The 288358-nt window shown below is 38.6% G+C and overlaps 2 protein-coding genes and 2 pseudogenes across 2 annotated transcripts; 2 read left to right on the top strand and 2 right to left on the bottom strand.

The window, feature by feature from the left end:
• Window positions 1-164495: 164495 nt before the first annotated feature.
• Window positions 164496-165269, top strand: LOC132486446 (tetratricopeptide repeat protein 19, mitochondrial-like; annotated as a pseudogene).
• A 7593-nt stretch (window positions 165270-172862) lies between these two features.
• On the bottom strand, window positions 172863-285095 carry CPE (carboxypeptidase E). The gene is made up of 9 exons (XM_060093622.1): window positions 284595-285095; window positions 202033-202229; window positions 199942-200109; window positions 190938-191055; window positions 189549-189731; window positions 182925-183064; window positions 178239-178338; window positions 175476-175594; window positions 172863-173648 (listed from the first exon to the last, which is right to left on the bottom strand). The coding sequence occupies exons 1-9, from the start codon at window positions 284896-284898 to the stop codon at window positions 173550-173552; spliced, it is 1428 nt and encodes a 475-aa protein (XP_059949605.1). The 5' UTR covers window positions 284899-285095; the 3' UTR covers window positions 172863-173549.
• LOC132486436 (ubiquitin-conjugating enzyme E2 K-like) lies at window positions 203668-204347 on the bottom strand (annotated as a pseudogene).
• On the top strand, window positions 224461-226224 carry LOC132486432 (protein FAM98A-like). The gene has a single exon (XM_060093596.1). The coding sequence runs from the start codon at window positions 224505-224507 to the stop codon at window positions 226059-226061; it is 1557 nt and encodes a 518-aa protein (XP_059949579.1). The 5' UTR covers window positions 224461-224504; the 3' UTR covers window positions 226062-226224.
• Window positions 285096-288358: the final 3263 nt, after the last annotated feature.

Genomic DNA, 288358 nt, shown 5'->3' with positions numbered 1-288358 from the left:
TACATTGGTCTCCCTGACAATATCCTCATTCGAAAACACGAAAGCAAAGCAAGAACAAAATTTTTAATCATGCGTGCTAAAAGCATGACAACTCCCCACCTTCATTTCGGCCTGACCCCTCTCATTTATCATCCCTGGCCTCATTCCCAAGTTCTAGTCATCCCCTAGGCTACTAGAAAAATATATTGGATGAGAACTTGGCAAAATATGGCCCTTATTTAGCTAAATATACACGTGTGATACACACATGTATTCAGAAAAGAAGTAGGCGGAACGAATTTCACATACACCACAGTGTTCTCTCTACCACATCTGTTCTCCATGAACGTCAGTTAAGGAGGAGAATTAGCTTGGAGTTGGTCCAGGAACTAAAAACTTTTGTGTTCAATTCCTGGCACTTTCTTTTGACTCACAACGTGATGTGTCACAAATATCTTACCCTTTTGTCACTCATTTTTCCTCTTCTGTTAAACGACAATGAAGCCTCCTGGACTCCATTCTCCCACTGCTTGTACTTCCTGATTTCTGCGTATAATTTTCACTGGTTTCAATTTGTCCACTTAGAGGGAGAAAGGAGATATATATATGGGTGAAGGAGAAAAGACGGAGCTCTTTCTGGTTTGTAAAACTACTTGATTAGAGTCAGAATGCAAGGTACCATTATTGTCATTGTAAGTCATTTTTGTTTGGGGGAGTGGTTTTTTGTTTTTGTTTTTATTTTTGGCTGCATTGGGTCTTTGTTGCTGTGCGTGGGCTTTCTCTAGGTGTGAGGAGCAGGGGCTGCTCTTCGTTGCCATGCAGGGACTTCTCATTGCGATGGTTTCTCTTGTTGCAGAGCATGGGCTCTAGGAGTGAGGGCTTCAGTAGTTGCAGCACACGGGCTCTAAAGCGTGCAGGCTTCAGTAGTTGTGGCATGCAGCCTCAGCAGTTGTGGTTTATGGACTCTAGAGCACAGGCTCAGTAGTTGTGGAGCAAGGGCTTAATTGCTCCGTGGTATGTGGGATATTCCTGGACCAGGGATCGAACTCGTGTCCCCTGCATTGACAGGCGGATTCTTAATCACTGTGCTACAAGGGAAGTCCCTGTAAGTCTATTTTGAATGCCAGGTTTTGATGCTGAAATATGCCCAAATTTTTACCTATCACTTGTGGCATTTATTTTTTACTCCAAAAGGTAAAATACCATGTTATAATTCTAGAAGTTTTGCTAGGAAATATCAACATCCTTCAATTTAGTTTTCTAACACATTTTCTTTGCTGAGGCTCCAAAGACACAAAAATATAAATCAGTTCTTTTTTCTTTTTAGTTGCAACAGTAAATAAAATTTGATTCTAATTACCTTTATGTGCTGCCTGCCTGATGTTTAAAAATTAAAAGTAAAAATTTTGATAAAAATGAAAAGGAAAATCCATGGCAATGCTCTTCTTCAGAAGAGCTCAAAGAAATCTATAAATACTCCTTCAACCATTTCTGATTTTCTAATTTAAAATGAGGCATCATTCAAGAGTTACAAACAATTGTTTCTCATAAAATTACTTCCCTTACGAAGTTTAGTATCAGCTCTTATAAGTCATTTCCTATGATATCTGAATCATTTGGAGAGGAGTTATGCATCTGTACGTAACTAAATGACCTAAATTACTTTAACTTCTGATTCATCACACCCCCATTCCACTTTTATATTTAGCTCCATTTTTTCCCAAAATTTCAATGTCAATATGGAGCAAGTTCGTACATAAATAGTCTCCAAACCTATAGCTTTATTGTTTGCTTCCCCAAACAGATTTTTGCATCTTTTCTCCTCCTAGCTGTTGCTTATTTAAGTTCTAAGCCATATGGTTATGCCAAGCAAATATACAGAATCTTAAAGCTGGAAAGATATCTCAAAGTTGACTCATTTCAACCTCATAACTAATGCAAAAATAATCTTAAACTCCCTGGCAGGTAATGTGGACTCTGAACAGTTCCAGGACAGAAAGCCCACTAAATCACAAGGAAGCCAATTTCTTATATTCCTAATTTAAGACATTTTACTTGTTCTTGCAATGCCTGATGGGAACAGCCTCCTTCCAGACCTCACATAACTTGCTTCCTAAATACATTTAAGCCTCTGCTTTAATGTCAGCTTCTCAGCAAGGCTTGCAGTCACTCTTATTCTCTTATCCATCTTTATTTTTCTCCACAATACTTATTGCTACCTGACATTACACTATAGGTGTATTTGTTTGTTTGTTGATTATCTGATGCAACACAGAATACAAGCTCCAAGAAAGGAAGGACTGTATTTTATTACTACTGTATCTCCAACCCCTAGAGTAATGCCTGGTATATAATAGGTACCAGAAATATTTGTTGATTAATTGAATATTGAACTTAAATGGGCATCCCTATAACTATTACCCACTTATCGAAGTTCTGCTTTTGGGAAATCAAATAAGAGCAAACATTCTCCATGTAAATTGGTACAGCCACTATGGAGAACAGTATGGAGGATCCATAAAAAACTAAAAATAGAGTTGCCATATGATCCAGCAATCCCACTCCTGGACATATATCCAAGAAAAACATACTTCAAAAAGATACATGCACCCCAATGTTCATTGTAGTACTATATACAGTGGCCAAGACATGGAGCAACTTAAATGACCATCAACAGATGAATGGATAAAGAAGAATAGTACATATATACAGTGGAATACTACTCAGCCACAAAAAAGAAATAATGCCATCTGCAGCAACATGGATGGACCTAGAGATTATCACACTAAGTGAAGTAAATCAGACAGAGAACAACAAATATCATATGATATTACTTATATGTGGAATCTATGAACTTATTTACAGAACAGAAACAGACTCACAGACTTGGAAAACAAACTTATGGTTACCAAATAGGAAAGGTGGGGGGAAGGGATAAATTAGGAGGTTGTGATTAACATATACACTCTACTATATGTAAAATAGGTAATCAACAAGGACCTATTGTATAGCACAGGGACCTCTACTCAATACTCTGTAATAACCTATATGGGAAAAGAAACTGAAAAATAATAAATATATGTATAACTAAATTACACCTGTAACTAACAAACACAACATTATAAATAAATTATACTCCAATATAAAATAAACATTTTAAATATTAGTAATTTAAAAAGTTTTTTAAAGAGCAAACACTCTCTTACATTATGGCCAACATTCAGACTTTTGAAAACAACTTTCAAATCCTTTCCTTTCAGAACTATGGTATATCAGGCGGTGGAAAGCATTTTCACAAGCATGATATTAAAATGCAATTTTATCATCCCAAAGCAAATAATCAGAGAAGTGAATCTTGGAAATAAGACTTGGGGTTTATAGACATTACAGATAATACTGTGATTTGGAATTAGGAAGTGGAACTCGGGAACAGGGGGAAACCCAGACTATTGCTGTTTCGCCTATTTAAGGAGTATTAGAGAAAATGGATTACTAGATCAGTACTACAGCTCTGTGATGGTTGTACTATCAATTCCAACATGTTGTAGGAAAGGCCATAATTTCTCAATAAAATTTTTCATTTTACCTGGGGAATTAACCTCTAACTCTCAGTTTCCTTATCTGAATAAGATTATCTTATCTAAATAAGATTATCTTCAAAATTTCTAACAGTTGAAATTATCCTTATAACCAACTTTCATCTAGCTAATAAGTAACCCCTGAAAGGAGTATAATTCTTCTGCTGAGATTAGACATGAGGTGATGGAGCTGATGGCCTGGGGGATGTAAACAGTTTTTGGATTGCCTTTCTCAGAACTGAGCTAGGGAACTTTAAAGGTAATAAAAGGAGAATATTGAGCACCCATGAAGAACCCATTTAAAGGTATGGAATTAGAGTCAGTGGATGTCTCACAGATTAGAGACTTTCTCTACTCATGTTATATGGACCAGAAGAGGGGGAGGGGAAGATACTCTGTGAGTGATCCAGGTCTGAGGCTGGGCAAGGTGGAGGCCTGACATTTTAATATAACTATGAGGGTGATGTTCTAGTCATGGGGTACATCTTGGAAGGGAAATAGTAAGAGAAGTGGGACAGAAAGAGTAAACATATAAGTTTGTCCAACACAGAAATATTTTAAGAAGTTGGAATATGTCCAGTAACTGTTTACATTGATGGATTATACTCCAATATAAAATAAACATTTTAAATATTAGTAATTTAAAAAGTTTTTTAAAGAGCAAAGATGCATGTCGTGTATATTCTTTACTCTTTTCCTCTACGCTTTATTACCAGTCTTGGCTTTCAAAGTACCTTAAATATACTTGCTCTAGGCTAAAATTATTTCTAAAATCTCACTCTTCTTTGGGGTGTCCTAACTTTTTTGTTCTACTTCTTAATGACTTCGTATGTGGAAAATTCTCTTTTATTTCCTATTCAAGTATAAATAAAACATTACCAGAATGACTAAAACTGGGTATTATCTTACATATCTGGCATACCCCAGTTTGTTTACAGCTTTTCCATGTATCTTTCTTACTAAAGGAGTACAACTAATTCTGAATAACTGATGATAAAGGAGGATGATACTAGTATGTATAAATTCTATCCACAAACCTCATTTTAGACAAGGATTTTAACTACCTTATCAACAAATCTTTTATAAGGGTTCCTAATGCTAGCAGAATTACTTGGTTTTCAGTCTCTTCGGCTTACCAAAAGGGCAGAAAGCCAGGAGTAGATGAAGGCCAAGTGTGGAGAGTCAGCCACATAGCTTGTCCCTCTAAAGGGGCTCACTTCAGTCCTTCTTTCTACTTTCTGTGAAAGCTCCACCCACTTTCTTTGTCCTTTAGAAAGTCAGCCAGCAATATTAATTAAGCAATCTTTAACACACTGACCAAATTCTTTTCCATTACCTTTTAAATTTTCTCCTCAGATTATCTTTATCTTCATTTTGGAAAACAGGTCCAGCATTGGGGTCTCAAAATTGTCTTATCACACCTTTTCCATGTGTCTACTCCTCTTTGCAGATCTCTATTTATCATTATAACTTTCTTTTTTCCAAAACAATGAACATTTCTCTAATGATCAAGCTGTGGCCCAGGCTTCTGCACCTCTCCTTCCTTACAAATATCCGTATAAGGACATGGTCACCAAAATATTTCTTGATTGTAGCAATTCCTTCCTCAAGTTCCCAGTGAGACTTCTTCCCTTCTTCCAACACAACCTTCCACCAGACCAAAACATTGTTACCTGAAGGAGACTGCTTTCCTATCTGCAATTTGCTGAGTCACATCTTGCCATTACTCTGCTCTGATCACCCAATTCTTTCTGCCTATTTGCACCATATCCTACAAACAATACATCTCCTCATTCAGCTATGATTTCCACAGCTAAAATACAAAGATCAACTTTCACATGATGGGTGCTTCTTTCAACTTCCCACTGGCCATCTATCAGGTCAACCTACTCACCAATTCACTTCTTCACTACTTTCTCTGGTTTTCTGTGAAAGCAACATAAGTGTGACCATCCCACACTTCACAGTTAAGAAAAATGAGGCCCTGACAAGACAGTTAAATTACTAGACAAGCATTAATATACTGTAGGTAGCAGTGACTCTCTGTAGTCATCAAAGTAACATTGATGTTTAAAACAGAAACTGTCAGATAACATCTTGTGAATGTATTTTACCAAGAATTTAGCTGAGCACTTGCCTGATTCTCCACTGGTCCCTTCCCCATCCCCAAGATCCCAGGCCAGAGCATGATAAGGGCACACTCGCTGGCTCCATCAGGTCTCCTCTCCCAGAACTCAAGCATCCAGCCATCTACAGGTCCTGGTGATTGAGAATAATCATCTTCCTTAGAGTTGCTTGACAGATACGTCTTCTGCATTATTTCATCCTCAATGTGAGGACTTCCTTTACTTAATCTCCATGTCTCCCTTTTCCATTAAATACAACTTACAGTAAAGTCAGAAATAAATCCTGGTATTTCACTTAGAGATTTCTCAAATAGATGGAGACTGTCAGTGTCCTGCTTTGCAAAATGTTGAACCATGCTTATATTGCTCTGCTTTAAGTATTCAACTTTGTATTTCCTTAGATAAAATGATAAAAGACATCCAACATTTTCCAGAAATGAATTAATCTTAGATATTCTATCTCACAGTGTCCTATAATGTTTGTGTATAACCTGGGCAATTTTTAGGATCCATGATAGAATTTGGATTCCTAGGTAGGAATACTTTGATTAGTTTTCCATTGTTGTATAACAAATTATCACAAACTTATCAGCTTAAAACAAGACAAATTTATTAACTCACGGTTTCCAAGGGTCAGGAATCCAGCACATTTTTTCTGGGTCCTCTGCTTACAGTCTCACAAAGCTGCACAGTGCCAGCGATGGCCATGATTTCATCTGAGGCTTAGGCTTAGAAGTCTTCTTCTAGGCTTCTTGGCTGTTGGCAGAATTCAACTTCTTGTGGTTATAGGACTGAGATACCATCTTTCTTCCTGGCTCCCACTTGAGGTCCATTCTCAGCTCCTTGAGGCTACCCATGGTTTTCTGTCATGTGCCCTTTTTTCTACAATGCGGCAGTTGCTCCTTCAAGGCCAGTAGGGCAACACCTCTCTTGCTTTTAATCACTCTTTCTAGTTTGCTAAGACAAAGTCTTATATAACAATATAATCATCATAGTGACTAGTCCATCATATTCACAGGTCCCACCAACAATCAAGCAGAGTTGATCGTAGAAGGAATGTTGTACACCAGTGGGTGTAGGGGTGGAGGGTGTCTTAGAATTCTGCCTACCAAAATGGTTCAGACAGGAGTTATCTCCAGAAGATACATTAGTTATCCATTTTTTCTAAAATTATCACAGAGGACAATTAATGGGTTAGGCAAATCACAAACTCAGCAATTGCTGTTGTCAGTGGGCATTTTCCCAACACTGAGGCCTTAGCACAATGCTCAGTTGGCTGTGAGAGACCTATAGATACTGTTGTTCACAAATCTAACACCATTTTGGAAGCCAATAAGAGAAAGAAAATTCAATAACTTAGGAATGAATGGGCACTAAGTATTTTCATTTTAAATCTTTTGAGCATGGGAGAATTCTTTGCCTTGGTAATTCTAGCTAAGCTTTGGGGAGAAAATTCAGAAGATAAACCTCCAGTCTAGTACTATAAAGGCTGTTTGGGGCATGAATTATCAATCACCCACCATAAAACCTTCCCCACTAAAACTTTTGGTTTAGCCTGAATTATGATGCTTGAAAGAAAGCAAAATATAAATTCTCTTTCATTAGTATTCTAAAAGTGCAGGTTAGTAAAGATCACAACTACTCCGTCTATGAATACATGCACTGACAAAGATTAATAAAAATGTGCCAGGAAAAGGTGTCCAACTTTCAATGCTAAATGCTAACATCACATTAAGTTGAATGTAGCTTTTTTCCTGTTTTTTTCAATTATTGGATAAAACTTTCCACAAATCCAACTTGATTAAAAAACATTTTTTCCACAGTTTGTGTGTTTCAAACTTTAAATATGTGTGATTTGCATAACTAATATCATCTCCCTGGGTTGTGTGGTTGTACACTGTCATTTGGTGATTAACATTTCCCAGGATTCTGACACTAATTCTCTTTATGCCAACTGCCAATCCATGCCTACCACTACATGCACAGGAACATGGTAGGAAGGGGCTGATTTAGCAGAAATCCACCAAGTACCACCAAAAAATAACTCAATACATCTATTCAATAGATACTAGAGCAGTAGATTCATCTTTGAAAATGAAGGCATCGCATTCATATTTGAACCTTAAATCAAATGCTGCAGGTTACTTTTCATTAGCAATTTCTAGTTTGTGCAAGTTGTGTCAATTCAGTTAAAACCAAAAATTCTGGCAGTTTTTCTCCCCCTTTACTTAGGCTTTGGAGCCTCTTTCTGCGCCATGGGATCTATCACTGTCAACATTTCATTTTGCTGTCAACGTCTGTGGGAACTCATGGGCCAGAGATGATGTTGATACAAAAAGACGCTGGTTTGCTGGCATTGTCCTTCACTTTTCAGTAACTTCTCTACAGTCTCCAGCCTTCTCTAGCAGCATCCAAGTATATCCAGGCCTTCTGAAGATGTATGCAGCTGGTCTCACTGCTCTTGCTCTATTCTTTAATGTCCATGGATTTTTGGGTGGTGGCAGATCCAAAAAATGCCTTTAGATTGCTCTTATTAAGTACTTGGTTCTATGCTAATTCTGAGTATATGTCTTTTATTTCATACCTAAACAAATCACAGATGCTCAATCTTTGTCTTTAAGGATGCTTGATCCACATCCAATTTCTTGGTTTTTTAGTGTGTGTGTGAGTTAGGGGTGAGGGGCAGAATTAGAGTGAGCAGCTTGCAGTATATGTTTTGATTTTTGGCCATGAGGCATGGGGGATTTTAGCTCCCCGACCAGGGATCAAACACACACTCCCTTCATGAACTCCATAGGGATAATATAAGCATTATTTTATGTACATGAGAATATTCTGGGGAATTCCATGGTGGTCCAGTGGTTAGGACTCGGTGCTTTCACTTCTGTGGGCCTGGGTTCAATCCCTGTTAGGGGAACTAAGATCTCACAAGCTGAATGGCATGGCCAGAAAAAAAAAAAAAGAATATTCTAGAAGGACATAAAACAGTTGTTGCTTTTGGAGAAGAGTAGAGAATTTAAGAGCTTATTTATTACACACACTCTCACTCTATTTGAATGTGTTCTGTTCATTCATTTTAAAAACATTTGCACAGAAGATGGCAGAGTAGAAGGACGTGTGATTACTCCCTCTTGCGAGAGCACCGTGATCACAACTAACTGCTGAACAATCATTGACAGGAAGACTCTGGAACTCACCAAAACAGATACCCAAAATCCAAAGACAAAGGAGAAGCCACAGCTAGATTATAGGAGGGCCATAATCACAATAAAATAAAATCCCATAACAACTGGGTGGGTGACTCACAAATTGGAGAACACTTATACCACAGAAGTCCACCCACTGGAGTGAAGGTTCTGAGCCCCACGTAAGGTTTTCCAACCTGTGGGTCCGGCAACTGGAGGAGGAATTCCTAGAGAATAAGACTTTGAAGCCTAGTGGAATTGATTACAGGACTGTGACAGGACTGGGGGAAACACAGACTCCACTCTTGGAAGGCACACACAAAGTAGTGTGCACATTGGGACCCAGGGGAAGGAGCAGTGACCCCATAGGAGACTGAACCAGACCTACCTGCTAGTGTTGGAGGGTCTCCTGCAGAGGTGGGGAGTGGCTGTGGCTAACCATGGGGACAAGGACACTGACAGCAGAAGTTCTAGGAAGTACTCCTTGATGTAAGCCCTCTCAGAGTCCAGCATTAGCCCCACCAAAGAGCAATGTAGGCTCTAGTGTTGGGTTGCCTCAGGCCAAACAACCAGTAGGGAGAGAACCCAGCCCCACCCATCAACAAACTAGTGGATTAAAGGTTTACTAAGCTCTGCCCACAAAAGCAACACCCAGCTCTACCCACCACCAATCCCTCCCATCAGGAAACTTGCACAAGCCTCTTAAATAGCCTCATCCACCAAAGGGCAGAGAGAAGAAACAAGAAGAACTACAATCCTGCAGCCTGTGGAACAAAAATCACATTCACAGAAAGATAGACAAGATGAAAAGGAAAAGGGCTATGTACTACATGAAAGAACAAGATAAAACCCCAGAAAAACAACTAAATGAATGGAGATAGGAAATCATCCAGAAAAAAGAATTCAGAATAATGAGAGTGAAGATGATCCAGGACCTCGCAAAAAGAATGGAGGCAAAGATTGAGAAGATGCAAGAAATGTTTAACAAAGACCTAGAAGAATTAAAGAACAAACAAACAGAGATGAACAAATACAATAATCCAAATGAAAACTACACTAGAAGGAATCAATAGCAGAATAACTGAGGCAGAAGAATGGATAAGTGACCTGGAAGACAGAATGGTGGAATTCACTGTCATGGAACAGAATAAAGAAAAAAGAATGAAAAGAAATGAAGACAGCCTAAGAGACCTCTGGGACAACATTAAATGCAACAACATTTGCATTATAGGGGCCCCAGAAGGAGAAGAGAGAGAGAAAGGACCCAAGGAAATATTTGAAGAGATTATAGTTGAAAACTTCCCTAACATGGGAGAGGAAATAGCCACCCAAATCCAGGAAGTGCAGAAGTCCCATACAGGAGAAAGCCAAGGAGAAACACGCCGAGACACATAGTAATCAAACTGGCAAAAATTAAAGAAAAAGAAAAATTATTGAAATCAGCAAGGGAAAAATGAAAAATAACATACAAGGGAACTCCTATAAGGTTAACATCTGATTTCTCAGCAGAAACTCCACAAGCCAGAAGGGAGTGGCATGACATATTTAAAGTGATGACAGGAAAGAAACTACAACCAAGATTACTCTACCCAGCAAGGATCTCATTCAGATTTGATGGAGAAATTAAAAGCTCTACAGACAAGCAAAAGCTAAGAGAATTCAGCACCACCAAACCAGCTCTACAACAAATGCTAAAGGAACTTATCTAGGCAGGAAACACAAGAGAAGGAAAAGACCTACAATAACAAACTGAAAACAATTAAGAAAATGGTAATAGGAAAATACATATCAATAATTACCTTAAACATGAATGGATTAAATGTTCCAACCAAAAGACACAGGCTCACCAAATGGATACAAGAAAAAGACCCATATATATGCTGTCTATAAGAGACCCACTTCAGACCTAGGGACACATACAGACTGAAAGTGAAGGGATGGTAAAAGATATTCCATGCAAATGGAAATCAAAAGAAAGCTGTAGTTGCAATACTCATATCAGATAAAATAGACTTTAAAATACTGTTACAAGAGACAAGGAAGGACACCACATAATGATGAAGGGATCAATCCAAGAAGAGGATATAACAATTATAAATATGTATGCACCCAACATGGGAGCACCACAATACATAAGGCAACTGCTAACAGCTATAAAAGAGGAAATTGATAGTAATACAAGAATAGTGGAGGGCTTTAACACCTCACCTATACCAATGGACAGATCATCGAAACAGAAAATTAATAGGAAACACAAGCTTTAAATGACACAGTAGACCAGATAGATTTAATTGATATTTATAGGAGATTCCATCCAAAAACAGCAGATTACACTTTCTTCTCAAGTGCACATGGAGCATTCTCCAGGATAGATCATATCTTGGTTCACAAATCAAGCCTCAGTAAATTTAAGAAAACTGAAAACATATCAAGCATCTTTTCTGACCACAACGCTATGAGATTAGAAATCAATTACAGGGAAAATAACGTAAAAAACACAAACACTTGGAGGCTAAACAATACGTTACTAAATAACCAAGAGATCACTGAAGAAATCAAAGAGGAAGTCAAAAAATACCTAGAGACAAATTACAATGAAAACACGATCATCCAAAACCTACGAGACACAGCAAAAGCAGTTCTAAGAGGGAAGTTTATAGCAATACAAGCCTACTGCAAGAAACAAGAAAAACCTCAAATAAACAATCTAACCTTAAACCTAAAGGAACTAGAGAAAGAAGAACAAACAAAACCCAAAGTTAGCAGAAGGAAAGAAATTTTAAAGATCAGAGCAGAAAAAAAATGAAATAGAAACAAAGAAAACAATAGCAAAGATCAATAAAACTAAAAGCTGGTTCTTTGAGAAGATAAACAAAATTGATAAACAATTAGCCAGACACATCAAGAAAAAGAGGGAGAGGACTCAAATCAATAAAATTAGAAATGAAAAGGGAGAAGTTACAACAGACACTGCAGAAACACAAAGCATCCTAAGAGACTACTACAAGCAACTCTATGCCAATAAAATGAACAACCTGGAAGAAATGGACAAATTCGTAGAAAGGTATAATTTTCCAAGACTGAATGAGGAAGAAATGGAAAATATAAACAGACCAATCACAAGTAATGAAATTGAAACTGTGATTAAAAATCTTCCAACAAATAAAAGTCCAGGATTAGATAGCTTCACAGGTGAATTCTATCAAACATTTAGAGAAGAGCTAACACCCATCCTTCTCAAACTCTTCCAAAAACTTGCAGAAGAAGGAACACTCCGAAACTCATTCTCAGGCTACCATCACCCTGATACCAAACCAGACAAACATACTACAAAAAAAGAAAACTACAGAGCAATATTACTGATGAATATAGATGCAAAAACCCTCAACAAAATACTAGCAAACAGAATCGAACAACACATTAAAAGGATCATACACCATAATCAAGTGGAATTTATCCCAGGGATGCAAGGATGCTTCAACATCCACAAATCAATCAATGTGATACATCATATTAACAAATTGAAGAATAAATCCATATGATCAACTCAATAGATGCAGAAAAAGCTTTTGAGAAAATTCAACACCGATGAATGGTAAAAACTCTCCAGAAAGCAGGCATAGAGGGAACCTACCTCAACATAATAAAGGCCATATGTGACAAACTCACGGCCAACATCATTCTCAATGGTGAAAAACTAAAAACATTTCCTCTAAGATCAGGAAGAAGACAAATATGTCCTCTCTCGCTACTATTATTCAACATAGTTTTGGAAGTCCTAGCCACAACAATCAGAGAAGAAAAATAAATAAAAGGTATACAAATTGGAAAAGAAGTAAAACTGTCACTCTTTGCAGATGACATGGTACTATACATAGAGAATCCTAAAGATGCTACCAGAAAACTACTATACCCAATCAGTAAATTTGGTAAGGTTGAAGGATAGAAAATTAATGCACAGAAATCTCTTGCATTCCTACACACTCATGATGAAAAATCTGAAAGAGAAATTATGGAAACACTCCCATTTACCATTGCAATAAAAAGAATAAAATACCTAGGAATAAACCTACCTAGAGAGACAAAAGACCTGTATGCAGAAAATTATAAGACACTGATGAAGGAAATTAAAGATGATACCAACAGATGGAGAGATATACTATCTTCTTGGATTGGAAGAATCAAAACTGTGAAAATGACTATACTACCGAAAGCAATCCACAGATTCAATGCAATCCCTATCAAATTACCAGTGGCATTTTTTTACAGAACTAAAACGAAAAATCTTAAAATTTGTATGGAGACACAAAAGACCCCAAATAGCCAAAGCAGTCTTGAGGGAATAAAACAGAGCTGGAGGAATCAGACTCCCTGACTTCAGACTATACTACAAAGCTCCAGTAATCAAGACAGTGTAGTACTGGCACAAAAACAGAAATATAGATCCATGGAAAAGGATAGAAAGCCCAGAGATAAACCCAGGCACCTATGGTTAGCTAATCTATGACAAAGGAGGCAAGGATATACAATGGAGAAAAGACAGCCTCTTCAATAAATGGTGCTGGGAAAACTGGACAACTACATGTAAAAGAATGAAATTAGAACACTCCCTAACACCATACACAAAAATAGACTCAAAATGGATTTTTTACCTAAATGTAAGACTGGACACTATAAAACTCTTAGAAGAAAACATAGGAAGAACACTCTCTGACATAAATCACAGCAAGATCTTTTTTGATCCACCTCCTAGAGTAATGGAGATAAAAACAAATATAATTAAATGGGACCTAATGAAACTTAAAAGCTTTTGCAAAGCAAAGGAAACTACAAACAAGATGAAAAGACAACCCTCAGAACTGGAGAAAATATTTGCAAATGAAGCAACAGACAAAGGATTAATCTCCAAAATATATAAACCGCCTGTTCAGCTCAATATTAAAAAACAAAAGACCAATCAAAAAGTAGGCATAAGACCTAGAGAGACAGTTCTCCAAATAAGACATACAGATGGCCAAGAAGCACATGAAAAGCTTCTCAACATCACTAATTATTAGAGAAATGCAAATCAAAACTACAATGAGGTATCATCTCATGCCAGTTAGAATGGGAGCATCAGAAAATCTACAAACAACAAATGCTGGAGAGATTGTGGAGAAAAGGGAACCCTCTGGCACTGTTGGTGGGAATGTAAATTGATACAGCCACTATGGAGATCAGTATGGAGGTTCCTTAAAAAACTAAAATTAGAATTACCATATGACCCAGCAATCTCACTACTGGGCATATACCCAGAGAAAAGCATAATTCAAAAAGACACATGCACCCCAATGTTCATTGCAGCACTATTTACAATACCCAGGTCATGGAAACAGCCTAAATGCCCATCAACAGATGAATGGCTAAAGAGGATGTGATACATATATACAATGGAATATTACTCAGCCATAGAAAGGAACGAATCTGGGTACTTTGCAGAGACATGGAAAGACCTAGGGACTGTCATACAGAGTGAAGTAAGTCAGAAAAAGAAAAACAAATATCATATATTAATGCATATATGTGGAACATAGAAAAATGGTACAGATGAACTGGTTTTCAGGGCAGAAATAGAGACACAGATGTAGAGAACAAACATATGGACACCAAGGCAAGAAACTGGCGGGGCAGGTGGTGTGTTGAATTGGGAGATTGGGATTGACATATGTACACTAATATGTGTAAGATGGATAACCTGCTGTATAAAAAAAATTTTTTTAATAAAATTCAAAAAAAAAGGAAGCACAGACAACTGCATCTTTGGCAATGTTCAATTTTTTAAAAAAATAATAAATAAAATAAAAAATATATATTTGCACATTTAATTCTTTCAATTAAAAATTAAAATGAGCCTAAAAAATAATGAATACTCAAAAGGAGCCCTGTGCTGCTTTGATTTAGGAGGAGAATAAATAATCTTCTTCTTGTGATTCTATGTCAATTAGAAACAAAGTGACAAGCCACCTCCCCTTCTATCGAAAGGAGCATTTCTTCTTCATTCAAATAAAACGTAGCCAAGCACACTTCTGAGTGCTATAAACATTCTTACAAAATACATCACACAGGGGAGAGTTGAGGAAGATGGTGGAAGAGTAAGATGCAGAGATCACCTTCCTCCCCACAAATACATCAGAATTACATCTACATGTGGAACTGCTCCTATAGGACACCTACTGAACGCTGGCAGAAGACCTCAGACCTCCCCAAAGGCAAGGAACTCCCCACGTACCTGGGTAGAGCAAAAGAAAAAAGAAAAAACAGAGACAAAAGAATAAGGATGGGACCTGCACCAGTGGGAGGGAACTGTGAAGGAGGAAAGGTTTCCACACACTAGGAAGCCCCTTCACAGCCGGAGACTGTGGGTGGTGGAGAAGGGAAGCTTCAGAACCATGGAGGAGAGCACAGCAACAAGGGTGCAGAGGGCAAAGCGGAGAGACTCCCACACAGAGGATTGGTGCAGACCAGATATCACTAGCCCAAGAGGCTTGTCTGCTCACCCGCCGGGGTGGGCAGGGGTTGGGAGATGAGGCTAGGGCTTTGGAGGTCAGAAACCAGGAAGAGGACATGGGTTGGCTGCATAAACACAGCCTGAAGGGGGATAGTGTGCCACAGCTAGCCGGGAGGGAGTCTGGGAAAAAGTCTGGAGCTGCCGAAGAGGCAAGAGAATTTTTATTGCCTCTTTGTTTCCTGGTGTGCAAGGAGAGGGGATTAAGAGTGCTGCTTAAAGGAGCTCCAGAGACGGGCGCAAGCTTCGGCTATCAGCATGGACCCCAGAGACAGGAATGAGACGTTAAGGCTGCTGCTGCTGCCACCAAGAAGCCTGTGTGTGAGCACAGGTCACTATCCACACCTCCCCTCCTGGGAGCCTATGCAGCCCGCCACTGCAATGGTCCCGTGATTCACGGACAACTTCCCCGGGAGAACACACGGTGTGCCTCAGGTTGGTGTAACGTCATGCCGGCTTCTGCCACTGCAGGCATGCCCCACATATGTGCCCCTTTCTCCCCCCAGCCTGAGGGATCCAGAGCCCCCGAATCAGCTGTTCCTGTAACCCCGTCCTGTCTGAGCGAAGACCAGACGCCCTCAGGTGACCTACACTCAGAGGCGGGGCAGAATCCAAAGCTGAACCCCGGGAGCTGTGCGAACAAAGAAGAGAAAGGGAAATCCTTCCCAGCAGCCTCAGGACCAGCGGATTATATCTCCACAATCAACTTGATGTACCCTGAATCTGTGGAATACCTGAATAGTCAACAAATCATCCCAAATTGAGGACGAGGACTTTGGGAGCAAGGTATATTAATTTTTCCTCTTTTCCACTTTTTGTGAGTTTTTATGTGTATATTTCTTTGTGAGATCACCAGTTGTCCTAGGGTTCTGTCCATCCATTTTGGTTTTTGGTTTTTGTTTCTTTTTTTTTCTTTTTTTTTACTTTTTAAAAATTTTTTTTTTTTTCCTTTTTTGCGTTATGTGGGCCTCTCACTGTTGTGGCCTCTCCCGTTGAAGAGCACAGGCTCCGGATGCGCAGGCCCAGCGGCCATGGCTCACGGGCCCAGCCGCTCCGCGGCATATGGGATCCTCCCAGACCGGGGCACGAACCCGTATCCCCTGCATCGGCAGGCGGACTCTCAACCACTGCGCCACCAGGGAGGCCCAAAATATTTTTTCTTAATCATTACTTTTTATTTTTTATTTTAATAACCTTATTTTATTTTATCTTTATTTTTTTATTTTATTTTATCCTCTTTCTATCAAATTTTTCTCCCTTTTATTCTGAGATGTGTAGATAAGAGGCTCTTGGTGCTCCAGCCAGGAGTCAGTGCTGTGTCTCTGAGGTGGGAGAGCCAACTTCAGGACACTGCTCCACAAGAGACCTCCCAGCTCCATGTAATATGAAATGATGAAGATCTCCCACAGATCTCCACCTCAACACCAAGTACCAGCTTCACTCAACAATCAGCAAGCTACAGTGCTGGACACCCTATACTAAACAACTAGCAAGACAGGAACACAACTCCACCCATTAACAGAGAAGCTGCCTAAAACCATAATAAGGCCATAGATGCCCCAAAACACACCACCAAACGTGGACCTGCCCCCCAGAAAGAAAAGGTCCAGCCTCATCCACCAAAACATAGGCACTACTCCCCTCCACCAGGAAGCCTACACAACCCACTGAACCAACCTTAGCCACTGGAGAAACACACCAAAAACAAAGGGAACTACGAACCTGCAGCCTGCAAAAAGGAGACCCCAAACACAGTAAGTTAAGGAAAATGAGAAGACAGAAGAACACACAGCAGATGAAGAAACAAGATAAAAACCCATCACACCAAGAAAATGAAGAGGAAATAGACAGTCTACCTGAAAAAGAATTCAGAATAATGATAGTAAAGATGATCCAAAATCTTGGAAATAGAATACAGAAAATGCAAGAAACATTTAACAAGGACCTAGAAGAACTAAAGAGGAAACAAGCAATGATGAACAACAAAAAAAATGAAATTAAAAATACTCTAGAAGGGATCAATAGCAGAATAACTAAGGCAGAAGAACGTATAAGTGACCTGGAAGATAAAATAGTGGAAATAAATACTGCAGATCAGTAAAAAAGAAAAAAGAATGAAAAGAACTGAGGACAGTCTCAGAAACCTCTGGGACAACATTAAACAAACCAACATTTGAATTGTAGGGGTCGCAGAAGAAGAAGAGAAAAAGAAAGGGACTGAGAAAATATGTGAAGAGATTATAGTTGAAAACTTCCCTAATATGGGAAAGGAAATAGTTAATCCAGTCCAGGAAGCACAGAGAGTCCCATACAGGATAAATCCAAGGAGAAACTCGCCAAGACACATATTAATCAAACTATCAAAAATTAAATACAAAGAAAATGTATTAAAAGCAGCAAGGGAAGAACAACAAATAACACACAAGGGAATCCCCATAAGGTTAACAGCTGATCTTTCAGCAGAAACTCTGCAACCATAAGGGAGTGGCAGGACATATTTAAAGTGATGAAGGAGAAAAACCTACAACCAAGATTACTCTACCCACTGAGGATCTCATTCAGATTTTATGGAGAAATTAAAGCTTTACAGCCAAGCAAAAGCTGTGAGACCTCAGGACGACCAAACCAGCTTTACAACAAATGCTAAAAGAACTTCTCTAAGCAAGAAACACAAGAGAAGGAAAAGACCTACAATAACAAACCCAAAACAATTAAGAAAATGGGAATAGGAACATACATATTGATAATTCCCTTAAATGTAAATGGATTAAATGCTCCCACCAAAAGACACAGACTGGCTGAATGGATACAAAAACAAGACCCATATATATGCTGTTTACAAGAGACCCACTTCAGACCTAGGGACACACACAGACTGAAAGTGAGGGGATTTAAAAAAGATGTTCAATGCAAATGGAAATCAAAAGAAAGCTGGAATAGCAACTCTCATATCAGACAAAATAAACTTTAAAATAAAAACTATTACAAGAGACAAAGAAGGACACTACATAACGATGAAGGGATTGATCCAAGAAGAATATATAACTATTGTAAATATTTATGCACCCAACATAGGAGCACCTCAATACATAAGGCAAATATTAACAGCCATAAAAGGGGAAATTGACAGTAATACAATAATAGTAGGGTACTTTAAGACCCCACTTTCATCAATGGACAGATTATCCAAAATGAAAATAAAAAAGGAAATAAAAGCTTTAAATGATACATTGAACAAGATGAACTTAATTGGTATTTATAGGACATTCCATCCAAAAACAACCAAATACACATTTTTCTCAAGGGCTCATTGAACATTATCCAGGATAGATCATATCTTGGGTACAAATCAAGCCTTGGTAAATTTAAGAAAATTGAAGTTGTATCAAGTATCTTTTCCAACCACAATGCTATGAGACTAGATGTCAATTACAGGAAAAGATCTGTAAAAAATACAAACACATGTAGGCTAAACAATACACTACTTAATAACAAAGTGATCACTGAAGAAATCACAGAGGAAATCAAAAAAATCCTAGAAAAAAATGACAATGGAGACACATGACCCAAAACCTATGGGATGCAGCAAAAGCAGTTCTAAAAGGGAAGTTTATAACAACACAATCCTACCTTAAGAAACAGGAGATATCTCAAATAACGAACCTAACCTTGCACCTAAAGCAATTAGAGACAGAAGAATGAGAAAACCCCAAAGTTAGCAGAAGGAAAGAAATCATAAAGGTCTGATGAGAAATAAATGAAAAAGAAATGAAGGAAACGATAGCAAAGATCAATAAAACTAAAAGCTGATTCTTTGAGAAGATAAATAAAATTGATAAACCATTAGCCAGACACATCAAGAAAAAACAGGAAAGGATTCAAATCAATAGAATTAGAAATGAAAAAGGAGAAGTAACAACTGACACTGCAGAAATACAAAAGATCATGAGAGATTACTACAAGCAACTCTATGCCAATAAAATGGACAGCCTGGAAGAAATGGACAAATTCTTAGAAATGCACAACCTCCCGAGACTGAACCTGGAAGAAATAGAAAATATAAACAGAACAATCACAAGCAATGAAATTGAAACTGTGATTAAATATCTTCCAACAAACAAAACCCCAGGACCAGATGGCTTCACAGGCGAATTCTATCAAGCATTTAGAGAAGAGCTAACACCTATCCTTCTCAAACTCTTCCAAAATATAACAGAGGGAGGAGCACTCCCAAACTCATTCTATGAGGCCACCATCACCCTGATACCAAAACCAGACAAAGATGTCACAAAGAAAGAAAACTACAGGCCAGTATCACTGATGAACATACATGCAAAAATCCTCAACAAAATACTAGCAAACAGAATCCAACAGCACATTAAAAGGATCATACATCATGATCAAGTGGGGTTTATTCCAGGAATTCAAGGATTCTTCAATATATGCAAATCAATCAACGTGATACACCATACTAACAAATTGAAGGTGAAAAACCATATGGTCATCTCAATAGATGCCGAGAAAGCTTTTGACGAAATTCAACACCCATTTATGATAAAAACCATGCAGAAAGTAGGCACAGAGGGAACTTTCCTCAACATAATAAAGGCCACATATGGCAAACCCACAGTCAACATCGTCCTTAATGGTGAAAAACTGAAACCATTTCCTCTAAGATCAGGAAGAAGACAAGGTTGCCCACTCTCACCACTATTATTAAACATAGTATTGGAAGTTTTAGGCACAGCAATCAGAGAAGAAGAAGGAATCCAAATCAGAAAAGAAGAAGTAAAGCTGTCACTGTTTGCAGATGACATGATACACTACACAGAGAATTCTAAAGATGCTACCAGAAAACTACTAGAGCTAATCAATGAATTTGGTAAAGTAGCAGGATACAAAATTAATGCACAGAAATGTCTGGCATTCCTATACATTAATGATGAAAAATCTGAAAGTGAAATTAAGAAAACTCTCCCATTTACCATTGCTACAAAAAGAATAAAATATCTAGGAATAAACCTACCTAAGGAGGCAAAAGACCTGTATGCAGAAAATTATAAGACACTGATGAAAGAAGTTAAAGATGATACAAATCGATAGAGAGATATACCATGTTCTTGGGTTGGAAGAATCAACATTGTGAAAATGACTCTACCACCTAAAGCAATCTACAGATTCAATGCAATCCCTATGAAACTATCACTGACATTTTTCACAGAAGTAGAACAAAAAAATTTCACAATTTCTATGGAAACAAAAAAGACCCGAATAGCTAAAGCAATCTTGAGAATGAAAAATGGAGCTGGAGGAATCAAGCTCCCTGAATTCAGACTATACTACAAAGCTAAAGTAATCAAGACAGTATGGTTCTGGCACAAAAACAGAGATATAGATCAATGGAACAGGATAGAAAGCTCAGAGATAAACCCACACACATATGGTCACCTTATCTTTGATAAAGGAGGCAGGAATATACAGTGGAGAAAAGACAGCCTCTTCAATAATTGGTGCTGGGTAAACTGGACAGGTACATGTAAAAGTATAAAATTATAACACTCCATAACACCATACACAAAAATAAACTCAAAATGGATTAAAGACCTAAACGTAAGGCCAGACACTATCCAACTCTTAGAGGAAAACATAGGCAGAACACTCTATGACATAAATCACAGCAAATCCTTTTTAACCCACCTCCTAGAGAAATGGAAATAAAAACAAAAATAAACAAGTGGTACCTAATGAAACTTAAAATCTTTTGTACAGCAAAGGAAACCATAAACAAGACCAAAGGACCACCCTCAGAATGGGAGAAAATATTTGCAAATGAAGCAACTGACAAAGGACTAATCTCCAAGATTTACAAGCAGCTCATGCAGCTCAATAACAAAAAAATAAACAACCTAATCCAAAAATGGGCAGAAAACCTAAATAGACATTTTTCCAAAGAAGATATTCAGATTGCCAACAAATACATGAAAGAATGCTCAACATCATTAATCATTAGAGAAATGCAAATCAAAACTACAATGAGATATCATCTCACACCAGTCAGAATGGCCATCATCAAAAAATCTAGAAACAATAAACGCTGGAGATGGTGTGGAGAAAAGGGAACACTCTTGCACTGCTGGTGGGAATGTGAATTGGTAGAGCCACTATGGAGAACAGTATGGAGGTTCCTTAAAAAACTAAAAATGGGACTACCTTATGACACAGCAATCCCACTACTGGGCATATACCCTGAGAAAACCATAATTCAAAAAGAGTCATGTACCAAAATGTTCATTGCAGCTCTATTTACAATAGCCAGGACATGGAAACAACCTAAGTGTCCATCATTGGATGAATGGATAAAGAAGATGTGGCACATATATACAATGGAATATTACTCAGCCATAAAAAGAAACGAAATTGAGATATTTGTAGTGAAATGGGTGGACCTTGAGTCTGTCATACAGAGTGAAGTAAATCAGAAAGAGACGAACAAATACCATATGCTAACACATATATATGGAATCTAAGAGAAAAAAAAAAAGTTCATGAAGAACCTAGGGGTAAGATGGGAATAAAGTCACAGATCTACTAGAGAATGGACTTGAGGATATGGGGAGGGGGAACAGTAAGCTGTGACAAAGTGAGAGAGGTGCATGGACATATATACACTACCAAACGTAAAATAGATAGCTAGTGGGAAGCAGCTGCATAGCACAGGGAGATCAGCTTGGTGGTTTGTGACCACCTAGAGAGGTGGGATAGGGAGGGAGGGAGGGAGGGAGATGAAAGAGGGAAGAGATATGGGAACATATGTATATGTATAACTGATTCACTTTGTTATAAAGCAGAAACTAACACACCATTGTAAAGCAATTATATTCCAATAAAAATGTTAAAAATAAATAAATATATATATGCATATATATATATGTATATATATATATATATATATACATATATATATATACATATATATATACATATATATATATACATCACACCATTTTTGTCTCCCAGGAAGCAGAGATGTGAACCAAAGAGTAGAAAGAAGTTAAAGCAGTTAATGGTTAAATGCCAGGGCCTCATTTCTGGCACTAAGTGCACAGTAGTCAGAATCATACTGTTATGAGTCCAGTTGTGTCCCCCCTCAAAAAATGTATGTTGGCATTCTAACTCTCAGTACCTCGGAATGTGCCTTTATTTGGAGATAGGGTCTTTACAGAGTAATCAATTTAAAACAAGGTCATTAGTGTGGGCCTTAATCCCATATGACTTGCATCCTTATAAAAAGGGGAAATATGGACACTGATTTGACTGAGATGGACACAGAGAAGACCATCTGAAGACACCAGGAGAGTGCCATCTTCAAACCAAGAGATGCCTGAGGCCACCAGAAACTGGGGGAGAGACCTGGAGCAGATTTTCCCCCACAGCCCTCAGAAGGAACCAAGTCTGCCGACACTTTGATTTCAGTGTTCTAGCTACCTTCCAGGACTGTAAGACAATACATTTCTGCTGTTTTAGCTACCCAATTTGTGGTACTTTTTTACAGCAGCTCTACTAAACTAATATATATATAAGTTAATTTACTAACAGTTAAAAGGAAAGTAAACCTATCCTTCCAGCTCAATCACAAACTAACCTTGAAGATAGAAAGAATAGAAACCATGTAGGTAAAATTGAGTTGTGCTAATTGTAGCTTCCTTTCTCATCAGTAGTTCTCAATCAGAGGAGATATGACATCCAGGGGACATTTGTTGACATCTGGAAACATTTTTGATTGTCACAACAGGGCTGCTGGCATCTGGTAGGTCTGGAGGCCAAGGGTGCTGCTAAACACCCTACAGTACACAGGATAGCCCTTCACAACAATATCTATCTGGTCCAAAAGTTCAGGTTGACAAAATCTGTTTCTGATGATATGAGATCAGATTTTTCTTTATACATAATATATTGTTATTTTCATTCAACAAATAGTTGAATGCCTACTCTATTTCATGTACACATTAAAGGACATTTATTAAAACATATATTTGAACAGCAAGTGCAATGCGGCACACTGTACACAAAAAGAGATGACTCTTCTGTAAGCATCATGCCTGTCTGCTTATTGTGCTTACTGTCACTTTGTTTATTTAACTAATGTGAGGTTCATTATTCTTTTTCAGTTTTGCAATCTGGTTAAAGTAACACATCACTCCTCAATGTTATCCTGTCTAAATCTTCTCTGATAAATAAAACCTGTCTGCAGAAATCACCTGCTCAGAAGCAGTTTTAGACTCCCTGTTACTGTTAAGCTTGTGAGAGTACACCCAGGCCAGGCTGAGAGGAAAGAAATTAACAGACAAGCTGCTACTGTGTTCTGAAATGATGGAACTGAGGCCACATATTCTCTGGTTTCTCTCCTGATGGTCTGTGCAGTCTTTCCAGTATAGCATGTGTCTCTTCTTATGCCACAGAGGGATTAAAACCCTTTTTTTCCCCTTTGATATATGTCTAAATCCTTTTATTCAACTGTTGAAAAAGTAAAATACTGATTTTTTTTTCTTTAGAGAATGTGATAATAGATTTAATAGATTTTTTTCCTTTGATGAGTTTGAATTCAAATCTCAAGTTGAGATAGCTAGTGAAAAGACGTCTTGTAGTTTCATATAAATGCCTAATGGTCCTTTATCCATATTAACCATTGTATATTTGAACTTGATGGACAGTTTTTCTTAAAAGAAAAAAAATAGCAAGTTCTAAATTACCCCAAAGATCAGAATGAAATGCATTGGCAGCTTTACTCCATGCATATTAGCATTCAGTCATTTATTCATTTATTCACTATACCAGAGAACAGTTTCATATGGTGTTTGAGCAGGAGTAATCTGTCTGAATATTTCACCTTCCTGATAAAAGGGGACCATTTTTTTCTACATAAATGTTTAAAGCCATTACCTGATTCACAATAACTCTAAATTGATAGGTTTAAATATAAAACTACACAGGTGAATGGTTTATAAAGACAAAAGAAGTTGTGTGCATTTAAAAACATAATCGAGGAACAAGCATTACCTTTATTGTACACAACAAAACTGAGTGTAAACTTAAGATCTTACAACCTTATGTCACATTTTTACTTGAGTATTATGCTATTTGAAGAATGTTATTATAAGCCTTAAAGGGAGCTTAAAGAGAAGAGCTTAAAAGGAAGCTTGCAAACAACCCCCAGAGGCAGGAGGTCCACACTTTTTGCTGTATATGCTGATAATGGTTTTGCTGAAACCTTGGAGTGCTGTAAATAAAGGAAAAGAAGAAACTTAAAACACCACCTAGAAAAAAAGTTTGTATATGCTTGTCGCTTATTTACTTCTTTACTTGTCTCCCGGGAGCACGAGATACTTGGGTCTTCTGTCAAATACCAGTCTTGCTTCCAAAAAACAAGGTTTCCTTAAGGAAAAGAAGTAAATCCTTTCACCAGCAGAGTCAGGAATAAACTAAAGGATAATGGAGCTATGTGGAGTGTAAGCTTCAATATGAATGTTGTCAGCATAAATTAAGTGTAGTTAGTAATAGAGCAATAACAGTAGCACCAGAAAGAGTTATTTGCAGGCTTAGAATTGAGAAGTGGATGAGAAAATAAAAAGACAACAGTGTGTAGTGCAAAGCTTAGAGAAGAGAGTCTGTGGGGAAAGGAAATGTGCAGAGATTTTATTGTAGTGCAAGACACAGAGCATGACTGTAATAAAAGGGAGAGTTCTAAAGAAAAAACGTCAACCACAAATAAAGAGTACAGGACAAATGTGTCATGAATGTATGGGGAGTCAGAGCAAAGACAGTGAAGTCTTGTTAAAGGAACGGATGTTGAATAGAAATTGAATGAACCCCAAAAGCAGCCTGAAAGGACGCTTTGACACAGAAACAACAATAGATAAAGATGCAGAGGTCACAAAAGCAACTTTGAAATATTGGCACAGCCATGGGGTTTATTCCACTAATAATAGGACGTTAGAGACCTACTATAAATTCCCTGATGAGAAGGGATCCATGATTTAAAACTAAACTGACACTTTTATAATCTGCCTCTAATTTATTATTATATTTATAGAAAATTCTTAGTCAATTTGATTGTTGTCAAATTATCACTTTTAATTAAAGTGTCATATAAAATTTCTAATCAATGTAGCATCTGAAGTAGAAGCCCTTAAGTGGACTCTGTTGATGAAAATGATGCCAGCAGGTAACCATGCTACTACAATTAATTCTGTCTACACCCTTTCCTAATTATTAGAGATAAAAGGACAGATGATGACATAACCAGCACCCCAGAATAGATGGTTGCCTGGCAGTATTTTTTTTTCACCTGATAGCCTCCCTTCTGTGGAAGGTGATGAATTCTCAAGCACTCAGAAAGGTGGAGTTGATCTGCTTATTCCTATTTTACTCTGCCCCAGATCTCCCTCATCTAGTCTGTCTGAGACAGTCACAAATTGCTCAGGGATAACTGACGAACTGTGTATTATTTCTGGCATGACGCTCAGAACACTTTGGAAAAGTTCCATACTGGGTTCTATGTAGCCAGTGGAAGCATTGTTGAGCAAATATTTTATATTCCGGCAGGGCTGGTTTTACAGCAGCAATTTATTCATTCACTCATCTGAAATTTAGTGAGTTAAAACCTATGATCTGGCGGATACTGAGCAATTTTCCCTACCCACCTGGGATCTGGGTTAAATTCTAAATGCAGCTCCTCTATGTTCCAAAAACTAAAGATTATTATAACCTAAATCCTACTGACATTTAGAGGTAGGAGTAATCACTTCTAAATGGGAAGTCCAGGAAGGCATCATGGAAGAACCAAGTTGAAATTGGTTGGAAGTGCCTCAAAAGGCAGAGATGTGAAGTAAACTAATTCCTGCATATTACATGTAGAATGAATGTAAAAATCATAAGTGCAAGGTTTAGAAAGCAAGTGTATAAGTATGAGCCATTCAAGGTTGCCTAGAAATCTGGATACTGTGAGGAAAGCAGAAGAGATTACGCTGTCAAAGTGGGTGGGGCCTCACAAAGAGGCCATGTCTTCTCCAAAGGAGACGAATCATTAATAGAAGGCAAGGAAGAGCCAGGAAAGGCTCCTGAGCAAAGGAGCAAATTTAGTATGATAAGTTTTCAACAGTGTTTTGAATTGACTGGCAAGGACACCTGCAGATACAAAATTCAGATAGAATATTCTAACCATCTAGGTATAAATTTTATTGGAAATGAAAAGTGAACAACTAGTTTAAAAGCTGCTGATGGCAAGATCATTACTCTTTATATCCATAGTACCTAGCACATTATACTGTATAAAGACAAAAAATGTTTTACTAATAAGCAAAGATTTGGGAGGTAAATCAAGAACATACACAGAACAATGAAAACCAAAGGAAAATCAATGCCAGGTGCTATGGCATGGTTAAGAAAAACTAAGATTGGTAAATGACTGATGGATTTTACAACAGGGTAACTGGTGACAATGAAGAGAAAAATAACGGTTTGATCAGTGGGTGGCAGAAAACAAAAGGCAGAGAGTCTTAACTCCTATTTCAAGAAACTTGAAAGGGAAATTTAAAACTAGAGACTCTTTGGTAAGAGGTAAATAATGAATTTTTAAAGGACTCTGTCTTTCAAACAGGCACCTGAAGAGGATTTACTTGAGGAGACAAAACCTAGTATTCAGGGACCATGAAACCTCCAGCAAGAGAGCAATTACTAGATAAAATTAAATAGATAAAATCCAGTAATGAATATTTGTTAAGTACTATTATGAACTGAAAATTATGCTAAGCAATGGAGATATGAAGATGAAAATATACAGTTTCTGCCCCCACAGAATTTATAATCACAGGGAGAATCAGATAGGACTAACAGAAAATTATGATGCAATAATGACTTTAATTGAGGCATGAACCAATTGTAGCAAGAACAGAGGGGGAAGCAAAGAGTGCCTGGGAGTTATAGAAGGTGCTGTGCATCCATTTTCTCTTTTTTCCATTAAATGAACTCTTATAATGCTTTTGCAGAATCATCTCAGTCCACCAAGTCCACATGGTTTGAGAAGACCGACCAAGATCTCCAGCTGCAGGATAAGCATACAACCCTGATTATGCTGATTGGTGAGCCAATCAGAATAAAACATCCTTCAGTGACTAATTTGGGGGTGGGCATGTGGACCAGCCTAAGCCAACCAAAATCCTCTACAGAATATTATTTAATCATTAAGTATCAAGACAGAGCCACTTTCTCTTTTTGAAATGCCACATGTCAAAACCAAGCAAGCCTTGGCTGTAGGAGTTCTCTCTGCATCACAAGAAAAGAGCTGTCCTGATAATGAAGCCAACCAAGAGGAATAAAGATGCCAAAAAGGGAAAAGAAAGATAATAAATAAGGAAAGATTCCTAATACATTTTTAAGACCTTAAGACTTTGTCCAACATAATTAGGAGTAACCATCCAATCTCATTATACTCATTGGTTTGACAAAAGTGTTCTAATGTATTGTTATGGACTGAATGTTTGTGTCCCTCCCAATGTTTGTGTTGAAGCCCTAACCCCAATGTAATTTTGTTCATAGATGGGGACTTTGGGAAATAATTAGGGTGAGGTGAGGTCACCAGGGAGGGCTCTGGTCTGATGGGATTAGTGTTCTTATGAAAAGAACACCAGAGAGCATGTTCTTTCTCTTTCTCTACACCTACACTCACTGAGGAAAGGCCGTGTGAGGACACAGCAGGAAGGCAACCATCTGCAACCCAAGGAAAGAGCTCTCACCAGACACCAACCCTGCTGGCAGTTTGAACTTGGACTTCCAATCTTCAGAACTGTGAGAAATAAATTCCTGTTCTTTAAACTACCCAGTCTATTGTATTTTGTTATAGCAACCTTAGATGATTAAGATAAGTATCAAATACATGGTCACCCAGAACCTTATGTATTATAATTATTTGATTAGCAGTATCTAATGGTGATTTTTGTGTATCCCTATTGCTAGATCATGACATAGATTATCAGTGCTCTCTTTACTACTAGAAATACAGTCATTGGTGCCTTTACATCTAATAAGATTATAGAATCAATTCCAGAAGTCTGAGAACCAATCCAGAACACTCATCCTAAAGATTCTACATCTCTAGAACCACTCTCAGTATCGAGAGACAGAAAAAGAGAAAGAAAGATTTTAAGGAATTGTCATATACAGTTGTAGGAACTAGCAAGTTGGAGATCTGTATGGCAGAATGTCAGGCTAGAAATTCAGGCAAGAGTTGATGTTGCAGTCCTGGGTCTGAATTCCATAGAGCAAAGTGCTTTAAAATCAGGCAGGGTTTCTATGTTGCAATCTCGAGGAGAATTCCTTCTTCTAGAGACCTCAGTCTTGCTCCTGAGGCCTTCAACTGAATGGATGAGGCCCATCACATTGGGGAATGTAATCTGCTTTACTTAAAGGTGGATTTAAATATTAATCACATCTAAAAAATACTTTCACAGCAACTTCTAAACTGGTGTTTGACCAAACAACTGAACACCATAGCCTAGTTGAGGGCACACATAAAATTAACCATCACCTCTACACAAAGACTTGTACACAAACATTCATATCAGATTTATTCATAACAGTTCCAAACTGGAAACAACTCAAAATGTCAATCAGCAGGTAAACAGATAGGCAAATAATGGTATATCAGTTCAATGAAATAGTGCTCCCTAATAATAAGGACAAATTATTGATGCAAGTAACATGAATGACTCTCAAAATCATTATGCTTAATGAAAAGCCAAAAAAAAGAATACAAATTGTATGATTCCATTTAACAATATTCCAGAAAATTCTAACTAATCTATAGTGACAGAAAAAATAGAGGTGTACTTGCCAGGGAAAGGAGGTAGAAGGAGGAATGAATTACAAAGGGAGATGAGAAAAATTTGTGGGGCAAAGTGTGATGGAAATGGCATTATCTTAGTTGTAGCAATGGTTTCATGCTGTATACATGTCATAGTTCATTGTGGTAGACAGTCCCTAAGATGGCTCTAACAATCCCCACTTCCTGGGATTCATGCCCTTGTAGAATCCCCTTTGCTTAAGTGTGAGCTGCATTTAGTAACTCACTTGTTTTTGGTAATCTAGGCATAGTTGACATATAACATATTAGTTTCAGGTGTATAGTGACTCACTTTTAGTGAATAAGATGTAGAAGTCATAGGTTTTCACTCCAAGATTAGGTTACAAAAAACAACAATGGCTTCAGCCTGAGACATCTCTCTCTCTCTCTCAAACCTTGCTCTGAGAAGAGCAAGCTGCCCTGGAGACGTTCACATGGCAAGGGACTGATATCTCCAGGCAACAACCTGCATGAATGAACTTGGAAGTGGATCTCTGAAACCTGCCAGCAGTCATGGGAATGAGTTTCAAAGCAGATCCACCTTCTGGTGCACATTCAGATGACTGTAACTCTGGCCAACACTTTGATTTCAGCCAGAGTACTCAGCTCACCCACTGCCAGATTCCTGATCCACAAAAAAAAAGATGAGATAAGGAATGTGTGCTGTTTTAAGCCACTACGTTTTGGGGTAATTTGTCATGAAGTAATAGATAACTCATACACTTACCAGATTGTACATTTTAAACATATGTGCTGTCTAATGCCCATTAATTAAGCCTTAATAAAGCTGAAAAGAAAGAAAAAAGATAAAGAAAAGAAGGAAGGAAAGAGGAAGGAAAAGGGAGAAGGAAGAGGAAAATGAGTGAGAGGGAGGGAAAGAGAGATAGATGGGAGGGAGAGAGGATGGAAGAAAGAAACTGTGAGGCCAGAACAATCATTTATGGTAAGAATAAGGAATGGAAAGGAAGAATATGATATGGATGCTTAATGTTCTTAGTAAATATTTCATTGTCCCATTTATTAGAAGGGAAAGTAGAAGTTTACCTAGTTGGAATACTCAAGTCCTACAAAGGAGTAATTTAGAGCAAGAGTCAAGTGTAATGTCTTAGAAACAGCACTAGGCAACGAAGAAAATGGCCCCTCCCACTTCCTGATTCATGATACACTGGAAATAGGGACAGGAGAATGCTCTATCAAGAAGACTTCTTGGGGAAATCAAAGGTAAGCACCACTTAAGAACCTAAACAGAGTGTTATGCAAAGCACTGAAGTGTCAAGGAGTGTGGATTCCAATGGCCACAAAGGAAATGGTTTGGTGAAAGAATATCAGTAGAAAGATATATTTAGGGGAAGAATTGCACAGCAATATTTGAATTTGATTACAAAAAGGACTGTTACCTAGAGAGGCTTGAATTTGAAATAGAGACAAGAAGTGAGAGAATGAAATATCCAAAGTGAACAACAGGTAAAAGCTGTTATAATTAAGGGTGGGGTAGAGGATTTAACAGTAGGAATTAAGAGAGCCACATTTTCCTCTAAAACAGAAATAGACTGTATACAAAAAAATGGACTTATATCCAAGACATTTTTCATCATTGAGAGGGAACTGAAGACAAGTGGGAATTCAGAACCTGGAAACTGATAACTGAATCTTCTACATGAGTTTACTCATGTCTATTCCATGGTACAGCAGATATTTTGATTGTCCCCTCAACACCTGTCCTCCCCTCCTTCCTTTCAAATAGAACAGCAATTTTATTCAGATTTCCACCCCCCAGGAAATGTATTCTTACCCCCAAAGCACAGGTAAATCCTGGTTGGTCCAAACCAACTATAGTTATCCCATTATCTTGCCAATGGCAGGCCTAGGGATAGGTATGTAAACCAGTTTGGCATAATGAGACAGACATAAAAGGAATCTCGAGAGGAGATATTTTTCACTTTTCAAATAAAACACAAGAAAGTAACATTACCTCTTCTTCTGTTCAACCTTGTTTCATCAGGATGTATTGCCTGAAGGATGTCTTAAGACCTTGAGATGGGGTAGCCTAAGACCCAACTAACTGGGGGATGGCACAAGATAAAACCAGGAAAAAAAGTGGATGCTTGAAGACATGTTGAACCAGTGAATTAATAAAAACTGGAAACACTTACCTCCCAACACTTGGTTATTGAGGTTGTTTATTTGTCTTTTGATTTGCAGCTAAATACAGCTTAATTAATTTATACGGGATACTAACTGCATAGTATAGTTAAAAGTGTGACAGGAAAAAGAGTCCCATCACAGGCTACCATAACAAAATACCACATACTGGGTGGTTTAATAACAGAAATTTATTTTCTCACAGTTCTGGAGACTAGAAGTCCAAGAGTAAGATGTTGGCAGGACTGCTTTATTTTGAGGCCTCTCCTTGGCTTGGAGATGCTGTCTTCTTCCAGTGTGTCCACAGAGTCTTCCCTCTGTGTGCACACATGTCTGTGCCCAAGTTTCCTCTTCTTATCAGGACATCGGTCATATTAGATTAGAACTTACCCTTTTGATGACATTTTACCTTATTTGCCTCGTTAAAGGCCCCATTTCCAGTCACATTCTGAGATACTGGGGTTAGAACTTCACATACACATCCTCATGTGACACAATTTAGCCCATAATACTTAGTAATTGGCACTGTGATAAGCACTGGGGATGGAAGTTTAAATAAGAATTGTCCGAGAATCCTTCAAGATGGCAGAGGAGTAAGACATGGAGATCACCTTCCTCCTCACAAATACATCAGAAATACATCTACATGTGGAACAACTCATACAGAACACCTACTGAATGCTGGAAGAAGACCTCAGACTTCCTAAAGGGCAAGAAACTCCCCACGTACCTGGGTAGGGCAAAAGAAAAAAGAAAAAACAGAGACAAAAGAATAGGGGCGGGACCTGCCCCTCTGGGAGGGAGCTGTGAAGGAGGAAAAGTTTCCACACACTAGGAAGCCCCTTCACTGGCGGAGACTGGAGGTGGCAGGGGAAAGCTTCAGAGCCACAGAGCAGAGCGCAGCAATAGGGGTGCAGAGGGCAAAGCAGAGAGATTCCCACACAGAGGACTGGTGCCAGCCAGCACTCACCAGCCTGAGAGGCTTGTCTGTTCACCCGCTGGGGTGGGAGGGGGCTGGTGGCTGGGAGCTGAGGCTCTGGCTTCGGAGTTCAGATCCCAGGGAGAGGACTGGGGTTGGCTGCGTGAACACAGCCTGAAAGGGGCTAGTGCACCACAGCTAGCCATAAGGGATTCCGGGAAAAAGTCTGGAACTGCCTAAGAGGCAAGAGACCATTGTTTCAGGGTGCGCAAAGAGAGGGGATTCACAACACCACCTAAACGAGCTCCAGAGACGGACATGAGCCACGGCTATCAGCGCGGACACCAGAGATGGACATGAAACGCTAAGGCTGCTGCTTCATCCACCAAGAATCCTGTGTGCAAGCACAGGTCACTATCCACACCTCCCCTCTGGGGAGGCTGTGCAGCCTGCCACTGCCAGGGTCCCGTGATCCAGGGACAACTTCCCCAGGAGAACACACGGTGCACCTCAGGCTATTGCAACATCACGCTGGCCTCAGCCGCTGCAGGCTCACCCTGAATTCCATAACCCTCTCTCCACCAAGCCTGAGTGAGCCAGAGCCCCCAGTCAGCTGCTACTTTAACCCCGTCCTGTCTGAGCAAAGAACAGCGCCCTCAGGCAACCTGCACACAGAGGCAGGGCCAAATCCAAAGCTGAACCCCAGGAGCTGTGGAAACAAAGAAGAGAAAGGGAAATTTCTCCCAGCAGCCTCAGGAGCAGTGGCTTAAATCTCCACAATCAACTTGATGTACCCTGCATCTCTGGAATCCATGAATACACAACGAATCATCCAAAAATTGAAGCAGTGGACTTTGGGAGCAAATGTTGACTTCGGGTTTGCTTTTTGCATCTAATTTGTTTCTGGTATTATGTTTATCTTAGTTTAGTATTTACAGTTTATTATCATTCGTAGATCTGTTTATTGATTTGCTTGCTCTCTTCCATTTTTTTATATGTAGATATATATATATATATATATATATATATATATATATATATATATTCTTTTTCTCTTTCTGTGAGTGTGTATGTGTATGCTTCTTTGTGTGATTTTGTCTGTATAGCTTTGCTTTTACCATTTGTCCTAGAGTTCTGTCTGTCGGGTTTTTGTTTTGTTTTGCTTTTTTAGTATAGTTTTAGCACTTGTAATCATTGGTGGATTGTCTTTCTGGATTGGTTGCTCTCTCCTTTCTTTCTTTCTCTTTTTAAATTACTTTTTAAATTTTATTTTTAATATTTTTTTTATTTTACTAACATTTCTTTTATTTTACTTTATTTTTCTTTCTTTTTTCTTTCTTTTTTTATTCCTTTTCTTCTGAGCCATGTGGCTGACAGGGTCTTGGAGTACCGGCTGTGTGTCAGGGCTGTGCCTCTGAGGTGGGAGAGCTGAGTTGAGGAAATTGGTCCACAAGAGACCTCCCAGCTCGACATAATGTCAAATGACGAAAGCTCTCCCAGAGATCTCCATCTCAACACTAAGACCTGGCTCCATTCAACTACCAGCAAGCTAAAGTGCTGGACACTCTGTGCCAAATAACTGGCAAGAGAGGAACAAAACCCCAAGAATCAGCAGAGAGGCTGCCTAAGATCACAATAATATCACACTCACCTCAAAACACACCACCAGACATGGTCCTGCCTACCAGAAAAACAGGATCCAGCCTCATTCACCAAATCACAGGCATCAGTCCCCTCCACCAGGAAGCCTACACAACCCACTGAACAAATCTTAGCCACTACGGCACATACAAAAAACAATGGGAACTACGAACCTGCAGACTGTGAAAAAGAGACCCCAAACACAGTAAGTTAAGCAAAATGAGAAGACAGAGAAACACACAGCAGAGGAAGGAACAAGGTAAAAACTCACCAGACAAATCAAATGAAGAGTAAATAGGCATTTACCTGAAAAAGAATTCAGAGTAATGATAATAAAGATGATCCAAAATCTTGGAAATAGAATGGAGAAAATACAAGAAACGTTTAACACGGACCTAGAAGAACTAAAGGGCAAACAAAAAATGATGAACAACACAATAAATGAAATTCAAAATTATCTAGAAGAAACTAATAGCAGAATAATTGAGGCAGAAGAATGGATAAGTGACCTGGAAGATAAAATAGAGGAAATAACTACCACAGAGGAGAATAAAGAAAAAAGAATGAAAAGAATTGAGGACAGTCTCAGAGACCTCAGGGACAACATTAAACACACCAAAATTCAAATTATAAGGGTTCCAGAAGAAGAAAAGGAAAAGAAAGTGACTGAGAATATATTTGAAGAGATTATAGTTGAAAACTTCCCTAATATGGGAAAGGAAATAGTTAATCTACTCCAGGAAGCACAGAGAGTCCCATACAGGATAAATCCAAGGAGAAACATGCCAAGACATATATTAATCAACCTATCAAAAATTAAATACAAGAAAAAATATTAAAAGCAGCAAGGGAAAAATAACATACAAGGAAATCCCCTTAAGGTTAACAGCTGATCTTTCAGCAGAAACGCTGCAAGCCAGAAGGGAGTGGCAGGACATACTTAAAGTGATGAAAGGGGAAAACCTACAACCAGGATTACTCTACCCAACAAGGATCTCATTAAGATTCGACAGAGAATTTAAATCTTTACAGACAAGCAAAAACTAAGAGAATTCAGCACCACCAAACCAGCTTTACAACAAATGCTAAAGGAACTTCTCCTGGCAGGAAACACAAGAGAAGGAAAAGACCTACAATAACAAACCCAAACCAATTAAGAAAATGGTAAGAGGAACATACATATCAATAACTACCTTAAATGTTAATGAATTAAATGCTCCAACCAAAAGACATAGACTGGTTGAATGGATACAAAAACAAGACCCATATATATGCTGTCTACAGGAGACCCACTTCAGACCTAGGGACACATACAGACTGAAATTGAGGGGATGGAAAAAGATATTCCATGCAAATGGAAATCAAAAGAAATCTTGAGTAGCAATTCTCATATGAGAAATAACAGACATAAATATTTATGCACCCAACATAGGAACACCCCAATACATAGGCAAATGCTGACAACCATAAAAGGGGAAATTGATGGCAACACAATCATAGTAGGGGACTTTAACACCCCACTATCAACAATGGACAGATCATCCAAAATGGAAATAAATAAGGAAACCCAAGCTTTAAATGACACATTAAAGAAGTTGGACTTAATTGATATTTACAGGACATTCCATCCAAAAACAGCAGATTACACTTTCTTCTCAAGTGCTCATAGAATATTCTCCAGGATAGATCATATCTTGGGTGACAAATCAAGCCTTGGTAAATTTTTAAAAATTGAAATTGTATCAAGTTTCTTTTCTAACCACAACACTAGATATCAGTTACTGGAAAAAATCTGTAAAAACTACAAACACATGTAGGCTAAACAATATGCTACTAAATAACCAAGAGATCACTGAAGAAATCAAAGAGGAAATCACAAAATACTTAGAAACAAATGACAATGAAAATATGAAGACCGAATACCTATGGGATGCAGCAAAAGCAGTTTTAAGATGGAAGTTTATAGCAATACAATCCTACCTCAAAAAATAAGAAACATCTCAAATAAAAAATCTAACCTCACACCTAAAGCATTTAGAGAAAGAACAACAACAACAACAACAACAAAAAAAAAAACCCCAAAGTTATCCAAAGGAAAGAAATCATAAAGATCAGATCAGAAATAAATGAAAAAGAAATGAAGGAAACAATAGAAAAGATCAATAAAACTAGAAGCTGGTTCTCTGAGAAGATTAAAAAAATTGATTAAGCATTAGCCAAACTCATCAAGAAAAAAAGGGAGAAGACTCAAATAAATAGAATTATAAATGAAAAAGGAGAAGTATCAAGTGACACTGCAGAAATACAAAGGATCATGAGAGATTACTATAAGAAACTATATGCCAATAAAATGGACAATCTGTAAGAAATGGACAAGTTATTAGAAAAGCACAACCTTCCGAGACTGAATGATGAAGAAATAGAAAATATAAACAGATCAATCACAAGCACAGAAATTGAAACTGTCATTAAAAATCTCCCAACAAACAAAAGCCCAGGACCAGATGGCTTCAGAGGCAAATTCTGTCAAACATTTAGAGAAGAGTTAAAACCTATCCTTCTCAAACTCTTCCAATATACAGCAGAGGGAGGAACACTCCCAGACTCATTCTACAAAGTCACCATCACCCTGATACCAAAACCAGACAAAGATGCCACATAGAAAGAAAGCTACAGGCCAATATCACTGAGGAACATAGATGCAAAAATCCTCAACAAAATACTAGCAAACAGAATCCAACAGCTCATTAAAAGGATCATACACCATGATCAGGTGGAGTTTATCCCACAAATGCAAGGATTCTTCAGTATCTGCAAATCAATCCATGTGATAAACCATATTAACACACTGAAAGATAAAAACCATATGATCATCTCAATACATGCAGAAAAACCTTTTGACAAATTTCAACACCAATTTATGATAAAAACCCTGCAGAAAGTAGGCATAGAGGGAATTTACCTCAACATAATAAAGGCCATATATGACAAACTCACAGCCAACATGGTTCTCAATGGTGAAAAACTGAAACCATTTCCACTACGATCAGGAACAACACAAGGTTGTCCACTGTCACCACTATTATTCAACATAGTTTTGGAAGTTGTAGCCACAGCAATCAGAAAAGAAAAAGAAATAAAAAGAATCCAAATCGGGAAAGAAGTAAAGCTGTCACTGTTTGCAGATGACATAATACTATACATAGAGAATCCTAAAGATGCTATCAGAAAACTAGTAGAGCTAACCAAAGCATCTGGTAAAGTATCAGGACACAAGATTAATGCACAGAAATCTCTTGCATTCCTATACACTAATGATGAAATATCTGCAAGAGAAATTAGGGAAACACTCCCATTTACCATTGCAACAAAAAGAATAAAATACCTAGGAATAAAACTACCTAAGGAGCCAAAGACCTCTATGTAGAAAACTATTACACTGATGAAAGAAATTAAAGATGATACAAACAGAAGGAGAGATATACCATGTTCTTGGATTGGAAGAATCAACATTGTGAAAATGAATATACTACCCAAAGGAAACTGCAGATTCATTGCAACCCCTCTCAAACTACCAATGGCATTTTTCACTGAACTAGAACAAAAAAGTCCACAATTTGTATGGAAACACAGAAGACCCCGAATAGCCAAAGCAATATTGCAAAAGAAAAACAGAGCTGGAGGAATTGGGCTCCCTGACTTCAGACTATACTACAAAGCTACAGTAATCAAGAAAGTATGTTACTGGCACAAAAACAGAAATATAGATAATGGAACAGGATAGAAAGCCCAGAAAGAATCCCACACACATATGGTCAGCTTATCTTTGATAAAGGAGGCAAGAGTATTCAATAGAGAAAAGACAGCCTCTTCAGTAAGTGTTACTGATAAAACTGGACAGCTACATGTAAAAGAATGAAATTAGAACACTCCCTAACAACATACACAAAAATAAACTCAAAATGGATTAAAGCCCTAAATACAAGGCCAGATGCTTTAAAACTCTTAGAGAAAAACTTAGACAGAACACTCTATGACATAAATCACAGCAAGATCCTTTTTAACCCACCTCCTAGAGCAATGGAAATAAAAACAAAGATAAAAAAAATAGGACCTAATGGAACTTAAAGCTTTTGCACAGCAAAGGAAAACATAAACAAGAAGAAAAGACAATCCTCAGAATGGGAGAAAATATTTGCAAATGAAGTAACTGACAAAGGATTAATCTCCAAAATTTACAAGCAGCCCATGCAGCTCAATATCAGAAAAACAAACAACCCAATTCAAAAATGGGCAGAAAACCTAAATAGACATATCTGTATAGAAGATACACAGATTGCCAATGAACATATGAAAAGATGCTCAACATCACTAATCATAAGAGAAATGCAAATCAAAACTACAATGAGATATCATCTCACACAGGTCAGAATGGCCATCATCAAAAAATCTAGAAACAATAAATGCTGGAGAGAGTGTGGAGAAAAGGGAACCCTCTGGCATTGCTGGTGGGAATGTAAATTGATATAGCCACTATGAAGAACAGTATGGAGGGTCCTTAAAAAACTAAAAATAGAACTACCATACGACCCAGCAATCCCACTACTTTGCATGTACCCTGAGAAAAGCATAATTCAAAAACAGCCATGGGGCCTCCCTGGTGGCGCAAGTGGTTGAGAGTCCGCCTGCCGATGCAGGGGATACGGGTTCGTGCCCCGGTCTGGGAGGATCCCATATGCCGCGGAGTGGCCAGGCCCGTGAGCCATGGCCGCTGAGCCTGCGCGTCCGGAGCCTGCGCGTCCGGAGCCTGTGCTCCGCAACGGGGGAGGCCACAACAGTGAGAGGCCCGCATACCGCAAAAAAAAAAAAAAAAAAAACAGCCATGTACTGCAATGTCCATTGCAGCTCTATTTACAGTAGCCTGGACATGGAAGCAACATAAGTGTCCATCGACAGATGAATGGATAAAGAAGTTGTGGCACATATATACAATGGAATATTACTCAGCCATAAAATGAAATGAAATTGAGTTTTTTATAGGGAGGTGGATGGACCTAGAATCTGTCAGACAGAGTGAAGTAAGTCAGAAAGAGAAAAACAAATACTGTATGCTAACACATATATATGGAATCTAAAAAAAAAAAAAAAAGAATTGTTCTGAAGAACCTAGGGGCAGGACAGGAATAAAGACGCAGAAGTAGAGAATGGACTTGAGGACACGAGGAGTGGGAAGGGTAATCTTGGACGAAGTGAGAGAGTGGCATGGACATATATACACTACCAAATGTAAAATAGATAGCTAGTGGGAAGCAGCTGCATAGCACAGGGAGATCAGCTCGGTGCTTTGTGACCACCTAGAAGGGTGGGATAGAGAGGGTGGGAGGGAGACACAAGAAGGAGGAGACATGGGGATATATATATATATATATCTGATTCACTTTGTTATAAAGCAGAAACTAATACACCATTGTAAAGCAATCATACTTCAAGATGTTAAAGAAAAAAAAGAATGGTCCCTTTTCTCATAGTACTTCCATTTTAGTAGGCAAAATAGCAATTAAACATGATGATTTAATAACAGGCACAACTTGGAGAATAAAAAGTATGACAGTATAGAATGAGGGCACTTAATCTAGTGCAACAGTTCTCAACTGGAAGCAATTTTGCCTCCCAAGGGACATGAGACAATGTCTGAGACATGTTTTATTGTCGTAATTTAGGAGTACTACCAGAAGATGCTGCTAAACATCCTACAATGCATAGGGCAGCTCTCCTCCAACAAACAATTACCTTTTCCACAAAGTCCTAGTGCCACTGTTGAGAAAGCCTAACCTCGCCTTTAGAATCAGTGAAAGATCCCTTAAACTGACCTCTGAAGAGGTCTCCCTTTACTGAGGGAGACAGAGTAGAGATGGAATTCTAGGCAGAGATAACAGCATGTATGAAAGCCTTGAGTTAGCAAGGAAAGTGGCACATGTGAGAACTGAAAGAAGGTCAAACATGAAGCACAAAAGGGAAGGGAGACTAGAAATAAGAGGAGGTGCAGCAGGAGCAAGAGGCAGCTCATGCAAACCCTCGACCATGTCTGAGACCTTAGTCTTTATTTTGAACTTTATTGAAGAATGATAGTGAAATAAGGAGTACAAAGGATCAAGGAGAAGGTGAACTTACAATCCTTCAGTGATTTAGTGATTTTTTGTGGTAAATCTTCAGGAGTTGGTAAGAGAAAGGATGTTCTTTGTGATCAGTTATGTTAGTTATGGAGAGGAGAAAAAGGACACTCATGAAAATTTTGGAGTAGGAAAAATTTGCAAGGTAAGAAATACTACCTAGGTAGGAAATACTGTTTTGTGTCTGGAAAATCTAATAATTCTGTAGGTTTAAAGAAAAGCACAAAGAAGGGTGAAACAGAATCAGGAATGGCTTAAGTGTCTATAATTTATGCTGTATGACAATGATTCTCTAACTTTAATTTGGGGGAAATCAACTGAAGAGCTTTTAAAAGTATAAATTCCTAAACTTGTGCTCAGGCTCTAGTTTTCTAATCAGAGTCAGGAAGTTTTCACTTCTAAAAAAAAATCATAGGTGATTTTAATAAAGGAATGGGGCATTACTTCAGAAACTCTGCAGGAAAGTAATATGAGCTGATTTTCATTGTAGAAGGTATCTAGTGACAGTGTGAAGGTTGACCTGAAGTGAGGGAGTGTGACCCTGGAGGCAGAAGGACCAGAACGTTAATAGTGGATCTAATGACTGAGGAGAGAACCTGAATTCTACGACAGTAGGGAAGGTAGAGAAGGTTGGGGTTTCCTTGAGAGATATAGTTGACAGAGCTGGAATCACTCCGGGTTTCCAACTTGGGTTACTGGGTAATGGTGGTACCATTAATTAGAATGGAAATCCAAGGCAGGGAGCTGGTTTGGATGGTAGGTGAAAGCTGATAAGGTGAGAGTGCCATAGTTCACCCAATATTTTCCTTAGTCCAGTAGATGGTTAGAGATGGAGGTTAGTGCTCAGAACATAAGTCTAGACATTAGATATCAAGTTGGAATCAGTTGTATATGGCTGATTATACAAGCCCTGAGAGTGGTAAGATTGTTCAGGAAGAATATGTAGAGTAAAAAAAAAAAATGAGGACAGAAGAGGACATCAACAATTAGAAACCAAGCACATGTGGAGTCATAGAACAATGAAAAGGGACAGACAAGCAGAGGACAAAAGAAGAAAGACTGGAAAATGAGGAAAGGAGGAATTTTCATGACTTGCTATTTCCAATATGTTGATAATAGAAGGGGAACAGGATGCAACCTATGAAACACTCTAATTATAATTTTGTAAATTTTCATACATATATAATTATAAATAAAAGTTACACTTATATAATGCTTACTACATGCCGGGTACTGGTCAAATATACATCTATGACATAAGTAATATTAATATTCCTGTTTTATTAACTAGGAAACTAAAGCACACAGAGGTTAAGTAACTCATCCAACATCATACACTAGCACAATGCAATCTGGCTGCAAATTTCACACAATTAACCTTTATTCTGTAACTCTTTTATTCTTCTGTTAAAGAACTTACCATACTAAAAAGGTTACATGTTTTCCTCCATAACAGTACAAGCACAATACCTAATACTAAGTGCACAGCAGATAGTTATTGGGTTGAATTCATTGTGTAGCTAAAACCATGAAACAAAAGGGAGCCTCTCTTAAAAGAACAAAAGAAACGACCATTAGTGATTCCATGTGTAGATGTTTCTGATTAGAAAAAGTTCAGACAAAAATAAAGGGAAAGGAAAGGATGGAGAAAATTAAAGGAGGGAAGAGGAGGGTATGGGGGTGGGGGGAAAGGGAAGACAGGAAGGGAAGGGAAAATGATCTCTCAAAACAAATATACATTTTTCACTGTTTTTAACCATGGCTCCTTAGATTCCAAGACTTTTTCTAGATTTGGCCTTTAATTCATTTTGAAACATTACAAAATCCATCTTATCTCTTAGTACCCCTATTTCTGTTTTGCACCAAATAGGGGATCAGATGCTGATATTCCTAAAATAGTTAGAGATCCTTATGGTGAAATTATTATCTAGCCAAAAAAAGAACATTTGATTGGTGTACTTGTAGGCTATTACCAAAGGGACATTCAGAAAATTTGAAGCTGTGAATTTGACATGTGGAAAGAAACAATACACTTATATGAAAAACTTCTCAGTCAGTAAATAATTCTAGACAAGCTAAGGATTCCTCAGTTTCTGTGTGAAATAGTGTTCATTCATGAAGACGTTCTTCAATCATAAGTAAAAATTCAAAATTGCCTTACTATCCTAACATCACTACTTATAAATTATTATTTTGAAGATCTAAGACTTTGATTTTTGTTTTCACAATCCTACAAGGTTGGCCTGAATACTAAACCCACCAATATGAAAAGAAGTGTCAGTTGACTCATCAAATATTAGAATACGTTGGGAGCATTCATTGACTGTTCTATTACCAAAACTATAGAGGGAAAATATATTCTTTAGTTATTCTGGTTATGGTCTGACCTGGTTAAAGCAGGTGTTGCATAGAGGCTTGGAGGAGGCTGTGGAGGAAAAAACATAGTTTTTTCCAGCTGCCCAACATCCTGGAAAATAGTTTTGTTTTCTCTTCCTGGGGGAACTAAAGCAGGACAGGAATAAAGATGCAGACGTAGAGAATGGAACTGAGGACACGGGGAGGGGGAAACGTAAGCTAGGACGAAGTGAGAGAGTGGCGTGGACATATATACACAACCAAATGTAAAATAGATAGCTAGTGGGAAGCAGCTGCATAGCACAGGGAGATCAGCTTGGTGCTTTGTGACCACCTAGAGGGATGGGATAGGGAGGGTGGGAGGGAGACCCAAGAGGGAGGAGACATGGGGATATATGTATATGTATAGCTGATTCACCTTGTTATAAAGCAGAAATTAACACACCATTGTAAAGCAATTATACTCCAATAAAATTGTTAGAAAAATAAAAAAGAAGACAATATATGTCTTCCTTGAAAAATAAATTCATTGCTTATTAACCTTGATTTTTATTTTTTTAAAGATATTCAGTCTTCTTCTTTATGTTTGTCCCTGTGCTCACTGATGTACACACAGTATATTTTCTCTTCCTAGTCTCAGTCTCTGAGTGAGCTCACACAGACCCACCAATTTAAACACCATCCTCTTGCTCACTCTCAGACTGCAGCCCTGACCTCTCTCTTTAGCTTTAGAATTTACTATACACTATTTGATATTTCTTCTTGAGTATCTAATAAGTATCTCAAACAGAGTATCTTCAAAAGAGTGTTCTTGCTTCCCTCCTAGAGGACACGCTCCTTTTCAACCTCAGTGTCAACAGCACCAGTTGTCACCCAGTGGCTCATTTAAAATGTTTAGGAATAATATTTGATTCTCTCTTTCGGCTCATGCCCATACTCAATTCATTAGCAAGTTCTGTTAGCTTCATTCTAAAATATATTCCAAGTGTCTCCATCTCTCATCACCTCCTACTATTGCTCATATTCCCCAGCCCCAACTATAACCCACCCATTCTCCACAGAGCAGCTAGAGTGATTTAGCAGGAGGAGGAGGAGGGACAGGAGGGGGAGGAAGAGGAGGAGAAAGAATCAGATCTTACCATCCCTCTTTTTTCTAATTAATAACAAAATCCAAAATCCTTATCCTGATCTCCATAGCAAGCAGTTAAGTCACTGTCACTCTCTAATTCCTGCTAATGCCTCCTAGTTCCCATCTCTGCACATTTTTGACTCACCATGGTCTACAATCCAAAGATCCTACCATCTTTCACAGTTCTTCACCTCCATCATCTCATCATCTACTTCTTTGGAGAGTTGGAAATCTACAATCAATGAGTATAATCAGTTTTTGGCATATAAGTGCTTGTTATCCTAGCAAAGCCCAAACACTCCATTTATGCATAAAATCCAGTTTCCTCTCATCTACTTGAACACATTGCTTCATAACTCTCCCACTTCTTTCCAGTACCATCAATTTTTCCGTCTGTACAGAATCTTTTCCAAAAGTATGTAAACATTATTATTTCTCCCATCTTAAACAAAAATTTTGCTTTATTTCACATGCTCCTCTAACTGCTGCTTTATTTCTTTCCTTCCTTTTGCAATAAGAGACCTCAAAGGATCTCACTGTCTTCAACATTCCTCCTTCTTTCTTTGAGCCCACTGTAATCATCCTTTTTGACCACTAATTTGGAAAAACACACTCCTCCTCTGTGTCCCCTTTACTCTCACACTAGTACCACATTCAGAACACTTCTGGCACAAGATGTGCGGGCATTTTCCCCAGCCAGTCTGTACTCTCATACTAGCTGGGTGTCCCACAATTTAACTCACTTCTGATACTATCTACCTGGAGATGGCTTCAGATCCCACAGGGCTCAGTCCCACAAGGGTACCCACCCACCATTTCAGATGGCAATAGGTTGTCACCTGTAATTCTGCCAACCAGCTATAAATCAGCTTTACCATAGCCCCTCACCCCCCGGATTTGATCATTTTCTAGAAGAGCTCGCAGAACTCAAGGAAACACCGACCTATGTTTATCAGTTTATTAAAGGATATGATAAAGATACAGATGAACAGTCAGATAAAGAGAAACATAGGGGGAGATCTAGAAGGTTCCCAAGTGCAGAAGCTTCTGTCCCCATGGAGTTGGAGTGCACAACCTTCCCAGAATTTAGATGTTTTCACCAACCAAAAGTTCTCTGAACCCTGTACTTTTAGGATTTTTATAGAGGCTTCATCACATAGGCACGATGGATTATTAACTCCACTTCTAGCTCCTCTCCCCTTTCTACAGGAGGAAGGCGGTGGCAGTGCTGAAAGTTCCAAGCCTCTCATCATGGCTTGGTCTTTCTGGTAGCAGGCCCCATCCAGAAATTTTCAAGGAGCCCACCCAAAGTCACCTGATGAGAACAAAACTCACTCTTAACACCCAGGAAATTCCAAGGGATTTGGGGGCTCTGCGTCAGGAACAAGAATCAAAGACCAAGTATTAGAACAAAGGATGCTCTTAGTGTTCTTATCACTCAGGAAATTACAGAACTTTTGCAACTACCACTCCCACAAAACTAGTCTTACCTAGTTCACCTCCAAGTTATTTAAACACAATGTTCTATTTTTTGAAGCTGTCTTTTACGTGACTTGCAGCAGTATTTGAGACAGTTCTTTACTCCACCTCCTTTTAACATTTCATTCATTAAATGTCTAGCAACCCATACTCACCTGCTTTACCTCCTATCTCATATTCTTTCTCAGTCTCCATTGCTGGTTCCTCCTCTTCTCCCCAAACTATTAGTATCAATACACTCTGAGGTTGAGTCCTCAGACCATTTCTCTTCTCTTTCTACACTCACTCCTTTGAAGATCTCATCCAGCTTTATGGCTTTATATATCATGTATATGCTAATCATTCCCTAATTTATAACCCTAGGCAAGACATGTCCCCTGAACTGCAGATTCGCAAACCTAAGCACCTACTCGATAACTTCACTTAGCTGTCCAAAAGCCATTTAAAACTTAACATGTCCAAATCTGAGCTCTTGATCTTCCCTCTCAAACCTTCAGCTCCTAAAGTTTTCTCCATTTTACTACCTATCAACTCCATCCTTCCAGGAGCCTAGGTTGAAATCTTCCTTTCTCTTATACCACATGTCCTATCTGTTAGCATACCGTGCTGGTACCACCTGAGTACAAACTACTAGGATTCCTGTTTCTCTACAGATTACTATCATCTCTTGTGTAGATTATTGCAATAGCCTCATAACAGGTCTCCTTGCCCTTATCTTTGCCTCTTTACAGGATTTTCTCAATGCAGCAGCTAAAGTGACCCTGTTAAAACAAATGATCCCATCAAAACCCTCTAATATCATCCCATTTCAGTGACAGGGAAAAACCACAATCCTTAAAACAGCCTACGGGGCCTTAATGATGTGGCCCTTCCTACCACTCTGATATCATATCTTCCTATGTCCTCAGTCTATGTTGTTCACTTCATTCCAACACACAGGTCTCCTCATTGTTCCTGGAACAAGCCAGGCAGGACCCTTGTACTTGCAATTCCTCTTCCCCAATGATTAACATGGCTCATCTCCTTTAACTCCTTCGGGAATTTTTTAAATGACACTATTTAAAATGATAAGCTCTCTTCCCCCAAAATACTTCCTACTCCTCTTTACTGCACTATTTTTCTCTGTACCACTTATCAACATTATTCATTTCTGAATTCACTTCTCTGGAATTTCTTCAACTCCTTTAATCTATGCAGTGTGTGCGTGTGTGTGTGTGTGTGTGTGTGTGTGTGTGTGTGTGTGAGGGAGAGAGAGAGAGAGAGAGAGAGATAAGGGAACAGACCATACTGGACCCAGTCCTCTAATCTGAATGCAAACCAAAGAGAGTGAAAGATTTTCTTCTGGGTCTCTCATGATTCCCCGGTCAATGGCATAAATTAAAATCTGAATCTAAGCAATACTTTATAATAATCATTGTTACCCCTATTTTTGCAGATGACAATGTCTCACAGAGACTTTAAGTGACTGCCTAAGATCACGCAGCCAGTAAGAGCCAGAACATAAACCCAGGACTTTCTGACCCCAAAGTTCACACACAAAATCATTTTTCTAGGCCACAATGTCCTAAAGCTGTGTTAATTATGTAATATATAACTTCCATGAAAATGATACTTTCTTTTGCAATATACTAGTTGCTTAATAGTTATCTTGCCTATGAATGTTGTAGTACATGCTATAACCTCTTTGGCCTTTTTCCATAATATTTAATTCTTTGGAATTATAACCCGGAAATTCTATTCATTCTAGACAGAACACCTGCTTACACCTTCAGTACCACAAATATTTATTTACTTTATCAACTTGTTTTACTCTTTCTACTCTGCTCACTACCTTCATAATTGCCATAATTGAGGCTGAGATTCATTTTTCACAGTCAACCAAGGCCAAACAACAGACGTAGACTTGCACTTTGTGAAAATGAAATGTGATTCACACCATCATAAATTTCTCCAGGCTTTATCCTTTATTTAAGGATATCTAAAGATGTGTCCCCAAATTATTCCAACTCATTCACCTTCCTTCACTCACTCCTGGATTGATGACATTGATTTCTGCTTCTCCACAGGGCAGCAGCAATAGACATTCTTGCGACACCTCCTGGGAGATGCACTGCAGGCCCCCATGGTGAAGATCAGAGCCAGTTCTGTCTTCTGAGCAAATCTTTTCCTTCCCTGCTTCACATTCGACACCTGTTCCTGGACAGCTGGCTAACACTGAGCTACTCCTGAGTACAACTGACCAAATACCTTTCATTTTATGGAAAAGAAAACTTTGGAAATAATAGGGATTCCTGTGGCCTGGAATAGATAACAGTCATTTCGTAGATACTTCATTGCCCATCTCAGTAAATTCATATATGTTGAGATTTGAGAGAAAAAAATCAGTGCATAGATTCTTTGCTCAATCAACTCAAGAAGCCTGAAAATTTTCTAGCCCCTTCCTTTCTTTGGTTTTAGCATGGGACCTTTCCTGGAATTATTTTAAATGTAAATATTTCTGAAAGAAGTAAAATATTGTTAGTATCACTTTACTGCTGACTAGTTTATCAGACGTTTTCATAGAACAGAAGGCATAGAGGCAGCATTAGGTTTATGACTGAAAAAAATTTGGAAATGCTGGCCCACAAAAGGGAAATCGGGAGTGCAAAACATAAACCTGGCCCTTCTCCAAAGACCCCACCAGTGGTTGATTGGAGGAAAGAGGGAAGGAAGGAAGGAAGGAAGGAAGGAAGGTAAGGAGGGAGGGAGGGAGGGAAGGAAGGAAGACAGGGAGATCCAATAAACTTAGTCCAGCCTAATAATTTTAATAGACTCTTTGGTAGTGCTCTTTGTCTCTTGTCTCTCATATCTTCTTGACTAATATAAAAGTTTTAGGGAACAAAAGAAAATTATGTAATATTTTCATGGAAATACAATGAACCCAAAGATATTTTTTCTTAAGTCTTCTAAGAGTTAAGTTTCAACAAGACTCAACATTACTTTTATATCCCACATTCAACATTTCTTTTCTCTAATAATAACTTGAATCCAAAGTTTCTATTCAAAATTTTTCTCACCATTTCCTTACCAATCATGCTAACTTAAAAATTATTGCCCAATCTCCAGAACTACCCCACCCTCCCATTTCAGATACCTAGAACCTGAAAAAGTAGGTATCAGCTGTCAGTTTCCATTCTTCCCAGGACTAAGCTACTCTACAGAACTTATCAGATCCTTGTCTAAAGATTTAGGGTTAGTCTACATGCTTTGTACTTCTCCACTCTGCAAAGGGCACAGCAGTGCTTTGAATTCTAGAAAAGTATTCGGATTCCCTGACACCAAGGGAATTAAACAAGTTTGATTACTCCCTACGGAACATTAAAAAAGACTTCAACCATCTTAACCTCTATTTGCCCAGCCCCTATCAGCAGTTTACTTTACTCTCACTGAAATTATCTAAGGATTCGCAAGCAGTTGACTATAAGGAGAAAAGATCCTATATAAATGCCCACGTTGTTTTTTTCTAGTTCCTTCTTCCAAGTACACTGGAAAGGACAGGATTTCACACAGGAAACACTTAATGATAATATTTGGAGGAAACCTGCTGACTTTGTAAGACACAATGGGCTAAAATTCAGGTCAGAAATACCCAGGGAAGTAAAAGACTCCTAGAATTACGGAGACGAGGTTTCTGCAGGCAATGAAGCCTTCTGTGAAGGACAAGGGATAATATGCTTACAAATGAAAAGACAGAAACATTAACAAGGCTGCAAGCAGCCCAGAGTGTTGTCACAGGTGTGCCAAAAAGTAACTAAAGTGTGACTTTGCAAGAGTGAAAGAGAAAAGGGCCTTCAGACTTAATGAATATGAGAAATGAGAAGGAGAAGGAAAAAGAGAAAGTGAAGGGAAAGGAGAAGGAGATGAAGATGAAGGCAAGAAGAGATAATAACTATCCAGGAAAAGATTCAGAAAAATGAGATCCACGCTCTAGGATTGAATGGATAATTCTCTTGAGATGCCAATTGAGAGAATTCTAGAAGAAAATCCTTTACTAAAGAACTTTTGTGTCCTTGCTGTAGTCATTAACATTATTGATAATTATAAAATCCTGAGCCCATGGAATAAAATTTTCACTTCTTTTGTTTCCTAAGGGCATAGTACTACAGAGAATGTTCATTTATTTCCTCCTAAAGTACTATAAAGGTAAATGTGTTTTGTCCTATTAAATTCACTGGGGTACAAGTTCCAATGGCTAATATTGGAATATATGGAAGGACATGTTAGATGTTTAGACTGTTAGGCATTTAAAGCCAGAAAGTATCTTAAATGTTCTTATGGGTTAAGAAACCAAAGCTAAATGACAACCCAAGGTCATATCTAGCTGGGTAGAGATGAAAGTTTAATATCCAATTCCAGTGAATTGTGATAAGGGGCCATTACCAAGAGTGTTAAGTGGAGGAAAAGCCCATTATCTTCTCAGCCACAAATGCACATGATGCCAGGCACTGGGCTAAGGACTGGGGATGTTAAGGTGACTCCCCCCCCCCAGAGTTCATGAGCTGAGGGAGAGGACAAGCACAAGGCAAGCACTTATAAACAACTAAAAGCTATGAAGACACAAATGATTATATGAAAGTATACAGCTAGGACACCCATTCTGGGACTCTGGGGGGCAATTATAAGGGAATGGGTAGACCAAAGACAAATAGGTACATTAGGAATAGAAATGCAGTGTATAAAGATCAAACCTTTGCTCACAATGAAACAAAAATAACTTTTGCCTCCCCAGCTCCTCAGAGAAGACTGAACAGAAGAAGGGAGAGTGGCCTTTGGGTTTGGAACGTCCCTGTCTGGACCCAGCAGATCTGTGGTCCAGCATTTTAAACTGGCACAGAGCCCAGGCTTACAGCTGACAGGTGTGTGTCCAGAAGGGCAAAAAGAAAAGCCTGTCCTGTGTGATATTTTATGTGTTTCACTCCTAAAACTCTTTCCCTAAGGCAGATTTCGGCTGTAAAATCAACATTTCCACTAACTTTTTGCCAGAAGAATTATACTTGTAAGTGTTGGTCACATAGCCAGGATGTGCTCTCAGAAACTTCTGAAAGTCAAACATTCTCTAAAGCCCTCCCTGAATTGGAGAGTTTCATCTTCAATAATTTCACAAGTAAGCATTTGGGTTTTGCTAAGTGGCCTGGTCTTGGGCCTATTCTATTCAGTCCCTATAGGCACTGGAGAAGATGGGCCTAAATAATGAAAAATGTTCCTTTATTCTTCTGAAGATGTGTCAAGAGCCTTAGATACATGACATGGTTGAGACAGAGGATCCAGAACAGAAATTACCACAGGGCATGAAGTTACTGAGCTTCCTTTAATGTGTAGGACAAGGACTTCTTTTCTCCCTGGGACTGCTTAGTTCTGAGATATGTATCTATCATATCAGAAAGTACTGCTTGGTTGGGACTAGAATGGTAGTTAGAGCTGGGAGGAAGTAACGATGCAGAGATGTGATCTAGGAAGTAAGAGAGCTAATGTTTCCTATATAAGGAGTGGGAGGGAGAGAATGTTGTTTTCCACATAGTTCTTCAGGCATACACTGTGAAAGAGCATCTGATGATTTCATATGTGGCAATTCTTGTTAATAGACAGCCCTCCCCTCAGTAGGACAGTGGTGTCCATGATCTGAGGAAAACAGAGCCCAGAACCAAAGGAGAAATGTTCATATTTACACTTACAAAACAAGTTCTAAAAGCCCAATTTGGAGACAAAGCTTCACTTGGGAGAGCTAAGCTTTGTTCCAAAGAGAAAGAATTTGGAGCCAAGGTAAAGGATCGGAACATATATAAAAGTTAATCAGAGCACACGGAAGGATGTTGCGTAGTATAAAATCGCATTTTACCACACCCCAGGAGGAGAAGAAACCCTTCTTGGATCAGGGAAAGATGTTGGAGAGGAGCTAGAAAGGGTTGAGACAATAGTACAGGGTATGCTCCCTTCCTCCAACTTGGGATTGAAGTTTCCAAAAGATGATGCAGACAATAAGATATATTTGTGATTCTGATGCTGGCCAACTCCACCAAGCAGAGGGTAGGCTCAGAGAGGAGAGAATGGAGAAACTAGGAAAAAACCTTGGTTGTTCCTCAGTTTGAACAAGCTACCTACAGAGTACATGGTCATCATATCATTGTCCTCCCTGTGCCCCCTCCGCCCTGCTCCTAAGTGTTGGTTGTCGTGGGGGACACTTGTTTCCATGTGAGGGAGCTTCACCGAGAGCAACACTTCCAATTTCTCTCCAGTCTCTGCCACTCCTTCCCACAGCAGGAAGCACGACTTATTTTATTGCTCAGCTTGGGAGAGGGACAAAAAAGCTCTGTGACCTCTTGCCTTTCTATCCAGAGAGTCTGCCTCTGTGCCAACTTAGACAGCTGTGTGGGGCAAGAGGTGAGGGATCTATATGTACTTATAACTATCCTCCTGGACTTGGGAGCCGGAAGTAGGCCCATCATTAGCACGATGATATCACAATGATTTTTCTTACATTGGGTCATTTAAAACTTGACATTGTTCTTTCTTAAGGAGTCTTCATATTCAGAAACAACCTGTTTTTGTAAACATACATGTGGTTGAGCACTATTGTTTGTGCATGAGAGCTGTTGCATTTGGATTATATTGACTAACGAATAAGTGCTTAATGATACTATATGTTTAATGACAAACAAAATGGTATAAAATAGAAGCTGAGTGCTCTGTTGTGCTTACTTGGGAGCACAGAGTGGTAGAGACCACATAAAACAAGTGAGTAAGCAATTTTTCACTCTGATTTTCTTACCACAGCCATCAGCACTTTTTCTAGCATTATCTTAAAAATGTAGTTTGTATACTGCTGTTAGTTTTCTGTACAGTCAGAAGCATCTACTGTCTGTGAATTAAAATCTGGCAGGCAAGAGAAATTACAGAAATTTCAAAATTTACAGATATTTGTGTCAAAGATCTTCAGAGACACAGGATGCTGTAAATTGCAGATGGCTGCAAGACTTTTTGATTATTCTGGGAGATCAGAGCCTACTATGATATTCTTAACTTGTCTGTCAAAAAGTGAAGGAGATACATACCATCTTGAAATTTCTAAGTGAGACTAGCAAAAGATAATGCAGACAGTTGGGCCAGGTACAGCACCCTAAAGAGCAGCACACACTGCATCTCTATAAAGGGAATCAGTACCTCACTGAGTATAATTTGGAGCTGTGTTTTCAATAAGTCAAAAGATTTCAGCATGTTTGCCCTGGCACACAGTTCAATGTGAGGATATCTGGATCTTGCACTGAAGCCTGTAATTTAAGAAGTAAGGTTCTTCAAAACAGATATTTCACATAAGGAATAGGACTTCTGATTGATTTCCCAATTTTTGACGTAGAAGGATCCAAGAAATCTAGTTCACAAGATGGTGTTTTTACTAGCATCCCCAGCTGACAATGAGATTCAGAGATCTTCCAAATGTGGTTCAAAGTTCATGATTCACAGCATCCTTCTCATATCAATGTAGGCATCATGTGAAAAGTATATATTATTTGCCCCATTATAGAAGAACTAGGGTTTGGAATGTTATTTAATTCTTTAAGGCAAAGGCAGCACACAGAGCCCAATCTTTTGAAATCTAAGTCTCAACTCATACTCTCACATTGATTGTACAAAGTAAAAAGGAAATTTCAGGGTTATACAATTAATTTGATCATTGTGGGCAACCAAATTAGATTTGTTTACTTAAACATCTATTTAATACCATCCAGGGCAAATTGAGTGTTAAAGGTTATGTCTGCACAGAAGAACCCACTGTACTTAGACTTTAATAATGAAAACAACTTAAAATATAAGAAATTGATTGATTCAAGACCTTATGGTGTTTACCTTAATGCTCCAGTTAACTTGTTCTTCATGTTGAAATCTTGGGATGAACAACAGCCTTGTTTGATTTTGTTTTTTTCTTTATACTTTAAAGCTCATAGTGTCAGCAATATACAAATCACAGCATGGAGCCGAAGATCTGTAGTTAGATCCTTGCTGCACTTTATGCTATGAACCCCCTCCTGTCTCCACCTCATGCCACCATACTCTTCTATTTGTTATTCTCCTCATGCACTATCTCTGAATGTTATTCCTCAAGAGATTTCTGAACCACACTGCCTGGATTCAAATCCTGGATCTGAAACTTACATGTATCTCCATTTCCTTACCCGCACCTCATGCTTGTTGTAAGGATTAAAGTAGTCAATGACTATAGTCCATAGAGGCCAAGATAACAAAGTGGGAAGACCCTGAACTCACCTCCTCCCACAGGCACACCTAAATTATGACTATTTTTAGAACAGCTATCAATGAGAATGACCTGAAGACTAGCAGAAAAGATTTTCCACTGCTGAACATATAAAAAAGGAACCTCAACAAGAAAGGGAAAAGGGGCAGAGACACGGTATAGACAACACCCACACCCCAGGTAGGCACCCACAAATGAGAGGATAATCAAAGTTGCAGAGGTTCTCCCCAAGAAGTGGGGGGGAAATCCATAATAGATACACATACAAAAAAGAGAAAGGAATCCAAACATAACACTAAAGATAGTCATCAAATCATAAGGGAAGAGAACAAAAGAGGAAGAACAAATAGAACTACAAAACTATTTTGTAGTACTATTTTGTAGAATATTTTGTAGAATAGAACTACAAAACAATTAGAAAACAGTCATCAAAATGGTAATAAGTATACACCTCTAAATAATTACATTAAGTATAAATAGACTAAAAACCTCCAATCAAAAGACAGAGTGGCTTAATATTTATTTTCATTTTTTAAATTTATTTTTTTTATATTGCAGTAGAGTTGTCTTACAATATTGTGTTAGTATCTGCTATACAGCAAAGTGAGTCAGTTATACATATATATATATATATATATACATATCTCCACTCTTTTTTAGATTCTATTCCCATATAGGGATTTCAGAGTATAGAATAGAGTTTCCCATGCAATACAGTAGGTTACTATTAATTAACTATCTGATATATGGTAATGTGTATGTGTCACTCCCAATCACCCAATTTATCCCTCCCCAGCCTTTTCCCCTTTGGTAACCATAAGTTTGTTTTCCACATCTGTGACTCTGTTTCTATTTTGTAAATAGGTCCATTTGTACCATTTTTTTTAATTCCACATATAAGCTATATCATATGATATTTGTCTTTCTCTGACTTACTTTGCTCGGTATGAAAATCTCTAGGTCCAACCTTGTCACTGTAAATGCACTATTTATTTATTTATTTTTACTGTTGAGTACTATTCCATTGTATACGTGTGCCGTATCTTCTTTATCCATTCATCTGTTGATGGACATTTAGGTTGCTTCCATGTCTTGGCTATTGTAAATAGTGTTGCAGTGAATACTGAAGTGTGTGTATCTTTCTGAGTTATGGTTTTCTCCAGATGTACACCCAGGAAGGAAATTCCTGGGTCAAGCGGTAGTTCTATTTTTAGGTTTCTAAGGGTACTCCATACTGTTCTCCATAGTGACTGTACCAATTTACATTCCCACCAAAAGTGTAAGAGGGTTCTCTTTTCTCCACACCCTCTCCAGCATTTATCGTTTGTAGATTTTTTTATTATGGCCATTCTGACTGGTGTGAGGTGATACCTCATTGCATTTCTCTAATAATTAGTGATGTTGAGCATCTTTTCATGTGTTTGTTGACCATCTGTATGTCTTCTTTGGAGAAATGTCTATTTAGGTCTTCCACCCATTTTTTGATTGGGTTATTTGTTTTCTTTGATATTGAGCTGCATGAGCTGTTCGTATATTTTGGAGATTAATCCCTTGTTGGTTGCTTCATTTGCAAATATTTTCTCCCAATCTAAGGGCCGTCTTTCTGTTTTGTTTATGGTTTCCTTTGTTGTGCAAAAGCTTTTAAGTTTAATTAGATCCCATTTGTTTATTTTTGTTTTTATTTTCATTATTCTAGGAGGTGGATCAAGAAAGATCTTACTGCAATGTATGTCAAAGAGTGTTCTGCCTATTATTTCCTCTAAGAGTTTTATAGTGTCCAGCATTACATTTAGGTCTTTAATCCACTTAGTTTATTTTTGTGTATTGTGTTAGGGAATGTTCTAATTTCATTCTTTTACATGTAGCTGTCCAGTTTTCCCAGCACCATTTATGGAAAAGACTGTCTTTTCTCCATTGTATATTCTTGCCTCCTTTGTCATAAATTAGGTGACCATAGGTGCATGGGTATATCTCTGGACTTTCTATCCTATTCCATGATCTATATTTCTGTTTTTGTGCCAATAGCATACTGTCTTGGTTACTGTAGCTTTAAAGTATAGTCTTCTGAAATCAAGGAGCCTGATTCTTCCAGCTCCGTTTTTCTTTCTCAAGATTGCCTTGGATATTCAGGGTCTTTTGGGTTTTTGTATGAATTGTTAAAATATTTTGTTCTAGTTCTGTGAAAAATGCCATTGGTAATTTGATACAAACTGCAATTGAATCTGTAGATTGCTTTGGGTAGTATAGTTATTTTCACAATATTGATTCTTCCAATCCAAGAACATGGTATGTCACTGCATCTGTTTTTGTCATCTTCGAATTCTTTCATCAGTATCATAGTTTTCTGCATACACATCTTTCGCTTCCTTAGGGAGGTTTATTCCCAGATATTTTATTCTTTTTGTTGTGATGGTAAATGGGGTTATTTCTTTAATTTCTCTTTCTGACCTTTTGTTGTTAGTGTATAGGAATGCAAGAAATTTCTGTGTATTAATTTTGTATCCTGCAACTTGACCAAATTCATTGATTAACTCTAGTGGTTTCTAGTAACATTTAGGATTTTCTATGTATAGTATCATGTCATCTGCAAACAGTGATGGTTTTACTTCTTTTCCAATTTGGATTCCTTTTATTTCTATTTCTTCTCTGATTGACATGGCTATGACTTCCAAAACTATGTTGAATAACAGTGGCGAGAATGGACATTCTTGTCTTGTTCCTGATCTTAGAGAAAATGTTTCCAGTTTTTTACCATTGAGAATGATGTTTGCTGTGGGTTTAGCATATATGGCCTTTATTATGTTTAGGTATGTTCCCTCTATGCCCACTTTCTGGAGAGTTTTTATCATAAATAGGTGTTGAATTTTGTTAAAAGTTTTCCATGCATCTATTGAGATGATCATATGGTTTTATTCTTCAGTTTGTTAATGTGGTGTATCACATTGATTGATTTCCATGTGTTGAAGAATGCTTGCATCCCTGGGATAAATCCCACTTGATCATGGTGTATGATCCTTTTAATGTGTTGTTGGATTCTGTTTGCTAGTATTTTGTTGAGGATTTTTGCGTCTATGTTCATCAGTGATATTGACCTGTGATTTTCTTTTTTGTGTGATACCTTTCTCTGGTTTTGGTATCAGGGTGATGGTGGCCTCATAGAATGAGTTTGGGAGTGTTTCTTTCTCTGAGATTTTTTTGGAATAGTTTCAGAAGGATAGGTATTAACTTTTCCCTAAATGTTTGATAGAATTTGCCTGTGAATCTATATGTTCCTGGACTTTTGTTTGTTGGAAGTTTTTAAATCACAGTTTCTATTTCAGTACTTGTGATTAGTCTATTCATATTTCCTATTTCTTCCTGGTTCACTCTTGGAAGATCGTACCTTTCTAAGAATTTGTCCATTTCTTCCAGGTTGTCCATTTTACTAGCATATAGCTGCTTGTAGTAGTCTCATATAATCCTTTGTATTTCTGCAGTATCAGTTATAACTTCTCCTTTTTCATTTCTAATTTTATTGCTTTGAGTCCTCTCCCTCTTTTTCTTGTTGAGTCTGGCTAAAGGTTATCAATTTTGTTTATTTTCTCAAAGAACCAGCTTTTAGTTTCATTGATCTTTGTTATTTTTCTCTTTGTTTCTATTTCATTTATTTCTGCTCTGATCTTTATGGTTTTTTTCCTTCTACTAACTTTGGGTTTTGTTTGTTCTTCTTTCTCTAGTTGCATTAGGTGTAAAGTTAGGTGGTTTATTTGAGATTTTTCTTGTTTCTTGAGGTAAGGTTGTATGGCTAAAAATTCCCTCTTAGAACTGCTTTTGCTGCATCCCATAGGTTTTGGGTTGTTGTGTTTTCATTTTCATTTGTTTCTAGATATTTTTTTAAATTTCCTCTTTGATTTTTCCTGTGATCTGTTGGTTATTTACCAGCATATTCTTTAGTCTCCATGTGTTTGAGTTGTTTTACATTTTTTTTCTTGTAATTGCTTTCTAATTTCATAGCATGTGGTCAGAAAAGATGCTTGATAAGATTTCAATTTTCTTAAATTTACCGAGGCTTGATTTGTGACCCAAGATGTGATCTATTCTGGAAAATGTTCCATGTGCACTTGAGAAGAAAGTGTATTCTGATGCTTTTGGATGGAATATCCTATAAGTATCAATTAATTCTAGCTGTTCTAATGTGTCATTTAAGGTGTGTGTTTCCTTTTTGATTTTCTGTCTGGATGATCTGTCCTTTTGGTTTAAGTGGGTTGTTAAAATCCCCCACTATTATTGTGTTACTGTCGATTTTCCCTTTTATGGCTGTTAGCATTATCTATGTATTGAGGTGCTCCTATGTTGGGTGCATAGATATTTATAATTGTTATATCTTCTTCTTGGATTGATCCTAGATCATTATGTAATGTCCTTCCTTGTCTCTTGTAACTGTCTTTATTTAAAGTCTATTTTTCCTGATATGAGTATTGCTACTCCAGCTTTCTTTTGATTTCCACTTGCATGGAATATCTTTTTCCATCCCCTCACTTTAAGTCTGTATGTTTCCCTAGGTCTGAAGTGGGTCTCTTGTAGGCAGCATACATACAGGTCTTGTTTTTGTATCCATTCAGACAGTCTATTTCTTTTGGTTGGAGCATTTAATCCATTTACACTTAAGGTAATTATCAATATGAATGTTCCTATTGCCTTTTTCTTAATTGTTTTGAGTTTGTTTTTTGTAGGTCTTTTTTCTTCCCTTTCTCTTTTGTTCTCTGCTCTTGTGGTTTGGTGACTGTCTTTCGTGTTGTCTTTGAGTTGCTTTTTCTTTTTTGTGTGTGTATCTATTGTAGTTTCAGCGTTTGCTATTCCCATGAGTCTTGATTTAGCAATCTATTTATGCACAGGATTAAGTTGCTGGTCTCTTTCCCAGCTAAAGTTCCTTTAGCACTTGGTGTATAGCTGGTTTGGTGGTTGCAGTTTGCTGTGCTGACAAGCTTTTGTTTGTCTGTAAAGCTTTGATTTCTCTGTTGAATCTGAATGGGAACCTTGCTGGGTAGAATATTCTTGGTTGTAGGTTTTCCCCTTTCATCACTTTAAATATATCAAGCCACCCCCTTCTGGCCTGCAGAATTTCTGCTGAAAAATGAGCTGACAACCTTATGGGGTTGCCCTTGTATGTTACTAGCTGCTTTTCCCTTGTTGCTTTCAATATTTTTTCAATGCCTTTAATTTTTTTCAGTTTGATTAATAGGTGTCTCTGCATGTTCTTCTTTGGGTTCATCCTGTATTGGAATCTCTACACTTCCTGGACTTGAGTGAGTGTTTCCTTTCTCATGTTGGGGAATTTTTCAGCTATAATATCTTCAAATGTTTTCTCAGGCCCTTTCACTTTCTCTCCTCCTTCTGGGACCCTTATAATACAAATATTTGTGTGTTTAATATTGTCCCAGATGTCTCTGATGTTGTCCTCAATTCGTTTCATTATTTTTTCATTATTCTGTTTTATGGCAGTGATTTCTACCACTCTGTCTTCTAGCTCACTTATTTGTTCTTCTGCCTCAGTTATTCTGCTATTGATTTCTTCTACTGTATTTTTCATGTCAGTTTTTACATTGTTCATCTGTTTGTTTATTCTTTAAATCTTCTACCTCTTTGTTAAACATCTCTTGTATCTTCTTGATCTGTGCCTCCACTCTCTTCCAAGATTTTGGATCTCCTTTACTATCTTTACTCAGTTCTTTTTCAGGTTGACTGCCTATCTCCTCTTCATCTAGTTGGTCTTATGGCTTTTTATCTTGTTCCTTCATTTGCAACATATTTCTCTGTCTTTCCATTTTGTCTAACTTTCTGTGCTTGTGGTCCCCTTTCCACAGTCTGCAGGATTGTAGTTCTTCTTGCTTCTGGTGAGTGCCCCCTGATAGGTGAGGTTGGCCCAGGGGCTTGTGTAGGCTTCCTGGTGGGAGGAACTGGTGCCTCTCCTCTCCTAGGTTGACCTGGGTCTTGTCCCTCTGATGGACAGGGCCATGTCAAGGCGTGTGTTTTGAGGTGGCCATGACCTCAGCATGACTTTAAGCAACCTGTTCTACCTTGTTGGTTGTTTGGGCTGAGGCTTTCCATCTCTAGCCAGGAGGTTGTTGAGCGGGGCCAGGTTTCGTGCTGAGATATGGTCATCTGGGAGATCTCACTTTGATCAATATTCCCTGCGACTTCTGCCACCAGTGCCCTTGACCTCACAGTGAGCGACAGTCAACTTTGGCCTCTCCTGGAGACCCTCTAAGAACCCTAGGTAGGTGTAGTCCTGGTTCTTATGGAGGTGCTGCTTTGTGCCTGGTCCCAGTGCACGTGAGATCTTGTGTGCATCCTCCAAGAGTGGCGTCTCTGATTCCCCCAACCCTGTGGAGCTCTTGCACTCAAGCCCTGCTGACCTTCAAGGCTAAATGCTCTGGGGGTCCTTCTGCCTGAAGACAGTTCCACAGACTGTCTTGGAGGGCTAATTCATGTGGAAACCTCCCAAGCAACAAGTCCAAATTTCAGGTAGTTGCATATTTGGCTTCTTCTGAGGCCTCTCCTTGGCTTGCAAATGGTTACCTTCTGCTACATCCTCACATTTCTTTTCTCTGTGTACATGTGTTTCCTAATTACCCCTTCTAATGAATTTTTTAAAAACGAGATGTGTGTGTATGTGTGTGTATATATGTGTGTGTGTGTGTATGTATGTGTATATATGTATATACACACATACACACTACCTACAAGAGACTTACTTCACTTGTAAAGATACACATAGACTGAGAGTGAAGGAGTCTAAAAGGTATTCCATTCAAACGGAAATGAAAAGAAAGCTGGGGTAACAATACATATATCAGACAAAGTAGACTTAAACCATAAGTACAGACAGACAGAGGTACATGAAAAATAGCAGTAGAAGTCCTAAGCAGCTCTACCACAGAATGGCAGCTTTCATTTGAGCTGAATGGGATGGGTGGGGGGTAAATTTGAAAACAAGTCAAGTACCCTGAATACACATGCTGGTGCTATCACCCAGTCCTACAGCCTGAAGTAGAGGGAATGACCATCATAGTCACTAGTATTCAGGCAAAGTCATATTATTTTTCTCCATGGTAAAAGATGTTAAGAAAATGGACCAGGAGGCACATAAGTCCTGGATGTGAGCTGAGAAGGGGAATGGAGGAGTGAGAATCTTAAATGAGGTCAGAGAAAGCTAAGAAACAGAAATCTCCAGAGAATTTGTAAATGACCAGAGAAACTTGTAGGATGCATCATGAAGTAGGAGACCCTTCAGGTTTATTATTTCTGAATTTCTTCACTTTGATGAAAATGCTGGTAGGTTATAAATTCTGTCATATTGGGTGCAACAGGACTTTGATGTGTATATGGCTTTTGTTTTGGTTTGGTTTTTTGCTGCCTTTCTTCGTTCTTTCTCTTTTTTTTGAAAAAAAATGAATCAGTAATTTATAAACAAACTTCCCAGAAACAAAAGTCCAGGACCAGAGAGTTTCACAGGTGAATTCTTCTAAACATTTAAAGAAGAGTTAACAGACATTCTTCTTAAAATACTGAAAAAAAAATTAAAGAGGAATGAACATTTCCAAACTCATTCTATGGGGCTAGCATCACTCTGATACCAAAGCCAGACAAAGACAACACAAAATAGAGAAAATTACAGGCCAGTATTACTGATGAACATAAATGTGAAAATCTTCAACAAAATATAGCAAGCCAAATTCAACAATACATTTAAAAGATCATATACCATGATCAATGAAATTTACCCCAGGGATACAAGGCTGGTTCAATATCAGCAAGTCAATCAATATGATATACCACATTAACATTAAATGTTAAAGAATAAAAATCACACAATCGTCTAAATAGATGCAGAAAAAGCTTTTGACAAAATTCTACATCTGTTTATGATAAAAATTCTCAAAGTAGGTATAGAGGAAACATCTTCAACATAATAAAGGCCACATATGACAAACCCACAGTCAACATCATACTCAGTGGTGAAAAGCTAACCCTAACTTTAACCTTAAAGATCATGAATAAGACAAGGATGCCCACTCTCATAATTTTTATTCAACATGTTATTAGAAGCCCTTGCCACAGTAATCAGAAAAGAAAAAGAAATAAAAGGAATCCAAATTGGAATGAAGTAAAACGGTCACTGTTTGCAGATTATATGATACTATATATATGAAATCCTAAAGACACCACCAAAAACTATTAGATCTAATAAATGAATTCGGTAAAGTTGCAGGATACAAAATTAATATACACAAATCTGTTGTGTTTCTCTACACTAACAATGAACTATCAGAAAGAGAAATTAAGAAAACAATCCCATTTATAATTGCAATGGGATGTGACCTTACACCTGTCAGAATGACTATTATCAAAAAGAGAACAAATAAACAAGTGTTGGCTAGGATGTGGAGAAAAGAAACCCCTTGGTCAATGTTGGTGGGAATGTGGACTGGTGCAGCCACTATGTAGAACAATATGGAGGTTCCTCAAAAAATTATGATTAGAACTATCATATGATCCAGCAATTCAAGTTCTGGGTATTTTTCCAAAGAAAACAAAAATACTAATTTGAAAAGATATTGCACCTCTATGTTTATTTTTACATAATCCACGATAGCCAAGATATGGAAGCAACCTAAGTGCCCATTGATAAATAAATGGCTAAAGAAGATGCGACATATATATATATATATATATATATATATATATATATATATATATATATATATATATAAAATGGGATATTAAGCCACCATAAAAAAGAATGAAATCTTGGCATTTTTGACAATATAGATAGGCATAGAGGGTATTATGCTAAGTGAAATAAGTCAGACAGAGAAACATGAATACTATATGGTTTGACTTTTATGTGGAAATTTTAAAATAAAACAAATAAACAAACATAAAAAACAGAAACAGAGTCACAGTACAGAGAACAAACAGGTGGTTTCCAGAAGATAACAGATAGGGGGTGAATGAAATAGGTGAGGTACAAACAAAACAAATAAGTCATGGATATGAAATGTACAATGTGGGGAATATAGTCAAAAATAATGTAATATCTTTGTATGATAACAGATGGTAACAGACTTATAGTGGTAATAATTTTGTAATTTATAGAAATACCAAATCACCATGTTATACACCAAGAACTGACATGATGTTGTAGGAGAATTATACTTCAAAAAACAAACAAAAAAACACATAGCAAAAGAGATCAGATCTGTGGTTACCAGAAGCGTGGGTGGGGGGAAGGTGAATTGGATGAAGGTGGTCAAAAGTACAAATTTCTAGTTATAAGATAAACAAGTACTAAGGATGTGATGTACAACATGCTTAGTATAATGAACACGGCTGTGTGTTATATATGAAAGTTGTTAAGAGAGCAAATCCTAAGGGTTCTCATCACAAGGGAGAAATTTTAAATATATTTTCCTGTTTTTAGTTTTGTGTCTACATGAGATGATGAATGTTCACTAAACCTATTGTGGTAATTATTTCATCATGTATGTAAGTCAAATCATTATAGTATACACCTTAAACTTATTACAGTGTTGTACATTAGTTATATCTCAATAAAACTGGAAGAAATTTTAAATTACCCCCACTGAATTAAAAAACACTTGAAATGTTCAATAAAGTGAGATAAATCTATTTTTTAAAAAAGATGTTAATGATTATAAAGAACTTAGAAAGGTACCAGGCACACAGTTAAGTACATAATATATGCTAGCCATTTTAGTCATCATCATCATCATCATATTACTCTTTTAAATTCTGTTCCTCTGTCCTCATCTCAAATGAAAGTTACTGGGAGACCATTTATTCTGACCTCAAGTCACATGACGGAACTTCACCTATAAAAACACTTCCATTTTCTTTCCTGTCCTCTTCAACAAAGAAAAAGTGGCTTCTCTGATTTCTGAGCTTCAGAGAGGGACTCTCATTTTTTCTAGTCTGCTGCATGCAGACACCTGTGTTCTGATTAGCTCTCCTCTCCAATGCCAGGGGCAAGTAAATATGTCTGATTACTAAGTGAAATCCTAGCAATGCTTTTGACCTCAGAAATATTCTTTAATCAACTTTATCAGTAATCCAGGTAATGTTTCCATCATTAACTGCCTGACTCCTGTGTCTAACTCTGCATTTGTTTCAAACTGCAGGGGAAGAGGAATGTAACCTATTGATCTGCTAAGGCTCCTTCATTAGCCTACACCCAAATTCTCAGCTTTCTCCTGCGTTCTCAATCCACTCCTTCTAATTCCATCTCTCTTCTAATTACACAAATATAGATCCACTTCTGGGATAATTCTGCTCTAGCACTGTCCAAAATGGAGTTCATATCTGTGCCCTGGCCATGATCCTTCTTATCCCAACCTTAATGTCTTTGTTATTCACCTTGTCCCCCAAGTCAAAATCCCAAGAGTTTTCACTGACCCCTCTTATCGCTCACCTCCCATGTTCAAGTCTATCTCCCTTACAGATCTCATGTTCTTCCTCCCCTCCTCATTTACCACCCCCACATGTTCTTGGTTTGGACTTTCCTCATGTCTTATACATAAAAATATCCTACAGTTTGCCCACCACCCATCTTTCCCCTCCTCTCCATTTTCCAACTGCTACTAGGGTGACCTCTCTAAAATAGCAACAAAAGAAATCAGTGTAACAATCTTCCTGAATAAATTCTGAACCCCCGCAGGGTAAAGGCTTCCATTATTTGGCACCTGTCTAAATCTCCAGCCTGATTCCTCATGATTAATCTCTTCTATGATATGCCCTATACCTTGGACATATTGTACCCTTTTGAGAATACTGAGATTTATTCCCATGACTTATTTGTAAGTTTAAGCAGAAAAATAAAGTGTGTAATCAAGATAAAATTTAATTTTACCATCACCAAAAATTCCATCTTACCAAATATGAATAAAGATCTTTGAGTACTTCAGGGCTTCCCTGGTGGTGCAGTGGTTGAGAATCTGTCTGCCAATGCAGGGGACATGGGTTTGAGCCCTGGTCTGGGAAGATCCCACGTGCCGTGGAGCAACTGGGCCCATAAGCCACAACTATTGAGCCTGTGCATCTGGAGCCTGTGCTCTGCAACAAGAGAGGCTGCGACAGTGAGAGGCCCACGCACCGTGATGAAGAGTGGCCCCTGCTCGCCGCAACTGGAGAAAGCCCTCACACAGCAACAAAGACCCAACACAGCCATAAATTAATTAATTAATTAATTAATTAATTAATTAATTTTTAAAAAGATCTTTGAGTACTTCAAATATGCATTCAAACTATGGTATTCTAAAGATGACAATGGTCAAATCAAATGAGCATGTTGAATGATGCTTTCCTTTATGTCACATCAATGTTAACTTCTCTCTTGTCAGTGAAAAAAATCCAACAAATAACCTCTCGAGTCTCATGACACACTGTCCTCAACATAGAGCTCATTGGGCTCAAAGGACAGTCTCTCAGGCCTTTAGGCATTCATACCCTTTCCCCGAAATCTTGCATACCCTTTTAGGCATTCATATCCTTTCCCCGAAATCTTCTTCACTTTTGTTGTCCTCGTAACCCTATGACCTCAAGTTGGATATCATTTGATTCAAAGAGTCTTTCCTAACCTCTTGCATTCCCACCCTAATTCTCACAGTGCCCACTCCTGAACCCTCAGTGCATGACATTTGTGGTTGCCTCTTTATTTTGCCCTCATGCCCATCAAGCTCATTTAAGTCAGGCACCCTGTGTGTTGACTAGTGAATCTCCAGCACATATCATCATGCTTGCACACAGTAGGTGTTCAATGATTGCTTGTTAAATAAATTAACAGATAAAATGTAAGTATAAAGTAACATAACACACATTATGGTAAATACAAATGACAGAAGAGTGAGGTAGAATAGAGGGGCACCAAAAATAGTAAATGGTACAATATTGACTTAAAAAACTTAAATATACTTTGGACAACCAAATTATGTGATACAGACCAGCTCTTTCAATGTTTTTTCCCCTTATTCTTCAAATAATAAATATCAATAATAATTTTTCAAATGCATTTTGATGCAGCAAAATATTCTAAGAATTATATTAGTAGATAACAGAATGCAAAGTCAAGTCAGTAATTGCATTTGACCGTGTAATTAGGATCATTTATTGCCTTTAGTACTCCTAATCAGGAAGAAAGGAGTTTTTCTCCTCAGCACCCATAGCTATCATTGCTTTTATTACCTGTGAGCAGTACATGCTTGTCAATGAGAGTTTTACGTGAATTGGGTTTACATTTCATGAACTTGGACAATAGCAGTTGATAATTTTTCCTGTGCTCTTAAAATCTCACTACTACAAATACCCATAAATAATGTCACTCTTTCTTGGCACATGAACCTGTGAAACATGTCATCGTGAAACTAATCATAGATCATGCTGCTGTCACTGATTCCAGGCTTTAATTCTTAACAGCTTGATAAAGCTGTGGCTGTGAGTCCACCATTGGTTTAGTATGTACTACTAGGGCAATGTCATGATTTTATCCGCACTAAAAAGTCAGCTTTGAGTCATTTCACTTTTTAAACAGAACATCGTGAACATTTTCCATCAAAACTAATTTAATCATGTTTTTAATCAGGGCCTTGTTACAACATTCATGCCAGACTGTTCTAGGAAAAATAGTAGTCAGCCAACTAATAAAGCTCCCGGGTAAATTGCTGAGTTTGCTTCTTGCTGCATGAATACTAAAGTCAGACATTTCTGGGTCCTTAAACATGACGTCCTGGAGGCACCTCATAGACAATGTACCAAGGACAAGGGACACTTTTTTTTTTACCTATGTCTCTAAATAAGCTGTATGAATTAGGGGAAACCAGATGTAAGGCCGGTTCACCTGATGACAGCATGATTGCATTGTGCTGGTTGTGAGAGGAGACCCTCCAGGCCCTCCCATACATGTGGCCCCTTGAGGTTTGTGCCTGCATTCACATCCAGCTCATTAAGTTAATACAACTTGTTCAACAAAGAGTTTAGGTTTTAAGAGTACTAAACATAACCAACTCAGAGAATAAAAGTCTTAACAACATCTAAATGTTGTTGACAAAAATTTTTTTTCTTACTAATCATGTATCCAACTTGTGAGATTACCAGTTGATTTTTTTATCTTCTCATAGGTTTGAGTCAAATCAATATATCTTTTTTACAGACATGACTAATGGGCCACAAATTCAAAATCTCCTCTGTGCTATGCATAAAGATATAGTAAAGAAAGAAGAAAATGGGAAGATTCTGAATATTTATCACACTAAAACCATCCACAAATTTAAAATGCATATATAAAGCTAATGATAATAATTTGAGGAAATTATTATAGAGCCTATTATGAACCATTGTATGAAAGACAGTCCATTGTTATTTATATAACAGTGTTTCTCAAATGTATCAAAATATCTCACCCGGACATGGAACCTGATTAGATGGGTCTGGAGGCAACATACAGGCTAGGTAAAGAGGAAATTAAAAGAGACTGATTACATGTCCTAATAGAGCCAAGTAACAGTTGCTATGAGAATTATGATTGGAAATGGAAAAGGTTAGTAAAGTCTCTTTAAAGGAAGTGGTATCTAACTGGAGACCAGAAGGTTAAGAGGACTGAGGTGAAAATTTCAAGGAAAGGACACAGTCCTTGCAATGCACAGAGGCCTGAAAGACTGTGTTTTGAGCCTGCTGAGCTCTAAGTTTCTCAAACAGGGTCTGAAAAAGTCCCCAAGCTATACTGACCAAACATATGGAGGGGAGGGACAGGTAGAATGTATAATTGTTATAATTTGGATGTAGTTCGAATACTCATTGCCAAAATCAACAGCCATTACACACACTCACTAGAGCCTCATTTGGACAATATCCTGATGCCCACATACTGGGACTCTGTTGGAGAAATGTATCTTTTTGATTCTTTGATTTGTTATATCCATTGAGTAGCAAAGAACGAGACCTTGGTTAAATTGAAATCCAATTTCTAAAGAAATGCATTAGCAGCAGGCTTCAGTATATTCTCTCCTTTGTCCAAACCTCTCCCCACTCCCACTCACACACATAGGATTTCCAGATTTTTAGAAAATTGTTAACCTAGAACCGAAATCCAGCCATTCTACAGTTAAGCAACATACCAAAATTTTTTTTTAAATCCTCCATTTTAAGATATGAACTTTTACACTGAGAGCTTTTTTCTTTGGCATAAATTGGCATTACAAAATGAAATGACTATCTCATTACTGTTTAATTCACAACTAGAAATTAAGCATATTCTTTCTAGTGGCATATTTTATATTGCTTATAATTTTGATATATTTGTCTTTCTTCTCTTTGACCATCAACTCACTAAAGGTTAAGAACTTTCCTTAAACTGTTTTGTATTCCTCACTTGTACAATAAAATTTCTTAAAAACAAGAAACAAATGAATGTTGTTGATTGGAAAGACATGTATTATAACTATAATGGGTTTTATTCAGAGCCCAGAGTTGGAAATAAGCGTACCAACTAGAAAGAACAGGAAAGCTTTGAGAATAACAAATGTCTTTACACCTTCATTTTGTATCTCAGGAGAAAAATAAAGTAGTTTTTAAAACAAACTGATAACTGGAACTACTTCATATATTTTAAGTTAGATCTCAAAGCAAAACTAAGAGGATTTGAAATGGAGCATAAAGGCTCTTGCCTGTGTTACAAACACTATTTAAATCAGATCATGAAAGTGAAAAGTTTGGACATCCATATTACCCAAGCAGAGATTTGTTTATGCCAAGAAAACTACATTATGTTCTTAATATACACAGGACGGGGTGTGTGTGTGTGTGTGTGTGTGTGTGTGTGTGTGTTTACTCTTCCTGCTTTAAATGTATGCCTATTTTCATAAGGACACTGAAATTGCTATTAAGCTTAAATTTAAAATTAGCCTGGTAGTAATCAAAATTAGTATTTATAGAGAGGGCACTACGCTCTGGGTACTACTTTAAACCTTTACATATATAAACTCAATATACAACAACTCTGTAAACTCTATAAGATGAAGAATCAGAAGTATAGGAGATGGGTATCTTGTCCAAGTTGAACAGCTAATTGTGGCAGAGTAAGAAGCTAACCTCACCAGTCTGACTCCAGGTTTCCACTTAACCAGTACATTATAATATTCTAAAAGAAAAAAAAAAAAAAAACATGACCAGGAGGGAAATTGGGATGGCTGAGGAGGACACTGAGCTCACCTCCCCCCATGAACACACTAAAAATACACCTACATCTGGAGGAAGTCTTACTGAAAACAACCTGGAGACTGGTAGAAAGGCTCTTCTACAACCAAGTCTGTAAAGAAAGATCCACACAGAATTGGGTAAGAAAGGAGGAGAGACAATCAGGTCAAGACCTGTGCTCCTGGGAGGGGACTCAGAAGATGGATTACACGGGCACAGATCCTTCCTGGGGAATGAGGAGTTTGAGCCACACATTGGACATCCCAGCTCTGGGGTCTGACACCAGGAAGATCAGTCCCCTTAGCTGGTTTGAAAACAAGTGGGATTTAACTGAGGGCTATAAGAAACCAAGACTCTGCTCATGAACAGTGCACATACATGCTTGCTTACATACAGGAACTGTGCAGAGGAAACAGACTGAAAACTACCTGAGGCTTTGACTGGCTTGCCAGGATCATCCCAACACACGCTCCAACTTGCATAAAGAACTTCTCAGACAAACAAAAGCTGAAAGAGTTTGTCAATTCTAAACTGACCTTGCAAGAAATGATAAAGGGTCTTCTTTAAGTGGAAAAGAAAAGGCTATAATGAGAAGTAAAAGTTTACAAGGAAAGAAAAAAACCCAGAAGACAAAAATTGTAAAATCAACTATAACTATTATAAACAGTTAAGGGATAGACATGAAGATGTAAAATATGACATCAAAAACAAAAAACGTGTGTGAGGAGAATGTAGATGTTTTAGTATATGTTTGAACTTAAATGACTGTAAGTTTAAAATGAGTAAATATACTTATAGTTCAACATATATGAACACCATGGTAACCACAAATCAAAAACATACAATAGATACACAAAAACAAGAGAGAAAGAAACAAAGCATACCACTAAAGAAAATCATCAAACCACAAAAAAGAGACTAAAATAAGAAAAACAGAACAGAGAATAAATACAAAAACAACCCAAAATCAAGGAACAAAGTGGCAATAAGTACACACTTATCAATAATCACTTTAAATGACAACAGACTAAAGGCTCTAATCAAAAGACATAGGTTGGCTGATTGGCTAGAAAACAAGGCACATTTTTGTGGTAACCTATAATGGAAAAGAATCTGAAAGATTATATATATATATATATATATATATATATATGGCTGAATATTTGTTGTATAACCTGAAACTAACACAACATTGTAAATCAACTATACTTCAATAAAAAATAAAAATTTTAAATAAAAAAAATAACAAAGCATATTTATATGCTGCCAGGAAGAGACTTCCTTCAGAGCCAAAGACACACATGAACTAAAATTGAGGAGATGGAAAAAGATATTTTATGCAAATGGAAATGAACAGGAAGCTGCGGTAACTATATTCATGTCAAACAAAGAAGAACTTAAAATAAAATCTATAAAATAGACAGAGAAGGCCATTATATAATGATAAAAGGATCATACAAAAAAGAATGTAACATTTGTCAGCATCTAATATAGGAGCACCTAAATATATAAAGCAAATATTAAAGGAAGAAATTGACAATAATACAATAATAGTAGGGGAATTTAACACCCACTTATATCAATGGACAGATCATCCAGATAGAAAATCAATAAGCAAACAGTGGCCTTAAAGGACACATTAGATCAGTTGAACTTAATAGATATTTACAGAACACTACTTCCCAAAACAGCAGAATACATATTCTTTTCAAGTGCACATGGAACATTCTCCAGGATAGATCTCATACTAGGTCATAAAACAAGTCTCAACAAATTTAAGAGGATAGAAAATATACCAAGCATCTTGCCAACCACAAGAGTACAAACATAGAAATCAATTACAGGAAGAAAAAATGAGAAACACATGGAGACTAAACAACATGCTACTAAAAACCAATGGATCAATGAAGACATCAAAGAGGAAAGATTTCAAAGATTTCAAAGAGGAAATCAGAAGAAACCTCAAGAAAACTGAAAATAAAAACACAACTTTACAAATCTATGGGACACAGCAAAGGCAGGGAAGTTTATAATGATATAGGCCTACCTTAAGAAACAAGAAAAATCTCAAATATACAACATAGTCTACCATCTAAAGGAATTCAAAAGAGAACAAAGCCCACAGTCAGCAAAAGGAAGGAACTAATAAAAATTAGAGAGGAAACAGATAAAATAGAGACAAAAATAAAAAAGATCAATAATAAGAGCTGGGATTTTTTGAAAAGATATACAAAATTGATAAGTCTTTTGCAAGGCTCAGTAAAAAAAAAAAAGATAGAGGACACAAACAAAATAAGAAATGAAAGAGAAGTTACAATCAAGATCACAGAGATACAAAAAAAGAGAGAATACTCAAAACAGTTATATGACAACAAATTGGACAACGTAGAAGAAATGGATAAATTCCTAGAAGCATATACGCTTCCATAACTAAATCAGGAAGAAATAGATAATTTGAGCAGACTAATTACTAGTAGTGAAATTGAATTGGTAATCAAAGAACCCCTAGCAAACAGAAGTCCAGGACTATATGGATTCACAGGGAAATTCTACCAAACATGGAAAGAAGAACTAACACCTATTACTTCTCAAACTATTCCATAAATCTGAAGAACAGGAAACACTCCCAAATTCACTCTATGTGGCCACAATTACACTGATACCAAAACCAGACAGACACTACAAAATGAGAAAAGTACAGGCCAATATCTCTGATGAATATAGATGCAAAAATCCTAACACAATATTAGCAAACTGAATTAACAATACATTTAAAAGATCATATACCATGATCAAGTGAGATTTATTCAAGGGATGCATAATGGTTCAATATCCACAAGTCAATGTGATACACCACATTAACAAAATGAAGGATAAAAAACACATGGTTATCTCAATAGACACAGAAAAAGCATTTGACAAAATATAACATTCATTCATGATAAAAAAAAAAAAGTCTCATCAAAGTTGGCATAGAGGAAATATACCTCAACACAGTAAAGGCCATTTATGACAAAACCATGGCCAGCATCATACTCAATGGTGAAAAGCTGAAAGCTTTCCCTCTAAAATCAAGAACAAGACAAGGATGCCTACTCTCACAACTTCTATTTAACATAGTATTGGAAGTCCTAGTCACAGCAATCAGAATAGAAAAGAAATAAAACATATCTAAATTGGAAAGGAAGAAGTCACTGTCACTATTTGCAGATGACATGATATACATAGAAAACCCTAAAGTCTCCACCCAAAAACTGTTAGAGTTAATAAATGTGTTCAGCAAAGTTGTAGGATACAAGATTAATATACAGAAATCTATTGGTTTTCTGTGCACTAATAATGAACTATCAGAAAGAGAAAGTAAGAAAAAAATCTTATTTAAAATAAGATCAAAAGAATAGTCGGGCCGGAGGAAGATGGCGGAAGAGTAAGACGCGCAGATCACCTTCCTCCCCACAGATACATCAGAAATTCATCTACACGTGGAACAACTCCTACAGAACACCTACTGAACGCCGACAGAAGACCTCAGACCCCCTAAAAGGCAAGAAACTCCCCACATACCTGGGTAGGGCAAAAGAAAAAAAGAATAAACAGAGACAATAGGATAGGGACGGGACCTGCACCAGTGGGAGGGAGCCGTGAAGGAGGGAAGGTTTCTACACACTGCAAGCCCCTTCGCGGGCGGAGACTGCAGGTGGCGGAGGGGGAAAGCTTCGGAGTAGCGGAGGAGAGCACAGCAACAGGGGTGTGGAGGGCAAAGCGGAGAGATTCCGGCACAGAGGATCGGTGCCCTCAGGCACACACCAGCCCAAGAGGCTTGTCTGCTCGGCCTCCGTGGCGGGCGGGGCTGGGAGCTGAGGCTTGGGTATCGGCTTTCAGTCGGAGCGCAGGGAGAGGACTGGGGCTGGCGGCAGGAAGAGAGCCTGAAGGGGTTAGTGCACCATGGCTAGCCCGGAGGGAGTCCGGGGAAAGGGTCTGGAGCTGCTGAAGAGGCAAGAGTCTTTTTTCACTTTCACTTTCGTTTCCTGGTGTGCGAGGAGAGGGCATTAAAAGGGCTGCTTAGGGAAGCGACGGAGACAGGCGCGAGCCGCGGGTAAGGCGTGGACCTCGGAGACGGGCGTGGGCCGCCGCTGCCCGCCGCCGCCGCGGCCCGCCGCCGCCCACCGCCCGCCGCCGCCGCCGCCCGACGCGGCCCGCCGCCGCCGCCGCCGCCCCCGCGGCCCGCCACCGCCGCCGCCTGCCGCCGCCCGCCGCCGCCACCGCCGAGGCCCGCTGCCGCCGCCGCCCCCCGCCGCCCGCCACCGCCGCCGCCCGCCGCCGCCCGCCGCCACCGCCGCAGCCGCGGGGCCTGTGTGCGAGCGCGGGTCACTGTCCGCCCCGCCTTCCGGGGGACCTGTGCACCCCGCCACTGCCGGGGTCCCGAGACCCGGGGACGGCTTTCCCGGGAAAGCGCACGAAGCGCCACGGGCTGCTGCAACGTCACGCCGGCCTCTGCCGCCGCAGGCCCGCCCCACACTGCGCGCCCCTCCCTCCCCTCTGCATGAGTGAGCCAGAGCCCCCGAATCAGCGGCTCCTTTAAACCCGTCCTGTCTGAGCGAAGAACGGACGCCCTCCGGCGACCTACGCACAGAGGCGGGGCCAGGTCCAAGGCTGAGACCCGGGAGCTGTGAGAGCAGAGTCAGGGAAATCTCTCTGTGCAGCCTCGGAGGCAGCGGATTAAAGCTCCACGGTCCATTTGATGTGCCCTGCGTCTGTGGAGTGCATGAATGGACAGCGAATCATCCCAAATTGAGGAAGTGGACTTTGAGGACAAGATTTAAGACTTTCCCCCCTTTTCCTCTTTTTACAACAAATTATTCCAAAGTAAGGAGGTGGACTTAGAGAGCAAGATTTCAGACTTCTTGCCCTTTTCCTCTTTTTACAACGAATTATCCCAAATTGAGGAGGTGGGCTTGGAGAGCAAGATTTTTGATTTTTCCCCCTGCTCTCTTTTTGTGAATGTGTATGTGTAATCTTCTGTGTAAGATTCTCTCTGTATAGCTTTGCTTCCACCATATGTCCCAGGGTTCTATCGGTCCGTTTTTTTTTTTTTTTTTTTTTTTTCAATAATTACTTTCTAATTTTAATAACGCTACTATATTTCATACTTTATTCTATTTTACTTTACCTGCTCTTTCTTTTTTTCCTACCTTCCCTTCCTCCCTCCCTCCCTCCGCTCTTCCTTTCCTTCTTTCTTTTTCTTTCCTCCCTCCCTCCCACCCTTCTTCTTTCCACTTTCTTTTTCTTTCCTTCCTCCCTCCCTCCCTCCTGTCTTTCTTTCTTTCTTCCCTTCCTCCCTCCCTCCCTCCCTTCTTCCATTCACTCTTCCTTTTGCTTTCATTGCCCCCTCCCTCCCTCCTTTCTTTCCTTTCTTTCCATCCTTCCTCACTCCCTCCCTCCTTTCTTTCTTTCTTCCTTCCTTCCTTTCTTCCCTTCTTCCTTTCTTTCCCTCTCTCTTTCTCTCTTCTACTAATTCTTTCTTTCTGCTTTTTCTCCCTGTTATTCTGAGCTGGGTGGATGAAAGGCTCTTGGTGCTGCAGCCAGGAGCCAGTGCTGTGCCTCTGAAGTGGGAGAGCCAACTTCAGGACACGGGTCCACAAGAGACCTCCCAGCTCCACATAATATCAAGCAGCTAAAATCTCCCAGAGATCTCCATCCCAACACCAGCACCCAGCTTCAGTCAACGACCAGCAAGCTACAGTGCTGGTCACCCTATGCCAAGCAACTAGCAAGGCAGGAACACAACCCCACCCATTAGCAGAGAAGCTACCTAAAAACATAATAAGGCCATAGGCACCCCAAAACACACCACCAGACGTGGACCTGTCCACCAGAAAGACAAGATCGAGCCTCAACCACCAGAACACAGGCATTAGTCCCCTCCACCAGGAAGCCTACACAACCCACTAAACCAACCTTAGCCACTGGGGACAGACACCAAAAACAACGGGAACTACGAACCTGCAGCCTGCAAAAAGGAGACCCCAAACATAGTAAGATAAGCAAAATGAGAAGACAGAAAAACACACAGCAGGTGAAGGAGCAAGATAAAAACCCACCAGACCTGACAAATGAAGAGGTAATAAGCAGTCTATCTGAAAAAGAATTCAGAATAATGATGGTAAAGATGATCCAAAATCTTGGAAATACAATAGACAAAATGCAAGAAACAGTTAACAAGGACCTAGAAGAACTAAAGATGAATCAAGCATCGATTAAAAACACAATACATGAAATAAAAAATACTCTAGATGGGATCAATAGCAGAATAACTGAGGCAGAAGAACGGATAAGTGAGGTGGAAGATAAAATAGTGGAAATAACTGATGCAGAGCAAAATAAAGAAAAAAGATTGAAAAGAACAGAGGACAGTCTCAGAGACCTCTGGGACAACATTAAACGCACCAACATTCGAATTATAGGGGTTCCAGAAGAAGAAGAGAAAAAGAAAGGGACTGAGAAAATATTTGAAGAGATTATAGTTGAAAACTTCCCCAATATGGGAAAGGAAATAGTTAATCAAGTCCAGGAGGCACAGAGAGTCCCATACAGAATAAATCCAAGGAGAAATACACCAAGACACATATTAATCAAACTGTCAAAAATTAAACACAAAGAAATCATATTAAAAGCAGCAAGGGAAAAACAACAAATAACACACAAGGGAATCCCCATCAGGTTAACAGCTGATCTCTCAGCAGAAACTCTACAAGCCAGAAGGGAGTGGCAGGACATAATTAAAGTGATGAAGGAGAGAAACCTGCAGCCAAGATTACTCTACCCAGCAAGGATCTCATTCAGATTTGATGGAGAAATTCAAACCTTTACAGACAAGCAAAAGCTGAGAGAGTTCAGCACCACCAAACCAGCTTTACAACAAATGCTAAAGGAACTTCTCTAGGCAAGAAACACAACAGAAGAAATATACCTACAATAACGAACCCAAAGCAATTAAGGAAATGGGAATAGGAACATACATATCAATAATTACCTTAAATGTAAATGGACTAAATGCTCCCACCAAAAGACACAGAGTGGCTGAATGGATACAAAAACAAGACCCATATATATGCTGTCTACAAGAGACCCACTTCAGACCTAAAGACACATACAGATTGAAAGTAAGGGGATGGAAAAAGATATTCCATGCAAATGGAAATCAAAAGAAAGCTGGAGTAGCAATTCTTATATCAGACAAAATAGACTTTAAAATAAAGACTATTAGAAGAGACAAAGAAGGACACTACATAATGATCAAGGGATCGATCCAAGAAGAAGATATAACAATTGTAAATATTTATGCACCCAACATAGGAGCACCTCAATACATAAGGCAAATACTAACAGCCATAAAAGGGGAAATCGACAGTAACACAATCATAGTAGGGGACTTTAACACCCCACTTTCACCAATGGACAGATCGTCCAAAATGAAAATAAATAAGGAAACACAAGCTTTAAATGATACATTAAACAAGATGGACTTAGTTGATATTTATAGGACATTCCATCCAAAAACAACAGAATACACATTTTTCTCAAGTGCTCATGGAACATTCTCCAGGATAGATCATATCTTGGGTCACAAATCAAGCCTTGGTAAATTTAAGAAAATTGAAATTGTATCAAGTATCTTTTCCGACCACAATGCTATGAGACTAGACATCAATTACAGGAAAAGATCTGTAAAAAATACAAACACATGGAGGCTAAACAATACACTACTCAATAATGAAGTGATCACTGAAGAAATCAGAGAGGAAATTAAAAAATACCTAGAAACAAATGACAATGGAGACACGACAACCCAAAACCTATGGGATGCAGCAAAAGCAGTTCTAAGGGGGAAGTTTATAGCAATACAATCCCACCTTAAGAAACAGGAAACATTTCGAGTAAACAACCTAACCTTGCACCTAAAGCAATTAGAGAAAGAAGAACAAAACACCCCCAAAGCTAGCAGAAGGAAAGAAATCATAAAGATCAGATCAGAAATAAATGAAAAAGAAATGAAGGAAACGATAGCAAAGATCAACCAAACTAAAAGCTGGTTCTTTGAGAAGATAAACAAAATTGACAAACCATTAGCCAGACTCATCAAGAAAAGAAGGGAGAAGACTCAAATCAATAGAATTAGAAATGAAAAAGGAGAAGTAACAACTGACACTGCAGAAATACAAAAGATCATGAGAGATTACTACAAGCAACTCTATGCCAATAAAATGGACAACCTGGAAGAAATGGACAAATTCTTAGAAATGCACAACCTGCCAAGACTGACTCAGGAAGAAATAGAAAATATGAATAGACCAATCACAAGCACTGAAATTGAAACTGTGATTAAAAATCTTCCATCAAACAAAAGCCCAGGACCAGATGGCTTCACAGGCGAATTCTATCAAACATTTAGAGAAGAGCTAACACCCATCCTTCTCAAACTCTTCCAAACAATTTCAGAGGAAGGAACACTCCCAAACTCATTCTACGAGGCCACCATCACCTTGATACCAAAACCAGGCAAGGATGTCACAAAGAAAGAAAACTACAGGCCAATATCACTGATGAACATAGATGCAAAAATCCTCAACAAAATACTAGCAAACAGAATCCAACAGCACATTAAAAGGATCATACACCATGATCAAGTGGGGTTTATCCCAGGAATGCAAGGATTCTTCAATATACGCAAATCAATCAATGTGATACACCATATTAACAAGTTGAAGGAGAAAAACCATATGATCATCTCAATAGATGCAGAGAAAGCTTTCGACAAAATTCAACACCCATTTATGATAAAAACCCTGCAGAAAGTAGGCATAGAGGGAACTTTCCTCAACATAATAAAGGCCATATATGACAAACCCACAGCCAACATTGTCCTCAATGGTGAAAAACTGAAACCATTTCCACTAAGATCAGGAACAAGACAAGGTTGCCCACTCTCACCACTCTTATTCAACCTAGTTTTGGAAGTTTTAGCCACAGCAATCAGAGAAGAAAAGGAAATAAAAGGAATCCAAATCGGAAAAGAAGAAGTAAAGCTGTCATTGTTTGCAGATGACATGATACTATACATAGAGAATCCTAAAGATGCTACCGAAAAACTACTAGAGCTAATCAATGAATTTGGTAAAGTAGCAGGATACAAAATTAATGTACAGAAATCTCTGGCATTCCTGTACACTAATGATGAAAAATCTGAAAATGAAATCAAGAAAACACTCCCATTTACCATTGCAACAAAAAGAATAAAATATCTAGGAATAAACCTACCTAAGGAGACAAAAGACCTGTATGCAGAAAATTATAAGACACTGATGAAAGAAATTAAAGATGATACAAACAGATGGAGAGATATACCATGCTCCTGGATTGGAAGAATCAATATTGTGAAAATGACTCTACTACCCAAAGCAATCTACAGATTCAATGCAATCCCTATCAAACTACCACTGGCATTTTTCACAGAACTAGAACAAAAAATTTCAAAATTTGTTTGGAAAAACAAAAGACCCCGAATAGCCAAAGCAATCTTGAGAACGAAAAAAGGAGCTGGAGGAATCAGGCTCCCTGACTTCAGACTATACTACAAAGCTACAGTAATTAAGACAGTGTGGTACTGGCATAAAAACAGAAAGATAGATCAGTGGATCAGGATAGAAAGCCCAGAGATAAACCCACGCACATATGGCCAACTTATCTTTGATAAAGGAGGCAGGAATGTACAGTGGAGAAAGGACAGCCTCTTCAATAAGTGGTGCTGGGAAAACTGGACAGGGACATGTAAAAGTATGAGATTAGATCATTCCCTAACACCATACACAAAAATAAGCTCAAAATGGATTAAAGACTTAAATGTAAGGCCAGAAACTATCAAACTCTTAGAGGAAAACATAGGTAGAACACTCTATGACATAAATCACAGCAAGATCCTTTTGGACCCACCTCCTAGAGAAATGGAAATAAAAACAAAGATAAACAAATGGGACCTAATGAAACTGAAAAGCTTTTGCACAGCAAAGGAAACCATAAACAAGACCAAAAGACAACCCTCAGAATGGGAGAAAATATTTGCAAATGAAGCAACTGACAAAGGATTAATCTCCAAAATTTATAAACAGCTCATGCAGCTCAATAGCAAAAAAACAAACAACCCAATCCAAAAATGGGCAGAAGACTTAAATAGGCATTTCTCCAAAGAAGATATACAGACTGCCAACAAACACATGAAAGAATGCTCAACATCATTAATCATTACAGAAATGAAAATCAAAACTACAATGAGATATCATCTCACACCAGTCAGAATGGCCATCATCAAGAAATCTAGAAACAATAAATGCTGGAGAGGGTGTGGAGAAAAGGGAACACTCTTGCACTACTGGTGGGAATGTGAATTGGTACAGCCACTATGGAGAACAGTATGGAGGTTCCTTAAAAAACTAAAAATAGAACTACCATATGATCCAGCAATTCCACTACTAGGCATATACCCTGAGAAAACCATAATTCAAAAAGAGACATGTACCAAAATGTTCATTGCAGCTCTATTCACAATAGCCCGGAGCTGGAAACAACCTAAGTGTCCATCATCGGATGAATGGATAAAGAAGATGTGGCACATATATACAATGGAATATTACTCAGCCATAAAAAGAAACGAAACTGAGCTATTTGTAATGAGGTGGATAGACCTAGAGTCTGTCATACAGAGTGAAGTAAGTCAGAAAGAGAAAGACAAATACCGTATGCTAACACATATATATGGAATATAAGAAAAAAAAAATGTCATGAAGAACCTAGGGGTAAAACGGGAATAAAGACACAGACCTACTTGAGAATGGACTTGAGGATATGGGGAGGGGGAAGGGTAAGCTGTGACAAAGCGAAAGAGAGGCATGGACATATATACACTACCAAACGTAGGCTAGATAGACAGTGGGAAGCAGCCGCAGAGCACAGGGAGATCAGCTCGGTGCTTTGTGACTGCCTGGAGGGGAGGGATAGGGAGGGTGGGAGGGAGGGAGATGCATGAGGGAGGGGATGTGGGAACAGATGTATATGTATGACTGATTCACTTTGTTATAAAGCAGAAACTAATAAAAAAAATAAATAAATAAAAATAAAAAATAAAAAAAATAAATAAATAAAATAAAAAAAAAAAAAAAAAAAAGAATAAAATACCTAGGAATAAACTTCACCAAGGAGGTGAAAGAATACACTCTAAAATCTATAAAACATTGATGAAGGAAATTAAAGATAACAAAAAATGGAAATATATCCTATCTTCTTAGATTGGAAGAATTTATATTGGTAAACGGCCATACTACCCAAAGAAATCTACTGATTTAATGCACTCCTTATCAAAACACACGTGACATTTTTCACAGAACTGGAACAAATAATCCTAATATTTATATGGAAACACGAAAGACCCCAAATTGCCAAAGCAATTTTGATAAAATTAACATAGCTGGAGGTATCATGCTCCCTGACTTCAGATTTTACTATGAAACCACAGTAATCAAAACAGTATGGTACTGGCACAAAAACAGACACATTGATCCATGGAACAGAATAGAGAGCCCAGAAATAAACCCATGCACGTATTGTCAATTAATCCATGACAAAGGAGGTAAAAATATACAATGGGGAAAAGACAGTCTCTACAATAATTGATGCTGGGAAAACTGGACAGTTACATGTAAAAGAATGAAATTAGAATACTCTCTAATACCATATAAAAATAAACTCAAAATGGGTTAAAGACCTAAATGTAATACAGGAAACCATAAAACTTCTAGAAGAAAGCATAGTCAGAACACTCTTTGACATATTTTTTTCGGATCTGTCTCCTCAAGCAAAGGAAACAAAAGCAAAAATTAGACCAATGGGACCTAACTAAACTTAAAAGCTTTTGCACAGCAAAGAAAACCATTGAGAAAACAAAAAGACAATCTGCTTAAGAAGAGAAAATACTTGTGAATGCTATGACTAACAAGGGGTTAATATTCAAAATTTATTAACAGCTCATTACTCAACATCAACAGAAAAAACCTGATTAAAAAATGGGCAGAAGACCTGAAGAGACATTTTTCCAAAGAAGACATGCAGATGACCAACAGGCACATGAAAAGATGATTAACATCACTAATTATTAGAGAAAAGCAAATCAAAACAACAATGAAATATCACCTCACACAGAATGGCTATCAGAATTGTCGCCAGGGGCTTCCCTGGTGGCGCAGTGGTTGAGAGTCTGCCTGACGATTCAGGGGACGTGGGTTCGTGCCCCGCTCCGGGATGATCCCACGTGCCGCGGAGCGGCTGGGCCCGTGGGCCATGGCCGCTGAGCCTGCACATCCGGAGCCTGTGCTCTACAACGGGAGAGGCCACAACAGTGAGAGGCCCGCGTACCACAAAGACCACAAATAACCAGGAGGATGTGGAGAAAAGAGAAACCTTGTACACTGTTGGTGGAAACATAAATTGGTACAGCCAATATGGAAAACAATACGACATTTCTAAAAATAAAAATAAAAATAGGACTACCATATGATTCAGCAATTCCACACCTGGGTATATATCTGGAAAAATAAAACACTAATTCAAAAAGATATGAGCAGAGATTGGTACAACATTGTAAATCAACTATACTTCAATTAAAAAAACATTTTTTAAAAAGAACAAAAAAGATATATGCACCCACAACATTCACAGCAGCACTATCTACAACAGCCAAGATATGGATGCAACCCAAATGCCCATCAACAGATGAATGGAAAAAGAAGATATGATACACATATACAATGGAATATTATTCGACCATAAAAAGGAATCAAACTCTATTGTTTGCAGCAACATGGATGGACCTAGAGAATATTATGCTCAGTGAAATAAGTCAGACAGAAAAAGACAGGTACTCAATGATATCACTTACATGTGGAAACTTAAAAAATGATACAAATAAATGTATATGCAAAACAGAAACAGGGTCACAGATATAGAAAACAAACTAGTGGTTACCAATGAGAAGGAGGGAGGGAGGGTCAAATGAGGGGTATGGGATTAAGATACACAAAATACTATGTATAAAATAGATAAGCAACAATGACGTATTGTATAGCAAAAGGAATTATAACCATTATTTTGTAATAACTTTTTTTTTAAGTTCCAGGTACACAACATAGTGATTTGATATTTTAATTCACTACAAAATGATCACCACAATGTCCAGTTATTGTGTGTTACAACACAAAGTTATTACAATACTGCAGAATAAATGAACGGCCACCTTCAGAAGAATGAACAAAGGTTTTATACACCCAAGGATTTTTTAAAAACTGATATTCAGTCATTGTAGCACCCAATGTCACTTAGGGGAGAGATTCAATACATGTAACTGCCAAATAACAATGCAGAACAGGTATTTGATAAGATCCAAAGTGAGCACTTCCAAATAATATTCCCCCTTATCCTCAGGGGATACTTTACAACATAAAATACAATTTTTATACAATACTATTGACTGTATTTTCCATGCTGTACCTTTCATCCCCTGACTCATTTATTTTGTAACTGGAAGTTTATACCTCCTAATCCCCTCACCTATTTCACTCATCCCTCTTTCTTGCAACCACCTGTTTGTTCTCTGTATCTATGTCTCTATTTATTTTCTATTTATTTATTTGTTATGTTTTTTAGATTCCATACATAAATGAAAACATATGATATTTGTCTTTCCCTGACTTATTTCACTTAGGATAATACCCTCTAGGTCCATCCATGTTGCCACAAATGGCAAGATTTCATTTTTTATGGCTGAGTAATATTCCATTGTATATATTATATACCACATCTTTTTTAATAGTATTTTAATTTATTTAAGAATAACATAATAAAATAACATCATAAATCCATAACATATTAGCATAAACAATATTTTTTGGAAAAATAATTATATTTTCCAAAACAACAACAACAAAACTCTGTGAAAAGTAGTGTTGTTTTGTATTTTTGCATTTTTTAAAAATGTCTGGCTTTATAAATGATAGTTGAATTTTCATATCTGCTTCTACATTCAATGGGTTGCATTAATTTTTTTAACACACACTGTATTTTATTTTCACAAGAGATAAATAAACTGACACCAAGCATTGTAAATGGATGACCACAACAAAAGCAACAATGATTGCAATTACCAAACACGAAACACACTCATACTATATCATAATATTGACATTCAGTCCAGTAATCCTCCACTGTAACAGTTCCTTTACTTTGCAGTGAAAACTGATTTGTATATTTTTTGCCTCTGAGTCCTTGTGGGATTTTTTTTTACTCAAACAGAAAGTCACAAAAATTATAATCATCCTCATCATTTTACTCAATCCCATGTAATTAATTTTTTTATCTTGATCTGTTGTTAGCACTTTTATGAATTCATCAGTTTTTCATTAGAGTTCTGAAAATGCTTATTCATTCTGTCCAGCAGTATAGTCAGTTACCAGAAACCTGTACTTGTCAGAGCCTTTTCCATGAATTCCTTGAAGATGAAGCCCTTTTATAGGAACATTTTTGTGAAAGCATCAGAGTACACCCAGAACTGTCAGTAAATGACAGAAGACTTAAAAATGACCACGGATAAATATCTGATGAAAGTCCATAATAATGCAATTGACAAGGAAATTTAGTTATTTCTGAGATATACATTTTAAAGTAATAACTAGAATTATGACATAACATTATACCAGAACATATAAGATTTTTAGAAATTTCATGTAATGTCTGAAACATATTAACATATTTCCATACAAATAACCCAAAGAAAGTTTAGTATTAGTTGGTTTGTTAGTTTGCTAATACTGCAGGTTCTTATTACTCATCAATTTTATACACGTCAGTGTATACATGTCAATCCCAATCGCCCAATTCAGCACACCACCAGCCCCACCCCACCACGGTTTTCCTCCCTTGGAGCCCATACATTTACTCTCTACATCTGTGTCTCAACTTCTGCCCTGCAAACCGGTTCATCTGTACCATTTTTCTAGGTTCCACATACATGCATTAATATACGATATTTGTTTTTCTATTTCTGACTTACTTCACTCTGTATGACAGTCTCTAGATCTATCCACGTCTCAGCAAATGACTCAATATCTTTCCTTTTTATGGCTGAGTAATATTCCATTGTATATATGTACCACAACTTCTTTATCCATTCATCTGTCGATGGGCATTTAGGTTGCTTCCATGATCTGGCTATTGTAAATAGTGCTGCAATGAACATTGGGGTGCATGCGTCTTTTTGAATTATGGCTTTGTCAGGTTATATGCCCAGTAGTGGGATTGCTGGATCATGTGGTAATTCTATTTTTAGGTTTTTAAGGTTTTTAAGGAACCTCCATACTGTTCTCCATAGTGGTTGTATCAATTTACATCCCCACCAACAGTGCAAGAGGGTTCCCTTTTCCCCACACCCTCTCCAGCATTTGTTGTTTGTACATTTTCTGATGATGCCCATTCTAACTGGTGTGAGGTGATACCTCATTGTAGTTTGGATTTGCATTTCTCTAATAATTAGTGATGTTGAGCAGCTTTTCATGTGCTTCTTGGCCATCTGTATGTCTTCTTTGGAGAAATGTCTATTTAGGTCTTCTGCCCATTTTTGGATTGGGTTGTTTGTTTCTCTAACATTGAGCTACATGACCTGTTTATATATTTTGGAGATTAATCCTTTGTCTATTGATTTGTTTGTGAATATTTTCTCCCATTCTGAGGGTTGGCTTTTTGTCTTGTTTATGGTTTCCTTTGCTGTGTAAAAGCTTTGAAGTTTCATTAGGTCCCATTTGTTTATTTTTGTTTTTATTTCCATAACTCTAGGAGGTGGATCAAAAAAGATCTTGTTGTGATTTATGTCAAAGATGTTCTTCCTAAGTTTTCCTCTAAGAGTTTTATAGTGTCTGGTCTTAAATTTAGGTCTGGAATGCATTTTGAGTTTATTTTTGTGTATGGTGCTAGGGAATGTTCTAATTTCATTCTTTTACATGTAGCTGTCCAGTTTTCCCAACACCACTTATTGAAGAGACTGTCATTTTTCCATTGTATATCTTTGCCTCCATTGTCATAGATTAGTTGACTATAGGTGCGTGGGTGTATCTCTGGGCTATCTATCTTGTTCCATTGATCTATGTTTCTGCCTTTGTGCCAGTACCATATTGTCTTGATTACTGTATCTTTGTAGTATAGTCTGAAGTCAGGGAGTCTGATTCCTCCAGCTCCATTTTCTTCCCTCAAGACTGCTTTGGCTATTCGGGGTCTTTTGTGTCTCCATACAAATTTTAAGATGATTTGTTCTAGGTCCATTAAAAATGCCATTGGTAACTTGATAGGGATTGCATTGAATCTGTAGATTGCTTTGGGTAGTATAGTCATTTTCACAATATTGATTGTTCCAATCCAAGAAAATGGTATACCTCTCCATTTGTTGGTATCACCTTTAATTTCTTTCATCAGTGTCTTATAGTTTTCTGCATACAGGTCTTTTTTTCCCCTATGTAGCTTTATTCCTAGGTATTTTATTCTTTTGCTGCAGTGGTAAATGGGAGTGTTTCCATAATTTCTCTTTCAGATTTTTCATCATTAGTGTATAGGAATGCAAGAGATTTCTGTGCGTTAATTTTGTATCCTGCAACTTTACCAAATTCTTTGATTAGCTCTAGTAGTTTTCTGGTGGCATTTTACGATTCTCTATGTATAGTATCATGTCATCTGCAAACAATGACAGTTTTACTTCTCCTTTTCCAAGTTCTATTCCTTTTCTTTTTCTTCTCTGATTGCCATGGCTAGGACTTCCAAAGCTATGTTGAATAATAGTGGTGAGAGTGGACATCCTTGTCTCTTTCCTGATATTAGAGGAAATGCTTTCAGTTTTTCACCATTGAGAATGAGTTTGCTGTGGGTTTGTCAGATATGGCCTTTATTATGTTGATGTAGGTTCCCTCTATGCCCACTCTCTGGAGAGTTTTTATCATAATTGGTGTTGAATTTTGTCAAAAGCTTTTTCTGCATCTATTGAGATGATCATACGGTTTTTATTCTTCAAATTGTTAATATGGTGTATCACATTGATTAATTTGCATATATTGAAGAATCCTTGCATCCCTGGGATAAATCCCACTTGATCATGGTGTATGATCCTTTTAATGTGCTGTTGGATTCTGTTTGCTAGTATTTTGTTGAGGATTTTTGCATCTATATTCATCAGTGATATTGTTCTGTAATTTTCTTTTTTGTAGTATCTTTGTCCAGTTTTGGTATCAGGGTGATGGTGGCCTCATAAAAAGAGTTTGGGAGTGTTCCTTCCTCTGCAATTTTTTGGAAGAGTTTGAGAAGGATGGGTGTTAGGTCTTCTCAAATGTTTGATAGAATTTACCTGTGAAGCCATCTGGTCCTGGACTTTTGTTTGTTGGAAGATTTTTAATCACAGTTTCAATTTCAGTGCTTGTGATTGGTCTGTTCATATTTTCTGTTTCATCCTGGTTCAGTCTTGGAAGTTATACCTTTATAAGAATTTGTCCATTTCTTCCAGGTTGTCCTTTTTACTGGCATAGCATTCCTTATAGTAGTCTCTTAGGATGCTTTGTATTTCTGCATTGTCTGTTGTAACTTCTCCTTTTTCATTTGTAATTTTATTGAGTTGAGTCCTCTCCCTCTTCTTCTTGATGAGTCTGGCTAATGGTTTATCAGTTTTGTTTAACTTCTCAAAGAACCAGCTTTTAGTTTTATTGATCTTTGTTATTGTTTTCTTTGTTTCTATTTCATTTATTTCTGCTCTGATCTTTATGATTTCTTTCCTTCTGCTAACTTTGGGTTTTGTTTGTTCTTCTTCCTCTAGTTCCTTTAGGTGTAAGGTTAGATTGTTTATTTGAGAATTTTCTTGTTTCTTGAAGTAGGCTTGTGTAGCTGTAAACTTCACTCTTAGAACTGCTTTTCCTGCATCCCATAGGTTTTGGAGCATCGTGTTTTCATTGTCATTTGTCTCTAGGGTTTTTTTTTTTTTTTTTTTTTTTTTTTTGCAGTACGTGTGCCTCTCACTGTTGTGGCCTCTCGCATTGCGGAGCACAGGCTCCCGACACACAGGCTCAGTGGCCATGGCTCACAGGCCCAGCCGCTCCATGGCATGTGGTATTCTCCCAAATCGGGGCATGAACCCTTGTCCCCTGCATCAGCAGGTGGACTCTCAACCACTGCGCCACCATGGAAGCCCCTCTATGTTTTTTTTGATTTCCTCTTTGATTTCTTCAGTGATCTCTTGGTTATTTAGTAACGCATTGTTTAGCCCCCTTATGTTTCTTTTTTGTACGTTTTCTTCCCTGTAATTCATTTCTAATCTCATAGCATTGTGGTCAGAAAAGATGCTTGATATGATTTCAATTTTCTTAAATTTACTGAGGCTTGATTTGTGACCCAAGATGTGATCTATCCTGGTGAATATTCTGTGCGCACTTGAGAAGAAATTGTAATCTGCTGTTTTTGGATGGAATGTCCTATAAATATCAAATATATTTGGTCTATTGTGTCACTTAATGCTTCTGTTTCCTTATTTACTTTCATTTTTGATGATCTGTACATTGGTGTAAGTGAGATGTTAAAGTTCCCCAATATTATTATGTTACTGTCAATTTCCTCTTTTGTACCTGTTAGCAGTTGCCTTATGTATTGAGGTGCTCCTATGTTGGGTTCATTTATGTTTATAATTGTTATATCTTCTTCTTGGATTGATCCCTTGATCTTTATGTAGTGTCCTTCCTTGTGTCTTGTAACGTTCTTTATTTTAAAGTCTTCTTTATCTGATATGAGTATAGCTACTCCAGCTTTCTTTTGATTTCAATTTGCATGGAATATCTTTTTCTATCCCTTCACTTTCAGTCTGCATGTGTCCCTAGGTCTGAAGTGGGTCTCCTTTAGACAGCATATATATGGGTCTTGTTTTTGTATCCATTCAGCAAGCCTGTGTCTTTTGGTTGGAGCATTTAATCCATTCACGTTTAAGGTAATTATCAATATGTATATTCCTATGACCATTTTTTTAATTGTTTTGGGTGTGTTTGTGTAGGTCCTTTTCTTCTCTTGTGTTTCCCACTTACAGAAGTTCCTTTAGCATTTGTTGTAGAGCTGGTTTGGTGGTGCTGAATCCTCTTAGGTTTTGCTTGTCTGTAGAGCTTTTGATTTCTCCATTGAATCTGAATGAGATCTTTGCTGGGTAATCTTGGTTGTAGCTTCTTCCATTTCATCACTTTAAGTATATCATGCCACTCCCTTCTGGCTTGTACAGTTTCTGCTGAGAAATCAGCTGTTAACCTTATGGGAGTTCCCTTGTATGTTATTTGTCATTTTTCCCTTACTGCTTTCAATCATTTTTCTTTGTCTTTAATTTTTTCCAATTTGATTACTGTGTCTTGAAGTGTTTCTCCTTGGGTTTATCCTGTATGGGACTCTCTGTGTTTCCTGGACTTGGGTAGTTTTTCCTTTCCCATGTTAGGAAAGTTTTTGCCTATAATCTGCTCAAATATTTTCTCAGGTCCTTCCTCTCTCTTCTCCTTCTGGGACCCCTATAATGCAAAAGTTCTTGTGTTTAATGTTGTCCCAGAGGTCTCTTAGGCTGTCTTCATTTCTTTTTTTCCTTAATTCTGCTCCACAGCAGTGAATTCCACCATTCTGTCTTCCAGGTCACTTATCCGTTCTTCTGCCTCAGTTATTCTGCTATTGATTCCTTCTAGTGTACTTTTCATTTCAGATATTGTATTGTACATCTCTGTTTTTTTGTTCTTTAATTCTACTAGGTCTTTGGTAAACATTTCTTGCATCTTCTTGATATTTGCCTCCATTGTTTTTCCGAGGTCCTGGATCATCTTAACTATCATTTTTCTGAATTTTTTTTCTAGAAAGTTGCCTAACTGCACTTCATTCACTTGTGTTTCTGGGGTTTTATCTTGTTCCTTCATCTGGTACACAGCCCTCTGCCTTTTCATCATGTCTATATTTCTGTGAATGTGGTCTTTCTGTAATAACTATTTTTTCTGCTTTATAACAAATTTCATCAGTTATACATATACATGGGTTCCCATAACCCCTTCCTTTTGCGCCTCCCTACAACCCTCCCTATACCACCCCTCCAGGCGGTCACAAAGCACCGAGCTGATCACCCTGTGCTATGCAGCTGCTTCCCACTACCTATCTACCTTACGTTTGGTAGTGTATATATGTCCATGCCGCTCTTTCGCTTTGTCACAGCTTACCCTTCCCCCTCCCCATATCCTCAAGTCCATTCTCTAGTAGGTCTGTGTCTTTATTCCTGTCTTACCCCTATGTTCTTCATGACATTTTTTTTTCTTAAATTCCACATATATGTGTCAGCATACAGTATTTGTCTTTCTCTTTCTGACTTACTTCACTCTGTATGACAGACTCTAGGTCCATCCACCTCATTACAAATAGCTCGATTTCATTTCTTTTTATGGCTGAGTAATATTCCATTGTATATATGTGCCACATCTTCTTTATCCATTCATCCAATGATGGACACTTAGGTTGATTCCATCTCTGGGCTATTGTAAATAGGGCTGCTATGAACATTTTGGTACATGTCTCTTTTTGAATTATGGTTTTCTCAGGGTATATGCTTGTAGTGGGATTGCTGGGTCATATGGTAGTTCTATTTGTAGTTTTTTAAGGAACCTCCATACTGTTCTCCACAGTGGCTGTACCAATTCACATTCCCACCAGCAGTGCAAGAGTGTTCCCTTTTCTCCACACCCTCTCCAGCATTTATTGTTTCTAGATTTTATGATGATGGCCATTCTGACTGGTGTGAGATGATATCTCATTGTAGTTTTGATTTGCATTTCTCTAATGAGTAAAGATGTTAAGCATCCTTTCATGTGTTTGTTGGCAGTCTGTATATCTTCTTTGGAGAAATGTCTATTTAGGTCTTCTGCCCATTTTTTGATTGGGTTGTTTGTTTTTTGTTATTGAGCTACATGAGCTGTTTATAAATTTTGGAGATTAATCCTTTCTCAATTGCTTCATTTGCAAATAATTTCTCCCATTCTGAGGGTTGTCTTTTGGTCTTGTTTATGGTTTCCTTTGCTGTGCAAAAGCTTTTAAGTTTCATTAGGTCCCATGTGTTTATTTTTCTCTTTATTTCCATTTCTCTAGGAGGTGGGTCAAAAAGGATCTTGCTGTGATTTATGTCATAGAGTGTTCTGCCTATGTTTTCCTCTAAGAATTTGATAGTTTCTGGCCTTACATTTAGGTCTTTAATCCATTTTGAGCTTATTTTTCTGTATGGTGTTAGGAAGTGATCTAATCTCATACTTTGACATGTCCCTGTCCAGTTTTCCCAGCACCACTTACTGAAGAGACTGTCCTTTCTCCACTGTACATTCCTGCCTCCTTTATCAAAGATAAGGTGACCATATGTGCGTGGGTTTATCTCTGGGCTTTCTATCCTGTTCCATTGATCTATCTTTCTGTTTTTGTGCCAGTACCATACTGTCTTGATTACTGTAGCTTTGTAGTAGACTCTGAAGTCAGGGAGCCTGATTCCTCCAGCTCCATTTTTCGTTCTCAAGATTGCTTTGGCTATTCGGGGTCTTTTGTGTTTCCATACAAATTGTGAAATTTTTTGTTCTAGTTCTGTGAAAAATGCCAGTGTTAGTTTGATAGGGATTCCATTGAATCTGTAGATTGCTTTGGGTAGTAGAGTCATTTTCACAATGTTGATTCTTCCAATCCAAGAACATGGTATATATCTCAATCTATTTGTATGATCTTTAATTTCTTTCATCAGTGTCTTATAATTTTCTGCATACAGGTCTTTTGTCTCCTTAGGTAGGTTTATTCCTAGATATTTTATTCTTTTTGTTGCAATGGTAAATGGGAGTGTTTCCTTGATTTCACTTTCAGATTTTTCATCATTAGTATATAGGAATGCCAGAGATTTCTGTGCATTAATTTTGAATCCTGGTACTTTACCAAATTCATTGATTAGCTATAGTAGTTTTCTGGTAGCATCTTTAGGATTCTCTATGTATAGTATCATGTCATCTGCAAACTGTGACAGCTTTACTTCTTCTTTTCTGATTTGGATTCCTTCTATTTCCTTTTCTTCTCTGATTGCTGTGGTTAAAACTTCCAAAACTATGTTGAATAAGAGTGGTGAGAGTGGGCAACCTTGTCTTGTTCCTGACCTTAGTGGAAATGGTTTCAGTTTTTCACCATTGAGGACGATGCTGGCTGTGGGTTTGTCATATATGGCCTTGATTATGTTGAGGAAAGTTCCCTCTATGCCTACTTTCTGCAGGGTTTTTATCATAAATGGGTGTTGAATTTTGTCAAAAGCTTTCTCTGCATCTATTGAGATTATCATATGGTTTTTCTCCTTCAATTTGTTAATATGGTGTATCACGTTGATTGATTTGCGTATATTGAAGAGTCCTTGCATTCCTGGAATAAACCCCACTTGATCATGGTGTATGATTCTTTTAATGTGCTGTTGGATTCTGTTTGCTAGTATTTTGTTGAGGATTTTTGCATCTATGTTCATCAGTGATATTGGAATGTAGTTTTCTTTCTTTGTGACATCCTTGCCTAGTTTTGGTATCAAGGTGATGGTGGCCTCGTAGAATGAGTTTGGGAATGTTCCTCCCTCTGCTATATTTTGGAAGAGTTTGAGAAGGATAGGTGTTAGCTCTTCTGTAAGTGCTTGATAGAATTCTCCTGTGAAGCCATCTGGTCCTGGGCTTTTGTTTGTTGGAAGATTTTTTATCACAGTTTCAATTTCAGTGCTTGTGATTGGTCTGTTCATATTTTCTATTTCTTCCTGATTCATTCTTGGCAGCTTGTGCATTTCTAAGAATTTTTCCATTTCTTCCAGGTTGTCCATTTTATTGGCATAGAGTTGCTTGTAATAATCTCTCAAGATCTTTTGTATTTCTGCAGTGTCAGTTTTTACTTCTCCTTTTTCATTTCTAATTTTATTGATTTGAGACTTCTTCCTTTTTTTCTTGATGAGTCTGGTTAATGGTTTATCAATTTTGTATATCTTCTCAAAGAACCAGATTTTAGTTTTATTGATCTTTGCTATCGTTTCCTTCATTTCTTTTTCATTTATTTCTGATCTGATTTTTATGATTTCCTTCCTTCTGCTAACTTTGGGATGTTTTTGTTCTTCTTTCTCTAGTTGCTTTAGGTGCAAGGTTAGGTTGTTTATTCGAGATGTTTCCTGTTTCTTAAGGTAGGATTGTATTGCTATAAACTTCCCTCTTAGAACTGCTTTTGCTGCATCCCATAGGTTTTGGTTCGTCGTGTCTCCATTGTCATTTGTTTCTAGGTATTTTTTAATTTCCTCTTTGATTTCTTCAGGGATCACTTCATTATTAAGTCGTGTATTGTTTAGCCTCCATGTGTTTGTATTTTTTACAGCTCATTTCCTGTAATTGATATCTAGTCTCATAGCATTGTGGTCAGAAAAGTTAATTGATACAATTTCAATTTTCTTAAATTTACCAAGGCTTGATTTGTGACCCAAGATATGATCTATCCTGGAGAATGTTCCATGAGCACTTGAGAAAAATGTGTATTCTGTGGTTTTTGGATGGAATGTCCTATAAATATCAATTAAGTCCATCTTGTTTAATGTATCATTTAAAGCTTGTGTTTCCTTATTTATTTTCATTTTGGATGATCTGTCCATTGGTGAAAGTGGGGTGTTAAAGTCCCCTACTATGAGTGTGTTACTGTCGATTTCTCCTTTTATGGCTGTTAGTATTTGCCTTATGTATTGAGGTGCTCCTCTGTTGGGTGCATAAATATTTACAATTGTTATATCTTCTTCTTGGATCGATCCCTTGATCATTATGTAGTGTCCTTCTTTGTCTCTTCTAGTAGTCTTTATTTTAAAGTCTATTTTGTCTATTATGAGAATTGCTACCCCAGCTTTCTTTTGGTTTCCATTTGCATGGAATATCTTTTTCCATCCCCTTACTTTCAGTCTGTATGTGTCTCTAGGTCTGAAGTGGGTCTCTTGTAGACAGCATATATATGGGTCTTGTTTTTGTATCCATTCAGCCAATCTGTGTCTTTGAGCATTTAGTCCATTTACATTTAAGGTAATTATCGATATGTATGTTCCTATTCCCATTTCCTTGATTGTTTTGGGTTCGTTATTGTAGGTCTTTTCCTTCTGTTGTGTTTCTTGCCTAGACAAGTTCCTTTAGCATTTGTTGTAAAGCTGGTTTGGTGGTGCTGAACTCTCTCAGCTTTTACTTGTCTGTAAAGGTTTGAATTTCTCCATCAAATCTGAATGAGATCCTTGCTGGGTAGAGTAATCTTGGTTGCAGGTTTTTCTCCTTCATCACTTTAATTATGTCCTGCTACTCCCTTCTGGCTTGTAGAGTTTCTGCTGAGAGATCAGCTGTTATCCTGATGGGGATACCCTTGTGTGTTATTTGTTGTTTTTCCCTTGCTGCTTTTAATATGATTTCTTTGTGTTTAATTTTTGACAGTTTGATTAATATGTGTCTTGGTGTATTTCTCCTTGGATTTATTCTGTATGGGACTCTCTGTGCCTCCTGGACTTGATTAACTATTTCCTTTCCTGTATTAGGGAAGTTTTCAACTATAATCTCTTCAAATATTTTCTCAGTCCCTTTCTTTTTCTCTTCTTCTTCTGGAACTGCTATAATTCAAATGTTGGTGCATTTAATGTTGTCCCAGAGGTCTCTGAGACTGTCCTCTGTTCTTTTCATTCTTTTTTCTTTATTTTGCTCTGCATCAGTTATTTCCACTATTTTATCTTCCACCTCACTTATCCGTTCTTCTGCCTCAGTTATTCTGCTATTGATCCCATCTAGAGTATTTTTCATTTCATTTATTGTGTTTTTAATCGATGCTTGATTCATCTTTAGTTCTTCTAGGTCCTTGTTAACTGTTTCTTGCATTTTGTCTATTCTATTTCCAAGATTTTGGATCTTGGAAATAGAATCTTGGATCATCTTTACTATCATTATTCTGAATTCTTTTTCAGATAGACTGCTTATTACCTCTTCATTTGTCAGGTCTGGTGGGTTTTTATCTTGCTCCTTCACCTGCTGTGTGTTTTTCTGTCTTCTCATTTTGCTTATCTTACTATGTTTGGGGTCTCCTTTTTGCAGGCTGCAGGTTCGTAGTTCCCGTTGTTTTTGGTGTCTGTCCCCAGTGGCTAAGGTTGGTTTAGTGGGTTGTGTAGGCTTCCTGGTGGAGGGGACTAATGCCTGTGTTCTGGTGGATGAGGCTGGATCTTGTCTTTCTGGTGGGCAGGTCCACGTCTTGTCATGTGTTTTGGGGTGTCTGCAGACTTTTTATGATTTTAGGCAGCCTCTCTGCTAATGGGTGGCATTGTGTTCCTGTCTTGCTAGTTGTTTGGCATAGGGTGTCCAGCACTGTAGCTTGCTGGTCGTTGAGTGAAGCTGGGTGCTGGTGTTGAGATGGAGATCTCTGGAAGATTTTCGCCCTTTGATATTATGTGGAGCTGGGAGGTCTCTTGTGGACCAGTGTCCTGAAGTTCGCTCTCCCACCTCAGAGGCACAGCACTGACTCCTGGCTCCTCAATTTGGGATGATTCATTGTCTATTCATGTATTCCACAGATGCAGGGTACATCAAGTTGATTGTGGAGCTTTAATCCACTGCTTCTGAGGCTGCTGGGAGAGATTTCCCTTTCTCTTCTCTGTTCTCACAGCTCCCGGGTCTCAGCTTTGGATTTGGCCCCGCCTCTGTGTGTAGGTCGCCGGAGGGCATCTGTTCTTTGCTCAGACAGGACAAGGTTAAAGGAGCAGCCACTTCGGGGACTCTGGCTCACTCAGGCCAGGGGGGAGGGAGGGGCACAGAGTACAGTGTGAGCCTGGATTAGAAGAGGCCGGCATGACGTTGCACCAGCCTGAGGCAAGCCGTGCATTCTCCCATGGAAGCCGTCCCTTGATCCTGGGACCCTAGTAGTGACGGGCTGCACAGGCTCCCGGAAGGGCGGCATGGACAGTGACCTGCGCTCACACACAGGCCTCTTGGCAGCAGCAGCAGCAGCCCCAGCATCCCACGCTCATCTCTGGGCTCTGCACTTTCAACCACGGCTCGCGCCCGTCTGTGGAGCTCCTTTAAGCAGCCCTCTTAATCTCCTCTCCTCATGCACCAGGAAACCAAGAGGGAAGACAAAGTCTCCTGCCTCTTCGGCAGCTCCAGAGTTTTCCTGGACTCCCTCCCGGCTAGCTGTGGTGCATTAGCCCCCTTCAGGCTGAGATCTCGCTGCCAGCCCCAGTCCTCTCCCTGCGCTCTGACCGAAGCCCGAGCCTCAGCTTCCAGCTCCACCTGCCCCGGCAGGTGAGCAGACAAGCCCTTTGGGCTGGTGAGTGCCAGTCGGCACCGATCCTCTGTGCGGGAATCTCTCCGCTTTTCCCTACCCTGGTATGTGGGGAGTTTCTTGCCTTTTGGGAGGTCTGAGGCCTTCTGCCAGCGTTCAGTAGGTGTTCTGTAGAAGTTGTTCCACGTGTAGCTGTATTTTTGGTGTATCTGTGGGGAGGAAGGTGATCTCCGCCTCTTACTGTTCCGCCATCTTCCCCGGAAGTCCTGTTATAACTTTTAATGGAATATAATCTGTAAAAATACTGAACCACTATGCTGTATACTTGAAATTAATATAATGCAAGTCAACTATATCTCAGTTTAAATAGATGAAACAAATAAAATTTCTTGGAATAAAATGTAATTGAAATTAAAATTGACAGCTACATCAATTAACCAGCATAATAGCCACAGCTAAATACATATATATTTTAGGAATTTCTGATTTCAGTGTAAGAGAAAATGCTGTTAATCAATGGATCCTCCTGCGTATAATACCTATATAGCCTATACAAAATTTTAAAAACTATGATATGAATAATCTGGAGAGTAAACAGAAGCAAAAACATTCAGAAGGAGCATTGAAACTTAGAAGAAGGGACCAGAATGAAGTGAACATAGCAAGCTTTTTTTTTTTTTTGCTTTTAGCCTGAGGATAGGCTGAAGTCATAGGACAGCTACAGCTATGAAAACCTACATAATATTCAATATGAAGAACCAGAAGAAAGAGTTGTGAACAAAAAGAGCCACTGGAAAGTGAGGCAGAAAGGCAGAGATTAAGAAAGCCAGAGAAGAGGAGGCCCCAATTCTGGACATAAACTCTTTCCAAGTATCTGGCTATTCCATGAACTATTCATTTTCTGGGTAGACTGAACATTCCAGCTAAGGAGGAAAAAACTGAAATGATATTTCAATGACTATTAAAAGGAACAGTATGCAATTTTAGTCTGACAAAATTAATGGCCTACTGAAAGCAAAATATCAACACTCTTCAGTGGAATATAACAAAATCTACAATCTCCATATAATTAACATACACAATTTCTAGAATATAATCCAAAATTACTCAAAATATGAAAAACCGGAAAAATGTGACACATTATCAAGGGAAAACACAATAAATGTAGACCAATCACATGACATAAGATCCAAATATAGGAATTTGTAAACAAGAGCTTTATAGGAACTCCTACAACTATGCTCAATGAGATAAAGGAAAATGTACTCACAATGAGAGAAAATATAGAAATCTCAGCTGAAAATTTTTAAAAAATTAAAAATATAAGAAAGGGGAAATGAAAGTTATAGAAGTAAACTAAAACATCCAGATTAATTTATTCACATGATAGTCTGAACAGAAAAATGAAGAGGATGGAAATAAAGTCAGTGATGTCAATAAAATATATCTACTCTGATAAATAGAAATGAAGGAAGATTTTATATATAAAAATACTGCCACACGGACCTATGGGAGATTATTCAAAATCTAGAATACATGTAATTGGAGTCCCAAAAGGAGACAGGAGGAAAAAAAGGAACAGAAAAAAAAATATTTGAAGAAAAAATTGTTGAAATTTTTCCCAATTTGGTGAAAGACATAAATTTATAGAACCAAGAAGATCAGAAACCTCCAGTCAAAATAATTGTAAAGAATAAAACACTATGTATCTAATAGTTAAACTTCTGAAAACCAAAATACAAGAGTAAATCTCAAACATATGTAGAGAGAAACAACATAGGAAATACAGGGGATTAATAGTTTCAATGACTAATGACATCATCAAAAATTACAGGGGCCAGAAGACAGTGGGACTACATTTTTAAAGTAGGAAAAAATATCCATCAACCCAGAATTCTATGTCCAATAAAATTATTCTTCAAAAATAAAGGTGAAAAAATTAATTTTCAGGTGGTATTAAACTAAAGAGAATCCATTGTCACCAGACATAACAAGAAATGCTAAGCAGTGTTCTTCAGGCTAGAAGAAACTAATATTAGAGAGAAAAAACCTTCACAAAGAAATAAAGAACATTAGAAATATCCAAATCAATTAGTAAAATAGTATCTGAGAAATTAGTAAATATATGAGTAATAACCTCTTTTGCTCTTAATTTCTTTAAAAACCATGACTGTTTAATGTGGAAACTATAGTATCTTGTGTAGTTTATAATGTACATAAGTGTAATACATATGACAACTACAGCATAAAAACAGAGGGCTGGTCAATGGACCTATATGGTTGGAAATTTTCTACATTTTATATGAAGTGATATACTAATGTTAACTCTAAGTAGAATGTGAAAAGTTAAAGATGTATATTTTTATTCCTAGAACAATGACTTTTAAATAAAAAAACATATACCTAAAAAGCCAAAAAGAAGCAGAAATAGAAAACATAGGACACAAATGGAAAATAATAATATAAAAATAATAAGTAATAAAATAGAAAAAATAATAACTACATGAAATGTTAGTAGTATTTGACAATGCAATAAAAAGGCAGAGATTTTCACATTAGATTTTAAAAAGCAAGACTCAACAGTATACTGTCTATACAAATAATATATGTAGATATTCTGTCAAAAGGGACTTGCCCAGTTCTGTTGTAAAACTGTAATAACTGAGATAGTACAAAGATAAGCAGCCTGACCAAACTGAAGAATTACAGAATGCAGAAAGAGTTCCAAAAATGGAAGTGCATTTAATTTTTTCAAGGGAAATGAAAATTTTTGTTTGGAAAGGAAAACTATAAGACTTTTAGAAGGCAGTATAGGAAACTTTCTATAGGACCTTGGGAGCACAGACAATTTCTTAAGACAAAACAAAAGCTAACTGTGTTATTTTTTCTCCAGAGAAACAGAACCAATAGGAGATATAAATATAGATATATAGATATAAATATAAAAATAGAGATAGAGAGAAATAGATTTATTATAAGGAATAGGCTCACTCAATTAAGGAGGCCAACAAGTCCCAAGATCTGAAGTCAGCAACATGGAGACCTAGGAGAGCTGATTATAAGTTCCAGTCTGTGTCCGAAGGCCTGAGAACCAGGAGAGCTGACAATGTAGTTTTAGTTTGAATGTCAGCAGGAAAAGATAAGAAAAAGACAATACCCAGAAAAAGGCAATGTTTCAGTTCATGTTTGTAGGCAAAAAAAAATAGATGTGCCAGGTCAAGGCAATCAGGAAGGAGTTCCCTCTTACTTGAAGGAGAGTCATCATTATCATTCTATTCAGGGTTTCAACTAATGGGATGAGACCCACTCACATTAAGGAGGGCAATCCACTTTACTCAGTCTACTGATTCAACTATTCATCTCATTCAGGAACATCCCACAGACACACCCAGAATAATTCTTGACCAAATGTCTGGGCACCCTGTTGCCAGTCAAGTCGATACATAAACTTAATCATTACAGGTTCACCCCTTGTCAACTTGGTACCCATACACATCTCCTTAAACCATAATCTCCAAAGAAAGACAATAACAAGGTCATAATTCACTCTAACACAATATAACTATCCTACCTACAACTAAAAATGCACTAACCCCTTCCCCAGAAGAGGAGGTAAATTCCTTGAGTTATGTTTACTCTTCTCCTTGATGTCCTATAACCTAAATACCGTGATCTAAAATTAACAATGCTTAAATACTATTATATAGAGTCCATACACCTTATGTTACATTATAAGGGAATAAGAGAGAGAAGAAAAAAAGACTATATATATAGTCATATATATATAAGTATATATATAATATTATATACTTACATACACACTTTCATAAGAAAATAAGGAAAAATACTCATGACAATTATAGGTCTTGTTTCAGTAACTGGAAACGCAGTCATAGCTGGTATTTATAACCACTTTTTCCACTATCCATCCCACAGTCCCTTCACCCTCGGCAAGCATCTCAGCTGGTTATTGTTTTTTATCTGGTCAGATGACTCAAACCTTCATTTGGTTAGCAGTCCTTCCTGGATTGGGTTGTTTGTAGCTTTCCATTGACCTTAATCACATGGCAAGGTAACACTAAGAGATGCCCTAAGTAATCTCTTGTATTCCAGACATACTCTTCCTCTAGGTCAGCAGAGCATAACACCGTGGGAACAGGAAGCAAAGATTTTGTTATTGGGTCACTAGAGGTAATTATGAGAGGTGTCATTCCCATTTTCATCATTCCTAGACTTGTGAATCCTGGTTATGAAAGAAACAGTGCCATATATTTGATGCTGATTCAGAGCATATACAGCCTTTGGAAGAACCTCACTTTAGTAGTAAAAACTTATGAAGCTGGGATTTCATCTTCCATTGTAATGCAGCCAGTTGCAGGATGAGATTCTTCATTTGATTTTCAGCAGTCTCAACCCTGTCGCTACAGGAAATAAAAATCTCCTTCAGGGCATGCAAATTCAAACTTCTAAGGTCATTCTTTTCTTTCACCACTTTGTCCACTGACGTTAGGAACAACCAACCTACTCGTTATGTTCATTGGTTTGACATAAATGTTTGAAAGCATTATATGCACAGCCACCTATCGCCTTAGTTTTTGATGGATTCAGAGTGTCCAATGGTGGTATCTCCACTGCCAGATTATGCCATGGATTATCAGTGTTCTCTTTACTTCTAGAAATAGAGCCATTAGCATCTTTAAATGTAATCAAATTAGAGAGCCAATTCCAAAAGCCAATTCAAGAAAACTTGAATTTTTACCAGAACCAATCAAAAAATTCATCCTTAAAGTTTTGTTCCTCTAAAACCACTATTGGTACCAAAATCTGTATCAGTCAAGGTAACCATTGGCCCAGTCAAGCTGACATAAAATTAACCATCACACTGATCATAAAGGAAAAGTCTGATAAATTTAACGACATCAAATTTAAGAACTTCTGCTCATCAAACGATACCACAAACAATTTGAAAAACAAGGCACAAATTTGGAAAGGACAATTGCAACATAAGTGACCACATAAAAATTAATATCTCGACTATTTAAACAACTATGAATCAATCTCACTTATAATCAAATAAATAAAATGAAAACCAAAAAGAGGCAGCATTTTATACACACAAGATTGGTAAAACAATATCAACTATTGGTAAGGCTATGAAGCAAGTCCTATACACTGTATTGGGAGGGTAAATGATCATAATAATAATTTTAGAAAATTATTTTACATTACCTAATAAAGTTCAATGTGCACAAATCCTATGACCCAGCAATTGTCTTAGGAATATATCCTAAAATCACAGAGCAACACTTGCCCTTGTGCAACAAGCCCTGTACAGAACTATTCTTACCAGTAATGTTCATAACAACCAAACTCTGGAAACAGCCCAAATGTTCATCAGCATTAAAATTGAGACTTCAATATAAAATAATTTTTTTAAAAAAATTGAGACATCAATCATGTATGTATAACAGAATACTATATGGCAGTGACAATAAATAAACTATAGCTACATGCACCAACATTTTATGGGGCACTGAGTCACTGAAGAATATAATAACAATAGTAATAATATGGACAATCATTGTTCTCATTCTATATATGAGGAAATTACAATGAGGGATGAAATAATTTGTCCTAACTGACCCAGCTACCTAGTGAAGAAGTTCTGAAACAGAATTTCAAGCCCTGAGAATATGAGGGCAGTCTACTGTGTAAAGTTAGGTATGTTAAAAAATTGGCATAACTATGCACTACATTTTAGAATACATATATACATGCTTATTAGGGTAAGAGAAAATATGTGGGATGATTCACATAAAGTTTTTCCTCTGGGTACAATTAAAAGAGAGGCATTTTGATCATTTTGATCTTACTAGAATTCTTTTATTTCTAAAGTGAGTGAGATGTATATGGTGGTTCCATCTATTATAATTATTTAATCTATACATATATATATATATATAGTGTGTAAATACAAATATATACTTATACATGTAAGTACATATACATGTATATATACTTATATATATGTGGTATGTGTTTGTGTGTTTGTGCACGTGTGCACACTCCATGATGTGGCTGGGTACGTTTTCCTCTCACTCATTTACTTTGATCTCAGATTTAAGCAAGATTTCTCCTTGGCACCTCTTTTTGAAACCCAAAGCAAGGAGGAGATCCCTATCTTATCACAGCCCTTCCCTACTGAAGTAAGTCTAAACGACCTTGTCCATAAATGGGGATAGAGGAAAACAAAAGGAGAAAAGAATATGGATGAAAAATTAGTTAATATTTCAAAAAACATTATACCGTTACAGAAGAAGGAAATGTGAGAGAAGAGGAAATAATAGATAAGGTAGGAGGGGAAAACTAGAAGTGAATGAGGTGAAGATAAAGTGATACAGAAGACAGGAAAACAAAAAGAATAAGGAAAAAAGAAGATCAGCCAGTGTTCCTCTGAGTGGATTGCATGGCTAACCTGTGAGATGCTGAAAGGACCCTGTGCCACTAGACCCTTGTAAAAGGTCAACTGTCATTGCCTGCCAGGAGTGGTCTCGTGTACATCCAGTGATCCAGAGATCTAACACCCAATGATCAATGTCTACCATAACTTTCATTAGCTATCATAGTCACCATTCCTTGATACTTAAAGAATATATTTATTTGACATCAGATGTAAAAAGAAAATTCAAAGAAATTAAAGAATGGTTTATGGGGCTTCCCTGGTGGCACGGTGGTTAAGAATATACCTGCCAATGCAGGGGAAACAGATTCAAGCCCTGGTCCAGAAAGATCCCACGTGCTGTGGAGTAACTAAGCCCCTGCACCACAACTACTGAGCCTAAGAGCTACAGTCCACAAGCCACAACTACTGAGCCCTCAAGCCACAACTACAGAAGCCCGCATGCCTAGAGCCCATGCTCCACAACAAGAGAAGCCACCAAGATGAGAAGCCCATTCACTGCAACAAAGAGCAGCCCTTGCTCACCGCAACTAGAGAAAGATCCCATGCAGCAGCGAAGACCCAACGTAGCCAAAAATAAATAAAATAAATAAATTTTAAATAAATAAATAATATAAATAATAAATAATAAAATAAAAAAGAATGGTTTAGATAGATGTTTACATTGTTATCAACTTCAGCAAGTCAATCAATATCACTCTGGGAGGGAGACAGAAATTAGTGTGCTCCTAGAAGCATGTGTTACAACACCTTATTTCCTTAAAACTCTATGCATCAAGAAGAGATATTCCTTAGAAACCAGGAGCAAAGCTCATAAATTATGAAATTTTAGGCTCTGATTTATCAATGCATTGGGAGTTTTCCCAAGATAACACAGTAGGAAACAAAATTTATGAAAATTTCCAAACTTCTAATAATAAAAAATATAAACACCCATGAGATTTCATTTTCATAAATCTTATTAAGGGCAACGTGGCCTGAGGAGCAGGGGTGGGAGTTTCAAGACTAGAGCAGCGTGAAAACCGTGTGGATGAAAGGTTCTTGGTGCTCCAGCCAGGAGTCAGTGCTGTGCCTCTGAGGTGGGAGAGCCAATTTCAGGACACTGGTCCAAAGAGACCTCCCAGCACCATGTAATATCATATGGTGAAAATCTCCCAGAGATCTCCATCTCAACACCAAGACTCAGCTTCACTCAAGGACCATCAAGTTACAGTGCTGGACACCCTATGCCAGACCACTGGCAAGACAGGAGCACAAGACGACCCATTAGCAGAGACGCTGCCTAAAATCATAATAAAGCCACAGGCACCCCAAAACACAACACCAGATGTGGACCTGCCCGCCAGAAAGACAAGATCCAACCTCATACACCAGAACACAGGCACTACTTCCCTCCACCAGGAAGCCTACACAACCCACTGAACCAACCTTAGCCACTAAGGACAGACACCAAAAACAGTGGGAACTATGAACCTGCAGCCTGCAAAAAGGAAACCACAAACACAGTAAGATAAGCAAAATGAGAAGACAGAAAAACAAATAGCAGATGAAAGAGCAAGGTAAAAACCCACAAGACCTAAAAACTAAAGAGGAAATAGGCAGTCTACCTGAAAAAGAATTCAGAATAATGATAGTAAAGATGATCCAAAATCTTGGAAATAGAATAATGAAAATGCAACAAACATTTAACAAGGATTTAGAAGAACTAAAGAGGAAACAAGCAATGACGAAAAACACAACAAATGCAATTAAAAATATTCTACAAGGCATCCATAGCAGAATAACTAGGCAGAAGAATGGATAAGAGACCTGGAAGATAAAACAGTGGAAATAGCTACTGCAAAGCAGAAAAAAGAATGAAAAGAACTGAGGACAGTCTCAGAGACTTCTGGGACAATATTAAATGCACCAACATACAAATTATAGGGGTCTCAGAAGAAGAAGAGAAAAAGAAAGGCACTTAGAAAACATTTGAAGACATTAGAGATGAAAACTTCCATAATATGGGAAAGGAAATAGTTAATCAACTCCAGGAAGCACAGAGAGTCCCATACAGGATAAATCCAAGGAGAAACATGCCAAGACACACATTAATCAAACTATCAAAAATTAATACAAAGAAAACATATTAAAAGCAGTAAGGGAAAAACAACAAATAACACACAAGGGAATCCCCATACGGTTAACAGCTGATCGTTGAGCAGAAACTCTGTAAGCCAGAAGGCAGTGACAGGACATATTTAGAGTGATGAAGGAGAAAAACCCATAACCAAGATTACTCTACCCAGCAAAGATCTCATTCAGATTTGATAGAGAAATTAAAACCTTTACAGACAAGCAAAAGCTAAGAGAGTTCAGCACCACCAAACCAGCTTTACAACAAATGCTAAAGGAACTACTCTAGGCAAGAAACACAAGAGAAGGAAAAAACCTACATTAACGAACCAAAAACAATTAAGAAAATGGGAATAGGAACATACATATCACTAATTACCTTAAATGTAAATGGACTAAATCCTCCCACCAAAAGACACAGATTGGCTGAATGGATACAAAAACAAGACCCATCTATATGCTGTCTACAAGAGACCCACTTCAGACCTGGAGACACATACTGACTGAAAGTAAGGGGATGGAAAAAGATATTCAATGCAAATGGAAACCAAAAGAAAGCTGGGGTAGCAATTCTCATATCAGACAAAATAGACTTTAAAATGAAGACTATTAAAAGAGACAAAGAAAGACACTACAAAATGATCAAGGGATCGATCCATGAAGAAGATGTAACAATTGTAAATATTTATGCACCCAACAGAGGAGCACCTCAATACATAAGGCAAATACTAACAGCCATAAAAGGGGAAATCAACAATAACACATACATAGTAGGGGACTTTAACACTCCACTTTCACCAAAGGACAGATGATCCAAAATGAAAATAAATAAAGAAACACAAGCTTTAAATGATACATTAAACAAGATGGACTTCATTGATATTTATAGGACATTCTATCCAAAAACCACAGAATACACCTTTTTCTCAAGTGCTCATGGAACATTTTCCAGGAAAGATAATATCTTGGGTCACAAATCAAGCCTTGGTAAATTTAAGAAAATTGAAGTTGTAACAAGTATCTTTTCCAACCACAATGCTATGAGACTAGATATAAATTACAGGAAAAGATCTGTAAAGAATACAAACACATGCAGGCTAAACAATACACAACTTAATAATGAAGTGATCACTGAAGGAATCAAATAGGATATTTAAAAATACCTAGAAACAAATGACAATGGAGACATGATGACCCAAAACCTATGGGATGCAGCAACAGCAGTTCTAAGAGGGAAGTTTATAGCAATACAATCCTACCTTAAGAAACAGGAAACACCTCGAATAAAAAACCTAAACTGGCACCTAAAGCAATTAGAGAAAAAAGAACAAAAAACCTCAAAGTTAGCAGAAGGAAAGAAAACATAAAGATCAGATCAGAAATAAATAAAAAAGAAATGAAGGAAACGATAGCAAAGATCAATAAAACTAAAATCTGGTTCTTTGAGAAGATAAAAAAATTGATAAACCATTAGCCAGACTCATCAAGAAAAAAAGGGAGAAGACTCAAATCAATAGAATTAGAAATGAAAAAGGAGAAGTAACAACTGACACTGCAGAAATACAAAAGATCATGAGAGATTACTACAAGCAACTCTATGCCAATAAAATGGACAACCTGCAAGAAATGGACAAATTCTTAGAAATGCACAACCTGACAAGACTGAATCAGGAAGAAATAGAAAATATGAACAGACCAATCACAAGCACTGAAATTGAAACTGTGATAAAAAATCTTCCAACAAACAAAAGCCCAAGACCAGAAGGCTTCACAGGCGATTTCTATCAAATATTTAGAGTAGAGTTAACACTTATCCTTCTCAAAATCTTCCAAAAAATAACTGAGGGGGGAACACTCCCAAACTCATTCTACGAGGCCACCATCACCCTGATACCAAAACCAGACAAAGATGTCACAAAGAAAGAAAACTACAGCCAATATCACTGATGAACATAGATGCAAAAATCCTCAACAAACTACTAACAAACAGAATCCAGCAGCACATTAAAGGGATCATACATCATGATCAAGTGGGGTTTATTCCAGGAATGCAAGGATTCTTCAATATATGCAACTCAATCAACGTGATACACCATATTAACAAATTGAAGGAGAAAAACCATAGGATCCTCTCAATAGATGCAGAGACAGCTTTTGACAAAATTCAACACCCATTTATGACAAAAACCCTGCAGAAAGTAGGCATAGAGAGACCTTTCCTCAACATAATAAAGGCCATATATGACAAACCCACAGCCAGCATTGTCCTCAATGATGAAAAACTGAAAGCTTTTCCACTAAGATCAGGAACAAGACAAGGTTGCCCACTCTCACCACTCTTATTCAACATAGTTTTGGAAGTTTTAGCCACAGTAATCAGAGAAGAAAAGGAAATAAAAGGAATCCAAATTGGAAAAGAAGAAGTAAAGCTGTCACTTTTGCAGATGACATGATACTATACATAGAGAATCCTAAAGATGCTACCAGAAAATAACTAGAGCTAATCAATGAATTTGGTAAAGTAGCAGGATACAAAATTAAAGCACATAAATCTCTGGCATTCCTGTACACTAATGATGAAAAATCTGAAAGTGAAATCAAGAAAACACTCCCATTTACCATTGCAACAAAAAGAATAAAATATCTAGGAATAAACCTACCTAAGGAGACAAAAGACCTGTATGCAGAAAATTATAAAACACTGATGAAACAAGTTAAAGATCATACAAATAGATGGAGAGATATACCCTGTTCTTGGATTAGAAGAATCAACACTGTGAATTTGACTCTACTACCCAAAGCAATCTACAGATTTAATGCAATCCCTATCAAACTACCACTGGCATTTTTCACAGAACTAGAACAAAAAATTTCAAAATTTGTTTGGAAAAACAAAAGATCCTGAATAGCCAAAAGCAATCTTGAGAACGAAAACTGGAGCTGGAGAAATCAGGCTCCCTGATTTCAGACTATACTACAAAGCTACAGTAATCAAGACAGTGTGGTATTGGCACAAAAACAGAAAGATAGATCAATGGAACAGGATAGAAAGCCCAGAGACAAACCCACGCACATATGATCACCTTATCTTTGATAAAGGAGGCAGGAATGTACAGTGGAGAAAGGACAGCCTCTTCAATAAGTTGTGCTGAGAAAACTGGACAGGTACATGTAGAACTATGAGACTAGATCACTCCCTAACACCATACACAACAATAAGCTCAAAATGGATTAAAGACCTAAATACGAGGCCAGACCCTATCGAACTCTTAGAGGAAAACATAGGCAGAACACTCTATGACATAAATCACAGCAAGATCCTTTTTGACCCACCTCCTAGAGAAATGGAAATAAAAACAAAAATAAACAAATGGGAACTAATGAAACTGCAAAGATTTTGCACAGCAAAGGAAACCATAAACAATAACAAAAGACATCCCTCAGAATGGGAGAAAACATTTGCAAATGAGGCAAATGACAAAGGATTAATCTCCAAAATTTACAACCAGCTCATGCAGCTCAATAACAAAAAAACAAACAACCCGATCCAAAAATGGGCAGAATACCTAAATAGACATTTCTCCACAGAAGATATACAGACTGCCAACAAACACATGAAAGAATGCTCAACATCATTAATCAACAGAGAAATGCAAATCAAAACTACAATGAGATATCATCTCACACCACTCAAAATGGTCATCATAAAAAAATCTAGAAACAATAAATGCTGGAGAGCATGTGGAGAAAAGGGAACACTCTTGCACTGCTGGTGGGAATGTGAATTGGTACAGCCACTATGCGGAACAGTATGTAGCTTCCTTAAAAACTACAAATAGAACACCATATGACCCAGCAATCCCATTACTGGGCATATACCCTGAGAAAACCATAATTCAAAAAGAATCATGTACCAAATGTTCATTGCAGCTCTATTTACAATAGCCAGGAGATGGAAACAACCTAAGTGTCCATCATTAGATGTATGGATAAAGATGCGGCACATATATACAACGGAATATTACTCAGCCATACAAAGAAATGAAATTGAGATATTTGTAATGAGGTGGATAGACCTAGAGTCTTTCATACAGAGTGAAGTATGTCAGAAAGAAAAAGACAAATACCTTGTGCTCACACATATATATGGAATCTAAGAAAAAAAATGTCATGAAGAACCTAGGGGTAAGACAGGAATAAAGACACAGACCTACTAGAGAATGTACTTGAGTATATGGCAAGGGGGAAGGGGAAGCTGTGACAAAGCGAGAGAGAGGCATGGACATATATACACTACCAAATGTAAGGTAGATAGCTAGTGGGAAGCAGCTGCATAGCACAGGGAGATCAGCTCGGTGTCTTGTAACCACCTAGAGGGGTGGGATACGGAGGGTGGGAGGGAGGGAGACACAAAAGGGATGAGATATGGGAACATATGTATATGTATAACTGATTCAGTTTGTTATAAAGCAGAAACTAACACACTACTGTAAAGCAATTATACTTCAATAATGATGTTTAAAAAAAAAGATAACATCTAAAAAAAATCTTATTAAAGCAGAGAATTTTTATAACACCCAGTTTTGTAGGGAGTAAGAGGAAATGTGCATCCTCACATAATAATGTTTGGCAACATGTATAAGTAAATTTAAGATGCACCTACTTTTGATATGATAATTCCATATCCAAGAATTTCACCTAAGGAAATTATCATGAATATGTTCAATATTTTAGCTATAGGAATATCTATTTCAATGCTATTATAGCAGTGAACAGTGTGGGAAATATCCAACTACTTAAGATTAAGTAGTGGCATATTTATTGAATGGACTAATACTATTTTAAATTATATTGGAGAATGGAATACAATGTCAAAAATTAAAATACGTTAAGTGGAAAAATTCTTTTTAAAATCCATACATACAACTCTTATGTCAGGTGGTTGGCTTAAGTTAAATATTGAAGGAAAGAAGTGAGAAGGAATGCAGATATGAAACGTCGCTGGCAAAGAAGAGAGAAAGTCTCACCAGTTGCCTAAGTCCAATATTGGTTGAATGGCTCAAAATAAAGCCTCACTTCTTTTTCTAAAATAAATGATAGGGCAGACCTTCAAGATGGTGTAGGAGTAAGATGTGGAAATCACCTTCCTCCCCACAAATACATTAAAAATACATCAACATGTGGAACAACTCCTACAAAACACCTACTGAATGCTGGCAGAAGACCTGAGACTTCCCAAAAGCTGCTCAGCTGACAGGGTCTTGGTGCTTCAGCCAGGTGACAGGCCTGAGCCTCTGAGATGGGAGAGCCAAATTCAGGACATTGGACCACCAGAGGCCTCTCGGGCCCCCCTAATATCAACTGGCGACAGCTCTCCCAGAGATCTTCATCTCAACACTAAGACCCAGCTCAACTCAATGACCAGAAAGCTCCAGTGCTGGACACCCCATGCCAAACAACTAGCAAGACAGGAACACAAACCCACCCATCTGTAGGGAGGTTGCCTAAAATCCTAATAAGTTCACAGACATCCCAAAACACATCACTAGATGCAGTCCTGTCCACCAGAAAGACAAGACCAGGCCTCATAAACCAGAACACAGGCACCAGCCCACTCCACCAGGAAGCCTACACAACACACTGAACCAACCTTTGCCACGGGGGGCAGACACCAAAAACAACAGGAACTACAAACCTGTAGCCTGTGAAAAGGAGACCCCAAACACAGTAAATTAAGCAAAATAGGAAGACAGAGAAGTACACAGCAGATGAAGGAGCAAGGTAAAAACTCACCAGACCAAAAAAATAAAGAGGAAATAGGCAGTATACCTGAAAAAGAATTCAGGATAATGACAGTAAAGATGATCCAGAATCTTGGAAATAGAATGGAGAAAATACAAGAAATGTTTAACCAGGAGCTACAAGAACTAAAAAGCAAACAGACAGTGATGAACAACACAATAAATGAAATTAAAAATTCTCTAGAAGGAATCAATAGCAGAATAACTGAGGCAGGAGAACGGATAAGTGACCTGGAAGATAAAATAGTGGAAATAATTACCACAGAGCAGAATAAAGAAAAAAGAATGAGAAGAATTGAGGACGCTCTTAGGAACCTCTGGGACAATATTAAATGCAGGAACACTCAAATTATAGGGTTCCCAGAAGAAGAAGAGAAAGAAAAAAAAGAAAGGGACTGAGAAAATATTTGAAGAGATTATAGTTTGAAACGTCCATAATATGGGAAAGGAAATAGTCCAGGAAGTGCAGAGTCCCAAACAGAATAAATCCAAGGAGAAACACGCCAAGACACATATTAATCAAACTATCAAAAATTAAATACAAAGAAAAAACATTAAAAGCAGCAAGGGAAAAACAACAAATAACATACAAGGGAATCCCCATAAGGTTAAGAGCTCATCTTTCAGCAGAAGCTCTGCAAGCCAGAAGGGAGTGGCAGGACATATTTAAAGTGATGAAAGGGAAAAACCTACAACAAGGATTACTCTACCCAGCAAGGATCTCATTCAGATTCAACGGAGAAATCAAAATATTTACAGACAAGCAAAAGCTAAGATAATTCAGCACCACCAAACCAGCATTATAACAAATGCTAAAGGAACTTCTCTAGGCAGGGAACACAAGGGAAGGAAAAGACCTACAATAACAAAGTGAAAACAATTAAGAAAATGGTAATAGGAACATACATATCGATAACTACCTTAAATGTAAATAGATTAAATGCTCCAACCAAAAGACATAGACCGGCTGAATGATTACAAAACAAGACACATATTTATGCTGTCTATGAGAGACCCACTTCAGACCTAGGAACACATACAGACTGAACATGAGGGGATGGAAAAGGATATTCCATGCAAATGGAAATCAAAAGAAAGCTGACAAAATAGATTTTAAAATAAAGACTGTTACAAGAGACAAAGAAGGACACTACATAATGATCAAGGGATGAATCCAAGAAGAAGATATAACAATTGTAATTATTTATGCACCCAACGTAGGAGCACGTCAACACATAAGGCAAATGCTAACAGCCATAAAAGGGGAAATCGACAGTAACACAATCATAGTAGAGGATTTTAACATCCCACTTTCACCAATGGACAGATCATCCAAACTGAAAATAAATAAGGAAACACAAGCTTTAAATGACACATAAAACAAGATGGACTTAATTGATATTTATAGGACATTCTATCCAAAAACAGTGCAATGCACTTTCTTCTCAAGTGCTCATGAAACATTCTCCAGGATAGATCATATCTTAGGTCACAAATGAAGCCTTGGTAAAGTTAAGAAAATTGAAATTGTATCAAGTATCCTTTCTGACCACAATGCTATGAGACTACATATCAATTACAGGAAAAAAACTAAAAAAAAAAAAAATCAAACACATGGAGGCTAAACAATACACTACTAAATAATCAAGAGATCACTGAAGAAATCAAAGAGGAAATAAAAAAGTAATTAGAAACAAATGACAATGAAAACACAACAACCCAAAACCTATGGGATGCAGAAAAAGCACTTCTGAGAGGGAAGTATATAGCAATACAATCCTACCTCAAGAAACAAGAAAAATCTCAAATAAACAACCTACCTTACACCTAAAGAAATTAGAGAAAGAAGAACAAAAAAAATCTGAAAGTTAGCAGAAGAAAAGATATGATAAATCATATCAGAAATAAATGAAAAAGAAATGAAGGAAATGATAGCAAAGGTCAATAAACCTAAAAGCTGCTTCTTTGAGAAGATAAACAAAATTGCCAGACTCATCAAAAAAAAGGGAGAAGACTCAAAACAATAGAATTAGAAATGAAAAAGAGAAGTAACAACTACCACTGCAGAAATATAAAGGATCATGAGAGATTACTACAAGCAACTATATGCCAATAAAATGGACCACCAGCAAGAAATGGACAAATTATTAGAAAAGCACAACCTTCTGAGACTGAATAAGGAAGAAATAGAGAATATAAACAGACAAATCACAAGCATTGAAATTGAAATGGTGATTAAAAACCTTCCAACAAACAAAAGCCCAGGACCAGATGGCTTCACAGGTGAATTCTATCAAACATTTAGAGGAGAGGTAACACCTATCCTTCTCAAACTCTTCCAAAATATAGCAGAGAGAGGAACACTCCCAACCCCATTCTACAAGGCCACCATCACCCTGATGCCAAAACCAAAGACGTCACAATGCAAAAATCTTCAACAAAATACTATCAAACGGAATCCAGCAGCCCATTAAAAGGATCATACACCATGATCAAGTGGGGTTTATCCCAGGAATGCAAGGATTCTTCAATATACTCAAATCAATCAGTGTGATACACCATATTAAAAAACTGAAGGAGAAACACTATATGATCATCTCAATCAATGCAGAGAAAACTTCTGACAAAATTCAACACTGATTTATGATAAACACTCTCTACAAAATAGGCATAGAGGGAACTTACCTCAATGTAATAAAGGCCATATATGACAAACCCACAGGAAACATCATTCTCAATGGTGAAAAACTGAAACAATTTCCTCTAAGATCAGAAACAACACAAGGTTGCCCACTCTCACCACTATTTTTCAACATAGTTCTGGAAGTTTTACCCACAGCAATCAGAGATGAAAATGAAATAAAAGGAATACAAATTGGAAAAGTAAAAGTGTCACTGTTTGCAGACGTCATGATATTATACATAGATAATCCTAAAGACTCTACCAAAAACTACTAGAGCTAATCAATGAATTTGGTAAAGTAGCAGGATACAAAATTAATGCACAGAAATCTCTTGCATTCCTATACACTAATGATGAAAAATTTGAAACAGAAATTAAGGAAACTTTCCCATTTACCACTGAAAGAAAAAGAATAAGATACCTAGGAATAAACCTACCTAAGGAGACAAAGACCTGTATGCAGAAAACTATTACACTGATGAAAGAAATTAAAGATTTTAAATTAAATTAAAGAAATTACAGACTAAATTAAAGGTGATACAAACAGATGGAGAACTATGTTCTTCGTTTTGAAGAATCAACATTGTGAAAATGACTATACTGCCCAAAGCAATCTACTGATTCAATGCAATCCCTATCAAACTACCGATGGCATTTTTCACAGAACTTGAACAAAAAGTTTCACAGTTTCTATGAAAACACAAAAGACCCTGAATAGCCAAGGCAAATTTGAGAAAGAAAAACGGAGCTGGAGGAATCATGCTCCTGAACTTCAGACTATACAACAAAGCTACAGTAATCAAGACAATATGGTACTGGCACAGAAACAGAAATATAGATCAATGGAACAGAATAGAAAGCCCAGAGATAAACCCACACACATATGGTCACCTTATCTTTGATAAAGGAGGAAAGAATATAAAATGGAGAAAATACAGGCTCTTCAATAAGTGGTGCTAGGAAAACTGGACAGCTACTTGTAAAAAATGAAATTAGAACACTCCCTAACAACATACACAAAAATAAACTCAAAATGGATTAAAGACCTAAATGTAAGGCCAGACAATAGAATACTCTTAAAGGAAAACATAGGCAGAACACTCTATGACATAAATCACAGCAAGATCCTTTTTGACCCACCTCCTACAGAAATGAAAATCAAAACAAAAATATACAAATTAGACCTAATGAAACTTAAAAGCTTTTGCACAGCAAAGGAAACCATAAGCAAGACGAAAATACAACCCTCAGAATGGGAGGAAATATTTGCCAATGAAGCAACTGACAAAGGATTAATCTCCAAAATATACAAACAGTTCATGCAGTTCAATATCATAAAAAACAAACAACCCAATCCAAAAATGGGCACAAGACCTAAATAGACATTTCTCCACAGAAGATACCCAGATTGCCAATAAGCACATGAAAGGATGCTCAACATCACTAATCATTAGAGAAATGCAAATCAAAACTGCAATGCGGTATTACCTCACACCAGTCAGAATGGTCATCATCAAAAATCTACAAACAGTAAATGCTGGAGAGGGTGTGGAGAAAAGGGAACCCTCTTGCACTGTTGGTGGGAATGTAAGTTGATACAGCCACTATGGAGAACAGTATGGAAGTTCCTTAAAAAACTAAAACTAGAACTACCATATGACCCAGCAATCCCACTCCTGAACCTGTACCCTGAGAAAACCATAATTCAAAAAGAGTCATGTACCACAATATTCACTGTAGCACTATTTACAATAGCCAGGACATGGAAGCAACCTAAGTGCCCATCGACAGACGAACTGATAAAGAAGATGTGGCACATATATACAATGGAATATTACTCAGCCATAAAAAGAAATGAAATTGAATTGTTTGTTGTGAGTTGGGTGGATCTAGAGTCTGTCATACAGAATTAAGTAAGCCAGAAAGAGGAAAACAAATACCATATGCTAACACATATATGTGGAATCTAAAAAAAAAAAAAAGTTCTGGAGAACCTTGGGGCAGGGCAGAAATAAAGATGCAGATATAGAGAATGGACTTGATGACATGGAGAGGGGGAAGGGTAAGCTGGGACAAAGTGAGAGATTGGCATTGACATATATACACTACCAGATATATAATAGATAGCTAGTGGGAAGCAGCCACATAGCACAGGGAGCTCAGTGCTTTGTGACAGCGTAGAGGGGTGAGATAGGGAGGGTGGGAGGGAGATGGAAGAGGAAGGGATATGGAGATATATGTATACCTATAGCTGATTCACTTTGTTATACAGCAGTAACTAACACAACAATGTAAAGCACTTATACTCCAATAAAGATGTCAAAAATAAATAAATAAATAAATAAATAAATAAATAAAATGATAATCCATGTTCCTATAAAGTACATACTATTGAAAAAGAAATGATTAAGAATATTTAAATAACCTTGGCTTATTGTTAAGGGAAAGAGAAAATTTTAATGATTATGCAATTTTCATACTGTCCCATCAAGACTTTCTGATCATAGCTGATGTAAAGAAACTAAAATAATCAATGATGTTGAATCTCACAGGGAGAACAAAATGTTGGGATGGCCACAGCTCTGTAATCACAGATGATTATTCATGAGAATGCCACTAACTTATCTCCATAAGTGATGTATTAGTCCTGGATGATTGATCTAGAACTTTTCAAGGGTAATTCTAATTATTTATGTATTTTTATTCAAGGGAAAGAAAACTTTCTCTCATCTACTTCCTAAAGGAGATTTATACATTCTTTTCCCTAGAAAACAGGGTTGGAATGGTAAGCTAATGGTATTCAGGATTGTCAACCCATCTCACACATGTATAGGAAAAAATTATTATGGACAAAGAAGGCAAAAATTTTCACCTCTGTAAGACAAAGTGGTTGAAAAAGTATATATATTAAAGAAAATGATAGAGTCACAAAGAGCATGCATTTGTTGACGATAAACACCAACCACCAAATCCCAAAATACTAAAAATGAGCCAGAAAGGAGGTGGTTCTGGAACAACTTTACTAAACATATGGAAGTCATTTCCCCCAATAAACTGTATGAGAAAAAAACTGGAATAATCCAAGAAGGGATTGATTAGAGCTCTTTTGTTTATGGACCTAATATATTATAAAAAGAAGGTAGTAATGTCAGTCCATGAGGACCATCAGAGCAGGAAACAGCCAAGCTCCTCCAAACATGTGTTCTTGTGTCACTGACAGTCACCAAATAGACTCTGTGCAATGTCATTTATTGCATTTTTACCTGCACTGGCACAGTGCCTGGTATATGGTGGGTACTCAATGCATATTCATTCAATGACATCAAATGAAATCTGTATATCCCAGTACCCTCCAAACCATCATTTATCTTCAATCTTCTATGTCATTGCTCTTAGGGAGAAGGAAAACCAAAAGCCAACAACTTATCAGAATTGCAATCCCGCAAATACTTCTTAAACTCAGAAAAAACATAAAAGTCAGATATTCTCCATTTATATAAACATTAAGAAGGTTAAGGTAGAGTCTTTAAGGTATTCTGGAGTTTCTGAAGAAAAAGTAGTAAAGTAATGCCAAATTATTGTATTAAAAGGAAGAATATAGACAGTATTCAGTTAAGGTCACCCATTATTTATATCTGTGATTTTAGTACAAAAACACTGCTTAGCAAAGAATCTCATCATGCCACATCTTCTCCTCCTTCATCTCCTTCATCCAACAATTGTTTAATGAAATTTTGTTACTTACCAACCAGTTGCTTTTTCAAAAGATCTATGACAACTACAGAGTTCTGACTTGAGTTCTATCTTATCTTGGGAGAATAAAATTTGGGAGAAAAGAAATCCCACTTTCTTTCCTCTCTACCATCTTTTCTTGTGCAGAGGCACCCAAGAACTTCCCTTGCAAGTTGTAGTTAATGCATGACTACCTTGTCAGGGTTGCCAAAATCTGTCAATGAAAGGAAGCAGGCAAAATGCTATAAAATGCACTGACATGATGACACTAACAGACGTGCATGTAAAAAGTCACAGGGTGTTTCCCTCCTACCCATTCTAAGGATCTTTCCAGTCTTCCCCTGAGCCACAAGGAATGTGCTGTGTATTTTATCACATTTCTTCACTAGCCTCCTGGAGCCCACTCTTGCAGCTACTGAAAATAACAAGAGTCAAGATCTTCTCAAAGTCCATTGCTACCACTTCACACATCAATCAAAGAAGAGTCCCGAAAGAAGGTGTATTCTAGAAGTCCACACTTGCTGTTTCTGCAACATCCTTATTACTGCTGGGAAATTAGAGAGAGTTGAAGCCCTTAGAGCTAAACTACACACAAGAGACAAAGCTAACAAGTCAAAGCAGAACTTTTACTTCCTGGAATGATGACTAAGTGTAGGAAGACAAGAGGCATGAAAAGTGGATGGAAAAAATATTTTCTCCCAATGATTCCCATAGATAGTACCTTTTTTATTTTGAAAAAGTTCAAGTCCACACAAAAATGAAAGAACAGTACAATGAACATTGGTATATCCCTTACCTATATACACCAACTCTTAATAAGCTTGTTGCACCTGCTTCATCTCTCTATGTAACGACCTATAGATACTACCTTCTGCCAACCCATCGAAAAGTAGGTTGTGAATGACACCTCACCTCTAAATACTTTAGTGAATATCTCCCACAAACCAGGACATTCTCCACTCAACCCAACACTATTACAGCATTACCTGAATTTAATAACGGCATTCAACATTTAAGCCATACTCAAATGGCCCCACTTGTCCCTAATACATTCACCGTAGCTTTCTAAAAAAATTCAGGATCTTGGGGGCTTCCCTGGTGGCGCAGTGGTTGAGAGTCTACCTGCCAATGTGGGGGACACGGGTTCGTGCCCCGGTCCAGGAAGATCCCACATGACTCGGAGCGGCTAGGCCCGTGAGCCATGGCCACTGAGCCTGCGCACCCGGAGCCTGTGCTCCACAACGGGAGAGGCCACAACAGTGAGAGGCCCGCGTACCGCAAAAAAAAAAAATCAGTATCTTGCTAAACTCACATTACATTTGGATGCCATATCTCTTTCGTCTTCCATCATCTCCCTCTGATCTTTATAACACTGACTCTTTCAATGAATCCAGGCCAATTGTTCTACAAAATGTTCCAGCTTCTGTATTTGTTTGATGGTTTCCTCAGTAGATTTGGATAAAATATTTCTGTCAAGAACCCCATTTAGGTGATGCTGGGTAACCCCCTGCTGCATCACACCTGAAGGCACCTAATGTCAGGCTGGGCCATTGTTGCAGGGCCGAGCTCCACAATTTTGTACAGTGGTCATTGTCAGGTCTTTCCACTGTAAAGTCATATTTTGTCCCATTGGAATTAACAAGTAATATGTGGTGTGATACGTTGAAACCATGTCAATACTTAGTCCCTCAATAATCTGACATCCAATAGTTTTGACATTTAGAGATGTACCTCGCTTAAATTATTACACTGGGAAATTTACAGAACAGAAAATTTCTAATTCTGTCATTCATTCTGCATTCATTAGCTGGCATATTGCTTTAAAGAAGGGTTTTTATTTTCATTCTCTCTTTCTTGCTGTTTTTCTCTCTTTCTAATATCATTATGGGATCAAGGAATATTTATATTTGTTATGTTTCATTATCATTATTTTTGTTTTTGAAACTCAAATTGTACCAAATTTGGTTAATAAGATCTCTTTCCAGTCAGCTCTTGAGTTTTCTGACACGTTTACATCATTCTTTGAGCATTTTCTTGTTTTCTGGGCAATAAAATATTCCAGGTTAAACTGGACTTTTCCTGCCTCAGGTCTGGAATCATCCATTTCTCCAAGGAACCTTAATTCATTTCAGTGGGTGACAGGCACTATATGTGCTCACAGTGAAGAGGTGTCTAGCTTGAACTGAAAGTACAAAAGGTAGAACCTCACAAGTATATCAAACAATGTCAAAATTCAAAGTAAAGTGATGATTCTGGCCCAAATTTCTAAAGAAATAAAATTAACAATGAATTTTCACACCTAACATGTATAAATGTCCACAACAATGCTCAGGACACTGTATGTGCCCAAAATTTGAAAACTATACCTTATTATTGTTAATAAAAAGAGATATCAATAATATGAATCAGCTGAGAGAGATCTTAAAAGTTCTCATCACAAGAAAAAAAATTTTTTGACTACGTGTGGTGGCAGATGTTGACTGGACTTATGTGGTGATCATTTCACAGTATATACAAGGGTTGAATCATTGTGTTATCAACTCAAAGCTAATATAATGTTATAAGTCAATTATGCCTTAATAAAAATAATAATAACATGAATCAGTGAAGTTTTATAAGATATTGACACAGATTATGTGGATTATATTTTGACAATAACTTTATTGTCCAAGTTATATTTTGCTTAATCTCATTAAGAAATTAACTTGCCTTCTTGGAGTTTACACTGACAAACATGAGGCAAAGTGTACCAGAACCTTATGAAGATATAAGAAAAACCACCTTAAGTGAACTGTCTTCTGAAGGTAATTTTCAAATGAATAATTAACACTTCTCTTACTTCAGCCCTTCTTTGTCTTGTTACTGCCCTGGCTTGGGTGCTCAGTACTTCTCACTTAGACTTTAACATAACGTCCTAGGAAGTCCTTATTTTTAGAATTCACATGCTGAATTATTTGGCAGTGAGGAGGCATGAAACATACCCTCAAATGGTTCAGGAGGAAAAAATGCATAAAGCAAATATGGCAAAATGTTAACAATTGAATCTAGAGGCTAGGTATACAGGTTTTCATTGTACAATTCTTTCAAATTTTCTGTGTGTTTGAAAATTTTTTACAGTAAAATAAGGAAAAATAACTCCCTAACGGATTTAACCTATTCTTCCTCTAAGTCTTTGCAAAGCAACCATCACTGTCTTCCTTAAACTTAATGATAATCATGTCACTCTCCTGCTCAAAAACCTTCAAGGGCTCCCCAAATCACCTCACAGCATTGGAGACACTGTATTAATAACACTGATGAAAAACGTGGACCCTGCAGTCAGACCACTTGGGCTCAAGTCCCAGAGTTACTACTTATTAGTTGCGAACCTGGACACGTTTCTTAACCTCCCTGTGCCTTAACTTTCACATATGTAAAATGACGATAATAATAACAGTACCGGGCTTCCCTGGTGGCGCAGTGGTTGAGAATCTGTCTGCCGATGCAGGGGACACAGGTTCGTGTCCCGGTCCAGGAAGATCCCACATGCCACAGAGCGGCTGGGCCCATAAGCCATGGCCGCTGAGCCTGCGCGTCCGGAGCCTGTGCTCCGCAACGCGAGAGGCCACAACAGTGAGAGGCCCGTGTACCGCAAAAAAACTAAATAAATAAATAAAATAATAATAATAATAACAGTACCTACCTCACAAAGTGCCATAAGGATTAAATGGGCAAAAACATGTAACACACATAAAACTTTGCCTAGCACATAGTTATGCTGTATCAGTGGTAGTATTATCAGTGGTAGTACTATCAGTGGTAGTAGCTCTGTGTAGGTTTAAGGACTTCCTTTCATATTATTATTTTTTAAAGGATTCTGTGGTCAAAAGCCTTTAGAAAATACCAGGTTAAATTAAGCAAAGCAAGAATCTTCACTGTATGAATTCTCATTACAATATTAAATATTGTAATGTTGATAATGAATCTTCAAATATGTAAATCTCATACTCAGTTTGTCTCCTGGGACCAGTACATTGCAGATGTGACTTGGGGAACTGCTGAAGTAGAAAATAAAATCTCAGTTCCTTCCCTTGATTTTGAAGGGCTTCCAGGACAAATCTCTACCCACTGGTCAGCTTCTCAGTCTCCTGCTTTCACTTACCCTGCTCTTCAGCCAAACTTCAATCCCTGCTACACCCCAGTATGCCCTTAATTTCCCCATGAGTGCTTTGCTCTCTGCCTACAGAAATTTTCTTCCCATCTCCACCCATCAAAACCAGCTCAGGTGGTACCGCCTTTACAAAGACTACCCAGAAGTTACCAGGTAAAATTAATTTTCTATCCTTACTCCTGCTGAATATTTTGTTTAAAATACTATAAAATTCTATGAAAATAAATGACATTTTATCATACATTATGGGTTTTTACTTTTATTTTTCTGAAATAATGTATTGGAATTATTTGTAACTATGTAAGAAGGAAAGCACATTCAAGATAGAAAGGAAAACCTTTGTCCACCACAGATCTTAATCTCTTCCCTCAAAGAATTTTTTAATTCCTTGTGACACACACTGGTAGTATTATATTCTGAATTGAACATGTCTGCTTCCATACAAAACTATATATATATTCCTAGAGGGTAGAACTGAATCTTGTCAATTGTTACATCTCTCATAATAGCTAACAGCATTCAATAAACATAATATATGCTACATAAATATGTGGGATGTTATTAACTATACAAAATCTGTGCTCACACACCTTTGATTCAGAATAGAAAAAAGAAGAGAAAGAGTAACTTCAAAAGTAATAGCTATTTTGGAGAGGAGGCAAAAATGGAAAGGTAGGATGACCCTGACCTCACATCCTCCCACTGCCGCACCAGAAATGCAACTATTTACAGAGCAGCTATCAATGAGAATGGCCTGAAGACTAGCAGAAAAGGTTTTCCACAACAAAAGATATGAAGAAGGACCCACAATGAGATGGGTAGGAGGGTCAGAGACCCAGTCTAGTCAAGACCAATATCCCTGGTGATGGCAAGCACCATTTTGGTGTCCTTCTTCTAACTTATTAGCACCAGGGACTTACTCACACACAGGCAAGTCGACACCAGTGCTGGGTAACCCTGGGCCAAGCTGCCAGCCATGCAGGGACCCAGTCCCACACACCAGTGGGCTGGCACCAGCCCCAGTCTCCCTGCCCCCACAGCCAGCTGCCCCAAGCCCCAGCCCCACCACCAGTGGGCCAGCAGCCAACCAGGCCAAGGGCCAGCCCCTCCACCAGCACTCTCATAGTAGTCCCACCACAACAGAAGGGTCGATGCAGCCCATATGGATACACCTTGAGAAGATAGCTCTGGTGACAAGAGGAGAGAGTGCTGTTGGGCCCCATAGGACATCTTCTACATAAGACCACTTCTCCAAGATCAGAAAGTTTACCTGCCCTACCTAACACATAGAAATAAACATAGAGGATTAGGCAAAATGGGGAGACAAAGAAATATGCTCTAAATGAAGGAACACAACAAAACCTTACAGGAAGAATTAAACAAAGTGGAAATAAACAATTTACCCAATAAAGAGTTAAAGGTAATGATCATAAAGACACTCAATGAACTCAGGAGAAAAGTGGTTGAACACAGAGAGAACAAAGTATTAGAAAACACAAAGAAGAACCAAACAGAGTTGAAGAATACAATAACTGAAAAGTAATGTCTACATCTTTATTCCTGCCCTGCCACTAGGTTCATCAGTATGATTTTTTTTTTAGATTCGATATATGTGCATTAGCATATGGTATTTGTTTTTCTCTTTCTGACTTACTTCACTCTGTATGACAGACTCTAGGTCCATCCACCTCATTACAAATAACTCAATTTCATTTCTTTTTATGGCTGAGTAATATTCCATTGTATATATGTGCCATATCTTCTTTATCCATTCATCTGTCAATGGACATTTAGGTTGTTTCCATGTCCTGGCTATTGTAAATAGTGCTGCAATAAACACGGTGGTACATGTCTCTTTTAGAATTATGGTTTTCTCAGTGTATATGCCCAGTAGTGGGATTGCTGGGTCATATGGTAGTTCTATTTTTAGTTTTTTAATGAACCGCCATACTGTTCTCCATAGTGGCTGTATCAATTTACATTCCCATCCACAGTGCAGGAGGGTTCCCTTTTCACCACACCCTTTTCAGCATTAATTGCTTCTAGATTTTTTGATAATGGCCATTCTGACCTGTGTACAGTGTGGCAGGGCAGGAATAAAGATGTAGACATAGAGAGTGGACTTTAGGACATGGGAGGGGGAGGAGGAAGCTGGGGCAAAGTGAAAGTAGTAGTGACATATATACACTACCAAATTTAAGATAGTTAGCTAGTGGGAAACAGCAGCATAACACAGAGAGATCAGTTTGGTGCTTTGTGATGGCCTGAGGGGTGGGATAGGGAGGGTGGGAGGGAGGCTCAAGAGGGAGGGGATATGGCGATATATGTATGCATATGGCTGATTCACTTTGTTGTACAACAGAAACTAACACAGTATTGTGAAGCAATTATACTCCAATAAAGATCTATTTAAAAAAAAGTACACTGGGAAGAATCAAAAGTAGATTAGATCATAAGATAATCTCTGTATTCAATGCAATCCCTATCAAAATTCCAAAGGCATTTATCACAGAGCTAGGACAAATAATGCTAAAATTTGTATGGAAACACAAACCCCTGAATAACTAAAATAATATTGAGAAAGAAGAACAAAGGTAGCAGTATCATGTTTTCTGATTTCAAACTACAGTTTGAAATGTGCAAATCTACAGTAATCAAAACAGAATGGTACTAGAACAAAGACAGGTATATAGATCACTAGAACAGAATAGACAGCCCAGAAAGAAACATATATGGTCAATTAATCTACAACAGTGGAGGCAAGAATATACAATGGGGAAAAGACAGCTTCTTCAATAAATGCTGTTGTGAAAACTGGACAACTATCTGCAGTAGAATCCAACTGGACTATTTTCTCACACCATACCAAAAAAAAAAACTCAAAATTGATTAAAGACTTAAATGTCAGATCTTAAAACCATAAAACTCCTAAATGGAAACATAGGTAGTACACTTTTGACATCTGTCTTAGCAATGTTTTTTTCAAACTGTCTCCTCATGCAAGTGCAACAAAATCAAAAATAAACAAATGGGACTACATCAAACTAAGAACTTTCCTCAGGATTGCCTTGGCAATTCTGGATATTTTGTGGATCTGTATAAATTTTAGAATTATTTGTTCTAGTTCTATGAAAAACGTCATGGATATTTTGATAGATATTGCATTAAATCTGTAGATTGCTTTGGGTAGTATGGCCATTTTAACAATATTAGTTCTTCTTAATCCAAGAGCATGGGATATCTTTCCATTTCTTTGAATCATCTTCAGTTTCCTTTAGCAATGTTTTATAGTTTTCAGTGTATAAGTCTTTCACTTCCATGGTTAAGTTTATTCCTAGGTATTATTTGATGTGATTTTAAATGGGAATTTTTTTTAACTTTCTCTTTCTGATATTTCATTGTTAGTGTAAAGAAATGTAACAGATTTCTATATGTTAATCTTGTATCCTGATACCTTGCTGAATTTATTTATTAGTTCTAAGAGTTTTTATGTGGAGTCTTTAGGGTTCTCTACATAGAATATCATGTCATCTTCAAATAATGACAATTTTACCTATTCCCCTCTAATCTGTTTACATTTTATTTCTTTTCCTTGTCTAATTGCTGTGGCTAGGACTTCCAATACTATGTTGAATAGAAGTGGTGAGAGTGGGCATCCTTATCTTCTTCCTGAATTTAGCCAAAAGGTTTTCAGCTTTTCACTGTTGAGTATTACGTTGGCTGTGGGTTTGTCATAAATAGCTTTTATTATGTTGAGATATGTTCCCTCTGTGCCCACTTTGGTGAGAGCTTTTATCATGAACAGATGTTGATTTTTATCAAATGCTTTTTCTGTATCTATCAAGACAATCATATAGTTTTTGTCTTTTCTTTTGTTAATGTGGTCTATCACATTGATTGATTTGCATATGTTGAAACGTCTTTATGACAAAGAAGGCAAGAATAGACAATGGAGAAAAAACAGTTTCTTCAGTAAGTTGCCCTGGGAAAATGGAACAGCTACATGTAATTCAATGAATAGAACACTCTCTCACACCTTATACAAAAACAAATTCAAAATTGTTTAAAGACCTAAATATAAGACATGACACCTTAAAACTCCTAGAAGAGGACATAGGCAAAACATTCTCAGACATAAATCATAACAATATTTTCTTAGATCAGTCTCCCAAGGCAATTGAAATAAAAGTGAAAATAAACAAATGGGACCAAATCAAACTTAAAAGCTTTTGCACAGCAAAAGAAACCATCAACAAAATGAAATGACAGGGCTTCCCTGGTGGCGCAGTGGTTGAGAGTCCGCCTGCCGATGCAGGGGACACGAGTTCGTGCCCTGGTCTGGGAAGATCCCACATGCCGTGGAGCAGCTAGGCCCGTGAGCCATGGCCACTGAGCCTGTGCGTCCGGAGCCTGTGCTCTGCAACGGGAGAGGACACAACAGTGGCAGGCCCATGTACCACAAAAAAAAATAATAATAATAATGAAATGACAATCTGTGGAATGGGAGAAAATATTTGTCAATATGCAAACAGCTCATACAACTCAATATCAAAAAAACAAACAACCCAATCAAAATATGAGCAGAAGACCTAAATAGATAGTTCTTCAAAGAAAATATACAGATGACCAACAGGCACATGAAAAAAAATGCTCAACATTGCTAATTATTAGAGAAATACAAATCAAAACCACAATGAGGTATCAACTCACACCATTCAGAATGGCTATCATCAAAAAGTCTATGAATAATAAATTCTGGAGAGGGTGTGGAGGAAAAGGAACCCTCTGATACTGTTGGTGGGCATGTAAATTGGTGCAGCCACTATGGAAAACAATACGGAGGTTCCTTAAAAAACTAAAAGTAGAGCTACCATATGGTCCAGCAATTCCACTTCTGGGCATAAATCCAGAAAAGATGAAACACTAATTTGAAAAATACATGCACCCCAGTGTTCATAGCATCACTATTTACAATAGCCAAGACATGGAAACAACCTAAGTGCCCATCGACAGACAATTGATTTAAGAAGACATGAGATATATATATATATATATAATGGAATATTACTCAACCATAAAAAAGAATGAAATATTGCCATTTGCAGCAACATGGATGGACCTAGAGAATAAGTGAAGGAAGTCAGACAGGGAAAGACAAACATTATATGTTATCACTTATATGTGGAATCTAAAAAATAATACAAGTGAATCTATATACAAAACAGAAACAGATTCACAGATGTAGGGAAACTTATGGTTACCAGAGAGGAAAGGGAGTGGGGGGAGAAATAAATTAGGAGTATGGGATAAACAGATACAGACTACTCTACATAAAATAATAAGCAACAAGGATTAACTGTATAACACAGGGAACTATATTCAATATCTCATAATAACCTACAAAGGAAAATAATCTGAAATATGTATATGTATATATATATATATATAAATCACTTCGCTGTACACCTGAAACCAACACAATATTGTAAATTAACTGTACTTCAATTTTTTAAAAGAAAAAGAACATTTTCTGTTTCTCCCTTTGAATGTTACAAAATAAATGAAGACAGGAACTCTGTAAATAATCTGAACACTTTTATTTCACTTTAGTAATGGCAATAGGCAAGGTGTAGAAATCAGAACTTACTAGGAGAAAGTAAATGTTATTTGGGCAGAAGTTCAGCCCTAGCTGGCATGAATTCCAGTGGGAAGTGGTAATTTGATATGTTCAGATTCTGATCATCTGGAACTATAGGAAGCTTCTAAGTTTGATTTGTGTTGGAGCAATTTTGGTCAAAAAAGGAACATGTTCATGGTGATTTGGATATAGTCCAAAATGTGGCCTTTTTGGATCCCAAATCATGTAATTCTAGGAGAAAAATGTGAGCAATGTTCCCCTTTGCCCTAGAGCTGTTTCTTGGAAACCTGTCTGGATAATTCATAGAGTTAACCAATAGTATCTACCTAGAATTTCTAATCTCACAGGCAGTAAGCAACTTGATATTTTACATTAGAATGTTTACATTAGAAATGAGATTAGTGCTGTAAGTTCTGTAAGATTTAAGCACTGGGAGTGCTTCCAAAACAAAGGAAAACAGCTAAATAGTATACAGACAACATTTCATTCCCATGCATTAGTGATATCAGCAGAGCCTACTTTAAGCCAGGCCTAGGAGGGCTTAGAGATGTGGATTTTGGCTAGTTTCAGAAGGGAGCTAAAGCCATCTGTAGAAAATAATAACATACAAGTTAAATGGACCTATATAGACTGGATTACAAGCCAATATATCTGGAAACATAAAGACAGTGAAGGGGGTCATATCGCTGTTGTTCAATGCTATTATCGTATTCAAACAACTGGACTGACTGTAAGTGAAGAAGAAAAGGAAGAATCTGGCTCTTCAGCTCTTCCAGACATCGTTGGGCTAACCACATCTTAGAGGTTTGGCTGTGTTAAAAATGTTAGGTGGATATGAAAGAATTGCCCAGGTTTCAAAATCTTCACAGAAACAAATTTTAAAACATAATTACCTTGCTTCCTGCAAAAAAAAAGGGGGGAAAGTGCATTTGCCTATATTATCATTTGAAATAACGGGTATGTTCTCATGTTGTTTTCTGCTTCCTACTCCTCAAAGGTGAATTGCTATGTTAAAGCCTTCAGTTGTGAGCAGAATACTTCAGACGTGATCTGATGAAACAAATAGTTTCTGAAGAAGGAGAAAGCTGGAATAGTGGTTTGAAGAACTTGAAAGATGACAACTTCTTTCAAATCATGGATCTACCACTCACTAGGTTTGTACAATATCTTTAGTTAAGACTCCAAGTCTCAGTTTCCTGATCTATAAAATAGGATAAATTCTACCTACCATACAGGATTGTAAAGATAAAATAAGATAATGCATATATAGTACTTGACTTGTAGTAAGTGCTCAACAAATGTCTGCCATTATTTTTCAGTCTTGCTATTTGAGTCTAAGTAAGACCCCATGATAGATGGTAAATAGGTATTTTATTATCCAATATAGTCTATTTTTCTCAACCAGAAATATGTCTGACTGCTTCTGTATTCTTCATCTTAAAAATGAATTCCATGGTGATTCACAGCAATAAAAAGTGTAATTACTTACTACTACTGAATCCTTACTATCATCCAAGCACTTTGAGTAATTTATCAGATTCTTATCTGATCCTCATGGCAACACCAGCTTTAGGTCTATTTTGTTAAGGCAGACACTAAAGCACCAAAAGCTTAAACAACATGCTTAAAGTTACACAACTTGTAACTGGCAGCCCTGGAACTCAGCCCCACGCAGTCTGACTTAAGGGCTCATGCTCTCAGAAACTATTGCTTCCCTGATTACCTACGATGATGAGCACACACGAAGTTCCCAGAATGCTTTTGTTCCCAGTGAGAGAGACAATGTGTGCTTCCACCACTTAGTAACAACTGCCCTCAGACCTCTACTGCTACCACATGTACATGTACAAAGTCATTTTCAGCGATAAAGGTCACATCTCATTTTTTTATTTTATTTTATTTTATTTTATTTTTTTGCTGTACGCGGGCCTCTCACTGCTGTGGCCTCTCCCGTTGCGGAGCACAGGCTCCGGACACACAGGCTCCGCGGCCATGGCTCGCGGGCCCAGCCGCTCCGCGGCACGTGGGATCTTCCGGGATCGGGGCACGAACCCGTGTCCCCTGCATCGGCAGGCGGACTCTCAACCACTGCGCCACCAGGGAAGCCCCCACACCTCATTTTTATATGAGATTCTTTAGGAACTATCAGGAAATGTTCTAGGATTCCACCTACTTTAATATTGCATTGAAAGTACATAAATCTATTAAAGGAAAACTGCCTTCTCACTCCAAGAATCTTGTCTGGTATCTAATAAAGAATGTCTATCATTAGACTGTTCCTCCATTTTTCATTGTGTCAGTGGATAAGTAGATTAGTGATGCAAATGAGGGGAGAGAGTTCTTCCTACCATTCTCCACCCAGCTAACTTCTTCATCCTTCAGATCCCTCCTGGAATGTCACTTTTTCAGAGAAGACTTCCATTCCCCCTCACAGACCCTTAAGCCACTCATTCAACCAGCTTGCTGTTTTGATACCATGAAATGGTAATGATGTCAGTTCCTAAATTTATACCTCCAACACAGACCAAGTAAAACAAGGTATTGACCTCTGGATGACCAACAGACACTTCAATCTTGACGTGTCCTAAACTGAACTCCTGGTCCTTGCCCCAAAAACCTACTCCACCCTCAGTCTTGTTCATCTCAATTAGTGGCTCCTCTGCCCTGCAGCTGGTAAGACCAAATGTCTGTCAGTCATTCGCCTCCTCTCTTTAACTCCTCCTCTCTTTAAAAAAGTCCCATCCAATCCATCAGGAAATTCTGTTGGCTCTACCTTCAAAATCCAGCCTGAATTTTACTTCTCAATACTACCAAGTCCACAATATTCCCCTGAATTTTTGGTCTCCTAGCTTCTCTCTCTGACCCTCTAAAACTTTTATCACAACAGCCAAAGTGATGTCTCTACTCAGAACGCTCATGGCTTCCTGGCTCAGACCAAGTTGACATTTCAAGGGCTTACAAGGCCCTACGTGGTCTGACACTCACTACCTCTGTGACGAGTCCCCTGAATTTCTCTATTCCCTCCAGCCACGCTGGCCTCCATGCAACTCCTGGAACTCACCACACGTGTTCCTGCTCCAGGGCTTTGTACTTACTCCTCTCTGCCCACAGCTCTTTCCCTCATTTCTTTCAAGTTTTCAGGCATATGTTGCCCTCTCAATAAGGCCCTCTGTGCTGCACCATTAAAAATCGCAAATTCCTCCTCAATGCTGCTTCTCTCCCTTCACGACTTTATATTTCTCCATCACATTTACCTTCCAATATACTACCAAATTAGCTTATTTTGTTTGTCTGTCCCTAAACAAACACACTAAAAGAATTCCACATGAACATGCTTCTTCAAAGACTTTGCTTGCATCTGGGAGGTATCAAAAATTCTTCAGAGAATAAGAAAGAAGAATGTTACAGGATTATTTCAGTGTATTCCAAACAGAAAAACCAAGTTACAAACCTGAATTGTCTGAAGGCTGAAAGAAGAGTGGTTAGACAATTTTTCACTCTTGAGAGTAAGCTGGGTTTGCACTTTCATTTTCTAAAAATTAGGTGTACTTTTGATTTTTTTTTACTTCCAGTACACAATTACCCGACTCAAGACAGTTTTATTTAAACTGTCATAGCATACATTATACTTGCTTTGAAGTTGGGAAAATGGATGCTCCTAGCTTTTTCGTTGGTGTTATATTGCCATCTAGTGACCACATAAATGACTCATGCACAACTAAAACGTGAGTAACAACAGCCAGAGAAAAAATCTCCACATAGCTTTTTTTTAAAAAAAATTTATTGGAGTATAGTTAATTTACAATGTTGTGTTAGTTTCACGTGTACAGCAAAGTGAATGAGTTATACATATACATATATCCACTCCTTATTTAGATTCTATTCCCATTTAGGCCATTACAGAGAGTAAAGTTCCCTGTGCTACACAGTAGGTTATTTGTTATCTATTAGTGATCTATTTTATATAAGGTAGTGGGTATATGTCAATCCCAATCTCCCAATTTATCTCTCCCCCACCTTATCCCCTAGTAACCATACGTTTGTTTTCTACATCTGTGACTATTTCTAAGTTCATTTGTACCCTTTTTTTTTTAGATTCCACATAGCTTTTTAAGGAACCTCCATACTGTTCTCCATAGTGGCTATACCAATTTACATTCCCACTAACACTGTAGGAGAGTTCCCTTTTCTTCACACTCTCTCCAGCATTTATTGTTTGTAGACTTTTTGATGATGGCCATTCTGACCAGTGTGAGGTAATACCCCATTGGAGTTTTGACTTGCATTTCTCTAATAATTAGTGATGTTGAGCATCTTTTCATATGCTTTTTGGCCATCGGTACGTTTTCTTTGGAGAAATAGCTATTTAGATATTCCACCCATTTTTTAATTGGGTTGTATGTTTTTTTGATATTGAGCTGCATGAGCTGTTTGTATATTTTGGTGATTAATCCCTTATCAGTCACTTCATTTGCAAATATTTTCTCCCATTCTGTGGGTTGTCTTCATTTTGTTTACAGTTTCCTTTGTTGTGCAAAAGCCTTTAAGTTTAATTAGGTCCCATCTGTTTATTTTTGTTTTAGAGCTACCATGTGATCCAGCAATCCCACTCCTGGGCATATATCTGGAGAAAACCATAATTCAAAAAGATACATGCACCCCAATGTTCATTGCAGCAGTATTTACAATAGCCAGGACATAAAAGCAACCTAAATGTCCATCAACAGAGGAATGGATAAAGAAGATGTGGTACATATATACAATGGAATATTACTCAGCCATAAAAAGTACAAAATAATGCCATTTGCAGTGACATGGATGGACTTAGAGATTGTCATACCGAGTGAAGGAAGTCAGACAGAGAAAGACATATATATGACATCACTTACATGTGGAATCTGAAAAAATGGTACAAACGAACTTATTTACAAAACAGAAATAGAGTCACAGATGTAGAAAACAAACCTACAGTTACCAAGGGGGAATGGGGGGGATAAATTGGGACATTGGGGTTGACATACACACTACTCTATATAAGATAGATAACTAATAAGAACCTACTGTATGGCACAGGGAACTCTACTCAATACTCTGTACTGACCTATATGGAAAGGAACCTAAAAAAGAGTGGATATGCGTATATATATAACTGATTCATTTTGCTATACAGAAGAAACTAATACAATATTGTAAATCAACTATACTCCAATAAAAATTAATTTTTAAAAACTCCACATAGCTGATACATCTTGTCAGGCTTTGCCTTGGACACCCCTTCCAAACAATCACTGTGTTAGAGTCCCCTCCTGACTAATAGTTGCCCCTGACATATCCCAACATGAAAAATGATTTCTATATTTGATACCTTCCCTGTACCAAATAGGCAACTTTTACAAGTTTTATAAATCACTTCAATTGTACTTATGAAGGAAACACCCTATTTGGAGGATGTAATTCATTAATGTTTCTTCTGGCTTCGTGGCAATCAGGGGATGCTTCCATCAGGGACTTGAAACACTTTTCCACCCACTTCAAAACAGAGAAACTGTTGAGACTAGTGTAGTAAAAGACAGGCAAACGAAAGCCCTTTCCATTTAGATGTATGTGAACAGAAACATTTCTGCATATTTTTTTGCATCAGCTATAATCACAAAATACTCATATTATATAAATTTATTTATTTTCTAATAAATTTATACTATTGCACTCAACTGACACTTAAGTCCCTGGAAATTACTAGCTTTTGTGAATAATAATTTTAAAAAGTCTTCATGATTACAGTATACTATAGCATATCCCACAAGACCATAAAATTTATAGAGAGCTATTTTTCTGCCTAATAAGCCCAAGCTGCTAGTTTATTTGCCTTTCATCTCTCGCCACACTTACTTTATATAATAAATACGGGCAATAATAATTTTTATAATAGATACTTTAATTGGCTTTATCTCTTTCTTAATAACTTCCATATTTCTAAAGATAACATATAAAGAAAAAATGTGATGCAGAAATTAGAATACATTCACTTATTTGCTCCCATATGAACAAAAAGGGACTGGTGTACACTTGTAAGTTCATCTTGTCTGGTTAACATCTGGCGTGGATATATCTAGAGAATAAGGAGGTCTCCAGGGAACCTCTCCAGAGGGATGGAAGCATGTTTACAAAATGAAGCAGAGATGGTGCTACAGGCCTTGTAATCTAGAAATCCATTGCCACTGGAAAAGCAAGGACATCCTTTATTTTTATTCAAGGGAATTAACTGTTCCTCGTGGGAAAGATCATTACAGTTATGGATACTGAATGCTGTCTCAGTCCACTCAGGCTGCTATAACAAAATACCATAAACTGGGTGCTATATAAACAACAGATATTTATTTCTTACAGTTCTGGAGGCTGGAAGTCAAAGATCAAGACACCAGCAGGTTCAGTGTCTGGACCCTCACCCACTTTCTGGTTCACAGATAGCTGTTTTCTTACTATGTTCTCACATGGCAGAAGGGGCAAGGGAGCTCTCTGTGGTCTCTTTTATAAGGGCACCAATCCATTCATGAGGGCTCCATCCTCACAACCTCATCACTCCCCAAAGGCTCCACCTCCAAATACCACTACATTAGACACTAGGATTTAACATATGAATTTGGGGGGGGGGGGACACAAACATTCAGTCTATAGCTCATGTGACCAATATATTTTTATAAGACGGGACAGTGAGTAACGTAAGGTGTTCATAGAAACTCCAAAAGCAGAGACTGAGTCTCCTCTACTTAAAGAAATAGCTCATTTGTAAATAATAAGTAATTAACTTATTTTATTTTGCCTTGTCTTGATAGCAAAAATTTTAAATAAAGCTTAGAAAAGTGTCTGATATACCATAAGCATTTAATAAATAATAGTTGACTCACTAGTTGAAGTTGAATTATACACTTGAGCTGTTGGAAACAAAGTTACAACCAGCAGCTATTGTATATAATAGAACAGACTTATAGGTACATACAGTGTAAAGAACCACTGGTCATTTCAGCCCACACCTGGTACCGCCAAACTACTGCTGCTCCTTCTACTACCTGTACTATACTACTACTATTACTAATTATTACCAATAATAACAATAGTGAAACTTTTAAGTACTTAATATATGCCAGGTATTATGCTAGGTACTTGACAAATGTTAAATCATTTAATCCTCACAAGAACTCCATGAGGTAGTGAGCTAAGCTAAGTTGGTGTTATTGAATCAGTTTCGCAGCTTCACAGAACTTACCCAAGGTCAAGCTTTACTAATAATTTCAAAGATACAAGCAATCAAGGGGCACAAGTAAAGCAGGGAGCAATCTGGATGTCCCAGATGTCCAGGTCTTTCCTTTTCATAGTGGCACACACTCTGTGGCCTAGAGTAATGGGTAAGCTCGCTAAGGAGGTTTGTAGTTTACCTCACACAGAGCAAGGAACAGTTAAGCTATGAAACATGTGCATTTTAATCTGGAGTTTTGTGCAGCTTGTTTGACATTCTTCAGGAAGCCATGCCTCATAAATACATAGATTGTAGGTCTTACAAGCAGCCTTAAACCAGAGACATCCTGCTGAAAACGTACCAGAGATAAGGATTCTTCCTTTTAGTGAGCATCACTAATCTGTTGGCCTGGAGGCCTAGATGCCTTGTTTATAAAGAGACTGGACTCGTGGCCTGCCTTCTCTTGTTTCCCCTGGGTATTAATCAGGAGTATCAGGAGTAGAAGTGGATTATATGTCAGTTGCTCTGAAAAAAAATTCTATCTCAACAGATAGCAAATTTGTATTTTATGTATCAGGTTTAGAAAAGTAAGAGCAGCTAGTGAATAAAGATCCAGAACTGATATTGGAGTTCCCAAGACCCCAAGATTTCTAACTACTGCACTACTGACTCTATGCACCTCAGTTAATCAAATATTTCTTGAGAAACTATTATGCTAGATTTTGTCAATAAAAAAATAGGGCATGGTTTCTGCCATCAAGCTTACACTGGGAATAAGAATATAAACAAAAATTTAATGACGTGTGATACATTCAATGAGAGAGTTACAAGGTTCTGAGAGCACAAAAATGTTGAGTAATTCAGGAAAAAGGAGGAGAGTAGGGCTGGCTGGCATCACAGAATGGCATGGATGTGGACACTAACACATGCCAGCACACATGGAGAACACATGTCCTCAGAAACACAAGTGTTTAAGAGAGAGAAATAACAGCTAAATGCAAGTGTGCTGTCTGCCCTTCAGAGACCTCTTGGTACCAACTTGCAAGGCCAGTTTGGACTGCAATCCTTTTAGAAGCCAAGGGGGCACCAGAGCAAAGCCCAAAGCAGTAAGAATCAAGTAACCATAACTGCATTGAAAGTGAACCTCGAAAGTTCTTAGAACACATTCATTTTACTTTTAAAAAGCATGCTCTCTCTTTTCTTTATCATTTATAGGACATGCTGTTAAGTGAAATAAGAAAAAGGTAAATACAGTGTAAAATATGGTGAAGATAATTACTTTGAAAATTTTGCCTATGAACTTACACCATGTGCAAGATGAGGTCTCCCTTAAACAAAGTAGGCATGACACAGAAGCCAGGATGATGAATTATGAAGATATCTCCACTTTATAAACAAGTGCAAGGGACTCACTATTATTTCTTCAGACTGATATATCCTTATTTCTCACAGAAAAAAATAGTGTTATTGTTCTTATTACAAAATTTATACATAATGAGATGTACTTGAAAAGATACACAAAGTTATTTAATCCTTTCAGAAGTCTATGACCTAAGAGTGTGATCCAAGTTGTAGAAACAGTACCTAAAATGAAAGACAGAGCACATACCTGAACATCATTAATGCAATATATATATATATATCCCACAGGAGAAAAAGGGCAGACCAGAAGTCAATCTTTTAAGAGATCAGTTCAAAAATCTTAAGTGATCTTAAAATCTTAACCTTGGATGCCCCAGAAACATGCAGGTGTGAATTTGTCTGCATCAAATGCAGTTGACCATATGGTAAAAGCAGTTTCCATATGTCATCCTAGTCATGAAGAACTGCCATTGCCCTTCTAAGATGCCCAGAAGAATTTTTTATCCTCATGCACCTTACTTCCTCAGAATAACTGAGCACTGTACTTAGAAAAACTCCCTTCTTCCCGACTTCATCCTAACCCACAAGTCTAACTTAAAAACAGAAAAACATTAAATCAATTTTTTTATTTTAAAGTAACCTGAATATTCACAATATACAACTTTCAGATATCTACAATGAAGAATAATGCAGTTAACTCTGTTAACCTTGAGGAATTTTCACCCTTTTAAATTGAAAAGTTGCTTAAGATTCCTTTTCTCATCTACAAGGCAGCAGGGGGTGAAATGAGGAACTACCTGAACTGTGAGAACTAAAGACAAATAAACTATAAGTAATCTACAAGGAGAATCTAGTGGTCAAGAAGAACGATGGGGATGATTTAGAAGAATTTGCTTTTCCAAAAGTTCAAAGTCAGCCCCCAAATCTTGGTATTTACTTTGGGGAACTCTTGAGGTAGTCCACACAAATTTCTGGAAAAAGAACAATTTGAAACTACAAAGTACCCTTAATATGACCAACAAAAGCTGTCAGCCAGTGAAGGAAGAGCAGGAACCTACCTTCTGTTCCCAGATCCTTCACTGTCATTTTCTGCTTTTGAGGAAGGAATATAGGTAAGAAATCCACCATCCAAGACACTCCACTGGCATAAGGCAGTGCTCCCCTGCCTCTGTGGAGACACAGGAAACTTGCCTGTACTCCAGACTCTGTACCAAGTCAGAGGCAGAGAGCATTTCCTATTGGGGAGGATGAGGAATTTCTGAAAAATCCTATCCCTGAGATTCAAGCACATAGGCCTCCCTAAGATTGGGGCTGGAGCAGGAAAACCAAGAAACGTTTTCTCCCCATGACAAGTCTTACAGCAAATACCAAAGAACAGCCATCTACCATCAGTAGATGGCATGGAGATACACCCCTCCATGGCACAGTCATGCAAAAGCAGCTGAAATCTGAGAGTGGAACAAAGATGCTGAGAGAAAGGCTCATGCTCCAGGTCTCATCCTAAGCACAGAGCAGTAACCCACTAAGGAATGTAAAGACTTTGATTCATTAAAGCACCAGTAAAGCCCACACCCAGCTCCACTACAATCTAGACTGACTTGCCTTCTTCCCCCAACATCCAAACTAATGGCTTTCTAGGAGAAAAGGCATAAAACTTTCTTTCCTAAAGCCCTCTGTCACAGCGCTTCCTTCACTCTGCATTCGGGGTCTGCAGTGTGATTCCCACTGCTACAGCCCCAAAACAAATGGTCATCACAGCGCACAGAACTTGCAACAGACTCCCAGAGAGTCTGCCTGTTGTGGAATCTCACCACCTGCTCCCTTTTCTCAGCTTCTCTCACACCACCCTCTGTGCAAGAATCCTCAATAGCTCCCCGAGTCCTACATTCTGATATTCACAGCACAGCTGAAGACAGGCTGATCTATGAACAGTGCTGTAGGCCTAGTAAGACAACTAGGAAGATGGGAAGTCATGCTCAAGGCCTCTAGAGTTTTAAGAAACAGGAAGGGATTATAAAATTGAAGTACTGAATAAGAGAACTATATACATTAAGGTCCAGTCAGAAGGCAGAAACTACACTGGATGTTTGAATAGAGATAACTTAATATAAATAATAGTTAATTATATAAAGCTGTTAAATAGGTAACTAAAAGGATAAAAAGAGCAGAAACACTGAGGTTCCCACCTGGAAAGAAGCACAGGGTCCCCAGGAGGAGGAAGAAGACACTCATTTGGGGGGACCCGAGAATGCACTGCCCTGCAGCCATTTCGGACACAGCTACAGCAGCGGGGGCATTCTTGAAAAGTTGACCAACCACGACCTGTGGAAACCTCCAGGATTCCACAAGAGGCCCGAAAGTGACTTTGGGGACAGACCTCTTCCCCTTCCCACAGCTTCCCATCCACGACCTCCGTGCAGTCGACCCCAGTCTGCAGCTTCCTAGAGCATGGGTCCAGGGGACCCAGGCTGGGGGTGGGCTGAAGCCTTAGGGGCCTCTTGGTGCAGGAAAGACCTACTCAACTGTGGACAGGCTTTAGTTCAGGCTGGCAGGCAGGCACCTCTCTCTCCTGCAACAGGGGCAGACTGGGACTTTCACGTCTTTGGGTCACATTGGGGAGGGGTGCTGAGAAGCTTCCTCCACTCACGTCTCAGGGTTGCCAACTGTACCTGCTGTGTCCTGCTCACAGTGATCTGGCAGAATTTGTGGACTAAGGGAGAGGGAAACTGGTTTTATTTAAACTTTCTGATCCTTAGGGAAAAATGAGGGCCCAGGGTGAAATGGGTGAAGAGTACTGGTGCTAGAATCCTTTAAACCTGGGTTCAACGTCCTGCTCTGAGGAGGAGGAGTGAAGCTGGCAGAATAGGAAGACAAGGAATTTGTCACTCCTCATAAGTACATCAAGAATCATCTACAAATGGAACAGTTCTCTCAGAGCACCTGCTGAACATTAGCGGAAGATTTCAGACACCTAAAAGGACAAGAAAAATCCCCTCACAGCCACGTAGGATAAAAGAAAGAAAAAAAGAAAGGAGGAATCAAAAAAGAAACCAGCAAATTTGGCGGGAAGCTGAAGGTGAGCGGAGGTCCCCACACTCAGAAATACCCCCTCACGGTGGGGAAATCAGCTGGGACAGAAAGGGACCTTCGGGAGATCAAAGGTGAATGCAGCAGATGGTCTGTGGAAGGCAGGACAAAGTAAAAATTGCATACATGGTCTGCACCACAGCTCTGTGCACCCCAGACTGAGGCATGAGTATCCTGTTGCAGAGAGGGGGTTTGCTGCTGGAAAGTGGGGTTTGGAGCATGGACCCAGGCAGGAGACAGCTGTTGGCTGTGAATAGACAACCTGAAGGGACAGGAGTAAGGTGCTCCACCATAGAAGCAAGGCATCATTGCTGAGTAGTGTGCAAGGGGCAGGGCTGCCATTACAATCCCTTTCCGCACCCACCGGCTCCTTCGGCCTCTGCAGGCACTGGGAGGAGCAACCATCTGAGCAGGCTCACTGACCCCTCAAGCCAAGGCCTCCACCTGCATAGTCCCTGGGGGGTCCTGAGCGCTGCCCATCCCAAAGTCCCCTCAGGAATCAGCCCTGGGCACCCCAGCCTGAGACAGGAATCCGGCAATGCTGGTGGAGACTGAGTGCTAAAGTGTGGGGTTAAAAGAGTGGATTGGAGGAGATGACCACTGTTGGCTGCCTGGATACAACAGAGGGGACAGGAGTAAGAGGCTCTGTGGCCAGGAACTCCCCTAGAGGAAGTGTGGTCTGCCTAGGAAATGAAGCACCATTGTTGAGTGGTGTGCAAGGGGTGGGGCTGCCAACACCCCCACATGCCAACCTCTGCCTCTGTGGACACTGGGAGGGACTCCCACCAAAGCGAGCGCACCCTAGTCTGTTGCAATTGCCTGCCGGTCCCCATTGCCATGGCAATTTGTGCACATCCCAATTGTGGCTGCTGTACCTCTCCCTGGCCTGAGGGATTAAGTGTACCCCAATCAGCTGCTGCTTTCACTCCCTCTCACCTGGGCAGGGAACAGATGCCTGAGGGTGGCCCACATGCAGAGGTGGGGCCAAAACCAAAACTGAGCCCCAGAGACAGTGTGACTAAGGAAGAGGAATGGAAATCTTTTGTGCACCTGCATAAGCCACAGATTAAGTCCCCATGATTGGCTTGGTAAATCCTGTGTCTGTGGAATACCTGAATAGACAATGAATGTTCCCACAACTGAGACGGGTCTAGCCTTAGCAGTAGTGGACTCTCGGGGCAAGTACACACAGGAAGTGGGCCAGGTCAGAGCCTGAGCTGGCCCCACAGTGCCCACAGCAGGTCCAGAGACTGACCTAGAAGTATTGGAGGGCCTCCAGTAGAGGTGGGGATTGGCTCTGGCTCATTGAGCAAGGACACTGACAGAGGAGGCCCCAGGAAAATATACTTATTACTATTATTCTTTTTTTCTTTGTTTCATTTTGTTCAGTTGATGGCAGTGTTGTTTTTTTATTTCTTATCCTTTATTTTTATTGTTTATTTTTTAATATATATTTTTTATTTTTCTATTTTTACTTTACCTTTTTGTCCTTTTGTGCTTTTTTATTTTTGTTCTTTGTTTTTTTTTTTTTTTTTTTTTTTTTTTTTTTTTTTTTTTTTTTTTTTGCTGTACGCGGGCCTCTCACTGCTGTGGCCTCTCCCGTTGCGGAGCACAGGCTCCGGACACACAGGCTCCACGGCCATGGCTCGCGGGCCCAGCCGCTCCGCGGCATGTGGGATCTTCCGGGATCGGGGCACGAACCCGTGTCCCCTGCATCGGCAGGCGGACTCTCAACCACTGCGCCACCAGGGAAGCCCTGTTCTTTGTTTTTAACTTTATTTTTTCTTTTTTTAATTGTTTCTATATGTTTATTTTATGTTCTCTTTGCTTTTTTCTTTGCTTTGTGTTTTTATTTTTCATTTTTTGTTTTTATTACTTTACTCCTTATTGATCTCATTTTTAAAATTCTTTTGTTTATTTATTCTTTTATTATTTTGCTTTTTGTCTTTTTCTTTTCTATCTGCCTCTTTTTTTCTGTTAGTTTGGTTTTGTTGTTATCATTTGTCTTGGATTTGGTGTTTCTGTTTGTGTGCATGTGTTGTGTTGTTGTTGCTGTTTGTTTGTTTTTGTTTTTGCTATTTGTCTTGGGTTTTGTTTGTTTTCTTTTCCTTTTTTTTTTCTTTTCTTTCTTTTTTCTGTGGCAGCGTGGCATGCAGGCTCTTAATTTCCCAGCAAGGGGTCAGGCCTGGGACTCCAGGGTGGAAGTGCCAAATCCTATATGCTGGACCACCAGAAAATTCCCAGGTCCAGGGAATATTAATCAGCATGAGCTCTCCCAGAGGTATCCATCTCAACACCAAACCCAGCTCCACCGAACTGACTGCAGGCTCCAGTGCTAGACACCTCATGCCCAAAAAGCAGCAAGACAGGAACGCAGCACCACCCACCAGCAGACAGGCTGCCTAAAGTCATACTAAGATCACAGACACCCCAAAACACACCACCTGATGTGACCCTACCCATCAGAGGCAAAGACTCAGCTCTATCCACCAGAGTGTAGGCACCAGTCCTCCCACCAGGAAGCCTACACAAGCCCCTGGACTAACCTCACCCACCAGGGGCCAGACAACAGAGACAAGAGGAAATATGACCCTGCAGCCTGTGGAAAAGAGACCATAAACACAGTAAGTTAGACAAAATGAGGCAACAGAGAAATATGTTGCAGATGAAGGAGCAAGGTAAAAACCCACAAGACCAAATAAATGAAAAGGAAATAGACAACCTACCTGAAAAAGAGTTCAGAGTAATGATAGTAAAGATGATCCAAGATCTTAGAAACTGCATGGAGGCACACATCGAGAAAATACAAGAAATGTTTAACAAGGACCTAGAAGAACTAAAGAACAAACAATCAGTGACGATCAACACAAAACTGCAATAAAAATACACTAGAAGGAATCAATAGCAGAATAACTGAGGCAAAGGATAAGTGAGCTGGAAGATAGAATGGTGGAAATGACTGCTGTGGAGCAGAATAAAGAAAACAGAATGAAAAGAAATGATGACGACAGCCTCAGAGACCTATAGGACAATATTAAATGCACCAACATTCAAATTATAGGGGTTCCAGAGGAAGAAGAGAAGGGGAAAGGTCCTGAGAAAATACCTGAACAGATTACAGTCAAAAACGTCCCTAACATGGGAAAGGAAATAGTCATTCAAGTCCAGGAGGTGCAGAGAGTCCCATACAGGATAAATTCAAGGAAAAACATGCCTAGACACATATTAACCAAACTAATAGGAATTAAATACAAAGGAAAAATATTAAAAGCTGCAAAGGAAAGTCAACAAATAAAATACAAGGAAATCCCCATAAGGTTATCAGCTGATTTTTCAGCAGAAAACCTTCAGGCCAGAAGGGAGTAGTAGGACATATTTAAAGTGATGAAAGGGAAAAACCTACAACCAAGATTACTCTACCCAGCAAGGATGAATAAATCAAAAGCTTTACAGACAACCCAAAGCTAAGAGAGTTAAGCACCACCAAACCAGCTTTACAACAAATGCTAAAAGAACTTCTCTAGGTGGGAAACACAAGAGGAGAAAAAGACTTACAAAAACAAAAACAATTAAGAAATGGTAATAAGAACATACATATTGATAATTACCTTAAATGTAAATGGATTAAATGTTCCAACCAAAAGACATAGACTGGTTGAATGGATACAAAAACAAGACCCATATATATGCTGTCTAAAGGAGACCCACTTCAGACCTAGGGACACATACAGACTGAAAGTGAGGGGATGGAAAAAGATATTCCATGCAAATGGAAATCAAAAGAAAGCTGGAGTAGCATTACTCATATCAGAGAAAATAGACTTTAAAATAAATACTGTTATAAGAGACAAGGAAAGACACTACATAGTGATCAAGGGATCAATCCCAGAAGAAGATATAGCAATTGTAAATATCTATGCAGCCAACATAGGAGCAACTCAATACACAAGACAAATGCCAACACCTATAAAAAGTGAAATCAACAGTAACACAATATAGTGGGGGACTTCAACACTCCACTTACACCAATGGATAGATCATCCAGAGAGAAAATCAACAAGGAAACACAAGCCTTAAATGACACAATAGACCAGATAGAATTAATTGATACTTATAGGACATTCCATCCAAAAACAGCAGAATACACTTCTCAAGTGTACACAGAACATTCTCCAGGATAGATTACATCTTGGGTCACAAATCAAGCTCCAGTAAATTTAAGAAAATTAAAATTTTACCAAGCTTCTTTTCTGAACTCAATGCTATGAGATGAGAAATCAATTACTCAAAAAAAAAAACTGTAAAAAATACAAACACATGGAGGCTAAACAGTATGCTACTAAATAACCAAGATATCACTGAAGAAATCAAAGAGAAAATCAAAAAATACCTAGAAACAAATGACAATGAAAACATGATGACCCAAAACCTATGGGATGCAGCAAAAGCCATTCTAAGAGGGAAGTTTATAGCAATAAATCCTCCCTCAAGAAACAAGAAAACTCTCAAATAAACAACCTAACCTTAAACCTAAAGCAATTAGAGAAAGAAGAGCAAAAGAAAAAAAAAACCAAAATTAGCAGAAGAAAAGAAATCATAAAGATCAGAGCAGAAATACATTAAATAGAAACAGAGAAAACAACAGCAAAGATCAATAAAATTAAAAGCTGGTTCTTTAAGAAGATAAACAAAATTGATAAACCACTAGCCAGACTCATCAAGAAAAAAAGTGAGAGGACTCAACTCAATAAAATTAGAAATGAAAAGGAAAAGTTACAACTGACACTGCAGAAATACAAAGAATCATAAAAGACTACTACAAGAAACTACATGCCAATAAAATGGACAACCTGGAAGAAATGGACAAATTCTTAGAAAAGTACAACCTTCCAAGACAAAACCAGGAAGAAATAGAAAATATGAACAGACAAATCACAAGTAATGAAATTGAAACTGTGACTAAAAATCTTCCAACAAATAAAAGTGCAGGACCAGATGGCTTCACAGGTGAATTCTATCAAACATTTAGAGGAGAGCTAACACATATCCTTCTCAAACTCTTCCAAAAAATTGCAGAGGGAGGACCAATTCCAAACTCATTCTATGAGGCCACCATCAGCCTGATATCAAAACCAGACAAAGATATCACAAAAAAAGAAAATTACAGACCAATATCACTGATGAACACAGATGCAAAAATCCTCAACAAAATACTAGCCAATGGAATCCAACAATACACTAAAGGATCATACACCATGATCAAATGGGATTTGTCTCAGGGATGCAAGGAATTTTCAGTATCCACAAATGAGTCAGTGTGATACACCACATTAACAAATTGAATAATAAAAGCCATATGATCATCTCAATAGATACGAAAAAAAAAGGGTTTTGATAAAGTTCAGTATCCATTTATGGTAAAAACTCTCCAGAAAGTGGACATAGAATGAATGAACATACCCCAACATAATAAAGGCCAAGTATGACAAACCCACAGCTAACATCATATTCAACAGTGAAAAGCTGAAAGCATTCCCTCTAAGATCAGGAAAAAGACAAGGGTGTCCACTCTCACCACTATTATTCAACATAGTTTTGGAAGTTGTAGCCACAATAATCAGAGAAGAAAAAGAAATAAAAGGAATCCAAATTGGAAAAGAAGTAAAGCTGTCACTGTTTGGAGATGACATGATATTACACATAGAAAATCCTAAAGATGTTGCCAGAAAACTACTAGAGCTAATCAGTGAACTTAGTAAAGTTGCAGGATACAAAATTAATACACTGAAACCTCTCGCACTCCTATACACTAACAACAAAAGATCAGAAAGAGAATTAAGGGAAAAAATCTCATTTACCACTGCAACAAAAAGCATAAAATACCTAGGAATAAACCTACCTAAGGAGGCAAAGACCTGTACTCAGAAAACTCTAAGATACTGATGAAAGAAATCAAAGACAAAACAAACAGGTGGAGAGATATTCCATGTTCTTGGATTGGAAGAATCAATATTGTGAAAATGACTATACTGCCCAAAGCAAGCTACAGATTCAATGCAATTCATATCAACTACCAACGGCATTTTTCACAGAACTAGAACAAAAAATTTTACAATTTGTATGGAAACACAAAAATCTCGAATAGCCAAAGCAATCTTGGGAAAAAATCGGAGCTGGAGGAATCAGTTTCCCTGACTTCAGACTGTACTACAAAGCTACAGTAATCAAGAGAGTACAGTACTGGCACAAAAACAGAAATATAGATCAATGGAACAGGATAGAAGTCCCAGAGATAAACCCACACACCTGTGGTCAATTAATCTACAACAAAGGAGGCAAGAATATGCAATGGAGAAAAGACAGCCTCTTCAGTAAGTGGCGCTGGGAAAACTGGACAGCTACATGTAAAAGTATGAAATTAGAGCACTCCCCAACACCATACACAAAATTAAATTCAAAATGGATTAAAGACCTAAATGTAAGGCTAGACACTCTTAGAGGAAAACATAGGCAGAACACTGTTTGTCATAAATCACAGCAAGATCTTTTTTGACTCACTTCCTAGAGTCATGAAAATAAAAATAAAAATAAACAAATGGGACCTAATGAAACTTAAAAGCTTTTTCACAGCAAAGGAAACCATAAACAAGGTGAAAAGTCAACCCTCGGAATGGGAGAAAATATTTGGAAATGAAGAAACTGACAAAGGATTAATCTCCAAAATATACAAACAGCTTGTGCAACTCAATATCAAAAAAAACAAACAACCCAATCCAAAAATGGGTGGAAGACTAAATAGATATTTCTCCAAAGAACGCATACAGATGGCCAACAAACACATAAAAAGATTCTCAACATCACTAATTATTAGAGAAATGCAAATCAAAACTACAATGAGGTATCACCTCACGCCAGTCAGAATGGCCATCATCAAAAAATCTACAAACAATAAATGCTGGAGAGGGTGTGGAGAAAAGGGAACACTCTTGCACTGCTGGTGGGAATGTGAATTGGCACAGCCACTATGGAGAACAGTATGGAGGTTCCTTAAAAAACTAAAAATAGAACTACCATATGACCCAGCAATCCCACTATGAGGCATATACTCTGAGAAGACCATAATTCAAAAACAGTAATGTACCACAATGTTCATTGCAGCACTATTTACAGTAGCCAGGACATGGAAGCAACCTAAATGTCCATCATGTAGAGGAATGGATAAAAGTTGTGGTACCTATATATAATGGAATATTACTCAGCCATAAAAAAGTGAAATTGGGTCATTTGTAGAGATGTGGTTGGACCTAAAGACTGTCATACAGAGTGAAGTAAATGAGAAAGAGAAAATCAAATTCATATTTTAACACATATATGTGGAATCTAGAAAAACCGTATACATGATTTTTTTTTTTTTTTTTTTTTTTTTTTTTTTTGCAGTACGTGGGCCTCTCACTGTTGTGGCCTCTCCTGTTGTGGAGCACAGGCTCCGGACGTGCAGGCTCAGCAGCCATGGCTCACAGGCCTAGCCACTCCGTGGCATGTGGGATCTTCCCGGACTGGGGCACGAACCCATGTCCCCTGCATCGGCAGGCGGATTCTCAACCACTGCGCCACCAGGGAAGCCCTACATGGTATTTTTTACACATCTTTATTGGGGTATAATTGCTTCACAATGCTGTGTTAGTTTCTGTTGTACAACAAAGTGAATCAGCCATATGCATACATATATCCCCATATAGATGATCTTACTTGCCAAGGAGAAATAGAGGCACAGACGTGGAGGACAAATGTATGAATACCAAGGGGGAAAGGGGGGGATGGGATGAATTGGGAGATTGGGATTGACATATATATACTATTGATACTATGTATAAAATAGATAACTAATAAGAACCTACTGTATAGCACAGGGAACTCTACTCAATGCTCTGTGGTGACCTAAATGGGAAGGAAATCCAAAAAGAAGGGACATATGTACATGTATAGCTGATTCACTTTGCTGTACAGTAGAAACTAACAGAACATTGTAGCAACTATACTCCAGTAAAAAAAAAAAAATTTAAGGATAAAAAGAAGCATCATAGGTGTAGTCACTGCAGGAAGCAGAACTGAGGGAATCAAGGGAATAGGTTGAAATTATTAAAACTTAGAAACCTGGGAGGTTTGGGAGCCCTGTGGTTGATGTTTACAATTTCCTTCTTCCATTTCTAATTCCAAGATTTTACACCCTCAACTAGGACCTCAGTTAGTCAGGGTTCTTAACCAATGGGATGACCAAATCTTCATGCCAGAAGAGTCTGAATCCTCAGTCTCTGGCTTTTGTTGCTGTCATTTTCCACTAACTTTTACGAATGGATATGGACATGCTAAGAGGCTCCCCAGAGGATCCTCTGAGTTCCAAAGAGCATCCTCACTGTCCATGTTGTGTAACATCAACCAATTTCCCCTGCCTTTCCAGGTAAAATCCAGAATATCTCTCTTTTTGTGTTCTTTTTTTTTTGATGATGATGAACATAATGATGCTAAAACCTACATATATTAGATCAAATAGGAAACATGACACTAGTTATTAGTACAGTAATTTTTTTAAAAATGAGTAGAAAAAGTAGAAATGGAATTTGTCTCAGTAAATGAACACACATTATATCATTTATGGAAACTGTTTACTAGTTGTGCTTAATTATTACACAGCTTAGCTATAATATATCATAAACATCTTTTTATTATGAGTTATATTTGACTAGAATATAAAACCGAACAAGTATGTTCACACCTCATAGTCTGGGTTTATCCAATAAAACTATTCTCTTATAATGCTAGCAAAAAGCAGAGAAGCGTGTTGTCAACAGTAATGCAGGTTACAAATTCCAGGCTACACTTGAAATTCTGGTTTGTTTCACACATGGCCATTTGATAGTCATGCCAAATTCCCCTTTTCTGAACACCTGTGTAGGTAATTCCCACCTGAGAAAAGTGGGATATGTTGCTCAATTTCTTTTCCAATTTCTAGTTTTTTTGGCAAGTCAAGACAGAGTGTTTCTTCAATTAAAACATTTACAAATAGATTTTATGATAAAGTTGATAACAATCTGCTAACAACATCTAAACTCAATAAAAGGATAATGAGATGTTCTAATACCATTTCAATAGCAGATACCTATTCTCTATTCTCAGATCTGTTCTTTTGATAACTTTAAAAATTTCCAAAAGCAGTTTTAAAGAGATTGTTTTATTTCTTCATAAGATTATAAGAGAGCAGATACATAAAAAAAACAAATTGATAGTAATTTCTTAAATTGTTCCAAATGTTTTAGCTTGCTTTATTTGAAATCTTACAGCTATGCAAAGATTTGTATTTGGCATCATAGGATCTGCATGTCAAACTACCTCTGGATACGTAATTTAGTAAAAAGTTAAAGCAGCAGAAATTGTTTTCATGCAAAATGCTATCATAACAAGAAAAGAGTTGTCTCCAAAGCGAACTCTATTCTAAGCAGCAGTGTCAGGCCTATCTGAACTGCTCTTTGAATTAAGAACAGCTGATATATAGCTAACAAGTAGAAAGGGTCTTAATGTGACCCACAAGAGATATATTTTATACCCCTAAGAGGTTGTCTCCATTTTAGACTTACAGTAACATTGAAATCTATCTTTTGTATTTTCCTTGTTTGCCACTGCAAGTTTCAAAACAAGATAGCACTAAGTTTCAGGGTTTTATATCAATAGTAATCACTGTGTTAAAACTATGTGTAGCGATGTAGCAAGGCAGCCAGAGTTTAGAGAATTGAGCACTGGTCTTAGAATGAAATTAGTTTGGGTTTGAGGTTTTACTCTCTCACTTGCTGGCTGTGTGAACTTGAGTAAGTATCTCTATCACAGTGGTATCCACATGAAACATATAATGTACATATACAAAGGGAATTTTTTTTAATTCTTGAGAATAGCCTTTAATTTTAGAGTTTACAATTAATAGTTTAATTTTAAATATCCCTGTAAAACATTTTTTTTTCTATAATTCATTATTTATGAGTTAAAAAATCCATCTCACCTCTGGGGAAGATGGCGGAAGACTAAGACACGGAGATCACCTTCCTCCCCACAGATACACCAGAAATATAGCTACACGTGGAACAACTCCTACAGAACACCTACTGAACGCTGGCAGAAGACCTCAGACCTCCCAAAAGGCAAGAAACTCCCCACATACCTGGGAAGGGCAAAGTGGAGAGATTCCCGCACAGAGGATCGGTGCCGAGCGGCACTCACCAGCCCTAGAGGCTTGTCTGCTCGCCCGCCGGGGCAGGCGGCGCTGGAAGCTGAGGCTCGGGCTTCGGTCAGAGCGCAGCGAGAGGACTGGGGCTGGCGGCGAGAAGCCTGAAGGGGGCTAATGCGCCACAGCTAGACGGGAGGGAGTCCAGGAAAACTCTGGAGCTGCCGAAGAGGCAAGAGACTATTTCTTCCCTCTTGGTTTCCTGTTGCGCGAGGAGAGGGGATTAAGAGCGCTGCTTAAAGGGGCTCCACAGACGGGCGCGAGTCGCGACTGAAAGCGCAGAGCTCAGTGACGGGCGTAGGACGCTGGGGCTGCTGCTGCCGCTGCCAAGAGGCCTGTGTGCGAGCGCAGGTCACTGACCACACCGCCCTTCCGGGAGCCTGTGCAGCCCGTCACTGCCGGAGTCCCGGAATCAAGGGACGGCTTCCCTGGAAGAACGCATGGCGCGCCTCGGGCTGGTGCAACGTCACGCCGGCCTCTGCCGCTACAGGCTCGCCCCGCAATCCGTGCCCCTCCCTCCCGCCCAGCCTGAGTGAGCCAGAGTACCCGAAGCGGCTACTCCTTTAACCCTGTCCTGTCTGAGCGAAGAACAGACGCCCTCCGGCGACCTACACGCAGAGGCGGGGCCAAATCCAAAGCTGAGACCCGGGAGCTGTGAGAACAAAGAAGAGAAAGGGAAATCTCTCCCAGCAGCCTCAGAAGCAGTGGATTAAAGCTCCACAATCAACTTGATGTACCCTGCATCTGTGGAATACATGAAGAGACAACAAATCATCCCAAATTGAGGAGCCAGGAGTCAGTGCTGTGCCTCTGAGGTGGGAGAGCCAACTTCAGGACACTGGTCCACAAGAGACCTCCCAGCTCCACATAATATCAAAGGGCGAAAATCTTCCAGAGATCTCCATCTCAACACCAGCACCCAGCTTCACTCAATGACCAGCAAGCTACAGTGCTGGACACCCTATGCCAAACAACTAGCAAGACAGGAACACAACGCCACCCATTAGCAGAGAGGCTGCCTAAAATCATAAAAAGTCCGCAGACATTCCAAAACACACCACCAGACGTGGACCTGCCCACCAGAAAGAAAAGATCCAGCCTCATCCACCAGAACACAGGCACTAGTCCCCTCCACCAGGAAGCCTACACAACCCACTAAACCAACCTTAGCCACTGGGGACAGACACCAAAAACAACGGGAACTACGAACCTGCAGCCTGCAAAAAGGAGACCCCAAACACAGTAAGATAAGCAAAATGAGAAGACAGAAAAACACACAGCAGGTGAAGGAGCAAGATAAAAACCCACCAGACCTGACAAATGAAGAGGTAATAAGCAGTCTATCTGAAAAAGAATTCAGAATAATGATAGTAAAGATGATCCAAGATTCTATTTCCAAGATCCAAAATCTTGGAAATAGAATAGACAAAATGCAAGAAACAGTTAACAAGGACCTAGAAGAACTAAAGATGAATCAAGCATCGATTAAAAACACAATAAATGAAATGAAAAATACTCTAGATGGGATCAATAGCAGAATAACTGAGGCAGAAGAACGGATAAGTGAGGTGGAAGATAAAATAGTGGAAATAACTGATGCAGAGCAAAATAAAGAAAAAAGAATGAAAAGAACAGAGGACAGTCTCAGAGACCTCTGGGACAACATTAAATGCACCAACATTTGAATTATAGCAGTTCCAGAAGAAGAAGAGAAAAAGAAAGGGACTGAGAAAATATTTGAAGAGATTATAGTTGAAAACTTCCCTAATACAGGAAAGGAAGTAGTTAATCAAGCCCAGGAGGCACAGAGAGTCCCATACAGAATAAATCCAAGGAGAAATATGCCAAGACACATATTAATCAAACTGTCAAAAATTAAACACAAAGAAATCATATTAAAAGCAGCAAGGGAAAAACAACAAATAACACACAAGGGAATCCCCATCAGGATAACAGCTGATCTCTCAGCAGAAACTCTACAAGCCAGAAGGGAGTGGCAGGACATAATTAAAGTGATGAAGGAGAAAAACCTGCAACCAAGATTACTCTACCCAGCAAGGATCTCATTCAGATTTGATGGAGAAATTCAAACCTTTACAGACAAGCAAAAGCTGAGAGAGTTCAGCACCACCAAACCAGCTTTACAACAAATGCTAAAGGAACTTCTCTAGGCAAGAAACACAACAGAAGGAAAAGAACTACAATAATGAACCCAAAACAATTAAGAAAATGGGAATAGGAACATACATATCGATAATTACCTTAAATGTAAATGGACTAAATGCTCAAAGACACAGATTGGCTGAATGGATACAAAAACAAGACCCATATATATGCTGTCTACAAGAGACCCACTTCAGACCTAGAGACACATACAGACTGAAAGTAAGGGGATGGAAAAAGATATTCCATGCAAATGGAAACCAAAGGAAAGCTGGGGTAGCAATTCTCATATCAGACAAAATTGACTTTAAAATAAAGACTACTAGAAGAGACAAAGAAGGACACTACATAATGATCAAGGGATCGATCCAAGAAGAAGATATAACAATTGTAAATATTTATGCACCCAACATAGGAGCACCTCAATACATAAGGCAAATACTAACAGCCATAAAAGGAGAAATCGACAGTAACACAATCATAGTAGGGGACTTTAACACCCCACTTTCACCAATGGACAGATCATCCAAAATGAAAATAAATAAGGAAACACAAGCTTTAAATGATACATTAAACAAGATGGACTTAATTGATATTTATAGGACATTCCATCCAAAAACAACAGAATACACATTTTTCTCACGTGCTCATGGAACATTCTCCAGGATAGATCATATCTTGGGTCACAAATCAAGCCTTCGTAAATTTAAGAAAATTGAAATTGTATCAAGTATCTTTTCTGACCACAATGCTATGAGACTAGATATCAATTACAGGAAAAGAGCTGTAAAAAATACAAACACATGGAGGCTAAACAATACATGACTTAATAACAAAGTGATCACTGAAGAAATCAAAAAGCAAATTAAAAAATACCTAGAAACAAATGACAATGGAGACACGACGACCCAAAACCTATGGGATGCAGCAAAAGCAGTTCTAAGAGGGAAGTTTATAGCAATACTATCCTACCTTAAGAAACAGGAAACATCTCGAATAAACTACCTAACTTTGTACCTAAAGCAATTAGAGAAAGAAGAACAAGAACATCCCAAAGTTAGCAGAAGGAAAGAAATCATAAAAATCAGATCAGAAATAAATGAAAAAGAAATGAAGGAAACGATAGCAAAGATCAATAAAACTAAAAGCTGGTTCTTTGAGAAGATAAACAAAATTGATAAACCATTAGCAAGATTCATCAAGAAAAAAAGGGAGAAGACTCAAATCAATAGAATTAGAAATGAAAAAGGAGAAGTAACAACTGACACTGTAGAAATACAAAAGACCATGAGAGATTACTACAAGCAACTCTATGCCAATAAAATAGACAACCTGGAAGAAATGGACAAATTCTTAGAAAAGCACAACCTGCCAAGACTGAATCAGGAAGAAATAGAAAATATGAATAGACCAATCACAAGCACTGAAATTGAAACTGTGATAAAAAATCTTCCAACAAACAAAAGGCCAGGACCAGATGGCTTCACAGGCGAATTCTATCAAGTATTTAGAGAAGAGCTAACACCTATCCTTCTCAAACTCTTCCAAAATATAGCAGAGGGAGGAACACTCCCAAACTCATTCTACAAGGCCACCATCACCTTGATACCAAAACCAGACAAGGATGTCACAAAGAAAGAAAACTGCAGGCCAATATCACTGATGAACATAGATGCAAAAATCCTCAACAAAATACTAGCAAACAGAATCCAACAGCACATTAAAAGGATCATACACCATGATCAAGTGGGGTTTATCCCAGGAATGCAAGGATTCTTCAATATATGCAAATCAATCAACGTGGTACACCATATTAACAAATTGAAGGAGAAAAACCATATGATAATCTCAATAGATGCAGAGAAAGCTTTTGACAAAATTCAACACCCATTTATGATAAAAACCCTGCAGAAAGTAGGCATAGAGGGAACTTTCCTCATCATAATAAAGGCCATATATGACAAACCCACAGCCAGCATCATCCTCAATGGTGAAAAATTGAAACCATTTCCACTAAGATCAGGAACAAGACAAGGTTGCCCACTCTCACCACTCTTATTCAACATAGTTTTGGAAGTTTTAGCCACAGCAATCAGAGAAGAAAAGGAAATAGAAGGAATCCAAATCAGAAAAGAAGAAGTAAAACTGTCACTGTTTGCAGATGACATGATACTATACATAGAGAATCCTAAAGATGCTACCAGAAAACTACTAGAGCTAATCAATGAATTTGGTAAAGTAGCAGGATACAAAATTAATACACAGAAATCTCTGGCATTCCTATATACTAATGATGAAAAATCTGAAAGTGAAATCAAGGAAACACTCCCATTTACCACTGCAACAAAAAGAATAAAATATCTAGGAATAAACCTACCTAAGGAGACAAAAGACCTGTATGCAGAAAATTATAAGACACTGATGAAAGAAATTAAAGATCATACAAATAGATGGAGAGATGTACCATGTTCTTGGACTGGAAGAATCAACATTGTGAAAATGACTCTACTACCCAAAACAATCTACAGATTCAATGCAATCCCTATCAAACTACCACTGGCATTTTTCACAAAACTAGAACAAAAAATTTCACAATTTGTATGGCAACACAAAAGACCCCAAATAGCCAAAGCAATCTTGAGAACGAAAAATGGAGCTGGAGGAATCAGGCTCCCTGACTTCAGAGTCTACTACAAAGCTACAGTAATCAAGACAGTGTGGTACTGGCACAAAAACAGAAAGACAGATCAATGGAACAGGATAGAAAGCCCAGAGATAAACCCACGCACATATGGTCACCTTATCTTTGATAAAGGAGGCAGGAATGTACAGTGGAGAAAGGACAGCCTCTTCAATAAGTGGTGCTGGGAAAACTGGACAGGGACATGTAAAAGTATGAGATTAGATCACTCCCTAACACCATACACAAAAATAAGCTCAAAATGGATTAAAGACCTAAATGTAAGGCCAGACACTATTAAACTCTTAGAGGAAAACATAGGCAGAACACTCTATGACATAAATCACAGCAAGATCCTTTTTGACCCACCTCCTAGAGAAATGGAAATAAAGACAAAAATAAACAAGTGGGACCTAATGAAACTTAAAAGCTTTTGCACAGCAAAGGAAGCCATAAACAAGACCAAAAGACAACCCTCAGAATGGGAGAAAATATTTGCAAATGAAGCAACTGACAAAGGATTAATCTCCAAAATTTATAAGCAGCTCATGCAGCTCAATATAAAAAAAACAAACAACCCAATCCAAAAATGGGCAGAAGACCTAAATAGACATTTCTCCACAGAAGATATACAGACTGCCAGCAAACACATGAAAGGATGCTCAACATCTTTACTCATTAGAGAAATGCAAATCAAAACTACAATGAGATATCATCTCACACCAGTCAGAATGGCCATCATCAAAAAATCTACAAACAATAAATGCTGGAGAGGGTGTGGAAAAAAGGGAACACTCTTGCACTGCTGGTGGGAATGTGAATTGGTACAGCCACTATGGAGAACGGTATGGAGGTTCCTTAAAAAACTACAAATAGAACTACCATATGACCCAGCAATCCCACTACTGGGCATACACCCTGAGAAAACCATAATTCAAATGAGTCATGTACCAAAATGTTCATAGCAACCCTATTTACAATAGCCCGGAGATGGAAACAACCTAAGTGTGCATCATCGGAAGAATGGATAAAGAAGATGTGGCACATATATACAATGGAATATTACTAGCCATAAAAAGAAACGAAATTGAGCTATTTGTAATGAGGTGGATGGACCTAGAGTCTGTCATACAGAGTGAAGTAAGTCAGAAAGAGAAAGACAAATACTGTATGCTGACACATATATATGGCATTTAAGGAAAAAAATGTCATGAAGAACATAGGGGTAAGACAGGAATAAAGACACAGATCTACTAGAGAATGGACTTGAGGATATGGGGAGGGGGAAGGGTAAGCTGTGACAAAGTGAGAGAGAGGCATGGACATATATACACTACCAAACGTAAGGTAGATAGCTAGTGGGAAGCAGCCGCAGAGCACAGGGAGATCAGTTCGGTGCTTTGTGACCGCCTGGAGGGGTGGGATAGGGAGGGCGGGAGGGAGACGCAAAAGGGAGGGGATATGGGAACATATGTATATGTATAACTGATTAAATTTGTTAAATAAAAAAATTTTTTTAAAAATCCATCTCACAGGAGGGGAAAGGAAATGGGACTTAGAAAGCTGGAGTCTCTAGAGTATCTTGGCCCATCAGCTCTTGGATGAAATGCTAGAGAGGCTTAGCCACTTCTGCTTTTGATGGATGGAAGCACAGCTAAGTGCAGCTAAGAGTTTGCCTGAAGATCTATGAAGCGTAGGATATGTGAGTCATCACTGTACCTGCTGCCACATGCCAACTGAACCAATTCCACGATCTCTCAACTACTCCCTTTCAGCGTCTCTGCTTCATGCCCTGGTGGACTGACTTCTCCATATTCCTACCACATTCTAGATGCTCTGATTGCCATTGTTTTTACTGCAAGATGCTTTTGTAATTTCTGCAGTATTTGGGATATTCCTGGTAGGGTACACTGTAATAAATGATTAGCAGCATTTTGGATTACATATGTAGCTTTATGTATTTGTGTTATAAGTATTTGAGATCCATTTCTGCCTCTGGTGACTCTGAATAGGTCACTTACCTGGGATTAGTCAAACTGCAAAGTTCAAGAGCATAGTCCTGCAGGCTACCAAGTCTGCTCAAAACCTCTGACACCATCTGCAAAGTTAGAGGGGAAAGTTCACACAAGACCACCCTTACTTTTGACACCAACTGCAAGTTTGGGGGATTCCCAAAACCACCCTCGAGTATGACAGTCATGAGAAGGACTCACAGAACCGAAAGCTATTATATTCATGGTTATGGTTTATTAAAAGGCAATGGTGCATATTAAAATCAGAAAGTGAATTGATGCAAAGGGCAGAGTCTGGAAGGACACCAAATGTGAAGTTTCTATTGTCCTCAGGACATTGCTACCCTCTCAGCAACCATGTGTGATCATTTACATGGAGTATTGCCAATCAGGGAGGCTCCTGCAAGTCTCCAGTTTAAGAGTTTTTATTGAGGCTCCATTACTTAGACAGGATTGAATGATTACCCTCATAGCTGAACTCAGCATCCAGGTCAAAGAATACTTTGTCCCCACCCTAAATCACATGGTTGGCCTCTTTGGTATGGCCAGCTCCCTCCTTGAGACTGTCAGGTGTGTTCAGCCCCCACCATAAATGAACGCATTCTACCAGGTGTGATATAGATTACCTCCCAGAAGTCAAGGGCAAAGGCCAGCACTCTCTTTGGGCAAATCCAAAATCTTTACTACACATTACTTAAGACTCAGTTTTCTCATCTATAAAATGAGAATAATCATGTCAACGTTATGATTTTTAGGCCTTAATTCATAAAAGGTGAAACAATTTTCTAGATTTAAAAAATCCCACTTTACAGAATCCTTTGAGATTTCTGCTAAACTAGAGTAGTTTCTGTGTCTGCCTCAAATATTGTAAATAGCTTCTGCCTCCAAACCCCACATTCCAAAGAGTTCTTTGATAATTCTCATTGCACAATATCCTCAAGAGCAGACACTCTCTATTGTCAGGAGAACTAGCCCACCACAGCAGAGAGTCCACTGGGTCAAGCACTGGTAGAAGAGTTGGTTCCAGCCCTCATCAGCATTCTGATCTAGGGCAAGCCATTTAACTTCTCTAAGCCTCAAGTCCCTCATCTAAACATGGAGATATCACACCTGCCAGGTCTACCTCACAGGGCTGTAAAATAAAATGGATTTCATATATATGTGAAAATGCTTGTTAAGCAAAGTTTATCAAAGGTAATGGTGAAGTCAAGCCCTCAGGTGTTGGAACTTCTATCCCCAGGAGACTGGAGCCCTGGAAAGTGCTGAAGAAAGTGATTGGTGTGCCATAGGAAGTGTCCTTTAGGTCACATCCAAATCAACGGAACAGTTTGTACGTGGATCACTGAATTTCCTCCTCCAACTCCCCTCAGTACTTTGATGTGTTCTCCATTTCTTGATTAAGTAGCATTTGGGATATTTTACTCCTATACTCTCTCTCCTTAGCACTTATTCAATCATAAATACTTAATTGGAAGATAAGAGCTTCAAAATTTTTTTTAGAATATACAGTACTTTGACAGATAAGGGTGATATATTGTCCCATGTAAGTTTTTGTCCTTTCAGAAACTCTGAGACCTCTTTGTTTATGAAACCTGATGCTGGGCTGGCTCACCCTTCCTCATTCCCTGGAGTTCTGGGAGAAACGCCCCGCTCCAGCCAGTGGGCAGAGCCCTAAGCCCTCTTTTTTCCTGCCCCAGTGAGCTGGCTGGATAACTAGGAAGGAAGGATTTCCCTTAAGTCTTAAAAGGCAGTTCCTGCTTCTTTTCCACCAGGCCCAGTTCAGCACCTCATACCTCCACAGAGCCAAGTAGACATAAGAGGACAGGGAGGGCGCACTCAAACCAAACACTCCATAAGCCACCAGAGCTGCAAAAAGTCCACAACCCCATCACTCTACCTTCTATTCTCCAGGACCCATAATGTCTTCTCTCTTCCTTCCAAAGTTCCCCTCCCCCATTCCTGCCCCAGACCCCCTCCCCACTTCCTTGAACTTAGGGAGAATGAAGAGAGAAGGAAGAAAGAAGGTGACAAGTTATGATCACTAGTACTTCTCTTGCAAAGAGTGGGGTCAGTGAGTGGGGTCAGATGTAGCCCAGACCTGGTACCTGGGAGGTCTGTCCATTCACAGAGGGAGGGGGGAGGGAAGCGGGAAGGAAGGAGGGAGCCACAGAGCTCCAGCCTTGACACTCATTACCCCCCAAGGAGAGCTGCTTAATGGCACCTAACTCGGCTCTAGTTGCTGTAGGCCAGCCCAGAAATGCAATTTCTTCCCATTTTGATGAATGATTGATAAGCTCTGAATGGTTCAGTGCTGAAGAGACTAATTTTCCTCACCTGTGCTCTGCTGCTGCTGAGGGCAGATGAGATTTCAGAAGCCAAAAAGCAACATGCATTGTCCTGAAAGGGAAGCCTGTTTCCTGTGAAGGCCGGTGCGACTTTACCACAATCCACCCCAAAGACCAAACAGAAGGAGACTGCATGTCTTCATCTGACGTGGCGCAGAGCCAACCTGTCAGAAACTTTGTCTGTTCATGTAAGAGGTAGAAGAAATAGGAATTTCAAATGTGGTTTGGGGCTGTAATTTAAAGAGGCAGGCACAGCCATCATTTCTAGACAAACTATTGCTGTGTTCAGTGTTGCAGTGTCAGGGCCTGGCAGAGCTCGGAGGGCACACTTCTGCTGGCCCAGGGAGATAGGCTTGAGGGGAACAAACAGGGATGGTGCCTCGCTAGGGCCAACGGCTGAGCGACTCACTACCACGCTGGGACCAGGGCGAGGCGAGAGGCCCTGGAGACAGCAGATGTACCGAGAGGGCCATCTGACAGAAGCTGCGGGCTTTGACAGAGCAGCACAGCCAGCCCACAGTGTCAGGGCAGGGAGGTAGCCCAGGGGATTAATGCATTCCTCCTGACCACCCATCTTTTGCTGAGGGCTTCCCCTGGCGTCACCCAGTCACAAGTCTGAAGACCAAGGAGCTGGCGGATGCAGCCCAGAACAGAGCGTGAGAAATTTCAAGTGGGTCTGGAAGGAGAAACAAAACTAGTCAATACGTGCTCTATACTATGTGGGAATACACCATGTGTTGTGGGTGGAATTTTGTCCCCAGAAAAGGTCCATTCAAGTTCTAACTCCTGGTACCCATAAATGTGACCTTATTTGGAAATAGGGTCTTCGCAGATTGAGGTCATACTGGATAGGGTGGCCCTAATCCAATGACTGGTGTTCTTAGAAGGAAAAATTGGAACCAGACCAGGGATTATTCTATGTGGCTACAGAGCAGACTGGAGAGATGCACCTACAAACCAAAACGTGCCAAGGACGGCCAGCCACCACCAGAAGGTGGAAGAGGCAAGACAAGGTCCTCCCCTAGAGGCTTTGAAGAGACCAAGGCCCTGCTTCTCCCTTGATTTTGGACTTCCAGTCCCCAGAACTGTGAAACAATAAATTTATTTAAGCCACCCAAATTTGGGGTAATTTATCACAGCAGCCACAGAAAACTAATAGACCTCGTATATAATAGATGATATATAGATCCTGTATTAGCATCAAATGTTCCTGTGTTTCAGACAAAATATGACCCATGAAAGATTATTCCAACAGCAATGCTCCTGCAAAGGAAGACGAGTTGTGGTTTGAAAAGAAAAGGGCAGTGGGCTCACTAGTGTTCATGAATTCTGTAGTGCTGACCATTCTAGATGACCAGTGCCTGGGCAAGGCAACTTTTCCTATAACTAACCTATATATGACATTTGTGGGATTATTTTAGAAGCGTTTCTATATACTCTAAAGCAGTGGTCCTCAGCCAAGGGCTATTATCACCCCCTTCCCAACCACACACACACACACACACACACACACCTTGAGCCATTTAGCAATGTCTGGGGACATTTTTTGTGGTCACAGTTAGAGGCGCTGCTCATAGCTAGTCCACAGCTGTCGGGCCAGCCCCCATCGCAGAGAATTATCTGTTGCAAAGCGTCAACAGTGTTGAGGTTGAGAAGCCCTGAGCCACAGGAATATTGCAGGAATGTGAGGTGGGAAAATAATTTGTCAGTGCATTAACAGTGAACAAATCCGTTTTAACCCTATGAAGTTTATCAGAAGCGGTAATCTCAGAGATGCCAGATGACGCTTCTCACCAGGAGCTACAAATGCAGGCTCCCCAGTCCCCCTCTCACTTGTTCACTGACAGCATTTCTAACCGTGCTTTGGTTTCCCCATCTGTGAAATGAGGATCAAAAATAGTACCAAGTGGGCTTCCCTGGTGGCTCAGTGGTTGAGAGTCCGCCTGCCGACGCGGGGGACATGGGTTCGTGCCCTGGTCCGGGAGGATCCCACATGCCGCGGAGCGGCTGGGCCCGTGAGCCATGGCTGCTGAGCTTGCGCGTCCGGAGCCTGTGCTCCACAACGGGAGAGGCCACAACAGTGAGGGGCCTGCGTGCCGCAAAAAAAAAAAAAAAATAGTACCAACTGTTGTTAGGGAGAGTAAAGGAGCAAAGGCAGGAAATGTGTTTGACCTGTTCCCTGTTGCACAGTAACTTCCCCTATAATGCCAACTACAACTATTATTATCATCATCATTATTATCAACATGAGTATTATTACAACTGCTACTACCTGAGTCTTGGGGACCATGCATCCCACCAATATTTTGGTCCAGAATAACCCTTTCATCTCACTTCTGTGTTTTCACTGTTTTGATATTACCTGACTCCATGCGATCTCTGGAAAAATGAATTGCTGATCTCAGACAAACATTCTAAAACTAACCCAAAATCCTCTCTCACCAAAACATATTAACCTGCAGCTAAATGCTAATGGAAGTCTTGCTTTCCTTGAACGATCATTGCTAAGACAGCCTCAGGCTTCCTTTGCCATTTCCTTATTTCATACATAAAATGAAAAACATCCCTAGACTCTGTTTTTTTCTTAATTTGGCCAGAACAATCTTGGATTTTTCACTGCTCAGTAATGTGTCTAAGAAACATTTCTATTGTTTTTATGCAAATTAAGCTTGTTACATGGTTTGGTAACCTTATTAAATGTGTTTTAACTTATCATAGGTCTTTTAAAAATGTGGAAGGCTGCTTTCCCTAAATCATGAACTTGTCCATGAAAAAGATGTGGCTCAGTCTCTACAAGCAGAGGTTTTGTATACTTTACCTCAAGTAATCTTCATAAAACCAGGCAAAGGAGGTATTTTCATTTGGTTTTGGATTATGAAACTAAGTCCCTGAGAGATTAAATAACTTGCCAAACATCACACAGTTTCTAAGTGGCTGAACCTGGACTGGAACCCAGAGCTGTCCTTCCCCAGAGCCAGTGCCCTGCCCGGACTCACCGTGCTCTGGGCCTTCGCAGGGGTGGACACCTGAGGAGGTGATTGCAGTGAGTGTCCCCACTGGGCTGCAGAGGCCCTGCGGGAGGTTCTACCGAATTCATCTGCAGCAAAAACCTGATGAAGAGCAGTCACTTCTCTTACCAAATTCTCTCTCCAACAGCTTTAAAAACACCTGTGAAACATCCCAGGCCTCATCCTGGTACCAAGTCCACCACTCTGATGCCCCTTATTTCACATGTGATTTGCATCATCCACCCACCCTGCCATCCAGGCCCTGATGGTCTTTGAGCTCAGAGGGCAGGAATGCCTGGGGTTATCTCAAAGGGGATTCCAAAGAAACCCAACAGGATGGGGCAAGAGGACAGGGATGTTTGTCCTTTGCCCTCATTCCGTCATGCATCCTGAGTTCGTTCTCTCCCATCTTAATTTATTCTAGATCTTGGGCACCCAGCGGGGCTTGTTTTCCCGACAGACTGTGATGCTCTCCCTCTCTCTCACATCCTGTAATTCGCCGTTCAAAGGGTGCAGAATAAACCAGAAGCAGACTTAACACATAGCATTTGTTGAGCACTTACCCAGGTCCTGTGCCAAGAACTTTTTACCGACTGTCAGCAGTATGGAAGTGTATTGAGGAAAACGAAAAGGATGAGTGTGAGGAACCTCCTCTGACGTTTGACTTCCAGCAAACACGAGGCACCGAATGCCGCAGAATAGCAATGGGGGCTGCTGTTGTTTAGGGTTATATTGCATCCTGCGACATTAGTCACTGGCTGACCCCCATCCTCTAGCCTCCTTCTTGTTTCCAAAATGATGGTCTTTAAAGGAAAGGGAAAAAAAGAGTTGCAAGACCATGACAAGGTCTGACATTCAAAAAACATCACAAGTTCACATAAATGGCAATATTTTAAAACTAAAAGTTTGCATGATCTGTCTGAACTCTACTAAGAGCATTTATACCATGAAGCATATTTGTGGCTGCAGATTACCAAAAGCAGCTGGAGCCAGAGTGTCTTTTTTATCACTTGGCTGCTGTTACATACTTGCTTTTGTCTTTTAGCAAAACAACCTACTGCAAGAAAAAAATTAAAAATATCCCTTTTAAAATTCAGAAATACTTTTTTCCCAAACAGTTATGCACAATTTCCATCCACAGCATCTTAACTGTTTAGCTCTTACTTGGCACACATGCGTATATGGAAATATAGGTCATCAGGATCTCACATGTGTCAATATAATAGCACAGTAGCTATAATCTCATTAATCTCATAATCTCATTTGTTCTTCAACACTATTCTGATAAGTAACAGGAAAACTATTTTAAAATGCCCTCTAAGCTATGGTGAGAAGTTTAAAGACAGCTCATTTCAGCTGTCTCTAAGAATTGGGCATTCTTAACACAAGATTCTAAAAAATGAAAAAGAAACAGGTCTATTTAATAATAGAGAGTAGACAAAGATAGAAGTGGCACCACCATCTGCCTACCTGTCCTCTTCTCTCACATCTCTGGTTCCAGGACAGGATCCTCTCAGGGCTCTGTGCTAACAGCTCCTGGGCATATCTGACACAGTGATGGAGATGGAGATGGAGAGAGAGATACTTCCTGTGTCAGGAGCACAGAGCTGGACCCAGAGCACCATCTCCCAGTTTGACACCAGCTGCAGCACGCAGTCTGTCACCTCCCTGCCTTGCCCTTTCCCTTCATTATAGCACCAGTTTTCACTGATTCCTCTCCCTCTAAAGCTACTACACCAGACTCTGGGCTTCTTTACATCGCTGAGATCCCCCCTGTGAGGGGTGTGTGGTGGACGGAGTGTGTCTAAGGACTTGACTGCTTGTCTTTGCTCAGGAAGTCAACGTTACCGACACTTAGGAGCCATAACTTTTTTATGGCCAGATTTTATTGGCCCTTACAAAGCTATGTCTGAGCCGTGGTACATTTTAACCAAAACATAATACCACAACCTAAAGATTTTAGTGTGCCTTCCATTTTTACCTTCCCTTACAGTCTATAGAGAATTTCCTATCTGTAGGCTTATAGGATTATCAGGAAAAGAACTTTAATAAATATCTTAATAACAACTATACTGTCTTCTAGTTAATATGAGGAGACTGAGCTTCCGGAAAGTGCCAAGCCCACTCCACCTATCATTCAGTGAGGTCTCCTGAGCAGAGCCCAGGGTTCTCTCTCCCCACCACGATGCCTCATCTTTCGAGCTCATTTTTCCCAATGTTAAGTTAGTCAGGTTGCAATCTCTCATATTTGTCAATAGCGAAGGAAGCAACTTAATTCTCCACTAAATTTCTGTTTCACTCAGGGACCTGATGGCAGATAAGCCAGGCACATTCCAGAATTAGGATCTGGGCTCCCAGGGTCACGGCTGGGGTTGCTGGGGTTAGAGGTTGTGAGAAGATCCATGGGGTCCTCTGGAGGGCGAGCTGCCAGAAAAAGTCTGAGACTGAGGATGGCCCCTCCCAGAGGGAGGGCCTCTGGGAAGAAGGAGGAAGGAGACACCTAGGCTGCTTGACCTCAGCCCTTTATTGGCTAAATGCAGTCGTGACCAGAGAGGTCCAGAGGGGCAGAGGGGGAGAGTGCCGGGGGGTAAGGATAGAGGCGGCAGAAGAGACAGAAAGACATGGGCGAAGGGACGTTATGGAGACTCATGACAGATGAAATGTGCCTGAGACACATGATCAGGAAAACAGAAAAGAAGAAATGCGAAAGAAATGGGTGCATGTTTTATGTTGCAAAAACTCAAAAATAATTACACCAGGTTTGAAAGTGACTCCTAAGTGGGGAAAAAATAACTTTCTGCTTTTCCATTTCTTTGTTTAGGTATAATCCCAAAGAATCTGTCCATGTAGGCCACATACAGTTTTTGGAGCCTCACAGCTGCCCCAGATACGAAGGTAGAGTTTATGTTATCTCGAGCTCTGATTGCCAGGGGGTCGCTTTCTCATTTCTGTGTGGGTGAATAAAAGGAAGAAGAGATACCATGACCAAGTTTGTGCAGGCAGGAGCCTGCAGGACCATTTACTTGGTGAAGGACTCAGCCAAAACTCCAGCACCTAATCCCTTTTCCACATCTGCCTGTCAGCCCTGCCTGTCTGTCGGTGCCTCTTGCAGACTGAAAGAGCACATGTGGCCGGAACTTGAGGTGGACACACACAGCTGGCGCTTTCTTACTTCAATCACACACACACTTGACTTTGAAATACCTCTGTGTATTTAGTGCACAGGGAAGTATATTGAGGTTTAAAGTGAAGAATGATGCACCACCGCCGCTTTAATCCTCCCTGACCAGACTCCAAATCCCACAGCCGTGTTTCACGTGACCAGACGAGCCAGGGCTCCAACAACGGCACAGAGCCCTGGTCAGGCTCAATATGTTTTCCTCACCATCTTGCTCTTCAAATTTAAAGTTTAAAATAAACACAAAGGAAAATCTGCAGGGAAGTTTCTGGAGGGTAGCTGTGGGCAAATGACTGTGGCCAGCTGCTTGTAGACTGTTTCATTGCAAGGGCAGGGATGGAAGTGGGCCTGATGGTGTCAGGGCTGATTTTTCAGGAATTTCTAGAATAAATATTAGTGTAAAATGTGAGAAGAAACAGCAGTTTTAGCCAGAATGTTCACTGGAAAGTCGTAAGTCATCTAATCAAGACAAGGAGAATGCATTATTATGATGTTCAAACTTGTGAAATTTGACTAACTCATCCACTGATTAAACTGTCCAAAAAGTCATTGTATCATTGTTTACATATTTTGTACATGTGTTATGCTTTGTTTTATTGTAATCAGTTAGTGATTTCTTAGAAATTCATTATTCACTAGTCAGTTTTTTTAAGTCCATGAATAGGTTTTCAGCCAGATCAATTTTAAGACACAGAGCCAGTTACAGTTTAATTCTGAAAAATCATAGAGGAAAGAAATATGAGAAAAAGACTGTATTTCTTCCAGTTCTACAGCAGTTGCAGTAGGTACATCTTAAGTGTTTGTATAGTAAAAAGGGCAGGTTTATTTGTGTCTATTATTTCATCAGTGTTTTCTTCCCCGTAAGTTTTCTAAATGTGTCAGATGGGTTGCTTGCTGTTGATCAGGCTCTGATTGTGTTTGTGGGTCAATGTTGGGACACCTTTGTTCAAGGGGAGGCTGCTCACCTGACACCATGCACCTTCCTCTCTCACATCATCATCCTGAGGATAGACACCCATGCCCAGTAACCCCGTGTCCCACCATCTTCCACCACTGTACTCGCCACATGAATGTTTAGCTGATGACATTTCAGAAACACCAAGTTTTCACAGTGGAGTTTGGACACTAACCTCACAAATCTTGAAGTATAAATTCATTATGGTTTTATTGCTCTTTTTCATTGTATCATTCTGGCCTTAATATTAAATGGTTGCTGATTAAACACAGAAATTAGTAGAAAAAAATACGGATAATTATTTTAGATCATTTTAAGTTATTCAAATACTGCTATAGTTGACACTAAAAATATTACTAAAGAAGACCCTTTTGTTACAGGCTGTGGCGGGGCGGCGGGGCCGGAGCCGACAGCAGGCCCGGTGCCCGCAGTGTACGTGCCGCCGTGCTGAGGGGCGCTGTGCGGCCAGGGCCCGGGTCTGCTGCCGCTGCTGGCAGTTGTGCATCATGAAAAATGAGCCAGCAAAGGCAGAGCTAATTTTGCGTGATGCTCTTCATCTTGCTTATAAGAGTGATAACAAGAAGGTCATCACTTACACTTACGATTGGGTGGAAAAACTTTTTAAACCAATAATGAGTTACCTGCTTGGAAGGGCCATGGAACAGGAAGACAATGCAATAATAGAAATCTCTCTGAAGCTGGCCACTATTTATGCTGCTCAGAATAGACAGGAATTGACTCTTGTTGGTTATGAATTCTGCATTTCAACTCTAGAGGAAAAAATTGAAAGAGAAAAGTAATTATCAGAAGACACTTTGTCAGTGGAAGAGAAAGCCAACACCCACCTCCTCTTGGGCATGTGCCTAGACACCTATGCCCGCTACCTTCTGTTCTGCAAGCAGCCATCACAGGCACAAAGGATGTATGAAGAAGCTTTGCAGATTTCTGAAGAAATACGAGGAGAAAGACACCCACAGACCATCGTGCTGCTGAGTGACCTGGTCACCACCCTGGATGCGCAGGGCCGCTCCGACGAGGCCTGTGTTCACGCGCAGAGGGCATCAGACCTGGCGAGACAGGTGGAGCACCCTGAGCTCCACGTGCTGCTCAGTAATCTGTCTGTGATCCTGATGCACAGAGAATAATATGCACAAGCAGAAGAGATCTACCAGGAAGCACTGAAGCGAGCAAAGCTGAAAAGAGATGAGGTTCCTCTGCAACACATCAGGGAAGCACTGGCTGAGATGTCAAGAAAAAGCAGACCTTTGTCATAACCTTATCAAGCTCTAGACCCCTTTTTGTTGTAGGGAATTTAGAGTAACACCTCTTATTCCAGTCCCAGTGGCACCCTGATCAATGGCTTAAATTCTTTGTCCTTGATACTCAGTCCCCTCAACTTAGCCTTGCTGGAGGATAAGCTGTATACACTGTATACACGGCCACGTTTGTTTTGCAAAGAAAACTTTCACCCCCACCTGATTTTGCTTCTAAGGATGGGAGTCAGTTAATGCTTTCCATTGTAGCAGATGGTTGGTTAGGTGCTGTCCATGCTGGTCCGACAATAACTTTAGATTAAGAGGGGCCAGTTTCCCTCTGGGGTGGGGTCTGGCATTTCAGCCAGGCATCTCTCCCACAAGAGTTTTGTCCACCGATTTGCTGCCTTCTCTTATCAATACCTGGCAGACCAGAGCTACCGGTCTCATGGCAAAGGGGGATAACGGTGAGTTATTTTCTCTTATAGTCTATCTCCTGAAGCCCAGTGTGGGATTTAATGCATAAAAAAGTAGTATCTTGGCTTACCACCAGCATCCAGCATGAAGTTTTAAAGTGGGAATTAAGCACTTGAAAGCATAGTGCCCATTTGATTATAAATAAAAGTGAACTGTATGTTTTTGTATGTATCTGGTTATATACAACTGTGAAAAAAGGAGGGCAAGGAATGACGACCCCCTGCGTCCCTGCTCTCTGAGCATTCTCTCCTCTGCACCTGGTCACGGCGTCTCCAAACCCTCTGACTCCGAGTGGGGCTCTGTAGGTGTAGTGTTGAAAGCTTCCCAGTCGTTCTGATGTGTCCCGCTCGTGCTGTAGAAGAACCAGTGCCCTGGACCCTAGCTCTGGCTTTTGGAGTTTGGGTCTCAGTATCCGCGTGTGTAGTGAGAGTCTCTCTTAGCTCTGGAAGAATGCATCTGGTGGATGACCTTACCTGGATAGGCCGCTGTGTTGACAGCCTTATCACACTGCCTCAGAGTGTGTAAAGTATACAACACAGGGTACTTTAAAAACACTTTAAACATTGCATCTGTTTCACAGGTACTTTAAAACATCGATGATGTTTTCACCCCAGCAGTTCTGCAGTTCTTCTAGGTACCACGAAGGAACCCTGTTTTTGCTGGTATGCCGGTGGGGGTGGGGTGGGCAGGATAAACTGATAGTTGGGTTCCTGTGTACATACTGGGAGAACCCTTTCATAATAAACTAGATACTCTACAATAAAATAAAACAAAAGGAAGAAGACCCTTTTGCATGAGACCCCCACGGTTTTCCCTTTGCTGCCCACTGGTACCACCGTCAGACTCAAGTCAACTTCAGCTTCCTGGACTGATCCTGATCTAACAGAGGGATATTTAAACAGCTCCAAGAGTCTTATCTCCATCTCGATATTATACCATTGCAGTTCTGATAACTAGGTTTTCACCTCATTTCCAAGCACTGGTCCCACCTGTGGGTCTTTTACCCGGGTTTCTTCCATGGTCCCAGTGTTTCAATACCAAATCTCATAACCTACCTTGCAATAACAGCAGTAGTAATAAAAATAATAACACATCTTTGAGTAATTATAACACATTGTTGAATAATAATACCAAAAATTACATTCTTGAGCACTCGCTACATGCCAGGCAGTTTTCAAAATACATTACACACATTAATTCATTTAATATGTGCATCGGAGGTGCCCCCCTTGCCAGCCTTCCTCCTAGATTGTAAACCGACTGGGAAGTTTGTCCATGAGCAGAAGCCTCTCTCTGCGTGGAGAGCAGCCTTAACACTAAGGGTCTTGATCCCTTCATCCCACTATTGAAGTGTTGTCTACATCAATTTCTACCAGATTTTAGGGCCCTTAGCATTTCATTTTATACCCTCCCATCCACTCCTGCTGTAGCTTGTCCTGACTACAACCTCAAGACAGACAACTTCTGCAACCAGAGCCTGCAGTTGGCCAGCTGCCCAGGAATCCCTGCCTTCCCAGAGGAAGGGGACAATAGGGGGCAGTAGTGGTGCCAAGCTCTCCTTTCCTCACGGGCCCTGCTTTGCTGTCAGTTACTCACATGTCCTGGTAAATCCTGAAACGCATCTCTCTACGGCATTCATGTCAAGGCCAAACATCACCATGTCCACAGGGTACTTGATGGAACAAACTGATTCACACTAATTCCATGTAGAAAGAAACTATAAAACAGGAGCTTATTGTATTTATTTGCAAAATGTTTTAAAATTATCTTTAAAGGGTTTCTTTCAGAGTAGGTAATAAATACTCCCCCGAAACCCTAAGCATAGCAATCAGCATGTGTGAAGTAATCGAAAGAATAAAACAATATGTTTAATCAAGAAGAATACAACGTTTTCTGGGTCATGCTAGAGAAATGAGGTTAACAGGACAGGCTCAGGGTCAAGCGATTAGGAGTTTTAATGTTGGTCTGCCATTTACCAGCTGCACGAGGTAAGGAATTTAAGTTCTGCATCTGTTTCTTCATCTGTTAAATAGTAATGCTGTGACACTTCCTACAGTGCTGCAGTGGGGTTTCAAAATATGGCATTTCAAAGTGCCTGGCACAGAGTGTGGCACAAATACATGTGCAGTAGTGGTGAGGATGCTAGTGATGAAATGATGATGACTATGATGACCATGGTCATGGCCATGGACCATGGAGATGTGCTATTTGGCTCTCTGGGAGAGACCACAGGATGAGCATTTGGTAACTGATGAATGAAACATCAAAAGAGAAGAATGGAGGGGCTTCCCTGGTGGTGCAGTGGTTGAGAGTCCGCCTGCCGATGCAGGGGACACCGGTTCGTGCCCCGATCCGGGAAGATCCCACATGCCATGGAGCGGCTGGGCCCATTAGCCATGGCCGCTGAGCCTGCGCATCCGGAGCCTGTGCTCCACAATGGAAGAGGCCCCAACAGTGAGAGGCCCGTGTACCGCAAAAAAAAAAAAAAAAAGAGAAGAATGGAAAAAGGAAAGGAAGGGAAAGGGGAGAAAGAGCTAAGATAGTTTAAAAACTAGAAGAAGCAGAAAAAAGTAAAGCAATACAAAACCAGCCTTGTGGCCCCTGGCATCATAAACATTTCCCAGAAGCTTCATCAAGCTGATTTTTCTTTTCTCAGCCATTGCAGACTATTTCAATATCTGCCTGGGTTGCCCTGAGGACCCTTAACCCAACTAAGATTTACTCTGCTTTTAAAAACACTGATTCTCAGGGAATTTGCAATGATTTAAATTAATCACATGAAACTAAAGGTATGTACTACACTATGCTACAAACTCAAGTTATAACTGAGTTGGCTTTCTAGTAGAAAGAAATAAAGGATAAAGAATCAAAACATTCATAAGTACCTAGAATGATATTTACCTAAGAACAGCAAAAGCAGGAAGTGGTGCAGACATAAAGTGAGACCTGAAAGTCAGCAATATTCTTTCGGACTTTCCTGAGGCAGACACCCCAAATGCCATCCAATCCCGACCACAGAAGACAATCCTCGTGAGAATTTTGAAAAGACAAGTTGAGTCGTATGTTGGAACAAATGATGGGTTTTTACTCTCCCACAACACCAAATTGTTGAAAGATTTCAGAGGTTGTATAAATAAAATATGAATATCGAAGTTCATAGTTCCCCTTCCACAAGTTTATCTTTGTTTATGTGAAGAACTGAAAATCAAAATGTGAGTTGAGATTAGCTATTCCTTCCATAGTAATGTTTGATTTTGTCAATGAGGGAAAAAAAAGTTCAAATATGTTCATTATTTCATTAAAATCAACTGCCCAGTCCTCTCCCTTTCTGATTTTCATTACCTAAAAAAATTTGGTCTTGTTGTTCACAGTCCGATCTGCTTAACGCCTAGCTCTCATATCCCCCATGTTCTTGTCTGCTCTAACCTGTAGTTTCAAACCAAATCAAAAACTTTAGTTCAGAGTTTACATTTATGCTAAGTATGTGAGGCAACAATGCAACATGTCCTCCAAAAAACTTAAGTATCATCCTAGAGATAAGAGAAGTACAGTATTCAGAATGCAAGAGGTGCTGGTTCCATTCACTTTTGAAAAAAAAAAAAAAGCACTACACCTAACATATTATTTATATCTCTTAAAGGTTTTAGGGATTCTTCCATTCCTGAGTTCAGAACCAGCCAAAAAATAAGACACAGGAGACCAACAGGTTAAACTGTCAGCTTTATTACTGATAAACTGATTGGAGAAAGTGACCTTAGATCTGTGGACAAAAGAGCCTATTAATACTGTACTACTACAAGCCATTCCTGCATCCCAGCACACACACACACAAAGCCTCCCTCAGTGCCTGGGGGAGAGTCTGGAGCTGCCTCTGCCTGGGGCAGGGAAGGGAGGGTAAGGAAAGATTACTGTCCTTTTATATTAATAGATTTGTTCCAGCCAGTTAGCTCACCAGTCATCACCTAACAACTGAGTGGCCTGGCTTCTCTGTAGGAAGGAGTGAGTGAGGGATGGACTAGAGGCCAAGAGTCTCATTCCAGTAGGGGTCCTTCAACATAGAAACATTAACCAAATGAAAGGAGAGTCCTTCTCAACAACACTCAATTCTAGACTCCTCATCAGATAAAATCTGAGTATGTTGAGACCATGACCAGGATAGTTCATACCTTTGAAACCCTGTATCATAATCACAAATTGCTGTAAGGGTAGGACTATGTGAAATTAACACCTTCTTTCCACCTGCTAAATGAGTGGTGGATTTGTCTGCATGGCCCTGTGGCAGAGGCCAACATTCTACTTGCCCCCCAGTATTTCCTGCATCCTGTTCAGTTAGGCAAGGCCATGTGCCTAGTCCTGCCCAGTGAATTGTAAGCAGGGCTGACGTGTCACCTGCAGCCTAAGGCAAGTCTGTTCTTGGTTCTTGGGTCTCTCTTACCCTCTGCTGCAGTGACCTGGGGCCTCTGTCAACCTAGGTCTTGAGTGAATGAGAGAGACGATCAAGAAGGCAAGGCCGTGGCCACGGGGAACGATGAGGAAGGAAGTGCTTCCCAGAGTGCAGAATCAATTCTGAATCCAGGAACGTTCTTCATCCCCTGAAGAGGAAGCCTATAAAATATCAGTTCAGCAAGATTTCAGAATTGCTGCAGATCAGTGAATGCTGGGCACCTCTTACTCCTTACCATTCTGAATGGAGTGTTGACTCTGTTCTGTCATTGTATGTTGGGTGTGAGGGATGCAAAGAACCTCTCTTTTTAGTTCACAAGTTTCTGGAGCAAGAGTGACCATATGCAGACCTCATACAGGGGCTATCATGGGACTCCTCAAAAATCCCAAACCTGAAGCTCAAAGCCTTGATTTGCTGTGACTTTAAGCTGCCTCCCCTGTGGAGGAGCTAGGTGAAATCTATATTTGGAAAAAGAAGAGCAAAGGTATGTTGGTGGCCAGAAGGAAAGACTAAGGTGGTGACAGTGCTGCTCACCAAATGCTCTGGTTCAACGAGGCTAAGCGCCGAGGTCTTGTCAATAAGCTGTGGACGGAAGTGACTCCAGGTATCTGTCCCTGCATCCAAGACAAGAGACTAAGGAAACTTTATGTTGAGACAGCAGAGCCACAGCAGAGCCTGAAACATTCCTGGTGCATCACTACATGCTGCAGGACAGCTTTCCTGGAGAGTTACAGGGACCTATAGGCATTTCATGAAATTACTAAGTTAAACCACTAAGATTTAGGGTTTTGCTTCTTACTGAAACATAGCCTAGCTTATCCCGTCTGAGATGAACCACAGGGAGCAGAATTCTGAAGTTCCTCAGAGATCAGTCCAGATCCTATTTTCCTTCTAACTCTATAGGCTCTTCCTAGAGGATCTTATACATTCTCATGACTTTAAATACCATCTATAGGTAGGTAAGCCTACTCCCAAGTTGCCCCGGCAGTTCTGAATTGTACTTGCCATCCTAGCAAAATTAGTTGTGCCCCTTTCATTCTCAAAACTGCCCTAGTTTGGATAATTAAATAATATAGCACCTTATTTATATGTCAACTACTGTCAAATCTCTATTTCCAATCCCAGGCCTCTTTTAGAGCTTCACACATAGATTATGCAGCCATACACGCAACACCTCCATTTGTATATATCACAAGCATAGGCATCTCAAGCTTAACATTTCCTATACAGAAATTTTTTCTTCTCACCTTTGCAATCTGCTGCTTCTCCAATATGCCACATGCCATGTACCCATTTGGTCAAGTTAGAAACATGATGTCATCTGCGACACCTGCCTCCTCATCACCCACATCCAGTGTCTCACCAAGGCCTGTCAATTCCACCTCTGAAATACATCACAAACCACGCACATCTTCTCATCTCTACTGCCACAACCTGATCCAAGTCGCCACTATTCTGGGCCCTGCAATAGCTTCCTGACTAGTCTCTACTCTTGCTTCTACTCTGGACACAGCAGCAAGAATGACCTTTAAAACTTAAATTAGATCATGTCCTTTCCTAGCTTCAGACCATTCAGTGATTCTAAAAACAGAATCCTCAATTCTGGTCCATAAGGTCCTGCATGATTTTGTACCTGTCAACTTTCCTGGCCTTTACTTCCCACCTCCCACATTTCTGCTCCAGTCATTCTGTCCTTTTTCTAGTCCTCCAGCAAGCCATGTTCTTTCCTACCCTAATGCATCTTCACCTACTCTTCCTTCTATCTGGCAGAGGTGGTTAGATGCTCACCAAAGATCATATTCTCTTCACCTACCTAGGTGTGCTGCTAGACTACATTTCCCAGACTCCACTGCAGTCATTATAGCCAGAGTATACAATTCTAGACAATATGATGTGATCATAAGTCACATATACCTCTTCCAGGCCTGGCCCATACAGACATCCCCCACATGCTCCTCCATGCTCTTTCCCCTTTCCCATTGGCTGCAATGGAGATGACCACCAGGCAACTCTGGCAGCCACATGTAGAAGATGGAAGATCATCTGTCAGAATGAGACCCAGAATGACTGGGTGGAGAAAAGCTATCTCATCTTTCTGTCTTCTGCCCAGTACAGGTACCTGAGTAAGAAAAACACTTCTATTGTGTTTAAGCCAGTATATATTTGGGGGTCTATTATTACAATGGTTAGCACTATTTAATCAAAAACCTGTACCTGGAGCATTGCTCAACCATACCACCACCACCACCATGCACACACACACGCACCCCTACACTCAGTAACTCTGCATTGCTCACACCCACTCATAGCCGAGGTCTGGGCTTACATGCATTGAGAGGCCATCCCTGAATCCCCTCATCCACTCTAAATTAAGTTGTGCTGACATTCTCTTTCTCCACACACTAGTCGTTCCTGTCACTTTACTCATCACAGTGCTTAATTACATATTTATTTGTGTGTATATTTATTTAAAGTCTATGTCTACAACTGGTCCATAAGATCCATGGAATCAGAACCTTTTGTCCACCAAAATAGTATACACAGAGCTTGCACTGTGCTTGGCATACAACAGTCACTTAATAAATTTAAAAATATACAGGATGAACAAATGAGAGGCCACTCTCAAGGGAATACATATGTTTTCTTATCACAAGACCACAACTCTAGACCAAAAATCATAGAGAATTAAAATATAGATCATATGGATTTTTTAATCTTTATTCATTCAGAATGCAATTCTGGGACAATCGACAACCAAGAGAAACCCTACACTGAGAAGCAGTGTTAGCCAGCTGAATAATATAACAGTATTGCCCCGATATGTACAAGCAAGAAGTCAATTTCCATTCCTTTCATAAAACCTCTTGCTAAAAGTTTACATTTTCTTCCCATCAAGAATGCATTAACAAGATCATGCTTATATAGCTAGTCAGCACAAGAGACAATGACAATTTACACAGGTCTGGTTTAAGTCTTGCAGTAGAGTGCTCACAACTCAAGCTATAGCTGTTGACCTTTCCGATGGCATTCATTATGTGACATTGTCACCAATTACATTAAAAGGACTCACTAACTTTTAAAAGCTAGAATTACTCAAAAAGTTCTGTATTGCAAATAACACATGGACTATTGCATCTACACCTAAAATGGCAAAATCACTTAAATCTCTTCTATGGTCCTCCGTGTCTTATATGTAGGGAAATGAACATTATAGACCAAGTTCTTATATTTTTACTTGAGTCTATTTTAAGTAATGCCTATTAATATTTAAATGATTAAAAAATAAATCAATGTTAAATATTAACTGCACAAAATCTAAAAGAAAATGGCCATATTATATCATACTATATTATATAGATTAAAAGCAATTAGAAGGCTTTTTAAAAATTTAAAGTTTCTGACATCATCTTCCACCATTCCATTAATTCTTCCTTCTCTTCTTCTTTCCTTTCAGAAAATGACTCCAGTTCAAAATCAACCTAAAGGAGAAAATAAGGATATACTGTTATCAAACTGATTACGTAATTTTAAAAACTGAGAAAAGAACAGCAGGTTTAGAGTTTATTAAAATAAGCTCAATCCAGCCACCTGAATTAAAGTATATCCTAAAAAAACTCTCATTATAAGCAACAAGATACTTTTAGGGAAAAAAAATATCAAAAGCCATTATGTTTCAAATGTGCTTTGATCTAATAGCTTTCTAGAATTATTGGAAAGCAGATTATTTAGAGGCAGATTGTTTAAAGGCAGTTTTTCCCCCATAAAAAGATGTAACTTATAATTAGTTTTCTGCCTTTGACTATTCAGTGAGCTTCTCCTGCCAACCTTGAATTTTCTCCTAAAAGCTGGGGGAATACGGAAGAATGCAGTTCGGTGTCCTGGTGTTCCAAACCACAGGGTTCTGCTTTCTAGAACCTTGAATCTGCTAAAGAAACTGATGGAAATACACACATCTCCAAACCACCACGAAGGTCAATAGTCCAGGAACTCAACTCTCCTATGAACTGGACATCCTCATCAGGTCTACGGAGAATTCATACACTTCTGCACAAAGGATTATTCAAAATATGCAGCTCCAAACCCCAGTCCTCCCCAGGCCCAGGAGATAGCCATGCCCCATTCCACATGGATCTAAGAGTTCTTTGATCTGGCCACTTGAGCCTGTGGTTATTTAAGAAAGTGACTACTCAATACCTCCTTGAACTCACATGGGCTAGAAAGGCTAAGGGTCAAAATAGTTGTACCTTTTACAACCTGGCTCTGGAGCTACTTTTTTCCAGGTTTTATTTGCCCAAATTTACCTCCTGATTTTAATACATATCCAGCCTAATACATACATACACACACTGAAACCAAAGCAACAGTTAAAAACTCAGGATATTTAGTTTGCAAAACCAAGCATTTATACTCCAAACTTTGGGGACATAAACAAAAACACAATAAATTCTTTTCAAGCTTTTTAATTGGAAACTCTGTAAGCCATTCCATAGTAATGTAATACAAGGACAATAGTAAAATCCTTCTCTAAAAGAGTTTTGGTCTTATCACCACCACCTTCCTAGTAAAATAAATGGTATTTACTTAAATAGGAATCATTCTTGATAGTTCTTAGCATAGAGAGCCTTGCTCATAGTGTGTGCTTAATAAATGTTTAGTTAATGCCTAAATTTACCTTGCAGGCCTAATTTATTTTTCCAAATACTTATTGAGTAAGGTATACTAGGTGCTAGGGATAAAAAGATAAATTGAACAGAATATTATTGAGATTGAAATCAAGGTCAGCAAATAAAAGCTTCATTTTTTAAAGGTTTTATTTGATTTTCTGGTGGATCTCTTCAAAAACTGAGAAATGGTAAAAGAGCTTCGCACTGAGTGGTATTAAGTCAGTCACTGAGCCCTTGGGCAAGTCACTTAACTTTGCTAGGCCTCAGTTTTCTCATCTTTTTTTTTTTTTTTTTTTTTTTTTTGCAGTATGCGGGCCTCTCACTGTTGTGGCCTCTCCCATTGCGGAGCACAGGCTCCGGACGCGCAGGCTCAGCGGCCATGGCTCACGGGCCCAGCTGCTCCGCGGCATGTGGGATCTTCCCGGACCAGGGCACGAGCCCGTGTCCCCTGCATCGGCAGGCGGACTCTCAACCACTGCGCCACCAGGGAAGCCCAGGTTTCTCATCTTTTAACAGATGGATAACAGGTTAATAATGGCTTCTATCCCACAGAATTATTATGAAAGCTAAATATAATCACTTAAGCATGCCTGACCCATGGTAAGTGCTTAACACAATTTAGCTATTATCACGATCACTTACCCTGACAGCGGGGCTATAAGGAACTGCCACTTTCTTTGTTATTGCCAGATAGCCTGGTGCTGAGGCTGTAACTTTATAGTTTCCAGGTACAAGCAATCTCCAGTAATCACCATCCTTTGCTGCAGGGCAACAAAATTTCAAGTCACAGGCACATATCATAGTTATGCCATCTAAGTTCAATTTTGATTCCCTGTTTTAAAAGTAGATGTTTATTGAATTTAATGAAATTCCATTGAAAAGAGCATGACACTCTCTAGAGGGCATCGTTATTTACAGCAATTTTACAGACATTAATGTTAAATTGTCTAATAAATCTTCTAATATGATGAATCATCATAATCATGTCAGGAGTAACACAGGTTAACAGATATATCAAGTCCCCAAGCAGTGGGGTCCCACCATCTGGCACCATGTTTTGATTCTTGCCGAGCATCTGGCTGTGAAGACCCAGCGGTCTGAGTCTAGGTCAGTGTCTCAGAAAGTGTGGCTGAAGTTACCTCATCAGAAACCCTCAGGGACTTGTTAGAAATTTAGATTTCTAAAGACTCAGAATAGTTGGTCTGGCTGCCTTCTAGGAACTGCATTTTCAATCAGCCCTCCAGAGGATTTCTGTTCCCATTCCTCCCCTCACACCCCCGTCCTCTCCTTGAGCAGCTTAGGTTCCTGGGCACCCCAGTCAACGACACATATCCTTCAACCTATGTGCTGTTCCCCACCTGCTTATAGGCCTGGCAAACCACCAGCGCTGGGTAACACCCAACCCTTCTACTCTCTGCCTGCCCCTGTGGCCGCGAGGGGCTGGGAAAAACACACACCCAAGCTGAGCTGTCTCCTGTCCACAAACACCAGCCTTCCACAGGCCCTGGTCCTGCCCTGTCTTCCTCCCAAGCCCTTTCACTCTCCCATTTCCTAGATTAGTGTGCATCAATCACCTGGGAAACAGTAAAGTACAAATCCTAATTCACTAGCTCTGGGATGAGGCCTGAGCTCCTGCATTTCTGACCAGCTCCAGGTGATGCTGAATTTAGCTGCTGGTAGGGGTCATACTCTGAATACCAAGGACCTAGTGGACAGTCTCCCTTTTCCTAACACCTGTAAAGCATCCTCTTCATCCTCACTCTCTGTTGATGCTTCACATTGTATTTCATTGTGAATATGGAAACGATCAGAAAAAAATAAACCCCCATCACCATCTCTTCCATTCTACCTCTGGACTCTACAGCTCATTTCAGCTAGTGCCTCGTTTATCTTCTTCGCTTTACAGCAAAATCTCTGGAAAGACTTGTCTACTCTTCATTTCAAATGTGTCTCCTCCTCTCTCCTTAGACCCTCCCCAATCAGCCTCTGCTGGTCCACTGAAATAGACTCATCAAGACTCTCTACTCTGCCTTATCCACAAGATGCTCCACGCTGCCTCACTTTTCACTTTTTTTTTCACTTTTTTTCACTTTTCATGTGACACTTTTCACACTCTCTCCCTCCTGAAACATTCCAGCCTTCCCGAACAAGGCACTGGGTTTTCTCTCCACCTTAGACCCCGTTGCTTATCCCTCCATACTACCTCACCCTGCCCTAAAAAAGCTGCAGTGTCCCAGAGCTCACTCCCCAGATTTCATTCCTTTCTACCTATAATTATTCCCAACGTCCAGATTTTTCTAAATTTGTCACATCTGGAATGCAGAGAAAATAATGTTTGTATGTTATGCTAGAGTTAACAGAAGCAGTTACTTGTGGCCACAGGGGACATGGCCTGGGTCCTTCAGGAGCCTCTCCCTGGGGGCGAAGGGAGCAATAACTTGACACAGGTTCTGGCATATTGGTCTGGAAGCTGGGCTGGCACTTCATGGGGTGTTGATAAGTATTGTTTAATGAATAAATAAATGGAGTTTTAGAGAACAAATATTCAGGATTAAAAAAATACACATTATAAATGTGGAGGTTAAGAAACAGGTAATGGTATAGGATGTTTGGGCACTAAAGGTTAATTAATGCTAAGGTCTACAAACATGTAGAGTTTATAGCTAAAAAGATATTGTTGTTGTTGAAAAGATCCCAACAAATGAGAGTTACACTAAAATGTAAATATCTAAAAATATCTAAATATCTAAAAATATCTAAAAAAAAAAATCTAAAAAGATATTTATTAACAGGAGTAGGTAGGTTTGCCAGTAAAATACATCATTTTCCCCAAAGTAGGAAAATGGAAATGGGGCTTTAAACTTAGAAATAACTAACATCAACCTCAATCCTGTAATATCCTGTTCAGCCTTGAATACATCTGGATTTATGATACAGATTAAATGAAGAAATGGATGGGAAATCCTAGACACACAATACACTGGCAGTTACCGTCCTCCCTACTCTTCTGTTCCCTCCTGAGGTTCACCAATTAACAGCTCATTAGTACTTCTTCTTAGGAGAGATCAGTATTTTAATTCCAGCTGGTTCATCTTCCTTTGCCTCCACAACTGCAAAGACTCCCGCAGAGGGCCCCGCCTCACAGCTCTGGGGTGAGACAGCTGAGGGAAGGGCGCCACCTGCTGCACCCTAATTTCTAAGCGCAGCAGCCACCCTGAGTAATTGCCTGACCTGCTTCCCAGAAAAAATTTAACTAGATCAAAGCTGGAGGGAGAGACGGGGTAAAGAGACATGAGGCATTTAATTGCTTTGCTTAGAACAGTGTAAGAAGTATAACTATGCTAAGAAGTAACCACGCTCTCGTGTGCAATACTAGAGCCTCCGATCACAGCAGAGAACACCCACCAGATGTGACATCATGGTCTATTCCTTCCACGGAGATGGTTGCATTGGCAATTGGGTTACCCTGAAGGTCTCGGACAAATCCTTTAACTCCTCGGTGTATCTGTGATGGTCGAGAACAACCAAAAAATCTGTATTAGAAACGACCTAAAAACATACTTCAATCAAACATCTCCTATTTTCTAGCAAAATACTGCAGATCCCCACTGTTTAAGAATCAAAACAAGCTAAAAAAAGCCACTGAATTTTCTGTGTACTCTTTACTCTGCTTTTCCGCAAGTAGACAAATGAGAAATAACTCCCTGAAAACTGATATCTTGTTCTGAGTCAAAGAAGACTTTGAAGTACCTTTCAAACCACCAAAACAAAAACAAAACAAAAAGGTCTGTCAATGTGTAAAACAGTTCTGGTCTTAGCACATTTCATTGCTTTCTCTCTATTTTAAATTTGGTCACTTGCGTATACTTTTATATGGCAGCTGTCAGTTAAAAAGATAACCACATTACAGCCCTTCAATACTTTTTACTTCTAGATAAAAGGATATACACTGTGAATACTTTTGCATTAAACCCATTAATAATATCATTTTGGTTGATAATCAGTGCATGAAAGGTCAGTGAACTTACTAACTGAAAACTGGGTTTAGAAATAAAATGGAAGAGTTTTTATTGAGACAAGCCCGTGAATTAAGTTGCTGTCATCAACTAACTACTGCAATGCAAACTACAGAAAGAGCTTTATTTATTTATTTATTTATTTATTTATTTAGCGGTACGCAGGCCTCTCACTGTCGTGGTCTCTCCCGTTGCGGAGCACAGGCTCCGGACACACAGGCCCAGCGGCCATGGCTCACGGGCCCAGCCGCTCCGCGGCATGTGGGATCTTCCCGGACCGGGGCACGAACCCGCGTCCCCTACATCGGCAGGTGGACTCTTAACCACTGCGCCAGCAGGGAAGCCCCAGAAACAGCTTTATTTTTAAATGATAATTCAACTAAGTCAACATGTATTTGAAGCGACGGAGAGCCACTTAAGGTCTCTGAGAAGGTACTGCTTCTGAAATATCAAATGATAATCTATTAAGCTTGATTACCTAACAAAGCGTCCCTCTCCCCAATGCTCCAGTTGCTCCTCACTCATCTGGCCCCAGAACATGAATTTTCTTTTGCTACTGATGATATTTGAATATTTCCCTACAGAAAGTAGAATAAGTCTCATGTGTCCCTTTGTCACTGGAGAATAAGTTTGGCAGTGGTACAGTGTTTTATCAAAGAGATAGCCCTGGATATCAGCAAATTCTTCTTTCATTTGCTATTTTTTTAAAAAAAAAAGCAAAACCTTTGAAACTCTATAAAAGTAACAAACAATTCTTTTCTCTAAAGGCAATTTACCAATGGTAAAAAGCTATACATGTTGTCAGTAATAATAAATAATATTTTAATGGTAACCAGTATAGTGAGAAGAGAGTAAACACTTTTTTGAAACAAAAAGACATTCTTAGACTTTTCCCCAAGACTTACCTATGGATTAGCTAACCAAAATTGTAAGAGACTGAAATTTAGCCACTGGAAACAAGAAAAGTTAGCTTTCTGAATGAAATTCACATGGTAAAAGTCATTGGGATCAGAAAAATTGTGGAGATGAATTTATTCATCTTGAGGCACTATAATCCTGATATATTATAAACCTTAAAGAAATGAAAGTTTGAAACTTCCTCATCTTTGGAAAACGAATCAATAATTTCAAAAACATATAATGCACCTACATTAGGCACAAATAGACCCAGTTAATATTCATAACTTTACTTTTTTCTGCCTCTGCAACCCAAGACTTAAATTACAGTATGTGATTAACAAGTAGTTAAATAAGTAAATGTCTATCTCTGATATGCCAATTGTGGAGCACAATATTTCTGTTTGAAATTTTCCACTGTAAATCTCAACTGAAGTATTATAGGCTGTCACGACTCCACAGGAATGCAGACTAGAAAATATTGTCACTTTATGACTTTTGCAAAAGAAATTCCAGAAGTTCAAATTTCACTCATACCTGGGGAAGCTATTTTACTACACTTGTCCTTCCTATAATTCTCCCCAGATTCCAAGACGTTTCAATCAACCAAGTCTTAAAAAAAAAAATCCAGAATATTCTTCATTGTTACTAGAATTGTTTATGTCAATAGCCCTTAAATCCTCAAATACTTAAATGCCCCCCAGAGAGCTTGCTGAAATGGAGACTCTGGGGTCCTGCCATGCTAGGAGTGTGATTCAGTGTTGGGACAGGAAACTCGTTTTTAACAAGAATCTAGATGATTCTGATGCAGGTGCTCATGAACCATTCTTGAAATATTCTTTGGAAATTTTGCGAACTAGATGGTTCCAAAGCTATTGTGTGGGAGCTCTTCTTAGCAAACTATTTACCCTAATTAACTTTGCAGTTCCAGTTCCTGCAAACGTTCCTTTAAAACTCTGCAAGAGATTTCCTCTCAACCAATTACTGAATTGGATCTCCTAACAACCTACTTTCCATGCGTTGTAAAATTAGTCCACACTTAGATTTTAGGCCCAGGTGTTCGATCATTAATCACCACCATATTGTTCCATTGTCGAGAAAATTTCAACACAGAACTTCTGGCAGTCTTCACTGATCTTCCGCCAGCCTTTGATTCCCTAAACTAGAGTGTCCTCCGAGGCAAGCTGTGTGAGCTCACTGCAAATACCACTCTTACTGCTTCTATATAGTCTGCATCATAACACTGATGTCATGCCAGGGTGGGTCACAGGTATCTGTGGACAGATCAAATTCTCATTCTAAGTGGCATAAAACGGGACTGTATGACCTGGTCCCTCTTCTTTTCAGCTTATTCTTATATAAATTGTAACAGCTTTTAGATGAATTAATGCACCTGCCACCATAAATATGACAAGCATTCTCCTCTTTCCAATGGCACACATTTGGGTTTTGTTTTATATTGCATTTTTTCTCAAGAACTAAGAGAGAACTTAAGTAGCAGCTGAACTAGTTTTTTAATTGCTGACAGGGTAGTAATCTTATTGACATGGACTATAGGGAATCCTATAGCATAGCTCCAAGAAGCCTTTTCTGAACTGGCAGGACTGGGTTAGGGATCCTTCTGTGTACTGCCATTGCTCTTTATTTTAGCACTTATCATCCTCTCTTGTAATTAGGTATTGATATCTGAACCTCACTAATACAAAGCCTTCTTGAGGGCAGTCACTCTCCCCAGTACCTCACAGGGTACCTAGGACATGAAAATAGCTTAATTTTTGTTGAAAAAATATGTACATAAAATGAAAAGCACTGTATTAAGGAGGCATTCTTTGATACCTAGGCAAAGAACACACCAAATCAGCCCATCTTACTTCCTCTGCCTAAAACTATATGTTTAAATTTTGCTCTTAAAATGTCCATCCAAATATAGCTCTCCTCATAGGACATTCTACAGGGGTACCCACTAAGGTTGTTCCAGGGTCTACATTGCTAATTATGCTTAGTTTTGTTGTTGAAAAATGCCTTTTTATGTTAACATGCAGCAGGATCCCACTGACTTAAAAAATCCTGTGTAATGGGTGTTTTTTAATCACTGTCTGTCATTAGTGCATCTATTCCATGATAATCCCTTTTGGTAAGGTATTATATGTATACTTGACATGTGTAAAAGAATTCTTAAGCTGATTTTACATTTTTTAATGCATTGGGTTCATGTGTATATGTTTATATGTACCTATATATGCAAACAGCATTTGTTTATGTTAAATTAGCTTAAACATTAGTCTGGACTACCTGCTAGCATGTGAAACTAACATCACTCACCCTGACTTTGGGTGTAAATGGCCGCATACAGAATGGAATGTGAAATTGTCAAGGCACTGCAGGCAAAGAACAGAGTCCTTAGGTCTTTCCCACCAGCACTGGCCCTGGTGCCAGTGTCTACCCGGTACAGAGGGCTAAGGCTATCAGGGCACTGGCCTGGGTTAAGTCTGAGTAGGTAGGTATTTTATTCTGACACATTGTGAGATTCGCCCAAATTCTGTACAGTGACTCTCTGGTAAAGATCTAAGCTTATGTCATGAGAGGCAACATGGCATGGTGATTCTGGAACTAGACATCCTGGCTGTTTAACTTCTCTGTGCCTCTGATTCCTCATTTTTAATTCGGGGATGACGATGATGAGGGAGTAGATGATAATGGATCCAGCTGAGTCTAGGGTGAGACAAGTGATGCATGTGGGGCACAGAATTTAAGGAGATACTCACACGCTAAACCTGCATGACCCTGAGAGTGAACGGCTCCTTAAATTTGCATCCCAGGTGCCTCACCTACCTCATTCTAGTTCTGGTCCTGCCCCAGATGCCTGAGAGACCCAAGGTGATAAGGGTGGAGGAGGATCCTAGGATTGCCCTTGCTTAGTGCAATATGAAAGAAAGTAGGGTGTCACCTCACTTCTCCACAACTCTCCAGTTTAATCAGTTCTCAGTGAATATTCATGAACCACAAAACCTATGACAAATGAAAGCCTATTTGAATCACTACTGACACATTTTCCAAACGCAGCATCCTCATTCTGGGTCAGATGGAGTCCCGTAGGCTGGGATCCTCTTAGGAAACTATTGTACTCCAGGTTTAAATGTTCTTAAATCTCCCATTTTATGCTAGAGACTGTGTTTACCTGCTGAATGTAGCTAATGAGGGAGTTTTTGTTATCTTCCCAGTAGCTCTTCAAAGTCTCTTCAGGTGGAAACTTTTCACAGCTAAGCTCCACGGTAATCTCAAAGCAGTTGCTGCTGAGGTAATTGAAATCTTGCATTCCTGCCAAAAAAAAACAAATGAAAAGTCAAAGTATGCATGTGGTGACTAAGACCCTACACAGGCTGCTCTGCTGAGGGCCAAGTAAAAGATGTACCAACCAGTGCATCTTGGGGAGACTGTGGGAAATCGCAAGTGAAATCACCTACCATAAGCGATGGAACAACATACTTGGGAAATAGTTACCACCTCACGAGCACAAACTCTCTCAGGTTCTTAAGCAGTCATTTAGTGTAATGCATTGCTGTTTTACAGTGCTAAAGCAAGTATCAGCCACATTCCACAATGCTGGAATCAGCTTTGAAGACTGAGAGTGACGTCATCAAAATGGTGAAACAGGAGTTTTCTACTGTCTTCCCTCCCCAAAGAACACCAATTTTGACAATTACCCATGAATAGAGTGCCTTTGTGGAAGTTCAGGAATCTAATGGAAAAGTTAAAGCACATCGTTGGAGAAAAAAAAATCCAAGCTTGGACACATTGAAGGGAGTAAGAGGAACAGTTTCACTTTACCTGCATCACCCCCTTCTCTAAGGTGGCACAGCTCAGTGCCAAAGAGACCTAATTTAGTGATATGAAAACATATAAAAATATACAACACACTGGTAAAGGTAAGTATATAGTCAGATTCAGAATATTCTGATACTTTAATATGGTAGTGTATTAATCACTTAACTCTAGTATAAAGGTTTAAAAATACTAAAAATAACAATAGCTACAATAATTTGTTCATAGATACACAAAATGGTAGGATGTAAATTGTGACATCAAAACATAAAATGTGGTGGGAAGGAGGTAAAAGGGTAAAGTTTTTGTTTGCAATCAAAGTTAGGTTGTTGACAGCTTAAAATGGACTGTTATGCTATAAGATGTTTTATGTAAGCCTCATGGTAACCATAAAGCAAAAACCTATGGTAGATTCAAAAAAAGCTAAAGAGAAAGGAATCAAAGCATACCATTGCAGAAAATCATCAGTTCATAAAGGAAGAGAGCAAGAGGGGAAGAAAGGAACAAGGGAACTGCAAAACAGAAAACAATAAAATAGGAAGTCCTCATCAATATTTTAAATGTAAATAGATTAAATTCTCCAACCAAAAGGCATAGAGTAGCTGAATAAATAAAAAAATAAGACCCAACTATATGGCACCTACAAGAAACTCACTTCAGCTTTAAGAACACATGTAGGGGGCCTCCCTGGTGGTGCAGTGGTTGAGAGTCCGCCTGCCGATGCAGGGGATACGGGTTCGTGCCCCGGTCTGGGAGGATCCCATATGCCGCGGAGCGGCTGGGCCCGTGAGCCATGGCCGCTGGGCCTGCGTGTCCGGAGCCTGTGCTCCGCAACGGGAGAGGCCACAACAGTGAGAGGCCCGCGTACAGCAAAAAAAAAAAAAAAGAACACATGTAGGCTCAAACTGAAGGGATGACAAATATATTCCATGCTTATGGAAACCAAAAGAGAGGAGAGGTAGCGATACTTATCTCAGACAAAATACAGTTTAAGCCAAAAACTGAAACAAGAGACAAAGAAGGTCATTATATTTTGATAAAGTGGTCAATTCGTCAAAGGATATAACTATCAAAAATATATAAACACTCAACATTGGAGCATCTCAATATATTAGGCAAATACTAACAGGTCTGAAGGGAGAAATGACAGTAGTACAATAATAGTAGGGGACTTCAGTACCCCACTTCCAATAATGGATAAATAGATCATCCAGACAGAGTATCAGTAAGGAAACACTGGCCTTGAACTATAGTTTATACCATATGAACCTAACAGATATACAGAACATACCAACCAACAGCTGCAGAATAAACATTCTTCTCAAGCATACATGGAACATTCTCCAGGGTAGATCATATGATAGGTCACAAAACAAATCTCAGCAGACTTAAGTAGACTGAAATCATACCAAGTATCTTTTCCAACCCAGTGGTACAAAACTAGAAATCATAACAAGAGTAAAACTGAAAAATTCACAAACACGTAGAAAAGTAAACAACACACTCTTGAACAACCAGTGGGTCAAAGGGAAGCCAAAATATCTTGAACAAATGAAAACAGAAACACAACCTGCCAAAACTTATGAGATGCAGCAAAAACAGTCCTAAGAAAAAAGTTTATTATGATAAATGCCTACATTTAAAAGAAAAAAGATATATGTAAAATAAATAATTTATTCCTACACTTCAAAAAACTAGAAAATGCACAAATCAAGCGCAAAGTTGGCAGAAGGAAGGAAATAATAAGGATCAAAGCAGAAATAAATGAAATAGAGGCCAGGAAAACAATAGAAAAGATAAACAAATCTAAGGGCTGTTTTTTGAAAAGATAAACAAAATAGACAAACCTTTAGTTAGACTTAACAAGAAAAAAAAGAGAGGGGACTCAAAAAAAATCTGAAAATAAAGAGGAGACATTTCAACTAATACCATAGAAATACAAAGGATCATAAAAGAGTACTGTGAACAATTATAAGCTAACAACTGGATAATCTAGAAGAAATGGATAAATTCACAGAAACATACAACCTACCCAGACTGAATCATGAAGAAACAGAAAATCAAAACAGACCAATTACTGGTAAGGAGATTGGATCAGTAATCAAAAACTTCCTAAAAAGAAAAGCCCAGGGTCAGATGGTTTCACTGGTGAATTCTACCAAACATTTAAAGAAGAATTAATACCAATCCTTATCAAACTCTTCCAAATAACTGAAGAGGAGGGAACACTCCCAAACTCTTTTTTACAAGTCCAGCATTATGCTGATTCTAAAGCCAGATAAGGACACTACAGGAAAAGAAATTACAGGCTAAGTTTCATGATGAATACAGATGCAAAATTTCTCAACAAGACACTAGCAAACTGAATTCAACAGTACATAAAAAAAAGTCATATACCATGATCAAGTGAAATTTATCCCTAGGATGCAAGGATGGTTCAACATACACAAATCAACAAATGTAATATACTGCATTAACAGAATGAAAGATAAAAATGATATCATCATCTCAAAATATACAGAAAAAGCAATTGAAAACATTAAGCATTTTTTCATGATAAAAACTCTCAACAGATTGGGTATAAAAGGAACATATCTTAACATAATAAAGTCCATATATGACAACACCACAGCTAACATCATACTCAATGGTGAAAGATTTAAAGCTTTTCCTCTAAGATCAAGAACAAGACAAGGGTGCCTACTCTCACCATTCCTATTCAACATAGTGCTAGAAGTTCTAGCCAGAGAAATGAAGCAAGAAAAATAAATAAAAAACATCTAAGTTGGAAAGGAAGAAGTAAAATTATCTGTCTGTAATGATATGATCTTATGTATAGAAAACTCTAGAGACTCCACAAACACACACACACAAAGGAAAAAAAAAACTGTTGGGACTAATAAAATATTTCATAAAAGTTGAAGGATACCAAATCACCATACAAAGATAAGTTGCATTTCTATATGTTAATAACAAACTATCCAAAAAACATATAAAGAAATCAATCTCATTTACAATAGCATCAAAAACAATAAAATACTTAGGAATAAATTGAAACAAGGAGATGAAAGAGCTGTACACTGAAAACTATAAGACATTGATAAAAGAAATTGAAGAAGATACAAAGATAATGGAAAGATATCCAATGTTCATAAATTTAATATTGTTAAAACATCCATACCACTCAAAGCTATCTATAGATTCAATATAATCCCTATCAAAATTCCAATGGAATTTTTCACAGAGATGGGGGGAAAAAAACAATCCTAAGGTTCATATAGAGCCACAAAAGACAATGACTAGCCAAAGCAATCTTGAAAAAGAACAAAGCTGGAGGCATCACACTTCCTGATATCAAACTATACTACAAAGCTAAAATAATGAAAACAGTAATGGTACTGGCATAAAAACAGACACACAGACCACTGTAATAGAATCAAGAGCCCAGAAATAAACCCTGATATATACACTCAACTAATACTTGACAATAGAGCCAAGAATACTAAATGGGAATAAGACACAGTCTCTTTAATAAAAAGTTTTGGGAAAACTGGATACACATGTGCAAAAGAATGAAATTGGACTTTTATCTTATGCTATACACCAATATTAATTCAAAATGGGTTAAAGGCTTAAATGCAAGACCTGAACTGTAAAGCTCCTAGAAGAAAACAGAGACAAAGCTCCCAATACTGGTCTTAGTAAAGTTTTTTGGGTATGACACCAAAAGCGCAAGCAACAAAAGCAAAAATTAATAAATGGGACTGCATCAAACTGAAAGCTTCTGCACAGCAAAGGATATGGTCAAAGTGAAAAGGCAACTTAAGGAATGGGAGAAAGTGTTTGTAAATCATATATTGCATAAGGAGTTAATATCCAAAATACATAAGGAACTTATACAACTCAACATCAAAAAAAAAAAAAAAACCTGATTAAATAATGGGCAGAAGACCTGAATAGAAATTTTTCCAAAGAAGACACACAGGTGGCCTACAGGCACATGAAAAGATGCTCAACATCGTTAGTCATCAGAGAAATGTGAATCAAAACCAAACTTAGATATCACCTCACACCTGTCAGAATGGCTATCATCAAAAATAACACAAATAACAAAGGTTGACAACGATGCAGAGAAAAAGGAACCCTCCAACACTGTTGTTGGGAATTTAAATTGGTGCAGCCACTGTGAAAAACAAGGTTTCTGAAAAAACTAAAAATAGAACTACCATACAGCCCAGCAATTCCACTCCTGAGTATATATCCAAAAAAAACAAAAACACTAATTCAAAAAGTTACATGCACCCCAATGTTCATAGCAGCATTATTTACAATTGACAAGATATGGAAGCAACCTAAGTGTCCATCAACAGATCAATGGATGAAGATGTGGTATATTTACACAATGGAATATGCCTTAGCCATAAAACAGAATGAAATTTTGCCATTTACAGCAACATGGATGGAGTTGGAGGGTATTATGCCCAGTGAAATAAGTCACACAGAGAGATAAATACTGTATGATATCACTTATATGTGGAATCCAAAAAATAAAGCTGTGAATATAACAATAACAACAACAAAATAGACTCACAGACATAGAGAACAAACTAGTGGTTACCAGTGGGGAGAGGGAAGTGGGGGGCAAGATAGGGGTAGGTGATTAAGAGGTACAATTACTATATATAAAATAAGCTACAAGGATATATTGTATAGCACAGGGAATACAGCCAATACTTTATAATAACTATAAATAGAGTACAACCTTTAAAAATTGTGAATCACTATGTTGTACATCTGTAACTTATATAATATTGTATATCAGTTATACCTAAATTTTTTAAAAAAAAAAACAGAATAGGGCCTCCCTGGTGGCGCAGTGGTTGGGAGTCCGCCTGCCGATGCAGGGGACACGGGTTCGTGCCCCGATCCCGGAGGATCCCACATGCCGCGGAGCGGCTGGGCCCGCGAGCCATGGCCGCGGAGCCTGTGTGTCCGGAGCCTGTGCTCCGCAACGGGAGAGGCCACAGCAGTGAGAGGCCCGCGTACAGCAAAAAAAAAAAAAAAAAAAAAAAAATAAAAAAAAAAAAAAATAAAAAAAACAGAATAAACATATATCAGAAAGAAAAAATCTGGAAGAATATTTTTCTCAGGGCATAATTCAACCAAAAAAAAAAAGCATAATTAAACAAACCAAAATCCTATAATTATCCACTGCTGCTACTGTCCTAAATTCTCTTTTCACTTCCAGGTAGGCCACAGAAAATTGTTCTTAGGCAGAGGAAAAGAAAATCAGTATCTTTACATTTCACTCTTCATCCTTGGTAGAGGCAATATTACACAACTATGAGTGATCCAGGTAGCCTGAAAAATGAGAGCTCTTCAAAGTCCATACTAGAACAGATTGCCACATGAGCTGCCTTGGTGTCTAGAGATGCTTCCTCCAGCTGTGCTGAGGTGGGCTTTTCCCTTTCCAGACCCAATAAAAGGTGAAGTGCTTCCTGATCTAATAATAGTGTTTACTGCAGCAGTAAATACAAAATAAACATTCCACACGAAGTGAAATTTTTTAAATAAAAACAAATGGTATGTGGACCAAGATATACAAAAGGCCAAAGCCAGCCTTCTAAAATATACATTTACCTACAATCGAAGCATGACTAACAAACATATAACCGGGATGGTATCTTATTTTCTAAGGCCAGAATTTGAAAAGTAGGGTAATTAACAATATTCAATCTATATTTTCCCAGCGGATGTCTTCAGTTCGTTTACTACAGCTCTTCAATTAGCATCTTGATTCTTAAAAATCAACAAAAAACTATACATAGCAATCATTCATGCAGAAAGCGGACAAATTTTAATGGATGAACTATAGGTTCAGTCTATTTCTTAATGATTGAAGATTGAAGTTTCCCTAAATGTAAACGGTAATTATTTTTTAAAAGCCACTAATCACATAAAGAGCGAAAGGGAAACTCACCTCCAGGCACGCTGTACCACGCTGCGCCATTGGTCGTTCCTTCTACGAAGCTGCTGTCGTCATCATTCTTGCGACACGGGGGCCGATCCGGGTCCGACATGGGAGGGTTGAAGGACGAGTACGCCCGAGCCAAGCTTTGGAAGATGTCATCATCTGGGCAGGAGCTGTATTCATGAGCACTACCTGGAAAATAAACCCACAAGACTAAAGAAACTGACACAGGCTGAGGAGCACTGCGTGTTTTCTGAAGAGTGATTTGTTGTTGATCTCTTGCTGACGTATTTTTTAGCTACATCACTATGGGAAAGGACTGAAGGTTTACGTACTCAACAATTACACCTTAGTTTTTAGGTTGTATAACGTCCATTCCTAATACCACAAAGCAGAAACTGTGTAGAATGTACATTCTGCTTATGAATTGAAAGCTTCACAAGAAAAGGTGACAAGTTCATAGTAAATTGGACTTGGGAAGACAGCAAGGAGATTTCCATTGTTAACTCCACAGACACTATGAACCACTCTCACACATATTTTTCAGTATCTAAATTTACAGTTTTAAAAAATTTCCTATGTGTATTACTGAAATAAATAATATCTATTTTAGTACACGGTATTCTTATTTTGTATTATCAACTATGCCAGTCCTTTAAATTTCCAGCTATTGACAAACCACAAAATCTCCAAATTTTAAGGATGTTTTACCAAAGACTCTTCAAAACTCGGTTTCCAATACCTACAGTTATCCTGTGTTTACAAGACCTAATTTTTCAAAGCCTCCTGAGAATCCATTCAAAGCAGGAAATTTCCTGGAACAACAAAAATTAAGCTGATAATATCTATCTGGCTAAAGTTTGCTGTGCTTAACTAAAACTAGTTAAAGCTTAACTAAAACTAGTTAAAGGAAACCAAAGCATCACTTCCCCTCCCTGACACCACCAAGAAACAGTTCCAAATGCAGAAGTGTGAGTGCACAAAAAGACACATGCAGAGATGTATATGGGCCCTGATGGAGTGCCAAAAGGCTGCCTCTATTTTTAAGCTATCTTGTACATAAACCTACATAAATTCCATTATTCCTCCATTTTACCAGAGTCCAAGAGTGACCCAAGTTCATTACTTCTGTTTTCTCCCTTTCTCTTCTCTAAGTATTCAGTCAAGATCATGTTTCTCTTCACCTAAACATTTTTTTTAATTTATAGTCTTTTTCTGCCAGATATATATGCCAATACCACATGAAATAGGGGATATTCCAGTTCACTAGATGTATTTCTACAGGCAAAATCAATGAATGACCAGTCCCTTAAAAGAATATTACAGAAATCATCCAATACACTCTTGTAAACGAATTGTAAACCTTGAACCAATTAGAGAAGCAGGAAGGACACCTACCGCTCCGTGTCTCATCATATGGGTAATTAGCCACAAGGTCTCCTCCATGAAGATTGGCCGAAAGCACAAAAGGAATATCCATAATCCAATGAATGATAGCCTTGGTCTCAGGAGCAAGCTGTATTAAAGATTAGAGATTAAAAGTATTCTAAATGTGGCAGTCATTGGTGGGATCACTTGACAGAAAAGACATAGAAAATGTAAAAACAACAACAAAAACCAAAAACAACAACTGAAAGCTGGTCATATTCCAAGCACTCTGTGATCGTTTTCATAGAAAGAAAGAAAGGAGCAGCATTCCCCATCTCTATCTTTCTCAGACTTATAAAAAATATTTCTATTTCCATGAAAGTTCTACTTAAAAGCTGCCAGCTTTTCTTTCTTTGTAACTTGAAAAACAGCATACAAATCACTTACAAATTCGGGCACAACTCCATCTGATCTTTGTTAATAATAACTAAGCATAAGACAAGGAGAAAAGAAAATAGCTGACCCGCAGAACAGGGTTCTTTCTCTGTGGTGGTGCAACTGAAGAAACATATGGTAGATTTTCCTTCCAATTTTTGCTTACTATTTTTCCAATTCCCTTCAACTACTTTAAACATTTTTCCTAAGAAAAAAATTAAATTGGGTCTGTTCCAGATTTCACCATCATATAGTTTACTTTGGGATGATCGTCTTAAATTTTAAAACAAAGGCAAAAGTTTCAGGAATTCATGTTGTCTTTCGAATGATTCACAGCCCCTCGTACCTTGGAAGCAAAACAAAGGAGGAAAGAAATGTATACCAAAGAATTAAACTGAGCCAAAAGCTTGATACTTTTATGTGATGAGTTTTTAATAGCAACTAGGAAGACTCTCAAACTACCAAGTACCTCTATGATTTAAAAAAAAGAAAGCTTTTTACTGGAGATATGATTCATATTGTTCTTTGGGACAGAATAACTAAAAGCATCAGTAGGTTTTGATGGTTATAATTAGATCTTATATTTGTATGTCTCAGTTCAGTTTATGAATAGCTCTCACATACACTATTTTATTGAGCTTCACAACACCCCCATTTGATAGGGGATATACATCCCCATTTTGCAGGGGAGAATCTGAGAGTTGGGAGTGTTAATGATGTGTCCAAGTTCAGACATTTAAGATTCAAATCCAGTACATAAACTATAAATCCCACATTATTTTCAGTATGTCAGCTTTAATGTATCAAAACTATCCTATTTTTCATGTAAGCTACTCCTAATTGTGATTGTGATTTAGAATAGGATATTGTCTTTATTATTTGTTTGGTTTATCTTATTCTCACTATAAAAAATATGTTCATTGTAAAAAATGTAGAGGAGATAAACACAAAGGAAATTAATATCATTTATATACCATTTTGTATGCCACCTATTTTGCTCAACAGATAACACTTTTTCATGTCACTGAATATCCTGAATTATTATTTTAATGGCTGGACATGTTTTAATATGTCCAATGTATGGACATATTCTTAAACATGGAACAAATAACAACTAATACTTATTAAACACTTTTGTGTGACACACTGGATTTTCACATCCACCCTATTAGATAGGGACTGCACATACCCCACTTTACTGATGCGTAAAGTGAGACACAGAGAAGTCGGGGAATAGCATGAGGCCACCTCATTGGGAGTGGTAGGACTGGACTCAAACCCAGCAGTCTGGCTCAGAGCTACTACACAAGCACTAGGGATCTCCACTTGGTGGAAGAGGAGGAGAAAATAGGAAGATGTTGGTCAAAGGGTACAAACTTTCAGTTACAGAACGAATTAGCTCTGGAAATCTAATGTATCCCCAGATGACTTAATAATACTGTATTGTGTACTTGAAATTTGCTAAGAGAGTAGGTCACAAGCGTTCTCACCACAAAAGAAAAAAGAAAGATAACTATGTGAGGTGATGGATGTGTTAATTAGCTTGATTGTGGTGACCATTTCACAGCATATACATATATCAAATCATCACACTGTACATCTTAAATCTATACAGTTTTTATGTTTCAATTATACTTCAATAAAGCTGTGGGGGGTGGATTGCCAATTGCTGGGTATTGACTTGTTTAATGTGAAAAAAATGCTGTGAACACACTTATAGCTGCACTCTTTGTGCAGATCCATATTTTTTTAAGGGAAATTTCCCTAGAAATGGAAAGAATTGACCAAAAACTAGGCACATTTAGAAAAAATTTTTTAATGTATTCCAGACTGCACCCCTGAAAGATACAACAATGTACCCAGCAACAGTATAATAAACCTGTCATTTGTAATTACTCTTACCAACATGGGATATGTGTTTTTTAAGTCTGTCACTTTGATACATGACAAATAGAATTTTTTAAATTTTCATTCTTTGATTAATAAAACTAGAGCAGTTTTTTATATGTTTAGTGACCATTTAGGTTTATTCTTTGGTGACATGTTTATACATGGTTTAACTGATTTTTCTATTGAAATGTATATTTTCTTATTAATTTGCAAGAGTTGTTTATTTATTAAAAACATTAACCTTCTATCTACTACATATTATAGATATTTTCCAAGTTTCTTTGCCTTTCAAACTTAAGAATAATAATAATTAAAATATAAAACATTAAGATACTTATGTTGTCAAATCTACTGATCTTTTTTTATGGTCTTGTCCTTTGCTATTATATTTCATTCCTTTATTCAATAACTATTAAGTGGCCACCATACACCAGTTTTCTGTACTGGGATTTGGAAAGTTCTATCCCACTCCAAAAATGACAAATTTACCAAAGTTTTCTTTTACTAGGTTCATACTTTTTATATTTAAGTCATAATACATCTAGATTTTATTTTGATCTATGCTAATATTTGTGAGATGGATTTGTCTCAATTCCATTTATTGAATAATCTATTCTTTCCATAACAATCTGAAACACTCCCTTACCATAAACTAAATTCTTATACACACTTAAATTTGTTTCTAAAGTTTAAATTAATTTAAATCAAATCCAGAAAAATAAATAAATAAATCAAATCCAGTTTAAATTTTAATTTAAATCAACTTTAAAATAACTAATATAGGACAATTTAATCAAAAAATCTATAACGTTTATGCTTTTTTGCAACAAATTTACGGTTTACTAGGCTCGATTGCTCAAGAATGGCATTAATATTATATGATATGGGTTTATCACACATTCTTCTATAATATTCTGTTCAGAAGTTTTTCTTTTACTGCTGAATTTCTTGTCAGTCCTCTTGTTTGTACATCTGCCCCATCTTCCCTATTTATTCAAAACCCAGTGATTGGCTCTGACAAATATTTCACTGAGTTCAGACGAGACAGAAATCTCTGTGGTTTGGAGAATCACTGAGGATTTCAGGAAGGAGGTGGAACTTCCCAATGTCTCGGGGGGAAAAATAAAGTAGATTTGGATAGGGAATCAAGCAAATACTCCCTAGAGCGAAGGATAGGTTTGAATGTGAGCTCAGGAGGCAATGCCATTCTGCAGCAGACTGTACTCTTATATTTATTATTCACCTGAAAGGGTTCAAAATGGCATGTTTCCATATATTTATATGTTGATTCATGTGTAAGAAATAATTTTGAAGGACACATACCAAAATGTGAATGGCGGTCATTTAAGAATGTTGGGCAATGAGTTATTTTTCTGCTTATTTATATTTGCTTTTTTTGTTTATAATAAAATATTAATTTTGTAATAAAAAAGTTTTTAAAGAAAATGTTTTTTGAAACAAATTTAAAGATACAGTCCTGAAATGAAACACTGACACAGGCTACAACATAAATGATCCTTGAAAACATGCTCAGTGAAACAAGCCAGGCACAAAAGACCACATATTATACGATTCCACTCATATGAAGTGGCCAGAACAAGGAAATCCATAGAAACAGAAAGCAGATTAGTGGTTTAAGGCTGGAGTGGGGGTGGAGGGATAGTGGGGTGATAGCTAAAGGGTATGGGGTTTCCTTCTGAGATGATAAAAATATTCCGAAACTGTGTGGTATTGGTTGCTCATTACCTGTGAATGTACTAAAAACCACTGAATTGTACACTTCACATGGGTGAGTTCTATGGTATGTAAATCATATCTCAACAAAGCTGTTTTTTTAAAAGAGAAAAAGAACAAAAAAGATACAGTCCTGAATACACAAAGTCGTATGTGGCTATTAGGTTTAGCCTATTGTTAGTTCCTATACATACACTATTGCTAATGTTCATGTTACTAGATGTTCAAAAGCAAGCAAGTAAACTCCACAATTTGATAAGTTGAACTCCATTTCTCTTTGACTATTAATAGAGTCTTTTAGGCTGACTAAATGCTGAAATCTCCTGTATTGTATTGTAATCACATATTTAACTAATCCATAGGGAAGGCTTTGGAGCACCTCTTAGATGGAGCCCTTAACAGAATCCAGAGCCAATTATGATCTATCTTTAAAACTTCCATTTAAAGACTGTAAATATAGCTCAAATGTTATGCTCTATAAGTAGATGGCTTTGGCTCTTAAAATATATCAAAGCTATATTTATTCCATTTTCTTCACCACTCTAGCCATTAAAGACAAGTATTTAATATAATTATTTGATTTAATCACTCTGTTTCCATGCTTATGTACTGAGCCCAGATAATGGTGGAAGTGACCAGGCTGAAGAGCTTGAGAGCAGATGAGGAATGACTTAGCAGGAAGAACTCCAGGGAGCAGGAGAGACCTTGTATTCAGAGAGGTTTGGAAGAGCAAGGAGAGCCTCTGGAGGACTTGGTAAAAATGTAAATTCCTCTCTATCACTCATTCCCATAGCATATACACCCCAGACTTCTTGATTCAGCAATCACAGGAATCTACAGTTTTTAAAATTGACTTATAGTTGATGTGCAATATTATATGTTTCAGTATACAACATAGTGATTCACAATTTTTAAAGGTTATACTCCATTTGTAGTTATTATAAAATATTGGCTATATTGCCTGTGCTGTACAATATATCCTTGTAGTTTACTTATTTATACATAGTAGTTTGTACCTCTTAATCCACGACCCTTATCTTGCCCCTCCCCCTTCCCTGTAACCACCAGTTTGTTCTCTATACCTGTGAGTCTGCTTCTTTTTTGTTATATTCACTAGGCTGTTCTTTTTTTAGATTTCACCTATATGTGATATCATACAGTATTTATCTTTCTCTTGTCTGACTTATTTCACTTAGCTTAACGCCCTCCAAGTCTATCCATGTTGTTGCAAATGGCAAAATTTCATTCTCTTTTATGGCTGAGTAATATTCCATTGTATATATGTACCACATCTTCTTTATCCATTCCTCTGTTGATGGACACTTAGGTTGCTTCCATATCTTGGCTGTTGTAAATAAGGAAGCTGTATATTTAACCCCTGATTCCTACAACCATAGAGATTTTAAAACCACTCTAAGGAAACGGAACAAATTGGTGGGTGCCAGAGGCAGGAGGCTGGGGGTGGATGAAATAGGTGAAGGGAGTCAAAAGTACAGACTTCCAGTTAAACAATAAATAAGTCCTAGGCATGCCATGTACAGCATGGAGAAGATAGTTAATAATACCGTAATGTATATTTGAAAGTTGCTAAGAGAGAAGATCTTAAAAGTTCTCCCGGCAAGAAAAAAAATGTGTAACTGTGTATGGTGATGGATGTTAACTAGACTTATTATGGTGATAATTTCACAATATATAAAATATCAAATCATTATGTTGTATACCTCATATTAAATAATGCTATACATTAATTATATCTCAGTAAATACATACACACACACACACAAACACACACACACACACATAGCTACATACACACACACCACTACAAGGCCAAGAAGGGGAAGTGAGAAAGGGGTGATGTGTAATAACATTAATGAAATGCCTACTATGTATCTTGTACTGGGCTCATCCAAACACTGTCTCTGTCTAATTGACAAAGATGGAAAAAGGAGATGAGCCAGACATGGGCGATATCATCCTGTGATTTAAGCAGGTTTACTGAAGATTTAGTAAGATGTAACAAATCTTGCTTCTGTTCCAGAAAGGAGACTAAAATTTAATTTTTATGCATTTTTCTTTATTTTACCTTTACCCAGAGAAAGTATTGGCATTGAGACTTTTTAAAATAAAAGCTCTAGTTTTTTTTAAAGTGACTTGAACAAGCATCTTTTTAAAAAAGTATTGCTCAAACTAGAAATATGAAAACATCTAATATAAATATTATACAAGTCCCATTGAGGAAGAGGAAGGCAGTGCTGGCTGAAAATGAAGGCACTTACATGAAGACTGATAATCTCATATCCTGTCACCATGAGTTTATTTCACAATTCTTCTATGATAGGTGACAGGAATTCTTTCTCTCATTTCTTAGTTTTAACAGACAGCATGGGCAAAAGTTTGGGCTGATACCCACACTGGGCTTCCAGAACAGTTTTTCATTTCTGTCTTAGGCCTCACAGGTCATCACACAAGACTACCCTCTTTTCCCCTCTAATTACCACTGCCATTTGCTTTTCCAGCTCTCCCTTCTCCAGGGAAAGATGGTTTAGAGGCTGAGAAACTGCAAATCTGTGACTCAGAAACAGGAGTGTTGGGGCTTCCCTGGTGGCACAGTGGTTGAGAATCTGCCTGCCAATGCAGGGGACACGGGTTCGAGCCCTGGTCTGGGAAGATCCCACATGCTGAGGAGCAACTAGGCCCGTGAGCCACAACTACTGAGCCTGCGCCCTGCAACAAGAGAGGCTGCTACAGTGAGAGGTCCGCGCACTGCGATGAAGAGTGACCCCCGCTCGCCGCAACTAGAGAAAGCCCTCGCACAGAAACGGAGACCCAACACAGCCAAAAATAAATAAATAAATTAAAAAAAAAAAAAAAGAAACAGGAGTGTTTACGTGAGTCACTTATCAAGTTCTGCCAAAATCCTCAGCCCCTGCAGCCCTTTTCACAGACCAGTCCCCACTTGTAGGCTCAGCCCAGGTTTCTGGGATGAACTCTAAATACAGGCAGGAGAATTTGAAGAATTTTAGACCAATAAGCTGAGACTCCCTCTCTCCTGGATCCTCTACCCAGTGTCCCAGCCACGTGCTGACTGCATGTCTGGAACTCCAGCAGCTGGTGTTGCGATCTGCTTGCCAGGCTGGACTGCACTCATTCATGATAGGCTTCAAGCCTACTATGAGTCAGACTCAAATAGGAATTCTAATTCCTGTAATCAAGGGATTGAAATCCAGAATCACAAAGAAAAACAGCTGTGTAAACAAATATAACATCTATAAAGTTCTATATAACTATAAGCACCAGACTGGAAATATATATAAAGAACATAAAGGCAGGCTCAACAGGATCTGTCTGGAGGAGGAGAGGAAGGCTTCACAGAGGAGGTGACATGGAAGGAAAGGGAAGACAGTATGCTTAGGGAGTACATGGTATATCAAAGCCAGACTAAAGAGTGGCTGAGCTGGAAGCTGCCAGGGGCCAAGGGAAACTTGAATGGCCCTGGAGCTGTAATAAAATGGAGACACTGTCTTTTCCAAGCTCTCACTTAGGAAAGATACTAGAAGAAGCTGATAAGCCAGAGTTGAATTGCCTGGAGAGACACAAGACGCAGTGGGGGCTGCCCCCAGCAGTCCTTGCCGTTCCTCTGTGATGGGCTCGCCTCCCCTCTGTGGAACTGAAAATAGTGTTCAAACGTTATGAGCTTCAAACCCAGTGTTTAGTGGGTGTGTGCGTCCATCTGACCTTGTGGTCTGTAACAGAGCACTGAGCAATGACGCTGACACAGCAGTAACAATTCCAGGTCCTGGCCTCCAACACTTCACATGTACTGGTTCATCTAATCCTCATAACCTCACTATGGGCTGGATGCTACAGTCACGTCCACACTTCGGATGACGGGGAGGAAGCACACAGTGGTTACAGAACTTTGCAAAACTCACACAGCAAGGACGGAACCAGAATTTGAAGCAAGGTGGCTGCCTCCAGAGCCTCCACAATAAACCATCACACTATTCTGACATTTTGAGTCTTTTCCTTTATCCTCTGGGCGGTGGAGACCTGGCAAGGTTAGGGTTTTTCAGCAATAGAGCAATAATTTGTGTATGAAGATCACTCTGGATGAATTTGAGAAGACTGAATGGAGCTGGGAGAGGCTGAACCCAAAACAGGAATGGGGGCTCCCTTCCTCGTCAGAGCAAACCACAGGGCCTGAGTTGGCAGAGGAAGGAGAGGCTGAAGGGTGTCAGGAGGCCAAATCGCCAAGATCTGGTTACATGGGTGGTGAGTGGTGACAGAGATGGAAAAATCAAGGCTTTGATGATCAAGTAAATGAGAGAATAGTGTTTTCTTAGGGAATGATTTATTTCTGGTCATGCTGAGCTTGAGGCCCCAGGTGTCACCAGATAAAGGGACTCAGTGAGCAAGCAAAAGAGATCTGGGAGAATTTGTATAATGGACAACACTGAAGGTCCAGGAGAGGATGGAAACCCAAGGAGAGACAGGAGGGGAGCAGATGGGACCCTGAAGGCCAGCGTTTAGGCCAAGGCAGAAGAAGCAGGGAAAGAAACTGAGGAGTGGTTTGAAAGATACTAGAAGAGGTAGGAGAAAGTGCAGTTGTGCAAGGCAGAAGAGGAGAAAGTTCTGGAAAATAAAAAAAAGGTCAACAAGTGTGGAATGCTGTAGGAGTTGCTAATCAGATGTGCTGATAAAGGGCCTCTGAAGAGGCCAAAAAGACTTTCTAGACAACTGGTTTCTCCCTCCTACCCCTGTCCCTACCTCCCACTCCCTAAACCCCTGACCACTTCTAGGGGCAGGACTAGTTTCCAGGCCCCAGGCGTCCCAGCCTTGACTTTCACAGCCATAGTGAACTATCCCATACAAGCTTTCACAACACTCCTGCATCCCTCGTTGTGATGAAGATAATAGACATCTTTCCTTAGGCTGGAAGACAGAACCCAGGAAAACCATACATGTTCTCTACCTTTGTGTTTTGATCCACAATTTTCTTCAGATTTTTCAACAGATGATTATTTGGACCACCTTCTTTCTCATTAACATAAACTATTCTGTCCAGGTCAGGAAAGTTCCGGTTCAGATCTATTCCCTGGGCATTGCTTCGACCCACGAACCAGTCCTTCAGCTCACCAGGCTGAAAAAACAAAAAAATCAGAGGAAAATCATCAGTTATTTATTATTATTGTTACCATCTATTTAAGGTCTTCATTAATGGTTTTTAAACTAATTTATTAAGATTATTCATTTCAACAATATCCTCCTACAATGGCATTTTCACTATCTTACTGATATACACATGAAAGTATCAGGTTTAAAGTATATATTACGGATGTTTTGAAAATATTCTCAACAAACAATATTTTAAATGTCAATAATAATTTTATTTAAAAGATATTCAACATCAAACTGCAAAAAAAAGGGGCTTCCCTTGTGGCGCAGTGGTTGAGAGTCCACCTGCCGATGCAGGGGACGCGGGTTCGTGCCCCGGTCCGGGAGGATCCCGCATGCCGCGGAGCGGCTCGGCCCGTGGGCCATGGCCGCTGGGCCTGCGCGTCTGGAGCCTGTGCTCCGCGACGGGAGAGGCCACAGCAGTGAGAGGCCCGCGTACCGCAAAAAAAAAAAAGTAAACAAACAAACAAACAAAAAAAAAACTGCAAAAAATGTCCATGTGTGTTAGTAGTAGATGGCATGTCTCACAGCATGCCACTCTGTACTTGGTTTAAGTAAAATGCTCACTGCCTCTGAAAACCACAGCAACTACTTTTAAATATTCAAAAGAATAAATTACTAAAGAAGGTTAGATGCTTAAAATGAATTTAACGTAAGTTATTTACATATTAATAATATACCTCTCTCTTACCATCTTCATGAAAAAATATGAGCTCTAGAACTTTTGCTTCAACTTTGTAAGTTGAAAAATTTTTGTTCAGTTTTAAACCTTTCATTTCACTGATGACATAATCTGGAAATTTAATAAATTTCCAGAATATTCAGTTATATTCTATAATGTAGATTTTCTTGTTTTACTGTTAAATTATACTAGATCTCTAATATAGAGATAATGCCCATATTCTTAAAGTCATGTAAACTCAGATACCTTAGACTGTGAGGAATAAAAACCTATAAGACAGAAAATAGCAATGACAGTTTTTTGTCTATCCTGTCTTACAGTTCTGAATATCACCTTAAAATAGTCAATAATTTAATTATCTATGTTACTAGAACTTTTCTCTCATAACTTTAGAAATTATATATTATACTTACAGAAATTCACTGTCTGGGTTTCTTACAAAGTCAAACTATCAGGTCACTTGATCTTTTATTTTTAAGGTACAAACCAACTTCTTCACTATAGATTAACATGCTAAATACATGCTTTACTATGTTCCCGTAAAATAAGAAAATTACTTCAAACTGTAGAAAATAAAATGTCCTCCACCCCTGTCTAAACAAAAAGGGAGCACACTTAACTGAGAAAACATAATTACTTCCCAGCTTCTCTAACAGTTAAAATGTATTAAATTAATTTTGATTTGTAGGTAGGAGGGTTTTGTTTTTATTTGTTTGTTTGTTTTTTACTTTACACATCACATATAGATAAGGATTAAACATCAGTGAAACATGGGCCAAAAATCTTCATTCCTTGATTTCAGTAGAGGGCGCTATGATATAGCCTCATTCAGAGACAGCAATGGCCTCACTCTTCAATGGCAGTAGATAGTTTTCAAACTTCTAGATTTTTAGGAAGAAATTTACCTAGTCACACACATGAATGAATAAATATGATTCATTTAACAACGAAAACAAAACATTAATTTAATATTGACTCACAAAATTTCTCATTCGCAATCTCTGCTGAAGAAACCCTCGCCCACCATCCCTTACCTTCTGCACTTTTTCCTTACCAGCAAATTAAACACCATATCACTTATACCCGCCCCTGCACGATCTGTAAGCTTCATGTGAGCGTATATTCCTTATATATGAGCATATATGTACAAACCATAAAAAAAAAAAAAAAGCAAGCATGCCCTGTTGTGAGCTGGCCCACACCCACCTGAGATGCTGCCTTCTCAAAGCCATCAGGGTTGAGGGAGGGCATGATGTGGATCCGGGTGTTGTGGATCAGCTGGACGATTGTCTCATTCCCCTTTTGGTATTCGTTGCACAGGTACTGGGCCAGGAAAACCAGCAGTTCCCGTCCAACAGCCTCATTGCCATGCATATTCCCAATGTATTTAAATTCAGGCTCACCTAAAAGCGCAAAAATAGATAGTATGGAGACTTTTTCTATCGCACCAAAGAGAAGGCAAATGACATATAGTGTAAAAAATATTGTATAGTTACTAATTTATTACACGCAGCTGATAACTTCTTTGCCCTCCACAGTTGACGCCTAAGAAACCTGCCCTAAAAATATAATACTCCAAATGCCCCTCTGTCCTTCTAGTTCTCCCTCCCTAGCTTCCCATTTGTTATGCGGTGAATTGTGCCCCCCAAAATCATAGGTTGAAGCCCTAAGTACCAATGTGACTGTATTTGGAGATAAGACCTTTAAGGAGGTAATTAAGGTTAAATGAGGTCATAATCCAGAAGGATTGTTTTCCTTATAAGAAGAGGAAGAGACACCAAAGATTCTCTCTCTCTCTCCACATGCATGAATAAAAGGCCATATGAGGACGCCTCAGGCAGGCAGCCGCCTGCAAGTCAGGAAGAGAGGCCTCATCAGAAACTAACACTGCAGGTGCCTTGACCTTGGACTTCCAGCTTCCAGAACTGTGAGAAAATAAGTGTCTCTTGTGGTATTTTGTTATGGCAGCCAGAGCAGACAAATATACACCTCCCCCATAACTAATAATAGTACATCGTGTGCGTCCTACCATTAAACAGTGAATTTTCATGTTTTCTTATTTAGTACCCACCAAACAGCTAAAAATAGGTGTTATTACCCATCTCTATTTTAAGGTGAGCAAACTAAAGTTCAGACTGCTTGAGAGGCCTGACTTCAGTTACACAGCCCATGAACCCAGGATTCAAATGCTGGTCTTCTCATTTAGTTAAAAATCTACTTTTTAAAAAATTCTTTTTTAAACCATAGTGACTAAAAGCATTAACTTCTAGAGCCAGACTGGGTAGTTTCAAATCCTGGCACCAATTCTTACTGGCTGGCCTCAAGTAGTTACTTCAGCTCTCTGTGTCTCTGTTTCCCCATTTATAAATGAGATCCTAGATTCTACCTCATAAGGTTATTATAAAGTTAAATAATGAGTGTCAATGCTTACAACAGTGCCTGGCAAAAAACAAGTGCTATGTGTTTGCTTTTTTTTTTTTAATATTGTTATTATTATATCACATTGCCTTGTCATTGTAAAGTGCTTTACCATACATAATCTAGTTTTCTCTTTATAACAGCCCACTAAAATACAGAAGACAGATAGTTTTATTATCATTATTGTAGAAATGCAGCCAAAGAGGATAAATTTTGCTGAAGGCCCCAGAATACAAACATAAATCATGCTGCCTATTCCATTGCATTTTAGGAGGAGTAATAAAATTGCAGAGCATGGCAGCAAAATAATCTTTTTTTTTTTAATTTACAGAGACGTTTAATTAGCTTTATTTACAGAGCAGAGACTATTTTGTCTCCAATGGTGCCTAGATAACATCATTAGGCAAGAATGCCAGTTTAAAAGAACTCTACACAGAATCCTAAAAATAGCAGATGTTGATGCTCCTCAAGAAGGAGCAAGCTTGACTATATCAGCAGCTCTATGTCTGTTACTCAGAAGCAATTCTGTTGCAGTCTCTACATCCCAAGATTTGGAAGACAACGCCACTATTACTGCATTCCTATGAAAGCCCATAGCACATAGGTTTTCTATTTTTTGGGTGTATTCTGGACTAGAAACTGGTACTCCAGCATACACATGTGCCCAAAGTCGAGCTGTCTGTTTGAACATTTCGGGATTTTGTTTGTACTGATTTGCTACTACTGCATCTTGTGGATCTTCTGGTTCTGCAGCTGCCAGTAGTGCTTGCAATGACAATAATACCGTGCGGAGAGTCATTGCTGTTGCCCATTGATCTTTCAGGATATCCAAACAAATAGCCCCTGTGACGGAACTAATATTAGGATGCCATATTTTAGTGATAAACCTGACCTTAGGGGGATTAAATGGATATGTTTCTGGTATTTTAATCTCTAGTTGATATCTTCCTCCTTCATAGGGTGTGTCTGGAGGTCCTGCTATTTCTCCTCTTAATTCTGTAAAATTCTCATCTGCAAGATCTACTTTAATTTGATTTTTGCTCGTCTCCTCGCTCTTCTTCTTTGAACTCCGGCTTGATTCGCTGCACCGCGATGTTGGCCATGTCTCCGCCCGCAGCTGATTCGTGCCTGCCTCGTCCGCCACCGTTAAGACCGCAGCCACCTCCTCCTCTACCACCTCCTCCCTCGGCGATTCACACCCGAGCACACGAACGCTGCCAACACCACCCCTGCCGCCGCGCTCTCCTGAGTGTGCAATCACCTCCGCACCCGGCCCCCAAAATCCAAAATAATCTTAATTAATCCTATTGTTCTGCTCCTTTCTGCTTCATCGATCCAAAAGGCCCAATTTCTGCAGTGAACAAGACCCTCCCATTTACAAAATCACTAGGACTGCCCACCCCTGGTTAAAAAAAAGAAGAAGTTGGAATTATCCTTCTCTTAGAAACATGTTATCTAAATATTCTTTGCATGAGATTCCTGGGTGTGTGATTTGAGTGACCGCCAGCTGCAGAAGCCATGTCCTGTGTGACCTCTCAGCCTGAGCTGAAGCTAATCTTAATCTAAGGATCAGGTGGGAGGAGGGTCAGGGCTGTATTTATGTGTCCCTCATTTTTCACTTGGAGGGAAAGAAAGCCTCACTTAAACCACCTCCAGGGACACGCGCTGAAGGTATGCATGTGGGAAGAGATGTTTTCTTTGCTTCTGATTTCAAGTCGTAATAATCTCCTCCTTTCTGTCAAACTCACCCACTCAGCGTGTGTTAGTGGGATTGAGGTTCAGGGGACAGTGCACCAGTCCACTACGGAAGAAAGCAAGAGACCAGGAAGCCAGGGGGGGTCTCAGAAGCCTGCCTCCCAAAGTTATTAGAGAAGATTGCAGTGTTGGAGGCTTTCTGGTCCTGCTGCTTTACCCCAACACAACTTTGGAGCTTTGGTCACTCCGAAGAGCTTGGCCCACGACTCATAATGAGTACGTGAGCACATTGAAAGTTTCTATTATTCCTCTGGATTAAAATACTAAAATCATTTAATCGCTTGAAGGAGGAATGGCAAACTCATAGTGACTTAGCTAAACTTAGCATCCCAGTGTTTTGTTTGGCTATCAGAGCGTATCTTGTGTTTGAATTTGAATGCTTGGGATAGAGCGTGCTTTTTCCAGTCTGCCACAGGCCACACCACTCCATATCACTGCTTTATTTATTTATGTTTCCAGAGTCAGAAAATTCCCAGTGTGGTTTTGCCTCCTGCTCTGTAGGAAGGTCTCAGGAACCCATCTCCCCAATATGTCTATTATATTTGTAAGGAGTTAGTCATGACACTAGCAATGCTTTAGGTTGACATAAGGATAGACTCGAAAGGTCATTTTATAGAAGATGTTAACATGTGGAAATAAAGTGCAAGGCATATATGAGTTAGCAAAAGAAAAGGAAAGTGTATGTTTATACACTTCCTCTGTCTTAAGGAACAAATTAGATCGCTACATAATACTGTCACCAGAATACAGAAGGGCTGTGATCTCCTAAGGCGACTGACATGTCTTGTGAGTTGGGGAAGAGCCACAGTTTAAATACAGCCTTTGTTGAATGTATTCAAAGTCCAGTGTCAGACACTACAGGGACCCCTAAAGTAAAGCAGCATTCCTGAACTCAAGGAACACAGGGTCTGGAGGAGGGCACTGACATGCGAACAGCGTTTAGGAGGGAGGCAACCATGCAGGAATTTTGGATCCACAACCAACCAGCTTCAAGGCTCCAAAATGAACTGTTACCACCATCTCTCTGGCCTCTCTCTGGCCCTTTTTCCTCCCAAATCCAGAGCTATCTTTTCAAAATACAGTCCTCATCCAGTTCCCTCTACGTGAAAATCCATCAGCTAACTTCCCACTGGCCTTCACCATAAACACCAAAGTTCTCCATAATGTTAGAGCAAGCAGGTAGCTAGGTGTGAGCAGAGAAAGGGGGGCCAGGGGCCAGGTGGCAGGAAACCACGCCTCTTGTAAACAGTGGGGGTTCACGGGCAGATAAAGAAAAGCAGGAATTTCCAGACTGAAAGGAAACCATACATTTTGGGGTGATAAGTGTCCTGGAGACAGACAAAGAAAGGTGGGAAAAGGCAGGAATCTCCAGTGTCTGAATGTAACCTGTTGCTCGTTATGCTCTCATTACAATTAGCCTTGCAGATAAGAAATTCCCATCATGCACCAAAGCTATGACCCTTCCAATCAAAGCTAAATAAGGACAGAAATCCCTCGTCCCCTTGGGAAGGTGGAGCTGGGATGAAAATCAGGGAATACGACCCCCAAACCTCTCCCTCCCCAGTGAAATTCCACTCCTTCATTTGAACGGCCCTTATAACTGGCTTGCCGAAGAAGCCCAGGGCAGCTCCTCACCTGTCTGCCCACTCTCCCTCTGAGAGCGTATTCTTGCTTAAATAAATTCTCACTTTACTTTCCTAACCCCCCCCCCCACCGCCGTCTCCTTTCTGAATTCTTTCTGCAAGGAGACAAGAACCTTACTTTCACAAGAACAACAGGATCTCTAACCCCCAAGGGGCCTGGTCTGAGGACCTCTCATCTCCTGAGGCACCATCTCCTTTCCCGTCTTCCAGCTATACCTCCTTCAGCACAGGGCTCTTCTGTGATGCTCTCTACTCCTCACATATATTTTGCCCTCTCATCCCTCTGATCATGGATAACTATGGTTTCCTTAGAGTATCTTTCATCCAAGTCCAGTTCCTTTGTTATTTTTAATACCTCTGTTGGAAAATGTACATTAATCAGTGTGATTATGTGTTTAATCCCCATCCCACACTGTATGTAGTAGGATGGTGTCTATGTCAGCTCATGCGTGTTTCACCTGTGCCTGGCATCTATGCAGTGAGAGTACAGATATATCAGTTAAATAAATTCATGACTAAATGAATAGAGGAATGGTCTTTTTCTAAGTCCCATGCTCCCAGCAGCATGGCTGAGAGCAGAGCTTCCCCTTGAGATGTTCCTTTCTGGAACAGTGAAGGGAATAACTGAATAACTGAAGGGGGCCTGAGGCAGTGTCAGGGAGGCTGCGCCCTGAGTCCTCAATGCTTGTTGCCCCATCCCGCATTCTCAGACAGGAATGGAAATTCTTCTTTGGGGAGGAAGGCAGCAGTGTTGTGGATAGCTGATTTCCCAAAGATTAATCTCCATGGTCACAGAGAACCATAAAGCTCTCCAGGCAAGCAGTTCCCTAAGGCTATTTTTGTTGTAAGGTCTAAACAAAGGGTTCTGAAAAGACTTTGCCTTCATAATCTTTAATCCAGAAATAGAGATAAAATGGAAGATTTTGGAATAAGCCTCTCCTGTCAATTTACTTTTCATTTGTTTAACAAAGGGGTGACAGCTTTTCCTCAGCACTTAATTTTCTTTTCTGTGGCTATAAAGATGGAGTTTACAACAGGATGACATATGCGTTCCTGTTTATAGTGTCTGCGTGGACCACATGTCAGGTTTAACTGAGACGTCATTCCTTGTGTTTATAACTGGTGACGCACGTGTACCCAGGCGCTGGCTCATCTCTCTCCTGGCAACGGGAGGAAAAGGCAGCTGGCACTCTTCCCAGTACACTGGGGGACAGTTGTTTTTACCTTCATCTTACTTTCCTCACTATCTTTTTTACGAAGTAGTTACCCTGTTCCTGAGGAATCACACTTGCACAGCCTGCATCACATTGGCTCAGGAAGTACAGTTTCCCTGTTGCACCAATTTTTCCACAGTTTTGTGTAACTATCAGTTTTCCAGTCACTTCACATGGCACACAGTCATCAATCAAGCTAGCATTAAAAGACAATCAACTCACAAACCACATTCAGCCTGGCTGGGCTGCGTTTCTATCTTCCTCATCTGTGTCGTAGAACAATTAATGTACCTGAGTGGATCTGTATTTTCATCAGAACAAGATAAGAATAACTTATAAGACTTTTTTAACATAAGATCCAAACTTTTATTGAAGTCAGAAATAATAAATCCCCACCTGGAACAAGCAAATAATTTTAAATTCCATACTTGTTGTAACTCTTAATTTGCCCCAGTTGTGTATTGATGTAATTTGAAATAACTAAATCAGTAAGGAGGGAGATGGGGAGGGGGAAGAAGGGAGGGAGGGAGGGATGGAGGGAAGGAGGGAGGAAGGAAGGAAGGGAAGGAGGGAGGAAGGAAGGAAGGGAAGGAGGGAGGAAGGAAGGAAGGGAGGGAGGAAGGGAGGGAGGGAGGGAGGGAGGAAGGAAGGAAGGGAGGGAGGGAGGAAGGAAGGAAGGGAGGGAGGGAGGAAGGGAGGAAGGGAGGGATGGAGGGAGGGAGGAAGGAAGGAAGGAAGGAAGGAGGGATGGATGGAGGGAAGGAAGGAAGGAAGGAAGGGAGGGAGGGAGGGAGGGAGGAAGGAATGAATTTCTATTGCTTTAAAAATAAGACATAAGTATTTTACACCCCAGAACCCCACACCCTTAGGCTCAGCATTTGAGGCAAGTCTGCAGCTGACAGCAGACTGGCAAAGCCCCCAAATGGGAGAATTAATGGTCTCAAGTTGACCAGAGACTCTGAAGCAGAATCCATACTCAACAGGCTGATCCTGAAAACAATGATCAAATAAAGGGGCAAAAGTAAAAAAATAATAGTCTGCCTTTCCCACAAAAAGCAAAATTTACTTTCACCTCCTTATTTGACCCAATTAGTCTCTCTAATATTTTCTCCTCCTCGAAATAGCTAACAGACAGGCTGACTATTGGGTAGAGTAATTGATCAGATAAATTTAAGGTCCCTTTCGCATCTCAGAGTCAGTTATTCAATGACCTTATATGGGAAGAAAACTGCAGAGGGAAAATATCTAATGGAAAATGAGATAAATGTGAAAGTGGGTGGTAAATTGTGAAGTTCTATCTAAGAGGTGTAGCGTCATTATTTAGAAAATATAAGTAGATTAAGGGTATTTTAAGAAAGAACTTGATCATAGTAACAGAGCCCTTCATCTTTCATCCTGTAAATAGAGATGAAACTCACACTGAGATGAATCCTCCAACATCAAATTGTTGCCAACATATAAGTTCACTAACTCATTCGAAGTGTATATACTTAACTCACTGATTACATAATTCTTAGAGCTAGGGACAATTTCAAAATATATGTTCCTGGCACATGTAATACACTAAACACATTGCTGAACAACTATAGCATCCAAAAACAAAACCCTATTTCTCAAAGATATCATGGTAAAATGCTCTCATAACCAATGATTTTGAGAAACTGATAAGCAATTACACAAGCAGCACAATCACTGAACTGACTTGATTCACAAAACACTGGGCAAGCAAGTCAGACACATCTTTGGAACAGATGGACCTTTTAATCGATGACCTTCCTCCCTCAGTTGTGAAACTGGGGTTAAGACATTAGTGCTGGTAATGGTTTCCACTTGTTTGACATTCTAACATATTATAGCCTGTAAATCATTCTTGCAGAATAAACCCTGCAAGTTTCCTAGAACTCGTAGACAAATACGTCATAAATTGGCTCCTGTTTTAGCACATCTTAGCAACCTAAAATGCTGAGCAAATTCCTAAAAGAAATGCAAATCTTCAGGGTCCAAAGAAACAATGGAAGAGGATGGGTATGCTTATAAAAAATGATTCCTCTTCTATAGAAGAGATGAGGAGCAAATAAAGAAGGAAGGGAGAAAGAGAAACCAAGGAAAGGCAAAAGTATAAAAAACAGCTGCAGAAGAAATTACAGAATTAGAGGATTATATTATCTCCCCTCACTCCCTCCTTCAGAGTAATCTTTTTAAATAATTAAATTAAATGACATCTTGAAAGGGAAACCTGATTTTTAATGGGCAGTCAAAATAGAATACATTACAGAATTATTCTGTAGAGATGCATTACAGAATTGTTTTTGAAAATATTATGTATTAGCCATTACACATAATTTTAAAGTTTTCTTACATATGACATCCAGAATGTTTCTAGTAATACTCTACTTGAAGAAAGAGGGTAAACAAAAGACCAGAAGATATTTCTAGCCATACAAGTCCATAAAACAATGTAAGAGTTCTAATATTAATGAATACGTTCAATTTTTTTTAATTAAAATGTCTGTTTTCACATGACTATGCCAGATACAATGAGAAGCTGGTAAATGTTTAACAACCAGCTCTGATCTGTAGCATATGCCAATTTCCATGGTGTAAATACTCCTACCATAACCAATTTGAAGCTATCTATATGAGGTCAATTAGCTCACAAATTTACTGAATAGTAAAAATAGGTCTCCTAAGCCAGTACAAGCCTACTCCAGCACACCACTGGACAGCAATTATTTGGGATGTATGGCTCCCAGTTTCCTCATAAATTCTCCAGAAGGGGAATCTGAGGTCTAGAAAATTTGAAGACTTTTCAAACACATGATAAGAAATATAATCAGATTAGCCTCTACTCTACTGTCTTTCTTTATGTTTAATTTTATACAGGAAGAATTAAAAGAGGTTTGTTTGGGTTTTTTCTTGTATTGATATAGAGCTGTTTTCCAAAGCACTGCACCATCATCCATTCATTCTAGGAGGAAGGGAAGATAGAGAGAAGTGGGGAATATTTTTGGTTGAGTTAATTATCCCAGAAGGGACTAATGCACTGGATTATATCACCCTTTGCTCTAAATCTGCCCATAATAAATCAATGAAAAAAATTTAACCTAGTCAATAGTTTTTCTAAAATATTTATCAGCAGTTTCACATTTTCACATTTCCTCTGTTCTTCCTACAGTCTTGACCTATGAGGCTATCTTTACAGTGGAAAAGGCAATATAATTTCTGTGCCCACTCACAGAAATCAGTTATTTAAAATTAGTAACATGGGGCTTCCCTCGTGGCACAGTTGTGGCAAATTCAGGGGACATGGGTTTGAGCCCTGGTCCGGGAAGATCCCACATGCTGCGGAGCAACTAATCCCGTGCGCCACAACTACTGAGCCCACGAGCCACAACTGCTGAGCCCATGTGCCACAACTACTGCAGCCCACACACCCAGAGCCCGTGCTCCGCAACAAGATAAGCCACTGCAGTGAGAAGCCCACGCACCACAACAAAGAGTAGCCCCCGCTCACCGCAACTAGGGAAAGCCCGCGCGCAGCAATGAAGACCCAATGCAGCCAAAAATAATAAATAAAATAAATTTAAAAAAATTTTTAATTAAAATTAGTAACATGGAACACTTTATAATTACTGAGGAGAGACTGCCTATAAAAGCCTTTAGGTTCAGAAAAATCTTTGATTTAAGAGCATCTTGAAGTGAACACAGAGAACTTTTAATACAGAAATGAGATAAGGCAGAGATTATCTTAATGATGTAGTTTCATGATAGATTATCTTTCTGCAATACTAATCACAGAATTGCTTTAAAGCACTGCAATAGTTATGGATCTCCCCCAAATACTTGGCAGCATGCCTTTGTGCACTCATTTACTAAAGGTGGCTTTTGGACCTTAAAACATCCTTCAGAAATATTAATTTCTAGTTATTTTAGATAACGCTCTTAGAAGATTCTGCTGTCTTTCACCAGTAAGATATTTGTCTTATCAAATAAAATAAAATGTAAAGTTAAATTTATCTAAGAGGCCAGGAACAGAATTTAATGAACTGGCACTAGAAGAGAGGAAACAGGAAAGGTCCCAGTTTCAGACAAGTGATTATGATTCAGGTCTTTGCCAACTCTCTCACTAACATATTTGGTTGTGACTGGTATGTTTATTCTGGAAAACAATGCTTATGAGGAACTCATTTTGTAGCTTGAGAAGAGAAATTTAGGTGCAGTGTCAAGTTTCTGAAGGTTGAAGTTTAAGTTTCCTAAGGTTGTTATGTGGGGAAGGATTTGATTGATTCTGCAAAAGTCCAAGAACAAAACCAGAATTGAAACTAGAAGGTTCAGAGAGAGAGCATTTAATACAGCTGAAGAATAAACCTTCTTTCAGCTAGAGCTCTTGGAAGACAGAATGGTTGCAATGAAGTCATTAATTCCCCTGGAAGGCGCAAAGCTATCTCAGAGATACGGTATAGAGGTTGGACCGTATGGTCTCTTAAAACATCCTATGATTCCACTGAAACAGGATCTTTGACAAATTATTGGTACTCAAGCTTCTAAACTTGTCCTATACAAATCATAGCCCTCAAAACATGATAGATGACAATTTTGATAGTTCTCTGAAACAGAGAAAATGGTGGATCATCATAGTGAACTAAGACATGATTATGAAATGTAATGGAAAAACACGAGTCCATTTCTACCAATCATCTCTCTTTATGCCCATGAATAAAGAGCTCATCTTAGTTCAAAGATGAATATTTGAGAGGATGAGTAAAGTGAAGTCATCAGAACCTGTATGGGTGGAAAATGACAAGCATTTCTAGCAGACAAGGATGAACGAAGAAGAAAAACTTCAATTTGCTAATAAGCAGATAAAGTAGTAGCACAAGTAACTACCTAAAGCAAAATCAGCAATGTAAAAGCTTAGTTGAACAATCTCTCCCCAGAAACTCCTCGGAACTTTCTTTTTAACTCTCTCAAGAATAACTCAAAAGTTAAATTTATTTGTCAAAACATCTTCAAGATGTTATTTTTTGCAATATCATAACTAAAGACTTGCAGTGCTAAACATATACCAGTCTCAGCAGCAGTGGGTAACAAAGTAGAATCTTCAAAGATGAGTAAAGGCCCAAATAGAGTCTGGTCTCTGTGCTGCCTCAGTACCTAGCTGGTGATGACTCACCTGTGGGAGGGCTGAGTCTACTACATGTCTCCCTCCAGGAGATTACTCCATACGAGGGCATGCATGAAGTATCCTCTTTTTTCAAAGATTTTAAAGAAAAGTGTGCTGACTTACAGCTCTGTAGGTCAGAATCATTTGTGGACTTCCTATACATACAGATTTCTGAGCTCCATTACCAAAGATCATACTTCAAAAGGTTTGAGAAGGGGCCTGAACACATGTATTTTTTAAAGGATCTAGAGGTGATCCTGATGCCCTTCCAGGATTGAGAAGGAGTGGTTAAGGAGGTAGGTGAGGGGAAAGTCTAAAGGTAGAGAGGAGGTCGATAACACCAGCAGACAGGTGGGAATTCCAACAGCCAATTCCATCAGGATACAGCCTGAGTAGGGTGATCGTTCTTAACAATTTGTGGGTCGTGGACGTTTTTTGAGAATTTGATTTGAACAAAACTATGAATTCTCTTCCCTCACATTTGCAAGGAAAAAAATCCACAAAATTATGCGAAGATCTTACAAACTTAAGGAATATTATACTAAACATTTATGTGTCAAGAAAGAGGGGAAATCATAGCCACCATAAATATCAATCTCTTACACAGGTTTCTTTTCTGTTCCAGACAAATAGGAGAATATTGCATGCACTTCCTTCCTGCACATGGAATACGGCAGCACAGCAGCAACTTGGCACTGTTTTAAAAAGTTGGGGAGATGCGGAGCATGGACTTTGGTGAGACCAACTTGGGTTTGAATTTCAGCTCTAACATATCTAAACTTCTGCAAGCAACCCCTTCCCTGAGCCCTAGTGTTCTTTTCTATAAATGGGCTTACTAAAACCTCTTTTGTCAAGTTGCTGAGGATTAAATGAGAAAATATAAACAAGACATTCTGCACCATGCCCAACAAATAGTAGGTAACCAATAAATGGAAGTAATATTGCCTATGACCCACGCTGTTATGATAATATGAACAATCTTCTCTACTCAAGGCATATAGAAGCTAGAAGCTTCCAACAGGAATATGAGGTACGTTGGGATCTTTCAAAGAGCTATGGAATGTAAATGGGTTTGGAAAACTAACCAGTCCTTCTAGGAGTGTAGATAATAATTTCAGCCTAGTGTCAACCTATCCCATATGGCAGGCTCCTCGAGCTTGGATGTGCATGTGAATCACCTGGATATCCTGTTAAAATGCAGATTCCAATTCAGTAGGTCTGCAGTGGGGCCTGAGAGCCTGAAGCTCTAATAATCTCCTCAGAGATACTGCTGCTGGTCTATGGACCACTCTTTCAGTGTAGAAAGACTATATGAAACCTCTAAAATCAAGAGTAGGGGAGAGAAAGAGCAAGAGAGACTGACTTTTAAATAACCAAAAAAACCCTTTAGAAACTTGAGTGCTTCTTCTTATTGTTGGGTTACTCCAACCAACCTGAGTGCCTACCTCCCCAAAGGGACACAGCATAATTCTGGAGGCCATGACATGGCCTTAGGTCTAAGATTCACAATAAATGCTAAACTGCATGACCAAAACAGTATCTGCTGGTGTACACTGAACCCAATGTTAGATGCGGGAAGATGGTAGACTATTACAGGGCTTACTGAAATAACCCTATAATGCTCCGGAACTATTCAGATCGTAGGAAAGTACACTGCTCTTCTCAATTTTAATATCAATGTTTACACTTTAAATATACATTAAATAAGTATACACAGGGTTTCATTTTTATTATAGTTATGAATAAATTGAGTAGTCAGAGTCATATAGGATTATGTACTATTATATTTTTATTTTGTTTATAGTTCTCTCACTAAAGTACTTTCAAGATTTTCACTGATTGAAACTATTCTAATTTTACCTCCCACTCCATCTCACCCATTTTCTGCTATGCTTTTTATTTCTTCGGAGACTAAGATAAAACCTATAGAGAATTTGTGGAGGTTTTTTTGCAATGAAGAGAAGAGGTTAGTAAAATAAGGGACAAAATCTCATACGAGGTCGAGTAGACAACTAAACAGATACACAGGGCCCCCAAAAGACTAGAGATTTCTGATTTTATAATATTTTATATTAGTTTGTATCGATTTTTTTTAACTTTTTTTTTACTTTTCCTTCCCTTAGGGATTCTTTAATGTTAATTTAAATAAATGTTCTACAAGCATTCAAAAGTAAAAATAATATTGAAATGTTCTGCTAAATAAAATATAAGCCACCTGGCTTCAATGAAGAAATAAAGACAATGAAGAAATAATGTCCTAAATATTAACTAATCATCTTTAATTTCATGTGATCACAAATAAACCATATCTAGAATCCCAAAATGTCAACAAAAAGTTTTATATTGAACCTTATTATTGTTTTTGCTATCATTGTTTTTATTCACAATTCTTTTAAAGCTATTTAAGATTTTGTATTTGGATGGTTTGAGATATCTTGTCAAAAACAGTCTTACTGAAACATTTCTTGGTGAACAAAATAAAGTTCTCTGTTTTCAAGTTTAATGATACAAATCATCATGTGTATCAAAATTTTCCATTTAAAAAGCTTTTCCAATTGCTTAACAGCTCAGAAAAAGAAAAATAACTGTATCTCAAGCCCAACAAGAGAAAGAATTTCTTTTCTGGGAACATAATTAAATAAAAACAACAAAAACCAGAAAAATTGCACATGAAATTGCATGAAATCAAAACAAACAAAAACGTATACAGTTCTATCTACACAGATAGATAAGTATATTTCAATAGCTTCTTCCAAAAAGGTTATAGCAATTCACACGCCCATAAGCAATGTAAGACAGTATCTGTTTACCCATACCACGGCCAGCAATGGAGCTTATTGTCTGTTTTTAATTTTAATAATAATTTTAATTTAATTTTAACTTGTATTTCTTTTATTAAAGAAGTTGAACCTTTTTCCTATATTTCATTCATTTGTATTGGCCATCTGCATTCCACCATATGTATCTTACTTAATTGCAAGCTTTGCCTATTTTCTATCATGTTTCTGTTTCTCTTAATTTTTACAGAAGCTCATAGTACATTAAGTACAAGTTTCTAGTTTATCATGCAGTCTTGCAAATATTTTCTCAGTCTAGAATTTTATTTTTTTTTTTACTGTTTGTCATATATTTTCCCACATGAAAATTCCTAATTTTGCTAGTCAATAACTATCCAACTCTTTTTTTAAATGGCATCTAGACTTTTCTTCTCTTTTAAGAAAAGTTAAACAAATGTAATCCTAAATTTTCTTCTATTACTGTATCATTTTAATTTTTGCATTTAGATCTTTATTCCACTTCCATATATGTATATGATGTGAGGTAGTGTTTAACTTTATCTTATTCCAGATGGAGGCCAATTACACCAACATCATTTTCCCCCTGAATTTAAATTATACATTTATCACAAATTAGATTTCCATATATACTTTAGTCTATTTCTGGATGTTTTTCTATACTACTAGTTATTGCTTTCTGGACTTTACACCATGCTGTTTTGATTAGATAATCTTAAAAGTATATCTTAACAGTTGGTAAGACAATATAATTTTCCTTTTCCAAGATCTTCTCTAGAATTCTGATACATTCATTCTTTCACGTAAAAGTGGAAATAATTTCCTTCATTTTAAAAACATAAGACTCTGGCTGGAATTTCATTATAAATGCACATTCATTTTGGAAGAATTACTATTTTAAGTTTTTCTGTGAATTCAGTTTCCACTTATTCAACTCCACTCAATAAAACTGTACATCCTTCTTCACAAAGAAGCTGTGCCTTTCTTGTTAAATCTATTCATGGATATATAACTGTGAAAGGAATATTTTTCCAATACGATATGTAACTTATTATTGCTACTATTTTTAAAAAACTGTTAACTTTTTTGTTGTTTCTTTTATTTTTTCAAATGCAAAGGAAATATCAAAATCAACAAAAGAAGGTAGGGAATTTTCAAAGCTACAAGCAAAAATTAACCACTAAGATAGGAAATATTAATAAAATATAAATTCTGTTGAGTCTGAAAAGAAAAAAAAGATAAAAGAAATTTACATACTATTAGAAAAAAGGAAAAAGAACCATAAATGTAGACAAAGTTAAAATAACTTTTATTAGTAGTAAAAAACCAAAGCAACAAAAGATAAATAAACAAGTGGGACTACATCTAACCTGTGACCTGTTTTCCCCGCTTGGTCATCATCACCCCCAGAGCTCCACCTCAATCAAAAGTTATTTCTTTTTCTGATACATTTCAAATCCAAATGGGTTGCCAGCTTAAGAAGATGCAGTACCTCTCCAAGAGGTTAAAAATGCAAGCTGTGGAGGCAGACAGGCTAGATTTGTATCTGCATTCCATCATTTACCAGCTGGGAGACTTTGGGCAAGGTATTTATCCTCTATACCTCAGTTTCCTCAACTCGGATGCAGGAATAACAATAATACTACTTCATAGGGTTACTGGGAGGATTAAATTAGAAAATCTATTAAAAGCACTTAGCATAATGGCTCACATGTAATAAATGCCCCAAAAGGTAAACTATTTGATAATGATGAAGATGACGAAGAGGAGGGAGGAGAGACGGGAGAAGGAAGAGAGGAAAAAGGAGGAAGCACTCAGAAAACTGTCTGCTAAATTCTTTGTTCTGACTTCTATATGGAAGACACTTCCAATGACTCTTACCTGCTCCTTCTCATAATTCCTAGAGAATCTTCAAAATGATCCAAACCCCAAGAGATGCTCACATCTTTGTACTTAAGGACCCTTTAATTGGTCTTTGCTGAGTTCTTTCATTTATTCACTCACAGAAGTGTTTATTGAGTGTCTGCTATGAGCCAGGCCCTGGCATTACAATGGAAAACAAAGCAGACGTAGACCTTACGTTCATGAAATTTCAAGTCTCCTAGACCTTGGGTTCTGAGTTCTGGGACCACTTTTAGGTTTCATTGTTCTTCCTCAAACTAACACACGGGCATCTCCTAGAGCTCTGACTCACTGGTACAGACTCAGAACTGAAGACACACTGCAGGTTGATCAACTATATTTTCACCAGAGAATAAAAGGACTGTTTATACAAGCTCTGCCTATTCCTCTTTGTCATCGCCATCCAGTAGAACTTTCTGTACTGGTGGCAATCTTCTACATCTGTGCTGTCCAGTATAGTAACACGAGGGCACCCAAAATGTGGCTAGTGCAACTGAGAACTGGATTTTTAATTATACTTAATTTTAATTTAAATAGCTGTATGTGGCTACCATATTGAAGAACACAGGACTAAACTCCTTACAGATTTTTTGTTTGTTTGTTTGTTAAAATCTGGAAACCGAATTTGGCACTTTTGTATGAATTTCCTGTATGCTGAGTTTATTTACATTACAAAAATAAAGGTTTGAGGAGTACTGGAAGGAAACTCAGAAGCACTACTGTGGACAAACAAGCAAAAGCTGCAGTTACATTTTGGAATAAAAAACTCATTGTTTTGCTGTAGAAAGAAACTGTCCTTAGTGGGGAAATTTTAAAAGGTTCTGCCAAACCAGAAATTCTATTTGAATAATAAGAATTTACTCCCTTTTTTTAGCAGCAGAGATGACCAATGATTAGAACCATTTACAGTCACCTTGAACACATCTGCATCCACAACCTAGGGCAGCAGCGAGAGAATGGAAGCAATAGAAGTCATTTTGGTGTGGTCAAAATATCCATAGGTCCTCAACCATAACCCACACCCTCCAGCTCGTGATGAAAGTCAAACCCAAGATTCTGAGTGGAGCCAAAGGAAAATAAAAAGGATCTGTAAAGAAAGCCCAAATATGATGTGTTAAATAGTTGAGAGTAACTGAAACCAGGACCTTATGGAAAATGCCCACCCTGAAAGTTACTATTATTGGTTCTAGACTGCTACTTGGAAAACAGAGTTAGTGTGTGTGTGTGGAGCTGGCTTGCGAGTGAGTGCCCTGAAGACTCAAAGGACCACGGTGGCCTACTCCAGAGCAGGCCTTGACAGGACATTCAAATGATGGTATCGTTCTTTAGCAAAATGGAGCCGAGTCACCATGATGTCCTCTGTCACAGGAAAGCTGAGATCCACCAAGTGCTGATCAGCCTTCTCTATGAGTTCAGGATATACACGAGCCGCCTCTTCTCCAAGTTGCTTCAGTTCTCTGGATAAACAATACTTATGCATTTGAGCCATTAAAAACACTTCAACATTCAGCAGATAAGCAACCAAAATGGGACTCCTGAGAGTACAAGGGTTCTCAATGATTAATTACTCCAGGGAAACAGTCATAAACCAGTCCATCCTGAGCAAACCAGGATAGGTGGTTATGCTAGCAATGCTGGGCATCTGGTGCAAAGGCCCCAGTTTGCGGTCAGGAGATGTTTCAGCACCTGTATCTCCCTCACTTTGTCTCCTTTGTACTGATGAAATTTTCCATCCAGTGACATCCTGCATTTCCTTTAAGGTAACAGCATTTTACATTCTTCTTTTACTGATGAGATTAGATTGTAGGGGCTGGACTTTTAAGATTTACCTCATACTGACATTTGCTAATGCTGTCCATGGGATAAGGAGCACGGGAGCCTCACTGGGAACAGAGAAGGCCCTACCTCAGAGAGGGCTGTCAGACACTCAGTAGCCAGTGCTTATCAAAAATTCACAGGTCCCTGAGGAAAGCCCCTCAAGGCAAGCATTTCCCCATTGGAGATACAGAGTACTTTCTTGCACATTCCTTGGAATTCCCCCAGCATTGATGCTTATATTTACTAAGGACTATAGGTCACAGTGACACTATAAAGGAGCTCAATTGGGAGGGTATGAAGAGGATATCCTGTAAAGTGGGTAAGCCTTAAAGTATATAAATTATTATAAAAATTTACTCTTCTTCATTCCCATGGTATTTACATGAATCATAAAATCAGTGACATTTCACAAAACCCTGAAAGTCATACCACTGCTCCAGAAGTCACAGCTTGGGAAGGGGTACGGCAGTAGCTGGGGGAATTCTGAAACTTATGCTTTGTTCATTTCTGCTGCAAATGAATACCTTGGTAATACTTCCATTTGCCAACATGTATGTTATAAGAGGGGCTTAGCTGATCTGACTTCTGAATAAGTAAAGAGACAAAGTTCTTTTCTGTGATGGTGAAGATTAACTCTAAAACCACCAATCTTCCTGCTGCCCAGTGATTCAGCACTGACAAAAACACTAGGAGTCTTTCTGGTTAAAGGCATCACAGCATGAGAAGCATGTTGAAAACTTGGAGAGGATACACAGAAAATAAAAACAGAAAACACACATATACACACAGTGTTTTTAGTAGGAAAAACTAAACAAAGCAAGAAAGGCTGATGTGGAAGTCTTATGTGAAGCTACGTAACAGCATAATTATATTATGCAAATGATAGTCTTTGAGCTAAGATATCTAAAAATTTCTAGAAAAAAAATCTAAAAAATCTTTAAAAAATCTAAAAATTTCTAGAAAGCAGAGAAGTAAATCTTCAAACAAGCAAATTGCATTTTGTTCGTTCATCGGGTTATTGAGCTGACCTTGGGAATGGTTTAGCTCACTCATAACTCCATCAGTTCCCCATCACCTCAACATTCTTTTATCTAGCACACTGACATTCTCTCAATTTAAGAAATCTGCTCCCCTTTTCTAACCAGATGGCTGCCCCAATCTTCTGGAAAGTTCTAGCAGCAACTGCAGATTTACATTACTAGTAACAATATCCTTTTATTGTTAGTCTCTCTGAATTTTTTATGAGTAGGAAATGCAGCATGAATTTTCTGTCACATGAGAAATACATTTAAAACTGATGTAAATCTTCAAAGTGACATAAAAAATTGCTTTAGCAGAATTCTGCCACAATACTTTGTTTTTCCTATGTGGATAAATTAGCAATAGAGAACACAGATGAATAATTTACTTCTAACAATTTAACTACGAAATGAATTCCTCTGCCTTATTTTTTCTCTGAATGCTTCGCATATATGCTTTATTTAATCTCCATAACAACCCTTTAAAGCAGACATAGAGAGGTTAAGTGACTTGCTCAAGGAAACACAGCTAGTCAGAGCTGCACCAATGTTCAAACCTAAGCAATCTGGCTCCAAACTCTGCTCTTAACCACTCCTCTGGAGTGAGGGTTTCCAGTAAAGGCTTTTTTTTTTTTAATTGAAGTATAATTGCTTTACAATGCTGTGTTACTTTATGCCGTACAGTGAAGCAAATCAGCCATATGTATACATATATCCCCTCCCTCTTGGACTTCCCCCCACCCCATCCCATCCATCTAGGTCATCACAGAGCACTGAGCTGAACTCCCTGTGCTAAACAGCAGGTTCCCACTAGCTATCTATTTTACACACGGTAGTGTATTTATGTCAAACCTAATCTCCCAATTCATCCCACCCTCCCCTTCTCCCCGTGTCCACACATCCATTCTCTACACTTGCCTTTCTATTCCTGCCCTACAAATAGGTTCATGTGTACCATTTTTCTAGACTCCACATATATGCGTTAATATACGATATTTGTTTTTCTCTTTATGACTTACTTCACTCTGTATGACAGACTCTAGGTCCATCCACATCTCTACAAATGACTCAATTTCATTTCTTTTTATGGCTGAGTAATATTCCATTATATATATGTACCACATCTTCTTTATCCATTCGTCTGTCAATGGACATTTAGGTTGTTTCCATGTAGTGCTGCAATAAATACTGGGGTATATGTGTCTTTTTGAATTATGGTTTTCTCAGGGTATATGCAGTAGTGGAACTGCTGGGTCATATGGTAGTTCTATTTTTAGTTTTTTAAGGAACCACCATACTATTCTCCACAGTGGCTGTAACAATTTACATTCCCACCAACAGTGCAAGAGGGTTCCCTTTTCTCTGTACCCTCTCCAGCATTTATTGTTTGTAGATTTTTTTGATAATGGTCATTCTGACCAGTGTGAGGTGATACCTCATTGTAGTTTTGATTTGCGTTTCTCTAATAATTAGTGCTGTTGAGCATCTATTCATGTGACTCTTGGCCATCTGTATGTCTTCTTTGGAGAAATGTCTATTTAGGTCTTCCACCATTTTTTGATTGGGTTGTTTGTTTTTTTGATATTGAGCTGCATGAGCTGTTTGTGTGTGTGTGTATATATATATATATATATATATATATTTTTTTTTTTTTTTTTTTTTTTGGTACACAGGCCTCTCACTGTTGTGGCCTCTCCTGTTGAGGAGCACAGGCTCTGGACATGCAGGCTCTGGACGCACAGGCTCAGTGGCCATGGCTCAGCAGCCATGGCTCACGGGCCCAGCCGCTCCGTGGCATGTGGGATCTTCCTGGACCGGGGCACGAACCCGTGTCCCCTGCATCAGCAGGCGGACTCTCAACCATTGCGCCACCAGGGAAGCCCTGTTTGTATATTTTTGAGATTAATCCTTTGTCCATTGCTTCATTTGCAAATATTTTCTCCCATTCTGTGGGTGCTCTTTTCATCTTGTTTATGGTTTCCTTTGCTGTGCAAAAGCTTTTAAGTTTAATTAAGTCCCGTTCTCTTATTTTTGTTTTTATTTTCATTACTCTAGGAGGTGGGTCAGGATAGAAAGCCCCAGAGATAAACCCACACACCTATGGTCACCTAATCTATGACAAAGGAGACAAGAAGATACAATGGAGACAAGACAGCCTCTTCAATAAATGGTGCTGGGAAAACTGGACAACTACATGTAAAAGAATGAAATTAGAACACTACCTAACACCATACATAAAAATAAACTCAAAATGGATTAAAGACCTAAATGTAAGACCAGACACTATAAAACTCTTAAGAGGAAAACATAGGAAAAACACTCTTTGACATAAATCACAGCAAGATCGTTTATGACCCACCTTTTGACTTATAAATCAAAATGATAAACAGGGCTTCCCTGGTGGCGCAGTGGTTAAGAATCAGCCTGCCAATGCAGGGGACATGGGTTCGAGCCCTTGTCTGGGAAGATCCCACATGCCGCGGAGCAACTAAGCCCATGCACCACAACCACTGAGCCTGTGCTCTAGAGCCTGTGAGCCACAACTACTGAGCCCACATGCCGCAACTAATGAAGCCCGCATGCCTTGAGCCTGTGCTCCGCAACAAGGGAAGCCACCGCAATGAGAAGCCCGCGCACCGCAACGAAGAGTAGCCCCTGCTCGCTGCAACTAGAGAAAGCCCACGCGCAGCAACGAAGACCCAATGCAGCCAAAAACAAATAAATAAATAAATTTTTAAAAAATAAATAAAAAATTAAATAAAATAAACAACAAAGTCACGGTCTACTGTCCTCCCTAACCCTAACCCTCCACCAGTTGATTCTATGTTTTCCCCCTCTTCTACCTTATCTATTTCCCTTTTCAGATGATCTTTTTGTTGCCTTGCCAAATTTTAAAGTTGGCTTAACCCGAGGCCACTTTTGGCAATTACCAGACAACTAGTTTTTATGTTTTTGCTATTTGGGGGTGGGGTTGTTTGGTGGTGGTTGTTAACTGAGTTGGTTGCTTGGTTTGTTTTTCTCAAACATGAAGCTGGACTATTTATCCAAAAAAATCTTTAGTAAACCAGGCAAATGAAGTGTTTCTCACTATTCCTTTTTTTTCTGTGCCAATTATAAGAGCCAGATTCTCTGAAGGTTTAAGTCTCTTCCTGACTGCAAATCAGACACCTCTGAAAAATACACTTACTCTTTAAAACACCAGGACACATATTAGACAGGAGTGTCTTGTGCCAGATTACCCAGTGTGAAAGGGACCAGTCTTAGCACTGGAGTCAGTCCAAGCATCTCTGCCTCTTCCCAGTCTCCATGCTAAATAATAGCAAGCTTACTACTTTTTCATTTCCCTATATATTTCAGGAGTAAGAGTTTTTAATGTTTTAACAAAAAAGTTTTAAAGATTGTAAGTTTTCCCATTGATCATGAAGACTGCTCTGCATGACCAGTCATTTTTATGATCCTATGCTGCCACACAAAGTGAAAACTGCCTATATATTTACATATCAGCACAAAAGTGGCATCTAAAGCTATGAGACTGTGTGAGACCTACTCAGAAAAATGTTTTTTCAACAGCAAGTTGTGACTCATAAGTGGGTAGTGCAATCAATTTAGTGGATGTGAAGAGAATTTTTAATGAAATAGAAAAGAAAAAAGAATAAATCAAAGTGCATTGTTTTTTGAGGACTTTGACTCGGTGTGTGTGTGTGTGTGTGTGTGTGTGTGTGTGTGTACTCAGGAATGTCATAAAATGTATTTTTTTTTAACTACCTAGGAATCGAAATAAGTTTGAAAGTCACTGAACTAGGACATGTATACAGACAGAGAAAAGGCTCAAGAACAAAGTCCCAGAGCTGTCGATTTGGAAGTTCCGGGGAGGCAGCGCATGCGCGAGTTTACGCGTTACCGGCGAAGAGGGGAGCCTGACGGCTCGGAAATTTGAATACCACAGTAGCATGGAGTGTGACCTCATGGAGACTGACATCTTGGAGTCGTTGGAAGATCTCGGTTACAAGGGTCCATTGTTAGAAGATGGCGCTCTGTCTCAGGCAGTCTCTGCTGGAGCCAGTTCCCCTGAGTTTACCAAACTCTGTGCTTGGTTGGTGTCTGAATTAAGAGTGCTCTGTAAACTAGACGAAAATGTGCAAGCAACTAACAGCCCAAGTGAAGCTGAAGAATTCCAGCTTGAGGTGAGTGGGCTACTAGGGGAGATGAACTGTCCATATCTTTCACTGACATCTGGGGATGTGACCAAGCGCCTTCTCATTCAGAAGAACTGCCTCCTTTTGCTCACATACCTCATCTCAGAACTAGAAGCTGCCAGAATGCTCTGTGTGAATACTCTTCCAAAAAAAGCTCAAGAAGGAGGTGGTAGTGAGGTCTTTCAAGAGTTGAAAGGCATATGTATTGCTCTAGGAATGTCCAAACCTCCAGCCAATATAACTATGTTCCAATTCTTCAGCGGGATTGAAAAAAAATTAAAGGAAACATTAGCAAAAGTTCCACCTAATCATGTGGGAAAGCCTTTATTGAAGAAGCCAATGGGACCGGCCCACTGGGAAAAGATAGAAGCAATTAACCAAGCCGTAGCCAATGAATATGAAGTTCGGAGAAAGCTGCTAATAAAACGTTTGGATGTCACTGTCCAGTCTTTTGGCTGGTCTGACAGAGCTAAGAGTCAGACAGAAAAATTAGCGAAGGTTTACCAGCCAAAACGCTCAGTCTTATCTCCTAAAAGTACTATTTCTGTTGCCCACCTTTTGGCCGCAAGACAAGACTTGTCAAAGATTTTAAGGACAAGCAGTGGCTCTATAAGAGAAAAGACTGCCTGTGCCATCAATAAGGTGTTGATGGGCAGGGTTCCTGACAGAGGAGGTAGGCCCAATGAAATTGAACCTCCACCCCCGGAGATGCCACCATGGCAGAAAAGGCAGGATGGCACCCAGCAGCCAGCAGGAGGCCGCGGAGCAGGGAGAGGTGGTTATGAACATGCCTCATATGGAGGGCGAGGAGGTCACGAACAAGGAGGGGGGAGGGGCGGACGTGGTGGCTATGATCACGGTGGCCGAGGGGGAGGAAGAGGAAATAAGCATCAAGGAGGCTGGACAGACGGAGGGAGTGGAGGGGGCGGTGGCTACCAAGACGGTAGTTACCGAGATTCCGGTTTCCAGCCGGGTGGCTATCACGGAGGCCACCACAGTGGTGGCTACCAGGGTGGTGGTTATGGTGGCTTCCAAACATCTACATATACAGGAAGTGGATACCAGGGTGGTGGATATCAGCAGGACAGTAGATACCAAGATGGAGGGCATCATGGTGATCGAGGCAGTGGTCGCGGAGGGAGAGGTGGTCGCAGAGGCCGAGGTGGTGGACACGCAGGCCAGGGAGGAGGTTGGGGAGGAAGAGGGAGCCAGAATTATCACCAGGGGGAACAGTTTGAACAGCACTTCCAGCATGGAGGTTATCAGTATGATCATTCTGGATTTGGACAGGGCAGACATTATACTAGTTGAGGCTACAGAACCTTACATTTTGCTAGAGCTCAAGTAATAGAAACTTAGTTTCAGAATCCTGAATCCAGCATTGATTTTGAGTTAATGTGAGACCACAGGTGACAGGCAGATTCCTGCTTGGCATAAGCATTTGTAGGTCTTCATACAATACTGTTCGTTTGGGGTTTTGTTTTATTTTTAATGGACTTACATAATGCTGTTTATTTGAGAAACACATAGAGTATCTCTCCTTTGTATGAAGAATTTCTTAAAAGGTAATTAAAATTGCCTGTAATTGACCAGTAGACTAATTCCACAGTCAGAACATGCATATTTTTCTGAACAAAATTACTTGAGTAAGTAGTTTTCATGTTTTCAATATGCAGTTTTGAAAAATGAGGATTCTCCTAGATTTTTTTAGATTTACAACTAGGAAACCTTCCTCATATTAACAATCCATTTATATGTATTTTCCTTAAAGTATTCTAATGCCTATTTTCCAAGCACAGTTCTGCCCTGATTGGCTTTTTATTCTGAGAAGTTATGCAACATTTGCTTCATGATAGAACTTTGAGGTCAGTTCCTATTAAATGAGCTCTTCTGCAGATAGCACATTCAGTAGCCTTATCCTTTCGATGGAATACTGTACCATATGCTCAACTCTGAAAATCTTGAACACGGCCAAAATCCGTAAAGATTATAAAAGCAAACTAAGTTGTGAACCTATAGTACACGTAGGCATTTAGTTAAGTATAGCAATTCAAACTGACCTGCATCCATTCAAAACAAGTTCCTCCTTCAACCTTATTTTTACTTGAAATCTGCTAGAAGAAACAGCAAACTGAAATTTGTTTTATGCACGAGTTAATACCACTGGCTCAGCAAATACAAGTTAGTTTACTTTGGGCAGGAGACTTCTTTTGTAATGGAAAAAAATGCACTACCAAGTAAGAGGACAGATTTTTGCTTAGAGCAGGAGGCCCTTTATTATTGCTGCAGAAAACAAAAGCCTGGCTGCGTTGATGTTTGACACTCACCTTTACTGAAATCTACATGACGCTTCTTGCTGGGTTTTTGTACACGTAAATATTGTCAAGCTGTGAAAGAAAATGGCTGGAGGTGTGCTTTGTGTGAAAGGTGAGCAATAAAGTATTTGTATGTTCTCTCTTTGGTTTGAGTTTTATTTTAGCCACTTTTTAAAACTGAATTATACAGGACGCTTGCTTCAAGCGTCTGAACTAAGGCCTTTGTTCCCCAAAGATTCTCAAGTGTTTCCTTGAAACATAATTTGTAGTGAAAGATAACCCTTACTCTAGAACCTTAAGTAAGTTGAAAAATAGCTACTTCCAAATTTACCTTTTATTATAACTTTATAGCTGGAAAACTTCACTACTTATCCCTGGCCCCTAGGTGTAGCTGTTGCTGTACAGTGTGTTAGGCAAAGATCCATTAATGGCCCTGATCTTTTAGGGGGCTTTTTTGCTTATTTGTTTCTCCATTCTTCTTAAGAATGAGCGACATTTTGAATGAAGTGAATTGAAAATATAAATATATGTTTGTAAAAAGAAATAGTATTTCCTTTTCCTACTAAATTGGGCTTTTTAGAGTAAAGAATCAACTCATGGCTTACCATTAAAAATAATTCTGTTTGCTGTTGAGATAAGCACATTCTTTTGATTGCTGAAACCATTTTAAAAAGCCTTGATCATTTTGTTAATTTTACCTGTTTATTAGATTTTTTGATTGGCATTTACCATTCTAAAATGTTCAAACTTGAAGACAATTTAACATACTTTTACTTATCATTAAAGATTTTAAGTTCTGTCTTGAAAGTTAAGTGTTCGTCTCTTTGCTTTATGGTGTTAAATATGTTTAGTTTGTATAGGAGTTTTCTGATAGAAATGAAATTCTCAAGGTTTCATATCTTAAAATGATATCTTAGAATGTTTTAACACATACCTTAGCATTTGCTTTAATCTGTTTTCTAGCCTCAGACTCCACAATATACTTAATGAATATGTTTCATTCTTTTGACATATAATTTTGATTTATTTTTATGGTTAGTGAATTACTTTTCATATGTGATTTTCATGTGATTACTTTTCATATGTGATTTTCATGTGATTACTTTTCATACGTGAGCATGTATAAGAAAACAAGTGTACATTTTTCCCAATGCACTTTATTTTCTGCTTCAAATGAGAACTTTTTTTTTCACATTATAAACCCATAAAAGAAAAAAAAAAAAAAAAAAAAAAGAACAAAGTCCCAGATACCCTAAGTATTTGAGTCTGGGGAGTTGAAGGGAACTGTAAAGCAGAGAGAGAAGAATCAGCCAATGAGGAAAGAGGAGAACTAAGAAACCAAGTCCTGGAGACCAAGTCAAAAAGTGTTTGTTTGGGCTTCCCTGGTGGCACAGTGGTTAAGAACCCGCCTGCCAATGCAGGGGACATGGGTTCGAGCCCTGGTCCGGGAAGATCCCACATGCCATGGAACAACTAAGCCCGTGCGCCACAACTACTGATCCTGTGCTCTAGAGCCCATGAGCCACAACTACTGAGCCCATGAGCCGCAACTACTGAGCCCACATGCCACAATTACTGAAGCCTGCATGCCTAGAGCCCATGCTCTGCAACAAGAGAAGCCACCACAATGAGAAGCCCACGCACCACAACAAAGAGTAGCCCCCTCTTGCTGCAACCAGAGAAAGCCCGCACATAGCAACGAAGACCCAATGCAGCCAAAAATTAATTAATTAATTAATTATTTTTAAAGTGTTTATTTGAAGAAGTAAGAAATGACCGGCAAGGTCAACTGCTAATCCAGTTACTACCGCATCAGCAATGTGGGCACTGACAGTCTTGACAGTGATGGAGACGGTAACTTTCACTGGGGTTGAGGGAGCAAAAGCTTAACTGGAATTTATTCAGTAGGAAGGAAAACCAAGATTCCAACACAAATGTTTTGCAGTAAAATGGCAGAGATTGATATTTAAAATGTGTAAGGGACACGACACCAATGAAGTGGATAAATGTCAGTACACATGGTATCAATCATGGTATATAAAATATGTTCAAATGGGGCTTCCCTGGTGGTGCAGTGGTTGAGAGTCCACCTGCCGATGCAGGGCACACGGGTTCGTGCCCCGGTCCGGGAGGATCCTACGTGCCGCGGAGCAGCTGGGCCCGTGAGCCATGGCCGCTGAGCCTGCGCGTCCAGAGCCTGTGCTCCACAGCGGGAGAGGCCACAACAGTGAGAGGCCCGCATACCACAAAAAAAAAAATTGTTCAAATGTATGTGTCATATTATTTTTTGCTCCCTTTCTATACCTTTTATGAATCATAAAGCTAAGAGGGCACACAAGAGGTCATAGTCCTCATATTTCCAAAACTTTCAGGAATTGTTAATATTTCACATCATAGTTATAATTATTTGCTATAATTAAACAACCCATAACATATTCCACTAATGAGTTAATTATATATCTACTCTTTATAAAAACACAAACTCAAGCTTTCATCCTTTCTTCCTTTGCATCTCTGAATTATTTTTCAAGGTATGTTTTCTCCTATAGCCCAAAAAGCATTAGCATTTCAATTCTCCCAGGAAGTCATGATGTGCAAAATCATGGTCCCTTTTCATTTCATGAAGGCTGTATACAGTATTTGAGGCTATAACTTTTCCATCGTTTTTCCTATAGTTTTGACCAACTAGCTCCAAGGATCTTTTGTTATCACACATCAATCACCAAGTGTTGCTACAGCTCTTGTACCTGCTCACAGGCAGTTTCCCTCACTCTTACTTCCAGGATTTCATCTCCATCAAGAGCTCATTAAACCCAGTGTTCAAGGCAACATGGTCCAGGTGGGCACTGTGATCCCTATGTTGGTGTTTGTTGGTTCCAATAAGTCCTTTAGGTGCTGGAAGTAAGAAGCTATAAGAAAGAGGGCACGCAATATTTAGTATTAGATTGAAGCACATGAAATTGCCTTTTTTGTATGTCAGGGATAGTCAAATGTAAGCAGTTTCATATGGTTCAGCCTCTGTAGAAAAAGTTTTCTTGCAAAATCTGTATGTCCTCCATAGCTGCTAGCCAAACACTACAACAATCTCCATTTCACCTTGATACTAGAAACTAGAAACAGTTTATCTAATATCAATTTTCACATTACAGATAGCAATTATAGATTTATTTACTTAGCAAATATTTGCTAATTGCCTACTATAAAGGCACAGGATTTGATGTTGAGAATTCATAGGTGAAACTCCAGACATGTTTCCTGACCCTCAGGCTTTACTGTCTAGTAAAGGGCTAAATGTTAGACAAACAATGACACAATTGGGACTTCCCTGCAGTCCGGTGGTTAAGACTCTGCTCTTCCAATGCAGGGGGTGTTGGTTCGATCCCTGGTCACCGAACTAAGATCCCACATGCCACACAGTGAAACCAAAAATTAAAAACAAAAAACAAACAAACAAAAAACAATGACACATGGGCTTCCCTGGTGGCGCAGCGGTTGAGAGTCCTCCTGCCGATGCAGGGGACACGGGTTCGTGCCCCGGTCTGGGAGGATCCCACATGCTGTGGAGCGGCTGGGCCCGTGAGCCATGGCCGCTGAGCCTGCGCGTCCGGAGCCTGTGCTCCGCAACAGGAGAGACCACAACAGGGAGAGGCCCGTGTACCACACACACACACACACACACAAAAAAAAAAAAAAACAATGACACAAGTATTTATTTAATTAAATTGAGTTTAAAACTATGAAAAAAGTGTATGGATATAGCAGAAAGAAACTAAATTAGCCTGGAAGGGGGTAGGGACGATTTCCCTGGGAAAGTGACATGTAAGCTGAGAGTTGAGTGAGAGTTAGGAAAGAGAAGGTTTCCAGGGAAAGGAAAACAACTTGTATAAAGACCCCAAGTCAGGAAGGAACTTGGAGCTTTCAAGGACCTCAGTGAAATAAGGCCAAAGGACTGGCTCAAAATGATCAAGAAGGAAGGGGGTCATAAGCAGAACAAAGACGCGGGCATTTCCAATTTACTCCCGTGAGCTGCGAGAAGCAATTAAACAGCGTTAAGCAGGGGCTTGACACCATTCACTCTGCATTTAAGAAGCATCACTAGCCACAGTGTAAAGCAGGATTCTCAGCAAACCATGGGTAGGACACCAAACCCTGCGGATGTGTGTTTTGTTCTGTTTTCCTATCTACCACGTTCTTCTCTCTTGCCTTTGTTACCTATGTTCTCTATTAGTCTCTGCCATGGATGGGAATATCTACTTTATTCTGTGAAGCCCTAAATATACGCCCTTCCCTTCAGATCTTTTCTCATATATTTAACCGTTCTTATGACTCTCTGGGATCTTTATCATCCTTTACCATATTTTAATGCCTTCATGTTCAAACAGAAGCCTAATCAGCTTTCACAAGTCTCTACCCCAAATTCCAAGTTCTTCAAGTACTTAATTTCAGTTATCACCATTGTATGTATACAGAAAAAGCAGAAGCTTTCCATTTCAAATGTTTCAAACTTGTAAGGCAGCAGCATGTTGTGGTGGAAAAAAAATGATTTTTGTCAGAAAAATTCCTCCTATTATAACTGTGTGTCCTGACATAATGGGGCTAGGAACACCTGCTTCATAGAGAGCTCAGGGAATTAAATACAGAGATTACATATGGAAAGTGCCCCCAAGTTATCTTCTTCCCTTCCCCTCCTCTCTCTTATACAGAAAGACAATCAGTTCTGCTAGCCCTTTATCCTTTGTGTAAGGGTGATTTTGTAGCTTTAACACGCCTAAAGCACAGCCAGACAGGTATGGAGCAGATGCAAAAACAAACGCTGACGCTAACCTGGGTGGCGTAATGTAGGCATGGACAGTGGGCAACAGAGGTGTCCCCTCAGGACGAGGGAGTCGTACCAGAGCAGGATCTGACAGGTATGGATGTCACTCAACACTACAGCTCCTGAGCTCAGAGGAAATATGGCTCGTAGATCAATATAAGGAGATCTAAGGGAAAAAAGCCAGGAGGCTGGGAAAAGGCAGGGGACATGTGGGAAACTCAGTAGGAAATGGGGCTGGGGCTCCATCTTTCCAGAGTGAGCAGGGGGCTGAGGCCAGGTGCTGGAGGGCTATCTTTGGAGGCAAGTTTACTGGAAAAGGCCAGAGTGCAGGGTTGGTCAGGAGCAACCACCAAAGCCAGAGTTTCCTCTATTAGGGAAGGTGCTGCATCAGTAACAGGATGCAGGTGCTGCATCGGACTTGCCCAGAGTCCCATTCAGTCCTTAGTTTCCTCTGGACTGTGTCAGCATCCTTCAATCTAAATCCAAATATTTAACTGAAATCATTTTCTGATTGTTCTTTTTGCTTTTTCTGAAATACAACTTCCTCACCCTAAATTTCATTCTCCCTTAGTAAGCCTGAAAAGTATATATCCTTAAATAACTTTCTGTTTACATTTCTTTTGTAAGGCATATAGTAGATATAAATAAAAATCACTTTCATACAGATCTATATTTTTTTCAAACTCCAACATGGAATGAAAACTATACATTTGACCAGCACACAGTTTCAACCATCAATCATATTGTGAATTTCAGAGTTCTTATCATCTTCCTTCTGGGATTTGTGCTAGAAATGATGAAGCTTAATATTAATTGACAACAGTTCTAGTCTGTTCAAAATGTCACTGAAATGGGATCTTGCAGAATATATCTATAAACATCATTCTGAAACCCCACACAAGCACTTAGGTTTGGAATCAGGCCCCCCAAAAATATTTTTGTTAGCTTGTCACACGTTGTTTTGCACTGCTTTAAAAAAATTTTGTGCAAACTTCCCAAAGTGACATTTTCTTCAGGAACAAGAAGTCTTGTAGCAAGTATGACTAAGATTACTTCTTCCCAAAGTTGAGTCAGCACATGCAATCAATTTGGCCACATATGGTTACTTATATTAAATAAGTTAAATTTTTTAAATGAAAACTACCTCTAGGCTATGTGATTTCTAGATCTATTAAAAACTGATACAAAGATAAAAAGACTAAAATCAATCCATTGTAAAGAGCATGGTAGCAATAATAACATTATTTCTATTTTTCTTTGATATTTACACTCAGCTTTCAAACAGAATAATGAGTCCCAACACAATCCTAGCTGGACTCATGCCAGTTGAGGTCATGACTTCCCCAGGGATTAGAAGTTAAGCATAAAACCTTTTTTACCTAACCATTAGTCATATATACAGCATGAAAAATAATCCAAAAACACAAGCACAGCATAAACAAGAATTTATAATCCCTTATGGTTTGTCTTGGCGATTTATTGTTTTTACATTATATGTATGTATATTTAATCTTTCTTATAAATTTAAAGTGTTGGTAACATGACAGAAGCTTAATAATTTTTAAAGTGTGTGTAAAAGAACAAAGAATCTTCCAAATATACTTACTCTGGTAATGCTTTTGTACAAACTTGGATTTCCAAAAGTATTAAATATGGGAGATGCAGGGAGTTGTTAGAAACTGTTAAATTAATGGCTCTCAAAGAATCACAACTCCCTGAGTCCACATCCTGTGCCATCCCCTCTGGCCTGCTGGTAACCCACAGCCTGAGCAGGCAGATATAAGTGCAGCCATGAACCCACCAGCTTCTATGCGAACTCAGGCAAATCCAGAAGAACTGCCCAGCTGAGCCCAGCCCAAACTGCTGACCTACAGATTTATGAAAAAAATCAAATGATTGTTGTTAAGTCACTGAGTTTTGAGGGTGGTTTGTTAGGTAGCAATACATAACAAACTAATACAGGAGAGAAGAGTGACAGCACTGGTTAAGAGAAACAGTAAAGACTGATGCTGTTAAAAGATAAACTGAAGCATATTAAAATTTTGGGGGGTTTATTTGAGCAAAAATCGATTCAAGTCAGGCAGCATCCAACCTAGCAGAGAGAAAGGAGCTCCAAGAAACTGTACAAAATGGAAAATTTTTACAGGCAGAAGGGAGCACAAACAAGGAAGTTATAATAGGCAAAAGAAGCAGGTTGCTTATTGCAAGGTTACTTTCCTTCAGTGGATGGCAGGGGTCTATCAGGCAGGTTACTAGTGCTACTGGTGCTGATCAGGTGATTCCTAATTGACTGGGTTAAGATTCCACTTCTGGGAGAGCTGAAACTGTAAGTCTTGGTTTGGTGATGCGGGGCTCAGCAAAAGTGACTCCATATGCTGTGAGGAGATTTCACATACAGAAGAGGAGAAAGCAGTGTGACTACAAAGGCAGAGATTGGAGTGAGGTGGCCGCAAGCCAAGGAATGCTGGCAGCAACCACAACCTGGAACAGGAAAGGAAGGGGCTCTCCCCTAGAGCCTCTGGAGGGAGCAATGGCCCTGCCAACACCTTTACTTCAGCCCAGTGATGCTAATTTTGAAATTCTGGACTCCAAAACTGTAGAGAATAAATTTCTGTTGTTTTAAACCACCAAGTAATTTGTTACAGAACCCACAGGAAACTAATACAATGGGTAATGCATGTATATGGGAGACAGGCTGTCTTTATGTATGACGTCAAAGGAAGAATTATCTCCCATTACAGATAAATCTTTTTTCTTTGAGAAGCAGGTCATTCTTTGAGTGTTTTCACTTTGGAATACTTAAAACTTGCCAAGGAGTAAGAAAGTACAGCATAAAGTACATAATCTTAAGGAAAGAGTCCATTTCACTAATAAGTAATAAAAACATTATTTTGGGGCCTTCCCTGGTGGTGCAGCAGTTAAGAATCCACCTGCCAATGCAGGGGACATGGGTTCGAGCCCTGGTCCGGGAAGATCCCACATGCCATGGAGCAACTAAGTCCGTGCGCCACAACTACTGAGCCCGCGTGCCACAACTACGGAAGCCCACGCACCTAGAGCCCGTGCAACCACAACGAAGAGTAGCCCTCGCTTGCCGCAACTAGAGAAAGCCCACGCACAGCAACAAAGACCCAACGCTGCCAAAAATAAAAATAAATAAAATAAACAAAATTTTTAAAACACATTATTTTTATGTTATAGAATGCAATACAAATTCATATGATTTTTTTCAAGATTCTATTGCTAGAGGATATTATTCGATGAAAACTACTGAGATGAGTTATATCCACTTGTATTCATGTAACAAGGATAATGGATACTGCTGACAGAGTCTTAGAGATGTAAAGCATCAGCAGCAGGGAGTTCTGTCCATTCTGTAGAAGACAGGGTCTCCTTTAGAGGATCTAATATTCAGAAAGAAAGAATCAAAAACTTTTGTAGGTTCTTACCCAATGTCCATATAAGTTTTTCTTTTTAATTCAGAAAGTATTCTCCACAAAACAAGTAAACTATGCTACATCCATAAAATGGAGTATTATGCAACCATTAATATGTCTTCCAAATCCCTGTAGGAAATGGTTGAGATGTTTCTGATAAAATGCTTTGAAGAGGCAAGACAAAACTATAACATCTACATACACAAAACTATAATATCTACATACACATATGCATGGAAAGAGGACAAAAAAAGGAGTAATGCCAAAGTACTACTGTGGTTATTTATATTTTTAATTTTCCCAAATGTGTGTGCATGTCTTTCTTTTATAAACCAGAAATGGTCCACCTCAGATAAACACAGGAGATTTTTACTTCTTCCTATTTCTGAAAGAATTTGAGGCAGCTTACATAATTTAACATTACATAAACTAGACACTGAAATTGAAAAGTAAAACCAAGACCAATAAAAGGTGTCTCAAACTTTACTGTGCATAGAAATCACCTGGGACCTTGTTAACACGGAGACTTTGATCCAGTGAGCCTGTCTAGGGCCTGAGAGCCTGCACTTCTAAGGCAGGTGTTGCCAGTGCTGCTGGTAGAGGGGGCGGGGTGGGCACCACACTTTAGGTAGCAAGGAAAGAAACAGGGAGCAGGTGGCGTGGAGCACCTGAGATGACTTACTCGCTATAACTGGATGCGGGATTTAGCACTTTTCCTACCTGTTTAAACAGAATGAATCACCATACATAACAAAGGCTAACCTTGGAAACTGTAACTCAGTAAAAAGAATTTTTCCAATAACCTAGCCTTCAATTTTACTTTTTAAAAATACAGAAGTTTGCTTCACATCCTTCTTGAAGAAACAGTATTCATAGATTTACATAGGTTTTTGTTGAGCCACTAAAATAGAGCCTTAAATTTCTACTCTTGAAAGACATTCCCCAAGAGAATTTTTTTCAGTGTGGTAAAATTACCAGTTATTTTGACTTGGCTGAAAACTCTAGATCATAGCCAGTAAGAGTCCTGAAATCCAAAATACAGAGAATACAGAAAAGTTTATTGCTGACATCTTCAAGCAATTCATTCAGGCATGGATAGGTATTTGGATTTTTGCTTCTGTCTTAGAAAAGTTATACAATGCACATCAAAATTATAAAAAAAAAAAAACAACATTTACTACTGTACATAACCACTTAATCTAAGGTATCACCTAAGCTAAAGGAGGTATAACTGTGGCATTATTGCCCTTTGGGATCAGATTATTCATTGTGGGGCTGTCCTATGCACTGTAGGATGTTTAGCAGCACCTATGGCCTCGACCCAATAAATGCCAGTAACACCTCTCCATGAGTTGTAACAATGAAAAATGTCTCCAGACATTGCTAAATATTCCCTGGGGAGCAAAATCTCCCCTTGAAAACCACTAATCTAAAGCATCTACTTGAACTTACTGGTATTAAGTGGTTTTTAGAGGAATATTTTGCTTGTAAACATATCCGACTTGGAGCAATCTTTGCATGATTTTGAGTGCATTATCAACATCTTAGCAACTCTGACAGATTATCTTTCGTTTCTGGCTCATCTTTATCCAACTAAGAAACAGGCAGGTTGAATTTTCTATTTTCCTAAGCAAGAATCAGGCAAAGCTTTCACCCTATCTTCTATCTGTAGGCACATAAAGGGAATATTAAATCAAAATATTTCTTGAGCAGAGTTCTACAAATTCCTTATACTCAGGAGATTAATTCAAGAACCAGAAGATGCAGTAAAAAAGGACCTGTAGCAGTTTTTTAACAAGACAAAAGTACAGAAGCTAAAGAATCAGAGTAAAAACTCCTAACTTAAATATACAGAACCAACAAATGTTGAAAGATTTATATTTTTATAATAATAAAAAGATTATAAATCTATATTATCTTTATGGTAAGCAACAGTGAAATTAAAAAGAGGCTTCTACTTTTTAAATCATTATAGAAGCTAAAAATAAAGATGATGGCCTTTGTTGTAAAATGCAAAATAGAAAGTAAATAGTAATGAAAAATAAAACGATAAGAATGATAAAATCAAACATAATAATTATGGCAATCAATATAAATCTTTTATATTTTACTTTTATAAATCTTTTATATTTTACTATCAAAATGATAAAGGCTTAAGCCTAATTCTACAACTTCTGATAAATATACCTAAAATAAAATAACATGGAAATATTTTTTAAAAAAGAATATGTATAATGCATATAAAGCTAACCCAAAAATAAAAGTGAACTAATTATGCAAAGTTGACTTTATCTTTTTCTAAGAAGTAATATTTTGAAGTTACAATACCTACTGAGTACATATAACTCTGAATAAGGCATCAAGAAAAGTATATACACAAAAACCTTTGGAGATATAAGTAGAAAATGGTCAAAGTACACTTACATAAGAGACCAACCGTCCTCCACCAGTTTTCAGTAGGTCAAGCAGACAAAAAGAAGGATGGGGAGATTTTAAAAAGAAAGATGAAAATTAATCAAAACATATCCAACTTGATAATCTAGAAATGGGAAATTCACCTTCTAACTTACAAATGAAACATAATGACTAATTACATAATTGGTCATAAAGAAATTTTTGAGAAATTTCAAAAGGCAAAATTGTATAAATAAGACTATAGATCACATTCTCTAATAACCACACAATAAAACTAGAAATTAATAAAAGTGTGAAAAGAGGCATATACTTAGAAATTTTAAAACGTTTTCCTAAAAAATGAGATTAAAGAAAAAATTAAAATCAAATAGCAATAATGAGTTTGTTTTATCAAAACCTTTAGGATTGGTCAAAAGTATATGTACTCAGAGACACTGCCATTACATTTTTCATATTTAAATATTAAAATAAATGGACAAAACTATTTTTAAATTATAAAAACATAGAAAAATTCCTTTAAAAATAATTAAAAGTAAAAAAAAATTGGAGAGAAAAACTATGACTTGAATAAACAAATTCCAAAACTCCTTACTTGAAGAAATAATGATGTTGATGAAATTAGACTAACACTTGCCAAATTGGTGTTAAGAAAAGTCTTCCTCTACACAAATAAGTTCTTTATTTTTAAGTTCTTTAAAACATTAAATAGACTTCACAAGTTTTCCCTTTTACTTTGAAACTTCTCAGATCTTTTCTTATGTTAATATGTACTTTGAATCCTTAAGAAGGGTATTTACTACAATTTCCCAAGCTTATTTGCCCTCTTTTTTAGTATTCTGAGAATAGCTTGCAAAATGCTCAACTAGACAAACCCCTAGCAAAACTATTAATGAAAAAAGCAGAAATGATTAGATTAGAAACAATAAAATGGAAATAATATATAGAGAAAAATGTGTTAAAATGGGGTGCTATGCACACACATTAATTAAAATGGGAGAACACACTAAGAAAGCACTGCCTTCTCATTTTAACTTTTGTTTTAAATCAGGACATGATATTAATTAGGATTATAAGATGGAAGAAAATGTGAGCACAAAATATTTAGCCTAAATCCAATTTTAAGTGAGCATTCTATAATTGCAGTTCAAATTTTCCTTTCCCAGGTGAAAAGATAGGCTATTTGAAGGGAGACAAAGAAGCTTCAAGTGTTCCTCTTTTAAAAGCAAGGATAGGGGATTTGTTAGGCAAATGTTAGGGGTACTTTGGTCAAACTTGGAGAAGAAAAGGGAATTCGCCCATTGGGAATAAGCCCTACCTCAGACAGTGAGACACAGGGACGGGAGCTTTAAACTGCCAAGTTCAGGGAATGGAATAGGGGCAGAGGTTATTTGCTGACCAGCCACACAAGGGACATAAAAATTAAGATTCAATCCCTTCTCTGCCCACTGGAGGAAAAGGAGCCAGGCATGCACATCCTGAAACTAAATCTTTCAATATACCTGTTGTTTTCTGCCCTGAAGAAACCATCAGCCTACAGAGCATAGCAATGAAAAGTCTCCAAATCCTACTACAGGGAGAGTAGAAAAAAAAACAGATTTAGATGATAAAATATTTTTTACTTTACTACTGCACTTAAATGTCTGCCTTTAAGATCATGCTTAATTTGACCAGTATTAGGAAATTAAGGCAGAGTATTAAGAACTGTAATACTTATGTAATTTTCCTGTATGATACAGACCTAAGTACATTTCCCATTACATTAATAAATATGTAGATCTCCATTAAATAATTTTCTGAAAATAAATTACAACTCTTATTCCAAATCTGACAAAAACTATATAAAATAGAAAAGTATAGGCTGTCAACTGAAAAAAAAAACGCACAGCCTTAAAGTTGAGAATTATGTTTTATTTGGCAGACAAAACTGAGGACTTAAGCTGGGGAAACAGGTCTCAGCAGCTCTGAGGGATGGCTCTGAAGAGGTCAGGGAGGAGCCAGGTTACACAGGAGTTTTTGCAACAAAGACCAGGCCGTCGGATCATCAAAAGATTACTGTTAATTAAAGACAACCAGACATCTCAAGTTAATGAGTTTAGCACTTTTCTTTGTATGGGAAGATTCAAGAGTCTGGGCTCATTGAAATCATTCCTTTGATACACATCTTAGTATCTAGGGCCATATTCTGCTTTTCTTCATCCTGAATCCCCTCAGGTGCACAAGTGGGGGGTGGCTGCACTGTCTGACTGCCAGATGGCAGGGCACCCTGTTTCTATCCTGAGTCCCCCTCAGGGCACACTGTCAGGGTGGCTGTTATGGGGTGGCTTGAAGGCTGCAACACCTTTTGTTTACTGATATGGCAGGCAACATTTTTTCATTGACAAGGCCAATCTCCTTTATGAAAATAGATATAAAAATCTAAATGAAATATCAGAAAACAGAATATATTAGAACAATCCACCCCAATCAGGGTTTTTAATATCTTTTAAATGAAAATTCATTTCAAGTCAAAACAACATTTGATAAAACTAATTAATTATTGTAAAGGCTTAACATACTGAATCTGCAAGTACAGAAGTGTAGGCATGTGGACCATCATGCAGTGACACAGAAGAGCCATTCTCTCAAAAGTCAGAGGAAAGAGATACCTAATGGTATTATTATGTAACAATGCACTAGAAATTCTTAACTTTTAATATACACATGTGAAGAAATTAAGATATATAAACTTTGACAAATAAAATGCAAACATTGTATACAAATTATATCATATATTCAGGAAAACTGAAAGGAATCAACTGGACTACTATTAGACTTTAGAGTTCAGCAAAGTGGCCCAAAATAAGATACATATACAAAAAACCAATAATTCTTATACTTCAGCAATAACTTTAAAATATAATTGAAAGACAATTCATCCACAGTAGTAATAAAAATATTGTTTATATAGGAATGACTATAATGAAAAGTATATTACCAATATTAATAAACTGCTAGAATTTTCTGAGAAACAAAAGGTATGAAATATTTTCATTTTTTCCAGATTCATTCTCTGATGCATTTTCAGTCAGTATAAAAGAGGATATTTTTGTTACATGATAAAATGATTCTGAAGTTCTCTTATAGAACAGAAATGGTGAGAATAACGAAACAAAGAAAATAATTAAAGAGATGAGATCTGAGAATGAGGGTGAGGAAAGCACTAATCCTGAAAGATATTATGAGATACCCACACATATAAGCCATAAAAGTGAAAAAAATATGGGCACAAGAAGAAACAATTATGTGTATATGTACATATATCTCTCAGAAATAACCTATTATATTTCTTAATACCTGATAAAAAGACATTCTAAGTCTGTGGTTTAAAGATAGTATTCAATAAAGGAGGTTGGATCAATTGGCTAGCAACTTGTAGAAAATAATATTTAGGTCTGCACCTAACACCATACAATAAAGACTGAGTGGGTGGATGGGTGGGTTGGTCGGTTGGTTGGTTTGGAAACTGAACTTTAGCAGTTCCCAACTGAAGGTTGGAATCAGAACCTCCTCTGAAATTTTTCCATATACATATGCTTAGGCTCTACCCTGGACAAGTGTAAAGGACAAGTAGTCTAGGGGACAATGGGATTTATCTGCAAAACCCCTCCCCCTATTAAGATGCACTACCAATGGAAAGAGCTGGGAGACAAACAAAACTGAATTCAAATCCTGACTCTGTCACTTATTAGGTGAAGACATTGACTTGGTTTTTATGATCCTTTGTTTCCCCAATTATAAAGTAGGGAAGATAATAACTGTTAAAATGTTATTTTGAGGATTAAATAACTTACATAAAGTGTCTAGATATCATGATTCTGGTTCATTTAAAAATATACCAATACACAAGCTTGTTTCTCTGTCTGGAAAACCGTGTTTTTAAAAAGTAAAATAAATTTTTATGATACAGTTGACCCTTGAACCATGCAGGGGTTAGGGGCACTAACCCTCCACACAGTCGAAAATACATGTACAACTTATAGTCGGCCCTCCATATGCGAAGTTCCTCCATATTCACAGTTCCTCTTGTCTGCAGTTCTGTATCTGCAGATTCAACCGAGGACCAAGAGGTATTGTAGTACTTACTGTTGAGAAAAAAACTGCCTATCAGTGAATCCATGCAGTCCAAATCCATGTTGTTCAAGGGTCAACTTTATATATGCTTTTTTGCCTTCCGTTCTCAAGCACCACTATACAATCCACCCCCCAGCCTTTCACTGTAGCCATTTAAACTTAAAACACAAAACTTACTGGTCAGTATGGTTAAAAATCCAAGAGCAAATCAACAAAAATAGATAAGAATCCAATGTATTAAATTATTAATAATTTCTTCTAAAGAAGGAGAGTGAAGCATCTAATATTTCTTACATATGAAGTCAAAGACATGTTCAAGCACACAGCAGAAATGCTTAGGTGGTCTAGAAGAAGGCTATAAAAACTCAGGCTTCTTTGATTCCTTAAATTGGATACTGCCCTAAAAAAATGAAATAAGTAGATCGGAATTAAAATTTAAGCATAGAAGAAGGCATGGCCAAGATGGCAGAGTAGGAAGACCTGGTCTCACTTTCTCCCGTGGACACACCAAAATTACAACTATTTACAGAGCAACTATCTATGAAATGACCTGAAGACTAGCAGAAAAGATTTTCCATAACTAGAGACATAAAGAAAGAACCGCAACAAGATGGAAAAGAGGGGCAGAGACATGGTATACTCAAGACCTACACCCCTGGGTAGGTGACTCACAGACAGGAGCATAATCACAATTGCAGAGTTTCTCCCCAAGAAGTGAGGCATCTGAGCCCCACATAAGGCTCCCCATCCCAGAGGTCCTGCATCAGGAAGATGAGACACCAGAATGTCTGGCTTTGAAGGGCAGCAGGGCTTCCATACAGGAGAGCCAGAGGGCTGTAGGAAACAGAGACTCAGCTTTTCAAGTGCATGTGCAAAATCTCACATGTGCTGAGACTCAGGGCAGAAGTAGCATTTTGAAAGGAGCCAGGGTCAGACCCACTTGCTGATCTTGGAGAACCTCTCAGAGAAGTGGGAGGTAACTGGGACTCTCCCTGGAGATACAGATGCTGGCAGCAGCCATTTTAAGGATCTCATTCTACCATGAGGACAATGGCACTGGCAAGTGCCATTTCAGAATCATCCCTGTAGCCTGTCAGCACTGGAGGCTTACCTACCCATAAGGAGGCAAGGATGGACCTCCAAGCCCATGCATCCAATCACTCCAAGACTGGGCCCCACCCACCAGTGAGCCAAAACCAGCATGGGACCCCCAGTCCTGGCAGGCAGCCACCCAAGGACCTGACCCTGCCCACCACTGGGCACCCAGCCCCACAGCCAGCTTCCCCTGGACCCAGCAGCATCCACCAGTGGGCCAGCAGCCACTGCATGAACCAGATCCTGGCAGCTAAGTATGCTAGTGGCCAGCCCTGCTTACTAGCATGCCCAGAGTAGTTAACCCTGCCACAATAAAAGGGTCTACTCAGCACACATAGGGGGCATGCCTAGATCATACAGCTCTGGTGACCAGAGGGGAGAGTGATGCTGGGCTCCAAAGTATGGCTCCTATATAAGGCCACATCTCCAAGAATCAGGAAACATAACCAACCTACCTAACACATAAAAATAAACACAGAGAATTAAAATGAGGAGACAGAGGAATATGTTTCAAATGAAGGAACAAGACAAAACCTCAGAAAAAGAATCAAATCAAGTGGAGGTAAGCAATCTATCCAATAAAGATTTCAAAGTAATGATCATAAAGATGCTCAATAAACTCAGGAGAAGAAAGGAAGTGAGAATTTTAAAATGAGTTAGAAAATGTAAAGGATAACCAAACAGCTGAAGAATATAATAACTGAAATAAAAAATAAACTAGAAGGAATCAACAGTAGATTAGATGATACATAGGAATGGATCAGTAAACTTGAAGATAAAGTAGTGGAAATCACCCAAGCTGAAAAGAAAAAAGAAAAGAGAATATTTAAAAATGAGGGTAGGCTTCCCTGGAGGCGCAGTCGTTGAGAGTCCGCCTGCCGATGATGGGTTCATGCCCCGGTCCGGGAGGATCCCACATGCCACGGAGCGGATGGGCCCGTGAGCCACGGCCGCTGAGCCTGCGCGTCCGGAGCATCTGCTCCACAGCGGGAGAGGCCACAATGGTGAGAGGCCCACGTACCGCAAAAAAAAAAAAAAAAAAAAGAGGATAGTTTAAGAGACCTCTAGGACACTATCAGTGTACTAACATTTGCATTACAGGAGTACCAGAGGAGAAGAGAGAGAGAAAGGGGCAGAGAACTTGTTTGAATAATAATAGCAGAAAACTTCCCAAACCTGGGAAAGGAAACAGACATCCAGGTCCAGGAAGCACAGAGAGTCCCAAATGAGAGGATGTGAAAGAAGTCCACCCCAAGACACATTATAATTAAAACAGCAAAAATTAAACATAAAGAGAGAATCTTAAAAGTAGCAAGAGAAAACCTTATGAACTGCCATAAGGCTTTCAGATGACCTTTCGGCAGAAATTTTGTGGGTCAGAAGGAATGGCTTTATATGTTCCAAATGATGAAAGGACAAAACCTACAACCAAGAATACTCTACCTGGCAAAGCTTTCATTTAGATTTCATTCAGATTTGATGGACAGATCAAAAGTTTTACAGACAAGCAAAAGCTAAAAGTGTGCAGCACCACCACACCAGCTTTATTAGAAATGTTCAAGGGACTTCTCTAAGACCATAACTAGATACATGAAAATTACAAAATGAAAAATCTCATTGGTAAAGGCAAATATACATAAAGGTAGTAAATCAACCACATGTAAAGCTAGTAGGAAGGTTAAAAAGACAAAAGTAGTAAAATCATCTATATCCACATAAGTAGTCAAAGAATAAAAAAAACACAAAGATGTAAAATATAACATCAAAAATATTAAATGAAAATGGGGGAGTAAAAATTCAGGGTTGTTAATATGTGTTCAAACTTAAGAGAAGATCAATTAAAATAATCTCATATATGTATATATATGAACTTCATGGTAATCACAAAACAAAAACCTATAATAGACACACACACACAAAAGAGAAAGGAAAACATACATAACACTAAAGATACTCATCAAATCACATGTGAAGGGAACAAAAGAAGAAAAAGGAATAAAAAACTACTACTACAACAACAACCAGAAAACAGTTAACAAAATGGCAATAAGTACATACCTATCAATAATTACTTTAAAGGTAACAGGACTCCAATAAAAGACAGAGTGGGTAAATGGATTAAAAAAACAAGACCCATTTTTATACTTCCTACAAGAGACACACTTCATATCTAAAGACAAGCACAGACTGAGTAAGAGGAAAAAGGTATTCCATGCAAATGGAAATGAAAAGAAAGCTGGGGAAGCAATACTTAATGTCAGACAAAACAGACTTTAAAACAAGACTGTAACAAGAGACAAAGAAGGACATTATATAATCATAAAGGGATACATCCAACAAGAAGATATAAAACTGTAAACTATATGCACCTAACATAGGAGCACCTAAATACATAAGGCAAATATTAACAAACATAAAGGGATACATTGATAGAAGTACTAAAACAATAGGAGACTTTAACACCTCACTTACATCAAGAGACAGATACTTCAGACAGAAAATCAGTAAGGAAACACTGGCTTTAAATGACACATTAGACCAGATAAACTTAATAAGTATATATATAACATTCCATCCAAAAGCAGCAGAATACACATTCTTCTCAAGTTTTCATGAAACATTCTCCAGGATAGATCACATGCTAGGCCACAAAACAAGGCTCAACAAATTTAAGAAAACTGACATCATATCAAACATATTTTCTGACCAAAACAGAATGAGAATAGAAATTAACTACAAAAAAAAATTCTAAAAACACGAACATGTGGATGCTAAATAATATGTTACTAAACAACCAATGGGTCACTGAAGAAATCAAAGAGGAAAGCAAAAAATACCTGGAGACAAAGGAAAATGAAAGCATAATGATACAAAATCTATGGAATGCAGGAAAAGCAGTTCTAAGAGGAATTTATAGCAATACAAGCTTACCTCAGGAAACAATAAAAATCTCAAATAAACATTCTAAGCTTAAACCTAAAGGAACACAGTTCAATATAATAAAGGCCATATCATAGTCGATGGAAAAAAGCTGAAAGCATCTCCTCTAAGATCACAAACAAGATATGGATGCCCACTCTTGCCATTTCTATTTAGTATATTATTGCAAGTCCTAGCCACAGCAATCAGACAAGAAAAAGGAATAAAAGCAATCCAAATTGGAAAGAAGTAAAACTGTCACTGTTTGCACACAACTGATACTATATATAGGAAGTCCTAAAGACATCACCAAAAAACTTAGAACTCATCAATAAGTTCAGTAAAGTTGCAGGATACAAAATTAGTATACAGAAGTCTGTTCAATTTTTACACACTAACAATGAACTATCAGAAAGAGAAATCAAGAAAACAATTTCATTTACAATTACATCAAAAAGAATAAAATACCTAGGAATAAATCTAACCAAGGAGGGAAAAGACTTGTGCTCAGAAAACTATAAGACGATGAAAGAAACTGAAGACAACACAAACAAATTGAAAGATATACTCTGCTTGTGGATTGGAAGAATTAATACTATTAAAATGACCATACTAACCAATACAATCTACAGATTCAATGCAATCCCTATCTAAATACCAAAGTCATTTTTCACAGAACTAGAACAAATAATTCTAAAATTTGTATGGAAATACAAAAGACCCTGAATAGCCAAAGCAAACTTGAGAAATAAAAATACACTGAAGGTATCAAACTTCTGATTTCAAATTCTACTACAATGGTATTTTAATCAAGCCACTATGGTACTGGCACAAAAATAGACACATAGATCAACAGAACAGAATAGAGAGCCCAGAAATAAACCCATATGTATATGGTCATTAATCTACAACAAAGCAAGCAAGAATGTACAATGTGGAAAAGAAACCTTCTTCAATAAACAGCATTGGGAAAACTGGACAGCTAAGTGTAAAAGAATCAAACTGGACTACTTCCTCACATCTTATACAAAATTAAACTCAATATAGATTAAAGACTTAAATGTAAGACCTGAAACCATAAATATCCTAGAAGAAAACATAGATAGTACACCCTTTGACGTCAGTCTTACCAATATTTTTTTGGATCTTTCTCCTCAGGCAAGGGAAACAAAAGCAAAAATAAACAAATGGGACTACAACAAACTAAAAAGCTTCTGCACAGCAAAGGAAACTACCATAAAATGAAAAGTCAGCCTAGTGAATGGAAGAAGATACTTGTAAACTATATACCTGATAAAGGGTTAATATACAAAATACACAAAGAACTCACAACTCAACATCAAAAAGACAACAACCCGATTTTAAAATGGATAGAGGATCTGAAGAGACATTTTTTCAAAGAAAGACATACAGATGGCCAACAGGCACATGAAAAGATGCTCAACATCACTAACCAAAAATGAAATGCAAGTCAAAACCACAGAATACCACCTCACACCTATCAGGATGTCACCTGACACCTATCAACAAAGAAAACAAATAACAAGTGCTAGCGAAGATGTGAAGAAAAGGGAACCCTGATACACTCTTCGTGGGAATGTAAACTGGTGCAGCCACTATGGAAAACAGTATTGAGGTTCCTCAAAAAATTAAAAATAGAACTACCACACAATCCAGCAATTGCACTTCTAGGTATTTATATAAAGAAAACAAAAATATTAATTCAAAAAGATATAGGCACCCCTATGTACACTGCAGTATTACTTACATTGGTGAAGATATGAAAGCAACCTAAGTGTCCATCAACTGATAAATAGATAAAGAAGATATGGGGTATATATACAATGGAATATTAATCAGTCATAAAAAATGAAATCTTGCCATTTGTAACAACATGGATGGATCTAGAGAGTATTATGCTAAGGGAAATGAGTCAGACAGAGAAAGACAAATACTGCGTGATCCCACTTACGTGAAATCTAAAAAGAAAAAAAAGAAAAAAAAATGAAAACAGGCTCACAGATCCAGAGAACAAATGTGGTTGCCAACAGTGAGGGCAGTGGGAATGGGTGGAGGAAACTGGTGAAGGGGATTAAGAGTATAAACCTCCAGTTATATAATAAATAAATCCTAAGATGTAACATATGCTATAATGAATATAGTCAATAATATTGTAATAATGTTGTATGGGGACAGATGGTAAATAGACTTATCATGGTGATCATTTCATAAGGTACTGAGAAGTCAAATCATTATGTAGTATACCTGAAACTAACATAATATTGTATGTCAACAAAATTTCAATTTAAAAAATTTAAGCATAGGGTGGAGTAGAAGGACGTGCATTCACTCCTTCTGGTGAGAGCACCGGAATCACAACTAACTGCCAAACAACCACTGAAAGGAAGACACTGGAACTCACCGAAAATGATACCCCACATCCAAAGACAAAAGAGAACCCACAATGAGACAGTAGGAGGGGCACTATCACAATAAAATCAAATCCCATAACCACTGGGTGGATGACTCACAAACTGGAGAAAAATTATACCACATAAATCCACCCACTGGAGTGAAGGTTCTGAGCCCCACGTCAGGCTTCCCAATGTAGGGGTCTGGCAACGGGAGGAGGAATTCCCAGAGAATCAGACTTTGAAGACTAGTAGGATTTGACTGCAGCACTTCAATAGGACTGGGGAAACAGAGACTCCACTCCTAGAGGGAACCCGCCAAGTAGTTTGCTCATCATGAGGACCCCGGGGGAAGGAGCAGGGACCCCATAAGAGACTGAACCAGACCTACCTGCTAGTGTTGGAGGGTCTCCTGAAGAGGTTGGGGGCAGCTGTGGCTCACCACTGGAACAAGGACAGTGGCAACAGAAGTTCTGGGAAGTACTCCTTGGTGTGAGCCCTCCCAGAGTCTGCCATTAGCCCCACCAAAGAGCTTCTAGGCTCCAGTGCTGGGTCGCCTCAGGCCAAACAACCAACAGGGAGGGAACTCAGCCCCACCCAACAGCAGACAAGTGAATTAAAGTTTTACTGAGCAATGCCCACCAGAGCAACACCCAGCTCTACCCACCACAAGTCCCTCCCATCAGGAAGCTTGCACAATCCTCTTAGATAGCCTCATCCACCAGAGGGCAGACAGCAGAAGCAAGAAGAACTACAATGTTGCAGCCTGTGGAACGAAAACCATTCCCAGAAAGATAGACAAAATGAAAAGGCAGAGGACTATGTAACAGATGAAGGAACAAGAAAAAACCACAGAAAAACAACTGAATGAAGTACAGATAGGCAACCTTCCAGAAAAAGAATTCAGAATAACAATAGTGAAGATGATCCAGGACCTCAGAAAAAGAATGGAAGCAAAGCGAGAAGAGGCAAGAAATGTTTAACAAACATGGAGAAGAATTAAAGAACAAACACCTAGAAGAATTAAAGAACAAACAAATAGAGATGAACAATACAATAACTGAAATGAAAACTACACTAGAAGGAATCAATAGCAGAATAACTGAGGCAGAAGAATGGATAAGTGACCTCGAAGACAGGATGGTGGAATTCACTGCCACAGAACAGGATAAAGAAAAAAGAATGAAAAGAAAAGAAGACAGCTAAGAGATCTCTGGGACAACATTAAATGCATCAACATTCACATTAGAGGGGTCCCAGAAGGAGAAGAGACAGAGAAAGGGCCCAAGAAAACATTTGAAGAGATTATAGTCGAAAACTTCCCTAACATGGGAAAGGAAATAGCCACCCAAGTCCAGGAAGGATAGAGAGTCCCAAGCAGGATAAAGCCAAGGAGAAACATGCCAAGACACACAGTAATCTAACTGACAAAAATTAAAGAAAAAGAAAAATTATTAAAAGCAACAAGGGAAAAATGACAACATACAAGGAAACTCCCATAAGGTTAACAGCTGATTTTTCTGCAGAAACTCTACAAGCCAGAAGGAAGTGGCACGATATAGTTAAAGTGATGAAGGAGAAGAACCTACATCCAAGATTACTCAACCCAGCAAGGATCTCATTCAGATTTGACAGAGAAATCAAAAGCTTTACAGACAAGCAAAACCTAAGAGAATTCAGCACTGCCAAACCAGCTCTATAGCAAACGCTAAAGGAACTTCTCTAGGTGGGAAACATAAGGGAAGAAAAGGACCTACAAAAACAATTAAGAAAATGGTCATAGGAACATACATATCAATAATTACCTTAAACATGAATGGATTAAATGCTCCAACCAAAAGACACAAGCTCACCAAATGGATACAAAAACAAGACCCGTACATATGCTGTCTACAACAGACCCACTTCAGAGCTAGGGACACATACAGACTGAAAGTGAGGGGAGGGAGAAAGATATTTCATGCAAATGGAAATCAAAAGAAAGCTGGAGAAGCAATACTCATATCAGATAAAGTAGACTTTAAAATAATGTTACGAGAGGCAAGGAAGGACACTACATAATGATCAACGTATCAATCCAAGAAGAAGATATAACAATGATAAATACATATGCACCCAACATAGGAGCACCTCAATACATACAGCAAATGCTAACAGCTATAAAAGAGGAAATCAAAAGTTAACACAGTAATAGTGGGGGACTTTAATACCTCACTTACACCAATGGACAGATCATCCACAGAGAAAATTAATAAGGAAACAAAAGATTTAAATGACACAATAGACCAGATCAGATACATTTAATTGATATTTATGACATTCCATCTGAAAACAGCAGATTACTTTCTTCTCAAGTGCACATGAACATTCTCCAGGAGAGATCACATCTTAAGTCACAAATCAACCCTCAGTAAATTTAAGAAAACTGAAATCATATCAAGCATGTTTTCCAACCACACATTATGAGATTAGAAATCAATTACAGGGAAAAAATGAAAAAAAAAACACAGACACATGGAGGCTAAACAATACGCTACTAAATAAGCAAGAGAACACGGAAGGAATCAAAGAGGAAATCAAAAAATATCTAGAGACAATTTACAATGAAAACACAATGATCCAAAACCTAGGAGATGCAGCAAAAGCAGTTCTAAGAGGGAAGTTTATACCAATACAATCCTACCTCAAGAAACAAGAAAAAACTCAAATAAACAATCTAAACTTACACCTAAAGGAACTAGAGAAAGAAGAACAAACAAAACCCAAAGTTAGTAGAAGGAAAGAAATCATAAAGATCAGAGTGGAAATAAATGAAATAGAAACAAGAAAACAATAGCAAAGATCAATAAAACTAAAAGCTGGTTCTTTGAGAACATAAACAAAATTGATAAACCTTTAGGCAGACTCATCAAGAAAAAGAGGGAGAGGACTCAAATCAACAAAATTAGAAATGAAGGGCTTCCCTGGTGGTGCAGTGGTTGAGAGTCCGCCTGCCGATGCAGGGGACACAGGTTCGTGCCCCGGTCCGGGAGGATCCCACATGCCACGAAGCAGCTAGGCCCGTGAGCCATGGCCACTGAGCCTGCCCGTATGGAGGCAGTGCTCCACAACGGGAGAGACCACGGCAGTGAGAGGCCCACGTACTGCAAAAAAATAAATAAATAAAAATAAAATTAGAAATGAAAAAGGAGAAGTTACAATGGACACCGCAGAAATACAAAGCATCATTAGAGACTACTACAAGCAACTCTATGCCAATAAAATGGACAACCTGTAAGAAATGGACAAATTCTTGGAAAGGTATAATCTTCTAAGACTTAACCAGGAAGAAATAGAAAATACGAACAGGGCAATCACAAGTAATGAAATTGAAACTGAGATTAAAAATCTTCCAACAAACAAAAGTCCAGGACCAGATGGCTTCACAGGTGAATTCTATCAAACATTTAGAGAAGGGCTAACACATATCCTTCTCAAACTCTTCCAAAAAATTGCAGAGGAAGGAACACTCCCAAACTCATTCTCTGAGGCCACCATCACCCTGAAACCAAAACCAGACAAAGATACTAAAAAAATAAAATTACAGACCAATATCACTGATGAATATAGATGCAAAATCCTCAACAAAATACTAGCAAACAGAATCCAACAACACATTAAAAGGATCATACACCATGATCAAGTGGGATTTATCCCAGGGATGCAATGATTCTTCAATATATGCAAATCAATCAATGTGATATACCATATTAACAAATTGAAGAATAAAACCATATGATCATCTCAATAGATGCAGAAAAAGCTTCTGACAAAATTCAACATCCATTTATAATAAAAACTCTCCAGAAAGTGGGCAGAGAGGGAACCTACCTCAACATAATAAAGACCATATACGAAAAACTCACAGCAAACATCATTCTCAATGGTGCAAAACTGAAAGCATTTCCTCTAAGATCAAGAACAAGACAAGGATGTCCACTCTCACCATTATTATTCAACATAGCTTTGGAAGTCCTAGCCACGGCAATCAAAGAAAAAAAGAAATAAAAGGAATCCAAATTGGAAAAGAAAAAGTAAAACTATCAGTTTGCAGATGACATGATACTAAACACAGAGAATCCTAAAGATGCCACCAGAAAACTACTAGAGCCAATCAGTGAATTTGGTAAAGTTGCAGGATACAAAATTAATACCCAGAAATCTCTTGCATTCCTATACACTAACAATGAAAGATCAGAAAGAGAAATTAAGGAAACAATCTCATTCACCACTGCACCAAAAAGAATAAAATACCTAGGAATAAACCTACCTAAGGAGGTAAAAAACCTGTACTCAGAAAACTATAAGACACTGAAGAAAGAAATCAAAGATGACACAAACAGATGGAGAGATATACCATGTTCTTGGATGGGAAAAATCAATATTGTGAAAATGACTATACTACCCAAAGCAATCTACAGATTCAATGAAATCCTTATCAAATTACCAGTGGGGCTTCCCTGGTGGTGCAGTGGTTGAGAGTCCACCTGCCGATGCAGGGGACACGGGTTCGTGCCCCAGTCTGGGAAGATCCCACATGCCGCGGAGCGGCTGGGCTCGTGGGCCATGGCCGCTAAGCCTGCACATCCGGAGCCTGTGCTCCACAAAGGGAGAGGCCGCAGCAGTGAGAGGCCTGCGTACAGCAAAAAAATAAATAAAAAGATTTTAAAAAAATTACCAATGGCATTTTTTATAGAACTAGAACAAAAAATCTTACAATTTGTATGGACACACAAAAGACCCCGAATAGCCAAAGCAACCTTGAGGAAAAAAAACAGAGGTGGAGGAATCAGACTCCCTGACTTCAGACTATACTACAAAGCTACAGTGATCAAGAAAACATGGTACTGGCACAAAAACAGAAATATAGATCAATGGAACAGGACAGAAAGACCAGAGATAGACCCACGTACCTATGGTCAAATAATCTACGACAAAGGAGGCAAGGATATACAATGGAGAAAAGACAGCCTCTTCAATAAGTGGTTCTAGGAAAACTGGACAGCTACATGTAAGAGAATGAAATTAAAACACTAACACCATACACAAAAATAAACTCAAAAAGGATTAAAGACCTAAATGTAAGACTGGACACTATAAAACTCTTAAAGGAAAACATACGCAGGACACTCTTTGGCATAAATCACAGCAAGATCTTTTTGACCCATCTCCTAGAGTAATGGAAATAAAAACAAAACAAATGGGACCAAATGAAACTTAAATGCTTTTGCACAACAAAGGAATCTATAAACAAGATGAAAAAACAACCCTCAGAATGGAAGAAGATATTTGCAAACAAATCGACAAAGGACTAGTCTCCAAAACATATAAACAGCTCATGCAGCTCAATATTAAAAAAAAACAAACAATCCAATTAAAAAATGGGTAGAAGACCTAAATAGACATTTCTCCACAGAAGACATACAGATGGCCAACAGGCACATGAAAAGCTGCTCAACATCATTAATTATTAGAGAAATGCAAATCAAAACTACAATGAGGTATCACCTCACACTGGTCATAATGGGCATCATCAGAAAATCTACAAACAACAAATGCTGGAGAGGGTGTGGAGAAAAGGGAACCCTCTTGCACTATTGGTGGCAATGTAAATTGATACAGACACTATTGAGAACAGTATGGAGGTTCCTTAAAAAACTAAAAACAGAAATACCATATGACCCAGTAATCCCACTACTGGGCATTACCCTGAGAAAACCATAATTCAAAAAGACATGCACCCCAGTGTTCATTGCAGCACTATTTACAATAGCCAGGTCATGGAAGCAACCTAAATGCCCATCAACAGATGAATTGATGAAGAAGATGTGGCACACATATACAATGGAATATTACTCAGCCATAAAAAGGAACGAAATTGGGTCCTTTGCAGAGACATAGATGGACCTAGAGACTGTCATACAGAGTGAAGTAAGTCAGAAAGAGAAAAACAAATAGCGTATATTAACGCATATATGTGGAATCTAGAAAAATGGTACAGATGAACTAGTTTGCATGACAGAAATAGAGACACAGATGTAGAGAACAAACGTATGGGCACCAAGGGGGGGAAATGGAGTGGGGGTTGGGGATGAATTGGGAGACTGGACTTGACGTGTATACACTAATATATAGAAAACAGATAAGTAATAAGAGCCTGCTGTATAAAATAAATAAATAAATAAAATTCAAAAAAAAAAGAAGTCAAGAAAAGAAGGGGAAAGTCCACAGAAAAATCAAAAATAAGACAATAAAGCAATATAAATATAAATAAATAAATAAAAATAAAAAATTGAAGCACCGACAATTAGGTCCTAATTTACTTAAAAACAAATCCCAATTCTAAATGTTTTTGAGTGCATCTGCCTTAAAATATTGACAATGAATTTTTTTCTAATTCTCCCAATAATGCGAAATGATTGGTTCTGTTATATTTTTTCCTCAACTTTTTACTTAAAATTCTGTACCTTAAGTCTAAACATTTTTATTTCTCCTTTTCTATATCCCACACCAAAGACCTTTCTAAGGGAAAAAAAATCAAAAAATATTTTGTATATTCTTTCAGTTGGAAAATTATTATTGCCATCCTAGCAACTTATTACCATTCTTAGGAGAATTGTTTCTTACATCAAAAATGTGAAAGGGACAGATTTAATACAAATCAGGTCCCTTCTTTTATGAAAAACAAAACTTTTAAAATAATTTTCATCACAATCTCTAAGTAAACAAAACTTCTAATGGAATAATGCATCCTGACACAAATACACACTTTTCTGCTTCTGTACTATCGCCCTTTCTTGTAATAAATACTAGCCAAGAGTTTTAACTTTTCCCCAAAACTTCAAAACACTGATGGATAATTTTATAGTCTGTGATTTTTAGCACAATCACTGCTCACTGAATACTTCCTGTCACCCTCTGCCTCTTTTAAGGCCAAATAGAACATTTCTTGGCTTGCTTCCTTTTCTGCACAGTCTGTTGTCTGGCATTTTTCTCACCACCTCCTGGCCTTCTGTATTTTTGGAGAGCTGCTGCAGTCTGATCAAGTCTCAGCTCTTCGTACTCATGTGTTCCTGGTTTTTCCACTGGGTGTTGAATGTCAATCAATGGGCTAAGTTCTCATTCACACAAGATGTGTTTGCCTTGCTTCCAGCTGATGATGTTTGTGTTTTAAGCCAACACATTTATTAAATTCCTGTATCTATTATTCTAAACGACTGCTGCATTGGTATGCTCTGTCTTGTTATCTTTTTTATATTTATTTATTTATTTGGCTGAGTTGGGTCTTAGTTGAGGCATGCAGGATGTTCGTTGTCATGTACAAGATCTCATTGCGGCATGTGGGATATTTAGTTGATCCATGCAGGGTCTTTTAGTTGCAGCATTCGGATGCTTAGCTGTGGCATGCAGGATTTTTAGTTGCAGCATGTGAACCCTTAGTTGCAGCATGTGGGATCCAGTTCCCTGACCAGGGATTGAACCTGGGTCCCCTGCATTGGGAGCATGGAGTCTTAGCCACTGGACCACCAGTGAAGTCCTGGAATCTTCCGTCTTAGAGTAAGGGTGTAGAGGACAAGAAACTCAGTTCTCCTCAGAATTTCATTCCAACAGTGAGTGTAACAGTAGCACTTGAATTTGATCCTTGAAGTCCTTCATAATCTACATTCAGTGAAATGCCCCTTACACAGAATCACAGGGGGAAAAAAAGTCAGACTTGGCTAATACTGAACAGAAAATGATTTATGATTCCGACTTTTCTCATCCACCATAGATTATTTATTAAATGCCCACTGTGCATCAGGCACTGTTCTGGGTGCTGAGGATACAGTGCTGGAAAAGACAGACAAAGTGCCCACCTCTCCAAATGGAAGGCCTAATAGGATGTGTGACTGCAAGAGAGTGATAAGCAGGCAGCTGTGGGTTTACTAGAGCTTACGGGATCAATCCAAGCCGGGCCTTGGGAATTGGGGGCATCTTACTTACTGTGAAATCTAAAGAGTGAGAAGAAGCTAGTCAGAAAATGGTGGGAAGAGTAGTCTAGGCAAAGGAAACAGCATGTGCAAAGCCTGGAATGGAACAGTGTTCTGGAGCTGTGGAGATGAAGCAAGTTACATGGAAGGGCTCAAATTGTCTATTGCATTTTCTCCCCTTTCTGGTTTCCAATCTGTTAACCCTACCTCCCCGTTGTGTAAGTGCTTCACCCTGCTATGAGCTGTGCTACTGGAAATTTGAAACAGTATTTTGTGTCCCCACCTGGGGGAGAGCATTAGGAGAGCAGCCCCTTGGAACCAGCCCAGTGGTGACAGCGTAACTGCTGAGAGCACAGAGGGGCAGATGAGTGGAGGAGAGTGGGCAGAGTCAGGGCCAGGCTTGGTTACACCCTCCGTGGAAACATCTTCTCCCTCCATCACCCAGCATGGAAGATCAGGCTGACTAAAGAGGCCAGAGTCTCCTGGCACTGAACCAGAAGGCACTGATTTGGTCTCAGTTAAAGTTATGGTTGAGTTGGCACAGGAGTGTGGATGGTGACTGAGCTGGCAGGGAGCACAGGTGGGAACATGCCTCACCTGGACCAGCACCTAAGTCTCCAAAACAGCATAAGTGCCATGCCTAGAACTGGAGAACCCAAGCCAAGTTCGAATTCCCTATTTTACATTTACTGTTTAAACTAGTGGATCTAGATCCTTAAAAAAAAAAAAAACTAAACTAAACAAACAACCAAAAAGGCTGTCTCCTTTTGAGAGCTATATATAATAGGATAATGAAGTTTAGTCCAGTTCTCCCATATTACTTATAAAGCAGACAAAGGACTTATGCATGACAAAGATATACTTGAATTAATTTTGATCTATACATTTCTACATAATCAAGATTATGTACTTTCAAGTTATGAAATAATTAGGTGATGCTAGGGAAACAGAGACAGACACAGAATATAAATGTTCACCAAAAAGCTTGTACTTGTTGTGAAAATTTAAGTATTAGTCATTGTTAATTATCCCAAAACATACCTTCAGGGAAAATAATATTGAGAAAGTATTAAAGTATTAAAGACTGTGGTGACAGCTACCCTAAATAATGACGCTTTCATTTTGCTGTATTTAATCCAAATGGCAAAATAACTTATTAAAATTACCCTCCAGGTAGTAGTAGCTCTAAAAGAAAATCCAAGTCTGTTCTTACACAATCGCTCCCTAGAGAACAACCGATTCTACAAGTGACATGGGAAGAAACACACTCCTGTGTGTTTTAGCTCACTGCCACAGAAACCTGTAAAAACTCTTCTTTGAAGGTTTTCCCAACCAGAAGGTCAGTGATGCAGAGAAACTTTCAGGTTGGCATTATTAACATTTTCACTAATTATACCTGTTTAAGATTTGTGATCAGCAAGGCTAAGGATGAAATAAAGATTCTAGACCAATGTCTCTTTCAAACATATTAATTTGGAATTAATTTATAATAATGAGGTAATTACTGGAAAACTCATTCTTAGTGTTAATTTTGCTACAAACAAAAAAATTGGCTTCCTGCCCTCCAAATCCAGCACTTTGTAAAGTCACTAAAATTCACTTCAAAATGCAAATATTATTCTAAGCAAATGACCAGCTGTCACTGCGGTCATGTGAGGTGGTACTTTTCAAGCTCAATTTTATCTCTGGATGCATTTTTCTGAATTACTTTACTCCATATATATATTTATATATATATACACACACACATATATATATATGTATATGTATATATATGTCATCCAGGTTATTTCTGTCAAACATTTCTTTGGACAAATAGTATAAACCAGTTGATTTTTAGCAAACTACTAAAACGATGGAGCCAGGCAGCCTTCAAGGGATCACTGTTCAGCCTGTTAAATCACACACACAATTTATACAAGAAAAATATTCTTAGCTTCCTGACTGCATCACTCTTTTTATTTTTCTTACATAAAAACTATTCTTAGAAGCATAACAAATTTTGTTTTTCAATAAAACATCTGGCTTTAAGTTGTATACAAATACACTCATTATTTAAATTCACCTTTCTTTAAAGCAGGTCATCCTATTCATTACAAGATTCTTTAAAATTTATAGCTTTGCTTGCATTTGTCATAAAAAAGCTTCCTTTGGAATAAAATAAATTTTATCCAAAGAGGCAGAACTATTTTCAAAATATGTTCATCTGACCAATTTGATACATGAAGCCTCTTCAAGGAGTAATTCCTCAAGTTATTTTAGGAAAACTGATGAAAGAGTAAAAGCTTAAAATGTGAATTACATGGCTTTAAAAATTCTAAATCCTTCATGGATTTTATTTTGCTATTCTATTCCAGGAAAAATAAACAAATCTTTTGAGAAAATAATGAAGTTAAGACTTTTTTTTCCCAATAAGCTATAAGCAAGCTCAGAAAATGTTTCAAACTGAACATTCTTCTTGTCCATATTAAAAACAGTAGTCTTCAAGTGCTATTAATAATTTAACCTAGAATAGAATCATAAATATGCATGAATGGAAGATCACTTGCTCTATCCCAATACTCAGAAAGACCCTGGACTACACTTTTCCAGAGAGATAAACAGCTGGCCAATGTTCAGTATCTCTGGGCACATCTATGCCAGAAGCTCTAAGGAAGACGAAGACAAGCTTCAGTGTTGGCTTCCTGGACCCCTGGGCTGCCCTAGTTGCCGTCCTCTGTTCCCACAGCATTATCCCATAATATGCATCATGCGCCATAATTATGTTAAGTCAGTTTCCCACACAAAAGTTTCCAAGCCATTTTAGTCATCCCTTTTTTATTTGAGAAAACAAGCTCTGAAAGGTTAAGTAACTGGCTTAAAGTCTCAAAAGTAGTAAGTGATAAAGCCGTAATTCAATTAAGAGCTATCTGATTACGAAGTCCCTCAAACTCTCCATTATAAGTTGTATGTCAATTAAATTTCAATTTAAAAAAAAAGAGAGAGAGAGAGCATGCTAAGAAGTTTGAGTCTGACCTGAGTACAAGTGGATCATTGGAGGGTTTTGAGTAGAGAAGCAGTATAGATTTGTGTTTGGGGGAAACCACTCTGCTACAGTGGGGTGAATGGGGATGGAGGGACGTGCTGATTGGAGGCTGGGAAGCCAGTGAGCAGCCTGGGGCATTAACCAAGCTAGAGATGGAGGAGCAGGCTCCAGAACTTCCCCGATGTACCTCTTCAAATAGGGCACTTTCTAAATTTTTTATTTTTTTCCTATTTTTTAAATGTGAAGAAAAATACTTGCCCTGCCTGCTTCATGGGCCATCATTAAGGCTAAGACACGGCACAGCCGGGGTGCTGACTGCATTGGACGGGGCCATGCGGCGTGTAGGAGCACAGACTCGGGGGTGAGAAAGTCTGGGTTCCAATCCTGTCTGCTCTGCCTTCTCTATGAAACTTTGGGCAAGTTATGTCACCTCTCTGTGCCTCGATTTCCTAATATGTACTGGTACCTAATAAATTGCGTTTGTTGACAGGATTTAATGGAATAATGCCTGTTTTATTTATTGCCTTATCTCCAGCATCTAGAATTATGCCTGGTATATAGTAAGTGCTTATTAATGTTAATATTAAGTTGAAAATTATAAAGGATTATGTAATTGTAAGGAGTCACCATAACTATAAAATGTATTTAACATCTCCAATTTTCCCCACCAACAAACTGTACTAAAAAAATTCACAATCTTTGTTAACAGCACATCTGTTCTTTTAAACATAAAATGTAAGTTTACATCCTTTTCCTTTGCTTCTTCCTTAACTTTCCCATAATGTGCTTTATTCTTTCAAACAAAACCCCTTCTGTTGAATGCATTTGTTAACCATAAGTTTCAGGCTGGCTGGGGTGCAAATGCCCTCTAACATCACCTAAACCTGCTCTGCACATGGACAGACGCTGTTCCACCAGAAAAGCTGTTCCATGGACAGACGCTGTTCCACCAGAAGAGCTGTTCCTTGGGTGATGGCAGCCACTTGCTGTGCCAAAAGTTATGAATGATTACAAAAAAGATGGCTCCGTTGTAGAAAGAAAGGGCTTTCATATCTGAAGAGAGGGATCATTCTCATGGAGGAATTTAGAGATACTCAGACCCTACTGTTCCGCATACCCCTCTCCCCACTCTTTCGGATAAAGAAAGGTTTTCTCCTCGAATCATCAGCAACAGGTGTAGTGCTTCATCCAGCAGGGCCAGAATCCACTGAACAATTCACCATATACTGTAATAAGAGCAAACTCTTCACTTTGAATAAAATTATTGAATTAATCACTTGATCATAAACAAAATGTGTTTGCCATGTACCCCTACCCCCTGACAGGCAGCTAGATGCCCATGAGAAAACAGCTTCAATCACATCACAAGGTTTCCACTGTGTACCATAAAGAATTAGAATTCAAGCGGCCATAGCTAAAAAAGAGGAGAACCCTGGTTTCCCTCTTCATTCAATGGAGAATAAGGAGGGGAAGGTACATTCATTGATCAAGGCTGTTGTTGGCTATTTAGCAATTTCTATGGCACTGACTGACCAACTGTGTTCAGTGTCAAGTGGATTCTACCAGATGGTTGACTGTGAGCTCCAGAATGAGATAAACTCAATGAAACAAGGGATATAGGAAGTTGAGGGGAAAGAGCAGGAAGGAGTTAGGAGAAGGGGAGAGAGGGAAAGGAGGAAAGGGAGGGAGAAAGAGGAAAAGGAAGAGAAAATAGGGAAGATGGAGGAAAAAAGTTGACAAAGAAAGGCCATTCTTAAATAAACAAGTACTGACGGCACCTCTCTTATGTGACTAAAAAAACTCCCTAATAATACTTCTTTGCTTTAGTAATTTATCTTCACAGAGGAGAAAAAGGGCAGAAATATTTCCTCCAGATAAGAAAAAGGCCAACTCCCAGAAACACTGAGCTAGATTATTATCTTAAGTAATAGTGTGGTCAAGATCCCCTATGGTAATGCTGAAATAATCACTTCCCTATTTCCTTCAGGTCTGAAAGACTGTAATGTCCTCCATTCATACTCTGTCTGGTCCTGGATTCATCTCCCCATGTAGTCTGGAAATCACCTTTGACATCCCCCAAACCAGGCTTCCTGCTGAACTGTTGTCCTTTAGCCTCAATCCTGTAGCGTCCACAGAAAGGGAACCCCAACACACACACAGACACCATGTACCTAAGGGGCAAAAGGTGGCACCATAAGCGAAAAGAAATTTAGAGCAAGATTTTCTCATTATCTAAACTAATCCCAGGCTTTCAGTTAAGCCTTTAACATATGTTAGTAAATTATTCCACCTTCCATTTTGGGAAAGGAACAAAAGTGAAGACAAATTTGGTCCACTCCCCTTAGTTATCTTTCCTTTTTTTTTTAATAGCGGCAAACTTACAAAACCTCTGTCTCAACACAAGTAGTACTGAGATTCTATTTCAGCACATTCTGGGATGACAAGAATCCATCCAAATGTATAATGAAAATAAATCTCCATTAATAGCTGGGTTTCTGGCAGCTGAGAGAGGTACTGGTCTCTTTCGTTTACTCACCCAGCGAGGGTGTGAGTTCTACTTTGGGCACAGCTGTGAATAGGACCATTAATAGGCTGCATCAAAAAGGGATCAATTCATAGCTCTGGGCTTCAGTGATTATTTTTTGATCCTTATAAACTGAATTGTTCTTCTGAAATGGATTGCTCATACAATTCAAGACTGATCCATTAAGATCTCTGATTTTTTTTTAATTTATTAATTTAAAAGCCTTGTATGGTTGATAGAAAGAGGGGCAACCAGTACACAATCCTGAGATTCTGTAAATCCCATTAACACTGCTTCTGCAATGAATTTACAGAACTCAGCAATATGTAGGTTACTAGGTGAGCATAAAGTCTAAATAAACTATAGTGTAAAACAATAAAGACTGGCCCATTCATGTCTGCTGCAGTATGAGATCACCACAGTATTTCATGGCTTCTTAGAAAAGCATTGATACACTGCTATTTTTATATTTTCTTTGTCGAGATTTCATTTGTACTTTGACTTAAAGCCAAAAAGAATCATCAAATTAAGTCCATTACTTATTTTTAGTCTCTCATACAAATGGCATCAATTCACTGAACCCGACTGTGGGATAGAAGATTATACCCAGCCTCACTCACATTACTTTCCTGATTCAGATTCACAGTCCAGCTGCTCTCTCTGCACTTCTCCCATTAACCACTCCCCAACCACCACCCCCTCCACAATAAGCTTGCCCATGCACTCAACAGCTCAGCTGCTCTAGGCATATTTGTGACAAAACAAACATGATAGTTCTGCTCCGTGATTTCACCAGTTGGAGGCAAAGGCTTCTTTTTTAACTTTTTAAATTTTTATTACAATATAGTTGATTTACAATGTTGCGTTAGTTTCAGGTGTAAAGTGATTCAGTTATACATATATATGTAAATACATGCATTCTTTTTTTTTTACATTCCCTTCCATTATAGGTTATTACAAGATATTTAGTACAGTTCCTTATGCTATACAGTAGGTCCTTGTTGGTTATCTAATTTATATATAGTAGTGTGTATATTTTAATCCCAAACTCCTAATTTATCCTGCTCACCCCCTTCCCTTTGGTAACCATAACTTTGTTTTCTATGTCTGTGAGTCTGTTTCTGTTTTATAAATAAGTTCAGGGCTTCCCTGGTGGCGCAGTGGTTGAGAGTCCACCTGCCGATGCAGGGGACGGACACAGGTTCGTGCCCTGGTCCGGGAAGATCCCACATGCCACGGAGTGGCTAGGCCCGTGAGCCATGGCCGCTGAGCCTGCGCATCTGAGCCTGTGCTCCGCAACGGGAGAGGCCACAACAGTGAGAGGCCCGCATACCGCAAAAAAATAATAATAATAATAATAAATAAATAAATAAATAAATTCATTTGTACCATTTTTTTTGATTCCACATATAAGCGATATCACATGATATTTGTCTTTGTCTGGCTTACCTCACTTAGTATGATGATCTCTAGGTCCATCCATGTTGCTGCAAATGACATTATTTCATTCTTTTTTATGGCTGAGTAATATTCCATTGTATATATGTACCACATCTTTTTATCTATTCGCCTGTTGATGGACATTTAGGTTGCTTCCATGTCTTGGCTATTGAAAACAGTGCTACAATGAGGTGCTACAATGGGGTGCATGTATATTTTCAAATTATGGTTGTCTCTGGATATATGCCTAGGAGTGGGATTGCAGGACCAAGGAGGCAAGAAAATACAATGGAAGAAAGACAGTCTCTTCAATAAGTGGTGCTGGGAAAACTGGACAGCTACATGTAAAAGAATGAAATTAGAACACTCCCTGATACCATACACAAAAATAAACTCAGAATGGATTAAAGACCTAAATGTAAGACTGGATACTATAAAACTCCTAGAGGAAAACATAGGCAGAACACTCTTTGACATAAATCGCAGCAATATCTTTTTGGACCTGTCTCCTAGGGTAATGAAAATAAAAACAAAAATAAACAAATGGGACCTAATTAAACTTAAAAGCATTTGCCCAGCAAAGGAAACCATAAACAAAACAAAAAGACAACCTATAGAATGGGAGAAAATATTTGCAAATGATGCTACTGACAAGGGATTGATCTCCAAAATATACAAACAGCTCATACAGCTCTGTATCAAAAAAATAATAAAATAAAAATAACCCAAGGAAAAAATGGGCAGAAGATCTTAAAAGACATTTCTCCAAAGAAGACATACAGATGGCCAAAAGACACATGAAAAGATGCTCAACATCACTAATTATTAGAGAAATGCAAATCAGTACTACAGTGAGGTATCACCTCACTCTGGTCACAATGGCCATCACTGAAAAGTCTACAAATAATAAATACTGGAAAGGGTGTGAAGAAAAAGGAACCCTCCTAAACTCTTGGTAGGAATGTAAATTGGTACAGCCACTACGGAGAACAGTATAGAGGTTTGTTAAAAAACTAAAAATAGAGCTACCATATGATCCTGCTCTTCCCACTCTTGAGTTTACCCATAAATGAATCCATTCCTATAATGTCTCCTACAGAAACTTTTTCCAACTGTCTAACCAGAATTAATGTTTCCCTCCTCTGTGCCCTCTAAGCCCCTTGTATCTATTATTGACTTTATATTATTTTCTCTCAAGTCTCCGTCCATCCCAACTGAAAGTTCTTTTGAGTATCAGGAATCATACATAGGGGAATCATGACAGTGTCTTACAATGGCTCTCAAAGTGTGGTCCCTGGACTAGCAGCATCAGCATCCCTGGATACTTGTTACAAATGCAAAATGTCATGTCCCAAATCAGACCTACTGAATCAGAAACTCTAGAGGTAGGGCCCAGCAACCTATGTTTCAACAAGTTCTCTAAGTGCTTCTGATGCAGGGTCAAGTTTGAAAACCTCTGGTATTTTTGAACAAGTCTGGGTTTTGGAAGCAGACAATCTAATTCCTACTGTACCACTGATGACATTAAGCAAGTCATTTGACATCTCTGAGTTGCCTCTCCTCATCTGTGAAATGGAGAGAATATTAAACAATGCCTGACATTTAATAAGACCTCAGTAAATACTACTTACTGCCTTTATATTTTGTATCTTCAAAACTAGTGTCTAGTCAACACTGTGAAAATACTTTGCCCTCCATACTTATTTACTTAATTGAATGAAATGAACTGAATGGAATGAGAAGAATAGACACAACCCCTGGGAACCAAATGGTAATGTACCTGCAAGCAACACAACTGAAAGATACAGGTAATGGATAAGGAGGAAAGTCACATAAAACACCAATGAGGTAATATGCCAGGTCAGTAATCTTGACTGCTTTGTCTCAAAATGACCCTCCTGTAATCTCAAATTCCTGCCATATCTTTGCCACAATAAGAATTCCATTCTCTGTTAGAGATAAATATCCCATCTATCTCCCAAATTCTGTAATACTCACTGGGAGTAAGTTATGGTACCCACATAAACTTTATACTATAGCAGTTATTTGCTAAATAACTCTTTCAGTTGGAAATAGTTAACTTTCCTCCCATATTGTAGTCTGGGATTTAGAAAAGTTTGACCTCACAGAATTATCCCTGATATCTGGGGAAACCAATAAAACTCATTCATGACAGCTGAAAATACTGTGGGGGAAGGTTATTTTAAGAATAATTTTCAGTAACTGGTGCTGAGATAACTGGATATCCACATGCAGAAGAAGGAAGCTGGACCCCTATCTTACACCATATATAAGTTACCTCAAAATGCATCAAAGACCTAAGTAAAAGAGTGAAAACTATAAAATTCTTAGAAGAAAACATAGGTGTAAATCTTTGTGACCTTGGATTAGGCAACAGTTTCTTAGATATAACACCAAGAATACAAGGAACAAAAGATAAAATAGATAAATTGGACTACATCAAAATTAAAAACATTTGTACTTCAAATACCATCAAGAAAGTGAACAGAGAATCCATAGAATAGGAGTAAAAGTTTCCAAATCATATGTCTGAGAACAGACTTGATTCCAAAATATATAAAGAACTCCTACTACTTAACACTAAAAAGACAAATAGCCTAATCAAAAATGGGCAGAAGATTTGAAAAGGAATTTCTCCAAAGGAGATATACCTATGGCCTATAAGTACATGAAAAGATGCTCAACATCCTTAGCCATTACAGAAATGCAAATCAAATAACAATGAGATACCACTACACACCTAGTAGAATGGCCATATCAAAATGACAGAAAATAACAAGGTCAATAGGATGTGGAAAAATTGGAACCTTCATATACTGATGGTAAGAATGTAAAATGGTGCAGCCACTTTGGAAAACAGTCAGGCATTTCCTAAACATGTTAAACTAAACGTTACAATATGACCTAGCAATTTCACTGCTAGGAACATACCTAAAAGAAATGAAAACATATGTCCACACAAAAACTTGTACATGAATGTTCATAGTGGCATTGTTCATAATCATCAAGAACTGGAAAACAATCCAAATGTCTATCAAGGTGAACGGATAAATAAATTGTGGAATATTCATATAAAGAAATATTATTTGGCAATAAAAATGAATTAAGTACTGATACATGCTACAACATGGATGAATCTTGAAAACATTATGCTAAATTAAAGCAGCCAGTTAACAAAAGACCACATATTGTATGATTCCATGTATATGAAACACCTAGAACAGGCAAATCTATAGAGACAAAAAGTAGATTAGTAATTGCCAAGGGCTGGAAGAAATGGGGAAATGGAGAATGATTGCTAATGGGTACAGGGTTCCTCGTTAGGGAGATGAAAATGCTCTCAAATTGACTGTGGTGATGGCTGCACAGCACTGTGAATACACTGAAACCAATGAATTTCATCCTTTAATGTGTGAATTGTTTGGTGTGTGATATCTATCTCAATAAATAAAATTTATTGTAATAAATATACTGTAATAAAATAATAACAGCAAGGCTTTTCGGCCATTAAAATAAAAGAAGCAAGGTTTAGGATACAGCTTGAGAACAGTATGACTGAAATCTGAGAAAAAAACTGTGACGTCAGTTCAATTATATTCTTCTTGATTACAGTGTGTCAAAGGAAATTTTTTTAAAAGATGAAAATGAGATTAAAAATGTGAATTACAAGGGGCTAGTGACTTCATCTTTTTATGTCATTAGCAAACCAGAAAATACATCTCCCATGGCATATACTGTAATTTAAATCTTGTTCAAAAATTAAACCATTGTCACATTAACAGTAATGGCAAGATTTTGGAGCTGGGGCCCTAGTGATTGTCTATTTCAACTCCCAGTTTCTACAAAAATAAACTTCTCTACCATTTTTCATACCATTCCACACTACTTCCCCTCTAGTATGCAAACATTGTTTTTACTTAATGCAATTCTAATAAGTTGTCTTCTGGAACATGTGTTTCATGGCCTCAAGTATGCAGATTTATTTTTATCTTAATTTTCTCACACTGTCTTCTTTTCAAGCTTTGCTCATTTGAACCTTTGTTGTTTTGGTAGGTGGTGATGGTTTTCTTCGTGATATACATACATCATAACCATTCACCCTTCAGCTTTTTCCTTTTAATATATTGTCTAGATAGTTATACAGAACTACAAAAGAATCAAGTAGCAATCTAAAAACTCTTCATAATCACCATTCATTTTTAGTTCTTTCCCAGTGCTGGATTCTTAAATCTGAGCTCAAATTTGGTGTGTCTACACTTCAGTTCAAGACCATCTCCCAGTATTTGTTTCAAATCTTGAAAAGAGGAAGAAGTCTGGCAATTTACATTCCAGATTTCAAAGCAATAATTATTCCAAAGAAAAAGAAAAAATTTTACAAGTACTTTAAAGACATAGGTAGTTTTCTCCTTTCCATTTTTCAACGTGCCAAATTTATTAGATTTCCATATCGAATTGTTCTTCCTCTTCAGTAGAGATAAATCTTTCTGTGATATATTTGAAAGTCTATATCTTAACTCACATGGTAACATGTAACAGGCCAGAATCACTTGAGGTATAAATATCCTCCAAAAGTGAATTATGTATCAGGAAAAGTCTCTGTAAGAATAATAAAGACATCACAACTGGCAACAGTCATTTACAAGAGTCATGCAAGATATGAAGAGGCAAATTAACACCTTAGTAAACAGTGGATGAATCAGGCTGAAGACATTTTCCATCATTATTACACATTCTCCTTCTCTCTCACACATATAGTGGCTCAAAAAATCATGATATCTTGATCTATAAGGAAGTTTTACTAAATCTTTAATAAATATATCTTATCAATGAAGTTATAGTCTTCTGAAAAACTGATATAAAAAAAAGTAATCTACAGATTTATCATCTTCCCCTATCTTTTCCTGTTTATCCCACTGTCACCACCCTCTTCTAAGTCCTCATCAAATTATGCCACTATTATTTCAACAGCCTCCTGGCCCTCTTCCCTCTCCCAACTTTTAATACATCTGGCTTGATAATAAAATAACTAAGTTTACTAAAACACCACTTTTCATAGAGTCACCCCTATACTTAAAAGCTTACAGATGCCCCTGTTATCCACCATCGTCTCTAAGCTTCCTTGTCCAGTTTTCAGGGTCTCATATATTGAGGTACCACTCGGTCTTTTCAAAAATATTTTGTGTTCCCACAACCACGGACCCTCCTCCACTCAGATAGGTAGGTGTTCTACATTTCATCAAGATGGGATATATGGTAGGAGAATAAGGTTTGGGGAATAATAACAGTCCCCATTATTTACTAAAGATTATCATGTGCCATGACATAAAGCACATTACATGTGCTATCTCATTCTCTCCCTACATAAATGTGTGTGTGAGAGGCTTCCTGATTTTACAGAATGAACATTGAGCCACATAGAGATTAAATATCTTCTTCAAGGTTTCTAAGCAACTAAATGGCACAGCTGGCAACCTATGTCTGTCTTACTCCAACACTCAAATTCTTGCCCACATGTTGAATTTCACTTACAGCGAAACTGTCCACTGGGCAGATGAATATGCAAACCTGAAGTTCAAGAAGAGAAACTAGAGTGATATTTTGCAGTTATTGTCTTATGGTTAGCTGTACCTATCTCTAAGAATGAGCTTGTCCACAGAGAGGGAGTATAATAAAAAGAGAAAAAAACAGGAACAGAATTCTAAGCAAAAGGGGAGCTCGGAAAATACTGAGAAGATATGAGGAGAACCAGGAGAGTTACCCAGCACAAGTCAGAGAGAAGGAATTTCAAGTCACAGTAAAGGAGCATGATCAACTCATAAAGCAAAAAAAATTAAGTAAGGTCAAGTAAGATAAAGATTGAAAACAGCTCACTGGAATTGCTGGTTAAGAGCTAGGGTGACTCAGAACTTATCATCCAAACCTGAACAGTTTTCAGAGTGAAAGAGGGCTCTATTAGCAAATACCCCAGGACCATGGAATATTGTCCCGTGCAAACCAGGACACATGCACACCCTGTAAAGAGGTCACCAGTGCCCTTCATACAAACAGTTTCAATAGAGAGATGCAGTGCAAGCCACACTGCTGTGCGTTCAGAATGAATGTGCGATGAAGAGGTAGGGAGAGAGAGACTAGTCTTTCAAGAACTTTGGTTTGATTGATGGGTAACAAAAAGGTTACTGTTGGAGGGGAATCCACCCCCCACTTCCTCCTTCTTCCTTTGTCTGGCTCCTTCCTCTCAACTCTACTGAAACTGCTTCCCCAAATGGCACCAGTGATTTCCAACCAGCTCAGGCAGAGAATAAGCGTCCTCTGCTTCATCCACTTCCACAGCATCTGCATTGTCCTATGCCACTAGCCCTTGAAACTCTCTCTTGCAGTGATTTTGAGGCACTGAATTTTACCAATTGTCCCTATCTCTCTGACTACTCTCTGCTCTCATGTACCTCTCCTAACCTTAAAATCATCAATATATCCTAAGTTTCTGCCCTGAGACACCTTCTCTCTTTTGTTTACTCTCTCCCTTGTGGTGTCATCCACTATCACCACTTTCACCTTCACCAGTCATGCAAATGAGTCTGAAATCTTTTCCTCTGTCCTCAAAACTTTCTCCTAAAATGAAGATCCTCATTTCAAAAGAAGGACCATACATCTCTCTCCAGTGGTTGGTCCACAACACGTCACCAAACCTGTCAAAAATGCACATTACCTTCTTTGTAAAACAGCGATCTGTACATTTTCTTTTCTACAAATTGCCACACAGATGACAACTAAACCCTCAGCCTGGTAGTCAAGGTATGGTTAGAGCCTACCTGTTAAGATTTTGCTTCTACTACACATGCAGTAAGCTCTAGACACAAAGTGTTCTGTCAGTATTCACTGCACATTATGTGGGAACCCACTCTTAGAGAGGTGGGGGTTATAACTTTAATGAATGCTACTGCTTCTTCTAGAATTCTCTCTTCATCTTACACTGGCTAAGATTCTGGCCAGTTGGGCCCCACTTCTTCCACAGGGACTTCTTGGTATCCTTACTGAATGTCCCGCGCCATTCTTTAATCTCAAACTCAACTTTGTATTTCTATGGCACTGCAAGTCCTTAAGACATATTCTGTCTTGATTATCATAACATGTACATAACATGTACATTATCCACCCTACTATATTGGAAGCTCCTTAAAATTAGGGTATGTCGTTTAATAGATACACAACAGCTATTTATTATTTAGAATGGATAGTTGTCATTTGTGTAATAGATGCACTTGACATCTTTTCATTCCTTACTTGAAAATCCATTATGTTTATCACCCTCAAATACAAAAGAAAAACTGACTATTCATGCTCTGACATATTAAGCATCCTCAGTAATCATTATTTTGAAAAATATATCGCTAACTATATAGTTTATGGACATGCAATGTGAGAGAACATTTTATTGAATGGGTCCATTTTTAGGTACATCAAAAATAATGTGACCACGTAAGGTGTATATTTAAGCAATTAAATTTGTATAACATAAGCAAGCTCAAAAGTAAAGCCCTTTAAGTCCTAGTGTCATAGCCTAGAATTATGAATTACTAATTGGCTATAATAGGCAGTGATTTGAAGTAGAACTTCTTAGTCACTGATTAGTTAAAACAATGAACGCCAGCAAAACCTATTTTTAACACCTCAGTGTGTGTCACCCGGTATTCTTTGTCCAACAGAACTGTACCTTTAAATACGGTTAATGCCAGATGGTCTCCTCAATAACAAAACAGCAGGAGGCAACATATTAATGCTACTCAACAAGCAAGTCTGCAGACACTCAACCAATGAAATTAGTTTTCAGTTGCTAAGCCTTTCTGTCACCATGGCAACACCTAGTTCAGAAAAAATATTGGATTTTCAAGATAAATGGGCCACCCGTCTTAAAACTCCAGTATCCTCCAAGCTTATGATCAGATACTTCAGCTAAAAGAACTGCCTAGATCTTTTCACTCATCTCAAATCAGGTCTACCTATGAAAAGCCATTTGCCCTTCCATTTAAAAATATTTATGTACATTCAGTTTCTAACTTTATTGACTTCCTAGATAAACACACTCCGTTTAAAGGGGTGTGTGTATGTGCATATACTTGCAGGCTAACAGTTCTAAATATAATGACAAATGCTACTGTCTTAGAAATTTTTCACTGGTACATACCCTTATCAGTCTGTTATTATATCTGATTCAAGAGAATAATCAAAAAAATAAATAATGTGGAAAGACCAGAATGACATTCGTATTTATTCCAGGTATAGTTCCTATACATATTTATTCTTTTAATATAGGCTGTTTGTTAGATATGCAATATATCAATAATTCTTATACCATAGTAATGTTTTATAAAAGATTCACAAATATGGAAATAAAGTTAAGAAACTGTATGCTGATTGTTGGTTTGGAAAAATTCTGAACAAATACGTAATCCTCTTTAGCACAAATAACTTTTTTCACATTAAAATTTAATGCAGACGCATGAACAGGTCAACATGAGCACTATTTTCCTGAAAGGAAACCTCACCCAATTTGTTATTTATACTCCATGCCCCTAATCTCCAACATATAATTCATTCTGCTTGGTGCACACGAACCTCAAATTGGCTTACAGACCATAACCTAAAGGCTCTCTCCCAGTGTTCACATTCTCCTAGGATCAGGATTCCAATTTGGAATACACAACTCAGGAATGTGGGATTTCACTGTAAATGGTCAGTGAGATGGGAGATGTCTGGCTGACATTCCAAAAAAATTGCCTTTATGTCTTCTAGGAAGCACTATGGTATAGTATATATCTGATCTTTATTAAGTTCTTGTTTTGTAACTTCTGTGTAACTGTCCTTCCTTGGACAACCTCTGGTTTTGCCAGTCTTGAAGCAAGATTAAGTACTTCATCCCATCTCCCAAAGCAATCTACCACACAAAGCATCACAGAGCGTAGAAGATTCTGTGACGTCGCCATTCAACATGTCTGTTATCCGCAAAGTTCTCATAAGCCACCAGCCATTAAGTCTTTCTCTCCCTCTCTGACTCTCCACCCAGCCTCTGAAAATATGCCTCTTCCTTTTATTCAATATTTTTATGTATTTAAACTGAATAAGTTTAGCCCATTCCTGAGCCCTGAAGGCCCAGACCTCAAAAGAGTTTATCAGAACAGCCTTTCAACAAAAGCTTGTTTCTTCCTTGAGAGAGGATTCTACTGCCAAGAAACATAATATTTTCTGTATATACTTACAGTATACTAAAGTGATTTACTTCAATCCTTTCTGGATTTTTTTGCCACTCAACATACTCTCCCGCCACCCAGGCCCGGTCCCTCCACCTGGAAACACCCATACCCATTACAGCACATAGGTCAGGAAACTGCTCTAAGAAATTGAAAACACACTGATAAGTTACATTCCGGTACACTCCCTCACAGACTTCAGTCCACATAAATAATTCATGACCCTCAGTGGCCACAGAAGTTATGTTTATCCCCCATCTGTATACATTGCTGTGAGGAATATTCTGAAAAGAATGCCCAACTTCCTGTATCAGGAAATGGGTTCTAGCCTCCTCCGAGGCTACACAAGCTCGAGCAGGTTGTTTAAAATCTCTCGGAAACTCAATTTATTCATCTATAAGAGTGTTCCTTCCAGCTAGGAAAAAAAAAACTGTAATTCAATGTTTCACAGTTCTATGTAACATTAATGAAAACTGGGCTTAACACAAGGAGTGATTCAAAATAAATTTACCCTAATCAAAAACGTATACTTGGAAATTTTAAATAATAAACATTTCTGCATAGTGAATTTTTCTCCCAAAAGCATCCAACAAACTACACAGTCATATATAAGCGTTAGACAAGAGCAGCTAGATGAACGCTCTGGAGTGGCTGCAGGGCACGGATGCAGCTATGGGCTGCATCCTCCTTCAATAACTCAGACTATAGCACTTTCTTGCTGTGGTTCTTATTTTTGTTAAATACAGTTTTTGAAATGCATAATCAAAAGAGAACACGAATTGAGCAGTATATAACTGCTGGAAATTGGCCTAATAAAATCAAAATTACTTGACATCTTTTTATTCCAGGCCTTCAAGAGAGTGTTCAATAACAGCTATCTAGAGGGGAAAAGGAATTGTAATCAATTATTGCCTATTACAATATAATATACATTATATGCTTCATATCATTATATTTATATGATATATATAGCCATATCATTATATATATATATTATATATATATGTATATATATATATCATAATCTCCATCCCAAATAGTTTTACCCTCATGATGAGGGAAATCAACCCTGAAGGACAACACCCTAAAAACTATATTCTCTCTAACAAGGTGGAAATTTCACATGTTAATGGAATGTAATTATCTCTCACAATACTTACTGAATATTGGTATGTCACCGCTATGGGGGATAGTGGAGAAAAAGACACAAGAAGCGTGAATGATCTTACACTGGCATAGAATGAAGTCCTCTCTTCTACTTTCCAGATGTGGTTCATCCTTTAAGACCTGCTCAAGTTCCCCGCCTCCTTCTAAAAGCCCTCCTTTGATGATCTCTCTCAACTTCCTGTGGAAACTGAATTAATATCTTCATCTTAAGTACTTTGTAAAATACTGTTGTTTGTTGCTCCTTTTGTAAGTATCTCTTCAATTTGCAGAATGTCACTAATATAGCAGGCACTTGGCAACTCTTGTGAAGTACATTCGAACTACAAATATAATAACAAAGTCATGAAAGATGTACTTCGTTCTGACCTGCAGTACTCAAAAGAGTTGGATTTCTAAACGTGAACTGATTTAAAAGCATTTCTATCTGGTGCTTCCAAATGTCTAGTGAATGAATGTCTTTAGTTTTCTTGGTGATTTGTCCAATTAGGGTGATTTATACCTGCAAGTTGTTAGTAGGGTCTAAAAATAATAAAGTGTTACTACCTTGGTCTGGGAACTGAGGACATCATGGAAAATGTGGTATGGGCTATAAAGGAGAGCCTTCTTGGCCTCTTGGAAATGCTGATAGGGGTATGAATGTTTTGCTTATGCTACTGTCTTTACAGAGGCTATAAACACTTTACCTTGATTCTATAAGTTTGGGGAAAATACCAGCCAGTCTCACCCTCTGTACGTTCATTTCAGAAACACATTCTCATTCACTCCCTCTCCCTGTGCACACAGGTCATAGAATTACCGCTGCCAGCGATTCTGCTTCAAGGTTAAAATAACAACAGCAACAATCCAAGTTTTAAAACTATTCAGGAAAAATGCGTGATGTTCCTAAAAGTTACATGTCACTTTTTAAATACAGTTTGTGCAAACTAAAGTAGAGTCCAAAGAGAAGGGGAAATGGTTTATTAGAACAATACCAGGTGCCCCCAACTCCCATCTATCAAGCAATTTGAATCAACTATGAAAAGCACACCAAAAAATCGAGAAATAATGGAAAAGAGGTCTCAAAAATATTAAAAACACTTATCACATAGTTCATGGCTTTTACCACTCGTGCAAGGCCTAGCATTGTCCTCAACATACAGCCCCCCATGTAGACACTGAAGTGAAATTAATACACTCTGTCAACGAAGTTTCTCCAGGCCAGTCCACAGGTACCAGTGAAGAGCAAATTAGGCACTAACGTGGGTTTGAGAGATACAGTAAGATTGTGTATAACTCACACATATGAACCAATCCCCTGTAGATAATGAGGGATGACTACACAGACTTAACCAAAATGTGCATATTTAAGACTCACAAGATTCATAAATAACAGCATAATAACACCATAAATATCAGCAATTTATGTACCTTTTCAGAGGGAATTAAGATCACTGTGACAAGATCTTAAAAAAACAAGAAAATCCACATTTCTAATTTTTCTTTTAAATACTTTTCAACAATAGGCAGACTCTTCCTGCCTCTTTAAGTCCCCATAAAGGTAAATATTATCTAATTCCTCACCTGTGATAGGTATGAAAAAGCTGTTCATTTAGGACTACACGAGGTTGTTTATGGGGAACCATCGAGTAAACGGCTGACAAATGAGCCAACACATGTCCCAGTGGGTTCATGACCCACATTTATCAGATGAAAGCCTCCCAGCTGACACCCAGACAATGACCCTTTCTTATTCTAATACCCACAGAAGAGGGGGAAGCAGAGGGGTACGGGGAGAAGAACACACAGGGCCACATCCATCTGTTAGGGTCTCCAAACCCACCTCAGTGGGTACCCAGTCAGAATCCTCGTGAAAGTAAAGGCATATTTGGCCAAATATTTAAAATCCTGGTGGAATATCTGACCATACTTAAAGAGGGCAACAAGAGCCCAAGAAAACTTTCTGAAAGAAAAAAACTTTTGAGAAATGATTTTTTCCATATAAGCCACTTAGATAAAAGAGAAAATTCTTCAATTTCTGATAAAAAGCTATAGAAAGAAGTAAAAACAATTAAATTGAAGGGTATTTTATAGATGCAAGTGAAATTTAAAATACTGTAAAATGACAGCTCCACTCATGATTATCCTGCTGTCATCAAGACTTAGACAAAACCTACATGTCTATACAGTATTTCAGTCCATGTGTCAATATAGCATTAGTCACTATACATCTATAAAATATTCACATGAGAAATATCTACCTATATATATATATATATATATATATATATATTTTTTTTTTTTTTTTTTTTTTTTTTTTGCGGTACGCGGGCCTCTCACTGCCGTGGCCTCCCCCGTTGCGGAGCACAGGCTCCGGACGCGAAGGCTCAGCGGCCACGGCTCACGGGCCCAGCCGCTCCGCGGCGTGTGGGATCTTCCCGGACCGGGGCACGAACCTGTGTCCCCTGCATCGGCAGGCGGACTCTCAACCACCGCGCCACCAGGGAAGCCCCTATACCTATATTTTGTATTGCTTTAACATCTTCCAAAAACTGAATTTGACTCGAGGAAATACATTTAACAAGCTGATTTCTCTCTGTATATTTTGCTATATAGGTTCCGCTAATTTCGTAGAGTTAGTGCTGTTTCCGAAAGTACATTAACTTAATTCCCATGATGCTGATTATGTGCAGAATCTGGCCTAACGTTTACTGAGTTCCCACAATGAATAACACTGGTTTTCTCCAATAACATTTTAAAAAATTGTGCTGAACGATGTCACGACTTGAGACAAATGGAACTATTTCAATAGATCTGTTGTACTTTAAAATCAGATGTCCGACACCACACCTAAAACACAAAAAGGGCAAAAAACATTTTATTTTGCAAATGTCTAACATTCCCAGTAGTTTCACCTACAGATACTGTCTTTATATCCGCTACATCAAGAACAGTACAGGGAACTATTTGACCCTTGCATCTATATGCAGCATATATTTTGTAGAATCAAGGGATATGTCCACTGGTTATAAAACACGTCAGTTAAGCTCAACATGCGAAAGAGTGAATCCAAGACCAGTAACCAAATACACATTTCAATATGCAAAGGAACTGCTTAAAAGGGTGACTGGCAGATAGAGTAAAATAGCATATACAGAATGGGCATTCGTTAACTATTCCCTAAATTAAATTGACAGTACTAGCTATACTGACAAAAGCCTACAACTTCTTTTCCTCTTGGAAAGTCAATTTTAGCTTAGAATGATACACAGCAACTTTTATAAAGGTTATGAGAAAAGGTTGTTTTAAAAATTACCCTTTGGCTAGGAAATGAAAAATAAGAGTATTCAGGACATTGGTCAGGGATGTGATGGTCCAACCTGTATATTCAAGTTTTCCTACCCTGAACTCATGGCCAAAGCTTATGATTTGTACAAGCTGCTGAACTGAGCTCTAGAAACAAGACATTTCTTGGGGAAAAATTACAGAATGGCAGTGAAGGAAGATTTTCTGGATTTGAATACTTTAGGCTATGCAGGAAGGAAAACTGTGTAGGCCCATTCTGGTGGCATCACTTTGGGATCTGAACATCTGAGGAGCTGCCTGCATGTGCAAATACATGAGACAATTGTTGCTTTTCCCAATTACCTTGACATGAATCACCACAGCAAGGGATTTTTTTAGAACCTGGATTTAAGTTAAAGGTCCCATTTAAAAAATAAGTAATCTGTATCCACTTTTTAAATAAACAGCTTCTGCTTGAAATCAAACATCTTTAAAGTGAGTGGCATTATTATTATTGAACTATGATGCTCAGAGTGATTTCACAGTAAACAGATTTCTATTAAAAAAACAAAATATTTACCGGTGGTAGAAAGTTGTTTCAGGGTTTATTATCATAATTAACTTATTTATTTTTGTTTAAGAATCAACTTTGTAATTCTCTACATGAGCCACCTTAAAAGTTACTACGTAGGGACAGTTAAAGTTGTAGGTAAAGCATTGGAACATAGTAAGAGGTACTGGCAACACAGTTTCTTCTCTGAGGCCACACTGTATTAGAAAGAGCTGGCTGCTGGAAGGCCTACAGAACACCACATCCTGAACTTCAAAAGAAAGAGAAACATTTGCAGAGCAATGGACTGGCAGCAATTCCTGTAATTAATGAGATGGGAAGGAAAGAGCAAATTTAAACATGTCTCAAATTTGAGCTCATTTGACCCATCAGCTAACTTTCAGATAAATCTCCTCCTCTTCAGCATTTTCAAGTGCATGATTTGAATGCCACTTTCCTGAGGGAAGGAAAGTTAAAACCTGGAGATGTATGGCTTCTATGTGTAAAACAGCCATACTAAGGAATCAGAATCGATTTTTTAAAAGCCAAAAATTTTACTAAGTGAATTTTTACTAATTATCTTTAGAACTTTTAACACTTAAAAAGCAGCTTAACTTTCTATCAATAAATTGTCTCAAGAGGAAAGAGGCCAAGAGGAAACGAGCCTCATACTACTTCACTTACAATAAACACACTCGAAAAGACGTGCAGTAGATGGATTTCTCCATTATGCAAAACCGGATGCATCACAACAAAATATAAGTGTTCACATAGGAAAATACCATTTCTATCCTTTCTTGGTATCATGCTTCTGGCATGCTAACATGTATTAATTCAACACTGAACTTCAACACAGCTTTGTTTTGTGATGCCCATTCTTGCCTGTTTGAGAAATTTCAATTATTCCACAAATATTCACTGAGTGGCTGCTAGGTCCTAAGCATAGAACTAGACATTTGGGATAAAGAAATGCGCAAAATACAACTCCTGACCACAAGGATCTCACAGCTTACTGGGGGAACACGTATACCAACAACAGAAAATGCCATAACAGAGATAATAATAATTGTTGACATACTTATTTAAGAGCTTTACATTTACTACTACATTTAATCATCACATTATTGTCATTTTGTAGGTGATGAATCTGGGGCTTTGGGAGAAGTTAAGTGACTTGCCCAAGAACATTTAGTTTAAAATAGGAAGCCCTGATCTAAACTCAGGTCCCCTGACATTGAAGCATATACTGTAAACCTTGATGTTACCTCTCTTCAAAGAACTGTGGAAACATAAAGAAAAGACCCCAGTGGGGGTAAGAAAATTAGGGAGGGGTGAGAAAGGAGGTTTCAAAGATCTTTCACTTACACTGAGTCCATAAAAGAATAAAGTAGTCAGGACCTGAGCAGTTTTATTATAAATTCTTCAGAAAAATAAGTTAGTTTGCCAAAGTAAATGCTGGAATTGCCCTAGATTTGTTTAGCTACCTGAAGATATAGTCCATCAAAGAACGATGAACACTTACACTGTTTCCACTGAATGAAGCAAAATAAGATGTCAAGCTGAAGCAAAGCAGGAATGTCCTACATTTTAAAAATTGATAGTAGACAAACATTTGTGAACGAGGAAACACTGATGATGAGAGGGTAGAAGTCCATCAGGGCCACCTGCCGGGCTTGTGCAGATGGGCTTCCACTGGAACAAGTAAGCATCCAAGGTCTCCTGTGATGACACACCAAGGAGGCCCCCTCCTAATGAAGAAAGCCGATGGAGCACACTCCAGACCAACTTCTAGTTGTGAAGAAACATTTTAACAAATTACCCCATGTTCTTAAAAACTAGATGAAAGCAACTCCATTAAATTCTTTTCTATACTACTTTGGCCTCACAGCAGCCCTGTGAGGTTTGAGTTTTTAAAGTATTCCTATTTTACAGACAAGAAAAGGAGATACACAGAAGTTAAAAGCATGAAGCTACGTAACAATAAAAGAATGGTAATGCATGTGTCACTTTCATCTTTCCAATCAAAAGTATCTGTCCTATGCCTCGTTGCCTCAAAATCATGTTCTCAATTCAATAAGCATAACTTAAGAGCTTACTCTACATAAATCACTAAGTCAGCTGTTTATGGGCAAAAAAATGGAAAACATATGCTCCCCACCCCTAAGGAACTCCCTATTTGAGTGTCTCTGCTAGAGAATTACCAAATCAATCCTTCAAAATATGATAATGAATAATAATGAGCTAGTGCTGTGCTTCTCTAACTAGTGCAATACCAGGTGCAAAATAAGCTCCTTGGGGGATAAAAGGGAGTTCCATGGTGAAAAAGATTGGAAAATACTGTACAGCAAACATCTAAGTTGGAGGTTTGAAACATACATTAGCATATTAAAGGCTCTGATAAGTCTTGCAATATATAAACCTGTTTATCTTTGTTTACTTAATCCTTCTCAAACCAAGCTGAACTAATGTTCCATTGAATACACTTTGGGAAAAGCTGGCTTATGTATCACCGCTTCTTACTGGAACTGTTTTTGTATTTGTCAAAAACATCTTTCCCAAAGAACGGTAAAGGTGGGTATTGGAATATCCTCTGTGCTACACAATGAGGGAGATGCTGGCAGATGATTCCTTTGCCACCTCTCAAATCAGTTTCCATAGAAAGACACTTATTTTGTCTGAGTACAGGATATAATGTTAGGGGCCAGCTCAATTTCCTCTCTTCCTTTAGCCAATCACAAGTCAATCAAGTACATTATTTCTGGCAAGAGCTACATTGACTCACTTGGGTCTAAAAATAACTCTTGACCATATGTGGTATATCTAGATCCTTCTCCACAATCTAATGTCAATATTCACCAGGTGTAAGGTGCTACTCAGCTGTAATCATTGCCCACTAATTCACACTAATCTGGTATTAAAAGAGGCCATACAAAATAACCAAAACCCCACTTTTTTGAGTTGTATAGAAATTTTGCCAGCATTTAATGTTGCCTCACGATATTTGGCAAATGCACATTGGCATTCGTACACTTTAAATGTGAACATATTTGGGGAGGAACAAGTCCAAAATAATCATTCCAGCCTTTGAGAGAGGAAAATCTATGCCCTAAAGAATGTTTCTAAGATAACATTTTAGCTATAAATCAGATTTTCTCCCCAAGAGCAATCTTAAACTACACGTGAAAGAATTAGTGTTTTAAACAAACTAATCTTAACTCATGTTTAACCCTAGGATGAGTGGTCTGGGAATACAGATTCCATTGCTTAGACATAAATTAAGAAAGGTTTCTTTTATGAGTACTGCAATAATTTCTATGCATGCCTAGGAGAACATGAGTCCCTATGTGTAGAAACATTTTAAATGTATAAAATATAAGCAAACAGAAAGAAAAATGGGAAACATGGTCAGGCTTGGCAGGTATCATACCTCATGGGAACATACCCAAGAGCAGAGACTCAATCTTAGCCAAGGCTACATCCCAGCCCCATGTCTGGCGTCCAGATTCATGATGTGTGAGGAGATGAGACTGGGGCCAAGACCACGCACAGTTCTTTTGAGAATGGCTGAGACCCACCACCCTCGTCCAGTAGATTTGTGCAGGCCTCCAAAGTGATCAAAATGAAAACTAAGACCCAGCGTCCAGCTGGTCAGGAATCAAGCGGACAGAATAGGTGTGGATATTCCTCCCTGACCAATTCCAAACAGAATTTTCTTTCCCTTTTTATGAATTCAAATGTGGAATATCTGAGAGAATTGATCACTTTCAGGAGATCAGTTCAAATTCAGCCCATGGCCTGGTACCAAACAAGTCCGATGATCACTTCTTTCCGCTCAGGAAGGGAGCTGGTGGGATCCAGGAACTCTCTCTGTCCATAACCTGCAAATCTAACCACATCAACTTCTACCACAGGGAAAGACCTGATGTATATATGTTGTTTTGTTTGGGGAGAGTTTTTCTATTATGATAAATACTTAGATGTTAGCTATATTTTTTTAAAGTTCAGAAAAAGAATTTAGACTAAGAGGACTAACAAACCTGACACTTCTCTCTTGTTGGAGGATAAAATGAATATGGGCAACTTGATCAAAGTTTTAGTCAAGTAAATGAATTTGTTAAGCTAAATATTATTTCTGAATAGCATCATCAGAAACATTATTTTAACCTTCCCCAAAACACTTATAATGTGAAAACAGTGAAGACAGTTGCCCTCTTTCAAAAGCAGGGGCTCTGTTAAAACATACATCTATATGAGCTACACTGGAATTGGTAAATTTCACTAATCTGTACATTCCTGCCTTCTTGTCATCTCTTCTTCAATAACCAAATGCCCTGACCTAACGTTCGCAGTCTCCTTTCTCTGGGCCCCCCACTCCCTTCTTGCAGCACTGACCACCTTTACACTGTCCTCCAACCTCCCAATTCTCAATCCCCCACAGGGCAAGGACCATCCTGTGTACCACTGCACAGCCCATACGACTTGCCTCATCTACTGTGTGTGGGTGGTTCAAAACACACTGATTGCATCCATTTCTATCTCAAAATAAGTATGGAAATTCCCTTCTCATTTCTTAAAATATTTTAATCTAAAAACGAATATGAAGGCCATTTAAGAATGGTGAATACTTTCCTTCATTCAAAACTTCCTAAAAAGTTAATTCCCACAAGTGCTATCAAACTCATATACTGATCAGATCTCTGCATTCATTAGTGTTAAAAACAAGACAATAGGCCCCAAATGGAGTCACGTATGCTAAGTCCCACATCACCAAACTGAAACCTAATTACAGTTTTGGCTCTCCCAGCAATGGAATCTTAAACCAGTCAATCAGGAACCCTGTGATCAGCACAAGTGAGGTAATCAAGGACCCCTGCCATCCCCTAAAAGAAAGTAACCTTGTGATAACCAACCCATCTTTTGCCTAGTGTAACCTCCTTGTTCCTGCTCCCTTCTGCCTATAAAAGTCTTTCATTTTGTACAGATCTTAGAACACCTTTCTATCTGCTAGACTGAATGACGTTTAATTCATGAATCACTGAATAAAGTCAATAAGACCTTTAAAATTTACCCAGTTGAATTTTTTTTAACACTAGTTCCCTGAAGATTTCCAACCTGCTCATCTCCTCTAAAAAGGTGGTGGAGGGGGAAATCACCCTGTGGTTTTTTAGTGTTTGCTCATAATAGTTTACTTCAACCTTTAAAAATACAGTGGGTAGACATTTTGTATTCTATTTATTAAGTAATACCATGAACTTAGTTTCCCTCATTTAACAAGGACTTATAAAGCATGTAATGTAAACGCTTCTTTGTCCACCTTCTTAAAATGAATTTAATTGGTGTATTTTGTGTTTAAAAGGAATAAAACATTGAAGGCATTGTGTCATTCAGCAAATGACTGATTCTTTTTTTCCCTAATGTGACCTGAGTGTCCGCTATGTGCCAGACCCGGCCTGGGTGCTGGAGACACAGCCCTACCTCATGGAGCCTGCAGTCTGAGAGGGATCTGCAGATCTTGACAGACTATACATTCCAGATATTTAAGCAAAAAAATTATGGTTTTCATTTTCAAAAGCATATCATTCTAACAGTAATATCGCTTTACAATTTTGTTTCTAAACTTGAAGCAAGACAACAAAAAGTTAACATTCGCTTTCATATAATCTCTGAAGAAACAATTAACAAAATGTGAGAAGCAATCCACAACAGAATAACCAAAGGTTCTAATTAAGTAGGCAGGAGAATCACAAATATTTAGATTCTCTTTATCTAAGCCTAGGATGTCTTGACTTTGATTATCTGAAATAACTGAAAATGAGTTGTCACATTTAAAATTTTTCTTTATGTTTAGATACAAACAAGAAATTAATTTTCCAAATTTCCAATTCTACATGCTGAATCCTGCTAGAGAGCATTACCGAAAATGTTTTCTAGGATTTCTAGGATTTTAGGGTTTTGACTGCAAAAGTATACAAACTTTTCTGTTTACATTATTTGAAGATAAGAGATATTTCCCATTTGAAGATTTATTATTTATCAACCCATACTCTTTCCATTTCAAGATCAAAGTGTCTCCATGGATCACATATTTTCATCCCTTCTCAGTTTATAAATATCATTATAAAACTATCCTGGCCCTACACTGAGAATTTTTACCTGTTTTCTTGCTTTCTTTGTCATTAAAAACAAACAAACAAAAAAACAAGCATCCCATGCTAATGTCATTAGCCCAGATAACTTCAACAGTACCTTTACGATCATAAGACATAAGACCAGGCCTTAAGAGTTATATCATTTCAAAAAGCAATGAAAAAGAAGCACCAAGAACATTTTTAAAAATACCTCTTTATTAATACCAAATGCATAACATTTAACATAAGTTAAACCGTGCCCTAACACACTCAGGAGGAAGATGCATAAGATGGCCATACGGAAACATCTGTTGGAATAAAATCCTGGTCACAAACTACTCATCTCCAAGGGCTAGAGCAGAGAAAATGGAATATTCCTTTTTCCTTAGAAAAACTGTGTGCAGTTTCAAGATCGGAATGCCTGCCAGAGGCCACTTTCTCACCCTCTACCATCCAGTGTTGCCAAGATCCTTAACATTCCCTGAGTATCCCAGCAGCGCGTGTACCTAATGCGCACATACAGGTAGAGGCGGGTACGTAGAGCCATCAGGACCAATAAACTGGAAATTAGGAAACAAATGATAATTGACTTTTCCTCCTTTCCTCCAAGTTCCTGCCTTCTGCACCTTATCGTTCTACTCCTGTCTGCAAGGAAGGGCGACCTCCTTGCAGAGGCCTCGAAGTTATTCCCTGCGGTCTTCGGTACAGCGAAGTGGGGGTGACAGCGGGTTTGCAGGCGCGCAGATTTGCTCGCTGCGCTCCTACCTCCATCCGCCGCAAACCCTCGGGCCTGTGCTCACCCAAGGTGGGGGATCCTCGAGGCTGGGGAGGGCGGCTAGCCGAGACTAGGAGACGGCAATCCCCATCGCCATTCCTCTCTCCACGTCCCATCTTCCACCCCGGGTGCCCCTCTCCCTCCTCCCCCACCGCCAGCCCTCCCCGCGCGGCGCCCTTACCCGGCTCGTGGACGCCGGGGCTGTCGGACAGCTCGAGCACCAGCAGCTCGCGGCCCTCGAAGCTGCGCCCCACCGTGTAGATCCTGCTGACCGCGGCGCACTGCAGCCACACGGACACCAGCGCCTCGCGCAGCTCGGGGTAGCGGTGGTACTCGAAGGGGATGCCGTCCTCCTGAGGCCGCCGGCGCCGCCTCGCGCCCGCCGGGGGCCCTCCGGGCCCCCGGGCCTCGGCGCCCAGCAGCCACGCACAGGCCGCCAGCGCTCCGCACAGCGCCAGCAGCGCGCGGCCCCCTCGCCCGGCCATCGCGCCACGCGTCTCCCGTGCGGCCTCCTGTGTGCCCGGCGCCTCGGGGCGCACAGCCCGCGGGTCCCCTTGCCTCGCCTGCCGGCGGCCTGGAGCACGCAGCGGAGGGAGGGAAGACCCGAGGAGCGAGCGCGGAGCCTGAGGGGAGCGCAAGACGCACCGCTGCCGAGCGCGGGACGCAGGGGGAGGTGGCGCGGAGTCGGGCGGGGCGCGCGGGCGCGCGGGCGGGGCGGGGAGGGGCGGCGCCGCGGGCCGGATTTGCGGATAACCGGGGGCAGCTGCGCGATTTGCGGGCTCGAAGCTACGTCAGAGCCAAATGGCGCCGGAACGATCCAGGTGGGATGACAGCTAAGGTTGGGTGTGGATATGTTACTGTCATTGAGAGACCCGTGACACTGCCTGTGGAAAAAACACTCTGGGATTGTTAGTGCAGCCTTTTAATGTGCCGTCAATTCCAAGCCGACCACGTTTCCATCTTGATGCTCCAAAAACTAGAGAATATTGCAGAAAAAAAGAAACACAGAAGAAGTATTGGCAGCCGCTTGCCTTCTCCCCGTGATGTGTCTTTAATAACTATTGATAGTACAAACACAAACCCACGGGTTGGATGTTCATTGATTGCAAGGTCTGGCTGGAAAACAGAACACAATGCACTGTGTTCAGAGGTTTAAGAGACTAAAAATGCATTCTATCAATTTGCAGATACTGTCTTTAATTGTATTTATGCACATTCCTGGATTCTTGCGGAGGGGGCGCACAAGTGAGATAATGTCATCTGCCAGTACCTATGCCAACTCCCTTCTCTAACTCCTGTGGGGAAAACAGAGTGCAGCTGGGGAGTGCTGGACAAGGGATTTAGTTTGATATTAAGGTTAAATCTTTCCAGAACAGCTTATCTGGGTGGTTCAGGCTCAGGGTCTCCTCCCTGGTTGAAACTAAGATGTTGGCCAGGAGTGCAGTCATCTAAAGGCTTGATTGGGGCTGGAGAGTTTTCTCCAGGACCAATAAACTGGAAATTAGGAAACAAATGATAATTGACTTTTCCTCATCCAAGAAAAAAAAATAAAAGATCAAATCCTGTTATAGAAAGAAAACTCTGATGGTGAAAGGTACGATCTCCATTCCCCTCCCATAATTATTGCAAAAATATAAAATCATTTACAGCTTTAAATACCCAGGCTTTACACAGGATTTGTAGTCCTGGAACAACTCTGGAGCAGATGTTATTCTGAAGAGGTTGCCATTTGGATTAAAAAATAGCACAAATCTAAATAAATAAATAATCAATTGGGTATTTCAACCAAACAGTAAAACTGGACATCATGTGGGTGATTTTTCATGTTAGCCATTTTTTTTCTTAACTTACTCTTTCTCCACCTGTCTAACAGTGCAGTGCACTGAATAAAAACTTTCTCCTGGAAAAGAATCCAGATATTTAAATGATTTTATTGGATCAAAAAAAGTGCTGCTGGAGAGGTTGGTTTCAAAACCCTCTGACTGTCTACGTTTCCACAGCAGCATGGATCTTCTTTTTTGGATTTTTTTGGGAAAAACTGCCACTATAAAGACACACCACTCAGTTGAATTTGGACCCCACCATGATCCTTGTAAATGTAGGCAGAGCTAAGAACCATATATTTTTCTCTATGATCAGTCTGAGTTTGATTACATGGTCCAGAAGTTTGAAACCAGAGTTATACTTAGATTTCTAAAATCATGCCCAAAAGAGCAACCTTGGAAACCTAGAAAAAGAAAACAGCGTAGCCAAAACCAATAACTTCAGAAGTAGAAGGTTAGGATTTTCATGTTAGCAACTTAAGGTAACCACACTAATTTGAGGCAAGGTGGGCCATATACTGGTAATGACACACATAAACAACATATGATTCAGTGAAGTCTTGTGTTGCCCTTAAGCTTCTCTTCAAACAAAGGGTGTGTTTTCTATTTTCTCCCAAATCTCAGTTTTATGAATTTCTTTTTAAAATTTTTGTAAATGGGTGGAATCCCACCAGCTCTGTGGCCTCACTTGATGGAGATTTTTTTGAATTTCAGAAGTTTGTTTTCTTTATCTATAAAATGAAAGATTTGGATTCATCCAAGTGCAGCTGGGTCATCTAGAGAATTTGTAAAGTATGCAGATTCCCAAGCCCCCACCAATGCAGAAAGTCTGCGATGGGTTTCAGGTGTTAACAAGGTTCCAGGTTTTAACAAGAATACCAGGTATTTCTGATTTTGATGTTTGATTGACAAACATACTTCAACAAAGTGTTTGTTCTATGTGTTGTCTGAAGTCTTTTCAAATCTCAAATGCTGTGATCCTGGAAGTTTTCTTTTTGAGAAAAGTTCCTGCTCACCAAAGCTCTGGGACACACCACATACACCAAGGAATCAGTTCAAAGGAATTAAAACTTCGTCTTTACATTTCTGGGCAATTTTAGGTGTAGGACAGCTTCACTGGAGCATAATTACTTCTGTGGTTTCATAAGCAATTATGTAAAAGGTTATATACCCATCCCGATTGCTAGATAGAAAATCTTGCATGCTAACTGTCTAATGTGTTTGACCCTGTGTACCCATAGTTAAATCTAGTGTGCACCCACACTTTAAATCATGCACATGCATGCACACACATGCAAGGAAGAAAGAGATCCGTTTTTTGTGTTATTTCTGAACATCTGTATGAGCATATTTAAGCTCCCCAAACCTTCACTTCCTGCATCACCTCCACTATTTTCAAACGCAGAAACTGTCTCTTCCTATATCCCAAACCCTGTATTCCCTCCTTCCAAAGCCATGTCTAAAACTCATCTAGTCCGCAAAGGTTCTGTAAACACATAGCTTTATATCCTTTTAGTGGTGTGCTGGTAAATGTTTGACACTCAGCTCTCCATGGGTGGTAAAACCTGATTTAGAGTGTTTACTGATTTCTGTGGTATTAATATTCCCACCGTGGCTGATTCCAAATTGCCGTTGTGACATCACTGAACACAGCATTGAGGAGAGGCACACAGCACACTTTTATACAAATTCTTTACACTCCTTCCTTTCAAGAGGGGGGGCTTAATTCCCTTCTACTTGAGTTTAGGCAGGACTTAGTGACTCGCTTCTAATGAACATAATATGGCAGAACTGATGGGATATATCTACTAAAATTAGGTTATGACAAAACTCTCTCTCCCCCTCTTTCTCATATCACTTGTCCTGGGCAAGTTGTCTGCCATGTTGTGGAGATGCACACAGCAAGGACTGGGAAGGCCTCTGTGGAAGCCTGAGAGTGACCTACGTCTGCAGCCCAGGGGCTGTGAGTTACTGAGGGCTGTCAACAGCCACGGAGCAGACCCTTCAGCCCCAGGCAAGTCTGGGAGGGCTGCTTGACTGACAGCTTGGCTCTAGCCTCCTTACAGACCCTGAGCCAGAACCACCAGCTAGGCAGCAAAAGGTTCCCAACCTACAGAAACTG

The sequence above is a fragment of the Mesoplodon densirostris genome, chromosome 1 (assembly GCF_025265405.1).
Source record: "Mesoplodon densirostris isolate mMesDen1 chromosome 1, mMesDen1 primary haplotype, whole genome shotgun sequence".
NCBI lineage: Eukaryota > Metazoa > Chordata > Mammalia > Artiodactyla > Ziphiidae > Mesoplodon > Mesoplodon densirostris.
Note: the sequence above shows the minus strand (reverse complement) of the source record. Positions and strands in the feature narration are given on the sequence as shown.

What these genes read in the sequence shown, in the direction of transcription:
- LOC132486432 (XM_060093596.1), top strand. Translation starts at nt 224,505, where the DNA reads ATGGAGTGTGACCTCATGGAGACTGACATCTTGGAGTCGTTGGAAGAT.
- CPE (XM_060093622.1), bottom strand. Translation starts at nt 284,898, where the DNA reads ATGGCCGGGCGAGGGGGCCGCGCGCTGCTGGCGCTGTGCGGAGCGCTG. An exon ending in ATATGATGAGACACGGAGCG is followed by an intron (nt 189,732 to 190,937) that starts GTAGGTGTCCTT and finishes TTTATTTTCCAG; the next exon opens with GTAGTGCTCATGAATACAGC. An exon ending in AGACCATGATGTCACATCTG is followed by an intron (nt 175,595 to 178,238) that starts GTGGGTGTTCTC and finishes GTTGCCCTGCAG; the next exon opens with CAAAGGATGGTGATTACTGG.